General features: G+C 45.3%; 1 protein-coding gene and 1 pseudogene across 3 annotated transcripts; both read left to right on the plus strand.

Annotated features, from left to right (window-relative positions):
- The first annotated feature begins 613 nt into the window (after positions 1-613).
- LOC147103205 (calcipressin-3-like) lies at positions 614-166,461 on the plus strand. 3 transcript variants are annotated; one of them, XM_085962628.1, is made up of 6 exons: positions 614-669; positions 1,897-2,166; positions 114,366-114,539; positions 126,947-127,030; positions 135,085-135,256; positions 156,145-166,461. In XM_085962628.1, the coding sequence occupies exons 2-6, from the start codon at positions 1,975-1,977 to the stop codon at positions 156,300-156,302; spliced, it is 780 nt and encodes a 259-aa protein (XP_085818754.1). In that variant the 5' UTR covers positions 614-669; positions 1,897-1,974; the 3' UTR covers positions 156,303-166,461. The 3 variants fall into 3 exon arrangements, with proteins under 3 accessions (XP_085818754.1, XP_085818752.1, XP_085818753.1); XM_085962626.1 differs by lacking the exon at positions 126,947-127,030; XM_085962627.1 differs by lacking the exons at positions 614-669; positions 1,897-2,166; positions 126,947-127,030 and adding an exon at positions 62,104-62,454.
- On the plus strand, positions 86,772-90,753 carry LOC147103206 (large ribosomal subunit protein eL27 pseudogene; annotated as a pseudogene).
- Positions 166,462-288,358: the final 121,897 nt, after the last annotated feature.

A 288,358-nucleotide genomic window follows, 5' to 3' on the forward strand; every position in this document is an offset into this window, starting at 1 on the left:
GTACTTAATTGGCTGTAAAGTGCTTTGGGACGTCCTGAGGTTGTGAAAGGCACTATATAAAAACAAGTCTTTATTTTGGGGGATCTTTCAAATTCACTTGAGAGGGCAGACAGTGCATTTAACATCTGATCTGATGCATGGTACCTCCGACAGTACAGCACTTAACTCAGTACTGCACTGAAGTGTCAGCCCAGATGATGTGCTCAGATCCTGGTGTGGGGCTTGAAGCCACAACCTAACTCAATTACTTCAATCGTCTCCTCAGCGTTTTGATAACCACATTCAGGGAAATTTAATGCATTGCATACATTTCCAGTGGAGGGCGTCACAACATAAAGAAGCCGGAGGAAATTCCGCGGAACCATAGCGCAAGGAAGCAAGCAGCGACCAAAGCGACGGGAAGAGGCGGACGGACCAGAGGGCGGTCGCTTCAGGTACGCGGCGAACGCGGCCGCTCCCCCGAACCTGCTGCTTCTAGCTCCGCCCCTCGGCGCTGATTCGTTGTCAGTGTCGTCATCGGCAGGCTGCCTCACTCTCCCGTGCTTTGATTGGTGGGAAGTGACATCAATCACCCCGGCTCCCCTCCCCCACCGTTCAAGTTCGGTTGTTCGTTAGCAACCAGAGCTGCGAAGGGGACAGTGAGGGTGGGGACAGTGGTGCAGCTGAAAGGTTTGTCTGGGGATTGTTTTCAAACATTATGGCTTCTGCTCTGTGTTTAATGTAATAGAAAAGTATCACCAGGAGTAGACAGTTGAGTTTATTTAAATACAGTTATTTAAAAAAAATGCATCTCGTATTGTTATTTTTCCAATTTTTAGTTTAAACATTTTAATTAATACCTGTGTTATGCCACAAATTACAATTAACATTGTGCACTTGGGAGCAAAAAAGGATTTTTACACTTTTTAAAAAAAAACACACTTTCTTCACCAGCATTTTTGTTAGTTTTTAAGGATTGTATCTGCTGTTGTGATAAGATCCAGAAATTAGTAAAACGGTTTGAGATGTTCTCAAAAGGACACTGCTGTCATGCAAACTCCAACACAATTTAAGAACTGTGCGACAGCTTCTGCATTAATCTGAATGAGGCAACTAACAATTCCTGTTGGTGTGCAGAAGAGTTAGCAGCACAGTTTGGAGGGCTGCAATAACTGTCTAATGCTTCTGAATAGTTTTACTAGGCTTTAATTGGTTTAGAGTTTTTTTTATTGCACAATGCTGTGAGTTTGAAAAAAAATGCTACCTGAAGACATGTGGATTGTGAATCATACAAGTGCACTGATGCATCTTGCCATGGAGAGCTGCAACCTGTGCATTTCTGATCTCGGTATCAGTTTCCAGCAGAGACCAGGTGCTTGCTCTGAGGGAGAATGAGTCGGTGTCATAGCAGTGATACACCTTAGTCTTAGAAAATATCTTTTAGTGACCTAAGTGGAGTGGGCGATACTGGGGTTTGCAGCCATTATTGGACAAAAAACAATCAAACCAAATTATTTAAATTATGCTTAGGGTGAAGTATGCATTTTGAATGTGCAAAAGCTAGTTCTCTCCCATGAGAATTATGTAACCATTTTAATAGGAATATTCAAAGAATTGTCCTATTTCCTGCATGTTGACCTCTTTCCAAGACATTTCTAGATACAATGTTAATTATGCATAGTGTTGCCATTACTGCATTTAACAATATATCTGGATTTAGATTACCTTGAGTCCTGTCTTGTCTGACTTCTGATTTTGTTTTTTGAAGCAGAGTGGATAGTAATTGGTTTCTAATATAAAATGATTTGTGTAAGTGGGTTGCATAGAACAGCTTCAGTTTCAAATAGGAAATAGTTTGTTACTGTTTTAATTTTTTAACCATACTCCTCCATAATTGGTGTTTTTCTCCCTTTTTAGGTGGGTATCTTAAATTTGGTGACTTTTAATTAAAGTTTTAAATGAGATCAATCAACCAGTGGCTCCGACAGTGACACGATGCTAAGAGACGGTGCACAGATATGGTCTGAGACTCCAAACCACTCCGATCTTTGTGACAGTGATCAAGAAGGTCTGATCTTTGAGAACTATGACAGTTTGGACTCTGGGATTATGGATTTGAGTGACCTTCCTACCTCTCTCTTTGCTTGCTGTGTACATGAAGCAGTCTATGAAGATGAAAAACACAGGGTAAGTCTATTATAGAAGCAGTGTATTATTTATTAAGTTTAATCATTCTTATTGATCATGCCAAGAAAAGCATTACAAAAGTAGAACCCAAGGTTTGATATTCAGCACTGGCCAGGAATTGTGGGGGCAGGAAGAAACATTCTGTTCATCTTGATAGTTGTTTCTTTAAATTTCTCCTCCAAATGCTGCTATCATACCCTCTGTTTGAATGTATGTATCTCATAGAAATGTTAAAAGATTGCGCTTAGTGCAACACAGGTATTAAGTTTCATTTTATCAATTGGTCACACAGATACTTTTATAATAACCCCAATCTTCTTTGCTTTGATTATTTAATCTCTTTCAGTTCGTCTAGACGGCGTATAAATCTGAACCTCGGAATTATCTCAGTTGCTCTAAACTTGTGCTCCTTCCCTTAGCATCTATATCCTTGAAGCATGAAGGCAATATTGCAATTGTCCCTTAAAGTAATTGTACAGGTTCAAAATTACATCTCAGCTTGTAGATAATATTCCAAGTATGGCTTTAATAGAAATGCTGTCCAAGTTAGTTTAGTCAAAATACCTAATTTTGACTGTCAAACATTCTAGTTGCCTTAATATCTGCATCGTTCTGCTAATTCAATGCCCAGTCCATTATCACTCCCAAATCCTTTTTTATGTAACTGTTTCTTCCTCCCCAACATACACACATTTTGTACACCTAAGCACCTACCCAAATGATGGGTGTACCAGCAAGAGATCAACAAATGTTTTAATTGCTGTACAGTGGCATCACTACCTATACTTATGTTGGAAACCAACTGTCTACCATGTTTTGTGAAAAGCAGTTGTTCATCAAGGATGCCTTTATGCCCCAGATCTCTGATGCACAGATCCGTTCGTAGATGCATTAAGGTGATCTGGGGCCATAACATATTTCTTTGGCAACAGCAGTGACCGCTGGATCACTGGCTAGAATTCATGTTAGTGATACATTTTCTCGTCAATTTGTGCTGCTGCTGATGGTAATTTTTGATGAAAATGAGCAGCATCTGTCAAAGATCCTCAGCCATCCATCCTATGAAATTGGCAAGTTGACTGGTCTAAGACAAAAGCAATGTTTCCATGACCGCTTCTGCCAACTGCTTGTCTACAAATCTGAAATAAAACAATTAATTATGTTAAATAGTTCATTTACTTTTTTATAACATCCACTACAATAGTGATATTACCAGAGCAGTGAAATGAAGAATTGGTCTTGCCTCATTGGTCATGTTTAGCCTTCAGTTAGCTTGTAACTAAAGTTTTGAATCTTTAGTATTGCTATGTTACTAACAGTACATTATGTCATCAAAACTTGTGGTTGGAGCTGAGATACATCAACTGTTAGCTTTTGCGCAATGTTTACTCCGTATGCTCTGTATTAACTAACAACACATCACAAATGTTGCCATCCAGCAATGGACTAATGCTGATCCATCACTTACAACATAGGCCAATCGATTGTTGTGGCCCTTTTGAAAACCTCCAGAGGCACTGTTTAGTTAAAACTTCCTTGTAAGGAAGCATCTTTAAAGATAACCATATGTGTGCTGGGGTGCCTGTTGAGCCTTATTCTGTGAGTTGCCTGATCAAACATCACACAGAACAGAAATACCTGATTTCGCCTTGTTTCCAAAGTCCACATCGTCTGTGTGGAATTAGGAACCTAGGAATAGGAGTAGGCCATTTAGCTCCTCGAGCCTAAATGAGATCATCATCAAATCAAATCAACTTTTATTGTCATTGTTAGTGCACAAGTGCAGTACAACGAAATGTAGGCTTGCGGCTCCCGAGAGTGTACATTTGGATTAAGACATTTAAACATTCAACAGACATTTGGCTTGTAGTATATTAACATAAATATAACCATAATAAAGTGCATTGGCAGATGTGCAGGCTTTAGAGTTTATTTGTGGAGTTCAGTAGGATGACAGCCCTGGGAAAGAAGCTGTTCCTAAATCTGGTCGTTCGGGTGCGAATGCACCTGTAGCATCTCCCAGATGGTAGGAGGGCGAACAGACTGTGGCTGGGGTGGGTAGGGTCTTTGATGATGGACCGTGACCTCCGTAGACAGCGTTTCTGGTATATGTGCTCTATGGTCGGTAGCCGGGTGCCGGTAATGCGTTGGGCAGTTTTGACTACCCGCTGCAGGGCTTTCTGGTCATAGTAGCTACAGCTGCTATACCATACTGTGATACAGTTTGTCAGGATGCTCTCTATAGTGCAGCGGTAAAAGTTAGAGAGGATCAGGGGTGACAGATTACATCCCTTCAGCCTCCTTAAGAAATATAGGCTGATCTGCGACCTAACTGCGTATACCCTTTTTCGCCCATATTCCTCAATACCTTTTGGTTATCAAAAATCTATCAATATCCGATTTAAAATTAACAATTGACCTAGCATCATCTGCCGTTTGTGGAGGAGAGTTCCAAACTTCTACCACCTTTTGTTTGCATATAAAAGTATTTCCTAACTTCACTCCTGAAAGATCTGGTTCAAATTTTTAGACTATGCTCCGTAGTCCTAGACTCCCCAACAACCAGAAATAGTTTCTCTCTAGCTACCCTATCAGCAATGTTCCCCCTAGTTTTTTTGGGTGCGTGGTCCCTTTAACGGGCTGCGCGGAACTGGCCAACAGCTGCATGGCCGCATAGCAGGAACGTTGCCTATCAATTCCCCTTAAACCACCCCTTGACCTTCTGAATTCCAAGGAATACAACCTTAGTTTGTGTAATCTCTCCTCATAATTTAACCCTTGGAGTCCAGGTATCATTCTGGTAAATCTACACTGCACTCCTTCCAAGGCCAGTATATCCTTCCTAAGGTGTGCCCAGAACTGAACACAGTACTCCAGGTGTGGTCTAACTATGGCTTGGTATAGCTGTAGCATAACTTTTTTTATTCGTTTATGGGATCTGGGCGTCACTGGCAAGGCCAGCATTTATTGCCCATTCCTATTTGCCCTTGAGAAGGTGGTGGTGAGCCACCTTCTTGAACCGCTACAGTCCATGTGGTGATGGTACTCCCACAGTGCTGTTACGTAGGGAGTTCCAGGATTTTGACCCAGCGATGATGAAGGATCAGCGATATACTTCTAAGTCAGGATGGTGTGTGACTTGGAGGTGGAGGTGTTCCCATGCGCCTGCTGCCCTTGTCCTTCTAGGTGGAAGAGATCGCGAGTTTGGGAAGTGCTGCCGAAGAAGCCTTGGCGAGTTGCTTCTACCCCCCTTGCATTCTAGCCTTCTAGTTATAAAGCCCAGCATTCCATTATCTTTTTTGATTATTTTCTGTACCTGTCCATGACATTTTACTGATCTATGTACATGGACCCCCAAGTTTCATTGGACCTCCACTAGCTTTTCACTATTTAGAAAGTACTCTGATCTATCCTGTTTAGGTCTAAAGTGAATGACCTATATTGAAATCCATTTGTCACAGTTTTGCCCATTCACTCAATCTGTTAATATCTCTTTGTAATTTATGCTGATTGAAACAATTTGGATAGCAAACAACTGCCACAGTCAAAATTGCCAAATGGCCCCCTTGTAAGCTGTAAACTTCAATTGTTCTAAGCTACAGAATCTGTTGCTTTTAACAAACCTACTCGATAGTTTATAGCATAAGCTGTGATCTGATAATGTTTATTCTACCAATTCCCAAAATTTCAGAGGACTAGTATCCTATGCAGAATGCTAAGTAAAGCAACAAGGGTTTAGGTTCAATCCGAGCTACACTACATTACTAGATAATAGGAACAAAGTTATGCTGCAGTTGCAAGCAGTGAGGGCTCTCTTATGGGGTGGTCTTTAGTGCAGAGCATGAGAGAACTATCTAGGTACTTACGAACATACGTACATACGAATAAGGAGCAGGAGTAGGCCACTCGGCCCCTCGAGCCTGCTCCGCCATTCAATAAGATCATGGCTGATCTGATTACTCCACATTCCTGCCTACCCCCGATAACTTTTCACCCCTTGCTTACCAAGAATCTATCTACCTCTGCCTTAAAAATATTCAAAGACTCTGCTTCCACCACCCTCTGAAGAAGAGAGTTCCAAAGACTCACGACCCTCTGAGAAAACATTTCTTCTCATCTCTGTCTTAAATGGGCGACCCCTTATTTTTAAACAGTGACCCCTAGTTCTAGATTCTCCCACAAGAAGAAACATCCTCTCCACATCCACCCTGTCCAGACCCCTCAGAATCTTATATGTTTCAATCAAGTCACCTCTAAACTCCAGCAGATACAAGCCTAGCCTGCCCAACCTTTCCTCATAAGACAACCCGCCCATTAATCTAGTAAACCTTCTCTAAACTGCTTCCAACGCATTTACATCCTTCCTTAAATAAGGAGACCAATACTGTACACCGTACTCCAGATGTGGCCTCACCAATGCCCTGTATAACTGAAGCATAACCTCCCTACTTTTGTATTCAGTTCCCCTCGCAATAAACTATAACATTCTATTAGCTTTCCTAATTACTTGCTGTACCTGCATAGTAACCTTTTGTGATTCATGCACTAGGACACCCAGATCCCTCTGCATCTCAGAGCTCTGCAATCTCTCACCATTTAGATAATATGCTTCTTTTTTATTCTTCCTGCCAAAATGGACAACTTTACATTTTCCCACATTATACTCCATTTGCCAGATCTTTGCCCACTCACTTAACTTATCTATATCCCTTTGTAGCCTCCTTATGTCCTGTTCTCAATTTACTTTCCTACCTATCTTTGTGTCATCAACAAATTTAGCAACCATACCTTCGGTCCCTTCAGCCAAGTCATTTATATAAATTGTAAAAAGTTGAGGCCCCAGCACTGATCTCTGTGGCACACCACTCGTTACATCTTGCCAATCAGAAAATGACCCATTTATGCTTACTCTCTCTTTCCTGTTAGCTAGCCAATCTTCTATCCATGCCAATATGTTACCCCCTACACCATGAGCTTTTATTTTCCGCAATAACCGTTGATGTGGCACTTTATCAAATGCCTTCTGGAAATCTAACCGGTTCCCCTTTATCCACAGCACATGTTACTTCCTCAAAGAACTCCAATAAATTGGTTAAACATGATTTCGCTTGCACAAAACCATGTTGACTCTGCCTGATTACTTTGAACTTTTCTAAATGCCCTGCTATAATGTCTTTAATAATAGCTTCTAACATCTTCCCTATGACCGATGTTAAGCTAACTGGCCTGTAGTTTCCTGCTTTCTGTCTCCCTCCCTTTTTGAATAAAGGAGTTACATTTGCTATTTTCCAATCTAATGGAACCTTCCCCGAATCTAGGGAATTTTGGAAAATTAAAACCACGCATCAACTATCTCACTAGCCAATTCTTTTAAGATTCTAGGATGAAGTCCATCAGGACCTGGGGACTTGTCAGCCCGCAGCTCCAACAATTTGCTCTGTACCACTTCCCTGGTGATTGTAATTTTCTTGAGTTCCTCCCTCCCTTCCATTTCCTGATTAACAGCTATTTCTGGGATGTTACTTGTATCCTCTATAGTGAAGACCAATGCAAAATACCTGTTTAATTCAACTGCCATCTCCTTATTTTCCATTATTAATTCCCCAGACTCACTTTTTATAGGACCAACGCTCACTTTGTTAACTCTTTTTTAAATATCTATAGAAACTCTTACTATCTTTTTATATTTCTAGCTAGTTTTCTCTTGTACTCTAATTTTTCTCTCCTTATTAATCTTTTAGTCATTCTTTGCTGTTTTTTATATTCTGTCCAATCTTCTGACCTGCCACCCATCTTTGCGCAATTATATGCTTTTTCTTTAAGTTTAATACTATCTTTAACTTTTTTAGTAAATCCTAAAAATGTAACCTTGTTAAAACAAAGTAAAATCGATGCATTATTAAGACTGCAAATAAATAGGAAAAAACAGGATTATGGGATACTACACAGTTCTAAATGCAAAGAATTGTCATTTTAAACTAAAGTGTGAGTCTAAAACTTAATACAAAGACCATGAAAATAAAACTTTGAATTAAAATGCAAACCAGTATAGTATCACAAGATGCAATAAATACAGAATAAATTTCTGGAGTGGCGACAGCATTGGAGGAGGAGGCAAGCTGTAAAACAGCGGGAGACGAGGCAGTGGGGACCTGAACGGCGGCAGCATCGGAGGAGACGGTATATCTCCGGCGAATTCAAAAGCAACAGAAAAAACAAGGAGTGATGTCACGGGACAGCAGGTAGGTGATTGGTTGGTGAGTATTAACGTTTTTTCTCTCCGCTAGGACAGTGGTTTAAACTGAGCGTGGGAAACTATAATGTACTTTATTAAATTAAAAACTTAACTAGATAAACTAATAACGATTAAATAATTGTAGAATAAATATTTCAACTAATTAAATAAAACAAGGCTAGACTAAGCTATGGCAGAGCAAGTTATGTGTCTGGACTGCAGCATGTGGGAGTTTGTGGACCACGAGACTGTCTCGAGCCAACACACCTACAGTAGATGTCTTCGTCTCGAATCTCTTCGGCTCAGAGTCATTGAGTTGCAGTGCGAGTTGGAGACACTCCAACACATAAGGGGGAAGAGTATCTGGACAGTTTGCTTCAGATTTCGGTCACATCTCGTAGAGAGGTGCAGGTTCAGAACGGGGTTGGTGTTGATGTAAGCCCCCAAAGTGCGGACCAAGTGATATACAAGGCCGACGTCACTGGCTTGTTGAAAGAAAGACAGACCAACTAATTGAAGTCAAAATGGTTTACTCAGGCCTGAGAAGAGCCTTCCAGATCACATCTGGATCCAACTCCAACAAGCCTCTCAAAGTCCACACAGTTATACAAAAATTAAGGCCCTGCCTTAGAGGCGGGGATAAGCTTATTAGCATATACAGAGTTATAGCTAAATTGTAATTATAAAACCGTGACATTCCATCCTTCTAGCCGCTTACAAATCCCACATTTCGTATCAGTTGGTCCCGTCACCTCTTGTGACCATGGGCCTCATCTTAATTACTTTACAACCATCCATTTGCCCGTGGGCAGATGGTTCGGTCTGTTTAAGTGTTTTCTTAAGATAGCAGTTCTCTTCAAAGCGGGCAACCCGCAGACTTTCTGTCTCACTTTTGGGGTCATTTCTGCAAAGCAAAAACACTTTAGTTAATCCTCAGTATACTTTGAAGAATAGAACCCTGTTGTGCTTTACACTAAACAGATTCTTGTGCATAGGTGTCGACCCGCTTGGCCGAACCCACACATCTCTCAATCTTTCCAGGAGTTCTGGCAGTTTTAATCTCTCAGCATTTGACCCTTAATCATGTTTAAAACTTAACTGGGTTTATACAATTTTACAGATCTCTATTGTTCAACTCCGAGCATGAATTAACCCATTTCCTCCACTTTGTATATTGGTGTTACAAGTGAATCCTGGTTTGTCTTGAAATAACAACAGAAAATGCTGGAAAAACTCAGCAGGTCAGGCAACATCCGTGGAGAGAAATTTGAGTTGACTTTCGGTTTTCGACCCGAAACGTCAACTCAAATTTCTCTGCACGGATGTTGCCTGACCTGCTGAGTTTTTCCAGCATTTTCTGTTGTTATTTCGGATTTCCAGCATCTGCAGTATTTTGCTATCGCACCTGGTTTGTCTTGCCCTATTATATCCAATTTTTAATATCTTCGGTGTGACCAATAGTGTGCAGAGTAAGGGGAACCCACGTAAGAAAGAGAATGAAGAGCCACAGGAACTGATCCTATCCAACAGGTACAATGTACCAATGTACTTGCTACCTGTAAAGATAAGGATAAAGACTGTCAGAAGGACAGCCAAAATGCAGACCATGGCACTTGGGGGGAGGAGGAGGCTGTCCTGAGGGGGAAGGGGAAGGAGAAGGCGAAGGAGGAGAGGAAGCGTTATGTGGTAGTTGGAGGGGATTCTATAATTAAGGGGTCAGATAGCATCCTTTGTAAGCAAGATCGAGAGTCCCAGATGATATGCCAGGGTGAGGAACATCTCGAACCAGCTTGATCTCATTGAATGGCGGAACAGGCTCGAGGGGCTCAATGGCCTACTCCTATACCTATGTTCTGCACAGGAGGATAGTAGCTGACTTCAGGAGGACATAGACAGGCTGGTAAAATGGGCAGACACATGGCAGATGAAATTTAACTGCGAGAAGTGTGAAGTGATACAATTTGGTAGGAAGAATGAGGAGAAGCAATATAAACTAAATGGTCCCATTTTAAATGTGGTGCAAGAACAGAGAGACCTGGAGTGTATGTACACAAAACGTTAAAGATGGCAGGACAAGTTGAGAAGGCCAATAAAAAAGTATATGGGATCCTTGGCTTAATTAATAGAGGCATAGACTAAAAAAGCAAGGAAGTTATGCTAAACCTTTATAAAACACTGATTAGGTCTCTACTGGAGTATTGTGTCCAATTCTGGACAATTTAGGAAGGATGTCAAGGCCTTGTAGAGGGTGCATAAATGATTTACTAGAATGGTACCAGGGATGAGGGACTTCAGTTATGTGGAGAAGCTGGAGTTGTTCTTCAAGCAGAGAAGGTTAAGGGGAGATTTGATGGAAGTGTTCAAAATAATGAATGGTTTTGATAGAGTAAATAAGGAGAAACTGTTTCCAGTGGCAGAAGGGTTGATAATCAGGGTTAGAGGAAAAAACATTTTGCGCCGTGAGTTGTTGTGATCTGGACTGCACTGCCTGAAAGGGCGGTGGAAGCAGAGTCAATAGTAACTTTCAAAAGGGAATTGGATAAACACTTGAAGGGGAAACAACTACAGGGCTATGGGGAAAGAGCAGGGGAGTAGGACTACTTGGACAGCTCTACCAAAGAGCTGGCACAGGCGTGATGGGCTGTATCATTCTATTATTCTATGAATGGGAGAACAGAATGCAAAACTGTATCCAAGAAAGTTAAAGGTACAAAGAGACACGCAAGAGGGAAGATACCAAGAGAAAGATAAAATACTGACGACAAATATTAAAATTTAGTCAAAGAATCTTAAAATAATTCTCCTTTTCAAAAATGAAATAGAATCTTTTTTGTTAGAATGAAAGAAACACAAAAATAGATATGCAAAGAATAAGGAAACTAGGAAATAAAAAGATAAAGGAGGGAACAGATGGAGAACTAGTTTGCAAGAAGATGTTTTATTTTCAACAAATTTTTTGGACAAGCAATTTTTGAAGGCAGGAACTTTTTCAGTGCATATTGGTCCTGAACTAATAACCTAGTAAATCTTAATCGCTCCTGATGATAACTCTCTTCCTGTCTCTTTGTTAAAAGTCACTTGGATACAAGTGTGCAAATATGTGCTACAATCGTGACACTGAATCGTTAAACAAAGAAAAGCAATAAATTGATGCCGTTTCCTTTTTTTCCCTCATAGATATGTTATTTGTAATAGTGGACTTAAAGCAGGAATAGGTTATGTTCATAGTTTACTATAATATATCAGAGTCATGTGGTCTTGACACAAGTATAGTTGAATCACATTTCTATCCTGCTTTTGAGAGCTTCCCCATCAATTGCACGACCCCTCTCCACCCCTAGCCCCCAACTTTAGACAAGTTTGATGCCATGCTCCACAACTGCCTGTTCTGGTGAGGTGAAATTTCTTAGGCTGATCTGAAGCTGTTGTCTTTCTTCAACACTTAAGTGCCTCTGGCCCTGACTCCATCAGTTTGCTTTGTCCCGGAAGTGTGCACTTCTCGATTCCCAAACCGAGCTGCCTTTCCCCCATTCAATCCATCATCAAGACTGCCTTCGTCCAACTCTGAAATATCAATCACCATCACCGCTATCCCTACTCGCGCTGCTCTGAAACTCTTAGCTATATCTCTGTCACCTTGAGGCTTGAATTTTTTTTCCCAACATTGTCCAACCTGGCCTTCACCATCCACTCATCATTCAGGAAACTATCGCCTGTGTCCTCAGCCACACTAAGTGCCACTTTCCTATCTCTGTCCTTGCCAAGTTTCCCTGGTCCCACTGTTCCACAGTGAATTGATTTTACGATCTTTCTCAGCACCTTGAAATTGTTCTGTTGCATTGCTCCAGCCTACCTTGGAGACCATCAGTAACTGCTCTTTGAGCCACTATGTTCTGCCCTCTGGAAGTCCTTCCCTAAATCTCTTTAGCTTGTCACCTCCTCCCTGCTTTCAGAAATGTTCTAAAAATGTTTCTCGACTAATCTCACTCCAACTTGCAGGCTTTTCGTCTTGTAAAGTGCATGAGATGTACTGTAGAAGTAGAACTTGTTTACTGTTGTTGAGATTGACTTGACACCCCTGTGGGGGGGGGAAATAATTAGTATTTGTCATACCTTGTCACTTCAGTGCTCTTGACTGAGTGCCTCAACACTTGGTTGGAGCTTTGGAATATTCCTGAAGAATAACTATATAGAATTTCTGCCATACTTGTGTCCTGTCCCAGAGGACAGCACTTTTCATCTTTTACTGTCCCAATGAGTTCTTTAATCACCTGTTTACATTGAAGTGGTGTCCCTTGATATTTATAGCAATTTCTCTTCTAATTGCCTCCCTGTTTTTATACTCTGTTGCTGCCCTTGAATTCTCTGCACACACCTTGGCCCCAATACATAAACTGGAAATGCAATGTGAGGAAGTCAAACCAGTGACCTTTTGCTCTCTGGGAGTTTGATTTGAATTCAGCCCAGACTGGAATAGAAGTATCCTCTCTGCTGGCTGTAAGAATCCTAAGAAAAACTGTTATTTAAAACCTAGTTTCCCATGATGATAGTAAACAGTTTGGTACCACTTGGAAACCTTGCTTAAAAAAAACACACACATCAACAGAACTTCTTCTTTCGGATGAGACATTAAACCGAGGCCCCGTCTACTCTCTCTCAGGTGGATGTATAAAATCCTGTGGCATTATTTCAAAGAAGAGCAGGGGAGTTATCCCCAGTATCCTGGCCAATATTTATCCCTCAATCAACATTACTAAAACAGATTATCTGGTCATTATCACATTACTGTTTGTGGGAGCTTGCTGTGCACAAATTGGCTGTTGCATTTCCTACATTACAACAGTGACTGCACTTCAAAAAGTACTTCATTGGCTGTAAAGCATTTTGGGACGTCTGGTGATCGTGAAAGGCGCTGTATAAATGCAAGTCTTTCCTTTTAAGAAACTAACAAGAATAGCCAATGTCCATATTGCAACATAGCATCAAGTTGAAACATGTAAATGAGAAGACTGTTCCTCAGGTCATAAGGTGACAGCACAAGTAGCTATTGCCATTTTAAAAAGGCAAACTAAGTCCTTTTGTATGTAAAAAAAAAAGCATAAAAGGCAAAAGAAAGGAAGTTATTTCTATATTTTACAAGACCTTGGTTAGACTGTAGTTGTGTTTACAGATTTGGGCACCCTGTTATTGGAAGGATGTAAAAGCAATGGAAAAGGTGCAGTATAGCATCACTGGGATGTTGCCAGGGACGAGGGGTTCGAGATCTGAAGAAAGGCTTGAGAAGTTAAGGCTTTTTTTAAAATGTGTTCATGGGATGTGGGCGTCGCTGGCAAGGCCAGCATTTATTGCTCATCCCTAATTGCCCTTGAGAAGGTGGTGGTGAGCTGCCTTCTTGAACCGCTGCTGTCCGTGTGGTGAAGGTACTCCCACAGTGCTGTTAGGGAGGGAGTTCCAGGATTTTGACCCAGCGACGATGAAGGAACGGCGATATACTTCTAAGTTAGGATGGTGTGCGACTTGGAGGGGAACTTGGAGGTGGTGGTGTTCCCATGCACCTGCTGCCCTTGTCCTTCTAGGTGGAAGAAGTCGCGGGTTTGGGAGGTGCTGCCGAAGAATCCTTGGCGCGTTGCTGCAGTGCATCTTGTAGATGGTACACACTGCAGCCATGGTACGCCGGTGGTGGAGAGAGCGAATGTTTAAGGTGGTGGATGGGGTGCCAATCAAGTGTTAATGGAGCTGAGAAGGTAGATTTGTAACCTGGCGCAGGTCTTCAAGATTATGAAGGGTTATGATAATACAAAGTAATAGATTATTTACACGGGTTGGTGGGATGGTAACAAGAGGGCATCAAATTAAGATCAACAGAAGAATGAAGGGACAGGTGAAGATTTTTTTAATGGAGAGGATTGTTAGGACTTGGAATGCACTACCAGTAACCGTAGTGGAAGCAGAATCCATAATAGATTTTAATAGGGAAGTAGATAAATATATGAAAATGAAAAATGTAGAAGGGTATGGTGAAAGGGCAGTGAATGGGACTAAGTGGATAGTTCTTTCAGTATAGGCATGATTGGTCGAATGGCCACATTCTATGCTGTAACATTTTATGGTGCAATTTTCTGGGATGTTTGGCTTGGTTAATAGTATTCTCAGATTTGAGTCAGAAGGTTGTGGGTTCAAGTGCCATTCCAGGACTTGAGCAAATAGCTAGGCTAACACTCCAGTGACTACTGAGGAAGCATTGCACTGTCAGAGGTACCATTCTTCAGATGAGGCATTAAATTTAAACTTCACCACCACCTTCTGGTGATTCAACTTCCAAAGGTATTTTTTAAAGAAGAGTTTTGAATTCTTTTGGTGTGCTGGCCTACAGTCCTCCCTCAACCACCACCAAAATAGGTTATCTGATCATTCATTTCATTGCTCTTTTGTGGGATTTTTCACAAAATGGCTGCTGATTTGCCTCAAAATAATTCATTATATGTGAAGTGCTTTGAGATATTTCTGACAAGTGTGATAAATGTAAGTCTTTTAAGGTTGGGGGGGGGGGGGGTAAGTGTAGTTTTACTCTCCATATAAGGTACCTTCTTTCTAAGTAGTTTTCTGCCACTTTGGATGAGAATTTTGCCCTTTTTTTCATTGTATGCGTTGAATGAGCATCCCATAATTGCTATGCTCTAATAATTATGTTTTTGTAATACTGGATATTATATTTTTCCAGGAAGTTGCTAGCCCATTTTCAATGAAAGGTAGTTGTTGCACAATCAATTAAAGAGCATTCAAATTACAGCATTTTTTATTTATTTTCCTCGGCAGAGCCTGAACCATAAAATTATATTTTCTTGCCTCCCCAACAAAATAAAACTTCCTGTTCTATAGTAGAAATTATAGAGAGAAAAAATATGGAACACTGGAAATCTGAACTAAAAACAGAAGATGCCAAAAATGCACAATGGGTCCACTAGCAACTGAAAGAAGACTACTTAGAAAGAACTAAAATGGCAGGGGGTTGGGAACCTGAGCAGGGGGATAGAGGAAAGGGAAACAAGGATAAAAGAAAAAGATAAGAAGGAGAAAAACAAAAGTGGCAGTCAGAGAAATCAACAGTTTAAATCAAACATGGCCACAGTAAATAATAATTCTAATAGGTCTAAGAGCGTTAAAAAAACAAGCCTGAAGGCTTTGTGTCTTAATGCGAGGAGCATTCGTAATAAGGTGGATGAATTAGCTGCGCAAATAGAGGTAAATGATTTTAATTTGATTGGGATTACGGAAACATGGCTCCAGGGTGGCCAAGGCTGGGAACTCAACATCCAGGAGTATTCAATATTCAGGAAAGATAGGCAAAAAGGAAAGGGAGGTGGGGTAGCATTGCTGGTTAAAGAAGGGATTAACACAATTGTAAGGAAGGATATCAGCTCTGATGATGTGGAATCTGTATGGGTAGAACTTAGAAATACCAAGGGGCAGAAAGCGTTAGTGGGAGTGGTATATAGACCTCCAAACAGTAATGCGCAGGTTGGGGATGGCATTAAAAGGGAAATTAAAGAAGCGTGCAGTAAGGGCACAGCAGTCATCATGGGTGACTTTAATCTACATATAAATTGGGCTAACCAAATTAGTAACAATATTGTGGAGGAGGAATTCCTGGAGTGTTTACGGGATGGTTTCCTGGACCAATACGTCGAGGAACCAACCAGAGATCAGGCCATCTTAGACTGGGTATTATGTAACGAGAAAGGATTAATTAACAATCTTGTTGTATGAGGCCCCTTGGGTCGGAGCGATCATAATATGATCGAATTCTTCATTAAGATGGAGAATGAAGTTGTTGACTCCGTGACCAGGGTACTGAATTTAAACAAAGGAAACTACGATGGTCTGAGGCGCAAGTTGGGTAGGATTGATTGGGGAATGTCACTCACAGGGTTGACGGTGGTTAGGCAATGGCAAACATTCAAAGACCGCATGGATGAACTACAGAATTTGTTCATCCCAGTTTGGCATAAAAATAAAACAAAAAAGGTGACTCAACTGTGGCTGACCAGGGAAATTAGGGATAGCATAAGATCCAAGGAGAGGACATATAAATTGACCAGAAAAAGCAGTAAACCTGAGGATTGGGAGCAGTTTAGGATTCAACAAAGGAGGACAAAGGGATTAATTAAGAAGGGGAAAATAGAATATGAGAGTAAGCTTGCATGGAACATAAAAACTGACTATAAAAGCTTTTATAGATATGTGAAGAGAAAAAGATTGGTGAAGTCAAGCGTAGGTCCCTTGCAGTCAGAATCGGGGGAATTTATCATGGGGAACAAAAATGGCAGACCAATTAAATAGATATTTTGGTTCTGTCTAAACAAAGGAGGACACAAATAACCTCCCAGAGATGTCAGGGAACATAGGGTCTGATGAAAGGGAGGAACTGAAAGAAATCAGTATTTGTAGGGAAACGGTGTTAAGGAAATTGATGGGATTGAAGGCCGATAAATCCCCAGGACCTGATAATCTACATCCTAGGGTACTTAAGGAAGTGGCCCTAGAAATAGTAGATGCATTGCTGATCATCTTCCAACATTCGATGGAACCTGGAACAGTACCTATGGATTGGAGGGTAGCTAATGTAACCCCACTATTCAAAAAAGGTGGTAGAGAGAAAACGGAGAATTACAGACTGATAAGCCTGACATCGGTAGTGGGGAAAATGCTAGAGTCCATCATAAAAGATGTAATAGCAGAGCACTTGGAAAACAGTGACAGGATCGGACAAAGTCAACATGGATTTACAACGGGTAAATCGTGCTTGACTAATCTGGAATTTTTTGAGGATGTAACTGGTAAAATAGGTAAGGGAGAACCAGTGGATGTGATTGTATTTGGGCTTTCAGAAGGCTTTCGATAAAGTCCCGCAGAAGAGATTAGCCTGTAAAGTTAAGGCACATGGGATTGGGGGCAAGGTACTGACTTGGATAGAGAACTGGTTGGCAGACAGAAAGCAAAGAGTTGGAATAAACGGGTCTTTTTCTGAGTGGCAGGCAGTGACTGGTGGGGTACCGCAGGGATCGGTCCTTGGACCCCAACTATTCACAATATATATTAATGATCTAGACAAGGGAACTAGATGTGATATCTCCAAATTTGCAGACGACACAAAGCTGGGTGGGCGTGTGCTGTGAGGAGGATGCCGAGAAACTCCAGGATGATTTGGACAGGTTGGGTGATTGGGCAGAAGCATGGCAGATGCAATATAATGTGGATAAATGTGAGGTTATCCACTTTGGTAGCAAAAACAGGAAGGCAGATTATCGGAATGGCAATAGATTGGGAGAAGGGGAAGTGCAACGAGACCTGGGCGTCCTTGTGCACCAGTCGCTGAAGGTAAGCATGCAGGTGCAGCAGGTGGTTAAGAAGGCAAATGGTATGTTGGCCTTCGTAGCGAGAGGGTTTGAGTACAGGAACAAGGACGTCTTGCTGCAGTTGTACAGGGCCTTGGTGAGACCACATCTTGAGTATTGTGTGCAGTTTTGGTCGCCTTATCTGAGGAAGGATGTTCTTGCCATGGAAGGAGTTCAGCGAAGATTCACCAGGCTGATACCTGGGATGGCAGGAGTGACGTATGAGGAGAGATTGGGTCGATTGGGCTTGTACTCGCTGGAGTTTAGAAGAATGAGAGGGGATCTCATTGAAACTTATAAAATTCTGACAGGACTGGACAGACTAGATGCAGGAAGAATGTTCCCGATGGTCAGGGAGTCCAGAACCAGGGGTCACAGTCTAAGGATAAGGGGTAGGCCATTTAGGACAGAAATGAGGAGGAATTTCTTCACCCAGAGAGTGGTGAACCTGTGGAATTCTCTACCACAGAAGGCAGTAGAGGCCAATTCATTAAATATATTCAAGAAGGAGTTGGATATATTTCTCAAGGCTAAAGGGATCAAGGGGTATGGGGAGAAAGCAGGGACCGGGTACTGAATTTGGATGCTCAGCCATGATCGCATTGAATGGCGGAGCAGGCTCGAGGGGCCGAATGGACTACTCCTGCTCTTATCTTCTATGTTTCTATGTTAGCATATTGAGTTGAGATTTCAGTAAAGATTAATTGTGGGAATGAATTTTTCACATGCCCAGTTTAGCTGTGAGAATAGCCAGCAGTACTTCAGTTTTTCGCCATATGTATCAATGACTTGGAATAAGGATCGAGAGTTGTATGTTAAAGTTTGCAGATAATGCTAAGTTAGAAGGCTGAGTAAGTTGTGTGAATGGGAGCTGGAAGTTACAGACAGATATAGACAGATTAAGTGAATCGGCAGATGGAGTTCAATGTGTGGAAGCATCATCCACTTTTAATTTGAGAAAGACAATTCTGAATATTTTCTTAATAGTGAGAGACTAGGATATAGTGCACAGGCACGTAAAGTAATCAAAAATGGTACTGGAATGTCTGCCTTATCTCAAGGGGGCTGAAATATAAAAGTGAGGTCGTGAAGCTTCAGTTGTACAGTGTTGGTCAGACTCAGTCTGGAGTATTGCGATCAGCACTGGGCACTGTACCTCAGTAAAGATAGATTAGCCTTGAAGGGGGTATAGTGCAAATTCACCAGAAAGAATCATAAAATAGTACAACACAGAAGGAGGCCATTTGGCCCATCGAGTCTGTGCCGGCTCTTACAAAGAACAATCTAATTAGTCCCACTCCCCTGCTCTTCCCCCATATCCCTGCAATTTTTTTCTCCTTTAGGGATTTATCTAATTCCCTTTTGAAGGCCTCTGCTGAATCTTTAGCCACCACCCTGTCAGGCCGTGCATTCCAAATCCTAACCACTCGTTGCGTAAAAGAAGTTTTCCCTCATGTCGCTTCTGGTTCTTTTGCCAATCATCTTAAATCTGTGCCCTCTGGTTACCGATCCTTTAGCCACTGGAAACAGTTTCTCATTTTACTCTGTCTAAACCGTTCATGATTTTAAACACCTCTATCAAATTCCCTCTTGGCCTTCTCTGCTCAAAGGAGAGCAACCCCAATTTCTACAGTCTATCCACGAAACTGTAATCCCTCATCCCTGGAACCATTCTGGTAAATGGTACTGGGGATTAAAGGGTTAAATTGAGGACAGGTTGCATGAACTTAGTTTGTTTTTCCTTGAGTTCGATTAGTGAGGGATGCTATAATCAAGGTGTTTAAAATAATAATAGGATTCGATAGGGTAGATACAGAGAAACTATTTCCTCTGGTGAGAGAATTCAGAACAAGGGGGCATCATTTTAAAATTGGAACTAGGCCAGTTAGGAGTGAAATCAGAAAGCATTTTTTCACACAAAGGGTAGTGGAAATAATTTTGAACTTTCTCCCCCCCCCCCCCCCCCCCCCCCCCCCCCCCAAAAGGCTGTGGATGCTAAGTCAATTGAAATTCTCAAGACTGAGATTGATGTATTCTTGTTTGGCAAGGGCATTAAGGGATTTGGAGCAAAGGCGGAGTGATGTGGAGTTGAGGCACAGATCAGCCATTATCTAACCGAATGGCGGAACGGGCTTGCATGGCCAACTCCTGTTCCTATATTCCCATGTACCTTCAATTATAGATTTTTGTCCTTCCAAACTTCGGTTTTGTATGTTTTTTTTTTACCTGTATAATACAGGGCTGTAATATTACTGGTTACAGGCCAGTCACTTATAGTGGTAGGAGCTATTTGAAATGATGAATTCAGGATTTCACAAAAGAAGTATATAGGTTTAACACTGAAGTGTATTGACTTAAGTGAGACTCTTTTGCTGGGGGGGGGGGGGTGAAATTCAGCTGGTTAGTGTTAAGTCCGTGAATGATTGAGACACGGACCAGCAGGAGTGAAAACAAGCAAGTCTTTACTGGTGGAAGTCAGTAGTGAAACTAAACAACAGAGGCTCTCTAGCGCCTTTTATACAGGGGTGGTCACTGCCGGTACTGCAGTATAAAATCAGTTATTCCCTTAAAGGTACATACACAACAATTCCTCCCCTTTTAGATAAACAGTACATAACATTCATTTAACAACTAAATGATAACGAATTACAATCACAATTACTGTTGCTTAAACTTAACCAATGTATCTAGCAATTATAAGTTCAGTCTTTGAGGAGGCTTCCTGATTCTGTCTGGATAACGCCTCTTTGGGGTATCAGGTTCTTCTGGCAATGTTGCGTCGGGATCAATATCTTTGTTTGGTTCATCTTCCAATATTACCGGTTCTGCGGTAGCTGCAATTGGAACGTCAATTTCATTACCAGGTGTATCAGATCGTGGTGTGGAGTTGACGTTTTCCAGTGACTCTAGAATCTGGTCAGCATGGCGTCTTACAATGCTCTCCCCAACGTCCACGGTATACATGAGAGGTCCTTGTCGTGTACAAATCGTTCCTGGCTGCCATTTCTCAGTGCGGTAGTCCCGGGCCAAAACTGGTTGACCTATCTTAAAACTCCTGGTCGGCCTTTCATTCATATTCTGAAACTGCCTGTTCTCCACATCTCATCGGACGTTTGTCTTAACCAAATCCAAGCGGCATCGTAGTCTTCGATTGAAGAACATCATGGCTGGAGTTTGGTTGGTAACCGCATGTGGCACATTCCGGTAGGCAAACAAGAAGTTGTCCACCTTGTGTTGTAGGGGTATATCTTCATTACCCATTGCCTTGATAGCCTTCTTGAATGTTTGGACAAACCTCTCAGCCAATCCATTAGTGGCTGGATGATATGGGGCAGATGTGTAATGCTTAACGCCATTGTTCTTTAAGAACCTCCGGAACTCTTCAGACACAAACTGTGGTCCATTGTCAGAGCAAATCTGTTCAGGCAGCCCATTCCTGGCGAATATGGTTCGCAAAACTGTGATAGTTTTTTCCGTGGTGGTTGAGGACATTTTTATTACCTCTGGCCACTTTGTGCATCCACTGCAATTAAAAACATCGAGTCCATGAAGGGACCAGCAAAATCAATGTGCACCCTTTGCCATGGAGATGAGGGCCACTCCCATGGATGCAGAGGAGCTTGTGGTGGGGTGTTTTGGACCTTCTGGCATCCTGCACAGCTCTTGGTCATCTCTTCGATTTCTCTATCGATTCCCGACCACCACACAAACGCTCTGGCTAAGTTCTTCATTTTTACCCCACCCAGATGACCCTCATGAAGCTCATTGAGCACTCTATCCGTCAACTTAGGTGGAATTACTACTCTGGATCCACACATCAAGGTTCCTCTGCACACTGACAGCTGTTCTCTTCTCGGCGAGAATGCTGGCAGCAGTGGTTCGCCATGTGCTGGCCATCCCTTCACCGTTAAATCATAGACCCGTGATAGTGTCGGGTCATTCCGTGTTTCCTTTTCTATGTTTGCATTCGTCACAGGGAGACATTCGACTGTGGTCGAGTGGAATAACTCCATTGGATCCACTGCAAGATCTTCTTCTTCCACCGTCGGCAACGGTAGGCGTGACAATCCATCAGCATTTCCATGCTGTTTAGTTCCTTTGTACTCGATGTCATATTGGTGTGCCCTAGGAAAAGGGACCATCTCTGCAGCCGTTGTGCTGTCATTATCGGTACGCCCTTCTGAGGGTTGAAAATGGAGACAAGAGGTTGATGATCGGTTAGTAGAGTAAATTTTTGACCGTGCAGGTAGTGATTGAACTTCTTCACCCCCCCACACTAGGCTGAGGGCCTCTCTGTCAATCTGGGCGTAGTTACGCTCGGCAAAAGCTATCGGCCTCTCTAAACCATCAAGGAATTTACGTGACAGTACCGCCCCAATGCCGTAGGGAGAAGCATCACACGCCAGTCTGATCGGCAGTGCTGGGTTGTAGTGAGCCAATACTTCCCTTGAAGTGATTAAGTCCTTACTCTTCTGAAAAGCACGCTTACAATCATCGCTCCATTTCCATGCTACCCCCATTCGTAGCAGGGCGTTCAGTGGGTGCAGAATTGTCGACAAATTCGGCAAAAACTTATGATAGTAATTCACCAACCCGAGGAATGACCTCAGTTGCGACACATTTTCAGGCGCTGGGGCCTTAACAACCGCTTCAATTTTGTCAGGGGACTTATGTAACCCCTCTGCATCAATCACGTGGCCACAATACGATATCTGTTTCTTAAAAAACTCGCACTTGGGGCAGTTGGCTCGCAGCCCATGTTCCCGTAGTCTAGTGAGCACCTGTTCTAGGTTGTTAAGGTGTTCACTGTCATCTTCACCTGTCACAAGGATGTCGTCCAAGTAACACTGAGTCCCCGGAATCCCTTGCAGGACTTGTTCCATCACTCTTTGCCATGTCGCCGGAGCCGATGCTACTCCGAATACCAATCGATGATACTAGTAAAGACCTTTGTGAGTGTTTATCGTGAGATACTTCCTAGACGACTCTTCAACCTCCATCTGCAAATATGCTTGTGCTAGGTCAATTTTTGTAAAACGCTTCCCTCCAGACAGTGAGGCGAAGATGTCTTCTATCCTTGGAAGAGGATATTGTACTGTGTGAAGGACAGGGTTCACCGTCACCTTGAAATCCCCACAGATGCGAATCTTCCTTGGCTCTCCGGACTTATTGCTTAACGTTTTCTTCATGACAGGAACAATGGGTGTCGCCCACTCGCTCCAGTCGACCTTAGACAACACGCCCGCCTTCTCCAGATTCTCCAGCTCTGCCTCGACGGCTGGGCGAATTGCATATGGTACCGGCCTTGCTTTGAAAAACTTGGGAACTGCATTCTCTTCTATTTTTATCGAGGCGGTTACGCCTTTAAGCGTGCCCAGTTCTTGTTGAAATACCTCTTTGGCGTTGGCTAAGATTGTTGACAATCGTCCAGGAGTGACGTCTTCATCTTTTTTACCGTCCACCGTCATTGCATGAATGGAATGCCAATCTAAGTTTATCTTCGTGATCCATTCCCGTCTCAATAACGGTGGTCCACCATTTGGCAGTATGTAGAGATACAATTTCCGTATTTTCTTGCCATTGTATTCGACAGGCACCCTTATTTTTCCCCTGGGGTATACTTTTTGCCCCGTACACGTCGTCACGGATGTCTCTCTCAAGGGTATGTGTGAAAATAGCCGCTCATAGTCTCGTCGATTCATGACGGTTAGCGCTGATCCTGTATCCAATTCCATTTTAACTTGGGACCCTGCTATTGTGAGAGTGACCCAAATGGTTCGGTGATCCTCTTTTGCGATTACATTGTGAAGTTTGAGACAGCTTGGACTCCTGTTTCCGGATTCACTATCGCTCATCTGGTCTTCGGAACTACTGTCCGTCATCTTTTGTACTTTCTTGTACGGTTCCTTAGTAGCCTTTTTGTTGTCGCTGGTCTTCTTCCCAGACCTGCAAACTCGTGCAATGTGTCCAATCTTCCCGCATTGTCTGCATATTTTGTCTTTGGACCAGCAGTCCTTCTGGTCGTGGTTAGTTCTGCCGCAGCGATAACATTTTGCAAATCCCCGTGTCATTTCGTGGGTGCCGTATTCCTGTGGTTTTTGTTGAATTTCTGCAGCTCCCCTGGCTGCTGCTTCATACGATACTGCCACGCTGAAAGCCTTATCTAGCGTCAGCTCTTTCTCTGAGAGTAACTTCTTCTGTGTTCCTTCACTCAGGAGTCCACAGACAAATTTGTCCCGTAGGGTATCTGCCAGTCCTGCTCCGAACTGGCAGTGCTTTGATAGCTTGCGTAGTTCCGTAAGATACTCAGCATTGCTCTCATCTTTGTGCTGAGTTCTCCTGTGGAATTTAAATCTTTCTGCTATCAACAGCGGTGCAGGGTTTAAGTGTTCCTGTAGGACAGCAACAATTTCGTTAAAACTCTTCGCCTTCGGTTTGGCTGGAGTAATCGGGTCCCGCAATAGGCCGTACGTTCTAGCGCCCATTAAGTTTAGCAATATTGATGCCTTTTTCCCCTCCGCTATTTCGTTTGCCTCGAAATATACCTCGACTCTTTCCACATAACAGTCCTCTAATGTATTATCAAAAGCAGTGATACAGCCAGTCTTCGGCATCTTGCAAATCTAAAATGGCGCCTCCCGCGCTTTGCCTTCTTCCCCGCTGTTGTTAGCGCTGCTTTCCACGGTTTCGTGCGCGTTAAATATTGACTTTTTTTCTTTTATTTTCCCGTCGTGGAGCGGACCCTCTGGGACACTTCCCTCCCTCTTCTTAGGTCCGAACGCTGCCTGGCTTCGAAGCACCGGCCGCGCCCTGTGTGCTCCACCCTCTCTCTCTCTCTCTCTTTCTCTTCCCGACTCGCTGCCCGGCCCCGTTGAAAAGCCACCCGATCGAGCTTCAGCCAGCCGCAGCCCAGGAAGGATCAGAGCACTACCTGCCACCAGCCCGATTAGCTGGGAAACCACAGGCCGAGGAACCCAGCCTGGCTCTGGACAGTCTGTCCTGCAAGTTTTTAAACTGATGATTGACGGTCGACGCCTGTTTCTCTAGTTTCAATGGACTCTTTTTTTTTCCCTTCTGGCTCCGACCTTCAACAACGTCGTCTGAGGTGCTGCCGAGTTGCAGGTAAGTTCGTTTCTTACTCGTCGCCAGTGTTAAGTCCGTGAATGATTGAGACACGGACCAGCAGGAGTGAAAACAAACAAGTCTTTACTGGTGGAAGTCAGTAGTGAAACTAAACAACAGAGGCTCTCTAGTGCCTTTTATACAGGGGTGGTCACTGCTGGTACTGCAGTCTGAGACCAGTTATTCTCTTAAAGGTACATACACAACAGTTAGCGCCTCCAGTTAGCACCTGGTGGCGTTAATGGGGTGCTAATGCAGTAGCGCCGGGGCGAGGTGAACCCATGATGCACGCCAAATCCAGCCACCCCTGTAGCGCCGTCGCTACGAGTTGTCGCCGGGGACCTCTGCGCCAGGCAGTTCGTGACATCAGTGAGTGTGCAACGCTCACTGGGCGCCCGATCTGCAAAATTCATTGTCGCCCCCTGCCTTAGCGCCTCGCCCCGACAGCGACAGGGAGAGGAGACGTGAAGCAGTCGGTAGCCGGCTCCAGGGGCGCTACTTTAAGGGATCATGAGTAATGAGTCGCAGCTGTCGGGTTAATGCTGTTTCACTGCTTCCTTGTCAGTTTGACATTGTGCAACAGTTTAATTCAGTAATTTAAAGGTTGTTTAGTATCAGGAGTGTTGTGGCTACTAACAATTATGTTACATTTATTCTCACAACATATCAAAGTGCTACACCTGGTTAGATTAATGGGGGCTGTACTGACAGTCGACCTCGCCCTCCAGGATCTAACGCAGAGGGAGCGGGGGCAGCGAGAAAGATTGGAACATGTGGCCAGATGGAGGAGAAGGGCCATGAGGGCTCTCAACAGGAGGTCTTACCCTCCGAGGGTATTCCGAGAGCACTTCTCCTACCTCCAATTAAGCGAGGAGCAGTGTATTAGAAGGCTCCGCTTCAGCAAGTAGGTGGTCACAGAACTCTGCCACCTCCTGCAACCAGACCTCGAGCCTCAGATCAGGGCGACCACTGCGCTCTCAGTGGCAGTCAAGGTCACCGTCGCCCTCAGTTTCTTTGCCAGTGGATCCTTGCAGTCTGCAGCCGGAGATATAGCTAACATCTCGCAGTTCGCCATCCATCGCTGCATCCGGGAGGTCACAGAGGCTCTCTACAGTAGGCGAAGGGCCTACATCTCCTTCCCCATCACCAAAGAGAAGCAGGATGAATGTGCATGTGGCTTTGCCAGGATAGGGGGCTTCCCCATGGTGCAGGGTGTCATTGGCTGTACCCATGTGGCTTTGTGGGCACCGCATAACAATCCTGAGATCTTCCGTAGCCGCAAAGGCTGCAACTCACTCAATGTGCAGTTGGTGTGCAACCACACCGAATCCTCAATGTGAATGCCCGCAATCCTGGCAGCAACCACGACGCCTTCATCCTGCACCAGACCGGTGTGCTAACACTCTTCCAGCCATCACGTCAAGCTGGCGGGTTGGAGATGGGCTATCCGCTCGCCACCTGGCTCATGACTCCCCTCCGCAACCCCAACACTCCTGCCCAGCACTCATGCGACCAATGCCGCCACCAGGAACATCATCGAGTAGACCATCGGGGTGCTCCAGCAGCAGTCCGCTGCCTTGACCGCTCGGGAGGAGCCCTCCAGTACTCGGCTGAGCGGGTGCCCCATTTCGTCGTCATCTGCTGCTTGCTCCACAACTTGGCCATCATGAGGGCTCAGCCCTTGCCACTGGGGATTGCGGGACCACCTCAGGAGGAGGAGTAGTAAGAGGAAGTCGAGGAGGAGGTGGCACAGGAGCGAGGGAGGAGGCAACCACTCAATCAGCCTTCCGTGACCGCCTCATCAGACTGTGGTTCCAATAAATTAAACCCCAGATCTCCGTTGCTCACCACATTCCCATCATTCCGTCCCTGTCGCAGGCCATATCACAGCACAAAGCTGAAATGAGACACAACACAAAATAATCCAAACTGAATTAATAAATTTATCAATAATCAGTGAACACATATTTACAGCAACATTATTACCTATTCACCCTTGTGCAATCCCTCTTGTTACTGAGCCCTTAGCTACTCTAGTGCTCCTACAAAGTGTTGGCCCAGTGGCTGCAGCACAGCTGGCGGAAGGCTGCTGAGTGTCCGTGTGGGAAACTTTAGATGGCCTTGCAGGACGCCCTCGACCAGTTCTGGGCCTGGAAGGCCCGGCTGTAGACTGCACTACCTCAGCATGGGTGGCAGCAGTCTGGGCTGGCTAGATGACGGGCAGTGACAGGGCGGAGTGCCAGTGGTGGGAGCAGGAATGCTGTCATCCTGAGAGAGGACAGCAGCTTCCTGCTCCACTGACCCACTGCCACTCCCCCGCTGCAGCACCTCAGCATCCCTAGCAATCTGTTGCAGTACAGATTGCTGGCCTGCTGCAACACCGTGAAAGCCCTGGTCGACGGTGGTAGACCCAGCCACGATGGCAGCAGTCAGAGCTTGCGATGCATAAAACTGAAACTGCATGAGAGCAGTCTGAGATTGAATGCCACCAAGCATAGATTGCATTACCTGTGCTGCAATGGAAGCTGCCAGATCGCCCATCACACACGATATCAGGTCTGGGTCGCCACGATCTCTCTGCTCGTCTACCATTCTTTGCAGACTGGAAGTGATGGGCTCCATGGTACGCGCAGAGCTCTGTGCAATGTTGGAGGCGAACTCCTCCACGCTCCTTATCATTGCCAACAGGCTCTCTGACACCCTTGCCATTGCACCTATCATCTCTGTGTGCATGCCCATCACCACCCTTCTAAAGGCCTCCCCATCGAGGTCCTCATCTGTGCCCTGTGCAGCAGAACTCTCCCTCCGGGGAGCTGGCTCCTGAGCTACCCTTTCCCCCTAGCCTTGCTACAGTCCGCTCGTCCCCTGTGCAGATCCCGCTACTATACTAGCCTCTAAAGAACGTGTAGTGCCAGTATCTAAGCTGGTGCCTGCGGGTGGGACATGCAGTGACGCGGTGTCATCTTCCTCCTCCTCTTCTCCCGCCTCGCTCTCAATGGTACCCTCAGGGACAGGCTGCTCAGGTGCGTGCTCATTATCTAAAAGCATAAAGGCATAAGACTTGGGTTAAGGTGAGGGGAGGGGGGCAGGAAGGGAGAAATGCATGCATGCAGCATAATTAGCTGGAAAGTGCGAAAGGCTTGTGGGGTAAGGGGGAAGTGGGATGTGAGAAGACGGACTAGGGATGAACATACCGTTGTTGTCCCTAAGGAGTTCAACGTCGCTGGTGGCCACGGCGCCCACCACCTGCCGCCCAATAATCTGCAGCACTCGAGTCTCCAGCTCAGACAGTGGTTGGTTGTCGGCTTGTCCCCCGCCTGTGCGCTCCTGCTCCCTCCTGTTGTGAGCCACCTTGGCCTGCAAGAGAAAGGAAAGTGTGTGAGTGAGTGTAGAGCAATATGTCTGGGTGATGTGCTTGTCATAATTGAATAGCTGTCATTGTGTGCAAGGTGTGAGATGTTGATGGGTGAGAACTGGGGGTGTGGTGCTTTGGGTAGTGTGTGCAGACTATGGTTCAGATGGTGGTATGCAGCATTTGTTGAAGCATTGACTCACCCTGACCACCCGAGTGAGGTTGTTAAATTTCTTCCTGCGCTGTGTGGGGGTCCTGGGGCCCACAGTGCTGCCCGAGACATGCTGGGCTACCTCCCTCCACATGGTGTGGAAGACTTGCGATGAGGGCCTCCTGCCACTTGCCGGGTACATCACCGCCCTCCGTCTTTCCACTGCAAGCACCAATGCATGATCGCAGAATCTGTGGACTCTCTCCCTGGGGCGTAGATCTACCATCATTACGGCTGCTTGAGTCGTCCGGCTCCTTCTCCTTGACCTGCTGGCTGAAACAGCTGCACAGCCAGCAATGATGGAAATGAGGTTCTGCAGCATCAATGAGCCTCCCCTTTAAGAACTGGAAAGAGCCTGTGGCAATGATGACTTGTGATTAGACTGCACCTGATATTGGTCAGCGCTTCGAGTTTAACACCACTGAGCTAGGCCATTAGCGCTTGATTTAACGCTCCAATCCTTTCTTTGTTTAATGAGATTTAATTTTGCGTGCAGTCTGATGCATTAACACCTGGCACTAATTCTCAAACTTTTCAAAAGTTACTGTCTATTCCTGGGCTATAATGAATTTCTCCCCCTTTTATATTCCTTTTTTTCTCTGCACAAAAACATAAAATATAGAAACATAGAAGATAGGAGTATGCCATTCGGCCCCTCGAGCCTGCTCCGCCATTCAATGAGATCATGGCTGATCATCCAAGTTCTCTATAGGCTACGGACCAAATGCTGGAAAATGGGATTAGATTAGATAGGGTTTGATGGCCGGCGCGAACGCGATGGGCCGAAGGGCCTCTTTCTGTGCTGTATAACTCTATGACTCTGAGTACCCTGTTCCTGCCTTCTCTCCATATCCCTTGATCCCTTTAACCTTAAGAAATATATCCAACTCCTTCTTGAATATATTTAATGAATTGGCCTCTACTGCCTTCTGTGGTAGAGAATTCCACAGGTTCACCACTCTCTGGGTGAAGAAATTCCTCCTCATCTCTGTCCTAAATGGCTTACCCCTTATCCTTAGACTGTGACCCCTGGTTCTGGACTCCCCGACCATCGGAAACATCCTTCCAACATCTAGTCTGTCTAGTCTTGTTAGAATTTTATAAGTTTCGATGAGATCCCCTCTCATTCTTCTAAACTCCAGCGAGTACAAGCCCAATCGACCCAATCTCTCCTCATACGTCATTCCTGCCATCCCAGGTATCAGCCTGGTGAATCTTCGCTGCACTCCTCCCATGGCAAGAACATCCTTCCTCAGATAAGACGACCAAAACTGCACACAATACTCCAGATGTGGCCTCACCAAGGCCCTGTACAACTGCAGCAAGACATCCTTGTTCCTGTACTCAACCCTCTCGTTACGAAGGCCAACATACCATTTGCCGCCTTAACCGCCTGCTGCACCTGCATGCTTACTTTCAGCGACTGGTGCACAAGGACGCCCAGGTCTCGTTGCACTTCCCCTTCTCCCAATCTATTGCTATTTAGATAATCTGCCTTCCTGTTTTTGACACCAAAGTGGATAACCTCGCATTTATCCACATTATATTGCATCTGCCATGCTTCTGCCCAATCACCCAATCTGTCCAAATCATCCTGGAGTTTCTCGGCATCCTCCTCACAGCACACACGCCCACCCAGCTTTGTGTCGTCTGCAAACTTAGGGATATTACATCTAGTTCCCTCGTCCAGATCATTAATATATATTGTGAAATAGCTGGGGTCCAAGGACCGATCCCTGTGGTACCCCACTAGTCACTGCCTGCCACTTGGAAAAAGAGCCGTTTACAAATAAGCACAGTGATAATGGTAATGTTGCAGTGCCTAATTTTTGCCATTGGAGGCCACTAGAACACTTCAGTTGAGGTACGTGACTGAACCTGGTTGTGTCACTAGTTGGAGCTATTTATTTATCACTGAAAAAATTAAATCTTGGCAAAGGTGGGCTGAATATTGATATACTGTTTTTAAAACTATACTATTGTTACACTGAATGGAAAAAGTTAGGTCAGCAGCTTTGTTTATATATATAAAAAGAAAGAACTGCAAGTTTTGGACATGTGACAGTCAGAAAATGCTAGAAATACTCGGGTCCATTTGCAATGGAGAGAGAACAGATGGGATAACATATCAGGTGGAACCTCTATCAGTTCTGTATGTGGACCTGCTGTCTTTGCAGTATTTTCTGGGTTCTTTGTATTTTTCTTGGGTGTTAGAAAATGCAGTATAGCACTAAGGGAATCTGCACAATTTGTTGTGCAACCTAAAACCTTTAGGGTTGTCACATTCTGGTTCAGCATGTCCACAGACCACGAGAATTCATTTATTGGAATTAATTAACTATGCATTTGTTTTGACTAAAGTCATCAACAGACCTGTTTTATGTGGCATATTGCCAAATATATTTAATTGGTACATCTTGCTACGGTCTCTAGCAGGCTACCAAATACTACAAATTATCCACAATTTCCTTCCATTTGAATCTGAATCCACTGGTAGCAACAGCATTTAACTTTAATGGCAGTGCCATGTCCCTATTGCAGCTCTCGCCTATCTGTTGTGCAGGAGCAGTAGCTAAGATTACATCAGGAGTCTGTTTGGGATTGGGAACTCAAATTAATCTTTAGAGACTTGCAGTGACTGGCATAATTCAAGCTCTGGAATAGGTGACAGCCACATAATAGGTTGTTCACAGGGGGGTTAGGCTAAAGTCTAGTGTGCAAGGCAATGTAGTGCATCAGTGTCAAGTGCAGTGTGCTGTGAAGTGGAGCAGCACCAGCAGCATCATTGAGATATTAGGGTACAAACTCTCTTCAGGGGACGGTGCACAGCAAACAGCAAGCATGTAAAATGCAAGATAGGCTACACGGGCATGCTCCACTGCAGCTAGATTAGCAGTTAAAGACTTGGCAGGTAGCTTTTCCACCTTGGCTGGAAAATGCTGCACTACTTCGAGATGGTGGGAGAGGTTGGGGAAAGAGAAAAAAATAAATTGTCAAGTAAAACTGAAGCATGACGTGAACACAGAGTGCAGGACCATGAGGACGGGTTGCATAGACTAGGCTTGCATTCATTTGAATAAAGACGATTATAGGATGATCGAAGTGTTTTAAAGGATTCGACAGGTAGATAAAGAGAAACTATTTCCTCTGGTGGGAGAATCCAGAACAAGGGGGAATAACCTTAAAATTAGTGCTTGGATGTTCAGGGGTGATGTCTGAAAGCACTTCTTCACACAAAGGATAGTGGAAATCTGGAACTCTCTTCCCCCAAAAAGCTGTTGAGGCTCGGTCAATTGAAAATGTCAAAACTGAGATTGATAGATATTTGTTATGCAAATGTAGTAAGGGTTACGGAACCAAGGCGGGTAAATAGAATTAAGATATAGATCAGCCATGATCTAATTGAATAGTGGAACAGACTTGAGAGGCTGAATGGCCTACTCCTGTTCCTATGACCACAACAACACTAAAGTAAACAAAGCCAGTTAAATGCTACCAGGCTCTTATTACACCAGTTGTCATTCCAACCTTTCAGAAAATTGAATGTCACTCATGATTGCATTCTATTGAAACCATAAAACCCTGTAGAACGAATGGGTTATGCCGAATAAATGGAGAAGATGCTAGATACAGTGTGTGTACTTCAATTCATTCAAGTGGTCATGCTGCACATTTCTGTTGTGGGAGCAATTTTCACTCCAACCGAATACAAAGCAATCAGCAATTATGGGGAGTGAACATAAGGCAGTAGACTGGAAATATCACTGCATATAAATGGATTCTATAAATGTACGTGCAGCATTTCATTTACTGCTGCATAACGGGAGTGAGAATGAATGGTTTCCAGAGTTTCATTGAGGGGAAAAAAAAACAAATAGTAAAATATTCCAATCATTTGGCCTTTTTTTTCGGTCAAGGAGACCATGCTGAATAAAGAGTGTACATTCATATGAAAGATTTACGAGTGATTGAAATAATTAATGTGTGCAATGTGCATTGAAGTGAAAATAAAAAAAGTTTTTGTTTTATAAAGTGAAACTTTTTATGTTCTCTATACCCTGCCCCCCACCCCCCAAAAAAGCCCTATTGGAATATTTACTGTATCACCATTTAGAAAATGCAGTTACTCATATTGCCATCAAATTAAATCTGAAGCTATGAGTACAAATAATACTGAAATAACAAGTGTTTTGCCCTTTTCATTCAACAAAAAATCTGGTCTGTTAATTTTCATTTGCTTTTAGAGATTGATCTAAGCTAAATAGCTATCCCAAGTCTCTGGTTTTACAATTATATAATTATTTGTTAAAACTGAGATGGGAGCAAATATAGTCTTGACTTCCTTGTGCAGGACTACTAAGTACAGTATTCAGATTAAGCAGGGCAAGAGGGTGGGGATCATTGGATGCAGGCAAAGGGCATTGGTAAGAGGGACAAAGGGAGGAAGAAAAGGTGATGGACACATGGAGGTGAGGGAGTAACAGAGGACGGGGGCAGGGGGAACAAAAGCCCTGATTTTTGATCTGAGTTGCAGTTACTGGTGCACTGTCCTAACAGTCAACATGCTGGTTACTTCTAAATGGGTGTATGGGTGGGGGAATGAACTTCTTTTCCCTCCATCAGTCCCCGAGGCTATAACGTTGCTCTTATTTGGGTGGGGGAAGGGGGCTTGCAACTGAGGGTGGATTGTGTAATTGCTGTGTGAAACGTTTACATAGGCAGTTTCCATTATAAATGCAGACATAGGAATTTATAATAAACAGTTGGTGCGAATTGCGTGCTGCCTCTTTAGGCCTCCGCTGAGTGTTGCAATGTTGCTTATGCACCCAGTATTGCACAATAAGAAATGGAACTTTTCTACTAATATTCCTTGTGTGACTAGGAAAATATCAGTGAAGGTGAGATACAGGAGGGGCCAAGGGGTGGGGTGGTGTGGAAACAACTGTTAAATTGCATCTCCACTAATGCTCTGGCTGCAAATTGAAAAGCCACTAGCGCCACAGACCAGATGGCTTGTTTTCCAATTCCCTTCCCTCTTTCACAAGAATGTAGGTTGCGGTTCCCATCTTGGGATACTTTAATGATTGGCAATACCCAATACAGCACTAAAGATGTTTGGCTGTTGTCTACTGTAAGGTGTCTTTGCCACTTAAGTCCACATATTGCAATGGTAATAGAAGTAACAACATCAGTATCTTAAAGAGAAGGATTAGTTAACGCTTCAATTTGTCATCTGTCCTGATGAAGCATCCCACCTATAGCATTTCAGTCTTTTTCAGGTGCTGACTGACCTGCTGTACATGTCGAACATTTTCTGTTCTTATTTCAGATTTTCAGAATAACACCCTGCATCCTATGGGGCTTGGTGTTCTTAAGACCTGTTCATTTAGATTCCACTTGCCAATTTGTGTCAGTGGATTTTAAAATCTACCCTCTATTTTTTGGAATGTGGAAATGAAACTGTTTCTAGATACATACCTAACATTCCATCAATACCTCATTTCAAGAGGCTATGTTTTATAGATTTTGAGTGGGTTGTACTAAACTGAGGTGTGAAAACAAGAAGTCATTTTTCCCCACTTGTCTGTGGATAACTTAAAGGCATCAGTAAATTATCAGGAAAACAAAGCTCAAATTCCAGCCATTATCCCACCCTACATAAGACCCCCTTTCCCCCCTCCTTGTCTGTTATCGTACTTGTCATGTTTTGGGATTTTTGGCTGTGCCACTGTTGGGGGAATCTTGATGTAATAACAGATGTTGAAAATGATACTGGTGATTTAAACTTGGCTTTTGCGCTTCAATTCACAGGACAGTAGGGCTAGGAGATGCAGATTAAGATTTAGGCAGGGTGTCTGAAGCAGCGTGCTTCATACAATGAAAGTTAGTTTGGACATTTCAGCGATTATTCACTGCTATTCTGGTTGAGATGACTCCATTCACTTGTGCTCAACAGGGGTAGTTGTAAAGTTACTCCGGCGAGACTGTTGCCTGGGGTCAGAATTAACAAAAAGGAGAGGTATACCCCAGCCAGAATTTTCCCATTGCCGAGCGTGCAGGTTTGGGGGTGGATCAGCAGTTACATTCTCAGAAATTCCCGCCGACTTCTGCATTTAACTCTGGCGCGTTTGGAGGCGTGCCACAGACCTGCTCGGGAGAGGCGGGCGACCTCTTTCAAGAGAGACCCTTAAGAGGGCTTTTAACAACAGCTTTTGGCTTTAACTTCAGGAGTACAGGAATTCTGTAACTCGGGAACCTCGCTTGTGAAGGGGAGGCAGAAGCTTAGTGGCCATTGTGCGAGTCCATTAATTGAGAGCTGGGAAAAATGCATAAATACTCCCACATTACACCTGATTACTTAGCTAATGGAAAGGCTTTTGCTGGCTCCATTTTGTGCAGAGATGTAGCTGTCCGCAGTTTGCAGGTCATTTCTGCAACCCCGGAAGCCACTGTCACTACATTGCTAGTCACGACCACACATTGAGGGATTGGGCCTCTGATCTCCACTTTACCTGCCATCTATTACATCAGCATGGGTGCCGCTTATGTTGTCTCACCTTGGACCTCCGAATCGGACCAAGATGAACCCCAGTAGCAGCCACAACAGCAGCCTTCTCCTCAACAACTGATGCTGCACAGGAGAGAGGGGGTCAGCACAGGGCGATACTCCCAACACAAGGTATACAGGCATAGCTTCCTGGACATGACTGAGCAGCAGTGCTTCAGGAGGCTCAGGCTGTCGCGCCAGGTCATCGCAGACATTTGTAGCTTGCTGGAACAAGACGTGCTGCCCAGGGGACCTGGTGGACAGACCTTAGCAGTGACTGTCAAAGTCACCGCTGCCCTCAACTTCTTTGCCTCAGGCTCCTTCCAGGGATCTGCAGCAGACATTTGCAGGATCTCGCAGTTGGCTGCCCACAGATGCATCACTCGGGTGACCGATGCCATGTTTGACAAGTCAGCCAATTATGTAAACTTTGCCACTGATGAAGCCAGTGTTACGGAGCAGGCGCTCGGCTTCGTGGCTCTGGCTGGCTTCCCACAGGTACAGGGCATCGTCGACTGCACATATGTGGCCATCAAGGCACCCCCTCATCACCCAGGAGTGTTTGTGAACCGCAAGGGCTTCCACTCCCTCAATGTGCAGCTCATTTGCACCAGATTCCCTGACCATTGACATGACTCTTTCATGCTGCACCAGTCCACCCTCCCTCAGCTTTTCGCACCTCCAAACAGACATACGGGCTGGCTGCTTGGAGACAAGGGCTATCCGCTGAAGACGTGGCTGATGACACCCTTGAGGAGGCCAAGTACTGAGGCCCAGCAGCATTATAAGGAGAGCCACATGTCTACCAGATGTGTCATAGAGCAAGCAATAGGCATGCTGAAGATGTGCTTCAGATGCCTTGACACATCTGGAGGAGCCCTTCAGTATGCACCAGCCAGGGTCTGCAGAATCATCGTCGTCTGCTGTGCACTGCACAACAGAGCGCAGCAGCAAGAATTGGAGCTGCAGGAGGAGCAAGGCGCAGAGTGCACAGCCTCTTCGGAGGAGGAGCAGGTGGAAGACAAGGAGGAGAAAGCTGAGGTGGAGATGGCACCACCAGTGGCGTACATTGCTGCCCGGGAGGCCAGGGATGGCCTCATTATGGCCAGATTTACTTAACTTGCTCCAATGCACCCATATGGCTGCCACATGCTATACTAAGTTTCCCTCCACCGCCCCCCCCCCCCCCCCGCCCCACAACAACGCCATAAAGCATCCCAACAATGACCAAGCCATTCCTCTCTCCCAAACCCCCATTGCTTGAGGTTAAGTAATGTCTCACCATTCACTCCCAAGTGACAAAGCCACTTCCTGAGTAGCAGGCAAAAATGGACAAGACCGGAAATTGGTGCAAAGAAACGCATTTATCTGTGTCATATAAATGAATGAAACTTATCAGTAACATTTGTTCATACACCGATATGCGTACCCTTGTGCATCTAGGATCGTGTCTTTTTTGCTTTTCCGAGTGCTTCTACGAGGTGCAACCCCTGTGGCTTCAGCAGAGGTAGAGGCAAGCTGCTCACATCTCTGCTGCAACTGCTTAGACACTTTTGGCGGACGTCCTCTGGGTTGTGAAGCATTGGAGGGCCCCGCCAAAGACTGCTCCTCCTGCAACTGTGCAGGGGCTGACTCGGTCATCGGGATTCGAGGCAGCATGTGGGCTCTGACTGAAGGGGAGGCAACGGGGGAGAAGTGTGAGCGCTTTGAGAAGAGCCCCCACTTCCATGTCCCCCCTCGCCATCATCCCTCTCATGGGCCACCTGCACTTCCGTGCTAGCAAGGAGCTGGAGAGCACCTAGCTGCACAGCAGTGGGGCGATGAACGCCCAAGTCTACATTTATATCCCTCCTAGAGAGGAGGTCTATGAGTGTCTACCATCTGTTGTCCACAGCTAGCATGTGCTCGTGTGACTGGCGCATTTGCTGCTCCATCCTTTCCATGGAACAGCACATCGTCGCCATCGCCTGCAACATGGTGGTACTCATGTTTGAGATGGACTCCTCCATTTTCTGCAGACATCGCGGCTACAAAAGCTGCCAAAGCCTCATGCAGTTGTTGCTGCCCCTCCAAGATCACCCTCTTTCTCAATGGCCCCTGAGTCTCAGCATCTGCATGCAGCTCCGCAGAGCTTGGAGCGTCCTGCGCCCTCTGGCAAGGACTCTCCACTGCTGTCCCTTTCAACGCCATCTGCTCTTGCTCACTTCTGATGTGCGAGACACCAGGTGATAACACTACTCTATCTCGCACAGGACCCACCGAGGGGTGCATATCTGCGCTGGTGCTGAGTGCGCTCGAGTCTGCTGACGGTGCACCCTCGGAGACTGGAGCTTCCTCCAAGGAATCGTCTTCCTCCTCTGGCTGGACAGTGGCGGGGGGCCACTTGATGGACCTGTGTAAAGAGATGATTTAGAAGTGTTATAATAAGAATGGATAATGTTACCATTATGCACGTGATGACATTTCACTGACTGCTGGCATCAGTCACCATATGAGTGACAGCTGTATGCCATGTGTCTGTATGAGATGTAATTCTGTCACCAAGTTGCTAGGATGTCCCCCTCTGTCTCCCACCACCAGCAGCTCTGCAACTCGTGATCTATCCAGGGCCACCTCTGCTGGAGTTAATTGAGTGAATATTGGAGGGCCACCTCCGGTTCTCTGCGCCTCCCTATTGTTGTGAGCTCTCTTTTCTCCTGCAAGGAGGGAAAGAAGAGAATTTTGAGTGAAAGTGATTGAATGAGTGTAAGGAATGTATGGGCTACATCTGTAGAAGGTGACTGAGGGAGTGGCATGACATTGCCAAATGGCCTCCTTCTGTGGTGTAACTTGCTATGATTGCATTAGGATGAGGGTGAGCGTCAGGGGTGGTTAGTCAGATGGGGATGTGAGTATGTACATAAACAGAGAGGGATAGGTGGACCTGCAAGGTAGTATGGTGTGAGGAGTGATTTACTGGAGTAGGCTTGGGAAGGCAGGGTGATGTGGTGACACACACATCAGAATATAGGTGAGTGTGGCATTGCACTCCTCTTTCCTGACCTCATGAGATCATTGAATCTTTTCCTGCACTGGATTCACATCCTCCAGAAAACATCCTTGCTGCTGACCTCCTCTGCGATCTCCAACCATGCCCTTTTGGTGTCTTTGGCTGGTCTTTTGTGCCTATCGTCAGGGAAGAGGACCTCCCTGCATGCGCTCTCTGCCTGCACCAGAACATTGAGGGAGACATCGTTCAATCTTGGTGCGGCCCTCAGCCTTTGTGTATCCATGACCCACACTTTTATCTGCTTCGTAACGCTACTCGCACCTCTGGAAATCCTCTTGAACACTCCTTCATCAACCATCAAATGATGTGTGCAAGGCTGCTTTCAATATCGGCACTGGAAACGGGTCATCGATGACGTCATTAGACCCGCTCCATTTAATTGGGCCAGGAAACATGCATGACTGGTTTAATTGAGGCCGTTAAGTAGAAGGCGCACTGAAGAACGCGCTGCTCACAACATCGGGTTCCTGACCCGCTACGAGGCCCGCACGCACGCAACCTGACTCCAAGGTAAAGATTCCGGCCCCATTATAGAATCCAGCCTAGTGAGAAGGCAGGTCTTGGTCTGAGTGGGGAATTAAGATGTAGTGGCCAGTTTTCCCAGCTTGAAGCTGACCCAAAAAGAAATTAAAAGAAATGTGATTGTTCCATCTGTTATTGTGGATAACAATACTCTACTGCAGTTTTAACCTTTCTGCTAATAAAGCTCATGTTTAACTTTGAAGAAAATAAAAGAAAGACTTGCATTTATATAGCGCCTTTTATGACATCCCAAAGTGCTTCACAGCCAATGAAGTACTTTTGATGTGTAGTTGCTGTGGTAATGTAGGAAACGTGGCAGCCAATTTTGTGCACCACAAGCTCCCACAAACACAGACAAACTGACCAGATTGTCTGTCTGTTTTAATGACGTTGGTTGAGGGATAAATGTTGGCCAGGGCACCAGGGAGAACTCCCCAGCTCTTCTTTGAAATAGTGCCATGGCGTCTTTTACATCCACCTGAGCGAGCAGACGGGGTCTCAGTTTAACATCTCATCTGAAAGGCGGCACCTCTGACCTTCGGTACTGCACTGGAGTGTCAGCCTAGATTTTGGTGCTCCCAAGTCCCTGGAGTGGGACTTGCCTCGGAGTCAGAAGGTTGTGGGGCGAGAGTGCTACCCTCTGAGCCATAGCTGACACACAGTGCAGGATTTTCATTGGGCCATGGAGGCGGGATTGGAGGCGTGTGGGGTGTTAAAATTGCAAAAACGGGGAGCACGAACCATCCTGCCCCCAACCCGCCTCCATGCCAGTTTCAAAGGAGGCGGACACCCGACCTGTGCTGGGAGCCGCCTCACCGAGGCAGGAAGGGGATTAGTGCCAATTAACTGCCTGTTAACTGGAGGCAGTTTTTAGCCTAATCCCTATTTTTATCCCGGAAATGTGGGATTCCCGACTGCTCCAAACCACGCCAAGTTAGCGAGGCGGACCGTCGGGCTGAAGGGCTTGGAGGGTTCGAGATGTCCGGTGTTCAGGTGTTGATGGGTGCATGAGTGCAGAGGTAAGTGTGTTTGGTGTGTGTAAAGTGTTTAAAGAAGTTTTACTTACCTTTACAGCCTTCCTTCCTTCAGGTCTCGGGAATCCCTCATCTCACCGGCGCAGAAAGCAGAATGGCCGTGAGCTGTCAAAATCTGCAGCATTCTGCTTTCTGTTCTGGAGAGATTTCTAAATCAGCCTGAGAGGAAGGAATTAACTTGGAGTACAAATTCAGTGTTTGACAGCTTCAAAGAGCTGTCCAATGCTGATATTTCATCTGTCAAAAGCTCTTGACAGATGAAATGTCAATCTGTGACATCACCTGTTGCCGGGTGGCCCTTAATTGGCCTGCTGAGCCCGCTGAGCGGGCTCAACAAGGTCAATCAAGTGAAAATCGAGTGGTTTGGCCACAACTCTATGGAGGCGGGACTACAACCCCAAAAGTTGTAGTCCCGCCTCCTACACGCCTTCAGTATCAAAATCCAGCCCATAGTTTCTACACAGCATTAAAGTAGGTTATCGTTCTGCTTTTTGTGCACTGTCAATTAAATTATCCCACATTTCAGTCCCAGAGCTCAAAATGCATACATGAAAATATAGATAGTCAATATTTCAAACCCAGTGTCCGCTTTCTGGCAAAACAACTTCCTGCACTTGGCAAGGTCATCCGATAAGCACTGCGGTTTGTTCTGAGTATGAGTTGCTACATAGGATGGGCCCCTCAATCCGTGGGACAGTATGAGATTGCATTTTGTGGAAGTTCTGGATTTGAAATTTGAAGGAGATGTGTGTAATTCCTGTCAGTCAGTGATTCTTTTCCATAGAATCTCAGCGGGGGAGAAAAAACCTTTAGGACCTGTGACTGCCGGGCACCAACTCTGCAGGGCTGCGGTCTCCTGCCACCCGAATTCCCGCTCCCACCCACCAGCCAGGTACTGGATCTGGCTGGGTTTGGGCGGGAGTCAGAGAACATTTATGGAAACTCGGCCCGGCCGTTAAGATTGGCTGGGCCTCCAAGCCCCTGGACCACACCAGGTGCTTTGGAGCTGACGCGCACTGTACCCCAACCTGTAAGCCTGTGCTTACTGGTATCCCCCTGTCCTCTTGAAGCAGTAGATGTGGCTCTTATGTACAATACTTGGTTATTTTGAATATTTTATATTGTAAATGCTTCAGGCGCAAGTCCTTTGCATGACTTACATTTTCTAGCAGTCTTTGAGCTAAATAATTCTGTTCATTTTTAGAGAATAGTCAAGATACTAGCAACCTCCCAAGGGTGCTGCAGAATACTTTGTGTCCTTGAGGAAAGTATTAAGCAGACTTCCGTGCTCATAATAGTCTCAGTTATCAAAAATTAATTGAGATATATAAACATAGATCGTTAAAATATCATGGACAGGTACAGAAAATAATCAGAAAGGCTAATGGAATGCTGGCCTTTATAGAAACATAGAAGATAGGAGCAGGAGTAGGCTATTCGGCCCCTCGAGCCTGCTCCGCCATTTAATGAGATCATGGCTGATCATCCAAATTCAGTACCCTGTCCCTGCTTTCTCGAGGACTAGAATACAAGGGGATAGAAGTTATGCTACAGCTATACAAAGTCCTGGTTGGACCAAAGGTCTGGCAATGCACGCTGCCTTTCATTTCACTCGCACTGTCTCAAAAATAACTTCAGTAACAGTTGCTTGAGAGTTCTGCATGTTTTCTCACTCACAAGTAACTTACTGATGGAATAATTTCCAGTACAATGCACTAAATACTTCTGTTTCTTAAACTATTCTTTTGTAATTTCCACAGCAGAGTCTGAGAATGTCACTGGTTCCCTCTGATGCTCTTAAGTTCTCTACTCCGTTCAAAGTACAGACCGCACTCTAGTCACGGTTCAATCATACTGTACTTTCTTGGTAAAATTATCCCATTTTCTTGATTTTTAAAAAAACTGTAGGAATGGTGAATGTTGTATAAAACAGATGGCTGGGGACAGAGTCTTCAAGGTGTATGTGGTCCCTTGTTGGTTTTGGCTAGGGGCACATATTGTATCAATACAAAACCAGCTTGAGATCATACACACTGATGCATCTTCAGCCATCCATTGTTCTTGAGCTGGTGCCTTTTATATCATCTGCCTTGTTATCAGTCTGGACTTTTTAATTATTTTAGACGGTTGGAGATATTATGAGAAACCAATAAATAAAAGGAGGATAAAATAAATTCAGTTTATTGACTGCATAGCATTCCTGTAACAATATAAAGACGAGTTTAATAGTCATTTCTAGACCTGTACATTCCTGTGTTCATGAATGAGACTGGTAGCTTCCTAGAAAATAAACCGCTAAAATAACTCGCCAATATTGCAAGCTAGGCTGAGATATCTTAATAGGCACAAATTAGGTGGATTGTCCTAGTAAATCACTGCTTTTTATCTTCTCTTACAACGTGCCTATATCTGGGTAATTTTAAATTATGGGATTTGTTTATAATTTATTTCTTAAGTATACACTTACCATTGGTACTTGTAGCTTTTATGCTGAAATATTTACGGTTCTGTGATTGTATGCTGCTATTTCCAGCTGATGAATTAATGTTGGGGAGGGAGACAGCCCCAACTCCATCCCATTACCTGCTCCCCTTCTTCATTGGAGCGCTTCTCTTGAGTGTCTTGTATTCATGCTGGATTCCTAGCACTGAACTCTTTACAAACATTTAAAGTGATTCTATTATACAAATATATAGTATTAATTCTTTTAGGTTCCTTAGCAAGCTGACAGCTGAGTTTTTATAACTTGCCTTTCACATTGGTGTGGATGGTGCATTTAAATCTTCCAAGGGGGGACTGCTCATGTGATCAAAGGAAAGAGGGAAAAAAAATATCCTCCAACTAGCTGAGCAATGCCACGGGAAACCGGGTAAAATATGAAAGTTTTGCATATTGTAATGAAATCTGTTTGTCTTGATCCTGTATTCGTTTTGCACTCATGTATATTACCCTCCCCCACTGTGTATAGTTTCACTTCCTCTTTCCCAACTAACCTGGGAGGTTCCAGGTCTTGGCTCTTGGCTCCGCCCCTGACTTCTCTTACATAAAGATCCCAGGATCTGTATGACTCATTCCTGTGAACCAGTCGGCGTGTTGAGATGTTAGCTCTGATCTTAGTGATTAAAAGCTAACTTGTTTAAGTCTATAACTTCTAGTTTTGTGGTTATTGAAGGCCCATCACATATACAGTAGCATGCACTTCCTTCAAGTATCACATTTACTTCCTCTAACACTTTTTTCCCCTCATGTTTTGTTGATTGGCTTAAAGTAAAAACACAGCAACCTTTACTACAACAACTCGCTTAGGTAGCATCTATATATATAAAACGGTATGTGTCTCTGTCTGTCTTTCTGTCTCTCTGTCCGGCTATACAATCAAAAGTTATAGAGCGTACCTACATGTGTGTTACATCAAAAGAAAGCTTAGGATTCCAGAACGGTCGTAAGCGTATTTACGTTTCGGTGAGACAAAAATTGTGCCCGCGGTATCCAAAAAACGTTCAAAATTCCGCTCATTATCTGCTCATTAGCATTGAGTGACGTCGAGGTCGACCAATCGTACGGTCGAGCGACCCGATGGTCGACCAATTGCTGCGTGGTGGGGGCGGGTTTCTGGCGCGTGCGGGCGGGCCCTCCTAGAGTCGAGTGACGGGACGATTGACCAATCCTACGCTTCGGTGACCTGACGGTCGACCGATCGGTTCGTATGTGGGTGGGCCTTATCGTTCTGAACCGAGGTGAGTCGCCGCCGTCTTGATTCCAAACTTTTCATTTCTTTTTCCCGCTTTCTGCGTCTTTAAAAAAAAAAAAAGTTGCTTTTAAAACACATAGGGCTAGAAATTCAGTAGGCTTTGCGCCCAGTTTTCGCCCAAAGAGGGCTTTTGCACCACTTGCTGAGCTTTCGCCGATATTCAGCGCTGCGGTAATGGCAGCGTTAGCCAGTAGCGCTGCGCCGCCACCGATGACGTCATCGGTGTGCGCAGTGCCCCGCTACCGCCCCGCCCGCCATATTTTGTTGCGGCCGCCTCTTCCGCAGCGGCCGCAAACAGCGATCAGAAAACGGGGCCGTCCTGTAGCCTTAGTGGGGCGCTTTAAGGTGGAGGTGCGGCCGGCCGCTTTTTTGGCGGCCGCCTGCCCGCACCTCCTTCCCCGGCCTCCTCCACCGCCCCCCCCCCCCCCCCCCCCCCCCGCGGTATTGCCGGCTGCTTTCCGCGAACCCGGCACTTCTCCGTGGTGCCGGGCTCATTTGCCGGCACTATCCAGCGGCGATCTCCCTGTTGCAGGCACCTCCCCCTTAAGAGAAGGAGGAGGCCTGCAGTACCGCAGCGGGTGGCGCAGTGGCGTCTAGAGCGCTGAAATTCAGTTTCAGCGCCCCAAGCGGGGGCGGGCACACCCTGGAATAGCGCCCGGTTCCGACTTGGGGCGCAAAAACTGAATATCTGACGGGCGCAACTGGCTCCGCGCTCAGCGCTAACTTTTGGGCGCACGCCAGCTGGCGGGCCCAAAGTGAATTTCTAGGCCATATTGTTTTTAAAAAAAGTTAATTACTTTCTAAATCTTTTATCTCATCTCATTAATTTTCCTACCTTTCCCCGTTTTTGCAGGTAGGCTTCGAAGCCTGGGTGTCTGTTGCCAGCCATGCTGGACCCTAGGCAATTGTTTTGTGGCAAGCTCCTCCCGCCCCTCACCCGCCCCCCCCCCCCCCCGCTGGGCCCGATTCCGAATCAGCGGCCAGCCATCTTGGTAAAGGCTGGCTGGGCTCACTGCAAGCTCCTCACAGAGCGCAACCAGAGGGAAGCGAGCAGGTTAGTGGGGGGGTGGCGGGGCTCGGGAGGGGAGGGGGAGCAGAGAGGGTTACCCCGGCAACCGGGCTCGCCAGCCGCAATTGGCCGTCTCAAGCCGCTCAGGCCTGGTCCCGGAGATCGGGAGGCGGAGAGGGGAGGAGGGTTACCAAGGCAACCGGGCTCGGCCAGCCGCAATCGGCCGTCTCAAGCCGCCTCCGGCCCAGCCTCGGGAGGGCGGGGCTCAGGCTGACCGTGGCGCTGCGCCCAGCATGTCAGTGCGTGGGGCGGCACGAAGCTCAGTGGAGCCATCGCCGGCGGAGAGGGTCTGCTGGCTCCCCCCTCCCTTTCTCCTTCCCCCCACCACCTCTCTCTCTCTCTCTCTCTCTCTCTCTCTCTCTCTCTCTCTCTCTCTCTCTCTCCCCGTCGCGCTCTCTCTTCCTCCCCCCCCCCCCCAGTCGCGCTCTCTCTTCCCCCCAGTCGCGCTCTCTCCCCCTCCCCCCAGTCGCGCTCTCTCTTCCAACAACAACATGCCCTCAAAAATCCCTCGGCACCGCCGGGCACTTCAGCTAGTTTTGAATAAAGCGGATTGTCGCTTCGCAACAACAACAACTTGTATTTATATAGCGCCCTTAATGTAGTAAAATGTCTCAAGGCGTGAAGGGATAATTACTAGTCCTAGCCCCTTTAGGGCTACCCCGGATCAGGTGTATTCCTCAGACGTTCACTCTCAACTAAAGTTTGAGGTAGCTGAATCCTAAAGACGCTTAATTGGGTCTAAAGGTCTGGACTATCTCTGCCTAAAGGAAAAGAACAACCTGAAAATGTTACCTTCCTCCAGATAGCACTTTTAATAAGTTTAGTTAGACTGTAACGTTCCGGATATTAGGAGGGTCCGGAAAACTCCCCCAGAATTCTGCAACTCCTCACCAAAGAGTGTACAGAAATTGAGTTCGCGAGTTTGATACAGAAGTCTTATGTGAGACAGTTCTAAAAGTATATAGATTTATTAAAGAACCGACATGCAGTTTACATGCATCATTATGTATGTCAAACTCTTTGTCAAGACTCGAAACATTGACTCTTTCTCTTTCCACGGATGTTGCCTGGCCTGCTGAATTTTTCCAGCATTTTCTGTTATTTCGGATTTCCAGAATCCGCAGTATTTTGCTATCGTACTGGCGTTTTACTTGATGTCATTTTTACGAAGGCAGATGTTTCTGCTTCTTTACGAAGTGTAAATTGGAACACCTTGAACAAGGTGAACCATTGTTTGACTCCGAAAGGTTCAGACTGTCGGGAGCCTGATTCAGTGTCAACAACTATCTTATCTCAATAGCCAGAATGCTTTCACAGCTTTTTCATCGTTAGGTTTCTAGATTTCCAGACCCAGTTTGTCATGTTTTAATAAGGCCAGAACTCTTTCATAGAATGGTGTCTTTTTCTCAATAGGTTATATGGCTTATTCCTTCACCGGCGCTGCACACGAGTACTTTAAGACACAAAATTTGACACGAATCCACATGAGGATAAATTAGGGCAGGTGACCAAAAGCTTGGTCAGAGGTAGGTTTTAAGGAGCGTCTTAAAGAGCATCTTAAAGACAACAGAAGGCACGCCCACCAATGGTTGAGCGATTTATAATCAGGGATGCTCAAGAGGCCAGAATTAAAGGAGCGCAGATAGTGGGGGGATGGGGGTGGGGGGGGCGGCTGGAGGAGATTACAGAGATGGGAAGGGGCGAGGCCATGGAGGGATTTGAAAACAAGGATGAGAATTTTGAAATTGAGGCATTGCTTAACCAGGAGCCAATGTAGGTCAGCGAGCACAGGGGTGATGGGTGAACGGGACTTGGTGCGAGTTAGGACATGTGCAGCCGAGTTTTGGCTGACCTCAAGTTTACGTAGGGCAGAATGTGGGAGGCCAGCCAGGAGTGTGTTGGAATAGTCAAGTCTAGAGGTAACAAAGGCATGGATGAGGGTTTCAGCAGCGCATGAGCTGAGGCAAGGGTGGAGACGGGCAATGTTACGGAGGTGGAAATAGGCAGTTGAGAGCAGTGGTAGTGAGGTAGAACTGGGTGTCGTCCGCTTTCATGTGGAAACTGACACTGTTTTCGAATGATGTCGCCAAGGGGCAACATGTAGATGAGAAATAGGAGGGGGCCAAGGATAGATCCCCGGGGAACACCAGAGGTAACGTTGCAGGAGTGGGAAGAGAAGCCATTGCAGGTGATTCTCTGGCTACGATTAGATAGTTAAGAATCGAACCAGACGAGTGCAGTCCCACCCAGCTGGACGACGGTGGAGAGGCGTTGGAGAAGGATGGAATGGTCAACCGTGTCAAAGGCTGCAGACAAGTCAAGAAGGACGAGGAGGGATAGTTTACCTTTGTCACAGTCACAAAGGATGTCATTTGTGACTTTGAGAGCTGTTTCGGTACTATGGCAAGGGCGGAAACCTGATTGGAGGGATTCAAACATGCAATTGCGGGAAAGATTGGCACGGATTTGGGAGGCGACAACATGTTCAAGGACTTTGGAGAGGAAAGGGAGGTTGGAGATGGGACGGTAGTTTGCAAGGACAGAGGGGTCAAGGGTTGGTTTTTTGAGGAGAGGGGTGATGACGGCAGATTTGAGGGAGAAGGGGACAGCAGCTGAGGAGAGAGAACCGTTAACAATATCAGCTAACATGGGAGCCAGAAAAGGAAGTTGGGTGGTCAGCAATTTGGTGGGAATAGGGTCGAGGGAGCAGGAAGTGGGTCTCATGGACAAAATGAGCACGGCGAGGTCATGAGGGGAGATCGGAGAGAACTGGAGAAAGATGTGAGTTCAGGGCTAGGGCAGGGGGGAACCTTGGAGGAAATTTGGCCCGGTGGGCTAGGGGAAGGAAGGGAAGCGGCAGAGGCGAACAGATGGTCTCAATCAGAGACAAAGAAGTCCATGAGCTCCTCACACTTGTCGGAGGTGAGGGTGGAGGAGACGGGGGAGAAGGGTTTAAGAAGATGCCTAGCAGTCGAGAATAGGAGCCGGGGTTTATCTTTGCATTCCAGAATGATTTTGGAATAGTGAGCAATTTTGGCAGACAAGAGCAGGACCCGATGATGCTTTATGTAGTCCAGCCAGATCTGGCGGTGAATGGTTAAACCAGTTGTCCGCCATATCCGTTCAAGTCTGCATCCCTTGGACTTAAGGGAGCGAAGATGAGGGCCGTACCAGGGGAAGCGGCCAGGGTGAGAGAGAGAGTAATTGTTTTAGTAGGGACTAGGGCATCACAGGTGGGGGTGAGGGTGTGGTTGAGCAGATCGGTAGCTGCAGAAATGTCGTGGTGAATGGAGGGCCAAAGGCTGGACAGTTGGGATTTCATAAGTTCAGTTGTAAGAGAGATGGGAGAGTTTTTTTCCAGGGGCGGACACAGAAGGAAATAGGGTTTGGTGGGGGGCGGGGTGGGTGGAAGGGGGATGTGGGTGGAGAGCGATGCGAGGAAGTGGTCAGAGATGGGCTTACCTGCGATTGACACGATGGGAGTAGCAAGGCCACGAGTGATGGCAAGGTCGAGGGGGTGGCCGTGAATATGGGTTGGGGAGTTTACATGGAGGGAGAGATTAGGGGAGGACAGGAGGTTTGTGAACTCAGAGGAGAGAAAGCATGATGAATTGAATTGGAGGTTGAAATCACCGAGGATGAGAAGTTGTTTGGTGCTGAGGGAGGAGAGCAGTGAAGATAACTCGGTAATATTTTTATGGTGCTTGGGTGGGCAGTAGAGAACAAGAACTTTAAATGAGGGGGGTAGAATAAGGTGAGATGCTCAAAGGAGGAGAAACTGCCGGAGGAGTAGGGGGGCAGACCAAGGTGTGATTTGGTGATGAGAGCCACACCAGCACCACGGCGGTCTGAGCATGGCAAGTGGTGGAAGGTATAAACAAGGCGAAAATATATTTATAAACTCAGGGATATACCTGTTTATACACTGTATGAATGGAACCGCGTTTATGTGTTCAACCATAAATGTATTTTGATGCTTTGGCAACATAAGATGTACCTTATCATGCCAATAAAGCGATTTGTATTGTATTGTATTGTATAGCCAGGTGGGGAGGCTTTATTTAAGGGTAAAGTGTCATCACCCCTGAACCAAGTTTCTGTCAGGGCCATGATGTCGATGCAATAATCCACGATAAGCTCATGGATGGCAAGGGCCTTGTTCGCAAGTGAACTGACATTCTGGAAGGAGATGCGGAGAGGGTCCGTGAAGGCTGTCCCGCCGCCAGCGTCCACGGGGTCAGCGCTTGGGGGGGATGAGTTGGATGGGGAGGAGATTGGCAAGATTTGCCCCCAGTAGGCGCGCTGGGTGGGAAGGTCGGCGAGAGTAGGATGGGACAGTTGGGGTTTCTGCTCGTAAGGCGGCAGCGACGAGTGCCTCGATGGGCCCTTCGTAGGATGCCAAGTGAGGCACAGAGGGAAGCTGTAGGCTTAGCTAAGAGGGAGTCGAGCCTGGGACGGCTGCAGGAGAGTAGGAAGGTCAAAGATTAATGAAGGATTGGGGTAGGGATTTGGGAGGGCAGAGTATCCGAGAGAGGAGAGATGAAAGGAGGCATGATGACAGGAGAGAGCGGTCAGGGAGGGATAGAGAGAAAGGAAAAGAGGGGGAAAAAGTGGTAAAGTATTGAATGGCTCGGGTCCGGAGCAGCAGCCAAAGTGCACACGCGAATGGACACGGGAAAAGCTCAGTTTACATAGGCCTGTTTAAATGTAATAATTAACGGGTGAAGAATGTATAAATCAAAAGCAAGGAAAGTGGATAGAAAATCCTGAATGACAATCGAAATGCTTTTGTGTTTGGCCCTTGTCACAAACTCCATTCCCAAACCCCTCCCTGTCCACTGTCTCAGGCTGAACCAGCACAACTTTATCGTCCTATTGGACAGGCTGGGTAATTGGGCAGAAACATGGCAAATGCACTATAATGTGGATAAATGTGAGGTTATCCACTTTGGTGGCAAAAACAGGAAGGCAGATTATTATTTGAATGGCAATAGATTGGGAGAAGGGGAAGTGCAAAGAGACCTGGGTGTTATTGTGCACCAGTCGCTGAAGGTAAGCATGCAGGTGCAGCAGACGGTTAAGAAGGCAAATGGTATGTTGGCCTTCGTAGCAAGAGGGTTCGAGTACAGGAACAAGGATGTCTTGCCACAGTTCTACAGGGCCTTGGTGAGACCGCACCTTGAGTATTATGTGCAGTTTTGGTCACCTTACCTGAGGAAGGACGTTCTTGCCATGGAAGGAGTGCAGCGAAGATTCACCAGGCTGATACCTGGGATGGCAGGAATGACGTATGAGGAGAGATTGTGTCGATTGGGCTTATACTCACTGGAGTTTAGAAGATTGAGAGGCGATCCCATCGAAACCTATAAAATTCTGTCAGGTCTGGACAGACTAGATGCAGGAAGGATGTTTCTGATGGCCGGGGAGTCCAGAACCAGGGGTCATAGTCTAAGGATAAGGGGTAAGCCATTTAGGACTGAAATGAGGAGGAATTTCTTCACCCAGAGAGTGGTGAACCTGTGGAATTCTCTGCCACAGAGGGCAGTGGAGGCCAGTTCATTAAATATATTCAAGAAAGAATTGGATATATTTCTTGAGGCTAAAGGGATCAAGGGATATGGGGAGAAGGCAGGGACCGGGTACTGAATTTGGATGATCAGCCAGGATCTCATTGAATGGCGGAGCAGGCTCGAGGGGCCGAATGGCCTACTCCTGCTCCTATCTTCTATGTTTCTATTTGACCCTGAGCTGAGCTTCCGACCCTATATCCTCTCCATCATCAAGGCCGCCTACTTTCACCTCCATCATATTGTTCATCTCCGTCCCTGCCTCAGCCCATCTGCTGCTGAAACTCATCTATGCTTCTATAGCCTCCAGACTCGACTATTCCAATACTTTCCTGGCTGGCCTTCTGTCTTCTATCCTTACACTTATGCTCATCCAAAACTCTGCTGCCCTTATCCTAACTCGCATCAAGCCCCATTCACCCATCACCCCAGTGCTCGCTGACCGCCACACACTCCTGTGAAGTGTCTTGGGATGTTTTACCATGTTAAAGGTGCTATGTAAATGCAAGTCCTGTTGAGTTAGAGAGACACTGTTCCATTTTACACTTAATTACTATTTCCATAAGATGTGACATACTAATTATTTGCTGCCAAATAGAAAATGCCAGAAACCCTGTAAGGTAACCTTTATAGTCACTTGATAACTCAATCCACTATATTTTAAGGTTTTATCCAAAAATTACTTTGAGCCTCTTATTTCCGATAAATAATGTATTCTCAGGTAATTCTTGAAGTGTTTATGGCTAACATGATGTCTAGACACTATGAAAGGTATTGATTGCAAACTCCACCCTCCCCACACAGTTTCCAACAGATGCAAAAATTGCTGATTGAATTTTGCTGACTGAAAATAAAAATATTTTTATTATTTACATTTGCAGAGACACCGTGTAATCTACTTATTTACGTAACTGATACATATTTAAATAAGGAAAACTCTTTTTTCCATTGAACTCTCCCAAATTAACATGAGATGAGCATTTTTCTTGAGCTCCTTTTATAGATGCATTCTAATTTCTTGTTATCATGAACACAGTGTTATCATTTAATTGAATTTTGTGATTAATGTGCTCCAGGGTGCCTGCTTGTCTCATTGCTAGCAATACTTCAGCAGCACACACCTCAAGTCAGTGATTTGATACCTTATTTTATATTAGTAACTGAGCTGAATAAACAATAGTTTGGCTACCATTTACAACTATTAATGCTGAAAGTCAAGAAAAGCTTTCTTTTTGGATTCCCACCGTGGTGGGGTTCTGAGTTTGCAGCGATGTGGCTTCAGACTTTGCTTTTCCATGGCTATAAATGGTGACACCAATAAAAACAATGTCCAGCTGCCTGTTTCAAGCTCTCCTTTATTGCACCAGTAGTGCAGTTGTTTCACTATCACCAGGGCTGTGTTAGCTCTACAGTAAACATGGTTTTCCCCCTTCTGCAACAGTCCATTGTTCAGCAGCATTGCTCAGTAAATGGCTGCTCTGGCACTCCCCGTGCTATTTCAGCTGTTTAAATGGTTCATAATTGCATTTCATAGAAACATAAAAGATAGGAGCAGGAGTAGGCCATTCGGCCCCTCTAGCCTGCTCCGCCATTCAGTGCGATCATGGCTGATCATCCAAGTTCAGTACCCGGTCCCTGCTTTCTCCCCATTTCACAGCTGCTGGTCAGGGGATGGAGCAGGAAATGGGGTCGGGAGCCAAAGGAACGGTCCTCGGCATAACGTCAGCACTGGGAAAGGGCTTTGGCGGCTGATCCCAGCGCGCGGTGGGAGAGGCAAGGCCGAGGCTGGGGAGGCCCAAGGACTCCTTGCAGGGGCTGGGGGGAGCACTCCTGCTCCTCCTGGCCCACAAGGATTTCTCGAGTCATTTTTCAAAACTTACCTTGGCCTCTTCTGGCCAGTCAGCACCTCACGCCATAGTTTGGCTCTCTGATTTTGCACCGGGCTTCCCCTTGTCGTTAAAATCACATTGCGGCACCGATCTTCAGGCCGCGATCTTTGAATTTAAATTAGGCCCTTGCCTGCCTGTTGAGAGCCTTGGCCGAATTGAAAGCTGGCGAAGATGAAATGGTGCCGGGCAGAAAGAACACTCCCTTGGGCGGTAAGTGGAAGCAGCCTAATATTAACCCCACCCATGCACCATTCTCGCTGGGCGAGGGGGAGGCTAAGGTTATTGACCCTCCTGATCAATGCATCTGTGACCGTGATGCATCTGTGGACAGCAAACTAGATGATTGCAGATGTTTATAGTATTAGCCTGGAAGCAGCCGGACATGAAAAATTAAGGGCCGTGGCCACTGGCAGTGCCCTATGGCTGTTAAATGTTATCTGCAAGTCTACCTGAAGAAGATGGCATAGCTTTGTGACGATTGCTAAGCCAGGTTAGTGATACCTCTACCATCATTCTCCAGTAGCTGTGCTTGGCACGGTATATGTTTTCTGTACTAGTTTGAGCTGACGTTATGCACTTGTGTGCCCATCTGACATCATGAATGATTCTTTTTTGCTGTTGCTGGTTCTCTGTCAAAAACAGTGCTAGTGGAGTACTGAATTGTACTTTAAAAAAAAAATGTAGATTTCATCTAAAATATGCAGCAGCTCATCTTCCAAAAGCAAGACTGCAACCTGCGCAACACAGTCACTTGGCTATGAAACCTTCAGCGCTAGAATATGGTGCACTTTCCAAAAAGTATCTCTTCTGTCAGCAATATTGAGAATCCATTTCCCCAAACAACAGCTTAGGAGTGTGCAACAAACTGGTAGGAATTCTGCAGTGTACAGCACACGTGAAGTTACTGCTCAATCACCCTGTGACAGTGCAGATTTTAGCTTAATGCTAAAAGTAATTTCTAGGCTTAAATTCCATACATTTTTTTAAAATTCATTGATGGGATGTGGGTGTCGCTGGCTAGGCCTGCATTTAGTGCCCATCCCTAATTGCCCTTGAGAAGATGGTGGTGAGCCGCCGCCTTGAACCGCTGCAGTCCATATGGTGTAGGTACACCCACAATGCTGTTAGGAAGGGAGTTCTAGGATTTTGGCCCAGCGACAGTGAAGGAACGGCGGCGATACAGGTCCAAGTCAGGATGGTGTGTGGCTTGGAGGGGAACTTGTAGGTGGTGATGTTCCCATGCGTCTGCTGCCCTTGTCCTTCTAAGTGGTAGAGGTTGCGGGTTTGGAAGGTGCTGTTGAAGGAGCTTTGGCGAGTTGCTGCAGTGCATCTTGGTTTTTTTTTAGCACATGGATTCTATCAGGACTTTTAGGGGGAGAAATTTGGTTGCTTTGCGCCTCCCGTTAGCGCCCTAATGGCGTGCAAAGCAGCTAGCGCCCGGACGTGGCGCCGCCAACGTCTCCTGTGAAATTCAGTGGGAGGTTAGCGCCGCTGGTGTTGGTGTCATCGTTGTGCGCAGTACCCCGCTCGCACCCTGGCCGCGATCTTCGGTAGCACCCCCCCCCCCCCGACTTACCACCGGATGCTATGTCCGACAGGGTCAGCGGGGCCTACCTGCGGCTGGGGCGGCGCTAATTAAAGGCGAGGGGCCGGGCGGCCATTTTTGTTGCTGGCCGCCTGCCAGCATCTGCCTCCATTGCCAACCCCGGCCTCCTGAACGCCCCAACCCCGCCCCACGGAGTGCCAGCTGCGCTCCATGAGCCCGGCACTTCTCTTGAGTGCCGGGCTCTTTTGCCGGCACTCCGATCCCGGTGGACCAGCTGGGCCCCGGGTCGCGCTGCGCTAGGCCCCTCCCCTTTAATAAGGGGAGGAAGGCCTGCAATACCGTGGCACATTGCGCCGAGATATTCCCTCGCAGCGCCCCAAGAGGGATGTGGGGCGCTTCCAGTAGCGCCCCGCTTCCCTCTTGGGGCGCTACCGATGAATTTTGGCCGCAGGGGTGCTAATTTTTAGCACCCCAGTGAAGGTAGCACCCCAAAGGGGGCGCGACTCAATTTTTCCCCCTTAAGCTTTATCTTTCCACTTCTAATCTTTTAGCTCTGCATTCACCATCTTTAGCCTAGCTCTTTCTGCTGCTGATATAATCTTGCTGTTGACTTTGACAGTCTTGCCTCAAAAGTCTTGATTGTAAAATTACATTGCAGATTCTGCTGCTGGCTTTTATATTACATAGTAAGATTTAAATTCTCTTTTGATGTACAAAATGCAGTGAAAGAACAAAAGAAAAATTAGGACCCAAAGAGGATTTTGATGAGGGGGTCACATTATTTCCAGTGGAAATAGTCCAAAGCCTTGGCTGCACTTGCAGTAAGGGACTCTGGACACTGCTGCCAATAGCACAATTGTTAGTGACCTGTTGTGTCAACATGATGTAATTCCTATTTGAATGGTGTCAGACCTTTTCTGAATGTGTTAATTCAGGATGATGATCAAGGCACAATAAAAAGCATGTTGAATCTAGCTTTACATTGAGGTGGTGGGTAAATTGGATTTCTAAAGGTTTTTGAGAAGTAAGGGCCATTACAGATGGGCTGTAATGTTGTTTATAAACGTTCAAATGAGCAGCAGAAGCTTGTTTTTTAAAAAATAAAAACACTAAACTGGATTAAAATAGAAACATTGGGTTAGGCCTTAATTTTATTTCATCATGGTTTGATCATTTTAGAAAGTAACACAGTAATGATTTGGGCAGGAGAAGACCATGGGTTCATCTCATCTGGCCTATCTTTCAAAATGTCCCATCAGATTCCTTATTGTGTTTCTAGAATTAGTTTTCTTGTATGCTTTTTTTATAATAGTAATTCATACACGTCTTTTTACAAACCTGACCGTTTTATGTTCCCACTCATCATCTGTTCCACAATACAATCTTATTTAAAACAAAATATCTTGCCTAAATTTTCTATTTTCTATTTTCCTTTTCAACTCTTAGTTAAAACTCTGTTCCCTAATCTTCAAATCCTGTGCCTGGCTGAAGGACTTTCGTGGATCCAGATTCTTCATATCAGTGGCAGTCTTAAAAGCCTCTGTCAAGTGCCCCTTCCTACCCTCGCTTCTGAGACCAAGATAGTGAAATTTGACTTCAGTGGTAGTGCAAAAGAGGCGATAGCGAATCTGCAGCCCATATTACACCTCAATAGAAAAGAAAATCTAGTAAAATGGGCTGCCGATTCGCAATTGCCCATTTTGTGCCTTCTCTGTTTAGGTGAAGGTATTCTCAGCCTTTCCTTCCTCCATAGATGATCCTCGCCCTGTGCCATGTGTTGCGTCACACAGTGATCTGCTTAATCTGTGCGTCTCGTTGATCCAGAGGGTGGCATTGGGAATAATCATGATTAATACCCTGGAAATTATTCAGTTTTGCTTTTTTTTTTCTTCCTGCCAGCTCCTGACATTACCTTTTGCAGGACCTCCATTCTGCATTTACCTACATGTGTCGTTCTCACGAGAACTACAATCTCTGGTTCTTCCCCCTCGCTTGATCAAGTTAAAATCGCTCCTAAGGTTTTGGAAAAGATACATATGTAGGTACTGGGATTTTAAATTTGCTTGCACATTTTCCACAGCACCGAGCAACCCTGGACATCTATTTTATACAGGCAGATTGGCAATTAGTTTGTAGCGGTACCACCGAGTGTCCCTTACTTACCGGACATAATTCCCTTTAACGATGTAGCCGGTGCGGGGTTTTCCTCCTGTGAGAGCGCAGGCGAACGCGACGACGCGGGCGAACGTGATGACGCGGGTAAACGCGATGACGTCACTTCGCAAGTCACGTGACTGTCCCAAGCGCGGGCAAACGCGATGACGTCATCACGCAAGTCATGTGACTACCGCGGGAAGAACGCGATGACGTCATCACGCAATCCATGAGACTGCCTACTCAGTCCTCGTGGCGTCTCCGTCCAGATAAGACCTACTGCATGGCTCTCCTGTACCGATCTCGGCAACCTGCTTGTATTCATCTGTTCCTGCATTAAAGAACTATTTGATTGTTTCTCCTGAAGTCGAACTCATTTATTAAGTAGGAATTTGCCCAATACCTACATCGGGGACCACGAATACCTACAATTGGTGACCCCGTCTCCGTGAACGTTATTCACGGAGGAAGCGCACAGCCTGAACCCCGTCTCTGTGAACGTTTTCACAGAAGAACGGCACGACGAACAACAACCGACGAACACCAATTCTTACAATTGGTGACCAACGACGTGAGGACGGGAGCTCATCAATACCTACATTGGTGACCCCGTTTTTCGTGAACATTTTTCACGAAAGCAGCGCAGCCGGACCCCGATTTTTCGTGAACGTCTTTCACGACAGAAGCACGCCTGGAAGCTACAGCCGTTTCGCTCAGCCACCGCAACACTGGGAGCAACAACCGCCCTCGTGCTTTATCCTGGTAGAAGCCCCGTTCGCCTTGTGCAACATCGATACGGTCTCCGTTTTCGACAGCTCTACCGACTTTCGGAGCGTCAGCCTCTTCAACAGCCCCACAGCAGAACAAGAAAATTGCTGTCATCACCGATCACTGATCAACGCAGCAATGGTTCACTCTCTTCTGTGTTACCGTAGTAGCACTACGGCACGCACCGTTCCGTGCGTTCCCGACTGCCGGAGAGTTCGCTCGCCTGTCGGCGAGTTCACCGACCTACCCAGACCCACGTTTTTTTCCTCCTGGATCACCCGTTCGGCGTTCCTGCAGATTTCGTCAGACTGGGGACCTTTTCCCAACAATGACAGAGCCATGGTCCGCGTCTGCCCAACCTGCCAGTCGCTAGGACGCGGCCAGCTGTTTCGCCCCGGCGCCCGCTTCGAACCACGGGCTACAGAGGTCACACGCTTCCACGGTCCTTCGCAAGGCTGGATACGTTTTATCCGCCACGACGCACGCAAGGATCCGCTCACGACCAGCACATATTTGGACCTCGCCCGCCAAGTCGAGACAGCATGACCACCGACCACCCATCGTCGTTACGCCAACCCAAGTACGACCACCCGCCAGACCATCAGCCACCCAGCAGTCTCCGTCTCGAGACTACAGGAGTCGTTCAGACAGGCTCGTCAGACCATCTCATCGTTTGACGCCGACCGTTCAAGCGAATTCTGGGATTTTAAATTTGCTTGCACATTTCCCACAGCACCGAGCAACCCTGGACATCTATTTTATACAGGCAGATTGGCAATTAGTTTGTAGCGGTACCACCGAGTGTCCCTTACTTACCAGACATAATTCCCTTTAACGATGTAGCCGGTGCGGGGTTTTCCTCCTTTGGGAGCACAGGCGAACGCGACGACGCGGGCGAACGCGATGACGTGGGTAAACGCGATGACGTCACGTCGCAAGTCACGTGACTGTCCCAAGCGCGGGCAAACGCGATGACGTCATCACGCAATCCACGGGACTGCCTACTCAGTCCTTGTGGCGTCTCTGTCCGGATAAGACCTACTGCATGGCTCTCCTGTACCGATCTCGGCAACCTGCTTGTATTCATCTGTTCCTGCATTAAAGAACTATTTGATTGTTTCTCCTGAAGTCGAACTCAATTATTAAGTAGGAATTCGTCCAATACCTACATCGGTGACCACGAATACCTACAAGTTCAAACCAGACAGAAAAGATGGAAAATGTGATCCATGATGCCCCCACGTCATCTGCATGCACGCCCAAAAATGGACGGGTGTTTCTCCCCAGTCCCCGGAAATGACTGTGGAAAATGGGCCCATCACCAAAGTGAGTAGAGTTCTGGTGGAACAGAACTCCAATCTATTTTCCAATCCAGTCTGCCCAACTTACACTGGCAAAATGCCTGCTCCTATGCTTCCTCGAGCCATCAGTTACAAAGACTAAAATACAAGAACAATGCAAAACTGAGTGTCACCACTCGTGTAACAATTATGTTTGGAAATTGTGGCACATATGTGGATCAAGAAGAACTTTATCAAATTTTTACATCAATTAGAGACTAAAAATAATGCTTTACTTCATTCTTCCAAATCTATTAGACAACTATACTGTTGCTTTTGGCTCAACTGATTGGTTCACTCACTGAAAATTATTATTTAAATATTAGGCATAAGAAATTGAGCCTAATGGAAAAATAAGGTACACAATTTATAGACAGGAAACTTTCGATTATACGAGTAAGTGTAATCTCTGTCCGGTTAATGCAATAAGTGATGTACCATACAAGCAAAGTATTTCCTTTACTTACTTGCGTGCTCTGTGATGTCAGCTTAGTTCACAATGAAAGTAAACCTTTTTCTCCCTGCAATTTTGTTCATATTTTAATTACAATTATTTTTCTCTCTCTTGAGCAATTACTTGTTCGGCAAAGGAAGAGATTGCTCAAGTCATACGACCAGGGTCATAGATGAACATCGGTTCCAATTGAGTAAAGGAAATGCAGAGCAGAATAGTTACCAGGTCAAAAGGCAGCCAAGATGAGGAGGAGAGGCCAATGTGTAGAGAGGAGAAAAAATGAGTCGGGCTTCGAGCAGAGAGATTGATCAGGATTCAGCTCGGGGGAAGAGTACTGGAGGTAGGGAAGAGATCGATGACCTGGAAATCAGCATTTCACAGTGGTCTACTGGGTAACAGTACTGTCTGGCATAGTACTGAGACAAATGTGGATGTTGAGATTGCCACAAGGGCAGAGGCCTGACTTGGTAAGCTGTTTTAGACAACTGGTTGAAAATGTGTTTTGATTTATTGGCTAAACTTGTTACTGATATCGTATCATTCAGGAATGCAGAAAAACCAATTCTGCTCGGTGGTAAATTAGTTTGTGCGTATTTATTGTGAAGAGTTTTAAATCTGCAAAAAGAAATAATTAACCCTCGTGAAATTTTGGTTTTAATTGTATTTTATTCATAATTTTTGCTTCTTGTAGACCTGGTCTGTGTGAGAAAAATCTTGACCATATGCTGTGCCTATAGTACAAAAGTAGTCCCATGTAACCCTCTGTTCAGAAAGGGGAAAAAGGATAAACCAAGTAATTATAGACCAGTCAACTTAACATCAGTAGTGGGTAATATCCTAGAGGCCATAATACAGGATTAAATTAATACTCCCCTAGAAAGACATGGGATAATTAAGGTTAGCCAGCACAGATCTGAAAAGACAAGATATGTTTGACAAATTTAATAAGAGTTCTTTGAGGAGTGTTTTAATAAATGAAATGCCGTGGATGTTCTCTATATTAGATTTTCAAAAAGCATTTAATAAGTTGCAGCATAGGTGTCAAATTGGCTCAACAGTAGCACCTTCGCCTTTTGAATTAGGAGGTCATGGGTTGAATCCCACTCCAGAGATTTTGTGGGGGGGGGGGAGCGTCTTGCAGTCAGGAAGGGACTGGGGGAGCGCTATTTAAAGGCGACCGCTTCCTGCCTTTTTTTGTTGGTGACATTTTTGCACCAAACAGTCGGAGAGAGAGAGAGACTTCTGGAGAGATTCAACACTGTGAAGGAGTTTTTGGGTCCTGAGCAGCACTTTGCAGGTTCATTTTGATTTGCCCTTCCTTGTATCGATTTAGAAGAGACTGTGGGGGCAGCACTCTGAGCTCTTTCCCTGGGTCTCTCCATTGATCTTTCCAGCAGATTTGATGCACAGGTCTCTCCAGGCCGAGATTCAAGGCTGCAATGAGCAGGATGTGGATGGAGAGCAAGATCTACCCTCCCCTTTAAGAACTGGCCAGCACCAGTGTGTCTGTGTTCCATTGCTGACTGACATCACATGAGCTTTGCCAGTGCTCTGAGGTAGTGCCTCGCTCCTCGGCCCTTGCGCCTTAAGAGAGGTGTGTAGCGCCTGATTTAGCGCTCCAATCAACTCCAGGGGCGATTAAAAGCCAAGCATGCAGTTGGAGGCGATAATTAGTGCCAGGCGCTAAACTTTGCGCACGGCCGATAATCGCGCCCCAAACGGGGCGATACTGAATTTTTCCCCCTTGAGCACATAATCTAGGCGGACACTCCAGTACAGTACTGAGGGAGTAAAAGGAACATTGGGCCACCAAACCAATATTGCCTGTTTTATATCCCCTTCAAAGTTCTGACATGATTTTATGTTAATCGAGGATTTTGGACTTCAGCTGAGGAAAGCTGTCATAGATCTGATGCATTTGGGTTCTTGATCACTTGCAAAATAATACCATTGGCTTTGTCACCTCTGAGATTACTGGGTCATGTTAACCTAACCCACCTGGCGGGAAGCTGATCGGTTCTGTTCGGCCACCTGTTACTCTCCATTGACTTCAATGGAGAGTTAAAACGGGCCACTAACCCGAACCCACCCGTTTCCCTCCTGCACAGTGGGTTAGGTAAAATTACCCCCATTGTCTATGCATGAGGCACAACAGAAACCGCAATGGATAGGCTGTTTGAGTTAATTAGGTTAGAGAGGACGAAGGGACTTGCATATAAGTCACGTAAGCATGGAACTAGATTAGAGGTAAGGAGGTTTTTCATTTTGCAGAGAGATATCGATCTTTGCAACAAGTTGCTAGCTTGTGTAATGAGTGTGAATTTACTGCAAGTGTTCAAAAGAGAGCGGGACGAGTTCCTAACTGGCTGATATTATAATGTAGAAATGGTAGGTGGGATATAGGGCGATGTATTTGTGTTCGATCGCCTTTTGGGGGGTTGGAGAGTTAATTCTCACATTTTCTTCCCCCTGGATTGGCTTCGGTTTATTGCCTCTCCCAGGAGATTACTGGGTGGGTGCGGGGGGAATGGGGTTCATTGCACCATGATAGTATGGGATAAGCTCGATGAACCAACTGTTCTTTTCCTGTCTGCCATTTTCATATTTGTAAATTGCAAATCTCCTTGATCGACTTGTGTATGAGAGTGAAGCATTTCTGTTTGCGATGGATTATGTTATTGGCTTCTTTCTTGCTGGTGATTTCCATGCAGGGCTATAATTAGGTTCACTTAAAGAAAATAGTCCAGGTCTTTGATGTGCACCAGTCCCAAAATCAGATCATTAGCTGATCTGGATATCGGGGGAGTGGGGGTCATGACCTGTAACTGCGTACCTGTTTGCCTAGTTCATTATTTTCAAAATGGTTTTGCTAAAATGCAATAATTAGATTGTTCCAACAGCAATCAGCTAAGACAGGATAATTTGCTCCCAGAAAGGGGTTTAAGCCACCAAATTCAAACACCAGTATCCTGTGGCTCTGTTTACAATACATTTTTGATTAGCATCTCTGAGTTACATTTTTAATTTCCTTTGTTCTAGTCTATCTCAAAAGATTTAAAAATATATATATCTCTGGCTGACTTGCTCCATGTCAGCAGTCATTCTGAAGCCATCAGATGTAGTCCTGCCAAAGGCTGTAATAGATCCGCAATAAAACTCAATACAAGATTAATCCTAGACCTTGCTTCAGGACCAGCTTTGAATTGAATGTTGGTGCAGGAGAAGTGACTTTGTTGTTTTCTATATCCCAAGGAGGAAAAGTTAAGTCCATAATTATTGTAAATCTATTGTCTGCTCTTGCTACCATTCATTTATCGGTTTAAAGTTGAATAAATCTGTCTGTTAGTTCATAGCATAAGCCATAGTCTGATGGAGTGTTTTATTCTATTGCATTGCAAAGGCAAGGAAACCACATGGTGGCATGTGATGTATCCATAAGCTGAAATACAGTGAGAAGGATTTTCTGTTCAACCCCTGGGCTCACTACAAGTACCAGATATTGTCCAAATAAAGGCCGGCTCTGGTTTATATGGAGTAGAGCTTAAGGGAGTGGTTTGTCACACTGGACCTGAGAAAATGATCTAGCGTAAAAACCCAAACAATGGTGACAAAAATTCCAAATCTCCTTAAAAGATTTTGTAGAGACACTGCGCTGACATAATCCAAATTTAGTGGAAGCAGGACTGTGTTTATTGAAGACTTTATTTATTGGAAATGACAGTAAAATTGTAAATGGGGAGTGTGTACCGTTCTAATTTTTGTGACATGTTCATTTATTGCAATTTTCATTTCCTTGGTTGCTTTTATAGCCTTTTTATTGTATAATTTGAACACCCTGTATAAATTGTAAAAGGGGAAAGCAAGCTAATTAGAATGCCAGGTCAGTGCTGCAATGATGTCACTGGCAGGACTAAATCCTGTGTTCAGTTTTCAGTGCCTGCATTTATCTCCTGAAGCCAAATGGAGTGCAGCTCTGAGCTGGCTGTAAGCAGGATCATCACTCACAGCTGATTTTAAAAAGCTTGTCTTTCTATTTCTTGTGTATTGTGTTTTTATAACATTATTGGTAATGCTCAGAAGCATCAGCCAAACTGTGTCCTGGTAGAGATCCTAAGGGCTGGATTTTCCTATGCTACGGAGGCAGAGAGAGACAGCGAGAGTGAAAAACTACAAAAATAGATTGAGCACGTTGAAGAATGCCAGCACAGAAGATGGAGTGGGAACTGTTAGTGTTAGTTGCATGTGAAGTCAATGAGGAGATATTCACAAACCAAGAGGTTCAGGTATGGTATACATCCATTGTTTTTAATATTTTGGACCACTCCTACTCTGGCATATTGTGAAGATTGAATTGACCCAATTGTAATTCATGTTGCAGAGCACGTAATATGTACAGTGATCTTTATTAAAAGCAGGGTACAAAATTCCAAATGTGGCTATCTACCTGTACAGCAAACACATTTTAGATTGACCTCTTTAGTAACCATTGCGTGCCTACTGTTTTTTTAAATGACACTTGAATTAATATATACCTGGGAAAATATTGGTAGTTCTTAGCATAAAACATCTCGCTTAAATTGATTCTTGTATCTATACATGTTTGCTGCTTTATGCTAGGTCTCATTACTTTTTAATGATTTTTTAGTATAGTTATTCAATAACCATGTTGGAAAAATATAGTTCAGTACGCAATTCAGCTTCAGGGTTTCTGCATTCATCTAGGCAACTGCAGCTTTTCCCCTACTCTCTCCCCCTGACAAGTACATCGAATCTTTGTGTCCTATTGATTATTTGCATATCTTTAGACACATAAACAATAGGACTTTCAAACCCTGCATAAAGAATTTTTTGCTACTGAAGCATATAATTTCTGTTTATTAAGTGTTCTGTTTTTGAATACCCTCCTTCACCCTTTCCTCCCTCCAGCAGCATAGAGTGAATTGCAGATGCTGAGGGAATGGGATGAGGGAAATGGCGGCGAATGTTCCACCTTTAGTTGCATTCAGTAACACTCTCCTCCTGACAATCTGCAAGGTGACCTTGATCAATATCTGCAGTTGTCCGTGTGTTGTCCTGGCCAAAATCCAGGGTGGACAGTGCTGGAATGAGAGAGAAAAGCATCGAAATAATACTTATTTTAAAAGCAATGTTTGGGAAATTATGGGGTGCGGTGGATTAGGACAGTGTCTTTTACCCTCTGGGACCTTGCTTTGTATTTAGTTCTGACTGATTAGATCAAAATCTCCTGTTTCTGTTAGCTGTGTGGGTGTTGTATGAAATGAGTTTGGGCAGTCCAACACAATTCCTTATGAACGTGGGCCCACATGCCATATTTTGGCACAATTTGCATTAAATTGGCTATCACTTGGAGAGACCACAAGGATTGGTGATGTGGACAGTGGAGACATGTGCCTTAGTGCTATGGGTGAGGCTAAGTCAAAGTATATTATTGGGGCAGAAGTACATCTACTCGTGTTGTATCCAATCTGGGAATCCTTGATGCTGACGCTGGTGACCAGTTAGAAAAACTGTTTCCCAGGATTGGCACAACAATTTGACAAACAATATAAACTTGGGGGGAGGGGGCTTTTATTTTTCACTTTCACTTTGTGCTGGTCTTGTTTCGCTTCTGGCATAAGATTCTAGCATTTATGCTGCTGAAAGGTTTCTTTTCCTGAAAAGTTATTATGCATGCGTGATGACCAGTGCCTCGCATGTTAAAATAGGGAATGAATTACTGTATATAGATGGGCTCTGGTCCAACCTGTTCCTGCAGAAGTGATTATTAACAAAAATGAAAGCACATGGATTTGGAGGCAACCTTGTGACATGGGTTGGAAATTGGTTGTGAGGTAAGAGACGGAGAGTAGGGATAAAGGGGATGTACTCTGGTGGGATGTGATGAGGAGTGGTGTTCCTCAGCTTTTCACTATATTTATCAATGACTTGGATGAAGGAATAGAGAGTTGTATATCCAAGTTTGCAGATGATGCTAAGTTGAGAGGCACAGTAAGTAGTACAGATGGGAAAAGGAAGTTTCACAGAATCCCCACAGTGCAGATAGAGGCCATTTCAGCCCATCGAGCCTGCACCGACACATATCCCACCCTATCCCCGTAACCCCACGTATTTAATCCCCTAACACTAATGGTCAATTTATCATAGCCAAATCAACCTAACCCGCACATCTTTGGACTGTGGGAGGAAACCGGAGCACTCGGAGGAAACACACGCAGACACAGGGAGAATGTGCAAACTCCACACAGACAGTCGCCCGAGGCCAGATTTGAACCCGGGTCCCTGGCGCTGTGAGGCAACAGTGGTAACCACTATGCCACCGTGCCCCCATAGTTACAAAGGGACACAGACAGATTAAGTGAATGGGCAAAACTATGGCAAATGGGGTTCAATGTGGGGAAGTGTGAGGTCATCCACTTTGTCTTTCTTGGATCCAATCAGAGTACATTCTAAATGGTGGGAAACTAGGAACTGTGGAGGAGCAAAGAGAATTAATGTTGGTCATTATCTCAAGGGGTCTGGAATACAAAGAGGTGAATGTTATGCTTCAATTGACACCATCTGGATTACTGCTTTCAGTTCTGGGCACCGCACCTCAGGAAGGGTATATTACCCATGGAGGGGGTGCAGCACAGATATACCAGAAGAATACTGGGATCTAAAAGGATAAATTATGAGGACATGTTGCATAACTGTGGCTTGTATTCCCTTGAGTATAGAAGATTGAGGAGTGATCTAATGGAGGTATTTAAAATGATTCGGTAGGGTGATAAAGAGAATCTATTTCCCCTGGTGGGGGAATCCAGAACAAGAAGCCATAATCTTAAAATTAGAGCCAGGCCATTTCGGAGCGTACTTGGGAAGAACTTCTTCACACAAAGGGCAGTAGAAATCTGGAACTCAGTTCCTCCAAAAGGTTGTGGATGCTGGTTCAGTTGAAGCTTTCAAGACAGAGATTGATAGAATTTTGTTAGGTAAGGGTAACCAGGGATACGGAGCAAAGGTGGGTAAATGGGGTTGAGTGAGATCAGCCATGATCTAACTGAATGGCAGAACAGGCTCGAGGGACTGAATGGCTATTCCTGTTCATATGTCTAATCCCATTTCACCTGAAGACTACAACTGGTCTGACTGCCCATGTGCAATGCTATGAGACATCGACTGGTAGAGAAATGATTCTCCAAAAAGTGCTTGGCTCTAAGGATTGAAGATTGGAGGCTAAATTTTCTCTTGATGCCATTTTGAATAATAGAACATCTGTCACTTATGATTGTGAGGTATATGGCCTGTGTTATGTGCAATTTGCCAGCTGTTCAGATGTATAAAGTGCTGCACTATAGACTCTTATAACAAATTGAATGCTTTTTAAAAAGTCACCATTTTAAATCAGCTTAAAAAAAATCTTTATTCACCTGCATTCGATTTTACAGAAACGGAAAAGTTGAGGAACAATGAAATTAAAATCACAATTACTTATTATTTGAACTATTTAATATTTTATTACTTAACATTGCTGGTTAATAGAACATTGCTGGTTAATAAAACTATAAATTCCATATTAATTGAGATGCTGCTCTTTGACATCTCTGATTTGCCAAAGGACTGGTATTAGCTGTTGTATGTAATCCCTGTTGAACTATATGAAAGACTGCAATGTTTAATTAAAGTGCTACCAATAAGATAACACTGTGTGATTACCCCCACTGCAGCACAATGCTTCCTTTGAAAACCATGTATGAAAAAGTAGGTTATGGAGAGGTGGGGAAGCGAGACTTGCATATAGTGCTTGTTTTATTAAATAGACGGTCCTAAACTAGATGATTTATATCTGAGGCTATGGTACCACAGAACATTTATAATAGTTTTATAATAGTATTATAGTGGAAGAGAAATTGTACTATGTGGGCTTTATTTAATATGAGAAAGTTATTAGCCATGGACTATTGGCTCTCATTCATCTAGATTAACTCATAATAAACCACATCCTAATCAGGTAAACAACCTAAATGTGCATTTGCTATATCATGCATTTGCTATATCATAAAGTTTGAAGGACACTAACCTTTTAAAATGTGGATTTAATGTGAGTTAATAGAAAAAATAATGGGACTTGGGATAGAGAAATCTCCAGGATCTGATGCTTTCCTCCCCAGAGTATTAAAAGAAATAGGTGAGGAAATTGCAGATGCTTTGGTCGTAATTTTCCAAAGCGCTTCTAGATTCAGGATTTGAGCCTTTGGATTGGAAAATTGCAAATGTCACTCCATTATTTAAGAAGGGAGGGAGGGAGAAACCAGATAATTACAGACTCAACAATTTAACATCAGTTGTAGGAAAGTTACTGGAATCTAACATCAGAGACCGAGTGACTGGGTACTTGGACAAGTATGAACTGATCAGAGAGTCAGCATGGATTTGGGAAGGGTAGGTCATGTGTAACTAATATAGTTATATTTTTGAGGAGGTCACTGGCATAGGGGAGTATCTATGGATGTTGTCTATATGGACCTTCAGAAGGCATTTGATAAGGTTCCGCACAAGAGATTATTAACAAAAATGAAAGCACACAGAATTGGAAGTAACCTTGTGACATTGGTTGGGAGGTAGGAGACAGAGTTTAGGGATAAAGGGAATGGTCTCTGATTGGTGGGATGTGATAAGTAGTATTCCCCAGGGATCTGTACAGGGTCCTCAGATTTTCAACATATATAAATAAATTGGATGAAGGAATAGAGAGTGGTATATCCAGGTTTACAGATGACACCAAGTTAGGAGGCACTGTAAATTGTTTAGATTGGAGCAGGAAGTTACAAAGGGACAAGGACAGACTAAGTGAGTGGGGGGAAAACTATGGCAGATGGAGTTCAATGTGGGGAAGTACGAGGTCATCCACTTTGGGTCCAAGAAAGACAAATTGGAACATTTTCTTAATGTTGAAGATTAGGAGAAATAAAGACTTGCATTTTTATAAAACTCCTTTCACAACCTTAGGACGTCCCAAAGTGCTTTACAGCCAATGAAGTATTTTTGAAGTGTAGTCACTGTCAATGTTCCCCCTCATTTTTTTGGTCCACACGGCCCCTTTAAAATTCCATGCATGAGCATTTTTTCTATTTAAAAGCCGGCTAACCGGCTGCGCGGGACCTCTGGAGCGCTACGCGGCCGCGCAGCTTAAAGGGAATGTTGGTCACTTGTAATGTAGGAAACGCAGCAGCCAATTTGTGCACAGCAAGCTCCTGTAGTGTCCGCGTACCAATAACACACGGACTGCAGGAGAACGGTAATAACAGGTGTTTACTGAACAGAGGGTATGCTGGAACTGAAAGTACAGAAGCCTGCTACGGCTTTATATACAGGTGTGGTTACTGCCGGTACTGCAGTATAAAAGCAGCTCTCTCTTAAAGGTACATACACAACAGCTCCCACAAACAGCAATGTGATAATGACCAGATAATCTGTTTGTGATGTTGTTTGAGAGATAAATATTGGCCAGGACACCGGGGATAACTCCCCTGCTCTTCGAAATATGTCATGGGATCTTTTACGTCCACCTGAGAGAGCAGACGGGGCCTTGGTTTTAACATCGCATCCGAAAGTGCAGCTCTCCTTCAGAACTGCACTGGAGTGGCAACCTAGATTTTTTGTGCTCCAGCCTCTGGAGTGGGACTTGAGAGTGCGACCAACTGAGCCATGGCTGACACGGAGCTGTGGCAGAGCAAAGGGATTTGGGTGTCCATGTGCACAGATTACTAAAAGCTAGTTCACAGGTACAAAAAGTAACCAAAAAGGCTAATGTAATTTTGGCCTTCATCTCAAGGGGGCTGGAACACAAAAGCTGGAGTGTTTCTTTAAATAGTTTGATTGTAGTATTGCATACTAATCTAAAAACAATTTAATAATGATGGATTGTGTACAGCAGTTAAGTGGACGTTGATACATTTCGTGTCAGGGACTCCAACTTGTAAATTCTAACTGCAATACTATTTTTTAAGATAACTTTCTAAACTACATCTGTTAACCTGCATATTATTTTCTAAAACATTCAAATGGGTTTGACCATTCTCTTTTTTTAATTATTTGTGCTTAATTCTCTACACTTCTCCAATTGTTTTGTTTCCTCCAGGTGGGTAAGATAAGATGAGGCATCTAACTAGGGAACTCAAATATCCATAGAATCAGAGAAACTTACAGCACAGAAGGAGGCCATTCAGCCCATCGTGCCTGTGCTGGCTCTTTGACTGACAGAGCAGTCGTGCTTGGTCCCACATCCCTGTCTTTTGTCCGTCACCCTGTAAGTGCCTCATCCTCAAGTACCTGTCCAACTCCCTTTTAAAATTATTTATGGAATCAGCTTCCACCACCTTTTTCAGGTAGAACGTTCCAGATCCCAACAACCCTCTGAGTGAAAAAATTACCCTCGTCTCTCCTCTAGATCTTTTCCCAATGGTTTTGAATCTATGACCTCTAGTTATTGACCCACTCGCCAGAGGGAATGTCTTTTCCCTATTTAATATATCAAAACCTCTCCTCTTGAAAACCTCTCTTTTCCAACCACTCCTCATAACTGAAGTCCATCATTCCTGGTAAACATCCTCTGTACCCTTTCTAATGCCTTTACATCTTTCCTAAGTGTCCCTGTCCATTTTTGAGAGGTTTTTTTTTGTCCATAACCATGTGACTTCTACTTGGCATGCTTTATCTGGAGCACCATCCCTCCTCCATGTTTATTTCTTTATCTCCTGACAGTGGCACCTGTTATGTTCACATTGTGTGTGAACGAGAAGCCTTTTCTCCCAAATGTCACATCTGTTTATGACTGAATTTTCCTGATTAGCTATGTACTTATTGAAAATTATTCACTGCTACTTCAGGAATTCAAATACATCTCTTTGTTGGCATTCAAGAATTAGAAACTACCAGTTTTCTGTTCTCCTTGGCACATATGGTCCTTGGTGCTATGCACATTGAGTAGGAATAAAAGAGCTGATTTATACAATTAAGTCCTTAATATTAAATGTAAAATATTGTTTCCCCTCCATTTAAATACTTATAAGAATGCTCTACTTTTAAGAATGATTCCACTGCAACTCTTGAGGAATATGCATTTAGAGAGAAATCAAGATGTTTGAAAGTAATTGGAATGTCCTGAAGTTTTATGCTTGTAGAAAACGTCTCTTAAAATATTATATAATAAACTCTTGGAACTGAATGCACTGTGGCATCATACTTGGTCATCATATTTTGTTGTTTAGCACAAAGCAGAAGAATAGCAATGAAAAAACTAGGGCCTAGAAATTCACTTGGGCGCGGGCAGCTCGCTCGCGCCCAAAAGTTAGCGCTGTGCGGGGAGGCATTAGCGCACGCCGTATATTCGTCTTCTGCGCCCCAATTCGGAAGCGGGCGCTATACCAGGGTGTGCCCGCCTCCGTTTGGGGCGCTGCAACTGAATATCGGCGCGCTAGTTGCCGCAGCGCCACCCGATGCGGTGCGGCAGGCTGCGGTACTGCAGGCCTCCCCCTTCTCTTAAGGGGGAGGTGCCTGCAACGGCCGGAGCCCCGATCGCGAGTGCCGGCAAAAGAGCCCGGCACAACGGAGAAGTGCCGGGCTCCACGGAAACCAGCCGGCAATGCCGCGGGGGGGTGGTGGAGGAGGCCGGGGAAGGAGGTGCGGGCAGGCAGCCGCCGAAAAAGCGGCCGGCCGCACCTTCAGCTTTAAAGCGCCCCACTATGGCAGCAGGACGGCCCCGTTTTCTGTTCGCTGTTTGCGCCCGCTTCGGAGGAGGCGGGCGCAAATAAATATGGGGATCGGCGCGGTTTCGGGGCGTTACAGGCCACCGCGCACACCGATGACGTCATCGGTCCCGGCGCAGCGCTAACGGCTACCGCCGCCAATACCGCTGCACTCAATTTCAGCGCTACCACCCCGCCGGCGCAAAAGACCTCTTTAGGCGCTAAGTGGGCGCAAGGCCCACTGAATTTCTAGGCCTAGAAACCTAGAAATCAGAAGTGAGGAAAGTGGTTAGAAAACTACCAATGAGAAACTGTTATGGATTTGAGAAAACAAACAATCCTAAAATATCAATATATAAGAAAAGTTAGAATTTGTTATAACTAATTAAATTACTTCTTAAAATAATCTAGCAGTTTTTCCACAGCAACTGAAGTTTCTAATGTCCAAAATAAGATTTGAAACATAAAGACATAAAAATTGCATAATTATTATCTGAATGGCAATAGATTGGGAGAAGGGGAAGTGCAACGAGACCTGGGCGTCCTTGTGCACCAGTCGCTGAAGGTAAGCATGCAGGTGCAGCAGGCGGTTAAGGAGGCAAATGGTATGTTGGCCTTCGTAGCGAGAGGGTTTGAGTACAGGAACAAGGATGTCTTGCTGCAGTTGTACAGGGCCTTGGTGAGACCACACCTTGAGTATTGTGTGCAGTTTTGGTCGCCTTATCTGAGGAAGGATGTTCTTGCCATGGAGGGAGTGCAGCAAAGATTCACCAGGCTGATACCTGGGATGGCAGGAATGACGTATGAGGAGAGATTGGGTCGATTGGGCTTGTACTCGCTGGAGTTTAGAAGAATGAGCGGGGATCTCATTGAAACTTATAAAATTCTAACAGGACTAGACAGACTAGATGCAGGAAGGATGTTCCCGATGGTCGGGGAGTCCAGAACCAGGGGTCACAGTCTAAGGATAAGGGGTAAGCCATTTAGGACAGAGATGAGGAGGAATTTCTTCACCCAGAGAGTGGTGAACCTGTGGAATTCTCTACCACAGAAGGCAGTAGAGGCCAATTCATTAAATATATTCAAGAAGGAGTTGGATATATTTCTTAAGGCTAAAGGGATATGGGGAGAAAGCAGGGACAGGGTACTGAATTTGGATGATCAGCCATGATCGCATTGAATGGCGGAGCAGGCTCGAGGGGCCGAATGGCCTACTCCTGCGCCTAACTTCTATGTTTCAGAATAACATGATTTAGATTGAATTGTAAAGCTGTCTTGTATGCTTTTGAAAACCTTCATTAATGGTTTTTACTTGAAGGCCTCCGTCCCTTCCAAAAGCCTGGGCTTGGACTTCAAATTTTTACCCAGCGTGTGTCTATTAGCTGAAGGTCTGCAGTCTGATCATGTTTGAATAGTCTTTTCTTTACATAAGTTCTCAAGATGTGGGCATTGCTGGCAATTCCAGCATTTAATTGCCCATCTCTAGTTGTTCTGAGAAGGTGGTGGGCTGCCTTCTTAAGCCGTTTTTTCTTTGTAGCACTTCAGAGGGCAGTTAAGAGACAACGTGGTTATGTGGGACTAGAGTCACATACAGACCAAACTGGATAAGGTTTCCTTCACTAAAGGACATTCATGTAAACAGCTGGGTTTTTAGGATAATCCACTAGCTTCATGGTCACCATTTGATTTGTATGTTCTGTTTCTTTATGCCCATTAGGAAAGGGCTATGAAGATGAGAAACAATCCCTTATTTGTGTGTTACACAGTATAATGCTCCTGTCATTATAAAACATGTATGCTCTGATTCCTAATATAAGCAATACTAATGTCCATTAGTATTGAATCAATATTGGACTATTTTACATCCTACTTGTTTGGTACTTATTGCATTTCGTACTTTTTATTGTATACTAGTTGATCTCCCATGGCATTGCAAAAGGGGAGTTGAGATCAAGTGTGGTCTTCAGATAAAAAGAAAAGAAAGGCTTGCATTTATATAGCGCTTTTCACGACCCCCGGACGTCTGAAAGCGTTTATAGCCAATGAAGTACTTTTTGAAATGTAGTCACTGTTACAATATAGGAAACGTGGCAGCCAATTTGGGCACCGCAAGCTTCCACAAACAGCAATGTGATAATGACTAGATAATCTGTTTGTGATGTTGATTGAGGGATAAATATTGGCCAGGACACCAGGGACAACTCCCCTGCTCTTCTTTGAAATAGTGCCATGGGATCTTTTACGTCGACCTGAGAGATCAGACAGGGCCTCAGTTTAACACTTCATCCGAAAGACAGCACCTCCAACAGTGCAGCACTTCTTCAGTGCCATACTGGAGTGTCAGCCTAGATTTTTGTGCTCAAGTCTCTGGAGTGGGACTTGAAGTAAAGTTAAAGGCCAAGTGATATTTGGACCAAGGCACGTGGACATAATTAATTCCCCATTTTAAAGTTATACATTCTTTCCTTATTTTGATATCACTAATTTCCTACGTCCACATTTTCAGTGGAAACTATCTATGTACTTGTCATGCTCCTACCAGTAGTGGTGCTGCAGTGTCATCCCTGGGGTGAGGATGTAATTATAGTGTGACAAGTTTACACAGATGTTAGGTTGTTAAGACATTATATAAGTAGATAAGCGGGAGCAGACTAGAATGAGCATCACATTTCATTAAATTTGTCCCAGTCTGCACATTCTAAATGGTTCCAAAATTGACTCAACCCCCACATTGCCATGGATAAAACACCTGTTCAGTGGTAGTTTTTATTCCAGTACAAATTTGTAACTGCCCTAGCCAACCTGATGATGGGAATTTCAAGCCAACATGCCTTGGCAGAATGTTTCCACAGTCATGTTATTTACAGATGTTACCCTCTACTTCTACATAACATGTATTCAGACTTTCCACAGAGACCGTATCAAAGAAATTCCATGTTCCACTTCTCTACTTGTGAATCTCTAGACAGAGGTTAATGCAAAGAGGCTATGTTGAGATTACTGCTAACTTAATCTGCAGCATTTTATACAAGTGGCAAAAGTACATGTAAATAGTCAAGTTTCAGCAGATGAGTCGTCTCAATAAGAACTTTAAGTAAAGCCACTGGTGAACTCAGAATGAAAATACGACACTGGATTGGGTGCTGAGAAGTTGATTATAATTTTGTGCCTGCAGCCGTTTTACAAACTACCACATGGTTGTGTTTCCAACTACTTCCATTTCTACCTTTTCATTCAAGCTGTTGAAAATGAATATTTTCTTTTTACTGTGAATCATAAGTTATCACTTTTACTGTGAGTACTACTGACTGAGTCATTCAGCATGAATCATCACGGGCTGGTCTGCTTGCTGCAAGGAGTCAGATTTCTGTTCTCTATTCAGCATGGCAGAGAATTCGGAGCCAAGGAGAAACAGTGTGACTGATACTAGATTTCTGTATCACAGAGGGATAGTTGTGATGATTAGGTGCTAAATACAGCAGCTGTTGCAACGCGCTGATGCAGGAGACTCCACATATTATGTAATTGCCTCGTGACTAATTCACAGCAAGTAATCTTATTGTGAATAACTATTCAAGATAGTTCCTAGTACCTGTGGTATTAGTGCACTGAAAATCGTCCTACAGGAAAGGAAGACACTGGTTCTTCCACAACAATTTTCCAACATTGAGAGTTCCCAATCCCATTTGAGCTACCAAGGGGGGCTGGGGTGGGGTGTTGGGGTGGGGTGTTGGTGGGAGGCAGAGAATGTGCTTTCCTTTAGGCAAGGAGGGGATAATCAAAGAACATAGACATTTTGTCAAAAGTTAGGGAACCGATTGCCTGTTCATCTTGGCTGGTGAATGGCATGGGCTGGTATCTAAAGAGTGGTGATGTGTTACCACTCTCTCACCGTTACTTCTGGAGTCCCCAAGGATCTATCCTTGGCCCCCCTCCTATTTCTCATCTACATGCCGCCCCTCGGCGACATCATCCATAAACGGGTCAATTTCCACATGTACGCTGGTGACACCCAGCTCTACCTCACCACCACCTCTCTCAGCCCCTCCACTGTCTCTGATTTGTCCCACTGCTTGTCTGATCATCCAGTACTGGATGTCCAGAAATTTCCTCCAACTAAATATTGGGAAGACCGAAGCCATTGTCTTCGGTCCCCACCACAAACTCCGTTCCCTAGCCACTGACTCAATCCCTCTCCCTGTCAACTGTCTGAGGCTGAACCAGACCATTCACAACCTTGGTGTCATATTTGACACCGAGATGAGCTTCCAACCACATTTCCGCTCCATCACCAAGACTGCCTACATCCACCTCTGTAACATCGCCCGACTCCACCCCTGCCTCCGCTCATCTGCTGCTGAAACCCTCATCCATGCCTTTGTTACCTCCTAGACTAGACGTGACTATTCCAACGCACTCTTGGCCAGCCTCCCATCTTCCACCCTATATAAACGTGAGTTAGTACAAAACTCTGCTGCCCGTGTCCTAACTCGCACCAAGTCCTGTTCGCCCATCACCCCTGTGTTCGCTGACCTACACTGACTCCCGGTCTGGCAATGCCTCAATTTTAAAACTCTCCTCTTTGTTTTAAAACCCCTCCATAGCCTCGCCCCTCCCTACAAGCCTTCGAGACCTCTGCGCTCTTCCAATTCTGGCCTCTTGTGCATCCTTGATTTTAATTGCTTCATCATTGGTGGCCATGCCTTCAGCTGCCTAGGGCCTAAACTCTGGAATTCCCTCCCTCTGCCTCTCTCCCTCTCTCCTCCTTTTAAAGATGCTCCTTAAAACCTACCTCTTTGTCCAAGCTTTTGGTCATCTATCCTAATATCTCATTGTGTGGCTTGGTGTCAAATTTTTGTCTGATAATCACTCCTGTGAAGCGCTTGGGGACATTTTACTACATTAAATGCCCTATGTTGTTGCTGTTGTTGGAACACTAGCTCAATGTGCTACAAAATGATAGGTTGTGAATTTGCACTTGTGATTCCACTGCGTGCTAAATTCCCAGTCTGTTGTGTGCTGCAATGGAGAGTTGCTGAGTGGCGCTTTTCCATAGGGAAAGGGGAAGAATTACTCCAGCAGATTTTTTTGTGTGTATGTAGTTTATTTATATTGTATATTGTACATTTTTAATGCGTCGAATCGGATTGCTAAATTAGCACTAACCGTGCCAAATAATTGGGATGTTTTGTTCTGTTACCTTCTGTTCATTCAGCGTAAGGTTGAAATAGTCAAAGCTGATTTAATGTAGGACACTTTAATGTGAGAGATGAGAGTCTAATCTTAGTCTGTGCTTGAAGTCAGCTCAATGTTAAAAACATTAAGGGGGGCACCCCGAAAAAATTTGCGCCCCCGCAAGCGAAATTCACCAGTAGCGTCCCAAGAGGGAAGTGGGGCGCTCCTGGAAGTGCCCCGCCTCCCTCCTGGGGGCGCTGCGAGGGAATATTGTGGTGCTGCAGCATGTCGCGCCGTGGTACTGCAGGCCTTCTTCCCCTTCTTAAAGGGGAGGGGCCTTGCGCAGCGTGACCCAGGGCCCAGCTGGGCCACCGGGGATCGGAGTGCCGTCAAAAGAGCCCGGCACTCGAGGTACCAGGCTTATGGAGCACAACCGGCACTTCGCGGGGGAGGGGTGCTCAGGGGGACGGCAACGGAGGCAGGTGCTGGCAGGCGGCCAGCAACAAAAATGGCCGCCCGGCACCTCGCCTTTAATTAGCGCTGCCCCAGCCGCAGGTAGGCCCCCCTGACTCCGTCTGACATAGCGTCCGGCAGTAAGTCAGGGGGCGTTACCAAAGATCGCGGCCGGGGTGCTGCGCATGGCGATGACGTCATCGGCGCTAACGGTTATCTCCGCTGCTAACCTCCCGCTGAATTTCATGGGAGGCGTTGGCGGCGCCACACCCGGGCACTAACTGGAGGCGCAAAGCAACCGAATTTCTCCCCCTAAAACTCCTGTCTCTCTTCAACTGTCACCATTTAATTAAACTACGGTTTACTTAATTCTAAGTCTTTGGATACTTGGAAATCATGCTCCCTGCCTGCTGCTTGTAGTAAGAATCTTTCCACGTTTTCTGTTTGCGACACTGTAAACTTCAGTGGCAGCTAATATCTTCTGGTAAGCCATATCGTGAAGAAATGACACTGCAGCTTCCCCACCCCTTCTAATTTTCTCTTCTGCTGAAGGTTGTGTGACTCCTGCAGAAGGAATAACATCCCCCACCTTGTTGCGCAAAAAAAAAATCTTTGACCCACCTCCTTCCTCAGGAGATAGCTGAATAAAAAAGCTCAGTTTATTGACTGTTTTGTTTCTCCCGATATAGTTGGGCAACCATTTGTATTTACATGATTCACTCTTGAGATGTGGGTGTCACATTTATTGCTGTCCTTGAGCAGGTGTTTATGGGATAACTCCATAAACCGCTGCAGTTCGTATAGTGGAGGTGTTCCCACAATGCTGTTGGGTAGGGAGTTCCAGGATTTTGACCCAGTGACAATGAAGGAACGGCGATTAATGTCAAAGTCAAGATATTGTTACTTGGAGGGGAACTTGAAGGTTGTGATGTTCCCATGCTGGTCCTTGTTACCTTCTTGGTGATGGAGGTTGTGGGTTTAGGAGGTGCTGCTGAAGAAGCCTTGGCGAGTTGCTGCAGTGCTTCGTGTGACTAATACACACTGAAGCCATGATACACTGGTGGTGGAGTGGGTGGATGTTTAGGCGAGTTTGAGATGCCAATTAAGCAGACTAGCTGGTGTCAAGCTTCTTGAGTGCTTTTGCAGCTGCACCCATTCAGGCAAGTGGAGAGTCGTCCATCACATTCCTGATTTGTGCCTTGTAGGTGGTGCAGAGGCTGTGGGGAGTGAAAAGGTGAGCCACTCGCAGCAGAATACCCAGCCTCTGACCTCCTCTCGTAGCCATGGCACTTATGTGGCTGGTCAAGTTGTGTTTCTGGTCATTGGTGACCCCCAGAATGTTGATGATTGGAGACTCAGTGATGGTAATGCCATTAAATGTCTTGGGGAGGTGATCAAGCTCTTTCATTGCAGATAATCATTGCCTAGCACTTGAATGGCATAAATGCTACTTGCCACTTATCAGCCCAAGACTGAATGTTGTTCAGGTCTTGTTGCATGTGGGCATGGACTGTATCATTATCTGAGGAATAGTGAATCGAGATGAGCACTGTGAAATCGGCAGTGAACAGTCCCACTTCTGACATTATGATGAAGGGAAGGTCATTGATGAAGCAGCTGGTTGGGCCTAGCACACTTCACTGAGGAACTTCAGCGTGATATCCTGGGGCTGAGCTGATTGACCTCCCAACAACTACAACCATCTTCCTTTGTGCCAGGTGTGACTCGGCCATTGGAGAATTTTATCCTGATCCCCACTGACTTCAGTTTTACCCTGGCTCCTTGGTGCCACGTTTAGCCAAATGTACCTTGATGTCAAGGACAGTCACTCTCCCCTCCGCTCTGAAAGTCGGCTCTTGTACTCATGTTTGGACCAAGGCTGTAATGAGATCTGGAGCCGAGTGGTTCTGGAAGAACCCAAACTGAGCATGGTGAGCAAGTGCTCCTTCATAGCACTGTTGATGACTCCTTCGATTACTTTGCTGCTGATTGGGAGTAGGCTGATGGGGCGGTAATTGACCAGGGTGGATTTGTCCTACTTTTTGCAAACAGGACATACCTGGGCAATTTTCCACGTTATCTGGTAGATGCCTATGCTGCAGCTGTGCTTTAACAGCTTGGCTAGGGGTTCGGCTAGTTCTGAAGATGGTTGCTAATGCTTACGCCTTTTGCACTCGCGTACTAGACTCTGCCACTGTTAAGGATGGGGATGTTTGTGGGGTTTCCTCTTCCCATTAGTTGCCTAATTCTCCACCACCATTCATGACTGGATGTGGCAGAGCTTTGACCTGATCTGTTGCTTGTGAGATCGCTTAGCTTTGTCTACAGCATGCTGCCTTTGCTGTTTAGCATGCATGCAGTCTTGTTTTGTAGCTTCGCCAAGTTGACATCTCATTTTCAGGTATGCTTGATGCTGTTCCTTGGCTTGGCCTTCTACATTCCTCATTGAACCAGGGTTGATCATCTGGCTTGATGGTGATGGAGGAGTGAGGGATAAGAGGTTCACGAGGTTACAGATTGTGATGGAAAATAATCCTGCTGTGCCTTATTTTGAGCTGCTAGATCTGTTCTTAATCTCTCCCATTTAGCACAGTGGTAGTGCCAAATTACACGATGGAGGGTGTCCTCGGTGTGAAGACAGGACTTGGTCACCGCAAGGACTGGTGCAGTAGTCACTCCTACCACTGCTATCCTGGACAGACACATCTGCAACAGGTAGATTGGTGAAGACAAGATAAACCAGTTTATTCCCTTGTTATGATTCTCTCATCACCTGACTCGAGCCCAGTCTGACACCTATGTCCTTCGGGATTTTACCAGTTCAGTCACTGGTGGTACTACCGAACCATTCGGTGAAGTCCCCCACCGAGTTTATTCTGTTCCCTTGCTCCATCCGTGCTTTCCAAACTGGTGTTCAGCATGGAGAAGTATTGATTCATCAACTGAGAGAGGGTGATAGGTGGTAATCAGGCGGTTTCCTTGTCCATGTTTGACCTGGATCTGGAATCAATGTTGAGGATCCCCAGGACCACTCCCACTTGACTGTATACCACTGAGCCCCTACCTCTGGTGGGTCTGTCCTGCTGGTGGAATGGGACATACCCAGGGACAATGATGGAGGGGTCTGGGGCGCTGGCTGATTGGTATGATGTGATTCTGTCAGGTTGTTGCTTGACTAGTCTGTGGGACAGCTCTCCCAACTTTGGCACCAGTCCCCACATCTTAATGAGGAGGACTGGGCTGGGTGTGCCTTCCTCATGTCCTAGGTCGCAGTTGAATGGTCCGTCCAAGTTCATTCTTGTTGCTCTTTGTAATGCTTTGATACAGTGAGCAGCTTAATTTATGGGTCTGCAGTCACATATAGGCCATTTTATTGCCTAAGGTTTTTAAAAAACTATATTTAAATTCCCAAACCGCAATGGTGGGATTTGAATTTATGTTCTGAGTTATTCATCCAGGCTTCTGGATGACTAATCTAGTTACATCACCATTATGCTACCATGCCCACTTCATTGCTACCCTGGCTGAGATTAGAATATTTGAATATAAAAATATGAATATAAAAAGCTAGAAAGTTATACAAAAGCTTTATAATGTACTGCTCAGACCCTGCTTGGACTACAGTGTACAATTCTGGTCACCATAACCACAATACACATATGCATGCATTGCAGAGGGTTTAGGGAAGAGCAACAAGACTGATGCCAAGTGTAGAGGATGAGCTTTTTAGAATTATTCATAGAAACTCAAGCTGCACAATCTATCTGGTAAATAAGTTGAATCATTTACTAGTATAAAGTCACATTAGCGAGCACTAAGCTTCCATGCAAATCTTGAATGCTTAGTGCTTTTTCTCCCCCCTCCCCACCCCCCCCCCCACCCCACCAATTTGCTTTCTAATTCCGTCCCTTCACCCCCTCCTCGAGCTTGTCTCCTTACTGGAATACGGTTGCCTTATCTTCGTGGTGAAGGAGCCATGCTGCTTATAGACAACTTTTTCCACTGGCACCCTGTGACTACAGTATGCACCATCTACAGGATTCAATGCAGCAACTCACCAAGTTTACTTTGACAGTGCCTTCCAGCCCTGCAGCTGATACTATCGTGAAAGACGAGAGTGGAAATATCGTAGGAACATTATGACCTCCATGTTCTGCTTTAAGTCACGCACTATCCTGAATTGGATGTACATCACGTTTCCTTGATTGTACCAAAACCCTGGAATCCCCTACCTAAACTCCATCTTGGGAGTACTGTCAGCACAAGGACTGCAGCGGCTCAAGCCTTCTCAATAGCACCGAGAGATGAGCAGAAATGTGGCCTTGCCGGTGTCGGATGCTCATAAACTGAAGTAAAGTTTGCTTTGGTTATACTGTTCTTATACCAGCTACCACTTCTGGTACAGTGTAAATGGACTGCCCGTTCACAATGCTATCATAGTGGGAAAGTGGAGCTCTGTGCAAACATACTTGCAGCACTCCAGCTACTTATGAAATTTATAACTAGAACATACAGAAATATCAGACCGGAAAAGACCAACTGGCCCATCTAGCCTCTCCCATACAATCATGGTGCTTCGTGCATCCACGATACAAACACTCCCTACCCACCCGGAGCTGCGTAATTGTCTGGAAGAGGTGAAAAACCAAGACCATTTAGGAGCAAAATATCTGGAAAATTCCTCTCTGACCCATATATGCAATCAGGAGTCTAGGAGACCACATTGACCTGACTTGTATTACATGTACCTACCTCTTGTACAACATCATCTCTGCCACAGCCAAAACAGATTCCATTTTCTCCTATAGCCATTCAGCAAATCAGCGTTCAGCTTATTTTCCATTTACATCCAACATCGGTTGTGTCCCCACCCAGTCGGGTTGACCAATTAGTCTGTTTCAAGTCTCCTGCCATTTTATTAAAGTTAGCCCTTTTATAACCCAGAATTAACTGTACATTCTCAATGCATTTGGTTTTACTAGCCAATTGAAACTTAATATTATAGCCACTATTAGCTCAGGCTCCACCATTTGGAGGTCTCGACCTCGGGATATCCCAAAGCGCTTTAGTCAGTGAAGTACTTTTGAAGTGTAGTCACTGTTGGATTGCAACCAGTTGTACACAGCAAGGTCCCACCACTTGGAGGCCTGATACCAAGTTAGGCTCGCTACTGAACACTAGATCTGGTATATAATTACTCCTGGTTTCCCCATTGACATGTTGAGTTAGATAACAATCTTTTATAATTAAAAAAAATCTTTCAGCTGCACTGCCCAGCACATCAGATGGTATACCATTGTGCAACTGAATTACTAGGAATTAAGTCTCCCCGCAAACTGAAATCACATGATTCAGAAGCTTTAGTCATTTCTTTCTATAGTAACATAAAACTCAAAAAGACAATTGCTTTTCTGTCATTAAGGCAGTTCAGCAGGCTCCTGAATTCTTTTAAGCCTTAATACTGAAGTGTGGCTTCACACTGATTCAGTTATACTGCAGACTAATACAACTTTAACAAGGCTATACTAAATTTAAACTGCGTGTATTGCATTGGTGCAATGTGAAAACTGAAGAAAGTACAGTATAACAAACAGCAGTTCACTTCAAACTGAACCTGGCCATAGTTTTAGAAACTTCCTCAGAGTCCTATTCATTTTTTTTTTTAGTTTTCATTCAATAAATATGTACCAAAATTGTAGTTTTTTTTTTAAACACAAACACTACACAGTTTTTGACATTGCCTCTAGCACCTTAACTTCCAGCAAGAGTATTGGGTTGATCGGTGCAAACTGGAATTCAGAGTAAAAGAAAGACTTCCATTTATTCAGCGCCTTTCACAACCTCAGGATGTCCCAAAGCGTTTTAGTCAATGAAGTACTTTTGAAGTAACAACAGAAAACGCTGGAAAAACTCAGCAGGCCAGGCAACATCCGTGGAGAGAGAAACAGAGTTAACGTTTCAGGTCGAAACCCTTCGTCAGAACTGAGAAAAAAGCAGGAAATGAAACAGATTAAAAAGCAAGTTTGGGGGCTGGGAAATGGGGGAGGGGATGAAAGAACAAAAGGGAAGGTCTGTGAGAGGTGAAGAGACATTAAGAGATATTCAAGGCGAGACGAGATGGTAATAGGACAGGTAAAGAAACAAAGGATGGCTCTAGATGAAGTGTGAAATACGCTGGCAGAATGAGAGACAGCTGCCATGTGGGAGAGAAAAAAAGGAAAAGGCACAAACTTTTGAAGTGGAGTCACTGTTGTAATGTAGGAAACACAGCAACCAATTGTACACAGCAAGGTCCCACAAACAGGAATGTGATAATGACTGTTTTGTTATGTTGACTGAGGGATAAATATTGGCCAGGACACTGGGGATAACTCCCCTGCTCCTCTTCAACATAGTGCCATGGGATCTTATACGTCCATCTGATAGAGGAGATGGGGCCTCGGTTTAACATCTCATCCAAAAGACGGCACGTCTGATCATGCTGCACTAGAGGGTCAGCCTATATCTTTCTGCTCTAGTCTCTGGAGTGGGACTTGAACCCACAACCTTCTGACTCGGAGACGAGAGTGCTACCAACTGAGCCACAGCTGACACTTCGGACGGAATTTTCCCCTATTAAAAAAAAAAAAAAAAAAAAACGGGTGGGTTTGGAGCGTGGGGACAGATGGTGTTAAAAATGGGATTCCCGCCTCCAACCCGCCCACTTCCGGTTTTGCCAGAGGTGGGACGGAGGGCGACCAACCAACCCGCTCCCAGGGGGCATTGCCTCAATTTAAATATTATAATGAGGCTGGAAGCTTATTTTTCCCCGTCCATTTTGTATTTAACTGCCTGTGGACGGGTTTCACACAATTCGTGAAACCCGGCAGTTAAACAAAGGTGGGGATTGCTACATCCAGGAGGTAGGTGGCTTTATACCTACCTTCAGGGTCCCTACCTAAATCCTCCACCTCCTCCCCATCCCCCCCCCCCGCCAAAGATGATGATGAGGCTGGCCCCGTTCCACTCTGCCTGCCCCCCTGCCCCAAATTATCCCTGACCCCTGCCAATCCTCTCGTGCCCCTCCTGCCAATCCTCTCGTGCGCCCCCGAACCCTGACCCCTGCCGATCTTTTTTCTCCCCCACAGATCTCCGACTCCTGCCTATCCCCAACCGATTGCAAAGCTCCTTGTGGTAGCAAGTACCATATTCTAACCACTCTGTGTAAAGAAGCTTCTCCTGAATTACCTTTTGGATTTATGAGTGACTAACTTATATTTATTATCCCTAATTCTAGTCTCACCCGCAAGTGGAAACATAAACTAATTTAAGCACAGTAATACAGCTAGAAATCATTACCTTTATAACCCTACCAGCCATTGATGATAAATGACCTTCATCAACTTTGTAACCATTAACAGCCATTGATGAGCAGTGGCCTTGATCAACAAATGGACAGTTTTGCTATAGGCACATGAACGTTATTGATTGGGTAGTTTAAAAGAATGATTTATATGGCCTGCTGTATTTCTTAACCCTTTTATAACTCTTGGCTTTACCAAGAATCTAGACCAGATGGGAGCTACCAGATTAGTACAAATAATTCAATATTGAAGAATTTGCTTTCCCTCTGTCTTGGGAAGATGAAATTTGAAATTAGCTAATACAATAATTTAGATAATCAGGATTGGCTAATATTTGGATTGATTGACTAATAATCCAGAAAGCCAAAACTGGCGGGCATTTGCATCAGACATTTCTAATCATTCTGTTGACTGTCATAATATTTGTACAAGGTAAGAAGATAACCTTTTACTGTAGTTAGATTTGGGCTGGGGGTGGGCGGGGCGGAAAAGAGTCGGTGGGGGCAGTGGTAAGCCGCAGTCTCGGGGCAGGCTGTAGATCAGGGCTGGAGGATGGGGCGGGGGGGGGGGGGAGGTCGCCAGCCGCGGCAGCAGCAGGAGAGATGCTGCGATGGGCAGAAGGGAGGCTGATGGCTTCCTTGAGGGGCCGGGGAGAGAACTCCTGCTCCTTCCAGCCCACAAGGCGTGCTATAAAAAGAACACCTTCTGGAACCAGCAGCTCCCTTTAGCTGCCTAGTGGGCAGTAGCTAAATGTAAATCAGACTCCCAAATGCACTATTGCAGCCTGATTAAAAACGGCAGCGGGTACTTGCGCAGCAGGTTGGGGATGCGTTCCCCATTTTTTTTTTTTTAGGGTTTACCTGCCCCTGATCTCTTCCTGCCCATCGTTTAGGGGGGTGTTAATATCGAGGCCTTGTAGTCTGAATGTTTTGTATGTCTGTAAGTTGTCTATTGTGTTCTCATAGTCTAGAAAATAAACAACATTGGAATATTCAATCCGACTGCTCTGAAAAGGCTTGCTAATAATCTGACTCCAATGTGTTCAACAGTTCCTCTGGGTCCAAAAATTATAATGTTTTTAATTGTTATATGAGGTATAATGTGGGACATTTGATCTTAAGAAGCTCGTTTAAGGTTTTAGTCAAGAAATATTGAACTAGATTGGAATTTGGTGCTCCAGAACTGATTTTGAATATATTTTATGTTGTACTTGATGGAAGTGGTTTTTGCATGACCCATCATTGGATTTAAAACAAAACAGGGGAAAAAAATTATCCAAGTTGCTCTAAAGTGGGCTCTGTTCTAGTTTGTGGAGAGATAACGGAAACATCTATCTGAGTTTAAACATCTTTTTGTTGATGAGAATACATGAGAATACCTTCTGTAAAGTGTGTTTCTTGGAGTTAAATGCATATAAAATAAATGTACAATTTTAAAGGGGGTGCAGGAACAGAGAGACCTGGGGATGTATGTACACAAATCTTTGAAGGTAGCAGGACAAATTGATAACACAGTTACAAAAGCATATGGGATCCTGGGCTTTATAAATAAGAGGCATAGGCCTAGAAATTCAGTTGGCTGCGCCACCCATTAGCACCTTAAGAGGGCGCTAAGTGGGTCGCAAGCCACTGGCCACGCCTCCTGCTAAATTCAGTGGGACGCTAGTGGTGGCGCTAGCCGTTAGCGTTGCGCCGCTACCGATTATGTCATCGGTGTGCGCAGCGCCCTGCTGACGCCCCAGCCGCGATATTTAGAAGCGCCTCCTGATTTAACGCCGGACGCTATGTGCGACTGGTTCAGGGGGGGCCTACCTGCGGCGGTGGAGGTGCAAATTAAAGGAGGTGCGGGGCGGCCATTTTTGTTGCTGGCCACCTGCCAGCACACCTCTGCGCTGCCGTCCCCGGCCTCCTGAACCCCCCCCCCCCGCGGAGTGCTGGCTGCGTTCCAAGAGCCGGCACTTCTCCTCGGTGTCGGGCTCTTTTGCTGGCACTTGCGATCCTCGGGGGCCCAGCTGGGCCCCAGATCGCGCTGAACAAGGCCCCTCCCCTTTAAGTAGGGGAGGAAGGCCTGCAGTACCGCAGCGCACGCTGCGGCATGTTGCGCCACGATATTCAGTTGCAGCGCCCGAAGAGGGATGCAGGGCGCCTCCAGTAGTGCCGCGCTTCCCTTTGGGGCGCTCCAACTGAATTTCCGGCGGGCGGCCGCGAATGCTTCCGGGGCGCTACTTTTAGCGCCCTGGCGAGGCTGGCGCCCCAAACGGGGCACTACTGAATTTCTAGGCCATAGAGTACAAAAGCAAGGGAGATATGTTAAACCTTTATAAATCACTGGTTAAGCCTCGGCTGGAGTATTGTGTCCAATTCTGGGCATCACACTTTAGGAAGGATGTCAAGGCCTTGGAGAGGGTGCAGAGGAGATTTACTAGAATGGTACCAGCGATCAGGGACTTCAGCTATATGGAAAAAAGAGAAGCTACGTTCCACTAGGTGGGAAAGTAACCTATGAGGAGGATGCAAAGAGGCTGCAAAGGGATATGGTTAAATGATTGGGCAAGAAGGTGGTAGATGGCGTATAATGTGGGGAAGTGTGAAATTATCCACTTTGATAGGAAGAATGGAAAAGCAGAATATTTTTTAAAAGATGAGAGACTAGTAAATGTTGGTATTCAGAGGGATTGGGTGTCCTTGTACATAAATTACAAAAAGATAACATGCAAGTACAGCAAGCAGTTAGGAAGGCAAATGGTATGTTAGCCTTTATTGCAAGATGGTTAGAGTACAAGAGTAAGGAAGTCTTGCTGCAATCATATAGGACTTTGGTGAGACCACACCTGGAATACTGTACAGTTTTGGTCTCCTTACCTAAGGAAGGATATACTTGCCTTAGAGAGAGTGCAACGAAGGTTCACTAGATTGATTCCTGGGATGAGAGAGCTGTCCTATGAGGAGAGATCGAGTAGAATGGGCCTATATTCTCTGGAGTTTGGAAGACTGAGGTGATCTCACTAAAACGTATAAAATTCTTAGAGGACTTGACAGGGTAGATGCTGAGAGGCTGTTTCCCCTGACTGGAGAGTCTAGAACTAGGGGGCATAGTCTCGGGAGAAGTGGTCGGCCATTTAGGACTGAGATGAGGAGAAATTTCTTCACTGAGGGCTGAGAATCTTTGGTATTCTCTACGCCAGAGGGCTATGGATGTTCAGTCGATGAGTATATTCAAGACTGAGATCAATAGATTTTTGGGCACTAAGGGAATCGAGGGATATCGGAATAGGGCGGGAAAGTGGAGTTGATGTAGAAGTTCAGCCATGATCTTATCGAATGGCGGAGCAGGCTCGAGGGGCCGTATGGCCTCCTCCTATTTCTTTGTTTTTAAGCAGAGTTTGTTCTCCTTAGAGCAGAAAAGGTTAAGGCTAGATTTGACAGAGGTGTTCAAAATTATGAAGGGTTTTGATAGAGTAAATAAAGAGAAACTATTTCCACTGGCAGGAGGGTCAGCAACCAGAGGGCATTGATTTAAAGTAATTAGCAAAAGAACCAAAGGGGCGATGAGGAGAATTGTTTTATGCAGCAAGTTATGATCTGGAATGTACTGCTTGAAAGGGTGGTGGAAGCAGTGGGACTAATTGGATAGAAACAGGCACAATGCGCCAAATGGCTTCCTTCTGTGCTTTGAGTCTATGATGCGAAGAGTTCATCTTTTTGGTACTGGGGGGGCGCTAACGGGGCGCAAAGCAACTAGCACCCGGGCGCGGTGCTGCTAACGCCTCCCGCGAAATTCAGCGGGAGGTTAGTGGTAGCCGGTAGTGCCCCGCGGTGCTGCGCCTCCGGCGATGACGCCATCGCCGTGCACAGCGCCTTGCTCGCGCCCTGGCCACAAACTTGGCTCGCACCCCCTGGCCTACCGCCGGACGCTATGTCCGACAGGATCAGGGTGGCGTTTTTGCGGCCGGGGCGGCGATAATTCAAGGGCAGGTGCTGGGCGGCCACTTTTTAATTTATGCCCCCTAGTTCTGCGGGGTGCCGGCCGCGATTGGTCAGCCCGGCACTCCTCTTGAGTGCTGGGTTCTTTTCCCGGCACCCCGCAGGGCCCCGGTGCGTGCTGTGCTAGGCTCCTCCCCTTTAATCAAGGGAGGGAGGCCTGCAGTAACTTGGCGCGACGTGCCAGCGTGCGTGGCGCTGCTGCACTTAACGCTGCGATATTCAATGGGAGTGCCCCCAAGAGGGAGGGGGAGCGCTTCCATTGAATTTCGGGCGCGGGAGGCGCTAACTTTTCCGGGGTGCTAAGTTATCGTCCAAAGGGGTCACGAGCCAGTTTCCCCCCCTAGGTGTTTAAGTGATACATCCTGGGCTCTTGCCAGCTGTAATTGTGTTTTACATTAATCATTTTGAAAGAACTACAATTAAACTGATTATACAGAAAAATAAAATTAAATGTTGGGAACTAATGGAACTAGGTGAGAGCAATGACTCAGCCTGTTAATGGGGGAGCTGAGCTAATAGCAGTGGATGTTGTCATTGACCCAGGCTGTGTCAGTGATGCTCTTAATTCAATAACGTAAGCTAATGCAGTTCCCTCAAATTGCAGGCTCAGTGGCTCGTCCCAACCATCTCTCTTTGACTCTGCGTTTGAACAAAAAAAATGTAAAAATTGTATTGGGTGCAAAAATTCAAACTACGTTAAAGGTAATCCTAATTCTTTGTCTCTTTTTTCAAGGAATATTCTGATAGAACGACTCCCTGCATTAAAGTGAAGTGGTGATCTTGATTTTGCATTAATACAAAATGTGCCTTTTAATCTGGAATAAGATCAATGAGATGGAATTCCGCCAAACTTCACACCACACCCAAGCAGCAACATAAATACCACTGTAACAAAATAAACTTTATAAAGTTCCTAGGCAATTCACTGTGTAAACTTCATTTTTAACCTTTTTAATTTGGCAAACTGCCCCATCAGCTCTTTGCAGACATTAAAACAAAATGAACCAGTATCCGTACACTAGTGAGTGGAGCTCTACACATGTAAGATTGCAAGAGTTTTGCTTCCTTGGCCGGCAAGCGATGTGGAATTGGTACTGCTGGCTCCCCATTCACTCCAAGTAGGTACTGGTACCCCGAATAAAGCTGCATCATAACCAAAGGCTTTATGCTTAAAATAATACTTTTGGACAGTTTGGTCATTCGAGGCAAAATTAATATTTGGACATTCTACTGATTATTGAAATGACTGAATATTCAAGAATGGGGGCACACTCAATGTAACCGTTTACTTTGAAAGGCTGTGAATACAGTTTATCTGGAAATTGGAACAATGTTTTAACTGCCAATTTATTTTCAATCTGTATCTTAGTTGCCTGCTGTAAAACTAAAGATTTAAAGCGAATTACATTACAATTGTGTTGATCTGAATGAAAAGTGTGTGTGTGTGTATAAGTGCACCCTTTAACAGATAATTTGAGTCAGAAGTCGTGAGAATCAATTTTGTTCAAGTTTGACATTTTAAATGGCTATCTGTCCTAGTGTGGCATCCTGTGCTATGGAGCAATAGGTTATGGGTTCACCCCTGTGACCTTCACAAATCTTGTTTATTACCAATATTAACCATTCTGTGAAACTTCCATTTACCTCACAACAGCTGGCTTCAGAGAGGCACAGCGGAGGCTTGGGAGGAATTTGCTCCCCCTTTTGTATGGGTTGCTGCACGGCAGGGAGAGACCGGAGGAGAAAAGAGGCTTAAAATTACTTTATTATACTGTACTTTTTTTTTTAAAGATATCTGAAAAGAAAATATTTGTTCTCAACCTTTTTTCCACCCTTTTTTGATAGTCATTCACTCTTGCAAAAGGGGAATTAATGTTGAACCTTGTACCAGTTTAAAGTTTTCTTTTGATATTTTGAACTGTATCAGACAATTGGATTTTTCTGTGGATTAAATATGTACAAATGAGAGAGTTTTTCAAATCTGCTACTTGCTTAATTTCAGTTTGGAATTCATAGCTGCAGTCATCTTAGTACAGGTCAACTATCCCTTATCCGCACTTCCGAAATTCGAAAAGCTCTGAAAACCGAAAGTTTTTTCGTGGAGCGTCTCTCGGAGCTTGCATGGGAGTTTGCAGATTACTGCGTGGCCGTGTGCAACTTTGAGGAAACATTGCTGTTAACTATTTCTTTATAGTAATCTGGTTACCTAGCCAGGTTACTAGTGGTGTAGTTGTAGGGTGAACCCGACGGCTGCCTCTTGTCCATTTATAAGCATTATTATCCGTTCTGAAATCCGAAAAATTCCGAAACACAGCTGGCCCCAAGGGTTTCGGATAAGGGATCGTGCACCTGTATTGGCACAGTAGTACTCAGTCAATATTGAATTATCTGGATTTTTGGAGTTTTATGTGGAGCTGCTCTTTGATGCATATGTAACTCAGATATCATCATTGCATCTCCCTAGTGCTTTGGAACCTCAAAATATGAGTGTTGTGGTGGAGTGAAAGAGATCAAGAGCAATCTGTAACTGAAAGAAAAATGAGGATTTTTGTTAACCATAACAGCTATTGTTGGATGTACGGTGCTGTCTTGAACCAACTAGTCATTGTTTAAACATAAAGCTCTTATTATGACCATTGAAATTGATGTTTATCGTAAAACCATCACTGTTACTGAAGCTGTTGTCTCAGCAGCAAGCACCAGAGTGTGTCAGTGTTTTACTTTAACTAGGACATCTGTGGTAGCTATCGGGGCAGTTTCTTAATTTTATTGGGTTTGATGTTTCTTTCTAAACCCACCATTTTTCCCCAGTAACTGTAGTAATGTCTGGAGGTGGCTGCCTAAATCTAGCTGCATAATTCTATTACATGAAATTAGAAACCATTTTAAACTGTGATGCATAAGACTGTCAGCTGTTTATCAAGGTGACAAGAAGGACAGCGTTCACTATGTATTGGTCCCTGCTGATGCATGGGCAAATAGGATTATCTTAACTGCAAGGTTGTTTGTTCTGTATTGGGCATACATGTGTGCTCTCTTGCCAAACTGGCAATAAGATGAATGACTGACTGAAGGATGAGACAAGGTCAAGCCTGACCATATCCTAACCAGTTCTCAATTGCTTGTTGTTGCTATTTAAATCACAAGCAAATTTTATTTAAATATTATTTCCCAAACCAAAAGCTGTTTTTAATCTGTTATCAGTGTTGTAATGACATCACAACCTCCAATGAGGTATCCTGAATGAATCTTTGCTCTAATTCGCTACTAATTTTAGTAATATCATAATTTCACAAAAGTAACTTTGCACAATTTATGTTTTTTGGATGCATTGTGGAGTTTTGTGTGCATGACCACCACTGTGGCCATTGAGCAGCAGTAGCTGAAATGGGAAAGTTTATGAAACCTGGGGAGGTGGTTCTGGTGCTGGCTGGCCGCTATGCTGGACGCAAAGGTGTCATTGTAAAGAACATCAATGGTGGGACCTCTGACAGGCCTTACAGTCATGCCCTTGTTGCTGGAAATGATCATTACCCTCGTAAAGTGACTGCTAAAATGGGCAAGAAGAAGGTGGCCAAGAGGTTCAAGATCAAGTCCTTTGTGAAAGTGTACAACTACAACCACCTAATGCCAACCAGGTACTCACTCAGTTGACATTCCCCTCGATAAGACCATTGTGAACAAGGATGTTTTAGGGATCCTGCTTTGAAGCGTAAAGCCAGATGGGAAGTCAAAGTAAAGTTTGAGGAAAGGTACAAGACAGAAAAAATAAATGGTTCTTCCAGAAGCTCCAATTCGAAATCAATATAAATAAATATTCATTTAAAATGTTTTGCGGGGGGGGGAAACAATTATACAGCTTTCGCATCTCCACAGTTTAATGATTAAATCTTTGTGTAGTGGAGATAGCAGAGACCCTGTTTAATCATTTGTTTTATTTGGAAAAAATTAATCCCCATGTGCCACCTGCCATTCCCCAAATGAGGGCCAGACGAACAGTTTGCTTCCAGACGTCTGCCAATAAATTTCTTGTCCTTCCTGTAGTAAAGTATTTGCTATCCACTCAACTGCTATTCACCATCCCCCTGTTGAAGCAATGTGTTGCAGTGCCACTCTGCATGTCTGAGGCTATTTCTGCGAAAAGCAGCTGTTTTGGGGTAAATTTGAGAGTGAGTTGATGCTTGCAGGTCTGTGCTTTACAATTGGCAGATGGTGTACCAGTGCATGGGCACAGCACGCTACATGTTGACATGCCAATATGCTGTGCCATAGAGTAGTCGTTTGCAGTTCACCTCTGAGGTCTATGTGTTGTGTTTCCAATCTCCATCATGCTGTTGCAGAGAGCTGCCAACAAAGCCCAGAAGGGGAAAAGGGAATGAAAATGAGTTATATTCAGAACCTAAACACGAGTTCAGCCATTCGGCCCATTTAACGTCCTATGCCATTTTGTGGGCCATGGCAGCTCCATCCTAAATCCGTGTGTTTTCTCTATATCCCTTAATACTGTTATTTCCCAAGTAAGTATCTATCTCCCTTTTAAACATCTCCAGTTACTTTGCATCTATAGCCTCCACATTCTCATAACTCTTTGTGGTCAGGGAATTTTTTCCTGGATTCGATTTTAACTGGTTTAACTCAAATTTTAAGATGATCAAAATAATTGATCAAAGTAAAATAAAATCTCTGATCTTCCTTGATGTATTTAATTCTGAGCTAAAACCCATCAAAATACTTCTTCATTGTGTGTTAGGTTTTCTATATATGTGGACGGTGTAAGGCCATTGATGAAAGTGAGAGTATGTTTAATCTGAGACTTTTTTAGGTAGCTTAAAGTTGCAAATGTCATCTTCTAAATTAATGAAAAATAAATCTTTAACTTAGAATGTTCCTGATAACTGAATACAACAGCTGAGTGTGTCTAACTCAAATATTTTTCTGAAAATGATCATGTTCTGCATAGTGAAAGGATTTGCAGTTCAGAATTCTACGCCAATATTGACCTGTTTAATAAGTTTATTGATGCAGTTGAGGTAAGCCACTGGCTGCATTATGTTCACTGGCGTATTCAAATTACTTTTGCAGGAAACATCAGCATAGTTCGTAATAGGAAGTTTGATGCAGAAACAGCATAATTTATGGCGTGCATCACTGCTCATGCCGATCTAAGACATTCTAGACCATTGGCATACTCTAGACTGTCCTTTCCTTTATACACCCTGCATGTTTTGACAAGCACTCTTACGGTAACACTATTCCTTTTTTTTTGCGTCCGTTGAGTAATTTTATTTTTTCTCTCCCTGTAACAGTAAGCACTATATTCCCAGTCCTACAACTACGACTCCTGGTAGGTATATTCCCCAGACTTAATGACCTACTCTAGGTTGCACGTTTAAACATTCGATGAACAATACTTTTGTAAAGAAAGCTAACAAAAACATAAAATGCTGGAGATACTTGGGTCAGGCAGCATCTGTGGAGAAAGGGGGGAAAAAATAGCGTTTCGTGTATAACCCTTCGTCAGAACTGGCAAACATTAAAACATTGTCTTTTTTCCATTCTCCACAGATGCTGCCTGACCTGCTGAGTATTTCTAGCATTTTCTGTTTTTGGGTTTCTAGTATTTGTAGTTTTTCATTTTATCTTTGTGTATAGTTTAGTTGTTTAATATTCTACCATTTTAAGTTCATAAGATAGTTACAGATGAGCGAGGCTATTTGACTCATTTTACCATGTTTCAGGATTTTAAAAAAAAAATCTCATTGTGTCCCCCCCCCCGCCATGATATCATCTAATTGCCTCTTGAATAAGTCTAAGGCTTCTACCGCCACTATCCTATCCAGAAGGTAATTGCAAGGGTTGATCACTCTTCATTTTTAAAAAAAGCAGTTCCTGACATCTGCCCTAATATTCCTTTCACCAGTTTTAACCTATTTTTTTTTTAGTATTCTAGCATATCTTGAAATACTTTTAGATTAATCTTTTTTATGTCTTTTAATATCTCACACTTGTTCCCTGAGACTCCCTCTTTCAAGGTTACAGAGTTCTAGTTTCTCCCATCTTTCCTAGTAACCCAATTCTTTGATGCGAGGGCTCAGCCTTTTGGATTTTCTCTGCACTGCCTCCATGACTTAAATATTTTCCTTACATCCTGGCGACCAAAACTGAACTCCGTACTCAAGCTGAGATCTGACCACGGCACTGTACAGTTCTAGCATGACATCTTCCAACTTGTACATATTTAACATTACAATGCAGTTGAGCATTCTGTTTGCGTTGTTTTATTAACTACTGGGTGGTAATTTAATGTTAAATCCTGAATCAAATATCACCCAGAGTATAAATACTGTATAAATGCAAATCGTTATTTATTTTCTGTCTGTTTTTCTGTCTGTCTGCCTCTGTCTTTCTTTGTCTGTCTCTATCTTTCTTTGTCTGTCTGTCTTTCTTTGACTGTCTCTCTGTCGAAGAATTTCCTGATATCACTCTAAATTTTCCTGTTACTTGTGTGGGGCCCCTTGTTCTACTCGAGTGGGGGGAGGGGTGGAAAAGCTCCAATTTATCAAGCCTTTCTTCGTATTTGTATTTCCTCATACCGGGCAGCATCCTAGTAAATCTGCATTTTACTCTCTCTAAAGCTTCAATAAGCTTCCTGTAATGTAGAGCCCAATACCGCACACATACTCTCAATGAAGTCTTACTATGGCTTTATATAGGATCATCATTATCTGTTATATTCTATACCTCTTGTGATAAAACCAAGAATCCCATTAGCTTTTTTACAGCCTTATCAACCTGAGGTCTTGCCTTTAATGTCCTGTGAACCTGTACCCCCAAATCCCTCTGCTTTTTCCTTAGCAACAAGCCATTCAGAATATAAATACTGCTGTTATTTCTTACCAAAATGCATCATCTCACACTTGCTGACCATCTGCCACTTTTTAGTCCACTCCCCATGTCATAAATCTCATCATCGGGAAACTACCTATGAAATAACACTGGACGGCCAGCTGGTGGCACCGTCCAAGGAGTATAAATACTCGGGCGTTGGCCCCAGCTTTCCAGGGACATTTTGTAAAGACGAGGAGCTAGTGAAGTACAACTAGACCTCCATGTTCTGAAACAAGTTGATTGAAGCCTTGCTTTATGCTCAAACCAAGTGCGGAGTGAGTTTTATTACGTCACCCCATCTTCTCAATATCCCTTTAGTCTTCTAAAGAATTAACTATACCTATTTATACTGGTAGCATTTGCAGATTTCGACACCACAGTGAATAGAAGTGGCCCCAGAACTGAAAGCTGTGGGACAACACTACCCATTTCCAACTACTCTGAATGCCGACCCTTAACTCCTACCCTCTCCTTGGGTTACTGGTTTTGTTAACTGAAAGATCGGACTGTCCTTTTGATTAAAAAATCAAATAGGCTAATTTCCTTGTAGTTACATCTGTTCTTAAATAATGCAAAAGAAATGGGTTGTTGTATTGGAGCATTTGGTGTTGATGATGAAAAATGGCCCATATTGCCCAGGTATGTCTTGATGTTTTGTATCATTTCTTTCTTCACTATACTACATATGCAATCGACATGGGAGTGTCAGTTACAACATCTAATGGGTTAAAAACTGGTTATTTTTCAGGAGTTCTTTAGGAATTCTAATGACTGACCACACAAAAGGCTAACTTTGAACTCCTAGCTTGGGTAGGTGATAGAATGTACTGTTACAAAAAGTTTTGCAAGAAAAAAATTGACTGAATTGTTTTAGTCTCTGTAATTGGTAAAAGAACTAGAGGTGACATGAGGAAAACATTTTTTACACAGCGAGTTGTTATGATCTAGAATGTACTGCCTGAATGGGTGGTGGAAGCAGATTCAATAATATCTTCAAAAGGGAATTGGATTAATACTTGAAAATTTGCAAAGCTATGGGGAAATATCAGGGGAGTGGGACTAATTGGAGAGCTCTTTCAAAAAGCCGGCACAGGCACAATGGGCTGAATTGGCCTCCTTCTGTGCTGTATCATTCTGTGATTCTATATCAAGGGAGCTTAGTATTTTAGCATGAGATTACATTGAGGATTACTGTAAATGGGATGATAATCTGTCAGTGGAATAGAGAAAAGATACACCTTCTAGATCATGGGGGATGGAGGAAGCTCCACTTAAGGAACTGCTGTTAAGCTGTTCAGAAAGAAGACTTTTGTAAGGACCCAATTTGTGATGAGCACAAAAAAGGAGACTAAGGGCTAGATTTTCGGGGAGCCGTCAGGCGGGGTTTCAGGCGTGTGTGGGGGGGGAAATCCCGAATTTGGGGGTCCCGACACCATCCCGCCCAAAACCCCACCCCACGTAAGTTTCAGGGGCGGCGGGTACCCGCCCCGCACTGGGACCCACCGAAACCAGGCGGGAAGGGATTAGTGCCAATTAACTGCCTGTTAACAGGTAGTTAACGGGCAGTTTTTAGCCTAATCCCTATTTTGAGGGGTTTCGTGTGGGTTTCCCGACGACTCCAAAACACGCCAGGTTAGAGCAGGCGGGACGTTGGGTTGAAGGAGTTGGAGGGGCCGCGATGTCGGTGCTCAGGTGAGTGATGGGTGCATGAGTGTAAAGGTAAGTGTGTTTGGTGTGTCTAAAGTGTGTAAAGAACTTTTACTTACCTGTACTTACCTTTACAGCCTTTCTTCCTGTAGCCGTCGGGAGCCCATCACTCACCCGGAACTTAAAGCTGAATGGCTGCGATCTGACAAAAGTGACAGCCTTCAGCTTTGAGTGCCGGTAAGAGTTCTAACTGAGTCTGTGCAGAATGACTCATGGTAGAACTCAGAGTGTCAATGTTTCACAGCTTCAAACAGCTGTAAAACACTGATATTTCATCTGTCAAGAACTCTTGACAGATGAAATTGCAGTCTGTGACATCACCTGTTGCCGGGTGGCCCTTAATTGGCCTGCTGAGCCCGCTGGGCGGGCTCAACAAGGTCAATCAAGGGAAAATCACGCGGATTGGCCGGACGTCGAAGTAGGCGGGTCAAAAACCCGAAAGGGGAAGTCCCGCCTTCTTCCCGACAGGTTCGGGAAAATCTACCCCTAAGTTTCCTGAAGGCAGTGGAGATTTGGTAGTTCCAGAGAAGATAGTGAGACCAAGAATGTCAGCAGACTAATGTGGTAGCTGTTGGTTGGAATTGAGACCTTTTCTTGGCATGAAGGACATTAACATCTGGAATAATCAATAATAAACTGAGAATTTAGAGAAATTGGACTTTTTTTGCAGCAATGAAGTTTATTTTAAAATCTCGCAGGCAAAATTACAAAAACACATACTTTCTGTGAAGTCTGTAACTATAACTTTTTTGCCTACTAGTGTGATTAGGATTGACAGAGGAATGGAATGTGTATATTCTATCTTGCTGTGTAATTTGTAGTCATGTTTCTAAATATAGCTACAAAAATCACACCTATAATGACCAGTCCAGAGAGAAAGACAGAGCAGCAACCCCCTCCAACTGATGGTATTGAGCAATAATTTTTTTCCATTTTAGAATATCCAGTTGATCCCTTGACATTTTCATGATCCCAAATAGAGTTCTAGATTTTTTTGTGATGGACAAGTCACAAGGAACTGGCAGTAAGCATGTAGCAACTGCTTCTGTTTAAAATTAATTGGATCGTTTGGGCTGTTTTGAGGTTTTACTATCAGGAATGACTGAACAGGCTGGGCTCAAGAGAAGGTTGAGAGTTGACCTGATAGAGATCTTTAAAATTCTGAAGGGGTTCAATAGGGTAGATGTAGAGAAGATGTTACCACTTATGGGGGAGTCCAAAACTGGGGGCCATACATATAAGATAGTCATTAATAAATTCAGTAGGGAATTCAGGAGAAACTTCTTCACTCAGAGAGTGGAACTTGCTACCACATGGAGTACTTGAGGCAAATAGCATGGATGCATTTAAGGGGAAGCTAGATAAGCTAGAAAGGAATAGAAGGATATGCTGATGGGGTTAGATGAAGGGTGGGAAGAGGCTCGTGTGGAGCATAAACGCCAGCATGGATCTATTGGGCCGAATGACCAATTTCTGTGCTGTAAATACTTTGGTATGTTCCCTCGTTCTGGATTACACTAATAAAGGGAAGAGTTTTTCTATATTCACCATGTTGGTTCCCTTCATTATTTTAAACACCTCAAAAAGACCATAATTCACACCTATAATGACCAGTCCAGAGAGAAAGACAGAGCAGCAACCCCCTCCAACTGATGGTATTGAGCAATAATTTTGCTCAGTGGGCAGGATACTAAGATGGGGGGGTCAATTTTCTGGCAGCCGTCGGGCGGCTTTCCAGGCGGCCGGGGGCCAAAAAAGCGGGTCAGGACTCCCCCCCCCCCACCCACCGCCTGATTCCCCGCCCTGTCCGACCTTCGGACCGCCGTTTCACCGCGACCCACTTCAGTCCCGGCCGCCGCTGGCGGGACTGGTCGTCGGCACACTAATGACCAATAATTACCTTGTTGAAGTAGATTTTCCGGGGCCGTTGCGACTTTGGGGCTTTCCCCACATCAAACACGCCTGCGGGGAACCCCGCTGATGAGACCTGGCGTAAAAACAGTTGGCTTGCTAGCGGTCAGCTGCAGGTCAATCGGAGAAGCTGCGATTTAAAGGGACAGCACTTGTATGTTGAAGGACCTTGTTGTTGCAGATTTGGGGCTACTTCTTCAAGGCTTAGGCACAGCTGTGAAAGGTTGGAGCCTCACACACTTCTCCAATGCGATCTCCTGGGAAGCCCCTCTCGCCACCCTCACTCAGTGCTTCCTCAGCGGAGGCATCTACCAGAAGCATGGGATGCTTTTTTTTCCTTCCCTTCTTGCCATTAGAGGATCTCCAGCAGCAGAGGCGGCAGCAGCAGAACCAGGAACAGCAGGATCAGCAACAGGAGCACCAGGCTGCTGCTCACTCACCTGAAGCTGCACAGGCCAGAAGGGGCCAGTGCTTGGAAGTGGCTTGAGAGCACCTTGCTGCGCTTTAGGGGGCCATGGGGACCCGTTTCTGCACTGGCAGTCCTACTCAGAAGGACTTCCATGAAGATCTGGTTTCTCGGCTCAACAGATGGCCAACGCTCCTCAAGAGATGTCATTCTGTTATGAGCACTCACCATGTTTTCCATACCCTGGCGAGTTATCTCCTCCATGGAGGTTGCCAACCTTTCCATGGTGATGCGTTCATGCACCAATGACTCCACAAAGGCTCTGCTCATGGTCGCTATGGACTCCTCCATTCGCTCCACACTCGCAGTGACCCTGGAGACAAAACCTGCCAGAGACTCCTGCATCTGTGCATGGAGATCCATCACCTCTTCTCTTGTGAATGGACCCAGAGGCAGAGGGTCGACATGCAGCGCAGCTGAGCTGGCAGAGTCCTGCGCCCTCCAACGAGGACTCACCACTGCTGTCCCTGTCTCCAGAATCTGCTGAGGCTCACTTGTGAGCTGTGAAACACCAGGTGACAACACTACTCTATGTCCCGAAGGTCCCCCAGAGGTGTGAGTGTCTGCGCTGGTGCTGGGTGCGCTTACTTCTGCTGACGCTGCGCCCTCAGAGGTTGGAGCTTCCTCGAGGAGTCTGGCTGCACAGCCTCTTCCTCCTCCACAGTGAGGACGGGGGTTCTGGATGGTACTGTGGGGGAGTTAAGGAAGGAGTTAGAGATGTAATGCCAAGGTTCTTCTGGTGACTCCCAGCGAGTTGGCATCTGCTGACACCTGCATCCATGCAGCATTGGTCTCAGTGGGAGGCCTCTTCCTCCCTGACCTTGGGAAGAGGACCTCCCTGTGGGCCCTAACCCCATCCAATAATGCCTGCAGTGAAGCCTCGTCGAATTTGAAGGCAGCTCGGGGTCTGACACTGGCCACAGCTGCTGAAGGCTCCTCTGCCATCCTGTATGGTTCGTTTGGAAGCCTTCAGAGGATGCAGTGCTTGCTATGGACCTTGAAGGCACCACGAATGATGACATAATTCTGTGGGGATTTCTGACTAGAATTGGACAATTAGCAAGGCTTCCCACATGCTGGGAATTAATTGGCCACTTGAGGGAAAATTGCGTGGAGCTGGCTGACACTTTGGCCCCGATTTTCGGCTTGTGTGGGAAATGGTCGGGTTTCCCCGAATGTGGGGTTTCTGACGCACATAAAAAAGTGTCAGCCAGCTCCACGCAATTTTCCCTCAAGTGGCCAATTAATTCCCAGCATGTGGGAAGCCTTGCTAATTGTCCACTTCGAGTCAGAAATCCCCACAGTATGATGTCATCATTCGTGGTGCTTTCAAAGTGTCCAGCAAGCTTCTCCCCTCTGCAGGCTTCTCAGCCACTCTTGCACAGTGGCAGAGGAGCCTGCACCAGCTGCTGCCAGAGGCCGAGCTGCCTTCAAATTCGACGAGGCTTCACTGCAGGCATTATTGGATGGGGTTAGGGCCCACAGGGAGGTCCTCTTCCCTAGGTCAGGGAGGAAGAGGCCTCCCACTGAGACCAATGCTGCATGGATGCAGGTGTCAGCAGATGCCAACTCGCTGGGAGTCACCAGAAGAACCTTGGCATTACATCTCTAACTCCTTCCTTAACTCCCCCACAGTACCATCCAGAACCCCCGTCCTCACTGTGGAGGAGGAAGAGGCTGTGCAGCCAGACTCCTCGAGGAAACTCCAACCTCTGAGGGCGCAGCGTCAGCAGAAGTAAGCGCACCCAGCACCAGCGCAGACACTCACACCTCTGGGGGACCTTTGGGACATAGAGTAGTGTTGTCACCTGGTGTTTCACAGCTCACAAGTGAGTCTCAGCAGATTCTGGAGACAGGGACAGCAGTGGAGAGTCCTCGTCGGAGGGTGCAGGACTCTGCCAGCTCAGCTCAGCTGCGCTGCATGTCGACCCTCTGCCTCTGGGTCCATCCGCAAGAGAAGAGGTGATGGATCTCCATGCACAGATGCAGGAGTCTCTGGCAGGTTTTGTCTCCAGGGTCGCTGCGAGTGTGGAGCGAATGGAGGAGTCCATAGCGACCATGAGCAGAGCCTTTGTGGAGTCATTGGCGCATGAATACATCACCATGGAAAGGTTGGCAACCTCCATGGAGGAGATAACTCGCCAGGGTACGGAAAACATGGTGAGTGCTCATAAGAGAATGACATCTCTTGAGCGTTGGCCATCTATTGAACAGAGAAACCAAACCTTCATGGAAGTCCTTCTGAGTAGGACTGCCAGTGCAGATACGGGTCCCCATGGCCCCCTAAAGCGCAGCAAGGTGCTCTCAAGCCACTTCCAAGCGCTGGCCCCTTCTGGCCTGTGCAGTTTCAGGTGAGTGAGCAGCAGCCTGGTGCTCCTGTTGCTGATCCTGCTGTTCCTGGTTCTGCTGCTGGAGATCCTCTAATGGCAAGAAGGGAAGGAAAAAAAGGCGTCCCATGCTTCTGGCAGATGCCTCCGCTGAGGAAGCGCTGAGTGAGGGTGGCGAGAGGGGCTTCCCAGGAGATCGCATTGGAGAAGTGTGTGAGGCTCCAACCTTCCACAGCTGTGCCTGAGCCTTGAAGATGTAGCCCCAAACCTGCAACAACAAGGTCCTTCAACATACAAGTGCTGTCCCTTTAAATCGTAGCTTCTCCGATTGACCTGCAGCTGACAGCAAGCAAGCCGGCAAGCTTCACGCCAGGTCTCAGCAGCGGGGTTCCCTGCAGGCGGGTTTGATGTGGGGAAAGCCCCAAAGTTGCAACGGCCCCAGAAAATCTACCTCAACAAGCTGATAATTGCTTATTAGTGCTCCGACGACCAGTCCTGCCAGCGGCGGCCGGGACTGAAGTGGGTCGCGGGGAAACGGCAGTCCGAAAGTCGGACGGGGTGGGGAATCAGGCGGGGGGGGGGGGGGGTCCCGACCCGCTTTATCGTGATTTTCGGCCCCCGGCCGCATGAAAAGCCGCCCGACGGCGGCCAGAAAATTGACCCCTTTGTGTTTCAGAAACCCCACATTCGGGGAAACCCGACCATTTCCCACACAAGCCGGAAATCGGGGCCGGGGTGTGGAAAACTGAACACTGTATACCAAATAAGGCCTGCCTAGCATTCTGTATAACTGCAATACTTTTTATTTGCTTTAATATGCTGTGCCTTTTGTAATGAAGTCCAGCATCTCTTTCGCCTTTTTGATTGCCTTTTGCACCTGTAACATAGCTTTAAATGACGCATACCCAGATTCCTAAATCACTTTAATCGGCCTCCCTCCACCCACTTCCTCATTTAGACCCATCTGCCATGAGAGATTTTTTGGCAGTTGGCTCAAAGGAAGTGTTGGCAGAAGTTTGGGAACAAGTTTAATGCCCAACCTCTTAGTCAGAGAATGTTTGTTGGCATCAAGACCTCAAAAAGGAGGTGGGAGAGGAAAAAAGTGATTTGATATAACTGAAGTTCAGGGCCTAGAAATTGGTCAGCTGCTCAGATTATTAAGGTTTCAATATGGCGGTCAGTAAGCGTGCAAACATTTCCGGCTGGAAGTGCACCTCCTGCCATATTGATTAAGGACATAAGAGGCATCCCTTAGCCATGCCTGAAGCCGGCGTTGGGCCCTTTACATATGTAAATGAGATTCCTAAGGCCTGTTTGAAGCCCCTTTCTGTAACATTGGTTTGCCCTGAGGCAGTTGCGCTAGCACGGCCTGCACTCTGGGGAAACCCGCCCTCAGGATCCCCTGCAACAAAGAAGGTAAGTAACTTTCCTGAATGTGGAAGCAGGAGTGCTCCACCTGACCCCACATTAAAGGACCCGATTGCCGCTCCCAACTCCTCCCACCCATCGCTGCTGCGACACTAACAGCAGCCCAAACTTGGAGTCCTCTTCACCGGCGGGCGCTTCACTGGAAGCATTGGAATGAAGCCTGAGGACTCGGGCCTCACCATTCAGGCGTGGGCCTGAACTACACTGCCAAAAAGGGTTGCATACCAATTTCTAGGCCCTTAATTTTCAGCCACAACAGGTATTTCATACTGCAGAAAATGTACAGGGAACTTTCTGGTATCCGGCACTGAAGGGACCGAGCTGGTGCCGTACCATCAAAACTGCCGTAGAAACCAGCGCTAATGTTAAAACATATGGAGCTTTTGAGCTCCGTGTGAATCAACAAACCCTGTTGCTTAGCAACAGCTTCAAAACAGTCGGCCGCAGCTTAAAAGCGTCTCTGTAGCTAAGCAACAGCTTCAGCTAGACCTTGCAGAGCCTGACTTGGAAAAAAAAAGCCACGAGAAGTAAAAAAACTTACAGGAAACGGCTCCTGAATTTTGCCGGTAGATAGAGCTTTGCGTACATTTAACCTCCGGTTAAACGCAAGTTTCCTGTAAAATGTTTTTCTTCCTCTGTCATTTAATAAAATTTAATGTGAAAACCAAGAACCATAGGTATAACTGAGAAGTTGCATGGAGCTGGGTCTATTCAGGTGCATGTTCACAATTGTGTTATATAAACGATTTAAAAACTAAGCTCCTGGTGATATTTTCTTGGGGATTATTTTTATGAAATCCCTATGTCTCATCTTGAGGTAGATCTTGACTTTGTGCAATTTAAAAAAAAAAAAAAAAAAAAAATTCCATTGACTTCATTAACGGGAGAGATGTAAAACGGGCTGTTGACTCGCTATCCCCTGTTTTACACTATCTCACAAGGTCAAGATCTACCTCCTTAAGTTAAAATCAGTGGAGAAATTTTGAAAACCTACTCCAGATTCTATTGTGGTCTCCCAGTAGTCATTGTATTTATTTTTGTGTTGTATAAATGAGCATTTTCCTTTGTAAAAGCCAGTGATTTGATGGGCTGATATTTTCATGCATTTACTGATGGGCTTGTAATTTTTTTTCTGGCTGGCTAGTAGCACAGTAGCTATCCGCTAATTTATTCCAAATCCCACCGAGTGACGATGGCCACCTCCGACAGCCGCATTGTCTTCAGTTCAGTCGGACTGCCAGAAACCACTCACTGCTGCCATCAGTGCTTTACTTAACTGCCTTCGACCTTGTACGTTCACCATTGTTTTGCAAGAAATAAAGACTGTGAATCCAATTACTAATCTGCGTGCACCCATTCAATTTAATTGAGTTACTGGTCATACCTGCAGCATAAAATTCAATTTGAGTTGTTGAGGCTGAAAGTACCATTAAATGAAAGTCATTCATTTTGTGCCTAATGTACCCTTTTTTAAATGTCACCTCAACTTACAATAATGAATTTCAGCACTTTACTCCCCAGCATAGTTTCATGAGCAATATGCTGTTCTGTTAAAATTCACATAGATACATAGATACATAGAAGATAGGAGCAGGAGTAGACCATTCAGCCCTTCGAGCCTGCTCCGCCATTCAATGAGATCATGGCTGATCATCCAAATTCAGTACCCGGTCCCTGCCTTCTCCCCATATCCCTTGATCCCTTTAGCCTTAAGAAATATATCCAACTCTTTCTTGAATATACTTAATGAACTGGCCTCCACCGCCCTCTGTGGCAGAGAATTCCACAGGTTCACCACTCTCTGGGTGAAGAAATTCCTCCTCATTTCAGTCCTAAGTGGCTTACCCCTTACCCTTAGACTATGACCCCTGGTTCTGGACTCCCCGGCCATCAGAAACATCCTTCCTGCATCTAGTCTGTCCAGGCCTGACAGAATTTTATAGGTTTCGATGAGATCCCCTCTCAATCTTCTAAACTCCAGTGAGTATAAGCCCAATCGACACAATCTCTCCTCATACGTCATTCCTGCCATCCCAGGTATCAGCCTGGTGAATCTTCGCTGCACTCCTTCCATGGCAAGTACGTCCTTCCTCAGGTAAGGCGACCAAAACTGCACACAATACTCAAGGTGTGGTCTCACCAAGGCCCTGTACAACTGCAGCAAGACATCCTTGTTCTTGTACTCGAACCCTCTTGCTACGAAGGCCAACATACCATTTGCCTTCTTAACCGCCTGCTGCACCTGCATGCTTACCTTCAGCGACTGGTGTACAAGAACACCCAGGTCTCTTTGCACTTCCCCTTCTCCCAATCTATTACCATTCAAATAATAATCTGCCTTCCTGTTTTTGCCACCAAAGTGGATAACCTCACATTTATCCACATTATAGTGCATTTGCCATGTTTCTGCCCAATCACCCAACCTGTCCAAATCGTGCTGGAGTTTCACGACATCCTCCTCACAGCATATCCTCCCCCCCCCCCCCCCCCAGCTTTGTGTCGTCTGCAAATTTGGAGATATTACATCCAATTCCCTCGTCCAGATCATTAATATATATTGTGAACAGCTGGGGTCCTAGGACCGATCCTTGCGGTACCCCACTAGTCACTGCCTGCCACTCAGAAAATGACCCGTTTATTCCAACTCTTTGCTTTCTGTCCGCCAACCAGTTCTCTATCCAAGTCAATACCTTGCCCCCAATCCCATGTGCCTTAATTTTGCACGCTAATCTCTTATGTGGGACCTTATCGAAAGCCTTCTGAAAGTCCAAATACACCACATCCACTGGTTCTCCCTTATCTATTTTACCAGTTACATCCTCAAAAAAATTCCAGTAGATTAGTCAAGCATGATTTACCTTTTGTAAATCCACGTTGACTTTGTCCGATCCAGTCACTGCTTTCCAAGTGCTCTGCTATTACATCTTTTATAATGGACTCCAGCATTTTCCCCACTACCGATGTCAAGCTTTTCCCCACCTTTTCTCTACCACCTTTTTTGAATAGTGGGGTAACATTAGCTACCCGCCAATCCAAGGGTACCGTTCCAGAGTCTATCGAGTTCTGGAAGATGACCAGCAATGCATCTACTATTTCTGGGGCCACTTCCTTAAGTACCCTGGGATGTAGATTATCAGGCCCTGGGGATTTATCGGCCTTCAGTCCCATCAATTTTCCTAACACCATTTCCCTACAAATACTGATTTCTTTCAGTTCCTCCCTTTCATCAGACCCTATGTTTCCCGGCATCTCTGGGAGGTTATTTGTGTCCTCCTTTGTGAAGACAGAACCAAAATATGTATTTAGTTGGTCTGCCATTTCTTTGTTCCCCATTATAAATTCCCCCGATTCTGACTGCAAGGGACCTACGCTTGACTTCACCAATCTTTTTCTCTTCACATATCTATAAAAGCTTTTACAGTCAGTTTTTATGTTCTCTGCAAGCTTACTCTCATATTCTATTTCCCCTTTCTTAATTAATCCCTTTGTCCTCCTTTGTTGAATCCTAAACTGCTCCCAATCCTCAGGATTATTGCTTTTTCTGGCCAATTTATATGCCCTCTCCTTGGACCTTATGCTATCCCTGATTTCCCTTGTTAGCCACAGTTGGGTCACCTTTTTTGTTTTATTTTTATGCCAAACTGGAATGAACAAATTCTGTAGTTCATCCATTCGGTCTTTGAATGTTTGCCATTGCCTATCCACCGTCAACCCTTTGAGTGCCATTCCCCAATCAATCCTACCCAACTCGCTCCTCAGACCATCATAGTTTCCTTTATTTAAATTGAGGACCCTAGTCTCCGAGTCAACTACTTCATTCTCCATCTTAATGAAGAATTCGATCATATTATGATCGCTCCGACCCAAGGGGCCTCTTACAACAAGATTGCTAATTAATCCTTTCTCGTTACATAATACCCAGTCTAAGATGGCCTGACCTCTGGTTGGTTCCTCGACATATTGGTCCAGGAAACCGTCCCGTAAACACTCCAGGAATTACTCCTCCACAGTATTGTTACTCATTTGGTTGGCCCAATCTATATGTAGATTAAAGTCACCCATGATGACTGCTGTGCCCTTATTGCACGCTTCTTTAATTTCTCTTTGAATGCCATCCCCAACCTCCGCCTTACTGTTTGGAGGTCTATAAACCACTCCCACTAATGTTTTTTTCCCCTTAATATTTCTCAATTCTACCCATACAGATTCCACCTCATCAGAGCTAATATCCTTCATTACAATTGTGTTAATCCCTTCTTTAACCAGTAATGCTACCCCACCTCCCTTTCCTTTTTGCCTATCTTTCCTGAATATCGAATACCCCTGGATGTTGAGTTCCCAGTCCTGGCCTTCCTTGAGCCACGTTTCCGTAATCCCAACCAAATCGTATTTGTTTACTTCTATTTGCGCAGCCAATTCATCCACCTTATTACAAATGCTCCTCGCATTAAGACACAAAGCCTTCAGGCTTGTTTTTTTAACGCTCTTAGAGCTATTAGAATTATTATTTACTGTGGCCATGTTTGATTTAAACCGTTGATTTCTCTGACTGCCACTTTTGTTTTTCGCCTTCCTATCTTTTGCTTTTATCCTTGTTTCCCTTTCCTCTGTCTCCCTGCTCAGGTTCCCAACCCCCTGCCATTTTAGTTTAAACCCTCCCCCACAGCACTAGCAAACACTCCCCCTAGGACATTGGTTCCAGCCCTGCCCAGGTGCAAACCGTCCAGTTTGAACTGGTCCCACCTCCCCCAGAACCGGTTCCAATGTCCCAGGAACTTGAATCCCTCCCCCTGGCACCATTCCTCTAGCCACGTATTCAGCTGAAGTATCCTTCTATTTCTACTCTGACTAGCACGTGGCACTGGTAGCAATCCTGAGATTACTACCTTTGAGGTCCTGTTTTTTAATTTATCTCCTAACTCCCTATACTCCGCTTTTAGGACCTCATCCCGCTTTTTACCTATATCGTTGGTGCCTATATGCACCACGACAACTGGCTGTTCACCCTCCCCTTCCAAGATGTTCTGGAGTCGCTCAGAGACATCCTTGACCCTTGCACCAGGGAGGCAACACACCATCCTGGAGTCTCGTTTGCGGCCGCAGAACCGCCTATCTATTCCCCTTACAATTGAATCCCCATCACCTTTTAACACTGCATCGGGAGCTGTCATTACTTCACCGCCGGCCAGCCTATTTTCACCAGGAGTCTCTCTTATGATCGTACACCACGACAGCAGCCTTTTAGAGAAAAAGCAGGACACATTTGAAAAAGACAGGCAAAAAAGTACCAAATCACCTGGAATTAAGAAGGGGGAAAGCAAAATGAATGCCTTTTCATTTCTCTGAAGGAACAACTCTATCAAATTATTCATGGCTTTGCAGCGTTGTTAAAAATATTGCAACATGATTTTAATTTTGTTTTGTTTTACGAAACATATACTTTATATGAACCAAAAGACAACTGCGCAAAGTTGTACATCAAAACTATAGTCTAAGGGGGAAAAGTTCAGTTGCTTTGCGCCTCCCGTTAGTGCCCTAAGAGGGCGCTAATGGGTTGCAAAGCAACTAGCGCCCGGGCGTGGCGATTTTTGCGCCGCTCATGAAATTGACCAGACATTTTGCGGCGGCGCTAAACACTACCGCCACGATCTCTTGTGCCCGCAGATCGTGACGTCAGTCGAGCGTGCAACGCCCCGGTAAGGCCCCGGACTGGATATTGAATGGCGTCCTCTGCCTTACCGCCTGCCGCTAGCAACGACAGGTTGAGGGGAGCGTTTTGCAGTCGGGAAGGGACTGGGGGAGCGCTATTTAAAGGCGACCGCTTCCTGCCTTTTTTTGTTGGCGACATTTTTGCACCACGCATTTTGAGAGAGAGATTTCTGGAGAGATTCAACGCTGTGTGAAGGAGTTTTGGGTACTGAGCAGCACTTTGCAGGTTCATTTTGATTTGACCTTCCTTGCATCAATTTAGATGAGACTATGGGGGCTGTACTCTGAGCTCTTTCCCTGGGCCTCTCCATTGTTCTTTCCAGCAGATTTGATGCACAGGTCTCTCCAGACCGAGATTCAAGGCTGCAATGAGCAGGATGTGGATGGAGAGCAAGATCGACCCTCCCCTTTAAGAACTGGCCGGCGCCAGTGTGTCTGTGTTCCATTGCTGACTGACATCACATGAGCATCGCCAGCGCTCTGAAGTAGCGCCTCGCTCCTCGGCGTTAGCGCCTTAAGAGGTGTGTAGCGCCTGATTTAGCACTCCAATCACCTCCAGGGGCGATAGAAGCCAAGTTTGCAGTTGGAGGCGATAATTAGTGCCAGGCGCTAAACTTTGCGCCCAGCAGATAATTGCGCCCCAAACAGGGCAATACCGAATTTCTCCCCCTAAATCTTTATTATTACCTAGAATACATTAGAGGGAGAAGCGATTTTTGTGTCCCCTCCACCCATTTTCACACAAAACCGGGTCACTGGATTCTATCTTGTCACTGTAATGTAGTTCAGTGCTTAAAATGGCAATAACTTGCCTTTCTCAACTTCATGTATTTCCTCATAAAGGTACCCTTAGTTTGTCACAGATTTTTGATGGTAGATATTGTGACAATTCCCAGGGTTGGCTGTTGATATTGACTAATTGGGCATATCCTGCATGTTTCTTCCTTTAAATTTGTGTTCGCTTTCTCATTTACTGTCTTCCCCAGACGGATAGGGAAATTCCAATGACAGAGCAAAATCTGCGCCGATCAGCCACACTCCCTTTGCATCTTGGTGCTGAGGTGACAATAATAAAATCTTGAGCTGTGTGTACATCATCAGTTTTCCTACCTGCTCTCTTTTTTAAGGAAAAAGTCTTCTTTTACCCTTCTCCTGTGATGTATGCTGGGGAATGGCTCCACAGTAACGAACTGCCCTCCAGAGCCTTGCTGAAATATTATATTTTGTGTACCTGAGCAAACAATGGTCCATAATTTGCTTTAGTTGGGCATCTAATGGTGTCTGCCGTTGAGTTAGACTTGCCCTTGCCTGTTTAGTTTAAAAAAAAATTTTGCATGGCAAGTTGCTGAAAGTGCGAACTGATAAGGAAAAGGCATCTGGGACCTGAGTGAACAGGGCAAGCAAGTGTGTATCTCCTTAATCAGATCGAAGGATTGTGAACTTAACAGCACAAGGACTGAGAGGGAAGTGTAAGTTAGAGTGGGTGAATTCAATGTCAAATCAGGTACAGTAAGACCAATAAAGAGAGGGAAAGAAAAATTGGATTAAGAGAGAAAAAAAAGGAAATTAATTTTTTTTTAAATTTAAAATGGTTTCTTAAAATCCCTAACAGCAATTAAAACTGGAAAGAATGAGACTCCACGCTTGTAATAGTTAATTTTGAGTGCCAGAGAGGTTATTTGGCAGTCACACTGTTCAATGCATTTCAATGATGAGCCATTTTCTCTGCGGCAGGTTCATCACACAAGGAGGGTCAGAGCGGGACTTCTGCCTGCCACCCTGACTCCACTGTGATCGTGGCTCATTTTCCTGGGTAGGAGGTCATTAGTTATGCAGGACAGGCTCCTGATGGGATCCCCAACACCAAGAGGGAGCCTGGTACTGCGGTGGGACATCCACTGAAGACCCAAAGAAGAGGAACCTGAATTAAAGGGGTCAGGAGAGCCCCAAATACCTGCTGGAAAAATGTAGTTTAGGTACGATATTGAAAAAAAATCCAGCCTACACCAGCGTTGATTTCGGGCACTATAATTGAAGAAACTCAGCCTTCTTGTGTTTAACTGATTTTATATTCAACAATACAGTCTCAAACATTTCCTAAGCGCACTCTTACTCATCTGTTAGCAGTCGTTGTACAGCATATTACCTTTATTATCCTGTTTTGTCGCCTTCACACACACTCCACTAATCTTGCAGAAAACCCAAGAAACCTTTTACCTGCATTATTTATGAAAATTATTAATGAAGGGTTAAATTAATTGAGGAATAGGTTGGTGGTTTGCAATTGATACAAAATTTAACATTTTATGAAACCAAGTTGTGCTGACCTGGTGGAGGCTGAAAGATTGAGGAAAGTGGGCTTACCATACGTTGTTGGGTCCTATTGAAAGGGCAGAGTCCCCAGTAATTTCTACTTTGTAAGATTAAAAACAGCAACTGAGCCATAGAAAGTTGCTGAATGAAGCAAAGGTAGAAATAGCAGAGGCATTGACCACAAGCTTTCAATCCTCATTGGATACAGGCGTAGTGCCAGAGGACTGGAGGCCTGCAGTGTTATACTTATCAGGGATAAAATAAACTTTCATTTGGAAAGGCATGGGTTAATACAAGGAGAGCCAGCATGGATTTGTTAAAGGCAAATCGTGGCTGACTAATCTTGATTTGAATTCTTTGAGGTAACCGAAAATGTATATATGGACGTGCGGAAGACATTCAACAAAGTGCCACATAGGAGGCTTGTTAAGAAAATGGAAGTCCATGGGATTAAGGGGAAAGTGGTGGTATGGATATGGAATTGACTCAGTAACAGGAGCAGAGAGTGGTGGTGAATGGATGTTTTTCAGACAGGTTGGTGGTTTGTAAGTGGTGTTCCCCAAGGGTCAGTTTTGGGTCCGTTACCCATTTCAATTTTTATAACCGACCCAGACTCGACTGAAGGGCGCAGCATTATAAAGTTTGCAGTTGATACAAAACTTGGTAGTGGAGCAGATAGTGAGGAGGATAGTTGTATACTTCAGGATGATATAGACGCTGTGAGAGAATATCGTGGTGCCACGTCGCGCCATGGTACTGCAGGCCTTCTGCCCCTTCTTAAAGGGAAGGGGCCTTGCGCAGTGCGACCCGGGGCCCAGCTGGGCCACCAGGGACTGGAGTGCTGACAAAAGAGCCCGGCCGGGGTGCAAGCGGGGCACTGCGCATGGTGATGACACCATCGCCGGCGGCGCAGCTCCGCGGGGCGCTAAATATTTCCGCCGCCGCTAACCTCCCACTGAATTTCACGGGAGGCGTTGGCGGCGACGCGCCCGGGCGCTAGTTGCTTTGCACCCCATTAGCGCTGCCTTGAGGCGCTAAAGGGAGGCGCAAAGCAACCGAATTTTTCCCCCATAGAGTCATAACGGCACAGAAGGAGGCCATTCAGCCCATCGAGTCCATGCCGGCTCTCTGTAGAGCAATCCAGTCAGCCTTCTATGTGGTACTTTGTCAAACGCCTTCCTAAAATCCATGTCGACAACATCCATTGCATTCCCTTCATCAGTCCTCCCTGTTACTTCAAACACGATCTGCCTTTTACAAATCCGTGTTGGCTCTCCTTAATTAGCTTAAACCTCCAAGTGCCCGTTAATTTTTTCCTTGATTATTGTTTCTATAACTTTACCCACCACTGATGTTAAACTGACTGGCCTGTAGTTACTAGGATTGTCCTTACACACTTGAACAATGGTGTCACATTTGCCACTTTCCAATCCTCAGGCACCTCCCCCGCATCTAGGGAAGATTGGAAAATTAATGGCAAGCCCTTCCGCTATCCCCTCCCCCAATTTCCTTAGCAACCTGGGATGGAAGCCATCTGGACCAGGCGACTTATCCACTCAAGCATCCCAGTATTTCTAGTACATCCTGTCTATCAATTTTCACCCCTTCCATTGCTTCTACCTTTTCCACTTCTACCGATATTTTGTCAGCATCCACCTCCTCAGTAAACACCGATACAAAATACTCATTGAGTATTCTAGCCTTGCCCTGCGCCTCTAAGCATATATCACCTTCTTTGTCCCTAATAGGCCCCACCCTGCCTCTTACTACCCGCTTACTGTTTACATGCTGGTAGAAGATTTTTGGGTTCCCTTTTATGTTAACTGCCATTCTACTCTCATTTTCTCTTTGCCAATCTTCTTTTCATCTTCACTTCCCCTCTCAACTTATTGTATTTGATCTGGTTCTCCCTTGAAGAAGTCACCTGACATGCATCATACACCCTCTTTTTTTTGTTTCATCATCTTCTCTATCTCCCTCGTCATCCAAGGAACCCTTGCTTTGGTTCTCTTACCCTTCCCTCTTGTTGGAATGTACCTAGCCCGTACTTGGAACATCTCCTCCTTAAAGATCTCCCATTGTTCCATTACAGTTTTTTCTGTCCGTCTTTGGTTCTATTTTATCCTGGCTAGATCCTTTCACATCCCGTTGAAGTTAGCCCTATTCCAGTTAAGAAGTTCCTCTCTAGATTGTTCCTTGCTCCTCTCCATTGCTAATCTAAATCTTATGATACGATGATCACTCGTACCCAAGTGTTCTCCCATGGACACTTGGTCGACCTGGCCCACCACATTCCCCAGCACCAGATCCAGCAATGCCTCCTTCCTAGTTGGGCCAAGAACATACTGGTCAAAGAAATTCTCCTGAACACATTTCAGAAATTCCTCCCCCTCCTTTCCCTTTACCCTAGCATTATCCCAATCGATATTTGGGTAATTAAAGTCCCCCAATATCACCACTCTATAGTTCTTGCATGTCTCTGCGATTTCCCTGCAGATTTGCTCCTCTACCTCCCTCTCACTATTTGGAGGCCTATAGAATACCCCAATAGCATGATCATACCCTTTTTGCTCCTCAACTCTAACCAAATGGATTCTGTCCTTGTCCCCTCAAGAACATCCTCCCTTTCCAACACTACAGTGTCTTCCTTAATCAGCACTGCCACCCCACCTCCCTTTTTTCCTTCCCTATCTTTTCTGAACACCTTGTACCCTTGAATATTAAGTGCCCAGTCCTCACTGTTTTTAAGCCACGTTTCCGTTATTGCCACAAGGCTAATTGTGCTTGTAACTCACCACCCTTACTCACCACACTTTGTGCGTTTACGTACATGCATTCTGAACCCATTTTTGAATTTTTCATAGTCTTTCTTAGTCAGTTATGAGGAGAGGTTGGAAAAGTTTGGACTGTTCTCCTTGGAACAGAGAAGATTAAGAGGTGACCCAGTAGAGGTTTTGAAGATGATGAGAGGTTTTGGTAAAGTAGAGAGAGAAAAACTATTCCCTCTGGTGAGTGGGTCAATAACCAGAGGTCATAGATTTAAGATCATTGGCAAAAGATCTAGAGGGGAGATCAGGAGAATTTTTTTCATTGAGTTGTCCAGACCTGGAACACTCTGCTTGAAAAGGTGGTGGAAGCTGATTCCATAAATAATTTTAGAAGGGAGTTGGACAGGCACCTGAGGATGAGGAACTTACAGGGTTACGGACAAAACACGAGGTTGTGGGACCAAGCACGACTGCTCTTTCAAAGAGCCAGCACAGGCTCGATGGGCTTCTGTGCTGTAAGTATCTGTGATTCTAAAGTCACAGGTTTGATTTCCTGTCTGTGCTGAGTTAGCGTAGCTGTGGAGGTACTACAGTTGGCTTCAATAACCCAAGGCTGAGGCTACGAAAGTTAGACAGGCTCTTGCTCCTAGTAATCAGTAACCTTTGCTGGAAAGTTTGCATGTGTGGAAGGTTTGCCACTTGCGTGGGCAGGAGGCTCATTCCAAAAATCTCACCGAACCTGATGAAGAGGCAGTCGCGGTCGTCAGCCCAGTATAGCGAGTAAGATCGGTCAGAGATTGAGTAGCCACAGGTTGGAGCTTGGCCATGATGCCTCTAATGATTTAATTGCCTGTGAACACTCCTCATTTGCGCTCAATCATTCAAGAATGACCACTTTGATGAGGTACTGAAAATAACTGGCAGCATGGAACCGCATCAGAAGTCAGTTATGTTCAACAACAACTTGCATTTATATAGCGCCTTTAACATAGTAAAACGTACCTAGGCCCTTCACAGGCGTTTTCTCAAACAAAATTTGACACCGAGCCACATAAGGAGATGTTAGGTCAAAAGTAGGATTTAAGGAGCATCTTAAAGGAGGAGGGAGCGGTTTAGGGAGGGAATTCCAGAGCTTAGGGCCCAGGCAGCTGAAGGCACGGCCGCCAATGGTGGAGTAATGAAAATCAGGGATGCGCAAGAGGCCAGAATTGGAGGAGCGCAGAGATCTCGGCGGGTCGTGCTGGAGGAGGTTACAGAGATGGGGAGGGGCAAGGCCATGGAGAGATTTGAAAACCAGGATGAGAATTTTAAAATGGAGGCGTTGCCAGACTGGGAGTCACTGTAGGAGTTAGGATACAGGCAGCAGAGTTTTTGATGAGGTCATGTTTACGGAGGGTGCAAAGGAGAGCATTGGAGTAATCGAATTTAGAGGTAACAAAGTCATGGATGAGAACGGAAGGAAAAAAATTGGCAACAAAAACCATTAAAAAGATGAGCAAAGCCTCTTTTTCTCCAGATATTCGCCGAAATGTTCGTATCTGTTGGATCAAATGAGAGGTTCAAAAAGAAAATGTCAACGGTCTCTAAGTCTGCTATTTCCACATTCTTGCAGCCAATTAATAAACTTGGTTTGTAGATAGACCTCTAGGACAGGAGTTCATTTTACACATATTAATAAATAATGCAGGTAAAAGTTTACTTGGGTTAACTGCAAGATTAGTGGAGTGTAGATGAAGAAGACAAAATGGGATAATAAAAGTGACATGCTATGTAATGACTGCTGGCAGATGTGTGAGCGAGTGGTTATGGGGAAAGCGTGGGAAATGTTTATAAGACTCTATTGTTGGATACAGAGCAACTATACCAATTCCAAGTCAGTAGAAAGTGGAAGCTTGGCAAAAGGCTACTTGCATCATATTATAACTGCTATATTGCATTTCAGAATTGTGATAATGCAATGTAATTTTCTTAAACAGGACCGATTTGAAGCTCTTTTCCGGGTTTATGATGAACAGGCCACATTCCAATTATTCCGAAGTTTTCAGAGAGTACGGATAAACTTCAGCAATCAAGAGGCAGCTGCACGGGCCCGAATAGAACTTCATGAATCTGACTTCAATGGCACCAAACTGAAACTTTATTTTGCACAGGTACAATATAGTGATCTTACAGAATTTAATTGAACTTTGTTATCAGATCATTGTAAAAGAAGCTCTGCGTTGTCAATAGTTCAAGTCATTCCTAACCACCAGTGCTTCAGTCATCTATTCAACGCCAATGATGGATAACATTTTGTTTCCACTTGTTTCCTGGAATTAGATAATGTGACTAAAATGTATACCATTTGTTCATGGCCACCTTTTCAGCTATGCAACCAATCGGTTGGCATGCCAAGTTTCTGCTATTAGACATACAAAGAACTTAATTATCTAGTAATTGTTAAACTGAACAAGTGGGAGAAAATGATTTCAAGCTCAAGGCAACAGGCACCTTGGAGTTTGTGGAAATGTTCTAATGATCCCAAGGTGGCACTGTACTTCGTGCAGTCATATCATCATCTTCTCAGTTGATTTCTGATAATGTGCACATTCAAAAGGTGCCCAAGGTGAGGGAGAAAACACAATCCCGTTCTGAGATAGCTATGTAGGTAGAAAGTTGGTAATGGAAACACTTGGAAAAATTTGACTCCATAATGAAATTGAAGTTAATGCAGGGCTTGAAACATAAAAATAGTTAAATCATGTCACTAAATTACATTAGTCGCCGCAGGGGATGGGGAACTTTTGGTAAACATCCATGGTCACATTATTCTACTTTTTGACCACTACAGACTACTTTCGCAGCGAAACATAGGTTAATGTTCAGATGGGATCCTTCATCCAATGAAGCACCACACCCGAACATTAACCTGTCATTCTGTTTCAGAAGCTAACTCACCTGTGCATTTCTGGTATCTTCCATTTTAATTCCAACATTTGAGTGCTTTTCTGTTTTACTAATTCCCAGTGTTCAAAATTTAGAATTTACAATTTAACTTTTATTGTCAGTTATGTTTCCTCTTTTCGTATGTTCATTGGATAGTGAATGGGTTTGAAAAGGTAACAGCAGGGCTGAAATTCAAGCCATGATGTCATCAATGGAACAGACCATTGCTAATAGGGGGAGCCATTTACATTTGGCAATAAATTTCAGTATACGTTTCAGGAATTTAGCATTTATTCGTTTATTTAGGAGATCCATTATTGGTTAGAATTTTAAACATTTAGTCATGGAAGTTTAGGTTCAATCTTTAAGTCCACAAGCTCCACTACACAAGCTGTCTTTTTGTCTTGCCGATATCTGCAACACTTTACTGTAAACTGACTTTTAAAAATGAAAAAGTGCAGTTTTTGGGCAAGTTCAGAAACTATTGAATCTCTGTCAGCTGTGGTAAAATTGAACCATTTTTTTTTGGTCTGGATTTACCACTGAACAATGAGGGCTTTAAAACAATTAAAAACATTATTTAAGGGCATTAAACTTAAGTTGTTAAGACTTCCCCCCCACCCCCCAAAAATCCTGCTTTGCTGCTGTTGCAAGTGATTCTTATTGCTGCATGCTGTGGGTAGAAATTCTCTTGAGATGCATAATTTCCATCCACGGTGGTGAAGTAGTGGGAATCACTTATAGCAGGAACATTGATAGGAGCTCCAGACCAACACTGAGGAGGGAGGAAGAGGGGAGAAGCCAGGAGCTTTGTGGAGTGGGTGGAGAGGGCTGAAGCCAGGACCAGTGCTTTTGAAGGGGGAAGAAGTTGGGAAGAGTACTTTGAAGGGTGGAAAGAGAAAAGCATAGAACTAGCGACAATGCTTGGGGAAGAGGATAAAAGCAAACAATGTGGGAGCAGTGCTTTGATAGTAAAGAGGGAAGAAACTGAGAGGAATGCTTCGAGGTGGAGGAAGAAAGATATGCCAGCATTAACTGAGCAGGTTGAAGCAGAGTGCAAGCCTGAACTGGAGGGAGAGAGGACACTGGCAGCTTGAACTAGGGGAGAGAAGAGTGTCTGCTTGAATAAGAGAGGGAGAGGAAGGAATATCCAGTTAAATTAAGGGCGGCGAAGGGGAATAATGCCACTGTGAACTTGAAATGTGAGGGGCTGGAAGGAAAAAAGGGTGTCAGCTTGAACTAATAGGTGTTTATGTGAACTAGGTCCAAAGGGGATGGAAGGCCTCTGCACTGGGAGGAGGAGAGTTGCAGATGGGTGAATAACTATTCAAGTAGATTTTAGGGAAGTGATGTTTTGCTAGATCTGTTGAAAACCCAAATGTCACTTAGTTTAAAAAAAATCAATTATGTGAAAGTGTTTAAAATTTACCAGAATGCAACATTTTAATAAGAACATAAGAAATAGAAGTTGGCCATTTGGCAGTTTGAGCCTGCTCTGCCATTCAATAAGACCATGGCTGATCTTCTACCTCATCTCCACTTTCCTGCACTATCCCCATATCCTTTGATTCCCTTAATATTCAAAAATTTATCGATCTCTGTCTTGAATATACTCAACGACTGAGCCTCCACAGCCCTCTGGGGTAGAGAATTCCAAAGATTCACCACCCTCTTGAGTGAAGACATTTCTCCTCATCTCAGTCCTATATGGCCAACCCCTTATTCTGAGACTGTGACCCCTGGTTCTAGACTCTCCAGCCAGGGGAAACATCCTCCCTGCATCTACCCTGTAAGAATTTTGTATGTTTCAATGAGATCACCTCTCATTCTTCTAAACTCTGGAGAGTATCGGCCTAGCCTACTCAATCTCTCCTCATAGGACAATCCCCCCATCCCAGGAACCAGTCTGGTGAACCTTCGTTGCACTCCCTCTATGGCAAGTATATCCTTCCTTAGGTAAGGAGACCAAAACTGTGCACAATATTCCAGTTGTGGTCTCTCCAGGGCCCTATATAATTGTCTTTACTCTTATACTCAAATCCTCTTGTAATAAAAACCAACATACCATTTTCTTTCCTAATTGCTTGCTGTACCTGCATGTTAACTTTCAGTGATTCGTGTACAAGGACACCCAGGTCCCTCTGAACACCAACATTTCCCAATCTCTCACCATTTTAAAAAATATTCTGCTTTTCTATTTTTCCTACCAAAGTGGATAACTTCACATTTCTCCACATTATATTCCATTTGCCATGTTTTTGCCCACTCACCTTAGTTTGTCTGTATGCCCTTGAAGCCTCCTTGCATCCTCCTCACAACTTGCATTCCCACACAGCTTTGTATCATCAGTTAACTTGGATATAATGGCCCAGAAATTCGGGTCTCCACGGGTGAGTACGCATGGGGTACTCATCCGTAAGCCCAATGGACGTGCCGGTTTCGTGCATGCACTGCGCATGCGCGGGAAACTGGCACTTCCGTTCCCCTGAAAGAAGGGGTTCAGAGGTGGAACGCGTGCACATCGAACTTACGGTTTCTTTGCAGGTTTTCCCAGGAGGGTAAGTCTCCAGGAGTTACACTTTTAAAAAGCAGGCGCAAGGCCTGCTTTTTACAAGGTAAGTGGTGAATTAATTAAAATTAAAACATTTTTTCCACAGGTTTATTATTTTTAAATACTTTAAAGAAAGGTAAGTTTATTTTTAGCCCTGTTAGAAAATGTAATTAATTTTTTCAAAAATTTAAATTATTGTTTAAAAGTTATTTCATGTAATTTATAGTTTATTTAAAAAATGTGATGAGTTTTTTAAAATTTATTTGAAGATTTAATGATGTTTTGGGGCTTATAGTATTTATAGGTTTGACAGGTCTTCCTGTCAAACTTATGAATGAAGCATTCCCTGCTACCATTGGCTCTCCATGGCCCACGTGATCCCAGGGGACGCATCGAACTAACTGCGCCCCTGGGATACGCAAGCACTGCGCGCTGGCAGTTGGAGGAGGCCCAGGATTGGAATCCCACGCGGGCCCACAGCTCAACGGCCAGCGCACTAGGTAAGTGCAGGTCGGGGGCTTACACCCGCGGGAAGCCCCCGACCCGAATTTCTGGGCCATTACATTTGGTCCCCTCATCCAAATCATGGATGTAGATTGTGAATCGCTGAGGCCCAACCACTGATCCTTGCGGTACTCTACTAGTCACAGTCTGCCAACCTGAAAATGACCGATTTATTCCTACTCTCTGTTTTCTGTCCGTTAACCAATCCTCAATCCATGCTAGTATATTACCCCCAATCCCATGAGTCCTAACCTCTTGTGTGGCACCTTATCGAATGCCTTCTGAAAATCAAAATACACCACATCCATTGGTTCCCCCTTATCTATTCTGCTAGTTACAACCTCAAAAAACTCCAATTTCCCTTTCATGAATCCGTGTTGACTCTGCCCAATCCTGTTATTATTTTCTAAGTGCCCTGTTACCACATCCTTAATAATAGTTTCTAGCATTTTCCCTACTACTGATGTTAAAAATTCAACCTGCTTTAGAAACTTACTATCCATTGGTACTCCCAGACCCTCCTAGAAAAATAAAATCTTGTGGTTTTCACTTGTCTTATTTCAGGCTTTCATGTACATATGCTTTACTCCAATTCAGGTGAAAGAATGTTGGGTATATGTTTAACTTAAGTTACCTGCCCATATCCCACTGCACTTTCAGTGCAATTTCTTGTTTTCATGTTATCCGCTAATATGAGAGTGGCTTTTGAGTTGTCTGCTTTGTCACATTTTCTAGGTTGACATGTACGCCTTCTATAGAAAGAAAGAAAGAAAGAACCATCCCCAGGACGTCCCAAAGCACTTCACAGCCAGTTAATTATATTTTGAAGTGTAGTCACTTATTTGGTAAACCCGGCAGCCAGTTTGAACACAGCATGGTCTCAAAAAAAAGCGGTGAGATATACAACCAGATCGTTTGTTTTAGTAGTGTTGGTTGAAGGATAAATGTTATACCCACCTGAACAGGCAGATGGGGCTTCACTTTAACACCTCACCCAAAAGACAGCAACTCTGACAATACAGTACTCCCTCAGTACCGCACTGAAGTGTCAACCTAGAATATATGTTCAAGTATGTGGAGTGACGCTTGAATTCATAACCTTTTGGCTGTGAGGTGAGGGCAACTATTGAGCCAAGCTGACATTTAAATCCTTCAATCCCTTCTTCTTTCCAAAAATGCCTTCAATTGTCTCAAACTAACTTGTATTGCCTGCTTCAATGGCCTTCCCAACTCATTTAGGACACCAACTTTACAATACAATTTTCCTCCTAAGAATTGAGAGTGAATGATGTAAGTGAGATTTCTTGGGATGAATTTTCCATTTCTAGCACTTTGGCTGCACAATAATTTCACTGGCTTTACTGTGGTCATCTTTTTTAATTAATGAGGCAAGTTTGCAGCCCATATTGGGCCTGACACTGGGAGCTTACCAAGGCAGGATTTGCATCTTGGCATTGTCAGAAAACAAAGAAGGATGGGGATGTAAATTGGAAAAGCTTTCATCAAGGTTGTGGCAAAAACCCATAGCTGCCAAAATACATGTGGACGTAGGCAATGGAATCTCTGGGAAATTATGTAGCAGTGCGGCCCCCAATCCCTTGCTTGATGTCTGGCAAGGTGAAATAGCTGCTCTATGGCATGGAAGTTTCTCATCTGATATTTAAGGGCACCTTTCACAGAGGATAGCACTGCAGCATGGCTGACAGAAGTTGGTGGCTTGGTCCCATGCTGCATATACTACCTACAAAACCTGAGAACAAACACAGGAGAAACCTTGAGAAAGCTGTGTGGGTAAGCCTACCCAACAATGCCATTTATTAGGTACATGGCCATGGTATGTCACAAAGTGCTCTTGTGCACCTGCAACACATTTACTATTTGCCTCCTTGTACCTTGGGAAATGCTGTAGTGATGTGATATTGGGGCAGCTATGTCATGATTCTGATGTTGATCGGTAGGATAAGCGATAAAATAAATGCCTATGCTGATTAGTGCATTCGTCCCTTGGCCAATATATTTGGGGGTAGCACATTGACTTGTTAGTGCAGATGATCACAATGCTAAACTGGAAGGAGGTGGTAATAAAATATTTGAATGCATTGGGAACCATATACGGTACCTGCCACTGGCAATGCTGTCCCCACAGTGCAGGTTGGCTGCAACCATCCTTGCAGCCGATAGAATAGGTTTGCAAATGGCTCTGTGATGAGCTGGAGCCTGCAGAGTAAATTTCCTACTGTCATTGTTAGCTAGGTGTTTCGGGTCTGCAGATGTGGTTGGCATCATGGATCATGGGTACAACTAAATCAGCTCCAGTGTCTGCTGATCTCCCGAGCACTTCAAATATGAAATATTGTGATTTGGGGTGATTTCAAAGTAATTTCCAGAATTAAAATAACTGACTTGCCAAATTTCATATTTTTGGTGTATCTTCCAGTTAGATGCTGTGCCACACCCTGATGGAATGAATGTTGGTGATGTGGCTGGCACGTTGCAGATCCCATTTTCTTTCAGGATCTACCAATTCAGAAGGAATCTTGAGCCCTGATTTTTTACATCTGGGCGGGGGTTGAGGCGAGTGCCAAACCGCCCGATCTCGACAGCTTTGAGGCATGGGAGATTTTAGCTCCCGGGCCTCATCTGTATGGATCCAGTTAGGTTTCTGCCCACAACTGGCTGGAAATGGTAGCTGGCTGCTGAGCAGGAACGGAATGTTGGGCAGCAGGAGACCACTGCCGGGGACTGAAGGAATAAGTAAGTTGCCAGGAAGAGGTTTGGTGGGTGGGGAGGGAGAGAAGAGGGCCTAGTAGTAAGCATATGAGGGAAAAGGGAATAGAGGGTTATGCTGACAGTTTTAGATGAGGAAAGACAGGAGGAGGCTCGCGTGGAGCATAAACGCCGGCATGGACTGGTTGGGCCGAATGGCCTGTTTCTGTGCCGTATATCCTATGTAATTGGGGAAGCCTATGACGGGATGCCTAAACATTCCCTGTAGAGCCCGGAGGAGCACTCCTTCTCCTCCTGACCCCACATGGAAAGTTAAAAAAGTGCCTCTTCTGGCCCCGACTTCTCTTCCCGCTAGGTTGGGCTGGTGAGAAAGCCACTGCACAGACCTTTGGTTTAAATAGTAGTCTGGCCCCAGTGACCTCATCGAAGCCCGATCAGCATCTTTAAGGAAGGAGTCTGCCAGCTGCCGATAGGTGTCCTTCCCGCCTGCTCAGGAGAGCCGGTTAAAAACGTAACCTGCAGGAAGAGAGTGGGATCTTGGCAGATAAGTCTCGCGGGTGATTTTAACTGTCTGCCCGGGATTAAAATCATCACTTATTAGATTTGCTGTACAGTCATCTTCTCTGTTATAATGATAACACATTTGGGGGTAATTTTAACCTAACTCGCCAGTCAGGAAAACTGACGAGATTAGCTTTTACACCCCACCCAATTTTATCTCCATTGAAGTCAATGGAGAGTAATATTGAGCAGGGTGTAAAACTGGTATTCCACATGATCCCGTGGGTTTCCTGCCCAGCATGTTAGGTTAAAATGACCCCTTGGAGATGTAAGCGGTTTTGATCCTAGCCCAATTGCTAGACGGACGGTTCGAATCGCCCCCACCTTACGAAAGTTCTATACCCGGGCATTATTATTCAGAGTGCAAATGGAATAAGTCACGGACAGGAATGCTTCGGTGAAAAATCAGACTTATATTTATTTGGTCTAACATACACTGGCTAAAACATGCACTACTAAACTAAATCACTGTCTCTGTGGAGAATAAGATCCAGATTACAATCAACATACATACAGTACAAAACTGGGGACTATAACATGCAGTAATTCTCTTGTTGCTATGGTGGACTCTAACTCCACCCCTACCAACGAATTACCCAGTCGCATAAACCCCTTCGCCTGGCTGAACCAAACGAAGCTCCCACCCTCGGAATAGCCCAAAAACTTCACTTCTGAGAAAAACTCTGAGCCCTTATAGCTCACCCAGCTCGCCTGGGATATCGGGTTACCGGCTTGGGACACTCAAGACCATGCTTACCACCACACACAGTCGGTCTCGATCGCTCCGCTCAGCGGCTTCTTCCTCTGGTACGTCTTGTTGGGTCGATCTTGGTGGCGTGGGAGCGAGAGCGAGAGAGAGAGAATGGTGGAAAAGAATCTATCTTTATAGGAGTCTGGCTACCCCTATCTTTCCCGCCAATCTTTAAAATTCTTTTGTTTCTAAGCACTCCGGTGCTTAATCAGTGATAGGTCATCATCGGACCCATGAGTATTCCGTGATTGGACTAATGGCCCTAAATCTGGCACATATCTTTTGGTCTTTGTGTTGGGAAAACTGGTTCCTCTTCGGCTGGCTAGACTAGTGGGTTCATTGTTCTGCTTCTCTTCTGAGATGGAGGTGAGAAGTGCTTTTGCATATTAGAGTGGCTTTCTAATAGGTTCAAGTTCAACGGGTGCCTCAGGGTCCTCAGCCCCTTTGTCAATGGCCCCCTTCCTTTTCCCAGGACTGTCGGGCAAACCCATACATTCCGGATGACTGACAGTTCTTTTGTCACAGCCAACTGCCATGCATTCTCTGGAGTTTTAACAAACCAGTCCCCCATGCATCTGCACAGGGCGATCCCACCATAGGGAAAACGCCCTCAGAAAATCCCATAAAGTCCTCAAAAATATCCTCGACTGAGTCCATTCTTCAAACAGAGACTTTGCGATCTCTTCACTTCTCTCATTACATAAACATCCCCTCCACAGTCTGATCCAGAAAACATGGCAAAAATACAAAAAGGATTGGGCGGTGGGTGGGTGGGGGGAGGAAACAATACATTTAATGTGGTAAACGTTACTGCAATTTAAAAACAATACCGAGGAAGAGCTGAAAAATGCAAAATATATTTTAAAAGGCATTAAAACTTTTTTTTTTCATTGCCTCCTTTTTAAATTGGGACTTTAAACTGCTTCCCTTTAATGTTTTACACCCATTAGATGTCAGTGAACCTGCTACGACTGGATGCACGAATAACAATAACGCAGGCCTACAGCCACAGCAGGAAAAAAAAGTTACCTTTTTATCAGTAATGGGTGGAAGCGTCGCCTCCAATTCCATGGTGTCCACATGCCTGAATTGTGGTAGCAGTAGCAATCCAGTGGAGCAAAATTCCACCTCTGATCCCTATGTAACTCCTGCTCCCAACCTAATGCTAACAGTATAATTACTTAAATATGCCAAATGTCCTGAAAGTGACATGAACTATGACTTTGCAGTGATATCACTTGGCAGTACCACTGATTGGATGAAAAAGATAATTGCAACCCAAATTTGGGTAAACTTGTGTAGCACATGAATGATGGGCTGCCTTGAATCCATAGGGCAACAGGTAGGCTCGATGACGGTAAAGAAAATTGCTTGCTAGTTTTTTTTAAAAAGTTTATGGGGCTTGTAGTACTGCTGGGGGAGGGGGTGAATGCACTAAACGTAAGGGAAAGTGTTTTGAAGTAAATGTGGGGGCAGGACCAAGGGGAGAGAGAGAAGAAATAATGAGCAAAAAGGTAAACAGTATATTTTTTATAACCACAACTTGCATTTATATAGCGCCTTTAATGTAGTAAAACGTCCCAAGGTGCTTTATGTCCTCCTAACAAATGTTAAGAGTACTTAAAGCAAGTTTGTGGATTTATACTCCTATGTTGAACCTAATTTAATGTAACAGAGATAATCGAGACCAATTGAAATGGGTGATTGATTAGAAAATTAAAATACCAGGGTGCAGTGCCCACAGAAGGGTGCTGCTACAACTCGCTTGGCTGAGTGATGATATGTGTACGAGTAGCTATTGCAGCCATAGAAAGAACTGTTATAAATGCTTTGGTTAATGCATCGGAGACTGTGGTTTGGGATCAAGGATGGGAAAGGAAATAAGTTAATTATTGGTAGTTGTTATTGACCACATGGGCAAAGGAGAGGATAGAATCATAACATTTTACAGCATAGAAATCCATTGTGCCTGTGCCAGTTACTCCCATTCGATTGCTCTTTCTCCATTCCTTTTTAAAAAAAAAATCCTACTAACACTAATCAGTAAAGGGAAAAACTAAACAGGAATGCATGAACCCAGAGAAGGTGTAGGATTGCTTCCTTGCTCAGTTTGCCAAACTGCCAACATAACCGGCTATGATGAACTACGTATGGTACATAAGGAGCATCTAGGTTTGTGTAATGATATCTTTAGTGTATGCTAAAGGACAGTGACGCAAAAATATTAGACTTTAAAAGAGCAAATTTCAAGATCTATAATAGAAATGTAGAACGTGTTCATGAACCTGCAAACAAAACTAATTCAAGCCAAATCAACAAATAAAATGACAACAGAAACCAATATGGTTAATTATAGAATCATAGAATGTTATAGCACAGAAACAGGTCATTCAGCTGATGATCTGTGTTGGTGTGTTTCTCCATGAGTCTAAACCCACTCGCCTACTTGTTTCCTATAGTCTTTAAAATTCCTCTTTTTCCATCAACCATCTAATTCCCTTTTAAAATAATTTATGGACAGCTTGTGGCAGAGAATTCCACTTTTTAGACATTCTCTGTAAAGAATCTTTTGTAACCTCTCCTATGCAGGACAGTACCCAATTTGCTAACCTCTCATTAGTTATGATGAGAAATAATTGCTCACACTGACACACATTGCTAGTCCTGGCTACTACAAGACCACTCCCTATACACATCAACTGAGCAATGATATTTGTTGAGTGGAAGCAGTGTGTGACGGTGACTGAATTCTCAGCACTGTGATTTCTTTCGGATAATGAAACTCTGCTACAATTTTTGATGGAAACAACAGGGGAGAAATTGAACATCGTTGCGTCTGTTTTATCGGTGTTAAATCAAGATTGGGGGGACAAATTTTGAGTCGCGTTCTCCCATGGTTGAAGACCCCCAGAAGGGTGCTGGCTACCAATTTGGAAGACGACGACTTGTAGGTGTGCCCACTTGAAACTGGCATTAGGCGCCCTGCATATGCAAATCGGCGTTCTCACGCCAGTTGTAGGACCATAATCGAAATTGGTCTGCAAATGGATGGAGCTTATGCCCTGCTACTCCACCCAGTTGTTCCAGGTTTTAAGGGGCCTAACCAACAGTCCTTTGAGCTTGAGGCCACTCAAAAAAAGTAAGAGAACTTTTTAATACTTTCATTTCTGTGGAGCTCCTCCTGGCTTCACAAAAACACTTGGGGCCGCCGCCAGCCTGGGCCCGATCCCTCCGCTTTGCCTCCCACCCAGAACCTACTGGCAGGTCGGCTTAGAGCTGGCCGGAATTCATCCGGCCCCGAACAATGAGCTATATCTGGGGGGGGCACAATTGGCGTCTGCAGCTTGCTGGTTTCATGCAAATAAAGCCAAGGCCCATTTTCGATTGGGCCTCAGGATGCTTTGCGCCGTAAACTGACACGAGTTGAATTTCAACCCCCAACGAGAGCCTAAAGAGTATGCTATCTGTGTGTCGGTGCAATTCACTAACTTTGCAGAAGCTAAGGCCAGCAAGGATTAAAATTAAATTAAGTTCAGTCGACCACATAGGTTTGAAGACTTCTGACAACTTGTTTCAAACCAAATTTAAATCCAATAATCTGATGAACAAAGCATCACATTTTCCACATTCGCCATAAAGTGAAGTGCCATGGGCTCTTCTTAACTGCTGCACCTGCTATAGGTGGCGAACAGATGGAAAATAGCAGCAATTTTGGTACTGTCTGAGCTTGGCAACTTTTTGATAGAGTAACGTTGGCTGATATGATAAAATTGCTACATCATTGCTTTGCAATGGCTTTATAATAAAGGACTTGATGCGAGTACAGGTACATGAAATGCTTCCACTTCGTATTATACACTTTCAATGTGGTAGCCTTCTTGGATTCTGAAACCCCTCTAAGCTGGCCCACTCAGAAGCCAAGCCATCAGTTAGAAGCTCTGAGAGTCACTTTGTCAGACTAGTTGCTGGTCTGCCAGGTGATCCTTCCTGCATAAAATCTTGATAGACCGGTTGATACTGAAGTCATGGGTTCAAGAACCCCATTTTTCTCAATCATAAATAGATGCCAATTATGGAGGGTTCCAGCCAATAATGAACTTGTCCCTTTCTTCAAAGAACACAGAGCTGTTAATCAGAGCCGCTATCCTGCACTGGAGCCTACCCTTTGAACTGTTTATATAAAAAATATACTTTGCGTGATTTAATTAGACCAGAATATCCATCAATATTGAATGGAAACAAGCACCCTTAATGGCCTTAAGGGGTAGTATTGGGGATAAGCAGAAGTCTTTCAAAAGATCCAACGAATCAAGTACGCAGGATAATTGGGTAAATTATAAACTTGGGTAAAAGCAATTGAAAGTGTAATTAAATGCCAAGAGAAATATGAAATGCAAGATTACTGAGATCCTGAGATGTATGTGTGTATAAATGAGAGAAAATATTGTTCCACTTAAAATTGATAAAGGAAGCTGGAATCCAGGGAGACTGTAATAGCAGCGTTATTAAATAGTGACTTTACATCTGTCTTTGCCCAGGCAAAAAAGGAAAATGTTGACGAATCAGATAATAAAATGTCAGGAACAGCAGAGAAGGAGCGAGGCAGTATGAAACTAAGAAAGGTAAAAGAAAGACTTGTGTTTATATAGCAGCTTATCGATCAGAGGTACTTCAAAGCTCTTTATATACAACGGGGTAGAAATTGGACCTCATTGCAACAATTTTAAAGACGTAAAACGGTTGCAACAAGGCCCAATTTTAGGGACCAATGGCCCTCGCCTAAATTATGACATCCAGCTGACTGTTTGGGTGAGGCCATTTTCAGGCATCCCTGGTGGCTGCATAAAACAGGTGTTGACCCCTTACATAATGCCTGTTTTAGGCAGCCTTCCTGGACGTCTGAAAAAACTCAACTCAATATCTGGTCAAATGTTTTGGGATACCTCGTCAAAATTAGATGGAGATGAGCGGAGTAAGCACTTGAATTCTGCACAGGAATCTTTGACGGTGGGTAAGTTTTGTTTTAAATGTAAAAATTGTTGCTGTGGAGCTAGGAGGGAGCAGGAGTGCGTCCCCACCCCATAGTACTCCCAATCGTGCTCCACCACACACCCCCTCCTCCTGGAACTTGCCTTCGGGCCACTACTGTTAAAGCAAGCGTCCGATACTCATTTAAAAAAAATTGGGTGAGTTGCCAGTGGCGGTGCAATGGGCTCATCCAAATAATAATGAAGCGTGAGGCTCAGTTTTGGGCTGGATGGCTGCGTTCCTCCTGGTTATGGACTCGCGCTCCATGCTTGGCGCCATTTCAGGCCCAAAAACAGGCCTAAAGGAATTTTCACCCCAGCAAATTACTTTTGAAATGTAATGACTGTTGTTGCAGATGCCAATTTTCAGTAAGATGCCCAGTTTTTTGCCACCACAAGCAGGGATTAAATAAATAATCAGTCAAACTATGTTTTTGGTGGTACAGGTTGGGGGAGGAATGTTGGCCAGGACTTCAAGAGAATTCCTTGCTCTTCTTACTAGAACAGGTGGCCAGTACCCCTCTCTCGTCTGAAAGATTGCATCTCCGACAGTGTAGCATTGGAATGTCAACCTAGATTATGCGCTCAAGTCCTGCAGCAGAGCATGATCCCACAACCTTCTGACTCAGTTTAGCAAAGCTGACAAAGGTTTTTTTAAACAAAAATGGTGAAGTGGATGGTCTTGAAGTAAATGGGTATCTAGTTTAGACAGCTTATACTCAAATTTTAAGGAAGCTGGGCTGAAATTGGTGAAATTTTAACTGACATTCCTGCAAGTTCACTACATTCAGAAGAGATTCTTTATTGGAAAGTGGCTGATGTAACCATTTATATTTAAAAGAAGAGAAATACCTGATGGCTATAGATGGGTTTGCTCAAGATCTGTTGTAGGGAAATCTTTGAAATAGTCTTTAGAGAAATGGCAGGTGAGAACTTGGAAATGCATAACTTGTTAAAGAACAGTCAGCTAGATTGAAAATCAGGTGGAATTTTTCAAAGATGTTACTAATATGTCAGGCGATTCTCCCTGCATAAGACCTTGATAGGCCGTTTGGAACTGAGAAGTCATGGGTCCAAGAATCCCAATTTTCTTAGCCATAAATGGAGCAGGAGGATGACTGTCCTCTCCTGCCAAATCTTGTGAATGGTACATGTTGTAAAGAGAAACAGTAGAAAGGCACACCGGAATCTCCTTGACAAGACATAATTGGACCGCTGCCTTGAAGCCTGCATGAGAATTTCAGCAATTTTTTGTCCTGGAACACGGCTTATATCTGTCCATAGATAGCCCCGTCGTAATTTTTGTGCCTTTTATGGTAGATATTCCTTGAGTGCAGCATCACTGGTCACTCACATAAGCGTACCTCCCGTTCCCTATGATCTGGGGTGCCCCTTTTCCTGCCCAATGTCCAGTTAAACAATAATGACCCAGGAATCATAATGGAACCTTACTCAATACACCAATTACTGGAATACATCACCTGCCACCACATTAATTCTCTTTTTGCAGAAGGTGGACTGCAAAAGCAGTCTACTGAGACAAGACAGAGGCTTCGAACCAATAACTGGTTTATTTATATAAAATATATGAACAAACAGTACACTGTTTTCACAGTGAGAACATGTATTTCCTTACACTCCTCAGTATATTAAAACTATAAATATGCAACCTACATGGCCCTATAACAGAATACCATTTACATTATTTAACACTTCAAGGCTAAGCTGGCTCAGGCTTTAAAACACAGACAGCCTTTGGCCACTGGCTATGATAGTCCTATTAAACTGTGTGACTTCCTCCGTTTTTGAGAACTGTCCATTAAATCTAAGAGATGAAAGGGTCAATTTTCTGGCTGCCATCAGGCAGCTTTTCATGCGGCCGGGGGCTGAAAATCGGCGAAAAAGCGGGTCGGGACCCCTCCTGCCTGATTCCCCGCCGCGTCCAACTTTCGGACTGCCGTTTCCCCGCGACCCGCTTCAGTCCCGGCTGCTGCTGGCGGGACTGGTCGTCAGCGCACTAATTACCAATTATCAGCTTGTTGAGGTAGTTATTCCGGGGCCGTTGCAACTTTGGGGCTTTCCCCACATCAAACCCGCCTGCGGGGAACCCCGCTGCGGAGACCTGGCGTGAAGCTTGCCGGCTTGCTTGCTTTCAGCTGCAGGTCAATCGGAGAAGCTGCGATTTAAAGGGACAGCACTTGTATGTTGAAGGACCTTGTTGCAGGTTTGGGGCTACTTCTTCAAGGCTTAGGCACAGCTGTGGAAGGTTGGAGCCTCACACACTTCTCCAATGCGATCTCCTGGGAAGCCCCTCTCGCCACCCTCACTCAGCACTTCCTCAGCGGAGGCATCTACCAGAAGCATGGGACGCCTTTTTCTCCTTCCCTTCTTGCCATTAGAGGATCTCCAGCAGCAGAGGCGGCAGCCACAGAACCAGGAACAGCAGGATGAGCACCAGGAGCACCAGGCTGCTGTTCACTCACCTGAAGCTGCACAGGCCAGAAGGGGCCAGCACTTGGAAGTGGCTTGAGAGCACCTTGCTGCGCTTTAGGGGTCCATGGGGACCCGTTTCTGCACTGGCAGTCCTACTCAGAAGTACTTCCATGAAGATCTGGTTTCTCTGGTCAATAGATGGCCAACGCTCCTCAAGAGATGTCATTCTCTTATGAGCACTCACCATGTTTTCCGTACCCTGGCGAGTTATCTCCTCCATGGAGGTTGCCAACCTTTCCATGGTGATGCGTTCATGGGCCAATGACTCCACAAAGGCTCTGCTCATGGTCGCTATGGACTCCTCCATTCGCTACACACTCGCAGTGACCCTGGAGACAAAACCCGCCAGAGACTCCTGCATCTGTGCATGGAGATCCATCACCTCTTCTCTTGCGGATGGACCCAGAGGCAGAGGGTCGACATGCAGCGCAGCTGAGCTGAGCTGGCAGAGTCCTGCGCCCTCCGACGAGGACTCGCCACTGCTGTCCCTGTCTCCAGAATCTGCTGAGGCTCACCTGTCAGCTGTGAAACACCAGGTGACAACACTACTCTATGTCCCGAAGGTCCCCCCGAGGTGTGAGTGTCTGCACTGGTGCTGGGTGCGCTTACTTCTGCTGACGCTGTGCCCTCAGAGGTTGGAGCTTCCTCTGAGGAGCCTGGCTGCACAGCCTCTTCCTCCTCCACAGTGAGGACGGGGGCTCTGGATAGTACTGTGGGGGAGTAAAGGAAGGAGTTAGAGATGTAATGCCAAGGTTCTTCTGGTGACTCTCAGCGAGTTGGCATCTGCTGACACCTGCATCCATGCAGCCTTGGTCTCAGTGGGAGGCCTCTTCTTCCCTGACCTAGGGAAGAGGACCTCCCTGTGGGCCCTAACCCCATCCAATAATGCCTGCAGTGAAGCTTCATCGAATTTGGAGGCAGCTCGGGGTCTGGCACTGGCCACAGCTGCTGCTGGCTCCTCTGCCATCCTGTATGGTTCGTTTGGAAGCCTTCAGAGGATGCAGTGCTTGCTATGGACCTTGAAACACCACGAATGATGACATCATACTGTGGGGATTTCTGACTAGAATTGGACAATTAGCAAGGCTTCCCACATGCTGGGAATTAATTGGCCACTTGAGGGAAAATTGCGTGGAGCTGGCTGACACTTTTTTATGTGTGTCAGAAACCCCACATTCGGGGAAACCCGACCATTTCCCACACAAGCCGAAAATCGGGGCCGAAGTGTCAGCCCTACCAAGCTGTCAAACCTGGAGGGTCACAGACCTGAAACATTGGGGTCGATTTTTCCGAAGCTGTCGGGAAGAAGGCGGGACAACAACTTTCGGGTTTTAGACCCGCCTACATCGACGTCCGGCCAATCTGCGCGATTTTCCCTTGATTAACCTTGTTGAGCCCGCCCAGCGGGCTCAGCAGGCCAATTAAGGGCCACCCGGCAACAGGTGACGTCACAGACTGCAATTTCATCTGTCAAGAGTTCTTTACAGATGAAATATCAGTGTTTCACAGCTGTTTGAAGCTGTCAAACACTGACAGTCTGAGTTCTAACATGAGTCCTTCTGCACAGACTCTGTTAGAACTCTCAGCAGCACTCAAAGCTGAAGACTGTCACTTTTGACAGATCGCAGCCATTCAGCTTTAAGTGCCAGCTGAGTGATGCGCTCCCGACGCCTACAGGAAGAAAGGCTGTTAAGGTAAGTACAGATAAGTAAAAGTTCTTTACACACTTTAGACACACACTTTAGACACACCAAACACACTTACCTTTGCACTCATGCACCCATCACTCACCTGAACACCGACATCGCGACCCCTCCAAGTCCTTCAACCCGACGGCCCGCCTGCTCTAACCTGGCGCGGTTTGGAGCCGTCGGGAATCCCACACAACACCCCTCAAAATAGGGATTAGGCTTAAAAACTGCCTGTTAACTACCTGTTAACAGGCAGTTAATTGGCACTAATCCCTTCCCGCTTCGGGTCGGCGGGTCCCAGTGCGGGGCGGGTACCCGCCGCCTCTGAAACTTGCGTGGAGCGGGGTTTTCGGCGGGATGGTGTCGGGACCCCTGAATTTGGGATTTCCCCCACCCCCAACACGCCTGAAACCCCACCTGACGGCTCCCGGAAAATCGACCCCATTAACTCTGTTTCTCTCTCCACGGATGCTGCCTGACCTGCTGAGTGTTTCCAGCATTTTCTATTGTTATTTCAGATTTCCAGCATCCGCAGTATTTTGCTATTGTATAAAAAATACAACACAAGCAAAAATCCATTTTGCCACAAAAATCCACTTTGCCACAGCTCCATTTATTGGGGATGTTAAAGAGTAGTATCCAGGATAAGCAGAAGTCTTTCAAAAGATCCAAGGAATCAAGTAGGCCGGATAATTGGTTAAATTATAAACATGGCTAAAGCCAATTGAAAAAAGTAAATTAAATGCCAAGTGAAAAGCAAGATTACTGAGAACAGCATAAGAGATCTATCTCTGTAATCTCCTCCAGCCCCACAACCCTCCGATATCTGCGCTCCTCTAATTCAGGCTTCTTGAGCATCCCTAATTTCGATTGCTCCACCATAGGTAGCTGTGCCTTCAGCTGCCAAGGCCCTAAGTTTTGGAATTCCCTCCCTAAACCTCTCCGCCTCGCTACCTCACTTTCCTCCTTTAAGACGCTCCTAAAAACCTACCTCTTTGGCCAAGGTTTTGGTCACCTGCCCTAATATCTCCTTATGTGGCTCAGTGTCACATGTTGTTTTGTAACGCTCCTGTGATGCGCCTTGAGACGTTAAAGGTGCTATATAAATACAAGTTGTTGTAGTTGTTTGTGCGTGTATAAATGAAAGAAAATATTGTTCCACTTAAAATTGATAAAGGAAGCTGGAATCCAGGGAGACTGAAATAACAGCATTATTAAATAGTGACTTTACATCTGTCTTTGTCAGATAATAAAATGTCAGGAACAGCAGTGAAGGAGCAAGACAATATGAAACTAACACAGGTAAAAGAAAGGCTTGTGTTTATATAGGGCCTTATCTATACTTCAAAGCTCTTCACATACAGTGGGGTAGAAATTGGATCTCGTTGCCCCAATTTTAAAGGTGTTAAAGAAAGGTTAAGTGGATGGTCTGGAAGTAATCAAGTTTAGGCAGCTTCTCCTCGCAAATTTTAAAGAAGACGGGCTGAAATTGGTGAAATATTAACACACATTCCTTTAAGTTCACTACATTCAGAAGCGATTCCTTGGTATTGGAAAGTGGTTTACATCTAGAAAAGAGAAACACCTGATGACTATAGATAGGTTTGCTCAAGATCTGTTGTAGGGAAGTCTTTGAAACAATCTTTAGAGATCTCGTGGGTGAGAACTTGGAAACACTTAACTTGTTAAGGGACAGTCAGCTAGATTGAAAAAGAGGCCATGCTGTTATTGATCTAGTGGAATTTTTCAAAGATACTACTGACTTGGTGAGCAAGGGAAATGTAATTTAAATTGGATAGTTGGGTTTTATTGAATCTTCTGATCAGGTTCCACGCTGGCAATTAATGGCTAAGGTTAGGGGAGGTCTGATGCTGAATAGGAAATTGGTCTGTAAACTGGGGGAAAAAAGAGGGTCATAAATGAAAATTTGGTAGATTGAAAAGAGGTTACAAGTAGAAACAGTTTTGGGACCCATGCTCTTTTTAATGTATTAATAAGTTGGACAAAATCTCCAAGGTTGAAGAAGGTGCCAAAATAGGAGCCATGGCAAATATTGAAGAACAATGCAATCAAATTTTGGATATAAATCTTTTAAGTAACTGGGAATAAAGAACCAAAAGACAGAGTATGTGTTAAATGGAGTAGTGATACAGCAGGTCAATCACAAACATTCTAGGATTATAGTGGATTAATTGGTGGAACAGTCAGTAGAGTTCTTTAAAAAAAAAATGAAGATAAGGTACTGGATTGCATTAGGTGGGAGATAGATCATGTATTGTTGCAGTGAAGGTGTTGGTCAGACCGCATTTGGAGCACTATGTGCATTTTCTGGTCACTATCATGGGACCTTTTGGCCTTGCGGGAGTATAGGGGTGATTCTAGGTATCAAGAATTTAACTTGTGAGGAAAACAATACTTTTAGCCTGTTTTCGTTGGAAAAGAGATTTCAAGTTCATCAAACTGAAGTTTTCGAGATTATAAAGGAAAGTTATTCATTTCAGTGAAGGTTTTGGGACTAAAGGTTTAAATTATGAGGACAGGTTGCATAGACTAGGTTTGTATTCCCTTGAGTATAGAAGATTAAGGGGTGATCTAATTGAGGTGTTTAAGATGATTAAAGGATTTGATGGGATAGATCGAGAGAAACTATTTGATGGGGTAGATAGAGAGAAACTACTTCATCTGGTGGAACAATCCAGAACAAGGGAGCTAAGCCTTAAAATTAGAGCTAGGCTGTTCAGGGGTGATGTCAAAAAGCATTTCTTTACACAAAGGGTAGTGGAAATCTGGAACTCTTTTTCCCCTCCTCAAAAAAAAAAAAAAAAAAAAAAAAAAAAAAATGCTGTTGAGGCTAGGTCAATTGAAAATGTCAAAATTGAGTTTGATAGATTTTTGTTAGGCAAGGATATTGAGGGTTACACAATCAAGGTGAGTAGATACAGATCAGCCATGATCTAATTGAATGCTGGAACAAGTTTGCATGACTGAATGGCCTACTACTGTTCCTATGTTCAAGTTCCAGGAGACACAAGTTAAAAATTAAGAAGTTAGGTGCAAGAAAGAAAGTCAGACAGAACTTCTTCACCCAAAGAATATTAAACTTGCAGAATTACTTGCCAGGGAAGCTCTTGAAGCAGGCCATATAAATGGAGACCATTAAATGTGTTCCTGGAGAGAGAAGAGACTGAGGGATCTGATGTGAATGTGGCTAAGTTGGCCTGTGGGGAAAAAAGGACAAGCTCTTTTTTTGAGTCCTGTGGGCTTTACTGGTCCAAGATTTCTTAATAAATGAGTACCTGGTGCTGTGCCCAGAGGAACAAGAAACAGTTGAGAAACCTTCACAGCTACTAAATGGAAAAAGTGGTAATGTAATTAAAAGGAAAGGCTTGCCTTTTGTGCTATGGCAACTTTAACCATCATACTTCATCAAGCTACTTTGGTAACCAAATGGGTTTTATTTTTCAGGTCCAGAACACCCAAGATGGAGTCAATAAAACGTACCTAACCCCACCTCCACCTGCGAAACAGTTCCTCATCTCCCCTCCAGCCTCTCCTCCAGTTGGATGGCATCAGATTGAAGATGCTACTCCCACCATTAATTATGACCTTCTGCGTGCAATTGCTACTCTTGGTCCAGGTGGGATATAGCATTTTGAGTAAAGTAGCATTGAGTGATTATGTAGATTTAGTGTGCATGTGTTCCAAGCATTTTTTTTTTATTTGACCAAACTACTGTAAACAGGCATTAAACCCACACAGCCAAGTCAATGCGAATGTGCATGGGAGTTGAGCATTTCTGTTTAAGTAGCCTACAGTGTATTGTCTTAAATACTTGTTGACTCTAGCAACTTTGCAGCAATAGGTTATTTTTATGATTAATGGATAGGCGAAGGTTGTAAATAATATGTTTTGCAGAGATCAGAGAGTACTGTCTTTTCCCTTTATAGAAGAAAGATTATTCTCCATCCCATTTGCCTGTTGGAGATCTTTCAATGTAAAGTGTTTCCCCTCTAAAGCTTTTCTTTTAAAATCTATTAATTGGGAACAATTCTCAGTGAAACCACTGCCCCACAAAGAAACATTCCAAGTTGGATGAGACCTGAGGTGCATTTAGATGACATGTGTTGTGGGTTTAGTTACCAAGCACCTGCCATTAGTTGTTGATCTGAACCTGCCATTAATTCCACTGCTGTGTTCAGTTATTGGCTGTCAGCATTTGATTGATTCTTTTATTTTCACAAAGCAGCAGGCAAAATATTTACCGTCAACTGAATAGAAGTAATGCGATAAAGTAAAACAATACAGACTTAAAATATCTGAGCATGGTATAGGAACAAACTATGTTCAGTAGTTTTCAGAGTCCTCCTGATGGTCTACAGCAGCAGTTGTTATGAATATTCAATAGATATTTTGAAAGGGCATTCTCGTCTGATATTATCTTGCATAATTTATTTTGTAAAAATGAAAACATAGTGTGGTACAAATCTTGCTACAAGTTTATTATTTTCTTTTAATTAAAAATGTTAGAAGTTTGTGTTCCAGTGCCTGGTGTACAAAAATGTTTGCCCTGCACATGATTCAACCCAGACAGGGCCTTTCAAGACTTTGTTTTTTTGCCCGTTTATATTATCTTTTTTTTTAAACTTCTGAAACCCATTAGAATTGTAGTTGAAAAATTTGCACTTTTAACTAATCAGAGTGGTAATAGAGCTCAATATTTTAAGTGCTCCGAGGTCAGCTTTTCCTTTAGAAAGGAAGTTGGGCAGCTTGTAGCTTCATCCAGTGGGAAAAATGGAGATGCCTGCAAGTCAAACCCAATCTCATTGTGAAGCAGTACAGTTTGCAATCCTGGAACTCTGGGGATCCCAGCCAATTTTAAAGCTCTGAAATCCTGGGATTTATAGTTCAGAATTTCAAGATTTACTAAATGATGCAGTACAAACACAACTAAACAATTAGAACAGCACTTGAGATGTATTGAAGCACTCTTTTGTGGCATACCCTCACTGCTGCAAGTAACATTTTCACTTGATGACAATGCCTGGTGCTGATTACAGACTCGGTGTCAAAATTCAAGAAATGGAGGAGAAAAAAGTTCAGCTAGTTCAGACATTTCCTAGATTGTTATTGATGGCAACTCTGCTATGAGCAGCTTTCCAACATGGAGTACTAAACGTACTGTACTACAGGAACGAGAAACTCATCCCGTTCGTAAGTCGCTTAAGGAGTCCCACTCCAGTGGTGAAGAGGAGCAAGCCCAATGTGATCGCGATGTCAGCAAGAATAGTGAATGTGCTGAGGTCAGGATATCAGTGAGAAATGTTGATTGGTTTTATAGTCTCCATTGGAAAATGACATGCTTACAAGTATGTCAGAGAGAAATATGGATAAGAACAGAGCGGAATTTTGGATTGCAGGGTGGAACAGCCTTTTTTCTGTGCTGGTATGCATAGCAGTTCCAAAGATCTCCATTCTGAAGAGTGTTCCTGAATAAAAATGCTCTTCAACACAGTCCTCCTGAGAATCGCAGAATGAGTAGCTGCACTTCAATTAGTGCAGATGCCTTATCTTGTAGAGATGCCAACCTTCTCATGGCTGATACTGTCATAAGGTTTCTGATAAGTCAATTGAAACCCCTGGATCTTCCTATTGACAAGCTCTTGCTTCACCCATGAAAAATGACCTACTGCAGTACCTCCAGAACCCAGGTGTTGGTTTTTCAAACACCGTAAATATATTTTTGTAATCAAAGCAACTGCTGTGGTGAAAATGCACATTTTGTTGTTGGAGCTGTTGGTCAAAAAAACTCTTCTCTGTGACTCTGAAACTGACTCTGGGACAACAGCACCTGCAATTACTACAACCAGCATCTAGTTAAGCAAAAGCAGTAATTGATGAATCATTGTTGGTGCACTATCCATGGATAAACTCTGAGTTTGAGAGAGTATTTACTCCTGTGGTACCCCCACAATATTGCTGTTTTCAGTCCACAGGCAAAATTATGGGAATTTTCCCCCACACAGTGGGCATGCCAATGAGAAGAAAACAGCACAAAAATCTTCTAATCAACCATGACCTATAATCAGGAGCCAGCTAAGCACATGAAATGGCACTGGGAAGACCAACCTAGCTGATTGCTAACCAAGTTGTTGTAGATTTGGGCGTTTGTTCCTGGCCAGCTAAGTTGGCTTTTCTCAGTCACTATCAACCTTTCTGCAAGCCATTTCCAGGAGAGAAGGCAGACGGGGACTGAGGCCCTGGCCCCCCAAAATGCCTGGTGCACCAGACATGGGAAGGGGTAGCTTAAAGCAAGCAATGCAGTCAGCCGCTACAGTCTCATACGAACATACGAATTAGGAGCAGGAGTAGGCCACTCGGACCCTCGAGCCTGCTCCGCCGTTCAATAAGATCATGGCTGATCTGATTACTCCACGTTCCCGCCGACCCCCGATAACCTTTCACCCCCTTGCTTATCAAGAACCTATCTACCTCTGCCTTAAAATATTCAAAGACTCTGCCTTCACCGTCCTCTGAGGAAGAGAGTTCCAAAGACTCACGACCCTCTGAGAAAAAAATTCTCCTCATCTCTGTCTTAAATGGGCAACCCTTTATTTTTAAACAGTGACCCCTAGTTCTAGATTCTCCCACAAGAGGAAACATCCTCTCCACATCCACCCTGTCAAGACCCCTCAGAATCTTATATGTTTCAATCAAGTCACCTCTCACTCTTCTAAACTCCAGTGGGTACAAGCCTAGCCTGTCCAACCTTTCCTTAAGACAACCTGCCCATTCCAGGTATTAGTCTAGTAAGCATAAGAACATAAGAAATAGGAGCAGGAGTAGGCCAATCGGCCCCTCGAGCCTGCTCCGCCATTCAATAAGATCATGGCTGATCTGATCCTAACCGCCAATCTACTATCACTGAACCACCTCCTGAATCTAACAGAATTAGACACACGAAATAGGAGCAGGATCAGGCTACACGGCCCCTGGGCCCGCTCCGCTACCCACAGGGCCATGACCGATCCGAACCTAGACTCATGTCCAAATTCCTGCCTGCTCCCCGTAACCCTTAATTCCCTTTACTTCTAGGAAACTGTCTATTTCTGTTTTAAATTTATGTAATGATGTAGCTTCTGCAGCTTTTTGGGGCAGCATATTTCATGGACCTACCACCCTCTGAGTGAAGTAGTTCCTCATCGCAGTTTTGAAAGAGCAGCCCCTTATTCTAAGACTATGCCCCCTAGTTCTAGTTTCACCCATCATCGGGAACACCCTCCCCGCATCCACCCGATCCAACCCCTTCACAATCTTATGTTTCAATAAGATCGCCTCTCATTCTTCTGAACTCCAATGAGTAGAGTCCCAATCTACTCAACCTCTCCTCATATGTCCATCCCCTCATCCCCGGGATTAACCGAGTGAACCTTCTTTGTACTGACTCGAGAGCAAGTATGTCCTTTCTTAAGTATGGACACCAAAACTGTACGCAGTATTCCAGGTGCGGTCTCACCAATACCTTGTACAACTGAAGCAATACCTCCCTATTTTTATATTCTATCCCCCTAGCAATGAAAGCCAACATTCCATTGGCCTTCTTAATCACTTGCTGCACCTGCATACTAACCTTTTGAGTTTCGTGCACCAGGACCCCCAGATCCCTTTGTACTTCAGTACTTTCCAGTTTCTTGCCATTAAGATAATAACTTGCTCTATGATTTTTCCTGCTAAAGTGCATAACCTCACACTTTCCAGTATTGTATTCCATCTGCCAAATCTCTGCCCACTTACTTAGCCTGTCTGTGTCCCCTTGCAGGTTTTTTATGTCCTCCTCACTCACTACTTTCCCTCCCATCTTAGTATCATCTGCAAACTTTGATATGTTACACTCGGTCCCCTCCTCCAAATCGTTAATATAGATTGTAAAGAGTTGGGGACCCAGCACTGACCCCTGCGGAACACCACTTCTTACTGATTGCCAGTCTGAGAATGAACCATTTATCCCAACTCTCTGCCTTCTGTTAGATAGCCAATCCTCTATCCATGCCAGAATATTACCCCCAATCCCGTGATTTTTTATCTTAAGCAATAATCTTTTGTGTGGCACCTTGTCAAATGCCTTTTGGAAGTCTAAATACACTACGTCCAGTGGTTCCCCTTTATCCACCCTATATGTTACTTCCTCAAAGAACTCCAGCAAATTTGTCAAACATGACTTCCCCTTCATAAAACCATGCTGACTTTGTCCTATTAAATTATGATTATCCAAATGTCCTGTTACTGTCTCCTTAATAATGGACTCCAAAATTTTACCTACCACAGATGTTAGGCTAACCGGTCTATAGTTTCCAGCCTTCTGTCTACTGCCCTTTTTAAATAAGGGTGTGACATTAGCAGTTTTCCAGTCTGCCGGGACCTTTGCTGAGTCCAGGGAGTTTTGGAAAATTATTACCAATGCATCCACAATCCCTACCGCCACTTCCCTCAAGACCCTAGGATGTAAGCCATCAGGTCCAGGTGATTTATCCGCCTTGAGTCCCATTATTTTACCGAGTACCACTTCCTTAGTGATTTTGATCGCGTTTAGCTCCTCCCCCCCCTTTAGCCCCCTGTTTGTCCAGTGTTGGGATATTCTTAGTGTCTTCTACTGTAAAGACTGATATAAAATATTCATTGTGTTTTTGCCATCTCCATATTTCCCACCATTAATTTCCCAGTCTCATCCTCTAAGGGACCAACATTTACTTTAGCCACCCTTTTTCTTTTTATATAACTATAAAAACTCTTACTATCTGTTTTTATATTTTTTGCTAATTTACTTTCATAACCTATCTTCCCTTTCTTAATCAATCTTTTTGTTATTTTTTGCTGTCTTTTAAAGTTTTCCCAATCCTCTATCCTCCCACTAGATTTGGCTACCTTTATATGCCCTTGTTTTTAGTCGAATACTATCCTTAATTTCTTTACTTAGCCACGGATGGCTGTCTTTTCTTTTACACCCTTTTCTTCTCAGTGGAATATATATTTTTTGGAAGTTGTAAAATAACTCCTTAAATGTACACCACTGATCATGTATCGTCTTACCCTTTAATCTATTTTCCCAATCCACTCTACTCAATTCCGCTCTCATACCTTCATAGTTTCCTTTATTCAAGCTTAGCACGCTTGTTTGAGATCCAACCTTCTCACCCTCTAATTGAATATGGAATTCAACCATGTTATGGTCACTCATTCCAAGGGGATCCTTTACTAGGACATTTTTAATTAATCCTGTCTCGTTACACAGGACCAGATCTAAGGTTGCTTGCCCCCTGGTCGGTTCCGTTACATACTGCTCAAGAAACCCATCCCTAATACACTCAATGAACTCATCCTCAAGGCAGCCCTGCCCAATTGATTTTTCCAATTAATATGATAGTTAAAATCCCCCATAATTATAGATGTTCCCTTATTACAAGCCTCAACGATTTCCTGATTGATACTCCGTCCAACAGAGTTGCCACTGTTCGGAGGCCTATAGACTATGCCCACTAGTGCATTTTTCCCCTTTATTATTCCTTATCTCCACCCAAACTGTTTCGTTTCATTATCCTGATCTTTTGACCCAATATCATTTCTCTGTATTACAGTGATTCCTTCCTTTATTAACATAGCCACCCCACCTCCCCTTCCTTCCTGCCTGTCCTTCCTGATCGTTAAATAACCTGGTATGTTTAATTCCCAGGCATTGTCACCTTGCAGCCATGTTTCTGTAATGGCCACAAGATCATACCCCTATGTAGTTATTTGTGCCATTAACTCGTCTATTTTGTTACGAATGCTACGTGCATTCAGATAAAGAACTTTCAAATATGTTTTGTGACACTTCGTTCCTGCTTTTGCCCTTTTTATTATTTTACCTTTTACTCCATACCTTTTGCCCCTTCCTGACACGCTCTGGTTTTTAATTTCCCCACTGCTACCTAAGTCTATGACCTTCTCTGTTGTCATTTTTATTATTTCCTCTCTAGGAACCTCCCCCCCCCACTAGTTAGTTTGAAGCCCTCTCTACAGCCCTAGTTATATGATCCGCCCGGACTCTAGTCCCAGCACTGGCCAAGTGAAGCCCGTCCCAACGGAACAGCTCCCTCCTGCCCCAGTACTGGTGCCAGTGTCCCAGGAAGCAAAAGCCATTTCTCCCACACCAGTCTTTGAGCCACGCATTTAACTCTCTAATTTTATTTGTCCCAGCCAAATTCGCTCGTGGCTCAGGTAATAATCCAGAGATTATTACCCTTGTGGTTCTGCTTTTTAATTTGGCCCCTAGCTGCTCAAACTCCCTCAGCAGAACCTCCTTCCTTGTCCTATCTATGTCGTTGGTACCAACATGGACCATGACAACTGGATCCTCCCCCTCCCACTCCAAGTTTCTGTCCAGTCCAGAGGAGTTGTCCTTAACCCTGGCACCGGGCAGGCAACACAGCCTTCGGGACTCTCGCTCTCGGCTGCAAAGAACTCTATCTACCCCCCTAACGATACTGTCCCCTACCACTACAACATTTCTTTTAACTCCCCCCACTTGAATGGCCCCCCGCTCCACGGTGCTGTGGCCAGGTTGCTCATCCTCTCCGCAGTCCCTATTCCCATCCTCACAGGGAGTAAGAGCCTCGAACCTGTTCGACAAGTGCAAGGGCTGCGGCTCCTTCAACACTACCTCCTGGATCCCCGTACCTGCCTCACTTCTAGTCACACCATCCTGACCCTGGCCACGGACTACATCTGAATTAATTAATCTAATTGGTGTGACTACCTCGTGATACACAGAGTCCAGGTAACTCTCCCCCTCCCTGATGTGTCTCAGTGTTTGAAGCTCGGACTCCAGCTCTTCAACACGGAGCCGGAATTCCTCGAGCAGCCAACACTTACTGCAAATGTGATCACCGTGAGCATCAATGGTGTCCATCAGCTCCCACATATTGCAGCAGCAACACATCACCTGATCTCCCATTCTATGTAATTAATTAAATTTGATATTTTTAAATACCCTCTGTCCTGATTCTAGATGATGAATATCGCACCTTAGAAACTATAAACCAAAGAGATTTAAGCTTAAAAAGGGAGAAATACTTACCAACCAATCACTTACCCGCTTTCTGGTGACGTCACACTTGGATTACTTTTTACCTCTCTCCTTCCCTCCGAGTTCCCAGACTGGAGACTGGTAAACCTTACCTGGTCTCTGGGACTTTTATAGCCCCGCTGCTGCCGCTGAATTCCCGCCGATGCTGTGAGGCCTTACCTGGTCTCTGGGACTTTTATAGCCCCGCTGCTGCCGCTGAGTTCCCGCCGACGCTATGAAGCCTTACCTGGTCTCTGGGACTTTTATAGCCCCGCTGCTGCCGCTGAAACAACCTTCTCTGAACTGCTTCCAACGCATTTACATCCTTCCTTAAATAAGGAGACCAATACTGTACACAGTACTCCAGATGTGGTCTCACCAATGCCCTGTATAACTGAAGCATAACTTCCCTACTTTTGTATTCAATTCCCCTCGCAATAAACAATAGCATTCTATTAGCTTTCCTAATTACTTGCTGACATAATAAAGACTCACTACGCACTTGGTTGAACATAAAGCAAGGCTTTGATCGACTTGTAACAAAACATGGAGGTCTAGTTAGTAGTCACTAGCTTCCTGTTTCCAGATTGTCTCTGGCCAAGTTGGGCCCACGCCCGAGTATTTATACTCCTCGGATGGCGCCCTCAGCTGGCCGTCCAGTAGTACTTCCTGAGTTAATTCTTGTAGTAGTTGCGATTTATGACATTCTTCCTCCCTAAAAGGTTTGGAAGTTCAGTCTTTCTTTAACGGACTAGGCAGACCAAAAATAGCCGTAGTCGTTTAGCTTTCTGCTTGTGACCGGAAGGCACGTCTCCCCGGATCGTGTCCTGGTCCCTGGGTCGCTTGGTCCGTACCGGTAAGTTGGTAGAGTCCGCGTCATCTTGATCATCCTGTGGAGGACTGGGAATATCATGACTCCGGGTGCGGGTCCCCACAGGCGCAGAGCTGGCCTCATCCTAGGTTGTAGCCGGAGATTGTCCGGCGTCCTGGTTTCGGGTGGCCATCCTGAGTTGATCCAGTAGCACTGCCGGCAGATCCCTCCATGTCCCAGGTAGGGCGTCATCTTCATAAGGGTGCGGAGTGTTGACATCATCGTCGTGGGATCCTTCATCATTCAGGCCCGTGTGACCGGTTGGGCAGGGAGCCAGATCTCTGAGCGAGACGGTGGACTCCCGGCCATCAGGGTACCGCACGTGCGCATACGTGGGGTTTACTTCCGTTAACTCCACCTCGTCAACGAGAGGGTCGTTCTTGGCAGACCGGACAAACCTCCGGAGTAGCACAGGGCCTGGAGCCACCAACCATGATGGTAGAGATGTCCCATGTGTAGAGCGACGCCGGAACTTGAAGAATCGCTCATGAGGCGTGATATTAGTGGATGTGGAGAGAAGAGACCTGATAGAGTGTAACACGTCGGGGAGCACAGTTTCCCACTGCTGGTCTGGTAGGTTGTGTGACCTCAGTGCCAGACGGACAGCGTTCCAGATGATGGCATTGTATCGTTCAACCTGTCCGTTGTCGATTGGGTGATATGGTGTCGTCTTACTCGAGGCGATTCCCCGTTGGGAGAGATAACCTTTAAGTTCACTCGACATAAAGGAGGGACCCCGATCTGTGTGGATAAAATTGGCCGTCCCACAAAGGGAAAAGACCTGATCGAGGCATTTAATTACCGTAGAGGTAAGCATATTAGGACAGGGGAAGGCAAAGGGAAAGCGTGAATACTCGTCTACCATCGTAAGTAGGTAGGTGTTCCGCGTCGACGAAGGCAGTGGCCCATTAAAGTCTATGCTGAGCCTCTGCATAGGCTGCATTGCATGTATGAGTAAGCCATCTGATGGGCGGAAGAATTGTTGTTTCAATTCTGCACAAATCCCACAGGAGGAGCATGTTTTCTTTACGTCCTCTGTTGTGAATGGCAGATTTTTGGAGCGCACAAAGTGCAACATACAGGTAACGCCAGGATGGCATAAGTCCATATGCAGATCCGCCAGAGTCGACGTTGACATTGAAGAGCAAAATGCCCGTGTGAAGGTATCTGGGGCCACATTCTGTTTGCCGGGTCGGTAACGGATAGTATATCCAAAGGCGGCCAGCTCCATCCTCCAGAGTTGAATTTTATTATTTTTGACCTTCGTGCGCTTCCGGTTATCCAACATGAAGGCCATGGAGCACTGGTCAATTATGAGCGTGAAATGCCGCCGAGCAAGAAAATGACTCCATTGGCGTACAGCCTCGATGATGGCTGTAGCCTCCTTCTCGACGGGGGGGGGTAATGGAGCTCGCTACCCTGCAAGGTTCTGGATAGGAATGCCACGGGTCGACCACCTTGATTCAAGGTAGCCGAGATCGCCACCTCCGATGCATCGCATTCGACCACAAAAGGAAGGTTTTCGTCAATTGAGTGAAGCGTGGCTTTCTCCAGCTGTCGTTTGAGGAGGTTGAAGGCAGAAATAGCCGTTGCTTCCAATGGAAAAGACTTTGCATGAAGCAGGGGCTGTATTTTATCGGAGAAGTGAGGTATCCACTTTGCGTAATAAGCAAACATGCCAAGTGCCCGACGAAGAGAGCCGAGATTTGTAGGGGGAGGGAGCTCCTGAAGTGGACAAAGTCGCTCTGGGTCCGGTTTAATAACACCATTGCCCACCCAGTAGCCAAGAATGTTCACTGATGGCACCGATTTCACCGATTTGGATTCGTTTAATGTTAAGTGGCGACGACGGAGAACCTCAAAAAACCTCTGAAGATTGGCGTCCTGCTCCTTTTGATCATGGCCGGCAATAGTGATATTGTCTAAATATGGAAAGGTATCCGTCAAGTTCTCTTGCCGGACTAGGCCATCCATTGCCCGTTGGAAGACGGCCACCCCATTGGTGACCCCAAATGGAAGGCGACGAAACTGATAAAGCCGACCATTGGCCTCAAAGGCCGTATACTTTTTGTCAGAGTCTTTCAGCGATAACTGATGGTACGCACTCTTTAAATCGAAGGTTGAAAATACCTTGTATTTGGCAAGGTTGTTGACCATGTCATCTATGCGTGGTAGCGGGTAGGCATCCAGATCGGTATATTGATTAATAGTCTGCGAATAATCAATACACAGACGTTTCTTATGTTGTTTTAAAGGGTTTTTCACAACGACGACTTGAGCCCGCCAGGGAGATGAACACGGCTCGATAATACCATCAGCTAAAAGGCGAGAGATTTCTGCCTCGATAAATGCTCGGTCATCTTGGCTAAAGCACCGCGATTTGGTGGCTATGGGTTTACAGCTGGGGGAGAGATTGGCAAACAGGGAGGGCTCACCGAGTAAGGCCGCCGAGAGCGCACAAAACGGCACCTTAGAAATGGTAAGCTCCGGCTTCGACCCTCCAAACTCAAAAGTGAGTCTTTTGTGCTGCTTCTGGAAGTCCTGTCCCAGAAGCACATCGCTGCATAAGTTTTCGAGTACTCCGAGCCGGGTGGAGAGATAAGTGTGGCCATTGAGGATGAGGTTGACAAGACAGAAGCCAGAAGAATTGGTGGTCAGAGTCGTCAGAGCCATTGCAATCTCCCTGTCCGAGGGATAAATGCGCAGTTTTAGCCTGCTGACAGCCCGCTTACTAATGAAGCTGTCAGAGCTGCAGGAGTCGATTAGCGTGCTCAGTGTGCCTATTTACTGAAACCTTCGTGGCTGCATGGGACAAACTTTGGGGAAAAACAGCTGTGATGGGAGGAGGGGCAATTTTTCCTTCGGCAGCTGTAGCCTTAGCAGTGGTTCTTGGGGGAGGAGCAGCTCCATAGATAGCAGCTGTGAAGCTAACAGGAGCTCTCGACCGGTATGCTTTAGAGGAGCGGCCTTTCTTGTTAGCAGAGGCCCATGACTGGCATACCTTGGAAAAGTGTCCTTTCTTGCTGCAATGATTGCAGGTCGCATTACGAGCCGGGCAAAATTTTCTGTAATGGAACGTACCTCCACAAAAGAAACACTTTCTTCCTGATTGCCAGGATGCTGCTAGGGCAGGGTCGTCATCAGCGAAGGCCTCTAGGGTAGGGTCGTCGCCCATTAGAGTAGAGTCATCATCAGCGGGGGCATCTACCCGAGACCTATCGAAAGACTCATTAAAGGTGATAGCCACCGCCCGTGCACGTGGTGGGAGATAAGTGTCTGCATTCTTCTTGGCTAAGTCCAGGGAACACGCCTGGTCATAAGCAGCCCGTAAATTGAGGGTTTTATTTTCCAGCAGGCGCTGACGTATAAAAGGGGATACAATCCCATTGATAAAGGAATCGCGGATTAGTTCCTCTTGATACTGTTCAGCTGTAACCGGTTGAAGGTTACAATCTTTGCTGAGCCTGCGAAGTTTCTGGAGGAATTCATCGAGTGATTCCCCAGGCTGCTGCCGAGTTGTGGCCAGTAGGTGTCGAGCAAAGATTTCATTTGGGGACTTGACGTATAGCTGCTGTAAAATTTGGATAGCAGCGTCGTAGTCTATACAGTCCTCAATATAATCATACACATGAGGGGATACGTAGTTACTAAGCATTCGTAACTTATTAAGGGCATCCGCCCCACATTCTTCAAGAAAGTTGCTAAAGGTACGAAACCAATGCTTCCATACCTTCGCTGCCGCAGGTGCATTCGGGTCCAGGACAAGACGAGCGGGTCTAAGGACTTTTTCCATGATTGATCAGTTTCTTGCCCAAGTTCCTTTCTGCGGTTCGAGTTGCAGCTGGTTGTTCCGAATCACCCAAAGCGTGGAGACGATAACAAGTCGATTAAATTGACATAATAAAGACTCACTATGCACTTGGTTGAACATAAAGCAAGGCTTTAATCGACTTGTAACAAAACATGGAGGTCTAGTTAGTAGTCACTAGCTTCCTGTTTCCAGATTGTCTCTGGCCAAGCTGGGCCCACGCCCGAGTATTTATACTCCTCGGACGGCGCCCTCAGCTGGCCGTCCAGTAGTACTTCCTGAGTTACTTCTTGTAGAAGTTGCGATTTATGACACTTGCTGTACCTGCATACTAACCTTTTGCGATTCATGCACTCGGACACCCAGATCCCTCTGCATCTCCGAGCTCTGCAATCGCTCACCATTTAGATAATATGCTTTTTTATTCTTCCTGCCAAAATGGACAACTTCACATTTTCCCACATTATACTCCATTTGCCAGATCTTTGCCCACTCACTTAAGCTATCTATATCCCTTTGTAGCCTCCTTATGTCCTGTTCACAATTTACTTTCCTACCTATCTTTGTGTCATCAGCAAATTTAGCAACCATACCTTCGGTCCCTTCATCTAAGTCATTTATATAAATTGTAAAAAGTTGAGGCCCCAGCACTGATCCCTGTGGCACACCACTCGTTACATCTTGCAACCAGAAAATGACCCATTTATGCCTACTCTCTGTTTCCTGTTAGCTAGCCAATCTTCTACCCATGCCAATATGTTACCCCCTACATCATGAGCTTTTATTTTCCGCAATAACCTTTGATGTGGCACCTTATCAAATGCCTTCTGGAAATCTAAGTGCACTACATCCACCGGTTCCCTTTTATCCACAGCACTTGTTACTTCCTCAAAGAACTCCAATAAATTGGTTAAACATGATTTCCCTTTCACAAAACCATGTTAAGGACATAAGAAATAGCAGCAGGAGTAGGCCATTCGAGCCTGCTCCGCCATTCAGTGAGATCATGGCTGATTTTCTGCCTCAACTCCATTCACCGGCCCTATCGCCATATCCCTTGATGCCCTTACTAGTCAGAAATCTATTGATTTCTGTTTTGAATATACCCAATGACTGAGCCTCCACAGCCCTCTGGGGTAGAGAATTCCAAAGATTCACCACCCTCTGAGTGAAGAAATTTCTTCTCATCTCAGTCCTGAATGGCCTACCCTTTATCTTGAGGCTGTGGCCCCTGGTTCCAGCCAAGGGAAACATTTTCCCAGCATCCATCCTATCAAGCCCTGTAATAATTTTGTATGCTTCAATGAGATCCCCTCTCATTCTTCTGAATTCAAGAGAATACAGGCCTAGTTTACGCGATCTCTTCTCATATGACAGTCCCGCCATCCTAGGAATCAATCTCGTGAACCTTTGTTGCACTCCCTCTATGGCAAGTATATCCTTCCTTAGGTAAGGACACAGTACTCCAGGTGTGGTCTCACCAAGGCCCTATATAATTGGAGTAAGACTTCTTTACTCCTGTACTCAAATCCTCTTGTAATGAAGGCCAGTATACCATTTGCTTTCCTAATGGCTTGCTGCACATTCACTTTCAGTGACTCATGTACAAGGACACCCAGGTCCCTTTGAGCATCTGCATTCCCCAATCTTTCACCATTTAGGAAATACTCTGCCTTTCTGTTTTTTCTACCAAAGTGGATAACTTCACATTTATCCACATTATGTTCCATCTGCCATGTTCTCGCCCACTCACTGAGCCTGTCGAGATCCCCTTGAAGCATCTTCGCATCCTCTTCGCAAATGACACTGCCACCTAGCTTTGTATCATCGGCAAATTTGGAAATGTTACATTTAGTCCCCCTCATCCAAATCGTTGATATAGATTATGAATAGCTGGGGCCCAAGCACCGATCCTTGCGGTACCCCACTAATCACAGCCTTACATCCTGAAAAAGACCCGTTTATCCCTACTCTTTGTTTTCTGTCTGTTAACCAATTCTCAATCCATGCTAGTATATTACCCCCAATTCCATGTGCCCTTATTTTGTTCACCAACCTCTTGTGTGGGATCTTATCGGAGGCCTTCTGAAAATCCAGATACGCCACATCTACCGGTTCCCCTTTGTCTACTCCACTAGTTACATCCTCAAAGAACTTCAATAGGTTTGTCAAACAGGATTTCCCTTTCATAAATCCATGTTGACTCTGCCCAATCTTACTATTAGTTTCTAAGTGCCCAGTTATTGCATCCTTTATAATGGATTCCAGCATTTTCCAGCATGACTCTTAGCCTCACATTAGTTGTAACAGGTCTGTAGTTCCCCGTTTTCTCTCTCCCTCCATTCTTAAATAGCGGGGCTACATTTGCTATCCTCCAATCTGCAGGAACCGATCCAGAATCTATAGAATTTTGGAAGATGACAACCAATGCGTCCACTATTCCAATGGCCACCTCTTTCAAAACCCTAGGATGTAGGTCATCCAGTCCTTGGGATTTATCGACTTTTAGTCCCATTAATTTTGCTAGTACTGTTTTTTTGCTAATAATTTCTTTAAGTTCCTCATTCTCGTCACACCCTTGGCTTTCTCGTATTTCGGGAGGTTTTTTGCATTTTCCTCCGTGAAGACAGAAACAAAGTATTTATTTAATTTCCATTATAAATTCTCCCATCTCTGACCGTAAAGGACCTACATTTACCTTCGCCAGTCTTTTCCTTTTCACATGCCTATAGAAGCTTTTACAATCCATTTTTATATTTTTCGCTAGTTTGTGGTCATATTCCATTTTCCCTTTATCAATTTCTTGGTCCCCCTTTGCTGATTTCTAAAAAGATCCCAATCCTCAGGCTGACCGCTTTTTCTGGCAACTTTATAAGCTTCCTCCTTTTGACTTAATACTAGCTTTAATTTCTTTTGTTAGCCATGGTTGGATCACTTTTCCTTTTGGGTTTTTAAGCCCTAGAGGAATATATGTTTGTTGCAAATTATGGTTTATTTCCTTGAATGTTAGCCATTGTATGTCCACCTTCATACCTTTTAGTATAGTCTCCCAATCTACCATGGCCAACTTGTCCCTCATACCCTTGTAGTTTCCTGTTTAGATTGAAGACCTTAGTTTCAGATTGGACTACATCACTCTCAAACCTAATGTAAAATTCAATCATATTATGGTCACTTGTCCCTAAAGGCCCCTTTACCACAAGATTATTGATTAGCCCTTTCTCATTACACAGTACCAGATCCAGAATAGCCTGTTCCCTGGTTGGTTCCTCCACATACTGATCCAGGAAACCATCTCGCATGCATTCCAAGAATTCGTCTTCCACACCATTAGTGGTAATTTGATTTGCCCAGTTAATATGTAGATTAAAGTCCCCCATGATTACTGTATTGCCCTTGTTACATGGACTTCTAATCTCTTGATTGATACTGTGCCCTACATTACCATTACTGTTTGGTGGCCTATACACAACTCCCACCAATGTTTTCCGCCCTTTGCTGTTTCTTAGCTCCACCCAAACTGATTCCAGTTCTACATCACGATCTGCCAAGCCAAGATCTTTTGGCCTAGAAATTCAGTGACCTGCGCCACCCGTTAGCGCCCAAAGAGGGCACTTAGTGGGTTTAGCGCCACTGGCCACACCTCCCGCTAAATTTAGCGGGGCGCTAATGGCGGCGCTAGCCGTTAGCGCTGCGCCGCCACCGATGACGTCATCGGTGTGCGCAGCGCCCCGCTACCGCCCCGATCGCCAAATTTGGTAGCGCCCCCTGCTTTAACGCCGGTCGCAATTTGCGACCGGTTCAGCCGCCTGCCGGCACCTCTTCACGCCGCTGTCCCTGGCCTCCTGAGCACCCCCCCCCCACACCCCCACGTTGTGCCGGCTGTGTCCCAAGAGCCCGGCACTTCTCCTTGGTGCCGGGCTCTTTTGCCGGCACTCGCGATCGCCGATCGCGCTGCAGCAGGCCCCTCCCCTTTAAGAAGGGGAGGAAGGCCTGCAGTACCACAGCGCGCCGTGCCGCAGCATGTGGCGCAGCACGTTGCGCTGCAATTTTCAGTTGCAGTGCCCCAAGATGGATGCGGGGTGCCTCGAGTAGTGCCGTGCTTCAGTTTGGGGCGCTGAAACTGAATTTCCAGTGGGCGCTCGCGACTCCTTCCGGGGCGGTACTTCCGGCGCCCTGGCGAGTTGGGGCGCCAGTGAATTTCTAGGCCTTTATCTCTACCGTACCGATCTCATCCCTTATTAACAGTGCTACGCCACCTCCTTTTCCTTTTTGTCTGTCCTTCCTGAATGTTGAGTACCCTGGAACATTCAGTTCCCAGCTTTGGTTACCCTGCAACCATGTCTCTGTAATGGCAATTACATCATACCCATTTATTTCTATTAGTGCCATTAATTCATCCACCTTGTTGCGAATGCTACGTGCATTTAGAGAAAGTACCTTCAACTATGCCTGTTTAATATTTTTCTGCACTGACCCTCTTTACTGTTGGCCTTTTGTTTCTGCTCACTAGTTTTGCTGACTACTTTTCCAACTTGCACTTCCAGCTTTGTTTCTCTCCATTCTGGGCCCACACTTAGGTTCCCAGTCCCCTGACAAACTAGTTTAAATCCTTCCCAACAGCACTAGCAAACCCCCCTGCGAGGATATTGGTCCCGTTTCTGCCGAGGTGTAACCCGTCCAGCTTGTACTGGTCCCACCTTCCCCAGAATCGGTCCCAATGCCTCAGGAATTTAAATCCCTCCCTCCTACACCATCTCTCCAGCCACGCATTCATCTGGTCTATTCTCCTATTTCTGATTTCGCTAGCACGTGGCACTGGGAGTAACCCTGAGATTACTACCTTTTTGAGGTCCTGCTTTTTAATTTATTTCCTAGCTCCTGTTGATTCTGCCTGATTACCTTGAACTTTTCGAAGTGCCCTGCTATAACGTCTTTAATAAGAGCTTCCAACATCTTCCCTATGACGGATGTTAAGCTAACTGGCCTGTAGTTTCCTGCTTTCTGTCTCCCTCCCTTTTTGAATAAAGGAGTTACATTCGCTATTTTCCAATCTAATGGAACCTTCCCCAAATCTAGGGAATTTTGGAAAATTAAAACCAATGCATCAACTATCTCACTAAGCCCTAGGATGAAGTCCATCAGGACCCGGGGAGTTGTCAGCCTGCAGCTCCAACAATTTGCTCAGTACCACTTCCCTGGTGATTGTAATTATCTGAGTTCCTCCCTCCCTTCCATTTCCTGATTTACAGCTATTTCTGGGATGTTACTTGTATCCTCTATAGTGAAGACCGATGCAAAATACCTGTTCAATTCAACTGCCATCTCCTTATTTTCCTTTATTAATTCCTCAGACTCACTTTTTATAGGACCAATGCTTACTTTGTTGACTTTTCTTTTTAAAATATCTATAGAAACTCTTACTATCTGTTTTTATATGTCTAGCTAGCTTTCTCTCGTACTCTAATTTTTCTCCCCTTATTAATCTTTTAGTCATTCTTTGCTGCTTTTTATATTCTGTCCAATCTTCTGACCTGCCACCCATCTGTGTGCAATTATATGTTTTTTCTTTAAGTTTGATACTATCTTTAACTTTTTTAGTTAACCATGGATGGCGGGTCCTCCCCTTGGAATTTTTCTTTCTCGTTGGAATGTATATATTCTCTGTATTCTGAAATATCCCCTTAAATGTCTGCCACTGCAACTCTATTGACCTATCCATTAACCTAATTTGCCAGTTCACTTTAGCTAGCTCTGCTTTCATGCCCTCATAATTGCCCTTATTTAAGTTTAAAATACTGGTCTTGAACTCTTCTCTCCCTCAAACTGAATGTAAAATTCAATGCTACCTAGGGGTGCCTTCACTCTGAGGTTGTTAATTAATCCTATCTCGATGCATAATACTAGACCTAGTATAGCCTGCTCTCTGGTTGGCTCCAGAACGTGCTGTTCTAAGAAACTATCCCGAAAACATTCTATAAACTCCTCATCTAGGCTACCATTGGCCATGGGCCATTGCTGATTCATTTGCAGTGCAATGCAATACAAAGCCTAGAAAGTCTATAGATACCAGTAGGCGGTTCATGAAACTGGCAACCAACCAACAAATGCACTTAAATAAAAACAGAAAATGCTGGAAATACTCAGCAGGTCTTCAGCATCTGTGGAGAGAGAAACAGAGTTAACGTTTCAGGTTGATGACCCTTCGTCAGAATGACCAAGGGTCATCGACCTGAAACGTTAACTCTGTTTCTCTTTCCACAGATGCTGCCTGACCTCAGTATTTCCATCATTTTCTGTTTTTATTTCAGATTTCCAGCATCTGCAGTATTTTGCTTTTGTATCAACAAATGTACTTCTTCAAAGAAATGATGATACAAAGCTAGGTGGGACAATAAGCTGTGAGGAGAACACAAAGGGCTCGATTTTCACTGTGCCGTGGAGTCGGGATTGGAGGCGTGCGGGGGGGTTAAATTCCCGAAATCGGGGGTCCCGACACCATCCCGCCCCCAACCCGGCTCCATGCCAGTTTCAAAGGAGGCGGGTACCCGCCCCGTACTGGGACCCGCTTACCCGAGGCAGGAAGGGATTAGTGCCAATTAACTGCCTGTTAACGGGCAGTTAACAGGCAGTTTTTAGCCTAATCCCTATTTTGAAGCTTGAACTGTGGGATTCCCGATGGCTCCAAACCACGCCAAGTTGGAGGAGTCAGGCCGTCGGGTTGAAGGGCTTAGAGGGGTCGAGGTGTCGGTGTTCAGGTGAGTGATGTGTGCATGAGTGCAGAGGTAAGTGTGTTTGGTGTGATTAAGGAAGTGTAAATTACCTTTCCTTACCTTTTCAGCCTTCCTTCCTTTAGATTCGGGGAGTCTCTCATCTCACCGGCACAGAAAGCAGAATGGCTGCGATCTGTCAAAAGTGACAGCCTGCAGCTTTCTGTGCAGGAGAGATTTCTAACTGAGTCTGTGGAGAAGGATTCATATTAGAAGTAAGACTGTGTTTGACAGCTTCAAACAGCTGTGAAACACCGATATTTCATCTGTCAAAACGTCTTGACAGATGAAATTTCAGTCTGTGACGTCACCTGTTGCCGGGTGGCCCTTAATTGGCCTGCTGAGCCCGCTGGGCGGGCTCAACAAGGTCAATCAAGTTAAAATCGCGTGGATTGGCCGCATCTCGATGGAGGCGGGACTACTACCCTGATTAGTTGTAGTCCCGCCTCCAACCCGACTCCTGAATGAAAATCCAGCCCAAAGAGTCTGCAAGGGGATATAGATAGACTTAGTGAGTGGGCAGTAAGGTGGCAGATGGAGTATAATGTAGGGAAATGTGAGGTTATTCACTTTGGTAGGAAGAATAGAAAAACAGAATATTTTAAAAATGGTGAGAATCTTTCAAATGTTGGTGTTCAGAGAGATTTGGGTGTCCTCGTGCAAGAAACACAGAAAGCTAGCATGCAGGTACAACAAGCAATAAGGAAGGCAAATGGCATGTTGGCCTTTATTGCAAGGGGGTTGGAGTATAAGAGTAAGGAAGTCTTGCTACAATTGTACAGGGCCTTGGTGAGACCACACATGGAGTACTGTGCACAGTTTTGGTCTCCTTATCTAAGGAAGGATATACTTGCCTTGAAGATTCACCAGATTGATTCCTGGGGTGAGAGGGCTGTCCTATGATGAGAGATTATGTAGAATGGGCCTATACTCTGGCGTTTAGAAGAATGAGAGGTGATCTCATTGAAACATACAATATTCTGAAGGGGATTGACAGGGTAGATGCTGAGAGGTTGTTTCCCCTGGCTGGAGTGTCTAGAACTAGGGAGCATAGTCTTCGGATAAGGGGTAGCCCATTTAAGACCAAGATGAGGAGGAATTTCTTCACTCAGAGGGTTGTGAATGCTGAGTCTTGAATATATTCAAGGCTGAGATAAATAGATTTTTGGACTCTAGGTGAATCAAGTGATATGAAGATCGGGCGGGAAAGTGGAGTTGAGGTCGATGATCAGCCATGATCTTATTGAATGGCGGAGCAGGCTCGATGGGCCCTATGGCCTACTCCTGCTCTTCTTTCTTATGTTCTTATGAATCCCTTGGAAGGAGTAATAGTAAAAGGTGCAACACATCTGAAACAAAATAGAACATCATGGGGCAGCACCAGGGCAAACTTTACTGACATCATTCATGCACCATTTCACCGATCATTATAATTAAAATCTTGCGTCTGAGTGCACTTTCTGTCTGCACTACTTGCTGTCACACTTTTCATGTCAACTTCTCATTATAAATTCATGTGCCCACATTTCAAATGAGTTTTGCCTATGTAAACTTGCCAGGCTGTAATGACATTATCTAGCTGCTGTCTGCCCAGTCTCTGAACAGCTTCACAGAGCCTCGGAAAATTTCCAGAGCTGTATCTGCCATTAATATATTCAAAAAATGCAGCTCTTTTTTTCAAATGTAGTAATATTTTCAAGTAAATGTGACTATAACTGGGACCATCTCAGATTTTGTTGGTGACTTACTGCAGCCATTCTGTCTCCTTTATAAGCGCAAATGCATAAACGGATGCTCATGCACCCAGAATGTCAAAGGCATTGCCGTGGTTCCTCTTTTAACCCTCTGTTATAAAAGAGATGGAAATGCATGTATTTCTTTCAGAAAGAGAAGGGAAATTTCCCTCATCTAATTTAGAGATTTTCTGTCATTTGCCGAAATGTCAAGTCATTGCTGTGTTTCCTTCATTGTGCTGTAGGTGAAAAGTACGAGGTTCATGCAGGAACAGAATGCACTCCGAGTGTTGTCGTTCATATCTGTGAGAGCGAAAATGAAGAGGAAGGTGCAGTTAAGCTGCCAAAACAAAAAATTGTTCAAACGAAACGACCAGATAGTGTACCAACAGTGAAGAAATGAGCGTCCTGTCTGCCTGCCTCCTGTGACCATATCATTTACTGCAGCAACAATTCAACGGCTGTCTCTTTTTTTCTTAAGGACTGTTTATCCTTCGTCTTAAAAAAGAAAGTAGTAATTTAGGTGATTGCCTAATAAAAGAACAACTGTAAGGACTCCTTTTTTTGTGGCTTTGAAGCTTTATTCCATCTTCACACAGATTGTTCAGGCCTCACCAGGCACTAAATTAAAACTATAAGTGATGTTGGCTGATAGGGGAACAAAATTGCAGGATGGTTTGTGGATTGCTTCATCCTCCTCCAAAAAGCTTCAAATCCATAAAATTGTTTTCCAGCTTCAGTGTTCAATCAAAGCTCTATTTCAGCCCTTTTCAGATGTGTGATATGTAAACGTTGCTATTGTCTCATACTGCAGTGTTATCACTTCTCGTGTGTGTGTGTGTGTGTGTGTGTGTGTGTGTGTGTATATGTGTTTTGTATGTTGTTTTGAACAAATACTGACCATATAAGAGGGAAGTGAAACCTCTGGCATCTATATACTTGTGACACTTCTAGCTTATTATGTTCTGAGAGAAAGAGACTGACAGATGTGAAGCATTCTTCACCCACATCTTTCCCCACCTCCCCATTCTCTCTTTTCCCACCCTCCCCAAGCAATGGTGAGGTGAAATATATATAATGCAGCTTACTTTTGCAGTGGAAAAATTCCAGACTTTGTGCAGTTTGTGCTTGCATGTCTTTTGTCTGAGTCTTTTATAAAGTCAGTTTACTGGCTGAAACAAAACCGAAAAAGCTGCAAGGGCACAGCAGCAGGTCAGTCAGCATCTGTGGAGAGAACAGTCATTGTTTCAGGCTTGTTACCCCTTTTCAAAACTTAGTTCACAGGTTGAGCCTAGTTAGTGTCACTCTGTTAATGAGGAGGGACTAGTGAATTCCCATCCATTCAATCATGTTTGCTTAACGATAATGATTTCAGACAAGTGATTTGTCATGGTGTGACATCCTACAACAAATTCCACTAATTTCTACAGTTGTCCAATGTGACTTAATTTGTTGCCTGAGTATTGCAATTTTGCATAAAAGTTTCTAGAGCTAATGAGCAGATCTGGAGGATAACAAATTACTTGCTACAACAAACCACTTGCTCGAGCAATGATTTAAATGAAGAGAAGCATATGCTTGCTGTTGGGTAGTTTCTGCTGAATTATCTTTAATAACCTCTGATAGTCATTTATTGCATTAAAAATTAATTGTCCAATAATTTGAATTAAATAACACAGCAAAGTAGAATTTCAGGCTGAAAAATTTGAATTAGCAGATAAAATTTGAATTAAGCAATTTTGAATTAAGGGTAGACTAGCACATTTGCTTCGTAATATTCAAAATCCCTATACAGTTTACAGAACTTGTATTTTGCAAATTTTGCGATAAATATGACTTGGATTTAGGAGAACATATAACCTGTAGAACTATGATTTACACAATATTCTGACTGAAATTAAAAATCTGTTACAGTATTTATGTACCTGTAATAGTATCTCTATAAATGCAGGTTCTTTTCATCATAGTCCTCAAAGGGTTAAGTAGAACCCTTTGTTACTGAACTAAGATTTCAGATTGAGTTAGATGTACAGTAGGTTTATGTCTTAAACCTAATTGTAACAGAGATTTTTAAACTGTGAACCTGATTTTGTTTAAGGGTGACTGCATAATCCAGACCGAGATTCTTGTACTATGCCCCATAATGGTCTAACCTGCAAGTGTAGAGGTTTAAACTGCTCTTCTGAAATTTAAATCACTGTTAAAGTTTTTGATTTTGACCATGACGTTGAATGAATATTTGAACTATTCAGATAGCCAGTTTGCACAAGCCTTTACAAGGCTACATTGTTAGATGTTCAGTTTCCTGATCCATAAGGGCATGTAAAGCAGCCTCCGGTTTTCTCTGCAGCCCCTTTATTTTTTTCAATCCGTCCTGCTAACTTTCCCACTTTTCATAGGAATCTCCTGCCCAAGGATTGCAATTTCATACCTTTCATTCAGGGCCTGGTTCTGGCAGAAAAGAGCCGCTTTGTTCTGGGTTGGATTTGTTTTCGCATGCCTGTGTCATCCCACCAGTGGGGAGCATGCATGCGCAGAAATTTCATCACGAGGACCACAGTGGCTTCAACTCAACCAGACGTCCAGGGCAGAAAAGCCGCAACAAAGAAAATGCCAGCACTGATTTTAGAAAAACTTGAGGATAACCCACACTGGAGGACTAGCCGTTTTCTGTTTGAAGAAAGATATTTGGTTTTTTAATGACTGTGCCACTCCAACTATGGTCCTGTGTAGGCTGTTTGCTGGGCGATGCGGCAGACAGCATAGACTAGGACAGCACCTTTCCCTCAAAAGAGCACTGCTGCAGCAGAGCTCATCACCACCATTCACTGTGGTAGCCCCCCATGGTCAAGTAGCCTAACCGTCACTATTGACAACTTCAATTCTATTAACAAAAATTAAGTTTAATATTCTCTTGTCTATACATTTATTTTAGAAAAGTGTCCTATTTTGTGGAATATAAAATTTTCTTGTGTGTTCCTATATTTTGGAGCAAATTTACCTTGCATCCCCAGAAAATCTGCTTTCACCATCAAGAAAATTGGCTTGGAACCAGGACAGGTTGGCTATAAATAAATTACATTAATCATAAACTGAAATGAGATATGTAGTTATCAATAAGGTCGGTTGGTCAGCATTTCTCCATTTTGGCCAGTTATTCCTATCTAGATAGATTGTCACTATAAAACAGTATTGCAGGGAAACATGCAGGTAAAGAATTGTTCAAAGTAAACATGGTCAATATCTGAACAAAATGGGCAGCAAACCTCGAGCAATTTAAATAATACATTGAATTTATCCGTGCAATAGACTGTCCCCTGGTCATTGGGTGACCTGCTGTCAGGGATATGCTAGTGCTGCTTTAGCGCTAGCTATGAGGAGGTGCATGTGAGCAGCTTGGAGTGACTGTATGGGCATGTGCTTGGCCTTTAAACCCCACAAAACGAGGCTAAGATCAGTAATGTGTGGATGATTGCAGGCACATCCTAACACAAGCTGCACACTAGGCCCAATGGGCTGCAATGCATTGTGCTACTGATTTATCATAATTCCAAAAAGTTAAATTTGAAGTAATTTGCAGCAGATTACAAGGCCGAATTACATGATCTGGATTGATTTATCTCTGAAACTAGAAACAACTAATGTTCTTTGCACTTAGGAAAGTGGGATACCCCTTAACTAAAATAGAAATCTAGGGAAAAATTGGCAACTAAAACTGATAAATGTTATTAATTGTAACAACTTTATTTTTGTATTTTGTTTTTCTCTTTGTTCTTTCCTGCAGGAACCTATCCTCTTTGTTTGAAAGTATGTGACAATATATCCTGTTGTTTCGCCTTCAGGAGTCACTCTTGAGTAGTGCAGGAAGGAACTCGCCCCCTTTACAGACATGTCAATACTAGAAAATCTTTATTATAATGAATAACTGCACACAGTTCTTTTAACTGTTTCCTTGTCAAAGTAAACTTTGTTGTACAAATAAATGAAAGCTTTAATCTATTTCTCATCCCTCCCCAAGAGTCTCTTAGTTTGATGACGTCTGGCTAATTCTGCAAAACAAGGATTGTCACGAATCATGATATTGTGTGATCCTATGGCTGAATATTGTAATGTAGAATCAGAGGAACACATGGAGGTTGGTGTCCAAGTATTCCCAGACATGTTATTTGTTTCTGACAGAGCAAAATGTACAAGAGACAGTAACCGACCGGTGTGGCAATCTTCACAATAACGCTACCTCAGACATAATCCCAGTTTATAGGTGCATATCATTAATTGGGTTCTCAGAAAACCAATATAGTCTCATTTTCTTCCCAAAATAGGAAATTAGAACTTTTTTTAAATTGCTGTAATGGTGAGATCATCTGACTTGTCTTCAGTCATGTGCCCTACTGGCTGATCACATGGTGGCAGGAAGGAGGAGAATGTGTGGTAATTTATGTTGGGGACAAAACTGGGGGGGTGGGGGGATAAATTCTAAAAATTATCAGGCAAGAGTTAAAGGATGCACCTAAATTTGTCTTTTTTTTAAATAACCATTCCATAGAAAATACAGTAATGAGAATTCTTATACTTGTGTATCAGTGGGAGCACTAGAGGGCAGTGCATCAATGCACCTTAATGAGCTGCTTCATATGCGTAGTCACTGCCCTATTCTGAAGAGGAATGAAAAAAAAAACTCTGCTTCATGGGCAAACCTAATTCACCAAATTTCCCTAAACCAAGCGTGTTTTTAAATAACATCTATTGTGTTTGAAATAATCTTGTAATATACTTTTAAAGTGGTTTGGGACCTTGGGTAGATCATCTATGCACTAAGTCATGTTTGGTCCGTAGCCATCGATTTATCCTTTGTCTCAAAATATTACAGTCTTGGAATCTACATTCGAGTTCAAATAGAATGGAGTTCCAGTACAGAGTACTTTGTGTGGGAAAACAATTATACAAAAATGTGAACGAGGAACAGAATGACAAAAATGTCATTAATTTCAACACATCAACTTAGGGACCAACCTCCTTTATCTGTTTCTATACTGACCTCGCTGATGCTGTACCAGAATTGTTAAGTGATGTGTAAGATGCATTTTTCAAAATGTAAACTCAGTCATAAAATATGGATTTGTTGTACTAAAACACATTAAGATAGAACAAATTCTGACAACTCTGAGCAAAACCAGAGTACAGACAGAGGGGTACTGGCAGACTTTAAAATATTAAATGACTTGGCAACCCTTGAAGTGAGAATTAAACCTCCCCATTCTCAAATCCTGCCCCAATTTAAAACAAAACTTTTAAACTCCCACTACTTGATCAGGTAAAAATATGCTGTGAATATTATTGTTAAGCAGCAGATCTAAATTAATAATTATACGCTCCATTTATACCAATCATGTTTAGGAATGTCACATTTTATTCGGGTCTGATAATTGTTTAATAAGATGTCATACAGTATTGTAACAATTGGCGATTTGCAGATTTATACAATGACCCAAATTGAGCATAAATACTTAATTTTTCTGAGTCCCTTCTCCATTGTTGTTGCAGATAAAATGACAATTATTATGACTGGGGGCAGGACATAATTGATTGTAATGTATGGATTTTTTTCATTATGATCTATCTGTGATTCTTCTCACATTGAGGACAGGTGTGATCGATAATTCCATGCATCCTCCATTGTTTCCAATAGCAGTAGCCAATTAACCTAATAGACAGCATAGCTTTAGTTTTATAACCAATTGTGTTTGTCATGCATGAGTGCATGTCTGCTATGTAAAATTAAGTGGAAATAATCATCATTGCTGTCAGTGAGCAGTATAATTGTGCTGCTGCTGTCTGGTATCACAACACAGGCTCTAACCACCTTGACTATCTAACTAAATGGATGTAATAGTTCCCATTTAAGGAAGAAAATTTGATGAAGCTATAATAAATATTGATGCAATTTTCAGGCTGTAACTGGCAGATTTTGCTTATTTTTCAGAAGTGCGTGCAAGTGTGCAATTATGCCATCTTTGAGTATTCTGATGCTTAAGTCACTTCAGTAATCTTTGGAATAATCAGTCATTCACTGCAGCATATTCCTGGACTGCAGCTGAACACATTGGTGAAAAATACAATACACGTATGTGAATTATATAACCATCTATAGCTTGCCTGGGATTCTAGGAATTACTCCTTCTTCATGTATTCTCCAGTGTTCCCAATAGCAGTAGCCAATTAGCCTAATAGACAGCGTAGTTTTAGTTTTATAACAAATTGTGTTTATCGTGTATGGAATGCATGAATAAAGGGAAAATCTCAGATGGCGGAGAGTCCCTGGTATGAGTAGATAAAATGGTCATGTTGTTTAAACTTGTTCTGCATCTTTCATCTTTCACAAACAACACCAGAAACTTGCCATTACTGCTAAGAGGTCCTTATATTTACTTTAGATAACTTTTTTTTCAATACACACATGTATAATAGATATCAGGTATTTCTTGTACTTTTTTGTTAAATTACATAAAGTGCACCTTGATCACTGTTATTAGGTTGTAGGTTTTTTAAAATAAAATTTAAACCTTCAATTTCTGGCATTTGACATATTGTGCATTTATTTTGGATTTAGCACAATTCCCTATGAATCGGACAGACTCTTATATGAGCACCAATTCCAACCTAGTGTTTACATATATATCCTGCCAGGAAAGTGGTGAAACTGGGAAGAGGTAAGGCCAGTGGTTGGGAATTACTAATGGACCAGAAGTAATTGTAGGTACAATAGGTATCTGTACTGGATTTGAACAAGCAATGCAGAAGGCACAGGTGCAGAACCAGTATAGCTATTCCAAATGTGATCTTGAGATTGTAACACAATCACTATTGTTCAGGTTTGGACTAGACTTTTGTCATACTGGCAGACCTATGCTGTTGGATATTGTGTAAAACATGGACTGGCATAACTGGACTGGTACATTTTGGTACTGGTCAATCTGTACTGCTATTCATTGCTATCTTTGTGAGATTTTGTTCCAGCAATTATGTAATAAAGAAAACAAGTGTTATTGTGATATGCCTACATGTTCCACAATAAGATTATAAAGCCTTGTCTTGTCAACACTTAACCTGTTTGTGCACTGCTTACAGACTTCTCATCGAATCAATCTGATCAGCATGCTGCTGTAGATAAATAAATGATCACTAATATTATAAGTATGTATTCATTGCTAAAACTTTTTTTTAATTTCAGCAATGCATGTTTTTGTACAAAAGCTAGTCTATTCCTATAGAAAAGATAGTCTATTCCTGGTTGCAGCCATGTTTTATTTGGTTTTCATGAAAATAGCTGTTGGCATTTAAACTTGTACACAAAGAAAGCATTTCTCAGTAAAGGTTAAACATAGGACCAAAAAGACTCAACCTGCCATTTTGAAAACAATATAGGTTTGAGCTAAGTCAGCACATTAGTAAGATAATATGTTTCTTTGATGCCCTTATTGGGATTAATTTAAATTACTAGGTGTAGGCACTAGGTTTCAGGATCAAATAGGTTCTTTTCTTAGATGAGCCATAAGAAGACATTTTCCAAAGGCCAGTTGTAAATAAAGCCTATTTTCTAGGCTTCCAAACCTCCCCACCCCCATGGTAAAATGAACTGCATGGAGTCGCCATGCAATTCCCAGATTCAAACTACAATTTGTATCAAGTTGACCGATTAGCAGCTAGGAGTAGCAGATAAATTGGCACAATTGAGCCCCAGGAAGGCTTAGAAAGGCAAAAAGAAACGGGTAGGATTCCTGTTCCTGATTGAATTGCAGTGAACACTTCACGGTGCATGTGCGTGGATTTTGAGAGAACAGGACGGGATACTCTCCACAAGCTCATACCCTGTCGCGACTATCTTGCCTCACGTGAGGAATGGCCACCTAGGCATCAGAGGGCTGCTATCATCATCGAATCATAGAATAGTACAGCACAGAAGGAAGCCATTCGGCCCATCGAGTGTGTGTCGACTTTCGCAGAGCAATCCAGTTAGTCCCACTCCCCCGCTCTTTCCCCATATCCATGCAATTCTTCAGGTATTTATCCAATTCCCTTTTGAAGGCTACTATTGAACCTGTATCCACCACCCTATCAGGCAGTGCATTCCAAATCCTAACCACTCATTGTGTAAAAAAGCTTTTTCTCATGTCTCCTCTGTTTTCACCTTAAATCTGTGCCCTCTCGTTATCAACCCTTCAGCCATTGAAAACAGTTTATCTTTATTTACTCTAAACTATTCATGACTTTAAACACTTCTATCAAATCTCCTGTCTATCCATGTAGCTCTCATCCCTGGAACCATTCTAATAAATCTCTTCTGTACCTTCTCCAAAGCCTTCACATCCTTCCTAAAGCATATGCCCAGAATTGGACACAATACTGGGGCCCGAGTGTTTTATATAGGTTTAGCATAACATCCTGGCTTTTGTAGACCAGGATCCCATATGCTTTGTTAACCTGTCCTGCCACCTTCAGAAATTTGTGCACAATCATCCCCAGGTCTCTCTTCTTGCACTCCCTTTAAAATTGTACCATTTAGCATGTATTGTCTCCTCATTCTTCCCACCAAAATGTATCACCTCACACTTTTCTGCGTTTAATTTCATCAGCCATGTTTACACCCATTCCACCAGCAGACATATATTCCAGCAAGGGTCAAAGCCTCCTCATCATTTAACCACTTCATTGTTAATGTTGCTAAATTTAATTAGAGTTACTGTTGTCATTTTTTATTGCAGTGAAAACTGAGCATTTGTGGTCACTGCCTTTTGCCATACTTGTCATATCTTGCAATAAGTCACATCAAGAGGAATCTGCTTAGACTGTTCACAAGTTACATTCCCAGAAGCAAGACTATTACAATATAAGTTGAAAGCTTTTATTATCTTAATTGGAGGTCTATCAGGCATTCCGTTACTATGGAATTTGTCGTTTGTAGCAGGTAGCGTACTGTTAAAGAAAGGGGAACCGTTACTATTGTTTCTTGATATCACATGTTCTTTGTAAATCTGCAGCACGAAGCCAAGTACAGATATCGGGCAACAACATTCTACATGTTGTCTATACCCCTCAAATCATAAGGTCTTCTCATGACAAGCCTGGGAACTAAAATTATAGGATCCTTACAGTGGAAAGGCACAGTTCTATAGCCAACCATCAGGCGAAATAGCACCATATTGCTCTAATGTATTTCTTCAATGAGAAACCAGTAACAAAAAAATCCGCTAACATTGCTGTTCGAAAACAAACCTGTCAATCACTGATGCAGTTTTTTTTTAAGTGGATTACAAACCAAGACACGGCATAAAGTACAAGTGAGTGTATATAATTTATATTAGGACGAAGTTTAGCCATTGATGAATGAAAAGTTGTGGGTTTATTGGGGAGACTAGCACATGGAATGTTTTGGTATGAGGGGAAGTTGAAAAATGGTATGCTGAAATGCAAATAAATACAAACTTCCTTGTTCATTACTATTTGATTGCAGGTATGTAAATTTAGTTTGTAATAAATGCTTTTTCCTACATCTGCTAATGGAGAATTGGGGATGAATTTAAAATAATGTTTAGCTATCCTAAATTGGTTTAGAATTATCATTCATGATTCCTAGATGTTCATGTGGCTCAATGTGCCATACCAAGTTTTTCTTCCCCCTTTTATAAGTTATTTTATCGCACATTAGGCTTCAGGTACCGCACACCATTCACAAAGTGAGGAGCCAAATAGGCAGTCTCTTTTTGGCCACAGCAAATGCAAATGCAGTTCCAAAGTGGTTGCTATGAGATTCACAAGAGAAACACAGATTAACTTGCTCTCATCTAGGAAGCTGTTACATAAAGAATCAAAGAGAGGATTCTGCATCCCACTGCTCCATGTAGTGTACTAATACTGTACCATCAGGCCACCTTGATGCAGGTGCTTTTTTTTTTCTCCTTCCAATTTTCCCTCTGACTTTTCCCTCCTACACTTCATCTTGCTGCAGGAAAATTGGCATTTGGGTGAGCTACTAGTACCTTGGCCAAGTAACTATTCTAATTGAGCCTGGTCAGTACGTGTCAATGGAATATTCAGTAGTCAGGATAGCAATCAGGGGTAGGAACCATTGTCTGTTCCTTTTTAGCTCCCTCGCCAGGGGATGGAAAAGCCATTTTTAGCACCATTACTGCCATCCCATCTAATTGGCTAATGTAGAGCATGGATCAAAGGTCGAGCCCGCGACCTCCTTAGTCTGCATGACGAAGTACCACCCCACGCGGTGTACTTATGCACGAAGCAGCAAGGAAGTTGCAACATTAAAGTTTTAAGAATTATTGTTATAGAAAGTTTTTTGCTGGTGAGTCAAAAAATAATCCAGTGTAGTAGCCACTTTAAATTTGAATACAGAAATATTACCAAAGGAAATCCATCCTATTGAATGAATCTGATAAATTGTATCAGTACTGTATTGTAATCACTGTTAATGAATGAATGAATTACTATATTATATGCTGTTTAATGCACCTAATTTTTAATTGATTAAAAAGAATGGTTATCTTAAATTGCAAGTAAAGGTGTTTCATTTTAATATTTTCATAGAGAACTACAGATCCAAACTAACTTGCTCAACATTGCTGGTTTTGAATTCTTTACCACAGTACAATACTATATTTCTTCCTAACTAGCAGTGTGCCTCATTTATTTTACTATGTGTTCCACTCCTAGTGCAACTACCCAAACATATTCCAGTTGTTGTAAAACCTCAGCTATAACATCAACTAAGTGGCATTGCATATTTGGAGTGTGTCTAACATATTGGTAACAAAACACTTAACTAGGACTGGATAAAGAGCATGAGGACCAAGTTCCAAGCTGACTTGTCAATTTGGGGATCAGTGGACCAATCAGAGTTGTGGCAAGAGAACTGAAAGGATGCATTGCATTTATAGTTGTTTCAAACAAAAACAGTGACCAAGTTGAGGAGTATTGAGGAGGGTAACAGGTATGTAAAAACTTCAGTTGCATTTACAAAGTTCTGTTGGATATTTTTTAATATGCTAAATATTTCTATCAAATACACTTAGGAATTGTTTGAAATTCCATCATCATAAATTCCGCTTAAATCATTTTTCTGCAGCTGTCTTTGAAAGATCTGAAGCATGAGAAATGTTTCTGTTTGTCTTGTATCATTTTAGCCTGCAGCAAACCATGTCATGAAAGAAGTTGAAAATTAAAGGAAAATTCAGCTGAATCTAGCTTTCAAAAATTGGTCTTTTATTGAGAAACCTAAGTGAGGGGCAAAGCCCAAAATCGACAAGAGTAAAAGAAACCACCAGGTAAACCAAGAAGCAATTAAGTAGTTAATTTTAAATGCCTATAGATTTTCAGAGAAAGGGAAGAATGGTACCACAGTTTTGAGGTCTTGATTAAGATGAGTTAGAGAAGGAAATCATACAAGGAGTCTTGATGAGAATGCAGAGGAGAAAGGATGTGTAAGGTGGAGTTTAGGAAGAATGAGAAGGGAAATTTAAATATCTTAATGGCACTCCCAACTATATCACATTCCACGCTGGGAGAGCTGAGGTTGTAGATGGCAGGTTATCTGGTGCTAGCAGCTCTTAAAGGGCTGTTGACTGCCCCTAAAGCTATGCCTAATTGTTGCCCCAATAAGTGGTCTTGGCAATACAGTGTGTTTCTGTATGACAATATTGGTCTGTGTGACTCGGCACCAATCCATATGGGGCATTTATACACTCAGCAGCAGGGAAGTTGCAATGTGGCGTTTTAAGAAGAAATATTATAGAAAAATAATTATATATTCCAGGTGAGTCAGCAACCTTTTAAAAAGTGTATATATATAATTAATCCAGTGGAGCAGCTACTTTTGTAATACTTCTGTATTAACATTTAAAGAAAATCAGCACTATTGAGTAAATCCAATAGATTTCATCACTGATATGTTGTAACTTTTTTTAAAACAAAAGATTTACATACCTGTTACCATCCTCACCACCCTTTTTTGTTGAGACAGTTGTAAAGAGAGGTACATGAATTCTATCCTTCTGCCACAAATTTGATTGGTCCATTGGCCCCCAAACTGCCAGGTCAGCCTGGATCCTGGTCTTGCTGTTTATCCAGTCCTAGTTATTGCATCACCAGCATCTCTTGAGAGACGTCCCAAATATACAAAGCTATTTGGCTATGTCACAGCTGTAGTTTTACAGTTCGGGCAGTAAAAGCCACGCTGCACAAGATCCTGCAACAGAGTGTGGCCCTATCTGGCAATATATTTGACCCAATCTCCTTTGCACTGAGCATCTGGAGTGCTGGTTAGGCACTCCGGGTGCATTATTGGGCTTTGTCCACATTTAAGTAAAACTGGGGGCCTTAAGCCTTGTGCATAGTCTGTGTACAGGTTCTATGCACTCAGAGCTTTCGACCCATATTGACATATGTTATATCCATTGTCTCTGCTTGATCTAACAATCCTCTGTGAAAAATGTTCTTCTAACTTCTCCCCACTTCTAGTGATAATCCTGAGTTTATGTCCATATATTACTGATCTGTCAACCAGTGGAAATTTTTTTTATTACTTACCCTTTCGAAAACTTTAATAACTTTGAAAATTTCAAATTCCCGCCCCCCCCCCCCTTAACCTTGTATGTTCCTGTAAGAAAAGCCCCAATTTTTGGAGCCTTTTATCATAATTATAACTTCTCATTCCTGATATCAATCTGGTGAATCTCCAGTATACCCTTTCCATGGTTCCAACATTCTTCCTATAATGGACTGGCCAGACCTGAACCAAATACTTCAACTGTGGCCTAACTAGTGTCTTCGATATCACTTTTATATTTAATGTTCCGATGTATAAAACTCAGAATCCCATTTCCCTTTTTATGACCTTTTCTGTCTGTACTCCTAGGATGCTTGTATTTAAATTGAGTGGCTTGGCCCATTAAACAGTTTTAAACATAGTGAATAGCCTGTTTGAGGGTCCAAGGACAATTAATGACAGAAATTAAGGTCTACCTGGGCTGTGCTACATTTCTGCCTTGTCCTATATATTCTCTCTAGCCTGCAGAAACAGTTAGCAGCAACCACTCTTAAACTTAAGTGTACTGGGACCAATAAGGAAGAGGCCAATAAATAATCTATCACAGACAACAGTGCTTCATTTTTGTCACAGTTACAGAAAGAGTGAAGTTCGACCCCCGCCCTGCCACTTCCTTTGCAAATTTTATGCACATGTTAGCCACTGTTCGAACAAGGCAAAATGTATGTCAGTGAAATAGCTTTTTCATAAAATTACACCTTACAGGAGAACAAATACCAACATGAAAGTGTTAGGTTCTCAATCTGATCATGTGTTTTTGATTCAGATGTGTATGTCAGCATTATATATCACTTAACAACAACCATGTCATTGTACAATTAGCTGATGACTTGAATCTTTAATTTCCTGGTCCCATCTGGCAGCAGCTTAGCTCAGTTGGTTCTGAACAAACACCCTCTTAAGATGGCCAAGTTTATTCCAGAGTGAACTATAAGTCACTTATACTCGTGCTCTCGACCATGTTCAAGGAGATTGAAACACGATATGTTAAGTGCTATCCCTTATTTCCATTATTTGTTTTATTTGCTAGATTATGTTCATCTGGAATCTGTTACCTAAATCTGTCATTCCCTGCTGTATACTCTTTTCCAGAGTACCAGTTCAACCTTGATTAAATTAGGTTAAACTCAGTTGCTATGCTTCAAGTAGAAATTTATGTTCTATTTGGAACTGTTGGAGATGTACTCACTGTCATGACTCCTATAGTAAGAAGAAGTTGATGGCAACGGCACTTCTCGAAAGCTCTGATGGACAATAAAGACAATCAATTGTAGACTTATGAATTTCATCAATGGAGCATTCGTGGGTGTCACAAAGCTAGACCGAAGCTTGTCCTGATTGTAAACTGATATATTAACAAAAGGAACTGAACATTCTGTCACTGCTTTTTACAGGAAGAATCCTGTGTGCACATTCTTTTGTCAGTCGCTTGACTATTTTTAAAAAAAAGTCAGTCTTGTAAAATACAAATACCGTCATACCACTTCCAGTTTGCACCAGTTGCACTATAACTTCAGTCCTGTATTAAACTGCATTTCAAAACTGCTTGGGTTTTCTGTTGAATCTCTTAGGAACTTTTAAACCTTTGAAAGAAGTTTTTTTTAATGTGTTGGGGAAACAAAGGCTCTGGCTAATTCTCTCCTAACATTAAACACTAGTTAGTGGGGGAAAGAAGCTTTGAATCCACATGCACAGAACACTGTTGGTGCTGGTCCGACTCCAGCCAGTGTGTGCGCTTTAACAAGGATTTACCAAGTGCCCATTATAGCTAACAGTTGTTGGTCTTGGGCTACCTGCAATGTAACTGCAACCTGCGTTCCAGCTCATCCAATTGTTATGACACCACCTTGGCTCTGCACCTGCTTCAGTATAACTGCAATCAATTACCAAACCATAGCGTGCGATGGCGCCATAAGTATAATTTAGTACTGTTGATTTGTACCACTAGAGAGCATGCACCAGTCTCATTGGTACCTGAACTATAACAGGAATTATAACATAAATGTAAGTGTCATTATTTTGTAGACTAACTATAATGACAAGTGACCTTTTTCACATGCAGCACATGTTTTTAAAAGGCTCTATTTACAACAACATACTTGTTCAGATCCCCTTGAATTAAAATGATACCCAGCTGCACTGAAACCAAGCTATACGAAAATGAAATAAATAAGCATTGTATTAAATTGTTGCGTTATTGCGATTTTTAAATAATGTTCACGCTCTCTAATTACAACTGCTGAGAAACACCACTGACAAACACATATAAGCTGCGCAGCCCAATAACAAATCACATGAGGCCGAGTTGCCTTTTTCACTGGTTAGGTACTGTAAATGCAAGCATCCTGGTGAACCTGCACTGTACCTTCTCTATTGCTTCAACATATTTCTTAGTGTGGAGCCCAAAAATTGCACACACTACTCTAACTATGGTCTTTTTAAGATTTTAGATTCCCTGGTATATCACGGCTTTTATATCCTACACCTTCTGCTGTAAAACCCATTATTCCATTAGTTTATTTTTAGGGCCATATCCACCTGAACCCCCAAATTCCTCTGCTCTTTCACTTCACCCTGTTTTCCCCCATTCAATGTATAATTATTATTTCTTTTAAGCAAAATGTATCACCTCACACTTACTGACATTGAATTCTATCTGCCACTTTTTTTGCCCATTCCACTATCTTATCACTACCCCCTAGCAGCTTCCTTTGATCTTCCGAATAATTTACTATATCTCCTATTTTAATATCGTGTGCAAATTTGGACATAACTCCCCCTAGCCCTATATCCAAATCATTCATCTACACAATGAACAGAAGTGGTCCCAGAACAGAACCCTATAGGACATTGCACCTACTTCCACTCTGAAGAACTGCATTTAACTTCTGGGGGGAAAAATGTGGTTGCTTTGTGTCTCCTAATGGTGTGCAAAGCAACTAGCACCCGGGCGCGGCGATGTTTGCACCGCTCATGAAATTGACCAGACATTTTGCGGCAGTGCTAAACACTACCACCACGATCTCCTGCGCCCGCAGATCGTGACATCAGTCGAACGTGCAATAAGAACATAAGAAATAGGAGCAGGAGTAGGCCATACGGCCCCTCGGGCCTGCTCCGCCATTCAATAGGATCATGGCTGATCTGAATCTAGACTCACGTCCACTTCCCTGCCCTCTCCCCGTAACCCCTAATTCCCTTATCTGCTAGGACAATGTCTATCTCCATTTTAAATGTATTTAATGTTGCAGCTTCCACAGCGCTCTGGGGTAGCAAATTCCATAGATTTACTACCCTCTGAGTGAAGAAGTTTCTCCTCATCTCAGTTTTGAAAGGGCAGCCCCTTATTCTAAGATAATGCCCCCTAGTTCTAGTCTTATATGTTTCGATAAGATCGCCTCTCATTCTTCTGAACTCCAATGAGTAGAGTCCCAACCTATTCAACCTTTCCTCATACGTCAACCCCCTCATCTCTGGAATCAACCGAGTGAACCTTCTCTGAACCGCCTCGAGAGCAAGTATATCTTTTCTTAAATATGGAAACCAAAACTGCACGCAGTATTCCAGGTGTGGCCTCCCCAATACCCTGTATAACTGCAGCAAGACTTCCCTGTTTTTATACTCCATCCCCCTTGCAATAAAAGCCAAGATTCCATTGGCCTTCCTGATCACCTGCTGCACCTGCATACTAACTTTTTGTGTTTCATGTACCAGGACCCCCAGATCCCTTTGTACTGTAGCACTTTGCAGTTTCTCTCCATTTAGATAATAACTTGCTCTTTGATTTTTTCTGCCAAAGTGCATAACCTCACACTTTCCAACATTATATTGCATCTGCCAAATCTCTGCCCACTCACTTAGCCTGTCTATGTCCTTTTGCAGGTTTTTTATGTCCTCCTCACTCACTGCTTTCCCTCCCATCTTTGTATCGTCGGCAAACTTGGATATGTTGCACTCGGTCCCTTCCTCCAAATCGTTAATATAGATTGTAAAGAGTTGGGGTCCTAGCACTGATCCCTGTGGGACACCACTAGTTACTGATTGCCAGCCCGAGAACGAACCATTTATCCCAACTCTTTGTTTTCTGTTAGATAGCCAATCTTCCACCCATGCCAGTATTATGGTCACTCATTCCAAGGGGATCCTTTACTAGGACATTTTTTATTAATCCTGTCTCATTACACAGGACCAGATCTAAGATTGCCTGCCCCCGGTTGGTTCAGTTACATACTGCTCAAGGAACCCGTCCCTAATACACTCTATGAACTCTTCCTCAATGCTGCCATGCCCAATTTGATTAGTCCAGTCAATATGAAAGTTAAAATCCCCCATGATTATAGCTGTTCCCTTATTACAAGCCCCAACTATTTCCTGATTTATACTCCGACCAACAGAGTTGCAACTGTTAGGAGGCCTATAGACTACACCCACTAGTGACTTTTTCCCCTTATTATTCCTTATCTCCACCCAAACTGTTTCACTATCCTGATCCTTTGACCCAATATCATTTCTGACTATTGCAGTGATTCCATCCTTGATTAACATAGCAACCCCACCTCCCTTTCCTTCCTGTCTGTCCTTCCTAATTGTCAAATACCCTTGTATGTTTAGTTCCCATTCATGATTATCTTGCAGCCATGTTTCCATAATGGCTACCAGATCATACCCATGTGTAGTTATTTGCACCGTCAACTCGTCAATTTTGTTACGAATGCTGCGTGCATTCAGATAAAGAACTTTCAAATATGTTTTCTGACAATTTATTCCTGCTTTTACCCCTTTTACTACTTTACCTTTATATCATTATACATCCCTTCCTGACACGCTCTGGTTTTTAATTCCCCCACTGCTACCTTGCTCTATTGCCTTCTCCGCTGTCATTTTTATTTTTCGCTCTCTTAAAACCTCCCCCCCCCCACTAATTAGTTTAAAGCCCTCTCTACAGCCCTAGTTATTCGATTCACCAGGATTCTAGTCCCAGCACTGGCCAAGTGAAGTCCGTCCCAACGGAACAGTTCTCTCCTGTCCCAGTACTGATGCCAGTGTCCCAGGAAGCAAAACCCATTTCTCCCACACCAGTCTTTGAGCCACGCATTTAACTCTCTAATTTTATTTACCCTAGCCAAATTTGCACGTGGCTCAGGTAGTAATCCAGAGATTATTACCCTTGTGGTTCTGCTTTTTAATTCGGCCCCTAGCTGCTCAAACTCCCTCAGCAGAACCTCCTTCCTTGTCCTGTCTATGTCATTGGTACCAACATGGACCACGACAACTGGATCCTCCCCCTCCCACTCCAAGTTTCTGTCCAGTCCAGAGGAGATGTCCTTAACCCTGGCACCGGGCAGGCAACACAGCCTTCGGGACTCTTGCTCTCGGCTGCAAAGAACTCTATCTATCCCCCTAACGATACTATCCCCTACCACTACAACATTTCTTTTAACTCCCCCCACTTGAATGGCCCCCTGCTCCACGGTACTGTGGCCAGGTTGCTCATCCTCCCCGCAGTCCCTGTTCCCATCCTCACAGGGAGTAAGAGCCACAAACCTGTTGGACAAGAGCAAGGGCTGCGTCTCCTCCAACACTACCTCCTGGATCCCCGTACCTGCCTCACTTCTAGTCACACCATCCTGACCCTGGCCACGGACTACATCTGAATTAATTAATCTAATTGGTGTGACTACCTCGTGATACACAGAGTCCAGGTAACTCTCCCTCCCTGATGTGTCTCAGTGTTTGAAGCTCGGACTCCATCTCTTCAACACGGAGCCGGAATTCTTCGAGCAGCCAACACTTACTGCAAATGTGATCACCGTGAGCATCAATGGTGTCCACCAGCTCCCACATATTGCAGCAGCAACACATCACCTGATCTCCCATTCTATGTAATTAATTAAATTTATTGATATTATTTTTAAATACCCTCTGCCCCGATTCTAGATGATGAATATCGCACCTTAGAAACTATAAACCAAAGAGTTTAAGCTTAAAAAGAGAGAAATACTTACCAACCAATCACTTACCCGCTTTCTGGTGACGCCACACTTGGATTACTTTTTACCTCTCTCCTTCCCTCCGAGTTCTGAGTTCGGAGATTAGTAAGCCTTACCTGGTCTCTGGGACTTTTATAGCCCCGCTGCTGCCGCTGAATTCCCGCCGACGCTGGTAGGCCTTACCTGGTCTCTGGGACTTTTATAGCCCCGCTGCTGCCGCTGAATTCCCGCCGACGCTGGTAGGCCTTACCTGGTCTCTGGGACTTTTATAGCCCCGCTGCTGCTGCTGAAATTCCCGCCGATGCTGTGAGGCCTTGCCTGGTCTCTGGGACTTTTATAGCCCCGCTGCTGCCGCTGAAATTCCCGCCGACACTGTGAGGCCTTACCTGGTCTCTGGGACTTTTATAGCCCCGCTGCTGCCGCTGAAATTCCCGCCAACGCTGTGAGGCCTTACCTGGTCTCTGGGACTTTTATAGCCCCGCTGCTGCCGCTGAAATTCCCGCCGACGCTGCCCTGGTAGCGCCCCGGACCAGATATTGAGTGGCGCCCCCTGCCTTAACACCTGCCGCTAGCAATGACAGGTTGAGGGGAACATTTTGCAGTCGGGAAGGGACTGGGGGAGTGCTATTTAAAGGCGACCACTTCCTGCCTTTTTTTGTCGGCGACATTTTTGCACCACGCATTCTGAGAGAGAGAGACTTCTGGAGAGATTCAACGCTGTGTGAAGGAGTTTCGGGTACTGAGCAGCACTTTGCAGGTTCATTTTGATTTGACCTTCCTTGCATCGATTTAGAAGAGACTATGGGGGCTGCACTCTGAGCTCTTCCCCTGGGTCTCTCCATTGTTCTTTCCAGCAGAATTGATGTACAGGTCTCTCCAGGCCGAGATTCAAGGCTGCAATGAGCAGGGTGTGGATGGAAAGCAAGATCGACCCTCCCCTTTAAGAACTGGCCGGCACCAGTGTGTCTGTGTTCCATTGCAGACAGTCATCACATGAGCTTCACCGGCGCTCTGAGGTAGCCCCTTAAGAGAGGTGTGTAGCACCTGATTTTAGCGCTCCAATCACCTCCAGGGGCGATAGAAGCCAAGTTTGCAGTCGGAGGCGATAATTAACACCAGGCTGTAAACTTTGCGCCCAGCCGATAATTGCACCCCAAACGGGGCGATACCGAATTTCTCCCCCCATTCTCTGTTTCCTTCCCTCTAACTAGCCTTTCATCATGTTAAAATGATATTAATTTATCCATTAAAAAATTTTGCATCTATTGTGCATTTGTCATATATTATGTTCTCCAATGTCACCACACCTAAAATTGTTACCCAACCATAGGGCAAAAGTAAATAAAGTGATAAAGTAAACATTTATAACATAAGAAACCGACAAAATAAAAAACAGTTCTGAATAAAATGTTTATCCTTGTTCATACAGTTGTCCAGATTTAATTGTTAATCCAATATACTCTAGTCACAGGGGTCTGAAACACAGTTTGAAAAATAGGAGATCACCTGCTGCCCTGACCAACATTCCTCTCTGAACCAACACCGTAAAAATCAGATTAACTGGTCAATCATTTTATTGCCTTCTTTGGGATCTTGTGCATAAAATATCTGCTATATTTGCCCACATATGAAAAATGCCAGATAGGAAAAGATCAGGTGGTCCATGTAGCCTGTCCCATATAGTCATACTGCCTTAATGCTCCACAATTAAGACATTTCCTACCCACCCAGGTCCATGTAATCTTCTGGAAAAGGCAAAAAAACAGAAAAACCCAGGATCAATTAGGGGGGAAAAATTTGGAAAATTTCTCTACGAGCCCCCCTGTTCCAAGGCGATTGAAATGAGTCGCTGCATTTCAAAACAATTCATTGGAAGTCTCTGCGAGATGTGCTAAATAAAAGCAAGTGTTTCTCAGCTTTTGTGGTCACACGATTACCACAAACTAACGAGTTTGGAAAAAAACAGATGGACAGGCAAAAAGACAATTCTTTTATTGATATAGAGAGACTTGCATTTATATAGCACCATTCACAACCTCAGGATGTCCCAAGGCGCTTTGCAACCAATTTTGAAGTGTAGTCACTGTTGTAATGTAGGAAACGCGGCAGCCAAATTGCGCACAGCAAAGTCCCACAAACAGCAGGTAATAATGACCAGATAATCTGTTTTAGTGATGTTGGTTGACTTATAAATGTTTGGCCAGGACACTGGGGAGAACTCCCCTGCTCTTAGAATAGTGCCATGGATCTTTTACATCCACCCGAGAGGGCAGACGGGGCGCCTCAGTTTAACGTTTCATTCGAAAGATGGCACCTGTGACAGTGTAGCACTCCCTCAGTACCGCCTTGGAGTGTCAGCCTAGATTTTGTGTTTAAGATTCTGCAGTGAGACTACAACCTTCTGACTCAGAGGCGAGAGTGCTACCACAGCTGATATAGATACATAATACTGCACTTACCATAACAAGGTTGATTTAGGAGTATGGATTAAGAACTGAATGGTTTCAACTTCCACTTAGTTATTTTTCATGCATTAGAAAATAAGTTGTGCAAAGTTTCTGGCAAAAATCAAATTCAAAGTGCCAAAAGGCTATTTAACGTATCTCATAAAACCTGTTCATTGATGTCACTGTCAGGAAGGCAACTCTAGAACTGACCCTCTAAGACAAATAGTCACTGTGTCCAGATTCATGCCAGTAACATTTAAACTTAAAGATTACATTTATTTTGGATGAGTACGATGTGAGCTGAATGAGATCTCAGTGTTTGAACAGCACCATGCCCCAATTCATTTCATGTACCAGGCGATATTAAATTACCAGCCTCCCGGTTGAATATTTACTCACTACAAAAAAGAAAAAGAACATAAAGTTTCTGTTAGTTATTTCTATTGGTTCTAATTCTGCTGTGTAGTTTGGCTTAACTCTGGCTGGAGAGGAAATAATGCCACGCTGTTAACATTGGGGTTTTATTACAAACTAGCTGGAAATGAGCAGCTGCAGTGTAAACCAGGCTGAAGTTCAGAGATGTTTTTGCAATCTGCTTGGTATGCCCACTGAATGGAAACAGCCAGCTTGTACATTTCACCGTTGTGTAGTTCATTCATTCTTCATTTCTTACCCGTATTCTGGTGAGTTATCCGAGGTTCATCTAAATCATACTCTCTTCTTGAGAGTTTGACCAGGCCTAATTCCGTACCTTTGCTAATGCTGTTACAAGGTGTGAATAGTGTAAGGTGATTTGCTGTCTTTTTTTGTTCCTTAGCTGTATTCTACAGGCTACATTTTCCTGGATATAGCTCCCATTTCTGGGGTGTGGCAAATCGGAAAATTGGATGCTATTCCACTGCACCAGTAACACAGCTCACATTTTCCCATTCTAAATTTCAGCGCTGGATAGCATTGCACCTTAGAGAAGTGTTAGGATTGAAATTCATGTAAATAGGTCCTGGTGTTGTCATCCTGACCTGTGACCTTACTCCTGTACTTCGCCAATCACAGGTACTTGCCCCCAGTTAATTTGAGCGCTGTGAGATACGGAAGTCAGCATACTAGTCACTGACATGCAGGAACCAACCCATTATAGCTTTGTTCTTGGTGAATTTTGACCAGTGTTGCTTGCAACAGCAGCTTGTATTTAGAATTTTGACATAACAGCAATGTTATGAGAACCCCATTGCCTCCAAGTTCCCCTCCAAGTCACACACCATCCTGATTTCGACTTGCATTGCCATTCTTTCATCTTCACAGAGTCAGAATTCTGGAATTCCCCATCTAACACCATCGACACAAGGACTGCAGTGCTTCAAGGAGAAGACCCACCACCACCTTCTCGGGGGCAACTAGGGATGAGTAGTAAATTCAGCCTTGCCTGCATTGGCCAAATTCCAAAAACAAACCAAAAAAAAAGCATTATTATGTTTTTTAACCTTCCTGTCTTTGATTTCAGCAGTCCCATGACATGCCTTTCACATGCCCCTTTATCGATGCTACCTGGAGGAGGAGGGGGATAAACTCAGCAAGTCCAGCAACATCAGTACATTACTGCCCAGCCACACGGATATACTGCCCACTGTGGCCATTACTGCTTCTTTTGGAGGACCAATGCTTTGGGTTTCTAAGGGAGGTAGAGAGAGAGATTGTGACCTGCTGAAAAGGAGCCTGCAGCATCATTGCAGGGCTGGCACTGCTCTTCCTGTTGCTGTGAAAGTTCCGACTGCACTGAACTTTTTTGCCTCCAGAAGTTTTTGAGAGGTAGGGGAATGACGGGGGGCATGATTAACATCTGCCAGTTAGTGGTCACTGATGCACTGCTCCTAGATACATTACCTTCCTAATGGAGTGTGAAGAACAGCAGACACAAGTAGTAGGATTCTACAGGATGGAAGGAATCCCTAAAGTTCAGGGCAAAAGATGGCATGTATGTCCTGCTTCATACCCACTATGACAGGATTGTCCCATCATGAACAGTAAGGGATTTTATTCCATAGGTCTGCAATGAAATAGTGAATATAGAAATAAAATAATGCAGGTATGTGCTAGGTTTCCTGCAGCTCACACACAAACATTGTGCTAAGACAGTGCCTTGCCTCCATTGTCTAGCTCAATGGAGCTACTCGTGATAGATTCCACTCTTACCTATCCAATCATAGCCAGAACATCTCCAGCAATGGCTTCTCTTCCCACCCCTACACCATTATCTCTAGAGTCCCCCAAGGATCGAACCTTGGCCCCCCTCCTCTTCCTCATCTACTTTCTGCCCCTTGGTGACATCATCCGAAGACAAGGTCAGGTTCTACATCTATGCTGTCGACACCCATCTCTACATCTCCACCACCTCTTTTGGCCCATTCACTGCCCCTGTGCTATCAGACTGCTTGTCCAACATTCAGTCCTGGATAAGCTGCAATTACATTGGGAAGACTGAAGCTATCATATACAGCCCCCACCATATACTCCATACCCCTGCCACTGATTTCCCCTCCCTAACCACTGTCTTGGGTTGAACCAAACTGTTTGCAGCCTCTGTGTCCTATTTGACCCTGAGCTGTGCTTCCAAACCCATATCCTCTCTATCACAAAGACCACCTACTTCCAGCTTCATAACTTCACCCACCCCTCTACCCCGACTCAGCCCATCTGCTGCTGAAACCTTATCCATGCCTTTTTCACCTACAGACTCTGCTATTCCAATGATCTCTTGGCCAGCCTACCATGTTCCACGCTCCATAAACTTCAGTCCATTCAAAAGTCTACTGCTCATATCCTATCTCGCACCAAGATCCGTTCACCCACCATCCCTGTCCTCACTGACCTACATTGGCTCCCAGTCCACAGCATCTCCAATTTAAGACTGGTGTTTAAATCCCTTCATGGCCTCATCTCTCCTTATCTCTGTAACCTCGTCCAGTCATCCAACCCTCGAGAGCTCTGTGCTCCTCTGTCTCTGGCCTCTTGTGTATTCCCCACTTCCTTTGCCCACCAATTGGCCCCATGCTCTGGAATCCCCTCCCTAAACCTCTTCACCTCTGTCTCCTCCTTTCAGACCCTCCTTAAAACCCACCTCTCTCACCAAGCATTTTGTCACCCCTGCTAATATCTCCTTCTTTGACTTGGTGTCCATTTTTGTCACCTCTATCTGATTACGCCTCTGTCAAATGCCTTGGGATGTTTTTCTATGTTAAAGGCGCTATACAATTGCAAGATGTTGTTGGCCAAACTACTTAAGTGGAAGACAGGAGAAGTTTAACCAGCATGATTAGCATGAAACAATAGGAGGCATTAGGGCCTACACAAACATTAACTTGTCTGATCTCTCCACAGGTGCCAATGCTGACTGTTTCCAGCATTTTCTATTATTATTATAGGTTTTTAAATGTTGTGAAAAACACCCACAAATTGGTCTGCAAAAATTTCAACACTTTCATGAAACACCTTTTACAATTCCTCTGTCCAGGGTAAGGTACCATAGCCCCTTCACTACCTGCTGGGCTTTAAGGCTTTACATTGCCCAGATATTTCCTGCTCAGTAGGACCTTGTACCTAATCAACTATCCCAGTGTGTGTTTGAACAATGCCCCTGCCCCACCTCCTCCAATGCTGATGAGAGGGGGAAATAAATTTAGCCAATCCTGCCCACATCTGGTTTAGTGTATGGACACAGGGACCCACTTAAGTTAGCCCCTACATCCTTCCAAATGGTCCAAGTGAGACTGAGGACTTCCTAAGTGAGAAACTGTGGCAGACAAATGTATCTTCTGGCAAATGTACTGTCCTGCCCATTTCAGGTATTTTAATTGTGGTGTGTGGCTTTCACATGGAAAGAGCGGCTGTCAGTTCAAATTTGATCTGACTGAACAGATCCTGCGAACGATTAAATAGATACCATTTCCCAGCTGAGAATGGAGTTAATAGGGGTCAAACAATTGGTCTCTGTCCCCCATGGCTATAGATGAAAAACAGTTGGGTAATGTACGGCAAGAATCTAATTACTACCCAGCGGCCCTGGAAAGTGCATGTGCGTAGACATTGGCTGAGGACTGGGAAAGGCTCAACTGTGCTTGAGTACCCTTCTGAGACTCACTGTCCAGCCTACACATGAAGAATGGTCACTTGGGTAAGGTACTGAAGGGTGCAGGATCTTGTGGAACAGTATCCTTCAGGAATAGAGAAACAAAAAAATTAAGAACTGAGTTTAATGTATTGTATGGCCAGACATGAGCATTTATGGGAAGATATTCCTTTTTGAGATTCAGAATATGAAAGGTTTAACCAAATGAGATAGTTTGATCGCCTCCAAATTCCTTCCAAACCTATAATTTTCTAGTTCCTACATCCTGACTGTCAATGTAACATTGGCATTTGTTATACCCTTGAGGGGATACTGCAATTATGGAATCCAACCAGTCAAAGCTAATTTCAGGATTGATATCTTGTTTAGCATAACATTTTGGATTACGGCCAGTACCCAGCCAGCTCATGTTAAGCAACTAACTTCTGTCCATGTCCTATGCTCTTTCAATTCAATCAGATCTGGTGAGCATCCATTAAAGTAAAATCATGTTTGATTATTTTTCCATATGTCATCTGCCTTCCAGGTGTATTTTTATCAAATGGAACTCCAGCAATTAGCATCCGTAAAGGTGCGTATTCTCTTCTGTGTCGGCAGAATGTAGCCTACCCTAATCTACTTCATCATTGGCTGAGATAGCACTATCAGTGTGAAGCAAAACGCTATGGGTGAGAAATTGGGCTCGATAGCGCACGTCTTTTGGGCGCTTCCAGTGCCCTTCGAGCTGCAAACTGGCATCCGCGGCGCATGCGCAAACTTGTGATGCAAAGCACGGCGGACGCCAACTTGGTAGAGGTGTTAGCACGCGTGCAGTGAATGTCCGCTGGAAGTATGCAGAGCAGGCAGATCATGACATCAATCAGCGTGCAACACTGATTTAACTCCAGCGCTGCCATTTTGCAGCTCAATGGTCCAGCCGATGCCCTCTCTTAACCTTGCACAGCTGAGCACGCGTTAAGCAGCAGGAAGGACCACCAGGCCAGCGCTATTTAAAGGGATCATCAATACTTACAGGTTAGTTGCTGGTTGATTGCTTCTGGCTGTTGCTACAATTCATGTTTTTGGTGCTTTCCATAGTTTTTTCAATAGTCTACAGGGAGTGGTGTGGCAGGTGCTGAAGTACTTTCTGCTGACTTCAAGGATTCTGCACAAACCAGTTGCTCCCAGACAAGGGTGCACTAGCGAGCATTCCCATTGGAATACAGCATTACTCGGAGAATGAAGAGAGGCCACGCAGAGCAGGACAAGCTGCTGGAAGAGGGAGGAGGAGGGGGGGCGGGGGGAGAAGGGCTCTCAGCAGGAGGCCATATCCGCCCAGGATGTTCAGGGAGCAATTTTTCTACCTGAACCTCTGCGAGGAACAATGTGTGAGATGTCTGTGCTTCACTAAGTAGGTCCTCACTGAAATCTGCCTATTGCTGCTGCCACAACTGCAACCTCCGAGCAGGGCAAGGACTGCATTGCCCGTGGCTGTGAAGGTAACCACAGCGATGAACCTTTATGTGTCTGGATACTTCCAGGCTGCAGCTGGAGATATTAACAACTTCTCGCAGTTTGACATCCACTGTTGCATAAGGGAGGTCACTGAGGCTCTCTATTCAAAGAGAGCTAACTTCATTTCACTCTCTCTTGCCAGAGACAAGCAGGCGGAGTGAGCACAAGGGTTTGCTAGGATTGCAGGCTTCCCCATGGCGCAGGGTGCCATTGACTGCACGCACATTGTTTTGCAGGCGTCGCATGCCAACTCTGCCACGTACCGGAACCGAAAGGGACTCCATTCCCTCAGCATCCAGCTGGTGTGTGACGATAGGCAACGCAACATGCAGGTCAATGTCTGGTGTTGTGGAGTAATTTCAAATCACTCAACACAAGTCTGAGATCAAGGGTCCAAACAGCCTTTATTCACACCGGTGGGGCAGCCACAGGTAGGGAGACAGCCAGCTTCTGCCTTCCTCAAGCTTCTCCACATTGTTGCAGCAGTTAGTAGATATTTATACATACAGTTTGATGTGCTATACATTGTTCCCGCCTACCTTCTAGAATGTCCTGCGTTATGACATCATTTTAGCTCTTATCAGCATTTGTTTACTGGCCCTTTGTCCTAGTCCCAAGAATTGTTGACTTCGTGTCTGCTTCCTGATCTACTTTATTTTATTTCCTTTCCAGTTTTGAAAAAGGGTTTTGACCCAAAACGTCAACTCTAATTTCTCTCCACGGATGTTGCCTGGCCTGCTGAGTTTTTCCAGCATTTTCTGTTGTTATTTCCTGATCTACTTACTGTCCTGGGGATATTGTTCGGCCGTCTGGTTTCTAGGGCGGTTACACATCTTGAGCATCCCCTTTGTCTTGCAACATTTGCATTTCTATATCCTTGATTAAATCTTGTAGCCAGCCCAGTTATGTGATTATGTGAGGTAATGCTGTGCACCGCCTCTCCCGACCACCTCCTGCACAGAGACAAATCCCCACCATGCACCAGCACTCCACACCAACCCCCAGACATCTTCTTTCCCCCTTTCAATCCCCCCTTTTGGCCCTTGGCCACGCTGGCCCAAGGTGACCATACGGGTATTTACAACTGATATAGATTCTCAAGTTCCCCATTTCCCGTCTTTTTCATGGCTCATACTAGTCTCTCTACCTTTTGATTTCTACATCTGCGACAGCAGTTCAATAACAGGTATATCATGACTATCACTTGTAGGCATACCAGTATGTGTGATACTATTCTTATCCAAGGGTGTACCTGCACATTTAGGCCCCAATTCCAGATTGTTTCATACCATGGAGCATTGTCCAAGTTTTTGATCTCCCTCTCAGTTTTCTTGATTTCCCACTGTAACTTGTGGTACTGCTTAACCATATTGTTAATCTCAGTTAAGTGCTCTGGAAGTTCTGGGATTTTAGGTCCTTCAGGTAATATGTAATTTTGCTATTCCCCTTTAATGTTTTCTGTGGCATTGAGGGATACTTGTGGTCTCTTATATATTGCCACTAAATGCTGGTGCCCAATTGTCACAGGAGTTCGGGGGTAGAAACAGAAGCTTGCATTGTCGATTAGGCACGCGAAAGGCCCATAACTGTATTGGTTCTCTTTTGTGGTGTATTCCCCACTGCCCCGGTATGCAACACGAGTTGGCTCGTATCGGGCCTGTGAGATTTCTACAGCACAATTTGTAGTCTTATTGAATCCACAGCGTGCCTGTTCTCCAGTCCCTACTGGGTGCGGGCACATTACTGTTTTTTCATAGGATATACTCGGATCAGGCTTCGTAATTGACATGCTATCATGTTGCCTGAGCTACTGGCCAAGTCTTTCAATTTCTTGTTGCTTATCCAGCTGGGGACCCCTCCCTGATGTAGCTGGTTCATGTTAGCATGGACTTGGCCTGTTATTCATGACCCATAAGCGTGACACAACATTTCCACCTTAGTTTGCCCTTCATTATACGCAATGGCATTTATTAGTTTTTGCATGGGCTTTTAGGATATGTATAATTCCCAATAGGGTTTCCACCATGTGGGTCCCTAGCTGACTCTCTTGTTGAGCCTCGGTGTTTGTCTGCTTCAATACCTGTTTCAGTTTTTCACTCAGACTTTCGAGTTCCCTGTCTACTGCCTCGATGTCTACGGCATTAACAAGTGATGTCCCTGTGTTAAATACAGCTCCTGCATCGCCTAGCACACTTCTTTTCCTTCTAACCCTCCTTCTCCGCGTTTCCGACGCCTGGATAACTTGGTCTATAACATTTTGTATCAGGTTTTTATATAACTGCTGGGCTTGTGGGCTCCACCATGCTGGGGGATATATTGTTGACAAATTCAATACCACCAGTACAAGCTCATGACGCACGTTATCATACAATATTCTGCCATTGTCCACTAATACCAGTCCTCCTTTTGGTGCTGGGGGTGACTCTGGGCATTCCAGGGGTTTTGGTGTGGTGGTGGCTGTGGTTTGTAACGTTGTTGGTTTTGTTGTAGATGATGCTGTAGGCGCTGGGGTAGTTGTGTTTGGCTTGCAGACCTTCCACCAGGGATTTTCTCCTGCTCCGCCCCTGCAGGGTGTCTGCTCATTTTTGGGTGGAGCCAGCACTAGTGTGGTATCAACCCTCTTCCAGCAGGCCAACTACTGGCATTTGGTCTCGTTCCAGCCCTCGAGGCAGACCGGTTTCCCCTCTGTGCAGGGAATGCACATTGGTGTTTGGCGTACGAGCGTCCCGTTGTTACACCAGCGCGTGCCCGTGCTCCCTCTGTGTTGCCGGTTCAAGTTAAAGCTACAGCAAATATCAGTAGTAACTCCATAGTGGTGATTTATCTGTGGGAACAGAATGTGGTCTTGGTCATCACCAAGAGTTAGTGGCTATCTATTAAAGCAGTTTCTTATGCATTATATTTTTAAAGCTGGGACCAGTGTTTCCACCGTCCTTTACCATTCATACCCACACATACACACATATCACTGGTCATTATCACTTCCTAGGGTCCTGTCCACCGCGAGGCGAACCCTTCCTTAAACATTTTTAGAAAGGCTATATTGTCTTGGGTAAGGCCTGCCACTATTCCTGAATGTGCTTGGAAGCTCTGGAATTTCCTTTCCCCATATTCACTAGCCGATTCTCCTTTGTTCTATGTTACCCTCATTTATCTTCTGGCATTTTTGCTCGTACTAATCCTTCAACATCCTTATTCTGTTTTCCTTTTTCTGGGCATTTATGAATTCATTAGTTCTCTTACTTTATTCGCAATACGATCGGGTTATTATTATCACTGCTTTCTCTTTGTTTTTCTTTTCACTTTCCCGCCGTTCTTGTTGTTTGGCGAGGACAGCGTTGGGATCCCAATTACTTGCTAGCATTCTGGCTTATTCTTTTTCTTATTTTTTTGGCCACATATTCAGTCAGGGACCCTTCTGGTCCCCAATCCAAGGGCAGGATTTTCATTGGGCCGTGGAGATGAGATTGGATACGTGTGGGGGGTTAAAATCCCAAAATCGGGGGGCACGAACCCATCCCACCCCCAACCCGCCTCCATGCCAGTTTCAAAGGAGGCGGGTACCCGCCCTGCACTAGGACCCGCCTCCCCAAGGCGGGAAGGGGATTAGTGCCAATTACCTGCCTGTTAATAGGTAGTTAACAGGCAGTTTTTAGCCTAATCCCTATTTTTATTGGTGAAGTGTGGGATTCCCGACAGCTCCAAACCACGCCAAGTTAACGAGGCGGGCCGTCGGGATGAAGAGCTTGGAGGATTCGAGATGTCCGGTGTTCATGTGAGTGATGGGTGCATGAGTGAAGAGGTAAGTGTGTTTGGTGTGTTTAAAGAAGTTTTACTTTTACAGCCTTCCTTCCTTCAGGTCTCGGGAGTCCCTCATCTCACCAGCACAGAAAGCAGAATGGCCGCGATCTGTCAAAAATTGCAGCATTCAGCTTTCTGCTTCGGAGAGATCTCTAAATCATCCTGAGAGGAAGGAATTAACCTGGAGTACAGATTGTCAGTCTGACAGCTTCAAACAGCTGTGAAACGCTGATATTTCATCTGTCAAAAGGTCTTGACAGATGAAATATCAATCTGTGATGTCACCTGCTGCCGGGTGGCCCTTAATTGGCCTGCTGAGCCCGCTGGGTGGGCTCAACAAGGTCAATCAAGTCAAAATCGCGTGGGTTGGCTAGAACTCGATGGAGGCGGGTGTAGTGTATGTAACCTGTACTACCTTAAGAGGATACCTTAAGGGATGGACTACTTTTCAATGGCTCCTGTACATTGTAGTACCGGTGGTGACCACACCGGTATATAAACCCTGCGGAGCAAAGTGTACCTCAGTTCCGCCCTGACCCTCAATCACTAAAGACCTGTTTACTTACTTCTGTAGTCTGTGTCCTGTTATTCAGTATAACTGCACTTGTAGACACAGACTCAACAGTGGCGACGAGTCTGATCGTACCTAGTGGCAGTTTTGCATCCAAGGAAGCTTCGTCCTCAGGAACGGGCGTCGAAAAAGGGCATCTGCCCTCAACATCCTGCTGAGCACTGCATCGCACGGGAGGCCATCGGGAACCCGGGTTGGTTTTCTGGCCACGAAGTCCAACATCGGCAACAGGCAGTGATCATCCCTTCTACGACAGCGGCGGGTAAGCCCGATCGAGCGGCACGGGGGGGGAAGTCGGCCGAGTTGTCAGTGGGAGAAGGGGAGGGAAAATGAAGAAAAGGGCGAGAACACGACCGCAGCCGGTGTCAGGGGCCGGACTGCAATCGGGGCAGAGAGGCGCAGCAGCGCAAGGAAAATAAAGGCAGGAAGGACCGCTGGGCGGCGTGGACGGCAACAGCGCGGGACTCGACATCTTGAGTCGGCGGGGGAAGAAGACAAGCGCGGGAAAAGCTGCCAAGCGCGGGAAAAGCCGCCATCTTAAATAAAAAAATTTTTAAAAAGTCATCATATTAAATAATATCCGAAGGGAAAGGAGAAACTCAGCAAGGATGCCAAAAACGGGTAATATCACTGCTTTTGATAACGATGTGGAAGATTGGGCCACTTATGTGGAACGCATCGAAGTTTACTGTACAACGAATGATGTACCGGATGATAAGAAAGCACTAACCCTATTAAACTCGATGGGTGCGAAGACGTACGGGTTATTAAGGAACCTGGTAACCCCAGACAAACTGGTAGGGAAGAGTTTCGCGGATATTGTTACTATCCTGCAAGAGCATTTAAACCCCACACCACTGCTGATAGCGGAACGATTTAAATTCTACAAAAGAATTCAACTTAGGAATTCAGCGTTGCTTTCTTCTTTAACAGAACTGCGCAAGTTATCAAAGTACTGCCAGTTCGGAACAGGACTAGCAGACGCACTGAGAGATAAGTTTGTGTGTGGGCTCCTAAGGGAAGGAACCCAGAAGCGACTGCTAGAGGAAAAGGATCTTACGCTGGACAAAGCTTTCAGCATCGCAGCATCCCACGAGGCAGCAGCACGGGGCACTGCAGAGATACAGCAAAGGCCACTGGAATTCAGCACCAATGAAATGGCATTGGACGCAGTAAAGTGTTATCGTTGCGGAAGGACAATGCATGACCAGAACCAGTGCTGGTTCAAAGACAAAGAATGCAGGCAATGTGGCAAACTTGGTCACATAGCGAGAGTATGCCGGTCAGGAAAGAAGACCAGCAGCAAAAAGTCACCGCAGGAGAAGTACAAAAAAGTACACAAGGTGACAGAGAACAGTTCGGATGAACAGAAGACGGATTCAGACTCCAGCAGTAAGGAACTGGGTTGTCTGAAAATACATAATGTGGGTAACACAGCAGACCACCAAACTATCTGGGTCATTCTCCAGATAGCAGGAGTTCAAGTGAAGATGGAATTGGACACAGGGTCGGCATTAACGGTCATGAATAAGCAAGATTACAAAAGGTTATTCTCGCACATTCCCCTGAGGGATACGGAGATTGTATTGAAAACATACACGGGGCAAATAGTATACCCCAAAGGAAAGATAAAAGTAAATGTGGTCTACAATGGTAAAGAAAGTCAGAAAATGGACTTGTATGTGTTACCTGATGGAGGTCCGCCACTACTGGGACGGGAATGGATCCGGAGAATAAATTTGGACTGGCATTCCATACAAGCACTGACTGTGGCTGCCTGTAAGGAGGACGACGTCAAACCTAAATGACTGTCCAAAATCTTAGACGATGCTAAGGAGGTGTTCCAACAGGGACTTGGAACACTGAAAGGAATTACGGCAACCATCAAGGTTGAAGAACATGCAAACCCAAAATTTTTCAAAGCCAGACCGGTGCCCTATGCGATATGACCTGCTGTGGAAGCAGAGCTGGAAGGGCTAGAACGTTCAGGGGTACTGTCCAAGGTGGACTGGAGCGAATGGGCTACACCCATTGTTCCTGTCATGAAGCGTTCGTTGAGCAACAAGCCGGGGGAACCTGGGAAGGTTCGCATCTGTGGCGATTTCAAGATCACTGTTAATCCAGTTCTTCACACGGTGCAATATCCGCTTCCGCGGATTGAAGATATCTTCGCTTCGCTGTTGGGCGGGAAGCACTTCATCAAGATAGACCTGGCGCAGGCGTACCTACAGATGTAAGTTGATGAAGCGTCACGACAGTATCTCACGATCAACACACATAAGGGCTTGTATCGGTATAATAGGCTGGTTTTTGGAGTGGCATCGGCTCCAGCGATTTGGCAAAGGGCCATGGAGCAGGTATTGCAGGGAATCCCAGACACACAATGCTACCTGGATGACATCCTGATTACAGGAGATAACGATAATGATCACCTCGTGAATTTGGAGCAGGTGCTCATCAGATTGAAAGAATATGGGCTAAGAGTTAATTGCCAGAAATGCGAGTTCTTTCAAAAGCGAATCTCGTACTGCGGCCACGTCATTGACCAGGAGGGGCTCCATAAGTCACCTGACAAGATCGAAGCTGTTGTCAAAGCTCCAGCACCGGAAAATGTATCCCAGTTGAGGTCGTTCCTCGGGTTGGTTAACTATTACCACAAGTTTCTTCCAAATTTATCCACGGTGTTACACCCGCTAAACACTCTTTTGCAAACGGGAATACCATGGAAGTGGAGCGATGAATGTAAGCGGGCTTTTTGAAAGAGCAAGGCACTGATCACCTCTAAGGAAGTGTTGGCTCACTTTAACCCAACGCTGCCTATTCGCTTAGCTTGTGATGCTTCTCCATATGGTATCGGGGCAGTGCTCTCACATAAGTTTCCAGATGGCTCGGAAAGGCCAGTCGCTTTCGCATCCAGATCATTGACCTCCGCTGAGCGCAACTATGCTCAGATAGATAGGGAGGCTCTCAGCCTCATGTGGGGAGTTAAGAAATTTAACCATTACCTGCAAGGCCAAAAGTTTACGCTGCTGACAGATCACCAGCCGTTGGTTTCCATTTTCAACCTTAAGAAGGGTGTTCCGGTAATGACGGCGCAGAGGCTTCAGAGATGGTCCCTTTTCCTAGGGGCACATCAATATGATATTGAATTCAAAGGTACAAAGCAACATGGAAATGCTGATGGGCTGTCGCGCCTGCCACTACCTACAGCGGAAGAGGCACCGGCAGTTGACCCTGTCGAGATATTTCACTCGACCATCATCGAATGCTTACCAGTCACCAATGCGGGTATTGAGAGAGAGACCCGAAATGACCCGACACTGTCTCGGGTCTACGACTTGACTGTGAAGGGATGGCCAGCACATGGCGACCCACTGTTACCAGCATGTCCGTATGTCAAGGAACATTGATGTATGGAACAAGGGTGATTATTCCTCCTAAATTAAGGGAGAGAGTTCTAAAAGAATTGCACGAAGGTCATCTGGGGGGAGTCAAGATGAAAAGCCTTGCTAGGGCTTATGTGTGGTGGCCAGGTATCGACAAACAAATAGAGGATCTGACTAAAAGCTGCTCAGGGTGCCACAAAGTTCAGAACGCACCTCCAATTGCACCGCTGCATCCGTGGGAATGGCCTTCAGTCCCATGGCAACGTGTGCATATCGACTTTGCAGGTCCATTCATGGATTCCATGTTTTTGATAGCAGTAGACGCACATTCTAAATGGCCAGAAGTGATTAAGATGTCGACCACTACCTCTGAGAAGACGATTGCAGTTCTAAGAACCATATTTGCAAGGAATGGATTGCCGGAGCAAATATGTTCAGACAACGGACCACAGTTCGTGTCAGAAGAATTCCAGAAATTCATGAAAAGAATGGGGTGAAACACTATACATCTGCCCCATATCATCCGGCTACAAATAGGTTGGCCGAGAGATTTGTGCAAACGTTCAAAAAGGCGATAAAGGCCATGAGTGAAGATCATATTCCACTACAACACAAGGTGGACAATTTCCTAATGGCGTATCGAAACGCCACGCATGCAGTGACAAATCAAAGCCCTGCCGTAATGTTCTATAACAGAAGGTTGCGGTCTCGGTTGGATTTGTTAAAACTCAATGTGCGATGGGAAGTCGAAAACAAGCAATTCCAGCATGTAAATAAAAAGGCCACTCGTAGTTTTGAAATAGGACAACCAGTGTTGGCCAGGGACTATAGGGATGATAAATGGCAACCTGGGACAATTCGTGCACGACAGGGACCCTTGATGTACATGGTAGACGTTGGAGAGAACGTAATACAACGTCATGCTGACCAACTTGTGGAATCGAGAACAAGGGTCGACCCCATGTCTACGGCAGAGACACCAGTTGAAGAACTTATTGAGCCTGTAGCATCTACCTCAGACTCAAACGTATTGGATGATGTTGAATCCATAGGAGATCAAGTGGATGAGTCACCCCAGCAACGGGAACCAGAGATCCCTGAAAGGCGTTATCCGGGCCGGATCAAGAGGCCTCCTTAGAGACTGAATCTTTGAACAGTTATTGTGTATAAATTGTATATATGTTATCCATGTAGTGTATTAATTGGGGGTGTCCACTGTTAAGCTAAAAGGGGAGGAATTGTAGTGTATGTAACCTGTACTACCTTAAGAGGATACCTTAAGGGATGGACTACTTTTCAATGGCTCCTGTACATTGTAGTACCGGTGGTGACCACACCGGTATATAAACCCTGCGGAGCAAAGTGTACCTCAGTTCCGCCCTGACCCTCAATCACTAAAGACCTGTTTACTTACTTCTGTAGTCTGTGTCCTGTTATTCAGTATAACTGCACTTGTAGACACAGACTCAACAGCGGGACTACAGCCCCGAAAGTTGTAGTCCCGCCTCCTCAATGAAAATCTAGCCCCAACTCTCTATCCCCCATAGTTATTTGTTGTCAGAGGTATCTTCCCATTTTTTTTCAAGACTCTTCCTGAGTGAGACAGATACTTGCAACTTATACCGACCTCGCACCGTTACGCTACATTACCAATTCAATCTAGATAACACAGTATTAGTAAGAGTCGAGTCGTTTCAGCTGGGGTTGTTATCCATAGGCTGCGTGTAGTCTCGTTCAGACCTGCAGATTCGGATCTCTCGGGCAGCCGACACGGAGCAGACTTCTACTTTGTCCTAACTATGCGTGGTAATTTTAAACGGACTCACGTGGTTGACATGCTTCCATCTGCCGGTGTCTGCCGTTTCCAGCGAGATCCTACCGACTACGCCAATTGTTGTGGAGTAATTTCAAATCACTCAACACAAGTCTGAGATCGAGGGTCCAAACAGCCTTTATTCACACCGGTGGGGTGGCCACAGGTGGGGAGACAGCCTGCTTCTGCCTTCCTCAAGCTTCTCCGCATTGTTACAGCAGTTAGTAGATATTTATACATACAGTTTGATGAGCTATACATTGTTCCTGCCTACCTTCTGGAATGTTCTGCGTTATGACATCATTTTAGCTCTTATCAGCATTTGTTTACTGGCCCTTTGTCCTAGTCCCAAGAATTGTTGACTTCGTGTCTGCTTCCTGATCTACTTACTGTCCTGGGGATATTGTTAGGCCGTCTGGTTTCTAGGGCAGTTACACATCTTGAGCATCCCCTTTGTCTTGCAACATTTGCATTTCTATATCCTTGACGGTTCTATATCTTGTAGCCAGCCCAGTTACGCGATTATGTGAGGTAATGCTGTGCACCGCCTCTCCCGACCACTCCCTGCACAGAGACAAATCCCCACCATGCACCAGCACTCCACACCAACCCCCACACATCTTCTTTCACCCGGTATCCTGGCAGCAGTCATGATGATGCCTTCATTCTGCGGCAGTCCGCTGTGCCAGCTGTATTTCAGCCACCATGGCAAACCAAAGGGTGGCTACTGGGCAACAAGGGCTATCCGCTGACTACATGACTCATGACTTCAGTCCGCAACCCCAGCACACGTGCGCAGCATGCATACAATGAGAGCCATGCCGCCACAATTAATGTGATAGAGCAGACCATTGGCGTGCTGAAGCAATGATTCCACTGCCTGGATTGCTGAGCTGGTCTCAAGATTCATGGTGGTATGCTGCATGCTGCACAACCTTGCCATCATGAGAAGACAGCCCTTGCCACCAGCTATCAGGCAAGAAGCAGAGGAAGAGGAGATGGAGGAGCAGGAGGAGGTGGAAGAGGAGGAAAAGGAAGGGAGGTGGCAACCTAGACAGCCTCTTTCTGCCGGGGTTGTACATGAAGAACTAATTTGAATGTGATACCAGTAACCGCATCCCCAATTCCCCATTCACCAGCAGACTGCACTCCTTACCTTCCCTCTCTCACTGACCATCACATCGTCCCCTTGGCCACAATGCAAAAATAAAAGCCACCAAAAAATAAACATTGCAAACCAAATCTCTAAATGAAATCATGTCATATTGAATACAAACATAAACTAATCACCCTTATGCATTCCCTTAGTGTCTGACTTTCGTGTGCCTTTGCCTGTCCTGCTGCTCCTACGCAGTGCTACCCCAGTGGCTGCAGCATGGCTGGTGAAAGGCTGCTGACTTCCAGTGGATGAGACTGCAGATGGCTTTGGAGGATGACCTTGAGCAGAGCTCTGAGCCTAGAAGGCGTGGTTTCAGGCTGCACCATCTCGGCCTGGGCGGCAGCGGTCTGGGTTGGCTGGCTGACAGGCAACAGCAAGGATACTGGCGGAGTGACAGGAGTGGGAGGATGAATGCTGTCATCCTGAGAGAGGACAGGAGGCTCCTGCTCCATGGAGCCACTGCCACTCTCCCGGGGCAACGCCTCAGCAATCCTTGTAATCTGTTGCAGGACAGATTGCTGGACTGCTGTGACACCCTGCAAGCCACTTTGAACACTGGTATCCACAGCCATGATGGCAGCAGTCTGAGCTTGCATGGCAGCAAGCTAAGCTTGCATGACTTCAGTCTGAGCTTCCACGGCAACATTCAAACTTTTGGTGGAAGCTGTTTGTGCTGCAATGGAATTTGAGACATGGGCCATCAGACGCTGCATCATGGCTGGGTCCACAAGTGTGCTAATGGAGTTGGCCACCACTTCCATGCTGGTAAGGACGGGCTCCAAGTTTTGCGCAAGCCCTGTGCCAAGTTGATGCCGGACTCCTCCATGCTCCTTGACATTGAACGCAGGCTTTCTGGCAGGCTTCCCAATGCACCAAGCATTTTGTTATGCATACCCATCAGCCTTCTTCAGGAGCCCGCCCCATCAACGTCCCCTGCAGCAGAACACGTGTGCGACCTCGCTCTCCGGCAAGTTAACACCTGTGCCATCCTTACCCCCTGCCCTGGCTGCAGCGCACTTGTGCCTGGTGCCTCAACCCGTGCAGATCTCGCCTCTAATCTATCTTCTAAGATCGGTGCAGTGTCAGTATCTGAGCTGGTGGCTGCGAGTGTGAAACCAAGTGACGGTGTGTCTTCCTTATCACTCTCTCCTCGGTGCTCTTCCATTCCTGGCCAGGTTGCACTTCTTGGGTATCTGAAAGGAAAAAGGCACAAGGGCAAAGTTGTGGTGAGGGAAGGGGAAGAAAGTAAGAGGTGCATGTTTACACCATCTGTGTAAAGTCCGCGCCTCAATAATATACGGACTTCGGTGTTGTATCCGTGTGTTAATGGAGACACGGAATGCAGGAGCTGGTTTAACAGGTGTTTACTGAACAAAGTCTGGAGGTGAACTAAAAGATACAAGACACTATACAGGCTTATATAGCCCGAGTGGCCACTACCGGCATTACAGTACACAGGGGCTCTTAAAGGCACATACACCACAATTCCTCCCCTTTTAGACAACCAGTACATAACATTTTAAGTAATCATTAATTAACATGTTTACAAGAACAATAATCTACACATTTGCTGCAGTTAATCAATTATAAGTCAGTCTCTCTGGAGGCTTCCTGACTCGGTCCAGATAACGCCTCGGTGGTGTAGTAGTTTTCAGTGGTGTAATAGGTTCTTTTGGCAAGGTCGATTCGGCTTGAATGCCAGTGTCGGGTTCATCTGGTTCCAGTATCACCAGATCGGAGGTAGATACTATGGGTATCTCTGCTTCATCATTAGGCGTATAGAGTTGTGGTGTAGGTTGTCCCTTTTTGGATGACTCTATGATCTGGTCAGCATGGCGCCTTATTATGCTTTCTCCAATGTCCACGGTATACATCAGCGGTCCTAGTCATGTGCAAATAGTTCCAGGCTGCCATTTCTCAGTACGGTAGTCCCGGGCCAAAACTTGTTGACCTATCTGGAAGGTTCTAGTTGGCCTTTCATTCATGCCTTGAAATTGCCGGTTCTCTACGTCCCTTCTGATGTTTGGCTTGATCAAATCCAGCCGGCATCTTAGTCTTCTATTGAAAAACATCATGGCGGGAGTTTGGTTTGTAACCACATGTGTTGCATTCCTGTATGCAAACAAGAAGTTATCTACCTTATGCTGTAGATTTATGTCTTCATTACCCATGGCCTTCTTGAAGGTCTGGACAAACCTTTCAGCCAATCCATTGGTGGCGGGATGGTATGGGGCGGACGTGTAGTGCTTAACCCCATTGTTTTTTAAGAACTTCCTGAATTCTTCGGACACAAATTGCGGTCCATTATCAGAACAGATCTGTTCAGGCAGCCCATTCCTGGCAAATATGGTCCTTAATACTGTGATGGTTTTTTCCGTGGTGGTGGAGGACATCTTTATTACCTCCGGCCACTCGGAGTGTGCATCAACCGCGATTAAGAACATTGAGTCCATAAATGGACCAGCAAAGTCGATGTAGAGGGGCTTGTGGTGGGGTGTTTTGGACCTTCTGGCATCCTAGACAGCCCTTGGTCATTTCTTCGATGTCTCCATCGATACCTGGCCACCACACAAACGCTCTGGCTAGGTTCTTCATTTTCACTCCACCCAGATGCCCCTCGTGAAGCTCCTTTAGCACTTTATCCTGGAGTTTGGGTGGAATCACCACTCTGGATCCACACATCAAGGTTCCTCGGCACACTGACAGCTGTTCTCTTCTTTGCGAGAATGCTGGCAACAGTGGTTCGCCATGTGCTGGCCATCCCTTCACCGTTAAATCGTAGACTCGTGAGAGAGTCGGGTCATTTCTCGTTTCCTTTTCAATGGTAGAATTTGTTACTGGTAGACATTCCACTATGGTTGAGTGGAACATCTCCACTGGGTACACTGTAGGTGCCTCTTCTACCGTTGGCAACGGTAGACGCGATAAACCGTCAGCATTTCCATGCTGTTTTGATCCTTTGTATTCTATGTCATATTGGTGTGCCCCTAGGAAAAGGGACCACCTCTGTAGCCTTTGCGCTGTCATAATGGGAACGCCCTTTTTAGGGTTGAATATGGAGACGAGGGGCTGATGGTCAGTCAACAAGGTAAATTTTTGCCCGTGTAGGTAATGGTTGAATTTCTTCACTCCCCATACCAGGCTGAGTGCTTCCCTGTCGATCTGGGCATAGTTACGCTCAGCTGAGTTCAATGAGCGTGACGCAAAAGCTATCGGCCGCTCCGAGCCATCAGGGAATCTATGCGATAATACCGCTCCTACGCCGTAAGGGGATGCATCGCACACCAGTCTGATTGGCAGTGATGGGTTGTAATGAGCCAAAACTTCCTTGGACGTGATCAAGCCTTTGCATTTATGGAAGGCACGTTTACAGTCTTCACTCCATTTCCAATTTACTCCCGTTTGTAGCAGTTCGTTAAGTGGGTGCAGAACAGTTGACAAGTTCGGTAAAAATTTATGATAGTAATTTATCAATCCCAGGAACGACCTTAATTGTGAGACATTTTCAGGTGCTGGGGCTTTTATGACCGCTTCAATTTTTTCAGGTGACTTATGCAACCCTTCTTCGTTAATTATGTGGCCACAATATGATATTTGTTTCTGGAAAAATTCGCACTTGGGGCGATTTGCTCATAGGCCCCGTTCTCTCAGCCTAGTGAGCACCTGCTCCAAATTGGCAAGGTGCTCGTTGTCGTTTTCTCCTGTTACAAGGATGTCGTCTAGGTAGCATTGAGTCCCCGGAATCCCTTGCAGGACTTGCTCCATAGCTCTTTGCCAGATAGCTGGAGCTGATGCTACTCCGAAAACCAGTCGATTGTACTGGTACAGGCCTTTGTGTGTGTTTATCGTGAGATACTTTTTAGAGGCCTCCTCAACCTCCATCTGTAGATATGCCTGTGCCAAGTCAATTTTGGTGAAACGTTTCCCTCCGGATAGTGAGGCGAAAATATCTTCTATCCTCGGAAGAGGATACTGTACCGTGTGAAGGACCGGGTTTACAGTCACCTTGAAGTCTCCACAGATGCGAATTTTTCTCTGTTCTTCAGCTTTATCATTATTCAACGTTTTCTTCATGACCGGGACGACGGGTGTTGCCCACTCGCTCCAATCTATCTTGGATAACACGCCTGCCTTTTCCAAATTCTCCAGCTCTGCCTCGACTGCTGGACGAATTGCGTATGGCACCGGCCTTGCCTTAAAAAACTTGGGAATTGCTGCATCTTCCACTTTTATTGAGGCGGTGATGTCTTTCAAGGTTCCTAGTTCCTGTTGAAACACTTCTTTGGCGTTGGCCAAGATGTCTTTTAATCGTTCAAGTATGACGTCGTCATCATTTTTTTTCTTACTGGTCACCGTCAGTGCCTGAATGGAGTGCCAGTCTAAACGTATCTTCCTGATCCATTCACGTCCCAACAGCGGTGGACCACCATCTTGCAGAATGTATAAATACAACTTCTGTATTTCCTTGCCGTTGTATACAACAGGCACCCTTATTTTCCCTCTGGGGTATACTTTCTGCCCCGTATATGTCTTCAAGATAATGGATGTGTCTTTCAAAGGTATATGCAGAAATAGCCGCTCATAATCCTGTCGACTTATGACGGTCAGAGCTGATCCTGTATCTAGCTCCATTTTAAATGGGGACCCCGCTATCGTGAGGGTAACCCAAATGGTCTGGTAATCTTCTTTGGCAATTACATTATGTAATTTGAGACAGCTTAGTCTCTTGTTTCCGGAGTCGCTATCGCTCTTCTGGTCTTCGGAGCTACTGTCCGTCATCATTTGTACCTTTCTGTACTTTTCCTTATTGATTTTTTTTCTGTCAGTGGATTTTTTGTTTCCAGATCGGCATACACGTACAATGTGTCCCATCTTTCCGCATTGCCTGCATGCTTTGTCCTTGAACCAGCAGTCCCTCTGGTCATGGGTGGATCTGCTGCAGTGATAACATCTCTCGAAACCCTGTGTCATTTCATGGGTGCCGAAGTCCTGTGGCTTTTGCTGTATCTCTGCAGCTCCTATTGCTGCTGCTTCGTATGATACAGCTACACTGAAAGCCTTGTCCAGTGTTAAATCTTTCTCAGAAAGTAGCCTTTTCTGTGTTCCTTCACTTAGGAGACCGCAGACGAATTTGTCTCGAAGAGAATCTGCCAGTCCTGCCCCGAATTGGCAGTGCTTTGACAGCTTTCTTAATTCAGTGAGGTAATCAGCGTTACTTTCATTCTTGTGCTGATTCCTCCTGAAGAATTTGAATCGTTCCGCTATCAGCAGCGGTGTTGGTTTAAGTGCTCCTGTAGGGTATCAACAATCTCTTTAAAATTCTTGTCCATCGGTTTGGCTGGAGTAATTAAGTTCCGTAACAGCCCGTATGTCCTTGCGCCCATTAGATTTAGAAGTACCGATGCCTTTTTATCATCCTCTATTTCATTCGCTGTGCAATATACCTCCACTCTTTCCACATATGTGGTCCAATCCTCTACATCACTATCGAAAGCAGTAATATTGCCAGTCTTAGGCATCCTGAAAAAAAATGGCGCCTCCCGCACTTTCCTTTCTTCCCTGCCGAGAAAAAATGGCGCCTCCCGCGCTTTCCCGCCGCTGCCGACAACGCTGTTCTCCGCGGTTTTTATTTATACAGATATTTTTAATAGTTGGAGACTCGTTCCCGCCGGACTCGCTGGGAATTTTCCCTCCCTCTGCTTGGTCCGAACGCTGACCTGCTTTGCAGCGCTGGCCGTCTCTCGAGTGCTCCAACCTCCGTCTCTGTTTGCCTCCGCCTTCGCTGCTCGGCCCTGCTGCACAGCCAGCCGATCGAGCCCCAGCCCGCCGCCCAGGAAGGATTATTGCAGTACCTGCCACCAGCCCGGCTAGCTGGTGAAACCAGAGTTTTTTCTTTTTTTTTTTCTTCGACCTTCGTCTGAGGAATCGATCTCCTTGAGGTGCTGCCGAATTGTAGGTAAGTCCGTTTCCAATTTGTCGCCACTGTTGTATCCGTGTGTTAATGGAGACACGGAATGCAGGAGCTGGTTTAACAGGTTTTTACTGAACAAAGTCTGGAGGTGAACTTAAAGATACAAGACACTATACAGGCTTATATAGCCCGAGTGGCCACTACCGGCATTACAGTACACAGGGGCTCTTAAAGGCACATACACCACATTCGGGAGAACAGTTTAACAGGTACTTTACTGAACAAGAGGCAGCTTGAAACTGAAACTACAGAAGCCTGCTAGGGCCTTTTATGCAGGGGTGGTCACTGCCGGTACTGCAGTCTAAGACCAGTTATTCCCTTAAAGGGACATACACAACAATTCCTCCCCTTTTAGATAAACAGTACATAACATTCATTTAACAACTAAATAATAACTAATTACAATTACAATTTTCTCAGTAATATATACATCAACTGGAATAGTCATTTATAAGTTCAGTCTTTGAGGAGGCTTCCTGATCCGGACTGGATAGCGCCTTTCTCGAGTATCCTGTTCTGGCGGTGGTGTCAATTCTGGCTCATTGTCATTGGTTGGTTCGTCAGCTTCCAATACCCCTGCTTCTGAGGTAGACGCAATCTGTACTTCGGGCAAATTACCAGGTGCACATGCTTGTGGTACAGGTTTGGCTTGTTCCTGTGACTCTAGAATCTGGTCAGCATGGCGTCTCACGATGCTCTCTCCAACGTCCACTGTGTACATTAGTGGTCCCTGCTGTGTGCATATCGTGCCTGGCTGCCATTTTTCTGTTCGGTAGTCACGGGCCAAGACTGGTTGCCCTATCTTGAAGCTCCTGGTTGGCTTCTCATTTATGTGCTGGAACTGCTTATCCTCAACACCTCGTCTTATGTTTGGTTTGAGCAAATCCAAGCGACATCTTAGTCTCCGGTTGAAAAACAGTACGGCTGGAGTTTGGTTGGTTACTGCATATGTCGCATTCCGGTAAGCAAACAGGAAGTTATCCACCTTGTGTTGCAGTGGTATGTCGTCATTATACATTGCCTTTATGGCCTTTTTAAAGGTCTGAACAAACCTTTCAGCCAATCCATTTGTGGCTGGATGATATGGGGCAGATGTGTAATGTTTCACCCCATTATTCTTCAGGAACCTCCGGAAATCCTCAGACACAAACTGTGGGCCATTGTCGGAACAGATCTGTTCTGGCAACCCATTCCTGGTGAAGATGGTCCTTAGGACTGCAATAGTTTTCTCCGTGGTGGTGGAGGACATTTTAATGACCTCTGGCCATTTCGAATGGGCGTCCACAGCGATTAGAAACATTGAGTCCATAAATGGACCAGCGAAATCAATGTGTACCCGTTGCCATGGAGATGAGGGCCACTCCCATGGATGTAGCGGGGCCTGTGGTGGAGCGTTTTGGACCTTCTGGCATCCTGTGCATCTCTTGGTCATATCCTCGATTTCTTTATCGATTCCCGGCCACCACACAAACGCCCTGGCTAGGCTCTTCATTTTTACCCCTCCCAGATGACCCTCGTGAAGCTCATTGAGTACTCTATCTCTCAACTTGGGTGGAATTACCACTCGGGATCCACACATCAAGGTTCCCCGGCACACTGACAGCTGTTCCCTCCTTGGCGAGAATGCTGGCAACAGTGAGTCGCCATATGCTGGCCATCTCTTCACCGTCAAATCATAGACCCGAGAGAGTGTCGGGTTTCCTTCTCAATACTTGCGTTTGTAACAGGCAAACATTCGACTATGGTCGCATGGAATATCTCCACCGGGTCCACTGCAGGTGCTTCTTCCGCCGTAGGCAACGGTAGGCACGACAGCCCATCAGCGTTTCCATGTTGTTTCGTATCGTTGTACTCTGTCATACTGATGTGCTCCTAGAAAAAGTGACCATCTTTGCAGCCGTTGCGCCGTCATCACCGGAACACCCTTCTTTGGGTTAAAAATTGAGACCAGGGGTTGATGATCAGTCAGTAGGGTGAATTTTTGCCCGTGCAGATAGTGATTGAACTTCTTCACCCCCCACACCAGGCTGAGGGCCTCCCTGTCAATCTGGGCGTAGTTACGCTCGGCTGAGGTTAGCGAGCGCGATGCAAAGGCTATTGGCCTCTCTGAATCGTCACGGAATTTGTGTGACAGCACCACTCCAATGCCGTAAGGTGACGCATCACATGCCAACCGAATCGGTAGTGTTGGGTTGTAGTGGGCCAATACTTCTTTTGAAGTGATTTGGCATTTACATTCCTGAAAGGCACGCTTACACTCATCACTCCATTTCCATGTTACACCAGTTTGAAGGAGGGCGTTCAGTGGGTGCAGAATTGTAGATAAATTCGGCAAGAACTTATGGTAGTAGTTCACCAACCCGAGGAACGACCTCAGTTGCGACACATTTTCTGGTGCTGGAGCCTTGACTACAGCCTCAATCTTGTCCGGCGACTTATGCAACCCTTCCTCATCAATCATGTGGCCACAATACGAGATTTGTCTCCTGAAGAACTCGCATTTGGGGCGATTGGCTCGTAGCCCATATTCCTGCAATCTCGTGAGCACCTGTTCCAGGTTGGCAATGTGTTCATTGTCATTTTCGCCCGTAACCAGGATGTCGTCCAAATAACACTGGGTCCCCGGGATCCCTTGCAGGACTTGTTCCATTGCCCTCTGCCACATAGCCGGGGCCGATGCTACCCCAAATACCAGTCGATTGTACTGGTAAAGGCCTTCGTGAGTGTTTATCGTGAGGTATTTCCTAGATGCTTCTTCGACCTCCATTTGTAGATACGCTTGAGCCAGGTCAATCTTTGTAAAACGTTTCCCTCCAGATAGTGAGGTGAAAATATCTTCTATCCGCGGAAGCGGATACTGTACTGTGTGCAGAACTGGGTTCACAGTCACCTTGAAGTCCCCACAGATGCGAATCTTCCTTGGCTCCCCAGGCGTGCTGCTCAATGCTTTCTTCATTACAGGAACGATGGGTGTGGCCCACTCGCTCCAGTCCACCTTAGACAGCACCCCCGAACGCTCCAGACTCTCCAGTTCAGCTTCCACAGCTGGGCGTATCGCGTATGGCACCGGTCTGGCCTTGAAAAATTTTGGGGTTGCGTTATCCTCAATCTTTATGGTTGCCTTTACTCCTTTTAGAGTCCCAAGTCCTTGTTGGAACACCTCTTCCGCGTCAGATAGAATTTGTGACAGACATCCAGGTGCGACGTCATCATCTTTTTTGTCAGTCACAGTTAGTGCCAGAATGGAATGCCAATCCAATTGTAGTCTTCGGATCCATTCACGTCCCAATAATGGTGGTCCTCCATCTCGTAGTATATACATGTATAGTTTCTGTGTTTCCTTTCCGTTATATTCAACTGGCACCCTTATTTTTCCTCTGGGGTAGACCTTTTGCCCCGTGTATGTCTTCAATACAATGGACGTGTCCTTTAAGGGTATGTGTGAGAATAGCCGCTCATAGTCTCGTCGATTCATGACAGTTAGGGCTGATCCTGTGTCCAATTCCATCTTCACTGGGGACCCTGCTATCATGAGGGTGACCCAAATGGTTCGGTGATCTTCTTTTGCGATCATGTTGTGTAACTTTAAACAACTTAGTCGCCTGCTCCCGTAGTCCTTATCAATCTCCTGGTCTTCTGAACTACTATCTGTCAGTTTCTTTACTTTCCTGTACTGTTCCTTAGTAGTTCTTGTCGTGTTGGTCTTCTTTCCCGACCTGCAGACTCTTGCTATATGTCCCATTTTCCCGCATTGCCTGCATATTTTGTCTTTAAACCAGCAGTCCTTCTGCTCATGGGTTGTTCTGCCGCAGCGATAGCACTTTTTGGCTCCATATGCCATTTCGTTAGCGCTGTATTCTTGTGGTTTCTGTTGTATTCTGTTGTATTTCCGCAGCTCCCCGTGCTGCTGCCACGCTGAAAGCCTGTTCTAGCGTCAGGTCCTTTTTTGAAAGTAGCCGTTTCTGGGTTCCTTCACTCTGGAGCCCGCAGACAAACTTATCCCGTAAGGTGTCTGCCAGTCCTGCTCCGAACTGGCAGTGCTTCGATAACTTGCGTAGTTCCGTAAGGTAGTCAGCATTGCTCTCATCTTTGTGCTGGTTTCTTTTATGGAACTTGAATCTTTCTGCTATCAGCAGTGGTGTAGGGCTTAGGTGTTCCTGTAAGATATGAACAATCTCCTCAAAACTTTTCTCCATTGGTTTAGCTGGGGTAATTAAATTCCGCAATAGGCCGTACATACTCGCACCCATCAGATTTAATAATACCGACGCCCTCTTTCCATCAGCCACCTCATTTGCCTTGCAGTACACTTCAATTCTTTTCACATACGTGGTCCAGTCTTCTACCTCGTTGTCGAAAGCAGTGATACTGCCACTTTTCGGCATCTTGGCTGATTTAAAATGGCGCCTCCCGCGCTTTTGCTTCTTCCCCAATGGAATAAAATGGCGCCTCCCGCGCTTTTGCTTCTTCCCCGACGGGATAAAATGGCGCCTCCCGCGCTTTTGCTTCTTCCCCTTACTGCCACGCTGCTCCTAGCATTCTACGGGGTAATGGCGGCAACCCGCAGCTTCAGCGCATCTCGCTTTCCTTCCCCCCCCCGTTTAGTTTCTCTCCGCTGTCCTGTTCTCGAGCACCGACCGCGCCCTGTGCGCTCCACCCTCTCTCTCTTGTTTTCTTTTCCCGGCGATGCTGCGCAGCCCGATTTGTAGAGCCACTCGATCAAGCTTGAGCCCGCCGCAGTCCGGAAGGGTCAGCGCGCTACCTGCTACCAGCACGATTCGCTGGAACCACAGTCTCTCCCGCAATTCTCCAAACACCGATGGATTCTTTGGGCGGTTGCCCTCGGTCGATGCCCGTTGCTCAGACTATGACCTTCCAGGACCTTCCTTTCAGGCGAGATCCCCATGAGATGATGCCACACTGCAGGTGAGTTCGAACTTACTCGTCGCCACTGTAAAGTCCGCGCCTCAATAATACACGGACTTCAGGAGAACAGTTTAACAGGTACTTTACTGAACAAGAGGCAGCTTGAAACTGAAACTACAGAAGCCTGCTAGGGCCTTTTATACAGGGGTGGTCACTGCCGGTACTGCAGTCTAAGACCAGTTATTCCCTTAAAGGGACATACACAACAATCTGCAGCTTGTAAATCAGAAGAGATTGTGGGATGAGGGGGAAGTTGGATGTAAGAACGAGGATTAGGCTTGAGGAAACCATCATCTTCAATGGTTTCAGCCCTGCTGCTGGCCACAGCTTCAGTAATAGCCCTTACGATAATGGCCAGCACTGTTTCCTCCATGGGGGTTAGAGCATGCAGGTGCACCTCTCCCCCTCCGGTTTGTTCCTGCTGCCTTCAGTTGTGCGCCACCTGCTCCTGCAAGAGAAAGGGAAGTGGGTCAGTGAGTGTGTCTGATGTGGCTGTCATGGTTGAATAGCTGGCAGTGTGTGCAAGCTGTGAGATGTGGGTGTGAGGCTTGCAATAGTGATAAGTGTGTGAGGGTGAGGTGAAGCACTTGCATGTTAGGAATGGGTCCTGATTGATAGAGATTGTTGGTAGGTGAGTGATGGGCGTGCGGTGATTTGAGCAGTGGCTGAGGCTAATGATGCAGTTGGTAGGACATGACATTTGAAGATGCATTTACTCACCTTGATCACTGCGAGGTCATTAAACTTCTTGCGGTACTGCATTAGGTCCTCAGGGCTAGACTCCTGGCATTGACCTCCACGGCTACCTGCTCCCATTGCCTTTTCACCATGTGTCTGGAGGGCCTTCTGGCCCACTGCGGATACAGGACGTCTCTCCTCCTCTCCACCTCCTCCACCAAGACCTCCAGTGCAGCATCAGAAAACCTGGGTGCCCGTTCTCCCATGTTCAGCCATTCTTCTGTTTTTCCCAGGTCAGATTCAGCTCACACAGGACTCTCAGCACCTGCTCCAGCCACAATGACCTCCCCATTAAGGGGTGCAGGCTAGCTTTAAGTAGTTCTAGCACGTATCAATTTTGTGACCTCTGCTGATGCACGCAGCCAGCCACGATTTTGCCGGCACTCGGGGCAGGTTCGGAGGCGGGTCAGGTGTTAAATTCATGATGATTGACAGCGGGTTGGAAACCCACCGCGAACCCGCCTCCGTGTGAGTTTCAAGAATGTCGGGTTTGTGATTTCACAACAGACCTGACACCAAGCGGCGGGTATGGGATTTAAGGCACTTAACTCCTTGCTTGTTAACTGCTATTTTGACAGCCTTTTCCTATTTTCCAACATTTTCAACGGGTTTCATGACGTTCGGAGATCACGCCAGGTAAGTGTGTCGGGAAGATCAACGAGCTGGAAACTTCACAGCTGCAACTGCAGTCTAAAAGCTGCACTCTCAAATCTGCTCAATTTCAGATGTCAGAGGTTGCTGATTTCACGATTTGGAGACTGTCTTGAGGCTGTAAGTGTCTGTTGTTAACTCTATATCCACTGTCACCTGCATTGCTGGACATAAAAGGTGCCCTCACCCTTCACTGTGCCACCTCAAATTGGGATCACACAAATGGCAAAGATGTCAAACGTTCATACAAGATTAATTTATTGCAACATAATAAAAGAACAGAAACTTGACATTGCATTCTACAGGAACACTCAAGTGAGTACCCTTGTGATCATTTATATGTCAGCTTTCTCTTACATGTGCTTCTACGTTGTGCTACCCCTGTGGCTTCAGCAGATGTAGAGACATCTTTCCTGATTCACCTGCTTAGACGCCTTTGGCGGTTGTCCTCTGGGTTTTGGAGCCTTTGAAGGCCCCGCCAAAGGCTGCTCCCCCCTGCGGCTGCACAGGGACAGACTCGGCCATCGCTGCTCCGGCAGTCATCTGGGGCTCTGACTGAGGGGTTGGCAAGGGGATGGAAGTTGGAACGCTTGGAGAGGAGCCCCCACTTGCATGTCGCCTCTCACTATCATCCCTCTCATGGGCCACCCGCACTTCTCTGCTAGCAAGTAGCTGGAGAGCACCTTGCTGCACATCAGTGGGGCCATGAGGACCCGCCTCTGTACTGACAGTTTTCATAACGGGGACGTCCATGTACCTCTGGTTCCTCTCCATGATATATGCCCATCTATCCTACATATCTGACCATCTATTTAGAAGAGTCACCGTGTTCATTTGAGTCTGGCGATTTATGTCCTCCATGGAGGGTGCCATCCTCTCCATGGTGGGACCTACATTCGCCATTGTGTGCACCACGGCATTGCTCATGTTTGAGATGGACTCCTCCATTCTCTGCACACTCACAGTTACAATGGTTGCAAACCTAGTCAGAGCCTCCTGCACTTGGTCCTGAAACTCCAGCACCGCTCTCTTTCTGGATGGCCCCCGAGGCTCAGTGTCTACATGCAGCTGAGCAGAGCTAGGAGCATCCTACGGCCTCCGACGAGAACTCTCCACTGCTGTCCCTGTATCCACCATCTGCTTTTGCCCACTCGTGCGTTGTGATACGCCAGGTGACAACACTAATCTATCTCGCGAACGACCCACCGAGGTGTGCATCACTGCCCTGGTGCAGGGTGCGCTAATTTCTGCCGACGCTGCTCCCTCAGAGGATGCAGCATCCTCTGAGGAGTGCTCCTGCTCTTCCTCCTGGACAGTAGGGAGGGGGCTCTTGATGGTCCTGTGGGAGAGTAAAGACATGAGTTAGACATGTGATATGTAGATTGCAGACACATTCCATTGTGCACAGGATGAGTATTCAATTTCTAATAACATCAGATGCCATATGTGTCACTCATGAAAGCCAAATAAGATGGATGGAGAAGCATTCTGTCACCAGGTTGTTCAACTGAGCCCGTCTTTTCATCCCCCACTTCGAGCTGTTCTACTAATCCCACAACTTCCAGTGCGGCCTCCTCAGCGTTGGTTAGCTGCGATAAGGATGGAGATCCTCCTCCTGTTCTCTCCCTCTCCCTCTGTGATAGTGGATTGGCGGTTAGGATCAGATCAGCCATGATCTTATTGAATGGCGGAGCAGGCTCGAGGGGCCGATTGGCCTACTCCTGCTCCTATTTCTTATGTTCTTATTGTGGGCTTTCTTTTCCTGCAATGAGGGAAAGAAGTGGAGTTTCAGTGAGAGTGAGGGAATGAGTGTAAAGAATGGATAGGCTGCCTTTATCTGCTGAGGAGGTTTCCTTCCATCAGATGGGTACAGGACCTCCCGACGTCCTCTAACTCCCTCCACAAGAACATGGAGGGAGTCTTTGTTGAAGCGGGGAGCTAGCTGTCTTTTGTTTCTCTGCAGACATCGTGGTGAGAAGCAGCAGTCAGATGCACCAGAAATGACCTGAGATACAATTGTGAAAATGGCCCTTAAATACACCGGCTGCAAACGCGTCAGCATATCAGCTGACCAGACCCACACCTTGTGATCAGGGTGGGTAACCCACACAGCGGGCTTAACTAGGCCAATCAACGAAAAATTGTGTCAGCAGGCCAGCTGGGGCCGGCAGCGGGACAGGAACCCGCCCACTACTGTTCCCGATGCAAACCTGCCTCCAGGAAGAAAATCACGGCCTCGGTGTCAATTTGGCTTAGTGGGTAGCACTCTTGCCTCTGAGTCAGAAGGTTGTGTGTTCAAGCTTCACTCCAGAGACTTGAGTATATATTCTAGACTGACACTTCAGTGCAATGCTGAGGGAGTGCTGCACTGTCGGAGGTGCTGTCTTTTGGATGAGATGTTAAAACAAGGCCCCATCATCCTTTTCAGGTAGACATAATAGATTTTGAAAGATGGAACTATTTCGAAGAAGTGCAAAGGAGTTCACCCCGGTGTTCTGGCCAATATTGATCCTTCAACCAACACCTCTTTAAAAAAAAAAGATTATCTGGTCATTTTCTCATTACTGTTTGTGAGGGCTTGCTGTGTGCAGATTGGCTGCTGCGTTTCCTACATTACAACAGTGACTACACTTCAAAAGTACTTCATTGACTTTGGGACATCCAGAGGCTGCGAAAGGCGCTATATAAGTGCAAGTTCTTTCTTTACAGCAGAGAGTTTGATTGTTTTTTTTTCCCTCTCCCTTGCCCAAGGATTGTAAGCCTAACTTTAGTACCTCTGCTGCCACCCAAGCTGAGGGCTAGGGAGGCGGATAATCAGTCAGGACTGCCAGGACCAGTGTCTCACTACTTTGTAGTTTCCATGTAAGGTGGGCAGAATTGCAGAATATGATCCACTTGCGGAAAAATCCTGTAATCCCATGTCATGAGAGCAGAATTTGATTTTTACAGTCACATAAGAACATAAGAATTAGGAGTATGGCCTACTCCTGCTCCTAAATCTTATGTGACTGTAAAAATCAAATCCTGCTCCCATGACATGGGATTACAGGATGTTTCCGCAAGTGTTTTGGGATCATGCAATTCTGCCCACCTTACCTGGAAACGACAAAGTAGTGGCCTTGCTGATTGCTATCTGGTAGCCCATGTTGGATAGGTTGTGAATGTCACATTTGTCTGCATTACCTCGCATGGTGGAACAACACATTTTTAAAGCTCACAGATGGTGAATATGGCCCCTTCAGGTACTGGGGTAGGGGAGAGCTGGTGCTGCCTGTGAATCCAAATTCCAGCAATAGTCGCTATTTAGAATAGGTGAATACTAATGGAGATGAATAACATATTAACTTATACTGTGGATGCAGTATTTTGCTATTGTATAAGTTAATGTTATTTGTCTTCCTCAGTATTCACTTACCTCCCTGTTTAATGAGTCGATGCATTCATCCACTCCACATGTAATTCCTTACTAGATTGTCAGACATTTAACAGGGGCATTGTTTAATGTAATAAACCTTCTAAGCCTGTTCGAGGTGATGTTTAGGTTATTACATTCCCGAATGAAAGGATTGTACAAACAAATATTTTTTTAAATAAATGATCTTTTAGAACTCAATCAAAGATCATTGCCTTGCCAGCATGCAAATACAAACTGAGGCACTCATTGTTTAGTTATTCTAACACAATGGCCCATTCAGTGCAATTGCAAATACGAGTATCTTGACATTCATGTGCTGTGGAACTGGAATTAACCTTTGGTGCTCCGTTCAACTGGAGATCACATTGAAGAGGATTATTTTTAGACTTCTGCGGCTACTCGTTATTATGTGGAATTGGAGAAATGGACGGAGGCTCAAGACAATTGGCCATATTCATACCATAAAGGATTGAGGAAGGCACAGAGCGATCCCACAGATATTTCATTGGCTGTAAAGCACATTGGGCCGTCCTGAGCTGGTGAAAGGCGTCTTTCTTTCATATATAGGCGCCTGTACCGGTGCGGTAGAGGGTTGGATAAACAGGAGAGAGCACGAACTAAAGTCACTTTCCCCCCTCCTCTCTTAACCGCGTGAAGCGTCTGGGACTATTTTTTATAAATATATTAGCGAGCAGCTGAAGAGGAGTCACTGGAGGGATCCGGGAGGGAGGATTGAGTTGCAGCCGCGTTGCTTGTGATCACCTGTCGAGACGGAAAAGCTGCTGAACCTGTCCAGCTGGGTCAGAGTCATTGCGACGTCGTCACGGGGAAGGGTGGAAGCAGCTTTTAGCCCCAGTCGCGAAGTCACCGTACCGCTGGCGATCGGCATTCCGACAGCGGGCGACACACTCAAGCCAGGTGACCTGGTGGGTGGGAGCGGAGCGGAGCGGACACAAGGCTCCGGGGCGGCGGAGGTTGAAGGCAACGCTGGCGGTGCCCGGGAGAGGGACAGGTACAGACAGTGCGAGCTGTAATGGGGTTTGCTGTGAATGCTGTTCACTCGTCGGCAAAAACTGGCCTTAAGCTGCACCGAGGAATGTTGGGGAGGCTGAAGGGAAAGCAGGAACCGCGTGTTACTCGGATCAGTTAGTAAGAAAAGTTTCCCTGGAGTGGGGAGTTGCGATTTCTCAATGTTGTGTGAGAAGGTGCAGATTCGTGTTTACTGTTCGAGCTGTTGCAATCTGATGAAAGGGGTGAACCTACTTTTGAAGTAAAGAGTAATGACAGGTACACTGAGTGTTTGTACTGCAGCAATCTCAGCGAGAGGCTCAGATGATGTTATTAAACGATGAAGTTTGTTAGGGTTAGAGGTGCAACTTTGCGCCTGTCCATTACTTTTCTTACAGTGGTACAAAGTGATGTTCAAGACGGGGGCAACATTCCCGCTCACTCTTGGCTCCTTCAGTCCTGTCACGGTGGATCTGGCAGCCACTGATCTGCATGCAGCTGCTGTGCGATACCTCACAACCTGAAGGACCGATGGTGCTTGAACATCAGGAGTGTCACCAACTGCTCACAATGAGTGAGTCGCTTGTAATATTTATGCTTCAGCCCATTGTAAGCATCAGTCATGCCTATCTTCAGACACTAAATTGTCACCCATGATGTGTTAATAAAAACAGAAAATGCTGGAAATGCAGGTCAGGCAGCATCTGTGGGGAGAGAAACAGAGTTAACGGGCTCGATTTTAACTCGGGTGCGGGCTGTTGTCCTGTTCTCCGAATTTCATGTTCCCCACACAAATCTAAATGGATGTGGGAGACTGATGCAATTTTAACTCAATTGACCAATTGATTTCCAACGTGTGGGAAGCCTTTGCAAAGGGGTTTTTCATGACTGAAAGTCCCCTCCGATTACGTCATCATTGCTGCTGCATTTAAGGTCCACAGCAAGCCTTGCTTCTTCTGCAGGCTTCCAAGCTTCCTCCATTTGGTGTCAGAGGGACCTGCAGGAAAGATGACAAGCGGGAGGGCAAGAGCAGCTCCTCATTTTGACGAGGCGGCACTGCAGGCATTGGTGGATGGGGCGAGGGCCCACAGGGAGGTCCTGTTCCCTTCATCAGGGAGGAAGAGGCCTCCCACTCAGACCAAGGCTCTGTGGATGCAGGTGGCTGAGGAGGTCAACTCCTTGGGAGTCACCCGCAGAACCTGGACACAGTGCAGGAAAAGATTTCATGACTTTCAGCGCACTGGAAAAGTGAGTATGAATTTCCCATCACCCTCAATCTGATCCCCATTGCCTTTCCTCACCAGCACTCAGCTTTAGCAATCTCTTCCTCCACATCCCACTTGACACTGACATCCATGCACCCTTACCCATTCCCTCTCTCTCTCTGCTCACATTCACATAACTATTCCACCATGCAGCCCTCACACTCCCATCACTCTGATGCTTTGAACACAACTGACAACACTCAGGGAGGGCCCTTGGTCTTGCAACCTCACTCCATCTTTGTCTCCTTCTAAGTATCTATGCTATGCAATCTCTACACTCACTCCTTCATTCTCACTCAACCTCCACTTGTCTCCCTCATTGCAGGAAAAAAGAGCTCACAACAAGAGAGAGCGAGCCAGGACAGGAGGAGGGACAGCCTCAATAGCCCACCTGACCCCCTGAGCGGAGGCTGCACTGGAAATCATCGGCATTGAGGATGAATCGCGCATGGGGGACAGACGGGTGCAACACAGCAAGCTGGTGACAGAAAAGTTTCCCATCTCTCTCTTTGACATTGCATGAGTCGCTGATAATGATTGTGAAGCTGTAACAGATGCACTTATGAGCATCTGCAAAAAGCTATGTGCATGTAGCCTTTGCATCACATCTCTGACTCTTTCTTTTACTCCCCCACAGGACCATCACAAGCATCCGTCCCCCCTAGCCAGGAAAAGAGGCTGAGCAGCCAGACTCCTCAGAGGAAGCTGCAACCTCTGAGGGCACAGCATCAGCAGAATTCAGCGCGCCCAGCACCAGCGCAGACACTCACCTCGGTGGGACCTTCGGGACATAGAGTAGTGTTGTCACCTGGTGTATCACAGCTCACAAGTGAGCATCAGCAGATTGTGGAGACAGGGACAGCAGTGGAGAGTCCTAGTCGGAGGGTGCAGGACTCTGCCAGCTCGGCTCAGCTGCATGTCGACCCTCTGCCTCTGGGTCCATCCATAAGATCAGAGGTGATGGAACTCCAGGCACAGATGCAGGAGTCTCTGGCAGGTTTTGTCTCTAGGGTCGCTGCGAGTGTGGAGTGAATGGAGGAGTCCATAGTGACCATGAGCAGAGCCTTTGTGGAGTAACTGGCGCATGAACGCATCACCACAGAAAGGATGGCTACCTCCATGGAAATGATTGCTACCTCCATGGTAAGGCTGGCTACCGTACAGGAGAGGATGGCTACGGTAGAGGAGAGAAGGGCTACGGCCATGGAGGAGCTTAGTCGCCAGGGTATGGAAAACATGGTCATTGTTCAGAATAGAATGACATCTCTTGAGAAGCGATGGGCATCTATTGAACATAGAAACCAGACCTTCATGGAAGTCCTTCTGCGTAGGACTGCCATTGCAGATACAGGTCCCCATGGTCCCCCTGATGTGCAGCAAGGTGCTCTCCAGCCACTTGCAGGCGCGGAGGGGGAGCTGACCCATGAGAGGGAGGTTGGTGGCAGACCTCAAGGAAGTGGGGGTTCCTCTCCAAGTGCCCACACTTCCATGCCACTGCAGAGCCCTCGGTCAGAGCCCCACCAGAGTCCACACCCAAGTGAGATAGACGTCTCAACCCCTGCACAGCCGCAGGAGCAGCAGACTGTTGACGAACCCTCACAGGCTTGCCACCCCAGAGGATGCCCACCAAAGGTGTCGAGACAGGAGCAGAAGGAAAGTGAGCAAGGGGCCTCCACATCTGCTGAAGCCACAGGGGAAGCACCACGTAGGAGCACGCGTAAGAGGAAGATAAAGCACAAGTAGTCACAAGGGTAGTCACTTGGGTGAAATTTGATGTATTGTTAGAAAAAGCCATCAGATTAATAATGTTAAAAAATCTGATGGCTACTGCTGTAGTTGTGGCGTGTGTCATTTCGCGAATGGGACTTTCACATTGAGGGCTTAGGATTACTTGCAATTGTCAGTATGCTGGTCAAATAGCTAGGAATCCGCAGGGTCTTGGCCATTGTCGATGCTCAGGTAAGAAGCTGCGAGGCAAAAGTGTTTGATTGACTAGGCTAAGCAAATCTGGCCAGGATAAGTGCGTTTCTTGCATCCCGGGCAGCAATGTTCTTGCGTAATGCTGCTGCTGGTTGATGGGCCTCTGCAAGATGTTTGTTTTCACTCTCCTCCTCTTCCTCCTCCTCCTCATCTGAGGAGGATATGTGAGAAGCTACTTGGTCCTCAGGAATCTGCAAGCCACGACGCTGTGCCATGTTGTGAAGTGCACAGCAAACCACGACGATTTTGGAGACCTGGGCTGCTGAGTACTGCAGGGCTCCACCTGATCTATCCAGGCATCTGAAGCGCATCTTCAGCAAACCCATGGTTTGTTCGATAATGGATCTGGTGGAAATTTGGCTGGTGTTGTAGCGCTCCTCAGCTTCGTTGGCTGGCCTCCTCAACGGCGTCATCAGCCATGTCCTCAGGGGATAGCCCTTGTCTCCAAGTAGCCATCTGTTAAGTTGGTCTGGTGGACTGAATAGCGGAGGCACACTAGACTAGCGCAGTATGAAGGAGTCATGGTAACTGCCAGGGCACATGCCACAAACATGCAAAATCTCCTCCTTGTGGTCACACACCAGCTGAATGTTGAGGGAGTGGAAGCCCTTGTGGTTGACAAAAATACCTGGATTGCGATGGGGTGCCCTAAGGGCCACATGTGTGCAGTCAATGACGCCCTGCACCCTTGGAAAGCCTGCCAGGTGAGCTAATCCAACCGCTCGCGCCGTGACACTTGCTCGATCCTTGGTGAAATAGATGTGATTGTGCGCGAGGGCAAAGAGGGCATCGGTTACCTGCGTGATGCAAGTGTGCGCGGCCGCCTGGGAGATGACGCTGATGTCTGCTGCTGATCCCTGGAATGAGCCTGAGGCAAAAAAGTTGAGTGTGGTGGTGACTTTGACGGCCACTGGTAATGCTTGTCCACCTGGTCCTCTGGGCAGCAGGTCTTGCTGTAGCATTGTGCAGATGTCAGTCACTACCTCTCGCGAAAGTCGGAGCCGCCTTTGGCACTGCTGCTCAGACATGTTGAGATAGGTGACCCTGCGTCTGTAGACCCTGTTTGGGGGGTATCTCCTGTGCCGACGGGCTTCCAGGCGCTGGCCCCTTCTGGCCTGTGCAGCCTCAGGTGGGTGAGCAGCAGCCTGGCGCTCCTACTGCTGTTGCTGGTGCTGCTGTTGTTCCTGGTTCTGCTGCTGCCGCGGCTGGTGCTCGAGCTCCTCTAATGCCCAGATGGGAAGGAAATAAATGGCTCCCATGCTTCTGGTATATGCCTCCGTTGAGGAAGCGCTGAGTGAAGGTGGCGAGAGGGGTTTCCCAGGAGGCCACACTGGAGATGGGTGTGAGGCTCCAACCTTCCACGGGTATGGTTAAGCCTTGTAAAAGTTGCCCCAGGCCTGAGACCACTAAGTCCTGCCACCTGCAAATGATGGGTGATCAAATCTCCTCTTTAATGGTTGACCTGCAGTTGATAGTCAGCAATCCAATAGTGCTCCCGCCAGGTTTCACATTCGTGATTCCCATCAGGCGTGTTTTACATGGGAAAAGGGTTAAAGTTGCAAGGGCCTGTTAAAATAGGATTATAGAAACCATTTAGTGGTTATTAAGGGCCTTAAAGACCAGTCCCGCCTGTTGGATGCGGGACGGAGTCGGGACCATCAGACACGCCTGAGTTAAAATTGCTCGGAGTTGGGAACCAGGCGGGGGGGGGGGGTCCTGCCCACCAGTTTTTGCGATTTTAACCCCCCGCACGCCTCCAAGCCCGGCTTCACTGCTCAATGAAAATCGAGCCCAATGTTTCTGGTCAATGACCCTTCGTCAGAACTGGAAAAAGCTGGAAATGGAACAGGTTTTTAAGCAAGTGCAGGGGCAGGGAAAGGGGGGAGGGGAGGAGAGAACAAAAGAGAAGGTCTACATAAGAACATAAGAAATAGGATAAGGATTTGGCCACTTGGCCCCTCGAGCCTGCTCCACTATTCAATAAGATTATGGCTGATCTTGGGCTCAAAGCCACTTCCCCACTTGCTCCCCATAACACTTCACTCCCTTATCTTAGCCAGTGCTGGGACTAGAGTCCTGGCAGATCATATAACTAGGGCTGTAGAGAGGGCTTTAAACTAACTAGTGGGGGGGAGGTTCCTAGAGAGCAAATAATAAAAATGACAACAGAGAAGGTTATAGACTTAGGTAGCAGTGGGGAAATTAAAAACCAGAGCATGTCAGGAAGGGGCAGAAGGTATGGAGTAAAAGGTAAAGTAATAAAAAGGGCAAAAGCAGGAACTAAGTGTCACAAAACATATTTGAAAGTTCTCTATCTGAATGCACGTAGCATTCGTAACCAAATAGATGAGTTAATGGCACAAATAATTACATATGGGTATGATCTTGTGGCCATTACAGAAACATGGCTGCAGGGTGACAATGCCTGGGAATTAAACATACCAGGTTATTTAACGATCAGGAAGGACAGGCAGGAAGGAAGGGGCGGTGGGGTGGCTATGTCAATAAAGGAAGGAATCACTGTAATACAGAGAAATGATATTGGGTCAAAAGATCAGGATAATGAAACAGTTTGGGTGGAGGTAAGGAATAATAAGGGGAAAAAAACACTAGTGGGCGCAGTCTATAGGCCTCCGAACAGTGGCAACTCTGTTGGACGGAGTATCAATCAGGAAATAGTTGAGGCTTGTAATAAGGGAGTATCTATAATTATGGGGGATTTTAACTATCATTAATTGGACAAATCAAATTGGGCAGGGCTGCCTTGAGGATGAGTTCATTGAGTGTATTAGGGATGGGTTTCTTGAGCAGTATGTAACTGAACCGACCAGGGGGCAAGCAACCTTAGATCTGGTCCTGTGTAACGAGACAGGATTAATTAAAAATGTCCTAGTAAAGGATCCCCTTGGAATGAGTGACCATAACATGGTTGAATTCCATATTCAATTAGAGGGTGAGAAGGTTGGATCTCAAACAAGCGTGCTAAGCTTGAATAAAGGAGGCTATGAAGGTATGAGAGCGGAATTGAGTAGAGTGGATTGGGAAAATAGATTAAAGGGTAAGACGATACATGATCAGTGGTGTACATTTAAGGAGTTATTTTACAACTTCCAAAAAATATATATTCCACTGAGTAGAAAAGGGTGTAAAAGAAAAGACAGCCATCCGTGGCTAAGTAAAGAAATTAAGGATAGTATTCGACTAAAAACAAGGGCATATAAGGTAGCCAAATCTAGTGGGAGGATAGAGGATTGGGAAAACTTTAAAAGACACCAAAAAATAACAAAAAGATTGATTAAGAAAGGGAAGATATTATGAAAGTAAATTAGCAAAAAATATAAAAACAGATAGTAAGAGTTTTTATAGTTATATAAAAAGAAAAAGGGTGGCTAAAGTAAATGTTGGTCCCTTAGAGGATGAGACCAGGAAATTAATGGTGGGAAATATGGAGATGGCAAAAACACTGAATGAATATTTTGTATCAGCCTTTACAGTAGAAGACATTAAGAATATCCCAACACTGGACAAACAGGGGGCTATGGGGGGGAGGAGCTAAACACAATCAAAATCACTAAGGAAGTGGTACTCGGTAAAATAATGGGACTCAAGGCGGATAAATCACCTGGACCTGATGGCTTACATCCTAGGGTCTTGAGGGAAGTGGCAGTAGGGATTGTGGATGCATTGGTAATAATTTTCCAAAACTCCCTGGACTCAGCAAAGGTCCCGGCAGACTGGAAAACTGCTAATGTAACGCCCTTATTTAAAAAGGGCAGTAGACAGAAGGCTGGAAACTATAGACCGGTTAGCCTAACATCTGTGGTAGGTAAAATATTGGAGTCCATTATTAAGGAGACAGTAACAGGACATTTGGATAATCATAATTTAATAGGACAAAGTCAGCATGGTTTTATGAAGGGGAAGTCATGTTTGACAAATTTGCTGGAGTTCTTTGAGGAAGTAACATATAGGGTGGATAAAGGGGAACCAGTGGACGTAGTGTATTTAGACTTCCAAAAGGCATTTGACAAGGTGCCACACAAAAGATTATTGCTTAAGATAAAAAATCACGGGATTGGGGGTAATATTCTGGCATGGATAGAGGATTGGCTAACTAACAGAAGGCAGAGAGTTGGGATAAATGGTTCATTCTCGGACTGGCAATCAGTAACTAGTGGTGTTCCACAGGGGTCAGTGCTGGGTCCCCAACTCTTTACAATCTATATTAACGATTTGGAGGAGGGGACCGAGTGTAACATATCAAAGTTTGCAGATGATACTAAGATGGGAGGGAAAGTAGTGAGTGAGGAGGACATAAAAAACCTGCAAGGGGACATAGACAGGCTAAGTAAGTGGGCAGAGATTTGGCAGATGGAATACAATACTGGAAAGTGTGAGGTTATGCACTTTGGCAGGAAAAATCGTAGAGCAAGTTATTATCTTAATGGCAAGAAACTGGAAAGTACTGAAGTACAAAGTGATCTGGGGGTCCTGGTGCACGAAACTCAAAAGGTTAGTATGCAGGTGCAGCAAGTGATTAAGAAGGCCAATGGAATGTTGGCTTTCATTGCTAGGGGGATAGAATATAAAAATAGGGAGGTATTGCTTCAGTTGTACGAGGTATTGGTGAGACCGCACCTGGAATACTGCGTACAGTTTTGGTGTCCATACTTAAGAAAGGACATACTTGCTCTCGAGTCAGTACAAAGAAGGTTCACTCGGTTAATCCCGGGGATGAGGGGATGGACATATGAAGAGAGGTTGAGTAGATTGGGACTCTACTCATTGGAGTTCAGAAGAATGAGAGGCGATCTTATTGAAACATGTAAGATTGTGAAGGGGTTGGATATGGGTGGATGCGGGGAGGATGTTCCTGATGATGGGTGAAACTAGAACTAGGGGGCATAGTCTTAGAATAAGGGGCTGCTCTTTCAAAACTGAGATGAGGAGGAACTACTTCACTCAGAGGGTGGTAGGTCCATGGAATATGCTGCCCCAAAAAGCTGTAGAAGCTACATCATTACATAAATTTAAAACAGAAATAGACAGTTTCCTAGAAGTAAAGGGAATAAAGGGTTATGGGGAGCGGGCAGGAATTTGGACATGAGTCTAGGTTCGGATCGGTCATGGCCCTGTGGGTAGCGGAGCGGGCCCAGGGGCCGTGTAGCCTGATCCTGCTCCTATTTTGTGTGTCTAATTCTGTTAGGTTCAGGAGATGGTTCTGTGATAGTAGATTGGCGGTTAGGATCAGATCATCCGTGATCTTATTGAATGGCGGAGCAGGCTCGAGGGGCCGATTGGCCTACTCCTGCTCCTATTTCTTATGTTCTTATGTTCTTGCAAAAATCTGCCTATCTCCACCTTAAATGTATTTAATGACCCAGCCTCCACAGCTCTCTGGGGCAGAGAATTCCACAGATTTACAACCCTCTGAAGAAGAAATTCCTCCTCATCTCAGTTGTAAAAGGGCGACCCTTTTTTCTAAAACTGTGCCCCCGAGTTCTAGATTTCCCCACGAGGGGAAACATCCTCTCTGCGTCTAACGCATCGAGCCCCCTCAGCATCTTATACGTTTCAATAAGATCACCTCTCATTCTTCTAAATTCCAAAGAGTATAGGCCCAGCCTGCTCAACCTTTCCTCATAAGTCAACCCTCTCATCTCTGGAATTAACCTAGTGAATCATCTCTGAACAGCCTCCAATGCAAGTATATCCTTCCTTAAATAAGGAGACCAAACCTGTACGCAGTACTCAAGATGTGGTTTCACCAATACCCTGTACAGTTGTAGCAGGACTTCCCTGTTTTTATGCTCCAACCCCCTTGAAATAAAGGCCAACATTCCATTTGCCTTTTTGATTACTTGCTGTACCTGCATGCTAACTTTTTGTGTTTCATGCACAAGGACCCCCAGGTCCATCTGAACTGAAGCATTTTGTAATCTCCATTTAAATAATAATTTGCTTTTTTATTTTTCCTGCCAAAGTGTATAACCTCGCACTTTCCCACATTATACTCCATCTACCAAATGTTTGCCCACTTACTTAGCCTGTCTATATCCCTTTGCAGATTCTTTGAGACCTCTGCACAACTTGCTTTCCCACCCATCTTTGTATCATCCGCAAACTTGACTGCATTACACTCGGTCCCTTCATCCAAGTTATTAATGTAGATTGTAAGTAGTTGAGGCCCCAGCACCGATCCCTGTGGCTCCCCACTAGTTACCGTTTACCAACTGGAAAATGACCCATTTAACCCGACTCTCTGCTTTCTGTTAGTTAGCCAATTCTCTATCCATGCTAATATATTACCCCCAATTCCGTGAGCTCTTATCTTCTGCAGTAACCTTTTATGTGGCACCTTATCGAATGCCTTCTGGAAATCCAAATACACCACATCTACTGGTACACCTTTGTCCACCCTGCTCGTTACATCCTCTAAGAACCCCAGCAAATTTGTTAAACATGATTTCCCTTTCATAAAACCATGCTGACTCTGCTTGACTGCATTATGATTTTCCAAATGCCCTGGACTCCAGCATTTTCCCAATGACAGATGTTAGGCTAACTGGTCTATAGTTTACTGCATTCTGTCTCCCTCCTTTCTTAAATAGGGGTGTTACATTTGTGGTTTTCCCATCCGCTGGGACCTCTCTAGAGTCCAGGGAATTTTGGTATATTGCAACCAATGCATCCACTATCTCTGCAGCCACTTCTTTTAAGACCCTGGGATGCAGGCCATCTGGTCCAGGGGACTTGTCGTCTTTTAATCCCATTATTTTCCCAAGTACTATTTCCCTAGTGATAGTGATTGTCTTTAGTTCCCCCCTCCCTGCGGCCCCTTGATTATCCATTTTTGGGATGTTGTTAGTGTCTACTACTGTGAAGACAGATACAAAATATTTGTTAAGTGTCTCTGCCATTTCCCCGTTCTCCATTATTAATTCCCCATTCTCATCCTCTAAGGGACCACTCGAGCTACCCACTTCCTTTTTATATACCTGTAGAAGCTCTTACTATCTGTTTTAATGTTTCTTGCCAGTTTTCTCTCATAATTCATCTTCTCTCTATTATTTTTTTAGTCACCCTTTGCAGGTTTTTTAAAATTTCCCAATCCTCTAGTCTCCCACCAATCTCGGCAACATTGTATGCCTTCATTTTCAATTTGATACCATCCTTTACTTCCTTAGTTAGCCACGGATGGTGCTCCCTTCTCTTAAAATCTTTCTTTCTCACTGGAATATATGTTTGTTGAGAGTTATGAAATATCTCCTTAAATTATATTTCATAAATGAAATATCTCCCACTGCATTTCAACTGTCTTACCCTTTAATTTATTTTTCCAGCCCACTTTAGCCAGTTCTGCCCTCATGCCATTGTAATTGCCTTTATTTAAGATCAGGACACTGGTTTGAGATACAACTTTCTCACCCTCCAACTGAATTTGAATTTCAACCATGCTATGATCACTCTTTCCTAGAGGATCCTTTACTATGTGATAGGATGGAAGGCAGGAGAGATTAAGAGACATTATGAGAGATTAAGAGATGGTGCAAGGCAAAAGGAGATGGTAATGGGACAAGTTAAGAAACAGAAGATGGCTCTAGATGAAGTGTAAATGGCACTGGCAGAGTGAAAGACAGAATGTGTTGAGTAATATTGGTGGTGTTTATGGAATGTATGTGATTTCCATGCACTGCTCTTGGTGATGCACTATGTGAATAGAATACATGGCTGCTAACTGTGGTATATGATTTTTAAAACACGAGTAAACATGTTGGGTGGCAAAGTCACGATTATAATGAAGCAGTTCATATTGTTATAATAAAAACAGAAAATGCTGGAGATACTCGGCAGGCAGCATCTGAAGAGAGAAACAGAGTTAACATTTCAGGTCGATGACCCTTCGTCAGAACTGGAAAAAAGCAGGAAATGGAACAGATTTTTAAGCAAGTGAAGAGGCTGGGAAAGGGGGGAGGGGATGAAAGAACAAAAGGGAAGGTCTGTGATAGGATAGAAGACGAGAGATTAAGAGACATTAAGAGATATTCAAGGCAAAAGGAGACGGTAATGGGACAAGTTAAGAAACAAAGGATGGCTCTAGATGAAGTGTAAATTGTGCTGGCAGAATGAAAGACAGCTGCCATGTCGGGGAGAAGAAAAAAGACAGACAAAAAGTGTGGATAAAAAAATATATATATATATGAGATAGGGGCCAAGGTTATGATCTGAAATTGTTGAACTCTATGTTGAGTCCGGAAGGCTGTAAAGTGCCTAATCGAAAGATGAGGTGCGGTTCGTCGAGCTTACGCTGAGCTTCTGTGGAACAATGCAAGAGGCCGAGGATGGTGAGGTCTGAGTGGGAGTGGAGCGGTGAATTAAAATGACAAGTGACCGGAAGCTCGGGGTTCCCCTTACGGACTGAATGGAGGTGTTCCCCAATGTAGAGGAGACCGCACCGTGAGCAGCGAATACAGTATACTAAATTGCGAGAAGTACAAGTAAATTGCTGTTTCACCTGGAAGGGGTGTTTGGGGCCCTGGACAGTGGAAAGGGGGGAGGTATAAGGGCATGTGAAGCATCTCTTGCGCTTGCACGGGAAGGTGCCGGGCGAAGGGGAAGGGGTGCTGGGGGTGATAGCGGAGTGGACAAGGGTGTCGTGGAGGGAGCGGTCCCTATGGAATGCTGAAAGGGGAGGTGAGGGGAAGATGCGTTTGGTGGTGGGACCACTTTGGAGGTGGCGGAAATGGCGGAGGATGATCCGTTGAATGTGGAGGCTGGTGGGGTGAAAGGTGAGGACAAGGGGAACTCTGTCGTGGTTCTGGGAGGGAGGGGCAGGGGTGAGGGCAGAAGTGCGGGAGATAGAACAGACATGGTCAAGGGCCGTGTCAACCACAGTAGAGGGGAATCCTCAGTTAAGGAAAAAGGAAGACATGTCGGAAGCACTGGTATGGAAGGTGGCATCGTCAGAGCAGATGCGGCGGAGACGGAGAAACTGGGGGAATGGAAGAGTCCTTACAGGAGGCGGGGTGGGAGGAAGTGTAGTCCAGGTAGCTGTGGGAGTCAGTGGGCTTGTAGTGAATGTTAGTCAATAACCTATCCCCAGAGATGGAGACGGAGAAGTCGAGGAAGGGAAGGGAAGGGAAGAGTCGGCGATGGACCATGTGAAGGTGAGGGAAGGGTGGAAATTGGAAGCAAAGTGAATGAAATTATCTCGTTCAGGGCAAGAGCAGGAAACGGCACCGATACAGTCATCAATGTACCGGAAAAAGAGGTGAGGGAGGGGACCTGAATAGGACTGGAACAAAGAGTGTTCCACATATCCCACAAAAAGGCAGGCATAGCTAGGACCCATGCGGGTTCCCATAGCAACACCTTTGATTTGGAGGAAGTGGCTGGAGTCAAAGGAGAAGTTGTTCAATGTGAGAACAAGTTCAGCCAGGTGGAGGAGGGTGGTGGTGGATGGGGACTGGTTGGGCCTCTGTTCAAGGAAGAAGTGGTGCGCCATCAGGCCATCCTGGTGGGGGATGGAGATGTGGAGGTCCATAGTGAAAAGGAGGCGGTTGGGGCCAGGAAACTGTTAAAGTGGCGGAGGGCGTCGGAAGAGTTGCGGCTGTAGATGGGAAGAGACTGGACAAGGGGAGAAAAAATAGTGTCAAGATAGGAAGAGATAAGTTCCGTGGGGCAAGAACAGGCTGGAACGATGGGTCTACCAGGGCAGTCCTGTTTGTGGATCTTGGGAAGGAGGTAGAAGCGGGCTGTGTGGGGTTGGGGAACTGTGAGGTTGGTGGCCGTGGGGGGAAGATCTCCAGAGGCGATGAGGTCAGTGACAGTCTTGGAAACGGTGGCTTGATGTTCGGTGGTGGGGTCATGGTCCAGGTGGAGGTAGGAGGAGGTGTCGGAGAGTTGGCGTTCAGCTTCTGCTAGGTAGAGATCGGTTCGCCAAACAACAACAGCAGCACCCTTGTCAGCGGGTTTAACAACAATGTCGGGGTTGTATCTGAGAGAATGGAGTGCTGCAAGTTCAGAGGGAGGTAGGTTGGAGTGAGTGAGAGGAGCAGAGAAATGGAGACGGTCAATGTCACGGCGGCAGTTTGCAATGAAAAGATCTAGAGAGGGTAAAAGGCCAGAGGGAGGGGTCCAGGTGGAACGAGAATTCTGAAAGCATTCCCCTTCGCCCGGCACCTTCCCGTGCAAGCGCAGGAGATGCAACACATGCCCTTATACTCCCCCCTTCCCACTGTCCAGGGCCCCAAACACCCCTTCCAGATGAAACAGTGATTTACTTGTGCTTCTCGCAATTTAGTATACTGTATTCGCTGCTCACGAAGTGGTCTCCTCTACATTGGGGAGACCAAACGCAGATTGGATGACCGCTTTGCGGAACACCTCCGTTCAGTCCGTAAGGGGGACCCTGAGCTTCCGGTCGCCTGTCATTTTAATTCTCCGCTCCACTCCCACTCAGACCTCGCCATCCTCGGCCTCTTGCATTGTTCCACGGAAGCTCAACGTAAGCTCGAGGAACAGCACCTCATCTTTCGATTAGGCACTCTACAGCCTTCTGGACTCAACATAGAATTCAACAATTTCAGATCATAACCTCGACTCCTATCTCATATATTATATATATATATATTTTTTTTTTTTATCCACACTTTTTGTCTGTGTCTTTTTTCTTCTCTCCCACATGGCAGCTGTCTTTCATTCTGCCAGCACAATTCACACTTCATCTAGAGCCATCCTTTGTTTCTTAATCTGTCCCATTACCATCTCCTTTTGCCTTGAATATCTCTTAATGTCTCTTAACCTCTCCCACCTTCTATCCTATCACAGACCTTCCCTTTTGTTCTTTCATCCCCTCCCCCCTTTCCCAACCTCTTCACTTGCTTAAAAATCTGTTCCATTTCCTGCTTTTTTCCAGTTCTGACAAAGGGTCATCGACCTGAAACGTTAACTCTGTTTCTCTCTTCACAGATGCCTGACCTGCTGAGTTCCTCCAGCATTTTCTGTTTTTATTGCAGATTTCCAGCATCTGCAGTATTTTCTTTTCATATTGTTATAATACTCATGGATGATAGCTGTTAGAATCATAGAAGAATCATAGAAATTTACAGCACGGAAGGAGGCCATTTCAGCCCATCGTGTCCGCGCCGGCCAACAAAGAGCTCTCCAGCCGAATCCCACTTTCCAGCTCTTGGTCCATAGCCCTGTAGGATACAGCACTTCAAGTGCACATCCAAGCACTTTTTAAATGCAGTGAGGGTTTCTGCCTCTACCACCCTTCCAGGCAGTGAGTTCCAGACCCCCACCACCCTCTGGGTGAAGAAATTTCCCCTCAAATCCCCTCTAAACCGCCTACCAATTACTTTAAATCTATGCATCTTGGTTGTTGACCTCTCTGCTAAGGGAAATAGGTCCTTCCTATCCACTCTATCTAGGCCCCTCATAATTTTATACACCTCAATAAGGCCTCCCCTCAGCCTCCTCTGTTCCAAAGAAAACAACCCCAGCCTATCCAATCTTTCCTCGTAGCTAAAATGTTCCCGTCCAGGCAACATCCTTGTAAATCTCTGTACCCTCTCTAGTGCAATCACATCTTTCCTGTAATGCAGTGACCTGTTAGCCATGAAGTTAGCAAACAAGACAAATCAGCAGTGAGGTATCTTCAAATATGCGATAGAGTATAAAATAGATATGTTCATATAAGACAAAAAAGCACAACACTGATGGCATTTAATCCTATGGATAAATAGAGAGATTAAAACTAAACTCAAACTTAAAAGGGAGGCATATGATAAAATAGGGTTAACATTATTAAAGAAAATAATGAGGTACCTAGAATGTAGTGGAGTGGTGAAAAAGAACATTAGAAGAGCTAAAAGGGAATATGAGAAAAGACTAACGGATAACATAAAGGACCTAATTAAGGTTTTATAAGTGTATTCAAAGTAAAATAATAGTTTAGCAGAGGGTAGGACCACAGGGATGAAAGAGGAAACTTAGATATGTCAGTGTTTACAAATGAGGTTGGTGGTGAGAATGTAGGTCATAGAGTCATAACGGCACAGAAGGAGGCCATTTGGTGTATTAGAGGAGGATGTTGAACAATTGCTACAGATAACTAGAAAAACAATTGGTTCTGAAAAAGATTAGAGAACTCAATGTGGACAAGTCAGTGGGCACTGATGGCATGCAACCTAGGTTCTTGAAAGAGAAAATAGTGGAAGCGCTCATCACAATTTTTCAATTCTCCTTAAATATGCAAATTGTGCTGGAGGACTGGAGGGTAACCAAGATAACAGCTTTGTATGAGAAGGGAGAGATGGATAGACCAGTTATTCTAATGTCAATAATGGCCAAAGTCTTTAAGTCCATAATTTGAGATTAAATTAGTGAGCATTTGGAAAAGTATGGGATAATCGAGAACAGCCAGCATAGATTTGTTGCAAACAAGTTGTGCTTGACAAATTTAATAGATTTTTTTTGAAGAAGTGATAATAAAGTGGATATATAAATGGAATGCAGCAGAAGTAGTGTTTATGAATGTTCAGAAGTCTTTCAATAAATGTCTCACCGGAGACTTGTTGCAACAATTCAGGCTTGTGTTATAAAAGGAAATGTAGCAGCATGCATAGAGAGTTCATTGGTAGACTGGGAATAAAGGGCTGGGTTAATGAGCATTGTCATGGGTTTGGGGATGAATAGTCCCCCAGGCCTTGATGTTGGGTCCACTTTGGTTCTCGATACATATAGATTTGGACTTGGACATAGAGAGTACTATATCTAAATTTGCTGATGACACAAAAATAGGGGGTTTGGTAAACAATAGACAGGTAAGTGGAATGGACAGACGGGTGACAGATGTAAATTAATATGGAGAAATGTGAGGATATCATTTAGAAAAAGAACATGGATTGGGCATACATATTCAATGGAAAGACACTGAAGGTTGTGGATGAACAGAGAGACCTAAGAGTTCAAATACATAATTCCTTGAATGTGAAAAAGGCCATAGTATTTTGGGTTTTATAAATTGGGCCAGAGACTACAAGATTAAAGCGGAAACAATTCCATTTGTACATGGCAATGGTGAGGCCACAGTGAGAGTACTGTGTGCAGTTTTGGGTGCCTCATTAAAGAAAGGGTATTGTTGTGGCGGAGCCACTAAGGGACTCCGATCAAATGTATATAATTCCCTTTAACAATATGTTAGCTACAGCCTGAGTCTGTATCTTTGTATATACTGTTTGCATGTACAGAGCGCGGTCCCTTTAAGAGCGCGGGCAAACGCGATGACGTCACGCCGTTCATCACGTGATCCCCCACCGGCAGGAAAAACGTGATGACGTCATGACGCCAGCCATGGGACTGCCCAAGCAGTCCTCGTGGAGCCTCCGAACTGACTAGACCTGTATTCGTAGTTCTCTTGCAACTGTTTGTTAAACTCAATTAGTTTTACATTAAACATTGTTTGTTTGATCGCCTGTATCGACCTCAGTCTCTTGATAGGAACTAGACATTCCTACATTGGTGACCCCAACTTTTGCGAACGGTTTTCGCAGAAGGAACGAAGCATGGAAACAAACGCCGTTGCATTGAAGCTACCGCAATTCTGGGAGCAACAAGCGACCGCGTGGTTCATCCAGTTCGAAGCCCAGTTTGCATTACGGAACATCATTGCGGATCAGACCCAATATTTTTACGTGGTCTCCGCACTCGACAGCTTCACCGCGTCGCGGATCGTCAGCCTGCTTGAGAACCCCCCGGACGACCGCAAGTATGACACAATCAAGGCGCGGTTGTTACAGGTCTTCGGGCTCACGAAGTCGGAGCGCGTCCGCCGACTGCTCGCTATGCCCGGCCTCGGGGACTCCAAGCAGTCTGAGCTCATGAGCCAAATGCTCACGCTCCTTGGCTCCGAACCGGAATGCTTCCTCTTTAGGGAGCTCTTCCTCAGTCAGTTACCGGTGCAAGTACAAGCTGCCCTGGCCAGGTCCGAAGTCACAGACTGCGCAGCGCTTGCTGCCGAAGCGGACAAGATTTTCGCGATGACGCAGCATTACTGCGCTGCCACGAGGCGCCCATCCCCCACAGACGCCACCCCAGCTCCTCAGCCTTCGGGGCTGTGCTCCTACCACGCGCGGTTTGGCGCGAAAGCCAGATGTTGCCGCCCTCCCTGCAGCTTTTCTCCCAAAAAAATAAAACAACTGCAACCCCGGCAACAGAAGAACGGGTCTGACGGGTGCCCCGCGGCTGCGATGGCAATCGGAAATTCTGGCAAGCTGTTGTTCATCACCGATTCCATCTCTGGTCGGCGATTCCTATGCGACACCAGCGCACAGTGTAGCATTATACCCGCGTCCGCTATTGATGTTCAAGCTGGGAGGCACAGCCTCTCACTCGAAGCGGCTAATGGCGGAGCTATCCGGACCTTCGGCAAACGGTGGGTCCAGGTGTGCTTCGGCAGCCAGCGATTGTTTGGGAATTTGTTACGGCCAGGGTTTCACAAGCCATCCTCGGCGCGGATTTCCTGTGTGCCAACGGCCTCCTGGTCGATGTGCAGAACCGGCGGCTGATCAATGTGGCCACGTTTCACTCCATTTCTTGCCACCGTGGTACCACCATGTCGCGCACCGTCTCCTGCGCTTTCCCAACTCCGGACGAGTTCGCTCGCCTGCTCGGTGAATTTCCAGACGTGACCAGACCTACGTTCTCTTCTACGGCCACGAAGCATGGTGTGGAACACCATATCACTACCACTGGCCACCCGGTCCACGCGCGGGCCCGGCGCCTCGAACCCGGCAAGCTGGCGGTCGCGAAGGCGGAGTTCACTACGATGGAACGCCTGGGGATTATTCGTCGGTCCAATAGTCCCTGGTCTTCGCCTCTCCACATAGTACCGAAACCTGGCGGCGGATGGCAGCCATGCGGCGACTATCGGCGACTTAACGACGCTACCACTCCTGATCGATACCCGATCCCCCACATTCAGGATTTCTCTGCCCATTTGGCTGGGAACACCGTGTTTTCCAAGGTGGATCTGGTCCGAGGCTACCACCAGGTCCCGGTACACCTGCAGGACGTGCAGAAGACTGCAGTCATCACCCCATTCAGCCTTTTTGAATTTTTGAGGATGCCTTTTGGGTTGAAGAACGCTGCCCAGGCCTTCCAGCGCCTCATGGACTCTGTGCTGCGGGACCTCAAGTTCCTTTTCGTCTATTTAGATGACATCCTCGTGGCCAGTCGAAATAAGGAGGGACACATCGCGCACCTACGCACACTCTTTCGACGCCTCAGCCAACACGGCCTGATTCTCAACCCAGCCAAGTGTCAGTTTGGTCTGCCCCACATTGATTTCCTGGGACATCGCATCACATCGGAGGGAGCGGTGCCTTTGCAAGCAAAGGTAGAGGCGGTGACATCCTTTCCGCGCCCGCAGGCCATCGAGGCCCTGTAGGAGTTCCTCGGGGTGGTAACCACCGCTTCGTGCCTAAGGCAGCTCTGCTCATGCAGCCCCTGTACGAGGCCCTCAAGGGCAAGTCTGGCAAGGATCCGCTAAGCTGGACAGTCGACATGGACCAGGCGTTCGTTGACACAAAAAGCGCCCTCGCCAACGCGACCATGCTGGCGCACCCGCTGCCAGGTGCCAGCATCGCCCTCACCACCGACGCGTCAGACTACGCCATCGACGCAGTGCAGGAACAGAGGGTAAAGGGAACGTGGCAACCGCTGGCGTTCTTCAGCCGTCAACTACGGCGAAACGAGCGGAAGTACAGTACCTTCGACCGGGAGTTGCTGGCTCTTTTTCTGGCCATCCGCCATTTCCGGTTCTTGCTGGAAGGACATCCTTTCACTGCTTTTGTCGACCATAAGCCACTAACGTTCGCTATGGCCAAGACTGCCGAACCGTGGTCAGCCCGACAACAACGTCAGTTAACGTTTATCTCTGAATTCACTACTGATATTCAGCACGTGGCTGGTAAAGACAACCTGGTGGCGGATTGCCTCTCCCGCGCGACCGTTCAGGCAGTCCAGCTCGGCATCGACTATGCCCTCATGGCTGCGGATCAAGCCTCGGATCCAGAGGTGCAAGCTTACCGAACCAGCCCCTCCAGCCTCCAAGCGGCCGACGTCAAATTCCACGCCGCAGGCACCACGCTACTTTGTGATGTCTCCGTAGGTGATCCTCGCCCTATCGTGCCGGTCGCCTGGCGCCGAAAAGTGTTTGACGCCATACACAGGTTGTCACACCCTGGCATGAAAGCCTCGCAAAGGCTGATGTCGTCCAAGTTCGTTTGGCGGGGCATGCATATGGATGTCCGCGACAGGGCCAACACCTGCGTGGTCTGCCAAAAGGCCAAGGTGCAGCGCCACGTCAAAGCTCCATTGGCCACCTTCACTGTTCTGGAACGACGGTTCGATCACGTGAATGTGGACCTGGTGGGGCCACTGCCATCTTCTCATCGGTTTACACATATCCTTACGATGGTAGACCGCACCACTAGATGGCCAGAGGCAGTTCCCTTGTCATCCACCACTTCGGCAGACGTAGCCAGGGCATTCATCTCCTCTTGGGTCGCCCGTTCCGGGGTACCGGCGGACATCTCTTCTGATCGTGGACCGCAATTTTCCTCTGAGCTCTGGAACGCAGTGGTTTCACAGGTCGCTCAAAGCCGCACTGAGGGCCAGCCTCCAAGGTGCTGGATGGGTGGACAGGCTACCATGGGTCCTGTTGGGTCTTCGCACGGCACCCAAGGAAGATCTTCGCTCGTCCTCGGCAGAGCTCTTCTATGGCCAGCCGCTATGCATACCAGGGGATTTCCTTCCGACTCCAACAGAGCCATGGTCCGCATCCAATCAACTCATCAGCCACCAGGAGGCAGCCAGGTGTTTTGCACCAGTACCAACGTCGCATCACGGCTTTCAGAGCCCCCACGTCCCAGCAGAGCTGAAGAACGCCAAATATGTGTTCATCCGCCATGACGCTCATCGGGATCCGCTCAAGGCCCCTTACACTGGTCCTTTCCGCATGCTAGAGCCGGGAGACAAAACTTCCTCGGTGGATATCAGAGGTAAACCGGACCACATTTCGGTTGACCGGTTGAAGCCGGCACACTTGGACCTTGACCGCCCGGTCGAGACCGCACAGCCGCCAAAACGTGGCCGACCGCCCACAGTCGCCATGCCAGATCAAGCGCAACCGCCCGCTGTCCAGCAGCTTCCTCTCCAAGTGTACAGAAGTCGCTCTGACAGGCTTGTCAGGCCTCCTCGCCGTTTCACTTTTTCTGTTAAAGACAATTCTGGGGGGGCGCATGTGGCGGAGCCACTAAGGGACTCCGATCAAATGTATATAATTCCCTTTAACAATATGTTAGCTACAGCCTGAGTCTGTATCTTTGTATATACTGTTTGCATGTACAGAGCGCGGTCCCTTTAAGAGCGCGGGCAAACGCGATGACGTCACGCCGTTCATCACGTGATCCCCCACCGGCGGGAAAAACGTGATGACGTCATGACGCCAGCCACGGGACCGCCCAAGCAGTCCTCGTGGAGCCTCCGAACTGACTAGACCTGTATTCGTAGTTCTCTTGCAACTGTTTGTTAAACTCAATTAGTTTTACATTAAACATCATTTGTTTGATCGCCTGAGTCGACCTCAGTCTCTTGATAGGAACTAGACATTCCTACATTGTGACTATTTCTACTGGAGCAGAGAAGGCTCAAATGAGATTTGAGATTCTTAAAATGATGAACAACTTTGATAGGCGAATCGGGAAAGACTTTACTCTGGTTAGGAATTAGTGACAAGGGTCCATTAATTTAAAATGGTCACTAAGGAAGTGAGAGGGATTAGGAGAAATTTCTTTATACAGAGGATTTTTGGAGCATGTATTGCTTTGCCACAGGGAGTAGTTGAGGCAGAGACCATTGCATCTTTTAAGAGAAAAGTGGAAAAACACTTGAAGCAGAGGAAGATGCAAGGCTATGGGAAGAATGTGGGGCAGTGGGATTAGTTTTAGATTGCTCTAGCATAGAGCTAGCACAGACAAGATGGGTCGAATGGCTTCTTTCTGAACTGTAAACTTCTATGGTTTTACATTTTGTTTGTATAAGCTAGTATTTATATCACTGCTCATTTTGTGAGCTGAAAGGCTTATCCATGGCACATCATGACTCATAAGACCAGTGCCATGGTACAAAATGTAAACTCATTTTATTACTTTAAAGATATCAACTTCATATTGGATTGGCTTAGTACATGTCTAGATGGATACTGAAACATACAATAGGTGTGTCTCTTGCTCCTTGGCATTCTGGATGTTTAGACTACCTGAATGTGCACCAATCAGTGGTGAAAGAAATCATTCAACAGGCGCTGGCAGGATACTATCATGCTGTTGGTGTAAATTGTTCAAACAGCCACCAAGATAGCATGGGGCCTTTAAACACATTATTATGCAAGATATGAAAAGTAGTAATCACTGTGTGAAATATGACTGAGGAGTGCCAGACTGTCAGTCTGCTCAATCATAGCTTGAATATTTTAAGTTTGAATAAGGAATTTCCTGTAGTAATTGTGCACAGGAAGAAAATCATCACATGGAATTGCATCTAATGTTAGTGAACATAGTGATTTGTCAAACTTATTAGAAATGTGGAAATTGTATGGTTACTGAATACATTGATATATCATCATATAGAGGAACTCCATACAATGGCGGGGAATGCCAGGTGATGTACATGGGAATTCTATACAATGCCAGATAATAATCTGGTGCTATTGTCTATATAATGGCAGAGAATGCCAGGTGATAAGAACATAAGAACATAAGAAATAGGAGCAGGAGTAGGCCAATCGGCCCCTCGAGCCTGCTCCACCATTCAATAAGATCATGGCTGATCTGATCCTAACCTCAAATCTTCTATCACTCTGCATCCACCCGAACCCATGTGATCTCCCGGGAGAGGCGAAAAACCAGATAAAGACCCAATGGCCAATTTGGGAGAAAAAAATCTGGGAAATTCCTCTCCGACCCATCTAGGCGATCGAAATTCTTCCAGGAGATCACTCTGTCCCTATATTTTCTACAGTACTTACCTTCTGTAAAGGCGATCTCCACCCCAGCCAGGAACAGGAATAAAACCATCTCCTGAAATCTAACAGAATTAGAACACAGTAGGAGCAGAACAAGGCTACACGGCCCCTGGGCCCGCTCCACTACCCACAGGGCCATGACCATTCCGAACCCAGACTCATGTCCAATTTCCTGCCCGCTCCCCGTAACCCTTTATTCCCTTTACTTCTAGGAAACTATCTATTTCTGTTTTAAATTTATTTAATGATGTAGCTTCCACAGCTTTCTGGGGCAGCAAATTCCACAAACCTACCACCCTCTGAGTGAAGAAGTTTCTCCTCATCTCAGTTTTGAATGAGCAGCCCCTTATTTTAAGATTATGCCCCCTAGTTCTAGTTTCACCCATCATTGGGAACATCCTCACCGCATCCACCCGATCAAGCCCCTTCACAATCTTATATGTTTCAATAAGATCGCCTCTCATTCTTCTGAACTCCAATGAGTAGAGTCCCAATCTACTCAACCTCTCCTCATATGACCACCCCCTCATCCCCGGGATTAACCGAGTGAACCTTCTTTGTACTGACTCGAGAGCAAGTATGTCTTTTCTTAAGTATGGACACCAAAACTGTATGCAGTATTCCAGGTGCGGCCTCACCAATACCTTGTACAACTGCAGCAATACCTCCCTGTTTTTATATTCCAACCCCCTAGCAATAAAAGCCAACATTCCATTGGCCTTCTTAATCACTTGCTGCACCTGCATACTAACTTTTTGAGTTTCGTGCACCAGGACCCCCAGATCCCTTTGTACTACAGTACTTTCCAGTTTCTTGCCATTAAGATAATAACTTGCTCTATGATTTTTCCTGCCAAAGTGCATAACCTCACACTTTCCAGTATTGTATTCCATCTGCCAAATCTCTGCCCACTTACTTAGCCTGTCTATGTCCCTTTGCAGGTTTTTTATGTCCTCCTCACTCACTACTTTCCCTCCCATCTTTGTATCATCTGCAAACTTTGATATGTTACACTCGGTCCCCTCCTCCAAATCGTTAATATAGATTGTAAAGAGTTGGGGACCCAGCACTGACCCCTGCGGAACACCACTAGTTACTGGTTGCCAATCTGAGAACGAACCATTTATCCCAACTCTCTGCTTTCTGTTAGAGAGCCAATCCTCCACCCACGCCAGAATATTACCCCCAATCCCGTGATTTTTTATCTTGAGCAATAATCCTTTGTGTGGCACCTTGTCAAATGCCTTTTGGAAGTCTAAATACACTACGTCCACTGGTTCCCCTTTATCCACCCTGTATGTTACTTCCTCAAAAAACTCAAGCAAATTTGTTAAACATGACTTCCCCTTCATGAAACCATGCTGAGTTTGCCCTATTAAATTATGTTTATCCAAATGTCCCGTTACTGTCTCCTTAATAATGGACTCTAACATTTTACCAACCACAGATGTTAGGCTAACAGGTCTATAGTTTCCAGCCTTCTGCCTACTACCCTTTTTAAATGTACATGGCAACTCTATGTAATGGCAGTGACTAGCATCATTTTGTCAGAAAGTCTATGAGATTAAAAGAAAATTACCTGCTGTAGGAATTAATGTCATTACTCCATTCTGATTTTTCACTTAAACTTCAATTTAAAGTATATTCAGTCACTGCTCACTTGAGTGTTGAAAGCTGGTTAAAATTAAAAGTCATACTAGATTTAGCAGTAGGTATGGGGGCAGTATGAATGGTACACTATTTAGTAAACAAGTTTCCAAAATTACATTTTTATTGGAAATAATAGTCTTGTATGGACTGCAAACAGAGACAGACTAGAAGACTGAATGAATATTACTGAAAGGAATCACCTTGTGAAGATTCATGAGACAGAGGCCAGTGATATGATTCACCAATATGATCACTTAACAGTAAATGTAGCCCAAATGTTAAGAAAACTTCTTTAGTTTATTTTTACATTTTGCTCACCAACTTTCTCTGCCAATTTTCTCTCCTTTCTGGCCTGAAAGTGTTGATTCTTGCTGGAGTAGGCTTCCGTGTGCACTGGGCACCCCGTGGTCCTTTGCCCAACATATGACTTAACTCATATCTGAATCTGACAACATCCCTGGACTGTGCTAAGTTAGCTAGAGCAGTGGCAGGGATGCAATAATTGACCACAGTGACCCACCTCCTCTCCTGATTAGGGAGGATGAATCAACCAGGGTTCCTGCTCCTGATCATTACCCAGTGTTCCCTGCCAGAAGGGCTGAAGTGTGGATGTTGGCTGAGACCAGGGTTGGGTTGGCTGCCAACACTTACCGTATTTTTAAAAATCAAATATTAAAGTAGCACAAGCTGTTTTTACACTAGGCTCACCATTTTGGATAAACACCAGAGTTATATATTCCTTGAACAGCCCATCTGAGATCCATTTCTTTATTAGCAAGCTATGCAGAGACAAGAGCAATAGGATGATTGTTGCAACTGGAGGAACCAAAAGACTTGCAGACCTTGTAGAGAGCGACTGGACAAAACAAAAGACCAGGAAGTAAAGCTAAAATCTTTAGCAAAAATCCATAAAGGGAAATTATGCAAAACACTTTTTAATACTCGTCCTTTAATTGTTCAGCCTAACTTCAGCCTGGTAGGACAATAATCATGTACACACATATCCATTCTTGCTCATTCTTGGATTCTACTCTGTTTATAAATAAATTATAGGAGGTACTTTGCCTTCTTGTGTCCTTTGCTGGAACGAGAACTTTAAGTGTAAAACTTAGCAGTTCTATGGTGTGGGGCAGAGCCAAGAGAATCAAACAGCTGTAAGTGCCTCTTACAGGCATTTCTGACTGGAGGAACGTTATCAATTTCTGTTATCCAAATGTACCGAACATAATGGGCCCAGATTTCGCTGTAATAATAATGGCGGGGCTATCAGCACTCGCCGTTATTACAGGGTAAATCTGACCACAACTTCTGGCATCCGCACATGTGCAGATAAACGCGAAAGTCCAGAGGTTGCTGTCAGAGATACCCTGCTACTCCATAGGGTGCACTGTTACATTACTCGTTGATAGACTCGGCACTGAAATCACTGTAATGGCGTGAACTTGGGGTACTTGCCCACTAGTTCCACACTAAAAATGGCTGAAAAAGTTAGGGCTGGTACATTTAGGAGTAAGTGAGTTTTTAATGGTGTAATAAGTGATAATTACTGCTGAAAAACCTCTCTGGCCCTGAAAAAATAATTTTACAAGTGTGGAATCTCATTCCCTCAGAAGAAAATTAATGTTGCAGATTTTTAAAAAATAACTTTTTTTTACATTTTCTGTTTGTCTCTTTTATCTCTCTCCCTTAATCCCATCTGTATTTCCCAATTTGTATTTTGTTTCCTGTACATGATTTAAATGTAATTTATATTTCCTGTTTTTTACTTCCTGGTTTAGACCCTGTGTGGCTCAGTGAGGATTCTTCAACCTGATTGGTTGAAGAACCTCGCTGTTGCTTTTCCTGTTCACAGACACCACAGATCCCCTGTAGAGGACGCCACATTTAAATAGACACCGGATGGTTGGAAGTCTCTGTTGGCAAGCCCATGAAAAGTCTGTGGGCAACTGTATGCAAGGTGAATGGCAAAAGCCATTCCTTCGCTGCTCACAGCAAAATCCAGGCCAATATTTTGGTGATTATCCTTATCAGTGAAAATTACAATGACATGTATTCACATATAGTTTATTTATGTCACATCAGCTATTCTTCTGTCTTAACAGAATCAACATGTCACATAAATGAATTATATTGTCTTCCTTCATGATAACGCAACCGTCTTTGTGACTCGTTTGTAACTTTGACACTACTGCGTAGGTGGCCTGTCACAATTGTAATGTAATAGCCATAATCTATCACCACTGAAAATGTTAAGGATGTCATGAATGGATTGGAAGACCTTCAACATTGACCTTCAGAGACTACTTTGACTGACCAGTAATAAAGCAAACACAGCAGTTAAGACTTTTAGAAATCTTTTCAAAACATAAAAAAATGGCTTTTCTCACACGAGATGTATTGGCCCATATTTTCCGGGGCTTACGGGTACGTAGGCACCCGCAAGGGCCCCGCAAGTCCGGGTTTTCACACGCGAAGCACATGCGGGAAAACCTGGAACTTGTGATCTGTCAAGAAGATTGTATTTTTCAAAAAATAAATTTTTGTTTTAAATGTTTAATTAAATAGTATTTTAATTAATTTTAAATATGTAATTTTTAAAAATGTATTTGGTATGTAAATGTCCTTTTTATGTGATTCCCATTCATGCTTATGGGGATTCTGAACATATGGAATCCTAATAAGCATGAATGGGGATCCCCTTCTTTCATTGGTTGGGCCGGCCCACGTGATCCCAGGGGTGCTTGCGAACCATCTGCGCCCCTGGGGTACGTGGGCCTTTACGCATGTCTACACGTAAAGGCCCAGGAGCGCGAGTCTCCGTGGATCCCGAGGCACCAGATGGGCGTGGATTTTATATGTGGATCAGAGGCATTTCCCCGCGGGAAGCCTCCGATCGCAAATTCAGGCCCAAAATGTTGGTTTCATTTTTGACTAGTTTGAATCTGATCAAGAGGAAGACAAAATTATCATTCCATGCTGTGATTTGCCAATTAGTTCCATTGATATTTTTTGACAGATCAAGATACTAGCTAGCTGTGGAAATTAATTCCACATATTTTGAAATTTGATTCTATTCATTTTAATGTAAAGTAAAACATAGTAGTTCCAAAAAATGTTAATCAAGGAGACTGTGGCCTGCATTCATTTAGTGATGCATTTAAATGACAAATAACCTGTTTCAAAGGGGCTCCTTGTTCTGTAGGTGTCAGCTGGATGTTCCTTTGTAAGGCACCCCATTCATTAAATTCACATTTGCAATTGTTTAAATTAATTCAGTACCGAGGGAGTAATGCACTGATGCCGTCTTTTGGATGAGATGTTAAACCGAGGCCCCGTCTGCTCTCTCAGGTGGATGTAAAAGATCCCATGGCGCTATTTCGAAGAAGAGCAGGAGAATTATCCCCGGTGTCCTGGCCAATATTTATCCCTCAATCAACACCATTAAAAAGCAGATTATCTGGTCATTATCACATTGCTGTTTGTGGGAGCTTGTTGTGTGCAAATTGGCTGCCGCGTTTCCTACATTACAACAGTGACTACACTTCAAAACTACTTCATTGGCTGTAAAGCGCTTTGGGACGTCCTGAGGTTGTGAAAGGCGCTATAGAAATGCAAGTCTTTCTTTTCTTTTTTGATGTTAGCAATATAGTTTTGTTTGTCATATGCTAAATGTGCTCACAGTTACATCTAAGCAACAGGTGAATCATTCTAAATCAACCAAGTGTCAAAACATTGTACTTATAAAAGTAAAAGTAATTACATTTCATCTGTACCCACTTCACAGAGTTTAAGGGCATAAAAACAAGGGCTTGCCTCTTTTGATATGGTCATTTGGATGACATGATTTCAGCAGCCATAATTCAATTTACCGGGGGAAAAAAACCCTTTTCAAGGGGCAATAACTCCAAATTGTATGTGGAACTAAATCAAAATGTTGTTTTGTGCATCCACAATGTACTCCAGTCCTTCCGGTGCCCACCGGCCGTGGAAAACCACAAGTCACACAGAAATCACAGAAACCCCACAGTGCAGATAGAGGCCATTTCGGCCCATCGAGCCTGCGCCGACGCATATCCCACCCGATCCCTGTAACCCCTACACCAACACATATCCCACCCAATCCCCGTAACCCCACGTATTTAATCCCCCTAACACTAAGGGTCAATTTGTCATAGCCAATCAACCTAACCCGCACATCTTTGGACTGTGGGAGGAAACCGGTGTACCGGCAGACACTGTGAGCTCCCTCTCCGGGGACACCCGGGCACGGACATGGATCATGCAGCTACTGTGGAGTACCTTACTAAAATTCTGAGTTGTTCAGACAAAGGGTCTCTGCTTGAGGGATGCAACTCAAGATGCCAATTCTGATATCGAAAGCAATCTGTAAAAACTGTCATCTTTTTTGTGGAATTTCCCAATATAGCAAAGATGTGAAATTGAATAACCTGTAAGAGTGTGCCATTAGCAAAATGTATATAGTTCTTTTGGGGGGGGGGGGGGGCAGTTTATATTATTTGTGTATACATCAAAGTGAGAGTTTTGTTTTCACAGTTACATGCTTCCAACTTTCCCATGTTTGCCAGAGGTCAGAAGCCCTTAGTAAGTACTGATCTGTTTGTGACGGGCATCTTCAAACATTTCATTCTTGCTCAACGCAGAGGGAAGAAGTTCTGCCTTTATTTCGAAAGAACTGGCACCTACTTATCATCTTAAAATGAAAACATCTAGGGGGAAAAATTGGGTGAGTAGCGCCACCTATTAGCGCCTAAAGAGGCAGTCAGTGGCTGTAGCGCCACTGGCTGCGCCTCCCGCGATATTCAGCAGGGGTGCTAATGGTGGCGTTAGCCATTTGCGCTGCGCCGCCACCGATGATGTCATCGGTGTGCGCAGCGCCCCATTCGCGCCCCGTTCGTGATATTTGGTAGCGAACGCCGCAGTTGCGCCGTTCGCTACCCGCGCCCGGTTCACAGTGCCTTACTGTGCCGGCAGCGGCGCAAGTTAAGGTGGAGGTGCGGGGCGGCCACCTGCCAGCACCTCCGTCCCCAGCCTCCTGACCGCCCCCCCCCCACCCCCCCCCCACAGCATTGCCGGCTGTTTCCTGAGAGCCCGGCACTTCTCCTTGGTGCTGGGCTCATTTGCCGGCACTCGCGAGCGGGGATCGCGCTTTTGCAGGCCCCTCCCCCTTAACAATGGGAGGAAGGCCTGCAGTACCGCAGCTTGCCGTGGCGCTGCGGCACGTTGCGCTGCGATATTCAGTTTCAGCGCCCTAAGAGGGACGCGGAGCGCCTCGAGCCTCGCCCCGTCTCCCTCTAGGGGCAATGGAACTGAATATCTGACGATCGCTAAAGCCTCGAACACTGCGCTAAATCCTGCGCTCAGGCGACTTTTGCGCCACTTTGGCGCCCCAACCCAATTTCTAGGCCCTAGGGTTTTTTATTTACTTATCATGAAACCAATGATCCCCCATGGCGATGCTCATGGTAAGTTCGATGAAGTTGCTGTTTGATAAGGACAGGAGCTTTATACCATGTAATGCACCACGTATTATTGCCTCTGCTAAAGTGGAGCTGTGTATCTCTGAGGCCACACCGTCTAGTTGCTGCCGATAGGTTCCAAGGTCAATTAGTGGTAATTGCTCTTGGAGACATCTTCTCAACTCAATTAAACAAATGTGAGAAGTCACACAACACCAGGTTATAGTCCAACAGCTTTATTTGAAATCACCTGACGAAGGAACAGCGCTCCAAAAGCTTGTGATTTCACATAAAGCTGTTGGACAATAACCTGGTGTTGTGTGACTTCTCACATTTGTCCACCCCAGTCCAACACCGGCATCTCCACATCACAATTAAACAAAGAAAGACTTACATTATTAACCACTTTTCGTGGCTTCCGGAACACCCAAAGTGCTTTACAGTCAATTACCTTTTTAAAGTGTAGTCACCATTGCTATGTCAGCACACACAACAGCCAATTTGGACACTGCAAAGTCCCACAAACAGCAATGAGATGAATGACCAGTCGATCTGGTTTTTTGGTGGTGGTGTTAAAGCCAGGGCATTAGTGGTTACTTTATTTTTCTACAGCTGGTTATAAATCCCAGACTCCACCCCAAGATCAGAAAAAAAGCAGGGAATTACTAACTTTATTTAAGATTTTTTTTAAAAACATGACAGATGCTTTCAAAACTTTTGCATAGAGAAACCCTGGTGAAACCCATAGTGCAGTAAACCACTAAAATTAAAAGGAGTAGGAGCAAAGACCATCTTTTTATTCAAATAAATGAGTAATAAATGTATTGTTCACTAACAAAACTAAAACCTAAACATATTGTGTATCGCTTTTCTGCCTCCCAAGTGTCTCTCTGCTTCGCTCCCACTCCATAATTTTTCTTTCTCCCTCACTATATTTCTGTTTATTTTCACTCTCATCCTATCTCTCTGCCTGTCACACTTTTTTGCTCGTGGTCATCTCAGTATCCCTTTGTCTTTGAATCACTTGCTCACTTTTTTCTTTTAGTAATTTTCCCTTCCTTCCATCTCCTCTCTCTTTTGCTTGTCACCCTCTCTCTCTCTGTATTCCTCCCAGATGCAGTTGTTTACTTATATTTACTTAATTTCTATCTTTACATTTTTCAAAGGCCAGGGCACACAGCAGTATAGTCGCCAGTATGTACTGAGTTGGAAGTGGATACTGGGGTCAAATGTTTGGAGCCCGGGTGTGGGAATTAAGAGAATGCAGGTCTACACAGAAGCTTAAGGCTGTGAATGAGGTCTTCAGTCCACCTCCAGGTCAGGATGTTACCCATGATACAGCACAACTGGGAGAAGTTGCTATAGGAGTTGGGCAACTGGCTGCTACAGGCAGTGTGAGCAACAGGGCCCTTCTCCTCAGAGATACTATGAGCATAAATATCATTGCCTTCCTGCCTCCCTTCTCTACTTTCAGTGCCCTGGAAAAATTAGCACCCCTGCGCTGGAAATTGAGTGGTTGTGCCCCAAGAGGGGAGCGGGGCGCTACTGGAAGCACCGCACGCCCTTCTTGGGGCACTGCGAGTCAATATTGTGGCACTGCAGCATGTTGCGCCGTGGTATTGCAGGCCTTCCTCCCCTTCTTAAAGGGGAGGGGCCTTGCGCATCGCGACCCAGGGCCCAGCTGGGCCCCCGGGGATCGGGTGTGCCAGAAAAAGGGCCCGGCACTCAAGAGAAGAGCCGGGCTCTTGGAGCACAGCCAGCACTCCGCGGAGGGGTGGTTCAGGAGGCCGGGGACGGAAGCACAGGCAGGTGCTGGCAGGTGGCCAGCAACAAAAATGGCCGCCTCACACCTCACCTTTAAATAGCGCCTCCCCAGCCGCAGTTAGGCCCCCTTGACCCCGTCGGACACAGCGCCTGGTGGTAAGTCAGGGGCGCTCCCGATGATCGCGGTCGGGGTGCGAGCGGGGCGCTGCGCACGCCAATGACATCATCGGCGGCGGCACAGCGCCGCGGGGCGCTACCGGTTAGCGCTGCCGCTAACCTGCCGCTGAATTTTGCAGGAGGTGTGGGTGGCGCCGCACCCGGGCGCTAGTTGCTTTGCGCCCCGTTAGCATCCTGGGCGCTAACAGGCGCAAAGCAACCCAATCTTTCCCGCAAAATATTATTTAAATGGAGAGAGGCTACAGAATGCTGCGGTACAGAGGGATCTGGGGGCCCTCGTACATGAAACACAAAAAGTTAGCATGCAGGTACAGCAAGTAATTAGGAAGGCACATGGAATGTTGGCCTTTATTGCAAGGGGGATGGAGTATAAAAGTAGGGAAGTCTTGCTGCAACTGCACAGGGCGTTGGTGAGACCACACCTGGAGTACTGCGTACAGTTTTGGTCTCCTTATTTAAGGAGGGATATACTTGCTTTGGAGACAGTTCAGAGAAGGTTCACTAGGTTGATTCCTGAGATGAAGGGGTTGTCTTATGAGGAAAGATTGAGCAGGTTGGGCCTATACTCATTGGAGTTTAGAAGAATGAGAGGTGATCTTATTGAAACATATAAGATTCTGATGGGGCTTGACAGGGTAGATGCTGAGAGAATGTTTCCCCTCGTGGGGGAATCTAGAACTAGGGGGCATAGTTTCAGGATAAGGGGTCGCCCATTTAAGACGGAGGAATTTCTTCTCCCAGAGGGTTGTGAACCTTTGGAATTCTCTATCCTAGAGAACTGTGGTGGCTGAGTCAGTGAGTATATTCAAGGCGGAGATAGAAAGATATTTGAACTACAGGGGAGTCAAGGGTTATGGGGAACAGGCAGGAAAGTGGAGTTGAGGCCAAGATCAGATCAGCCATGATCTCATTGAATGGCGGGGCAGGCTCGAGGGGCCGAATGGCCTACTCCTGCTCCAATTTCTTATGTTCTAATCTGTGCCTCCCTGAAAAACTGTTATAATGGGGGTGAATAAAGATAGACTTTGTTTAACAAGCGTGTTATGCTGTTTATTTTAAATGAGGATGATTGTGTTAAGCATTTATCTACTATTATCACCAACAGTAATTTCTATGTCATCTATATTAAATATAAATGTAGAAAAAACCCTTTTAGGACCTCAGGCTTGGGACTGAAGGCACGATTATCTAACGTGTGCCGCTCCCAACTGAGCATCCCTAGCATTCTGTTCCAACTTCTCATCTGTCTGTTCTAAAAGTATATTTTTATATTGCTGTGCACTCAGCAAGTTCTGGGTTAAGGAATAAATGTCAGCTAAAGAATGTAAGAAAGCTGGGTTTCAGTAACCTGACAAATATATGCCGAGGAACCAGACTAATCCTTAACACCCTCCTTTAACTCCTGGGATTTTATCTCCTACTGTAGGTTAAGGGATGAATGATGCCTGATTCAGTTCGCTGAACTGTCTTAAGCATTGTCTTAATCCTGTTCAGATCAAAACTAATTTAATTTACTAACCATTGCTTAGGATGCCCTCAAGTTGCTGAGTGAGTGAATTAACTCTTGCCAAATTATCAAGAAAGAAGTCAGACCACAAGTCATGCGCTAAACACTTTTGTTGGTTACAAACCACAACTTAAAGCTGAGTACACGAATGCTTAATAGACACGCATAAAGTAAGCAGAGTTATCCAACATAACAACAGAAAATGCTGGAAATACTCAGCAGGCCAGGCAGCATCCGTGGAGAGAGAAACAGAGTTAATGTTTCAGGTCTGGGACCCTTCATCAGAACTGGAAAAAGCTGGAAATGTAACTGATATTAAGCAGGTGCAGAGACAGGGGGGTGATGTTTAGGAGGGGAGGAAAGAATTGAAAGAACATACTGTGAAAATATTGCAAATGGGAATGGCAAAATAATACAGCGTGAAAAATGGGGGCAGGGATTATTGTCTGAAATTGTTGAACTCGATGTTGAGTCCGGAAGGTTGTAAAGTGCCTAATCGAAAGATGAGGTGCTGTTCCTCGAGCTTACGTTGAGCTTCATTGGAACAATGTAATAGGCCGAGGACAGAGAGATCCAACAGTTGAGCAGCAAACCATTAATGAACAGAGTTACTTAACAAAACAATTAGCAAAAGTTACACAGGCAACTCAGTACAACACTGTAAATCAGCACTACCAAATGCTGAGCATAAACTATAGCAGTGCAAAGAGCCTAAGGTTATAAATTGGTGAGATTACTTTAAGAGTAATTCCTTAGATAGCCGACGAGTTAACAGCTTTGAAGATCCAGTCTATCAAATAGTTCAAGTCTGCATGTGTGACTAACAACGTTCAGAGTTTACTTTGTTTCCAGTTCTGACAAAGGGTCATCGACCTGAAACGTTAACTCCGTTTCTCGCGCCACAGATGCTGCCTGGCCTGCCGAGTATTTCCAGCATTTTCTGTTTTTATCTCAGAATTTACTTGACCGTTGAGGGGAGGGGAGGGGAGAGAGACAGCTCCAACATTAATTCATCAGCTGGAAATCGCAGCTGGAAGGTCTGACTGTACACTGCGCCACCTCAGGATGGGCGGCGGCTGTCTGGGCTGGCTGGATGACAGGCAGTGACAAGTGCAATGGCGGAGTGGCAGTGGTGGGATCAGGAATGCTGTCATCCTGAGAGAGGACAGCAGGTTCCTGCTCCACTGACACACTCCCACTCCCCCGGGGCAGCACCTCAGCATCCCTAGCAGTCTGTTGGAGTTGATGAACCTCTTCTTGGTGGGGTCAATTGGATTTTCAGTTCTGACTGAACCCACCTACACATGAGTGATAATATCTGAGCTGGCTTCCCTATCACCTTTCTTGATCTCAGATTAATGTCAATTAAGTAACACTCTTAACTCTGCCTGATTGGCTGGTGTAGCCACAGTTTAGCTTCTAACCTCTGACCCTCTGTCCTTTAAAGGTACCTTGTACTGGTAAGGATGCCTCTTATCTGCTAGCTAAACGTTTTTACAGATAAAGTATAGAGGAAATAATATCTTCTGATTAACTCAGTCGTCGTTGTACGTGTCTTCACACTGTTCCCTTTGGGGAACTGTATGAAGTGGTGGAAGGATTTCTGGCCACGATTAACGCTCCTTCCGTGACCGTAACCATCTTCGTACCAGCCATTAGGGTGGTTAGTCCTATGGCGGGAGGGTTTTACGGGCTCCCACAACCCATACGAGGGGGGGGGGGGCCACCCACACCCACGGACGCAAGTATCCCACTGGATGTCAACCCAGAATTTAGAGCCGGAGCTCCGACTCCACTTGCCGGGACTGGAGCGGGGTTCGAAACCCTACGCCTTCTGGCCCAGCGGTGGGGATGCTACCGCTATGCCAAAGGCCCACTCCCATTAACTCAGTAAGACTAAGAAAGACTGCTACTTTTAGCAAAGGCAAAAAAAAACACTGCTTCTGAATGATGCAGGTATCAGAAGGGCTTGTAGGAATTGACGAATTCCTAACCAAAAACTGAGGTCGACTCAGGAGATCAATCAAACAGGTCTTTAATGTAAGACTAAACGAGTTCAAACAGTTTGGTGATATCGATACAGGAGAACCCCGAAAACAGGTCTTAACAAGATGGAGATTCCACGAGGACTGCCCGGACAGTCACGTGGTTTGCGATGTAACGTCATCGCGTTTGCCCGCGTTTTCCCGTGCTCTTAAAGGGGCCACACCTCGTACATACAAACACTATATACAAAACACAGTAATATCTAACACAATGGTACAGGCTTAGGCTGGTGTTAGAACATCGTTAAAGGGAATTATATACAGTTGCCCAGAGTCATTCAGTGGCTCCGCCACAGGCTCACCCATTGGTGTGTCAATCATCCCCAACAAGTACTGACTGAAGCATGGATTTCCAGACTGGTCGGCTTCAATTTTACAAGAAATTTGGCCCAATTAAGTTAATGGGCTGATGCATGGCAGTTGAATTTTAGTGTAGGTGAATGCAACATAATTAATTTGGAACAGCAAACAGCAAACAGCAAAAATGAAGACAATGAAGGGTTGTCCATTGACAAAGATAGATAAGGAAAATTATTTGTGTGATTATTGAACTTGTGAACCAGTTGTTAACAAATTGAATCAAATGCTTAGATCCATCTCAAGAACATTTTGACTCTATCCCAAATATGATTCTAGCCACGCACAGATTTGGAATATTGCAAGGATTTTTCACCCTAACCATAACCACTGCAGTCCTTGTGGTGAAGGTACGCCTTCAGTTAGGGAGGGAGTTGCAGGGTTTTGACCCAGTGCTGATGAAGGAACACCGATATATGTCTAATTTGGAATGATGTGAGACTTGGAGGGGAACTTGGAGGTGCTGGTGTTCCCATACACCTGTTGCCCTTGTTTTTCTAAGTGCTGGAGGCCGCGGGTTTGGGAGGTGCTGCTGAAGAAGCCTTGGCAACTTGCTACAGTGCATCCTGTAGCTAGTACACACTGCAGCTATGTTACGCTGGTAGTGGAGTAAGGGATGTTAAACATTCCCTCAGGAAATTAAGTAAGTGCAATAGAGATCAAGATAGGAGAGATTATACATGGTCTGTGAAAAGAACAGGCTTGATGGGTCAAAGGTCCTCTTTTCAACTCTATTTATGTCCTTGATCTTTAATCAGCTTCCTCGGTTTAATGGTGCCTTGGTATAGATACATTGATTGTAGTCTCCGTGCCTCAGAAGCTAACATTCCTTTCCTAATCATAATGTTCAACTGTAATTGGGACAATCCCTTGTCAAAACAGTTATTTTCATTCAGCCATTGCCCACACACTAGTTACACGCTGCCTTCCACATGAATCCTGTTGGTCACGGCAACTGGTTATTTTGTAAAGCAGAATTTGTTTGGGTGCTGTAAAAAAGAGCCAATCATCATCTTGTTTTCATGGGAAAATATATTATCACCAATAGCTGAGCATGCAGGTTAACTAATTCAGTTTTATTTCAAAAACAAACTTTAAATATTGCAATAATTATCATTTTTTTGTGCTTTCAAAAAGTTTAGTACATTAGAGAAGATTAGCATGACCAGGATGGAATTAAGATGGAATTAGTGATGCATTGCCAACTTAAATGTGTTTGATAGCTTATTTAAACTGTGAAGCATTAAGGCTGCATTTACAATACAACTGTATCATCAGTTTGAAGTGATTTCACTTCAATTGAACACTGAAGTTATCGTCTAAATCCAGTGTCCACCTCAGCAAAGTGGAACGAGAATCCCTGGAGTAGGTCAAGCCCGACTCCAGATATACACAATTTCTTGGGTCATAGTGTAAATGCCACCCTAAAAAGGTTCATTAATAAACCCCAGCAATGTTTAATGCTGTTAATGACTGGAAAGTGGGAAAAGCACTTAATTTCCCACTGATGTCGGCATTAACACACACTCTTAAACAAAGGCAACAGTAATTTGGTGTTCTCTTTTGTCTGCTTTGCATTTGACTGTATTGAAAAAAAACAGATATGTGACATTTATTAGATGTTCAAAACACAGATGGTAGTGTTTCCTAAACATTGTCTAGATTTACGTTAATTTTATTCAGAGTTATCAAACCAGCACCACAGGATCACAGGCATGAGTGGATTATGGGCTAAATTCAGTAATATAGTGCTGCAGCACTCTGTTCAATTGATGTACATCAGCCAATGTTACAGAAAATGAACACATTTTCTTAAACTTTTTTTTGTGTTCATAACACTAACCGTGGTTCCCATAGTGATGAAGGTTCCGCTTCGGTTGCACTCTAGGTATTCCTTTGCTCCTGTGACATCAGCGTGTCAGAATGAGGAAGTTACAGAGTGGGGGTGGGGGACGAAGCTTGACTCCAAAGAGCTAGCGCAGGCATGACAGGCCGAATGGCCTCCATCGGTGCTGTAAGTTTCTGTGATTCTATGAATACTCCAGTGCTTCCATCTATGCAGAATTTCCCATATTCTGCAGGGACCCTTGACCTGCATGGGGATATGGGGAAAAAATGCCTACGGGTGACCATTTCTACGGACGCTACAGTGGCTCCCAAAGTTCTCCAGGCTGCTCGGAGAATGTAAGGAATCGTGCATGCCTTCTATCAAAAACGGCAGAAAACGTTGTCAGTCATTCTGGCGCAGTGGATAACTTGTATCACTTGGGCAGTTGAGTGGAAAAACATGTGAGAGAAGGAAGGAGGATAAATAAAGGGAAATGGAGACTGAAAGGAAAGATAGAGCAAACAAAGAAAACAAAACTGAAAGAGCAAGCCCGAAACACTGAGGAAGGAATGGCGCAAGATCAGACCGAGAGAGCAAAGGAATGACAAGAGAAAGAGAACGAACAAGAAAGCCACGGTATTTTTCTGTAGGCAGACAAGTGTAACCCAGCAACAAAAAGTGCCACAAAATACAAAAAAAGTAGTGTGCATGCAAGGACTGATCAAGATTTAGGATAACTGATGCAATGATTTCTGACGTGACTGGTTACAATGAATGGTTTAGGTGGAAAGGCTGAGGAAGAAATGTCATTATCATTGCTGAAAGGAATGAAATATCCAAATGGAAGGGTTTGTTCTGTGGTTAGTTTAGATTTATGACTGCTTTTGGATGTGGAAGATATGTTCCACTGGTTGACCTCCAAACCTTGCTACAGAAACAATCGTTGTCCTCAAAGTGAACATCCATGTCCAGATCCTTGTACCTTTTCTAGATGCTCCTAATCAATGTTCCCCCAAATTACCTTCCCTGACCTGAACAGACCACTAGAATTACATGAAAAGGCAAAAGTCCTCAAAGGACTACAACTATCAAAATAGAAGGCCATACTTCTAACTATTGTTATTACAACTGGGCAGCACAAACCTAATCAACAGTGTTGTGGACCAGTATTCTACTAGTTTATCCATGGGCAAGGTGAACCAGGAGGACTCCTGGTCTCTCCCCATTGCATACCTGCCCTACATTTCCAACTACAAAGTACCACCCTCAGTCTAATCAAATCCCCTAGTCGGCATCTATAACACCCAACTTAGCCTAACAGAGCTTATCAGCTGCATTCAAAATCTCTTCATATAATAATATCAGCGGTAAATGTCCTGTCTGTGGAGCTCTCCCAAATGATGTCATCACCTGGAACTCTGTCCCTTGTATGAAGAAACTCAAATGGAGAGTCCACCATCACTTCATAAGCTGAAGCATAGGAAAGCTCGAGTAAAATTCATCCCAAATCTTCTGTGCTCCATGCAGCCATCAAAGTAAATTTCATTGCGGTAGCCTCGAGTACTGTGGCCATTTTTCATGTAGAAGCCCAGATACTGTTGTATGCAGGACATTGGACCATAGGGATCATCACCACTGATCCCAATCCTGACGTTATTTGATGACGCGTCATCAGCTGGTTTCCTTAAAGGGGCCATGTCCAAATTGATTTTGACAGTTGTGCTGTCTGTGCTCTACAGCATTGAAGTGCTGCAAACACTGACAAGCACTGCACAAATGTGCATGGCTGCACCCAGGCTCTCCCATGACTCCCTCCATATGCTTATGGAGGGAGTTACAGCACACAGGGAGGTCTCTTCCCTTCCAATGGGCGGAAGAGACCTCCCCAGGAGACCAACGCAGCCTGGTTGCACATTGCACAGGAGGACACAAGCAGGGATGTCATCAGGAGGACCAGGCTGCAGTGGCGCAAACCTTTCAATGATCTCAGTAGATCACGAAATGTTACTACAAAGCGACACTCAACCTCATCCTCCTGTGCCCCTCATCACATCACCATCATTCTGCCTTCCCTACCCTACTCCTGCACATCCTTATTCACACCAACTCACCTTGCACCTTCACCCATCCCTCTCTATTATCACTTCCCCATCTCACTAACCACCCCTCACACTCACCCTCATCCTTGTCCAATCATACCAACTAACAACACACAAGGGTAGGCACTTAGGTGTTTTAGCCAATGTTTGTTTCTGTTAATGTGTTGTCAAGCATTGAAATCTTTATTGTCACCACTTTGCCTTCTTGGACAGATTTGTGTGCACCTTTGAAAGTGTCTTAGTGTGTTCCAGTGAATGGTGAGACATAACGTCCTCCTCCCACCCCTGCCCCCCCCGGCCAATGGCGATGAATGTGAAAGGAATGGCTTGGGCATTGTAGGGATGCTTTATGGTGCTGGTGTCGGGTGGTGCCAACCTGGTGCATCATGTGGCAGCCAGGGTGTACAGTGTTAAGTGAAGTAAATCTGGACATGGTGGCCTAGAAATTCAGTGGTTTGCGTCAGCTGCTAGCGCCTTAGGAGGAGGAGATGTGGGGTGCTAAGCGGCTAGCGCCCGGGCGCAGCGCGATCTGCACCTCTCGCGAACTTCAGTTAAGATTTAGCGGTGGCGCAAAGCCTTTGCGCGCACTCAGCTGCGCGCGGATATCCTGACGTCATTTCATGGTGCAACGCCCTTTGTGCGCCCCAAACCGGAAATTCAGTGGCGCCGGCCTATTGTGCGCCTGGCGCCCCTAGCGACTGGTAGAGGGGAACGGTTCCCAGTCGCTGCGGGGCGCGGGGGGCGCTAATTAAAGGGCACTCCTCCTGCAGTATAAATGGCAGCCATTTTGCACCACTCCTTCTTTGTGAGAGACGGATCTTTGGAGAGAGACAAAGGTAGAGAGGTTTCTGGTTTGGCTCAACACTCGCACAGGTACTTGTGGCTTCAGGCCACAGCTTTGCACTTGTCTTTAACTTCAGAGCCACAGCATTGATTGGAAACATATAATGGGGGCTGCAATGGGTGGAAACGTTGGGCTTCTCCATTGCATTCAAAGGGCTCAGAGACGCCGTCAGAGAGTGCCAGTCATGGCCAGACGGAGAAGGGGCAACAGGCGTCGGCAAAGGAGGCCTTACCCACCCAGGGTATACCGCCAGCAGTTCTCATATCTGAACATGTCTGAGGAGCAGTGTGTTCGGAGGCTGCGATTCAGAAGGGCGGTGGTCACTGAGATCTGCCACCTGCTTTGCGGAGATCTGCAGCCACAGCTGAGGAGCAGGACGTCTCTGTCAGTGGCAGTGAAGGTGACGGTGTCTCTCAACTTCTATGCCACCGGCTCCTTCCAATCCGCTACTGGGGACATTTCCAACATCTCCCAGTTTGCAGTACATTGCTGCATCCGCCAGGTGACCAATGCCCTTTTCAGAAGGAGACGTCAGTTCATCTCCTTCTCCATGACCGTTGACAAGCAGCAACAGCGTGCAATGGGCTTTGCAGCATTAGCGGGCTTCCCCATGGTGCAGGGCGCCATTGACTGCACGCATGTGGTTTTGCGGGCACCTCTAGAGAATGCCGAGGATTACTGCAACCGGAAGGGCTACCATTCGCTCAACGTGCAGTTGGTGTGTGACCACAGGCAGCTCATCCTAGCTGTCAATGCCCGCTTTCCAGGTAGCAGCCACGATGCCTTCATCCTGCGCCAGACTTCTGTGGCAGACATGTTCGAGGCCCAGCCTCACCCACGAGGATGGCTTCTCGGGGACAAAGGCTATCCTTTGTGCACCTGGCTGATGACCCCGCTCCATGTGCCCAGCACCCCTGCTGAAGAGGGATACAATGACAGCCATCGAGCAAACAATCGGCATCCTGAAGCAACGGTTCTGCTGTCTGGATCGTTCCGGAGGAGCCCTACAGTACTCGCCTGAGCGAGTCTCCCATTTCGTTGTCGTGTGCTGCATGCTGCACAACCTGGCTATCCGCAGGACTCAGCCACTGCCACCAGACATTGGAGGACCACCAGAGGAGGAGGAGGAGGAGGAGGAAGAGGACCAGCACAGGAGGGAGGCAGAAAGTGCAAGGGCCGCCCGTCGGCGGCTTATTGCAAGTCGGTTCTAGGCCCCCTCTCAGGGAATGGCTTGTGCCAATGGCAGAAGATGAATGTAGCTGCTCCACAAGCCCTCAGCCGAGCAGGGCAACCAGGACTTCCAAAAGAAAGCATGGACAGTGCGATTTAAGAAAATTTATTACTATGATACCTCTGTGCCCTTCCCACATAACAAACTAATGGAGAGAAACCCCCCCCCCCCCGCAAAAACACAAATAGACCAGTCTCGGCCTTTACAAGTAAAACAAATAGACCAGTCTCGGCCTTTCCAAAAACACAAATAGACCAGTCTCGGCCTTTCCAAAAACACAAATAGACCAGTCTCGGCCTTTACAAGTAACACAAATAGACCAGTCTCGGCCTTTACAAGTAAAACAAATAGACCAGTCTCGGCCTTTACAAGTAAAACAAATACACCAGTCTCGGCCTTTACAAGTAAAACAAAACATTTGGCCACACCTTCTACTTTTTCCCCTGCGAGGGTGATGCGTTTCGCATCCGTGACTGGCCCCTACCCGCCCTGCAGCTCCTCCTCAATGGGACCCCAGTGGCTGCAGCAAGGCTGGGGGAAGGCTGCTGAGGGTCAGATGGTGGGACGGCAGATGCCCTTGGGGGTCGGCCTGGACCAGCTCTGGGCCTGGAGGGGCCGGCTGCTGACTGCTCCAACTCTGCTTGGGCGGCAGCAGTCTGTCCAGCGGCTGGTGGCAGCTGCAATGGAGGAGTGACAGTTTTGGCTGCAGGAATGCTGCCAACCTGACAGATCACAGGTACTCCCTGGTCGGCTGATACATTGGCACTCGCACGGGCCAGCACTGCAGCATGCGCAGCAATCTGCTGAAGCACAGACTGCTGGGCTGCTGCGGCGCGGCGAGTGCCCTGGCGATGCCTGGCCGATCCAGCGAGGGTGGCAGCAGTTAGTGCCCGTCTGCATGACACCAGCCAGTGAATGCATGGCACGACTGAGCACTTGGCTAGAAGCCGCCTGTGATGCAGCGAAGTCCTGCTGACTCCTAGCCTGTGCTGCCGCGAAGTTCTGCAGACTCCTGGCCTGTGCTGCACTGAATTGTTGCAGACTCCTGGCCTGTGCTGCCCCGAATTCCTGCACACTCCTTGACAGTGACTCTATGGAGTCAGGCATCCTTGCCACTGCAGCCATGAGCTCAGTGTGCCTGCGCTCAGCCTGGGCGCCCATTTCCGCTAGGATCCGCACCTCCTCTGCGCTCACCGTAGCAGTACTGGAGGCCGCACTCACCCTCCGGGGAGAAGGCCGCCGAGCTTCCCCACCCCTCCCGCGTTGCTGCAGCCCGCTGGTCCCCGGAGCTTCACTATCCTCCGAACCTTCCCCCCTGCTCCCCTCCAGGGAAGACGTGTCACCATCATGGCCATGGGCTGCCTCGGCTGAGGGTGTCCCTGATGGTCTTGCTTCCTCTTCCTCCTCCTCTATGTCTGACTCGGACACAGTGCCAGCTTGAGGGGCTGCCTCCTCACCTGGCGAGTCACCATCTGAAAGCAGGGAGGCACAAGAGTTGCTTTAGAGTGAGGACAGGGCGGCAGCGAGGGAGGCATGAGTGCTGCTATGCACTGCATTGGTCCGACAGTGGCAAAGGATGCTGTTCTGAGGCGCAAGTGGAAAGAGAGAGGTCAAAAAGGTGATGCCCTTACCATTGGGGCCCACAACAGGGTCGGCATCTCCACTGGCGACGGGGCCAATCAGCCGGCCTGACATAATGCGCTCCACACGCTGCTCCAGGTCGCAGAGCTGTTTGAGGTCAGGATGGCCTCCCCCGGTCTGACGCTGCTCCCTTCGGTTGTGCGCCAGCTTGCCCTGCAAGAGAAAGGGCGGCCTCTAAGTACAGTGTGAAGCCCAGATCTTGTCTGCACTGCCTCCCATGGTGGACTAGCCCTGTCAGTGTGAAGCCCTGATCTTGTCTGCACTGCCTCCCATGGTGGACTAGCCCTGACAGTGTGAAGCCCTGACCTTGTCTGCACTGCCTCCCATGGTGGACTAGCCCTGACAGTGTGAAGCCCTGATCTTGTCTGCACTGCCTCCCATGGTGGAATAGCCCTGACAGTGTGTAAAGTCCTGAATGTGCAAGTGATTTTCATGACAGTCCCATAGCTGCTGGATGAGGGCTGGGCATTAGGGCTTTCAGGTCCCTTTGCCCATAAACTGAGGTGCACATGCAGGGATGAGGAGGACACTGGAAAGGGTACTCACCCTGACAACCCGAGTGAGGTCATTGAACTTTTTTCGGCATTGTACAGGAGTCCTGGCAACCACGCTGTTGGAGGTCACCCTGTTTGACACCTCCCTCCAGGCTTTCCGATAGGCGCTGGGCAGCGGCCTCCTGCCACCTTCAGGGAACAGAACATGGCGCCTGCGCTCCACTGCGCCAACCAGCACCCTCAGGTCACCCTCGCTGAAGCGCTGCGCTCTCTCCCTGGCCTTCTCCATTGTCCTGGGCGTTGAACAGATCAAGCAGCAGTGGTCAGGCCTTGCTTCAGGGCTGCAGTGTGCAGGGCGTGGCAGCCAAACAAATCCACCCTCCCCCTTTAAGAGCTGACCGGCGCCAGAGTGTCTGCCTTCAATCAGCAACTCGCCGCTGCGCCCGCCCTCGGGGGTATCGCCCCGGACCGCTGGCTTAGCGCCTAATGATAGTCGTGCATCGCCTGTTTTAGCGCAGCAGCAACTTCTTGGGGCGATGCAACTGAATATCGCCGAAGGTGGCGCTAAGTTGCGCCGGGCGCAAACTTTAGCGGCCGCCCGGCTGTAGCACCCTAAACGTGGCTATACTGAATTTCTAGGCCGGTGAGTCCATCACTGGCGTCCCGGGCAGCAATGCGTACGGGTTATGATGCCCTGTGTCCAGTGCGGCATCAGTTGATTACTGAGAAGGTTGGTGTGGATGTTGGTGCTGCTGGTGTGCCCGGTGATGCTGGTGTTGGGATTCTGAGGACCAAGGTGAAATTTTTTCAAGGGCACCGATGCTGATGGAATAGATGGCAGGTGAGGTTGAGATGACAGAAGTAATCTGTCAATGTTGAGATAGGTTGTTCCAAGGAGGTGACAGTGGATAGAGAGATTACTCCAAACACTTCAAAAGTGCATAAAGCTGAAAAGTGGATTCCAAATACTGAAGGCTGAAGCTTCTGAGATTGGAAAGTGACCAGCTGTGAAATGGTAGCTTTTATTCCACTTTTGCAGCTGTCACCTAATGAAAAAAATAGAGTTGTTCAGAACCCGACATACTTACCTGATGAGATCCCCGAGCGACGGGAACCTCGTGGAAAACTTGGGAAAATGCTCTGTACCTGGTAAAATGGTGATTAAATTGCTTTAAACACCCTCTTAACTAGCACAATTGCATGACCCGCCACTTAGTGCCGTGTCTGCAAAGCGCAGGCAGAACCGGCACTAGGGAAACTCACAAGGAGGCGGGTTTAGAGTAGGATACTGCCCTGCTGTCAATCTTTTGGATTTTGACAGCGGACCCGCCGCCGAACCCGACATCTGAGCGCCGGCAAAATTCAGCCGTACAGTTCCAATGAGGTGGTAGAACAATAAATATTTGGAAATAACAGCAGAAAATGCTGGAAAAACTCAGCAGGCCAGGCAACATCCGTGGAGAGAAAATAGAGTCAACGGGCTAGATTTTCAGGGAGCCGTCAGGCGGGGTTTCAGGCATGTGGGGGGGGAAAATCCCGACTTTGGGGGTCCCGACACCATCCTGCCCAAAACCCCGCCCCACGTAAGTTTCAGGGGCGGTGGGTACCCGCCCCGCACTGGGACCCGCCGAAACCAGGCGGGAAGGGATTAGTGCCAATTAACTGCCTGTTAACAGGCAGTTTTTAGCCTAAGCCCCATTTTGAGGGGTTTCGTGTGGGTTTCCCGACGGCTCCAAACCACGCCAGGTTGGAGCGGCGGGCCGTCGGGTTGAATGAGTTGGAGGGGTCACGATGTCGGCGCTCAGTTGAGTGATGGGTGCATGAGTGTAAAGGTAAGTGTGTTTGGTGTGTCTAAAGTGTGTAAAGAACTTTTACTTACCTTTACTTACCTTAACAGCCTTTCTTCCTGTAGGCGTCGGGAGCGCATCAGTCAGCCGGAACTTAAAGCTGAACGGCTGCGATCTGTCAAAAGTGACAGCCTGCAGCTTTTAGTGCTGCTGAGATTTCTAACTGAGTCTGCGTAGAAGGACTCAGCTTAGAAATCAGACTGTCAGTGTTTCACAGCTTCAAACAGCTGTGAGACACTGATATTTCATCTGTCAGAAATCTTGACAGATGAAATTGCAGTCTGTGATGTCACCTGTTGCCGGGTGTCCCTTAATTGGCCCGCTGAGCCCGCTGGGCGGGCTTAACAAGGTCAATCAAGGGAAAATCGCACAGATTGGCCGGACGTCAAAGTAGGCGGGTCAGAAACCCGAAAGCGGAAGTCCTGCCTTCTTCCCGACAGGTTCGACAAAATCGACCCCAACGTTTCGGGGCAAACCCTTTGTCAAGACTGGAAAAGCACAGGAAATGAAATAGATTAAGAGGCCAGGCTGAGAGAGAACAAAAGAGAAGTGAAGAGACATTAAGAGGTATTCAAAACGAGACGAGATGGTGATAGGAGTAGTGGAGACAAAAGACGGCTCTAGATTAGGTGTGAAATGCACTGGCAGAATGGGAGACAGCTGCCATGTGGGAGAGAAAAAAAGGGGGGGTGGGGGAAAAGGGCCAAAACAGAGGTGTGGATAAAAAATAAGTTAAAATGTAGTAATAAATATTTGGAGCAGGCTATTCCAAAAGCTGAGGTCTGCCTGATTATTCTCCACAGAGTTAATACTTATCTCCATAAAAATCCAGCCAGGCTACTTTGTGCATCAATTGATTTAAAAGTATAGGAAACAATATTAACAATTCTAACTATTGCTGCCAGAATTACACTCTAGTCTTTTGGAGACTCACAGTGGGGCGAGTGTATATTATAGTGTATATTGTTGGTGACAAGGAAACGTGGGTTAGAATGCTTCCCTGTTTGAACCAGCAGCGCTTACTTCTGGTGTCAGGTTTCAAGTCCATTTTAAGTATGTAACTATAACAAAAACATTATTAAGGAATAAAATCAAGAAGCTGCTGCTTGATTACATTGCATAAAGGGCTCTTTTAGTACTCCCCTCACACATGTAGGAACATAGGACTTGCGAGATGAAAAAAGGCCAAGGTCCCTCTAGTTTGCCTTCTACCATCCTGGAAGTTGAATGAGACAATGATCATGGAGTTGTTGACTAATCATAACGGTCACTCTCTATCAAGTAGTCTACAGCAGACCCAGGTGAAGAAAACCCCGAAGATGGAAACTTTGGGTACTGTACATCCAAAGCCACCTGTTCCTCCCAGACATGCTACACTTATCATATCACATCTTAAATTACTCTCATACTTTATCCCAAAATATTTTTTTGAAAGAAACCTATTTAATTTGCATTTCAATGAACCAATACTATCTGCTTTCACGAACTCCACATGGAGCCTGTTCCATAGATTGACCACTCTCTCACTGTAATAGTGACCCTGATATTTGCAGGGAGGGTGCGGGGGAGTGAGGTCATGCGGGGAAAACCCGACAAGACTGGGGACGCAGGGATGCTGAATTTAACGGCAGGATCTCATTACAATTTTCCTCTTCCATTTCCTGCCCAGCAGCTGGCCAATTTCATAGGCTGGCCGATTGCCAGACGGGAAAACCATTGGCAGGAGGCCATAGCCGGGGACGGTCCCCAGCAATCAGAGGGGGGAAGGAGCGTGAGATCAGGGCTTGGGGGGAGTGGGGGTGGGTTGGTGGTGGGATGTTGGCCAAGATCGCGGTATGCAGGGACAGCCATCAGGGCTGGAGAGGGGGAGGTCGCTGATAATGGCGGGGGTGGGGGGGGCGAGAGAGAGGCCGCAATCGGCAGAGGGGAGGTCAAAGGCTTCCTTGAGAGGCCCGGGGGAGCACTCCTGCTCCTCCTGGCCCACACGGAGTGCTGGAAAAGGCACTTATCTTCTGGAGCCGGTAGCTCCCGGCTCCCTTTTTCTGCCGGGTTTCCCAACCCCTGGGAAACCCATGCAACAACTGTTAAATATAAATCAGGCTCCCAATTGCACTGTGGAAGCCCACGCCATAAAATCGGCAAAGGGCATGTACGCGGTGGGATGGGGACGCACTCCCCATGTTAAACTTTTTAACCCCTCTCCCGCCCCTCGTGGGGGGGGGTTTAATATCGAGGCCAGTGTTTCTGCAGATTAGTTTTAATATTATTCCCTTTAAGCGCAGGCCGTGGCCTCTGGTTTTACTATTCTGGACAAGGTGAAACAGCTTGTCATGGTCGATATTATCCAGTCCCTTTAGAATCCAAAAAACAGCAATCATATCACTTGAATAGAATATAAGAAAAGAAACTTATATCTCTCTCTCTTTACCTTTCTTGCCGTTCTCTATTTTATCAATAGTATTCTCAGTGCTCCTCCAAACTTTTCTATCTTATTCCCTCTGAGCTCGATAAATATCTAATTTACAACAACAACTTTAATGTAAAAAAAGTTCAAAGGTGCTTCAGAAATAGGCAAAGGAAATGGATGGTGTGATCAAGTGTGAATAATGACGTGATTGAGCGTAAATAATGTGATTAATGATTGAGTGCGATTAATGGTGTGATCAACAATCAAGTGTAAGTAATGGTGTGATCAGTGATTCCGTGTAAATAATGGTGCAATCAATATGTGATCTATGATTGTGAGTGTGGTGCGATCAGTTATTCAGTAAGTCGGATGTATTGGGTGTGTGATGCTGGGTTTGTTGAATGTTCAGTCCAGTTCTGCAGTTGAGCAGTAATGGTGATTAGCTCTACGCTTTAATTCAGGCCTTCCGGATTTGAAAAGCATCTATTTTCTTATTTAAAAAAAATTTCTTTAATAAACTTCATTGACAATATCAAGTAATTTCCTGCTCTTTACACATCAAACCTGTTCTTATCTCCCTACTTTCTTTTTATATCAGAGAAGCTATTTCTTACTATCTCCTTCAACCCCTTTTTCATGTAACTCTTCCTAACAGTCTTGATCTCTCTGTTGACTTTTTTTTGGCTTTCAGTATTTTAATGGCGGGCAAGTAATTCTAAGCACAATGGATAAGATGACAACAACATCAATCAGCTCATGGAATAAGCCCTTATTGTGCAGACACATGAATGCACTTGACATATCAGTTCCAAAAGTCCACAGGGCCGAACACCACACTCCTGCAGGAAGTCTGTGGGAGTACAGCGGAGGGACTGGGAAATCATCCAAATCCTGGAAATGTCCCCCGGCCTACACTGCGAGTTTCCAGCAGAGCCTGTTTTGAGGCATATCTTCTGTCTGCCGGAAATGTGGCCCATGACACCGAAAAGGGTGGAGTTGGGAGTGGGAATAGCCATGCTGGGAATTTCCTCGTCCCTGGCCTCCTTTCTGCTGAGCTCCCTGTAACCTGGCATGCCAGCACTTGGAGTGGCAGACCTGGCCAAACCTGGATCTTGGCTTGTATCCCCCCCTCAGAACATTTTCCTGTATCGCCATTATAAAGGGCAACCAAAATACAGGAAACTTTCTGGTATCCGGCACTGACGGGACCGAGCTAGTGCTGTACCATCAAAACTGCCGTAGAAACCAGCGCTAATGTTAAAACATACGGAGCTTTTGAGCTCCGTGTGAATCAACAAACCCTGTTGCTTAGCAACAGCTTCAAAACAGTCGGCCGCAGCTTAAAAGTGTCTCTGTAGCTAAGCAACAGCTTCAGCTAGACCTTGCAGAGCCTGACTGGAAAAAAAAAGCAACGAGAAGTAAAAACGGCTCCTGAATTTTGCCGGTAGATAGAGCTTTCCGGACATTTAACCTCCGGTTAAACGAAAGTTTCCTGTAATGTTGGCAGTTGGCTGGCACTGCTTTCTCTGCTATCCATCCCCTTCTGGCAGCCAACCAAGGTGCACCTATTTGCTGAGGAAATGACCTCCCTCTGACTCCAGATACTTCAGTGGGGTCAAGAGCAGAGGTCAGCAGTGGACGTCACCAGCACATACGCCAGTAAATGAGTTCCACGTGACCGTTGCCGCCTCCATTCAGCGATAAGTCTGGTTCTTTAGGAAGATTGTGGCAACAACAACTGGCATTTATACGGTGCCTTCAACAGCCTAAAACATCCCAAGGCATTTCACAGAAGCATAATCAGACAAAAATGGATGTTGAGCCATAGAAGGAGATATTAAGAAGGGTGAACAAAAGCTTGGTCAAAGGTTTGGGTATTAAGGAAGGTATTGAGGGAGGAGGGGAAGTAGGAAGGTAAAGAGGTTTAGAGCAGTAAGAACAAGTTACATAAACATTTCACTGCAACATTACTTTTTAAAACAAACTCTAGTTTCTTGACCAAGATTTTCAGAAGCACATTAATGCTGTATTTGATTGGCACACGCTGCCTAAGTTAGCCCAAATCTTAGCGAGAATGGCCTGAAATATGGATATCTTTATCCTGTTGAAGTAAACTCTACATCATCCGATTCATTTGGTCCACTTATAGAATCGTAGAATGGTTACAGCACAGAAGGAGGCCAATCGGCCCGTCGAGCCCGTGCCAGCTCTCTGCAAGAGCACTTCAGCTGGTCTCACTCCCTCATTTTACAAAGTCCCCAAGGTACATTGGCTCAGTAACTTCATTCATTTTTCTACTTTTTTGCACCTCCCTTTGTTTCTATATCTATCTATTATATTTGTGGTGTATGTGCCTTTAAGAGCAATTGTGGTGTATGCGCCTTTAAGAGCCCCAGGTGTGCGTAATGCCGGTAATTACCACTTGGGCTATATAAGCCTATGTATTGTGTATATCCTTTAGAAACCCCCCCCAGACTTGCTCAGTAATTACCTATGAACCGACTCCTGTCTTCAGTGTCTTATTCTACACACGGACACTACAGTGGCAACGAAGTGGAAACGGACTTACCTGCAATTCGGCAGCACCTCAAGGACATCGATTCCTCCAGCGTCCAGAAGACTCAAGGAAGTAACAGAAACTGTGGTTTCACCAGCTGGCCAAGCTGGTGTCCGGTACTGCGCTAATCCTTCCTGGGCGTCAGGCTGGGGCTCCAGCGGCGGGCTCTACAGCTGAGACAGGCAGCGAAATCGGAGGCAAGCAATAACGGACTGGGAGGGAGCACTCGGGAGACGGCCGGCGCGGCAAGCAGGTCAGCGTTTAGACCTCCATCGGGAACGAGTCTCCAACAGTAAATAAACGGAAACCACAGTAAAACAGCGTTGTTATTGGTAGCAGCGGCGGGAAAGCGCGGGAAGCGCCATATCGTTGCTACAGAGAGAAAAAAAAAAGCGTGGGAAGCACCATATCTTTTCTGAAATGCCTAAATCTGGTAATATTGATGCCTTTGATGGCGAAATAGAAGATTGGACCACATACGTGGAAAGAGTAGAGGTTTATTGCACTGCAAATGGAATAGCAGATGAAAAAAAAGCTTCAGTACTTCTGAACTTAATGGGCGCGAAGACATACGGGCTGTTACGAAACTTAATCACTCCAGCCAAACCAAAGGACAAGAATTTTAAAGAAATTGTGGATACACTGCAGGAGCATTTAAACCCAACACCGCTGCTGATAGCGGAATGATTCAAGTTCTTCAAGAGAAATCAACACAAGAATGAAAGTAACGCTGATTACCTAACCGAATTAAGAAAGCTATCAAAGTACTGCCAATTCGGAGCAGGACTATCGGATTATCTTCGAGACAAATTCGTTTGCGGTCTCTTAAGTGAAGGAACACAAAAAAGACTGCTTTCTGAAAAAGATTTAACATTGGACAAAGCTTTCAGTATGGCTGTATCATACGAAGCAGCAGCAAAAGGAGCTGCAGAGATACAACAAAAGACACAGGACTTCGGCACCCATGAAATGACACAGGAGTTCGGAAGATGTTATCGCTGCGGCAGATCCACCCATAACCAGAGGGACTGCTGGTTCAAGAGCAAAGCTTGCAGGCAATGCGGTAAGATTGGACACATTGCACGGGTATGCCAATCTGGACAAAATAAATCCACGGACAGAAAACAAAAAATCAATAAAGAAAAATACAGGAAGGTACAAATGATGACGGACAATAGCTCCGAAGACCCGAATAGCGATAGCGACTCCGGAAACAAGAGACTAAGCTGTCTCAAATTACATAATGTACTTGCCAAAGAGGATTACCAAACCATTTGGGTTACCCTCACAATAGCAGGGTCCCCAGTTAAAATGGAGCTAGACACAGGATCAGCTCTAACCGTAATAAATCGACGCGATTACGAGAGGCTATTTTCGCATATACCTCTAAAAGACACATCCATTATCTTAAAAACATATACGGGGCAGAAAGTATACCCCAAAGGAAAAATAAGGGTGCCTGTAGTATACAACGGCAAAGAAATACAAAAGTTGTATTTATACATTCTACAAGATGGTGGTCCACCATTGTTGGGACGTGAATGGATAAGGAAGATACGTTTAGACTGGCACTCCATTCAGGCACTGACGGTGACCAGTAAGGAAAAAAACAATGATGACATCATACCTGAACGATTAAAAGACATCTTGGCCAACGCCAAAGAAGTGTTTCAAGAGAAACTAGGAACCTTGAAAGGCATCACTGCCTCAATAAAAGTGGACGATGCAGCAATTCCAAAAATTTTTAAGGCAAGACCGGTACCATACGCAATACGTCCGGCGGTCGAGGCAGAGCTGGAGAATTTGGAAAAGGCAGGCGTATTATCCAAAGTAGATTGGAGCGAATGGGCAACACCCATCGTTCCAGTCATGAAAAAAGCATTGAAAAATAACTCTGAGGAACAGAGAAAAATTCGCATCTGTGGGGACTTTAAGGTGACTGTAAACCCGGTCCTTCACACGGTACAGTATCCTCTTCCGAGGATAGAAGATATTTTCGCCTCACTATCCGGAGGGAAACGTTTCACAAAAATTGACTTGGCACAGGCCTATCTACAGATGGAGGTTGAGGAGACCTCTAAAAAGTATCTCACAATAAACACACACAAAGGCCTGTACCAGTACAATCGACTGGTTTTTGGAGTAGCATCAGCTCCAGCTATCTGGCAAAGAGCTATGGAGCAAGCCCTGCAAGGGATTCCGGGGACTCAATGCTACCTAGACGACATCCTTATAACAGGAGAAAACGACAACGAGCACCTTGCCAATTTGGAGCAGGTGCTCACTAGGCTGAAAGAACGGGGCCTACGAGCAAATCGCCCCAAGTGCGAATTTTTCCAAAATCAGATATCATATTGTGGCCACATAATTAATAAGGAAGGGTTGCATAAGTCACCTGAAAAAATTGAAGCAGTTATAAATGCCCCAGCACCTGAAAATGTTTCACAATTAAGGTCATTCCTGGGATTGATAAATTACTATCATAAATTTTTACCGAACTTATCAACTATTCTACACCCTCTTAATGATCTTCTACAGACAGGAGTGATTTGGAAATGGAACGAAGACTGTAAACATGCCTTCCATAAATGTAAAGACTTAATCACATCCGAGAAAGTTTTGGCTCATTACAACCCATCACTACCAATCAGACTGGCGTGTGATGCATCCCCTTACGGCATAGGAGCAGTATTATCCCATAAATTCCCTGATGGCTCAGAACGGCCGATAGCTTTTGCGTCACGCTCATTAAACTCAGCTGAGCGTAACTATGCCCAAATAGACAGGGAAGCACTCAGCCTGGTATGGGGAGTGAAGAAATTCAACCATTACCTACACGGACAAAAATTTACCTTGCTGACTGACCATCAACCCCTCATCTCCATATTCAACCCTAAAAAAGGTGTTCCCATTATGACAGCACAAAGATTACAGAGGTGGTCCCTTTTTCTAGGGGCACACCAATACAACATTGAATACAAAGGGTCAAAACAGCATGGGAATGCTGACGGGTTATCGCGCCTACCGTTGCCAACGATAGAAGAGGCACCTACAGTAGACCCAGTAGAGATATTCCACTCTACCATAGTGGAATGTCTACCGGTGACAAATGCTGCCATTGAAAGGGAGACAAGAAATGACCCTACTCTCTCACGGGTCTACGATTTAACAGTGAAGGGATGGCCAGCACATGGCGAACCACTGTTGCCAGCATTCTCGCAAAGAAGAGAACAACTGTCAGTGTGCCGAGGAACCTTGATGTGTGGATCCAGAGTGGTGATTCCACCCAAACTCCAGGATAAAGTACTAAAGGAGCTTCACGAGGGGCATCTGGGTGGAGTGAAAATGAAGAACCTAGCTAGGGTGTTTGTATGGTGGCCAGGTATCGATGGAGACATCGAAGACATGACCAAAAACTGCCTAGGATGCCAGAAGGTCCAAAATGCTCCGCCACAGGCTCCTCTACATCCATGGGAGTGGCCCTCATCTCCCTGGCAAAGGGTGCACATCGACTTTGCTGGTCCATTTATGGACTCAATGTTCTTAATCGCAGTTGATGCACACTCCAAGTGGCTGGAGGTAATAAAGATGTCCTCCACCACCACGGAAAAAACCATCACAGTATTGAGAACCATTTTTGCCAGGAATGGGCTGCCGGAACAGATATGTTCTGATAATGGACCGCAATTTGTGTCCGAAGAATTCAGAAAGTTCTTAAAGAACAATGGGGTAAAGCACTACACGTCCGCCCCATATCATCCCGCCACCAATGGATTGGCTGAAAGGTTTGTCCAGACCTTCAAGAAGGCCATAAAGGCCATGGGTAACGAAGACATAAAACTTCAGCACAAGGTGGATAACTTCTTATTTGCACATAGGAATGCAACACACATGGTTACCAATCAAACTCCCGCCATGATGTTCTACAATAGAAACCTAAGATGCCAGCTGGATTTGGTCAAGCCCAACATCCGAAGGGACGTGGAGAACTGGCAGTTTCAAGGAATGAATGAAAGGCCAACTAGGGCCTTCCAGATAGGCCAACCGGATTTGGCCCGGGACTACCGTACCGAGAAATGGCAGCCTGGAACTATCTGCACACGACTAGGACCACTGATGTATACCGTCGACATCGGAGAAAGCATAATAACGCGCCATGCTGACCAAATCATCAAATCATCCGAAAAGGGACAACCTACACCACCACTCTATACATCTACCGATGAAGTAGAGGTACCCATATCTACCTCCGATCCGGTGATACTGGAACCCGATGAACCCGACACTGGCATTCAAGCCGAATCAGCCTTGCCAGAAGAACCTACTACACCACCAGAAACTACTACACCCCCGAGGCGTTATCCGGACCGAGTCAGGAAGCCTCCTGAGAGACTAACTTATAATTAATTAATACAGCAATGTATATTATTTTGCCTATAACATGTAATTAATAATTACTCAAAAATATGATGTACTGATTAACTAAAAGGGGAGGAATTGTGGTGTATGCGCCTTTAAGAGCCCCAGGTGTGCGTAATGCCGGTAATTACCACTTGGGCTATATAAGCCTATGTATTGTGTATATCCTTTAGAAACCCCCCCCCAGACTTGCTCAGTAATTACCTATGAACCGACTCCTGTCTTCAGTGTCTTATTCTACACACGGACACTACAATATTTTATTTTATTTATATATATAAAGCAGTATGTCTGTCTGTATATCTGTCTGTCTGTCCGCTATACACTCAAAAGTTATAGAGCGTACCTACACATATGTTATATCAAAAGAAAGCTGATGATCAGGGGAGTGTCATAGGCATATTTACTTTTTGGTCAGACAAAAATTGTTCGGACAGTATACAAAAAACGTTCAAAAATCCGCTCATTAGCGGTTGACCAATCCTACCGCTCATTAGTGTTGAGTGACCTGATGGTTGACCAATCGGTGCGTCACTGGCGGGACCTAATCCTGCAGCCTCCCGAAACTTCGCCGCCATTTTTTCCCCTGCTTTTCCTCAAGTGCGTCGGCCAGCCGGAGCGGGAGGTGAGTTGGGGTCACTCGGGCCGGGCCTCACAACCGCTTGGCCTGAGACACACAGCGGGGGACCGGCAGCGGCTGGCTGTCAACCGCTCGGCCCGAGACACAGCGGGGGAGCGGCAGCGGCCGGCCGGCCGTCAACCGCGCGGCCCTCTAAACTGCCCTGGCAACGCCGCCCCCCCCCCCTGCTAGTTGATCATAAGCTAAATACTCACACCCAATAATAATTTGAAATGACTGTACCAATTTGACCTGTTTTATTATTTATGGGTCTCGCATTATCTGTATTTCCTGGTGAATGTATTGTCCTATGTATCATTTCATGCAAATCCAGTACATGGTGCTGGCTTCCTGAGTGTGAAAAGGCAAAGATGGTATGGGATTGCTTTAACACAAGGTCTCAATACAAATTAGAAGAGCTTTGCTGCTCTATAAGGCATCGATCAATCTCCATTTGGAGTACTCTGCATATTTTTTGATTATATAATATTAGAAACAATATTATTACTCTAAAGGCACAGGGGTGAGCCACACAGATGATTCCAGGTACAGGAAACTCTCATTTAAACGGCACCTAAATATCCAGAATTCTCTATTAACCAGCAAAATTCTCACTCCAAAAACAACACCTCAATAACCGGCAATGTTGCCGAGTCCGAATCTGAGTCTCCCACGGTGGCCGAGTTAGTCAGTGGGGGTAGTTCTCCAAACTGCCACTACTCGGCTTCTTGGCGCTGTTGGAAGTCGGAACACCTCAATACCCCTGTAACAGGAGTCTGACTCTCCCGCGCTGCTGGTAGTTTCTTCTGATCTGCCATTTTACAGGGGTACTGTGTGTCTCCCACGCTGCTGGTAGTCATTGCATTGCATTACCCTAAACTGGCAGTACTGTACTTAATCAAGCATCTTCCACCATCCATTTAACACAACATTTTGTAGGTGAGTACCCAATTACTGTATACTGCACATTTCTTGATTTTTAAATTTTTCTTTGTTAAAAATAGCCTCGGTAGATAACCCTCTCCGTCATGCGGAATTTTTGATCAACCGGCAACACGCCGGTCCCGTCGGTGCCGGATACCAAAGAGTTTCCTGTATCGGGAATTATAGTTACAAGGACAAGTTAAGGAAGTTGTCTTTCTTTTTCTTTGGAAGAGACTTTAAGGTAAACTAATTGAAAGTTGTCACCGTCATGAAAGCAATCCAAGCAAATTGTTCATTATGCCGACCAAGGAACACAAATTAAAAATAAGGTAAGGGCTAATTGGATGTATTTTGGGACAGAAAAGATTGGGGCCAGTTTTCACTTTTGGTGGTGCAGAAAATCCTGCTGGGTGTGTAGCAAGCAGCCAATCTGCTACTGCCAGTTTTCCACCACTGCTGCAAGAGAAACTCAGCACCATCAACCCCAGCCCTATAGGTACAAAGGCACACTTCATGTTGCAACCAATGTTGGTACTTTGTGGCTGTAAAAGCATGTGTTGTGCTCGACTGTGTTGTTTTCGTCAGAATGTCAGCTATTATATTTTCAGCCTTTCTGTTGTTCTTGTAACGCAAACTGCCCTATGGCTGAGCAGAAGAATGCAGAGAACAATAGACCTTTTCTTCTGTGCCTGAAAATGTTTGCTTAGAATTCATGTTGGTATTTAAACACAAATGCATCCGTTGCTGGAATGTGCTGAATGTGGAATGCAGCCTTCGGCATTCTGCAGCTTCCGTCTCATGGTTTGGTTTGTTTCTGATTTCTTAAGTGTTGTGCCACCATCCTTTATACATGTAATTGGTTATACTGAAACTACTTAGGTGCCGGTGTGATTTTTGATTTGGGCATGTGGTTGTGGGGTGGGGGGTGGAAATAATAACCCGCAATCGATATTGACAAACCTCAGTCAAAATGGTGGGAGAACGCAATTTCATGTTCAATGGGACTTATTTCATTTTAGTTTAGTTGCTATGCTTCACAATAGGTTGGTTACTAGTCAACTTGCGAATGTCTCAGTAATAGGTAAGAATATCTTGCATCAGAGGTTTCCAAACTATGAGCCTGTGGATGGCTTATCAAACCCACGCAGCCCGGTGACTCACCCTCCTTTGGACAATCCCTGAATGGAACAGCAAGTTCAAAGAGTTTGTAATTTACCTTGCGCAGGTGGAAGGGAATCATTTTTATGTGTTTTTACTTACACAAGATTTATTTTGAATTTAAATCTGTAATTTAGTTTTTAGGGTGGGAGAAGTGTTCTATGTGTATTCCTTGAATTTGGTGTTTTGTATTCTAACTCAAGGTGCTCCATCTTATGTGCCCCACAAGGATAACATGTTAGGGTACCCCTGCCCTATCGCCCCGTGTTTGTCAGGACCAAACTGAGTGACTACCATTAGTCCCAAGCTTTAACTTGGTGGTTAAAACGTATGGATGACCTTGGATTGGAAAACCTAGAAACAGTGAAACAAAACATGCTCATTTTGAAATGCCAGCATTGATGGGAGCTTTTGAAAGGCTTGGAGTTTGCATTGCCTTTTGTGAATCTTTCCAAAGAACTGACCATCAGGAAAAGATAACCATGATTAAAGCATTCACTTTTGTAAAATTGTTAGGTTGCACAACAAGGCAGCTTTTACTTTTCATGACTCTATTTTCCAACAGATGTGATAATACTTAGAATTCTTTCCATTCATTAAGCTGATTAACCTGTGTTCTAGGCTGGAGTTCAGGACTCATTCTCTTGTATATTCCACCACATAATTCTGCATGAATTTGTTGTTGATTTAACCCTTAATAATGCTTCAGTAGCCTTTAAGAAGCAGGACGTTTTTTTTCCTGGCTAATTCATTTTAGACGGGAATAAGATTTAGAGTAGCAGTACTTCTTACCATTTTTTATGGGTCTTACTGCCCAGCATACTCATAGCTATTTTTTTGTCAAAGTTAACAGAGAAAAATTAGTCCTTGGGTGACTTAGGGTGCATTAACAACTCAGGTTTAGCACAGTGCTGAAATTGCCCTGGGGTAAATCCAGTGTTAAGGCCCAACTTGAAGTGAAGTGAAACTCTGCCCTCCAGGGAATGTCACTGCACTTTATTCCATCCACTGCCAAGCTGGGCCCTGACTCCAGATTTGGGCTGTATTCACAATACAGGTACACTATCCCTTATCCGAAAGCCTTGGGACCAGCTGAGTTTCGGTTTTCGGAATTTTTCGGATTTCAGAAGGTATTATTATAAGACTGGGAAATTTGTATTTAATATAAATTGTAAAAGTTCAGGCTACCTCTTGCGACTGTTCCATGTCTCATTCCCCTTCCTGCTTCTCTGGAAAGCCGGATATCGGCTGACTCCTACTAAGCTGGCCCGCAAATCAGGTTGGGGGTCGGGTGGGGCAGAGAAAAGAATATCGGACGGGCCGTGGTTCAGGTCAGGGGGGTCGGGGTCGGGGGGGGGTCCGGGGGGGAGAAAAGAATATCGGACGGGCCGCGGTTTGGGTCAGGTCGGGAGAAAAGAATATCAGACGGGCCATGGTTCGGTTCGGGTCGGGTCGGGGGGAGAAAAGAATATCGGATGGGCCGCTGCAGCTATCGGACAGGCCGCTGTATTGTTGGGTTCACTCTCCCGGTACCTCCTTCACACTGCCCGGCTCGGCCTGCAATCTCCTACCCAGGAGGGAACTCTGTGACCCTCTGCCCTGCTCAGCGTAAGTCGTGCGCCACTCTGGTCATGTCGTGCGCACGACTTACGCTGAACAAAAAAGCTTTTGGTTTTTAGAGGTTTTCGGTTTTCGGAAGTTCGGATAAAGGATAGTCTACCTGTACCAGGGCAATGTGAAATCACTTTGTACCTGTTGTTGACGCTACAGTTGTGTAAGTGCACTCAAATTGGCACATTTTTCTTTTGAGTCAACTGCAATAATTGGATAATTCATAAATTACTTAGATGAACTCCAGATCCTGAAATATACGTGACAAGGAAGCCACGCTTGGAAATTAGCAAAAGGCTCAACGTAGAAATGGCACAAACATTTCCGTTCAGTTAACTGATATATTATTAAAGCTTTCAGCCAAAATTTCTAAATTCAGATAGAAACTTGACGTTGATTCTCTTTCTTCAGAATTATCTGACATTTTACATTAACTTGATTTATTTTGACAACCAAGGACATGTTTGGGGAAAAAGCAACGCGTGTAAATAGGATCATTCATGAGGTAATGTAATAGATATCAAGCAACCATACACTCTGTTACGATGACAAGTTCATGTAAATAAGGGCTGTGTTTGCTGAACTAACAGTATGAACTTCCTCTTTATCCAGCAGGATAAGCGCTACCCCTTAAAATGTTAGTTTTATCATTTGAACTGTACACCTTCTCTATCTATTCCAATAGTCAAGGCTCTTTTAGCCACAACCTTGTTGGTATAGAATTGTTGTTTAATCAATAACATTGAATGGAATACACCAGGCTGATACTTAGCTTTAAACACCCCGACTAACTGCTAAAGTGACTCTCTTTACAATGTTCTGCATAGGTTTAGTCTCCTTGGAAAATCAAAAAAAGGCCTCTTATACTGTGTCTGAATCATGTCTATCATGTTATTAGGTCTGCCTTGATACGCAAAAATAAAAGTATAATGCTCTCAGCACCTTCGTAATAACTTACAATCAAAGACAAAGGAAGCAACTGCAAAATGGTAATATATCATCTGATGGCCATTTTGAATGCAATATCTTGGGTGAGATAGACTGAGTGGCGGCAGGTACCATAGATGCAATCAGCATGTAGTGTACCTTAACTTTTTTTACTGGCAAACAGGAAATTAAACATGTGGCTAAAGATGGAGTGTCCTTTTAAATGAAAACCAGCTGTTATTCAGCTTGGTTGTGAATCAAGTCGATTGCAATAAATCCTCTGGTATGTTGTCATAGATACTGGAACTGCCATCTCTCACATGTTTAAATTACTGAAAGGAAAAGCAGCAGCTCTGGCCTAAAGCAAATGAGAAGCTTAGGTTCAGTCTAGTCAATAGGCTGAGCATTTCGGTTAGTTCTCTGAAATCACAATGGGCCAGATCTTGCTGGGGCGGGCCATCATACGCTGTTGGTTAAGACTTTTCCTGTACCCTTCAGCTCAACAGTGTTTTGCTCCGTAACTTGCTGGAAGTGCGAGATGATAACGGCGGGACGAGGGCAACGGAGCATCCAGAACCTTAGTGAAGAGTAGGACCAGCAGTGTATCTCCTTAACCAATGAGATTTAAGGATTGAGAAAGAAACCGAGGAACAATGGAGAATGAGGGTGAATTAGAGTCAAATCAGGTACAGACAGAAAGGGAAAGAAAAGTTGGATTAAGAGAGAGAGAAAGAGACAGAAAGAAAAAGTAAGTTTTTTTTAAATTTGCCATTTTTAAAGTCTCTAACAACAAATGACTACATGCAGGAATGGGCCATTCTTGGCCAGAGATGTTGATTGGCATTGCATTAACAATTACCATGTCATTAAAAAGATACTTAACATTCTGTGGCGAGAGTAATGGGAAATTAATGTGCAAATCCAGCAAATTCTCCAAAATAACGGGGAGGCTAAGGGTGAGATACCGTTTGTGCGAAGCAAACAGCGAAGCGACGTAAATCAACCAGCAAGTTCTGGAGATTCACAACTCACGCCATGTCTCTTAATTGCTTGAACTTGCTGGCTGATTTACACATTAATAACGGCGTGCGTCGTTAACACGCAGTTATTTGTTCCAGCAAGATCCAGCCCATTGGCCCAACGGCTGCCCATATCGCTTCAAACTGAAAATACTGCTCTTCTGGACTGAGGCTGTGTGGAAAGATTAAGCAAGGTAGAGATTCGGTGCTTGTGCTACAGGGCAATGAGCAAGCTGTAAGAAGGCAACAACATCATAGTGCCACATACTGCAAATATGCTGTATCATGTGCTTAGAAGGACATGTCCTTATCTGATCAACCCCATTATAGGATTACATACGATATACGGCACAGAAACAGGCCATTCAGCCCAACCAGTCCGTGCCGGCGTTTATGCTGCACTCGAGCCTCCTCCCGCCTTTCCTCATCTAAATCTATCAGCATAACCCTCTATTCCCTTCTCCCTCATATGCTTGTCTAGCCTCCCCTCAAATGCATCTATACTATTCGCTTCAACCACTCCCTGTGGTAGCGAGTGTAGTGTCCGCGTATCAATAACACACAGACTGCAGGAGAACAGTAATAACAGGTGTTTACTGAACAGAGGGTATGCTGGAACTGAAAGTACAGAAGCCTGCTACGGCTTTATATACAGGTGTGGTCACTGCTGGTACTACAGTATAAAACCAGTTCTCTCTTAAAGGTACATACACAACAATTCCTCCCCTTTTAGATAAACAGTACATAACATTCATTTAACAATTAAATAATAACTAATTACAATTACAATTTTCTCTGTGCTATATACATCAACTGAAGTAATCGTTTATAAATTCAGTCTTTGAGGAGGCTTCCTGATCCTGTCAGGATAGCGCCTTTCTCGAGTATCCTGTTCTTGCGGCGGAGTCGATTCTGGCTCATTGTCATTGGTTGGTTCGTCAGCTTCCAATACCACTGATTCCGAGGTAGACGCAATCTATACTTTGGGTTCATCACCAGGTGCGCATGCTCGTGGTATGGGTTTGACTTGTTCCTGTGACTCTAGAATCTGGTCAGCATGGCATCTCACGATGCTCTCTCCAACGTCCACTGTGTACATTAGTGGTCCCTGCTGTGTGCATATCGTTCCTGGCTGCCATTTTTCTGTTCGGTAGTCGCGGGCCAAGACTGGTTGCCCTATCTTGAAGCTCCTGGTTGGCTTCTCATTGATGTGCTGGAATTGCTTATCCTCAATTTCTCGTCTTATGTTTGGTTTGAGCAAATCCAGGCGACATCTTAACCTTCGGTTAAAGAACATTATGGCTGGAGCTTGGTTGGTGACTGCATGTGTCGCATTCCGGTAAGCAAACAAGAAATTATCCACCTTGTGTTGTAGTGGTATGTTGTCGTTATACATCGCCTTTATTGCTTTTTTAAAGGTCTGAACAAACCTCTCAGCCAATCCATTTGTGGCTGGATGATATGGGGCAGATGTGTAATGTTTTACCCCATTATTCCTCAAAAACCTCCAGAAATCCTTGGACACAAACTGTGGTCCATTGTCGGAGCAAATCTGTTCTGGCAAGCCATTCCTGGCGAAGATGGTCCGTAGGACTGCAATAGTTTTCTCCGTGGTGGTGGAGGACATTTTGATGACCTCTGGCCATTTCGAATGTGCATCCACGGCGATTAAAAACATTGAGTCCATAAATGGACCAGCAAAATCAATGTGTACCCATTGCCATGGAGATGAGGGCCACTCCCATGGGTGTAGCGGGGCCTGTGGTGGAGCGTTTTGGACTTTCTGGCATCCTGTGCATCTCTTGGTCATATCCTCGATTTCTTTATCGATTCCCAGCCACCACACAAACGCCCTGGCTAGGCTCTTCATTTTTACCCCTCCCAGATGACCCTCATGAAGCTCATTGAGCACTCTATCTCTCAACTTGGGTGGAATTACTACTCGGGATCCACACATCAAGGTCCCCCAGCACACTGACAGCTGTTCTCTCCTTGGCGAGAATGCTGGCAACAGTGAGTCGCCATGTGCTGGCCATCCCTTCACCGTCAAATCATAGACCCGAGAGAGTGTCGAGTCATTTTGGGTTTCCTTCTCTATACTTGAGTTTGTAACAAGTAGACATTCGACTATGGTCGAATGGAATATCTCAACAGGGTCCACTGCAGGTGCTTCCTCCACTGTAGGCAACGGCAGGCGCGACAGCCCATCAGCGTTTCCATGCTGTTTCGTACCCTTGTACTCTATGTCGTATTGATGTGCCCCTAGAAAAAGGGACCATCTTTGCAGCCGTTGCGCCGTCATCACCGGAACGCCCTTCTTTGGGTTAAAAATGGAGACAAGAGGCTGGTGATCAGTCAGTAGGGTGAATTTCTGCCCGTGCAGATAGTGATTGAACTTCTTCACCCCCCCACACCAGGCTGAGGGCCTCCCTGTCAATCTGGGCGTAGTTACGCTCGGCTGAGGTTAACGAGCGCGACGCAAAGGCTATTGGCCTCTCTGAACCGTCAAGGAATTTGTGTGACAGCACCGCTCCAATGCCGTAGGGAGACGCATCACATGCCAACCGAATCAGTAGTGTTGGATTGTAGTGAGCCAATACTTCTTTTGAAGTGATTAGGCATTTACATTTCTGAAAGGCACGCTTACACTCATCACTCCATTTCCATGCTACTCCAGTTTGTAGCAGGACGTTCATTGGGTGCAGAATTGTAGATAAATTCGGCAAGAACTTATGGTAGTAGTTCACCAACCCGAGGAACGACCTCAGTTGCGACACATTTTCTGGTGCTGGAGCCTTGACTACAGCCTCAATCTTGTCTGGGGACTTATGTAACCCCTCTTCATCAATCATGTGGCCACAATACGAGATTTGTCTCCTGAAGAACTCGCATTTGGGGCGGTTGGCTCGTAGCCCATATTCCTGTAATCTAGTGAGCACCTGCTCCAGGTTGGCAAGGTGTTCACTGTCATTTTCGCCCGTAACCAGGATGTCGTCCAAATAACACTGGGTCCCCGGGATCCCTTGCAGGACTTGTTCCATCGCCCTCTGCCAAATAGCCGGAGCTGATGCTACCCCGAATACCAGTCGGTTGTACTGGTAAAGACCTTTGTGAGTGTTTATCGTGAGGTATTTTCTGGATGCTTCTTCTACCTCCATTTGTAGATACGCTTGGGCCAGATCAATCTTCGTAAAGCGTTTCCCTCCAGATAGTGAGGCGAAAATATCTTCTATCCGTGGAAGTGGATATAGTACTGTGTGCAGGACTGGGTTCACAGTTACCTTAAAGTCCCCACAGATGCGAACCTTCTTCGGCTCCCCAGGCGTGCTGCTCAATGATTTCTTCATTACAGGAACGATGGGTGTGGCCCACTCGCTCCAGTCCACCTTGGACAGCACACCCGAACGCTCCAGACTCTCCAGCTCTGCTTCGACGGCTGGGCGGATCGCGTACGGTACCGGTCTGGCCTTAAAAAATTTGGGGTTTGCGTTATCTTCAATTTTTATCGTTGCTGTTACTCCTTTTAGAGTCCCAAGTCCTTGCTGGAACACCTCTTTCGCGTCAGTTAGAATTTTTGACAGTCGTCCAGGTGTGACATCGTCATCCTTTTCGTCAGCCACAGCTAGCGCCTGAATGGAATGCCAATCCAATTGTATTTTTCGGATCCATTCACGTCCCAATAATGGTGGTCCTCCATCTTGTAGTATATATAGATACAGTTTCTGTGTTTCCTTGCCGTTGTATTTAACGGGCACCCTTATTTTTCCTCTGGGGTAGACTTTTTGCCCCGTATATGTCTTCAATACAATGGACGTGTCCTTCAAGGGTATGTGTGAGAATAGCCGCTCATAGTCTCGTCGATTCATGACTGTTAGGACTGATCCTGTGTCCAATTCCATCTTTACTTGGGACCCTGCTATCATGAGGGTGACCCAAATGGTTCGGTGATCCTCCTTTGTGATCACGTTGTGTAACTTTAGACAACTTAGTCTCCTGCTCCCGGAGTCATTATCACTCTCCTGATCTTCTGAACTACTGTCTGTCATTTTTTTTACTTTCTTGTACTTTTCCTTAGTAGTTCTTTTAGTGTTGGTTTTCTTTCCCGACCTGCAGACTCGTGCTATGTGTCCCACTTTTCCACATTGCCTGCATACTTTGTCCTTAAACCAGCAGTCCTTCTGGTCATGGGTTGTTCTGCCGCAGCGATAGCACTTTTCTGCTCCATATGCCATTTCGTTGGTGCTATATTCTTGCGGTTTCTGTTGTATTTCCGCAGCTCCCCGTGCTGCTGCTTCGTAGGATACTGCCATGCTGAAAGCCTTTTCTAGCGTAAGGTCCTTTTCCGAAAGTAGTCGTTTCTGGGTTCCTTCACTCTGGAGCCCGCAGACAAACTTATCCCTTAAGGTATCTGCCAGTCCTGCTCCGAACTGGCAGTGCTTCGATAACTTGCGTAGTTCCGTAAGATAGTCAGCATGACTCTCATCTTTGTGCTGGTTTCTTTTATGGAACTTGAATCTTTCTGCTATCAGCAGCGGTGTAGGGTTTAGATGTTCCTGTAAGATATTGACAATCTCTTCAAAGCTTTTCTCCATTGGTTTAGCTGGGGTAATTAAATTACGCAATAGGCCGTACGTTCTCGCGCCCATCAAATTTAATAATACCGACGCATTCTTTTCATCGGCCACCCCATTTGCCTTGCAGTACACTTCAATTCTTTCCACATGTGGTCCAGTCTTCTATTTCATTGTCGAAAGCAGTGATACTGCCACTCTTCGGCATCTTGGGTGGTTTAAAATGGCGCCTCCCGCGATTTTCCTTCTTCCCCTTGCTGCCCATGCTGCTCCTAGCATTCTAAATAGTAATGGCGGCGCCCCGCGGCTTCGGCGCGTCTCTCTTTTGTTAGTTAAATTCCTTAGTTTTATTCTTCTTCGACGCTGTCCACTGCGCGTCTCTTTTCCTTCCCCTCTTTTATTTTCTCTAACGCTGCCCGGCTCTTGAGCACCGACCGCGCCCTGTGCGCTCCACCCTCTCTCTCTCTTTTCCTTCCCGACGACGCTGCACGGCCCCCTTGCAGAGCCGCTCGATCGAGCTCAAGCCCGCCGCAGTCCGGAAGGGTCAGCGCACTACCTGCTACCAGCATGATTTGCTGGAACACCTTGACTGGGGAGCCAAGCCCAGCTCCCCCTGTGATTCACTTAACTCCGATGGATCACTGGGCGGTTGCCCATGGTCGACGCCCGTTGCTCTGGCTTCGATCTCCAAGAAGCTTCTTTTCAGGGATGGATCCCCCTGAGGTGATGCAGTACTGCAGGTGAGTTCGAACCTGCTCGTCGCCACTGTAGTGTCCGCGTATCAATAACACACGGACTGCAGGAGAACGGTAATAACGGGTGTTTACTGAACAGAGGGTATGCTGGAACTGAAAGTACAGAAGCCTGCTACGGCTTTATATACAGGTGTGGTCACTGCCGGTACTACAGTATAAAAGCAGTTCTCTCTTAAAGGTACATACACAACAGCGAGTTCCACATTCTCACCACTCTTTGGGTAAAGAAGTTTCTTCTGAATTCCCTATTGGATTTCTTGGTGACTATCTTATATTGATGGCTCTAGTTATACTCTTCCGCACAAGTGGAAACATTCTCTCTGTATCCACTCTATCAAAACCTTTCATAATTTTAAAAACCTCTTAGGTCACCCCTCAGCCTTTTTTTTTTAAGAGAAAAGAGACCTGTTCATCCTTTCCTGATATCTATACCCTGGCATTTCTGGTACCATCCTTGTAAATCTTCTCTGCACCCTCTCCAGTGCCTCTATATCCTTTTTATAATATGGTGACCAGAACTGTACGCAGTACTCCAAGTATGGTCTAACCAAGGTTCGATACAGGTTTAGCATAACTTCCCTACTTTTCAATTCTATCCCTCTAGAAATAAACTCTAGTGCTTGGTTTGCTTTTTTATGGCCTTGCTAACCTGTGTTGCAACTTTTAGTAATTAGTGTACTTGTACTCCGAGATTCCTTTGTTCCTGTATCCCACCTAGACTCGCACCCTCCAAGTAATAAGTGACCTCCTTATTCTTCCTACCAAAATGTAATACCTTACATTTATCTGTGTTGAACTTCATTTGCCAACTATATGCCCATTCTGCAAGTTTATTAATGTCCTCCTGTAATTTGTTGCAGTCCTCCTCAGTATTGACTATCACCCACCCCCCCCCCCCCCAATTTGGTGTCATCCACAAATTTAGAAATTGTGATTTTAATTCCAAGTCTAAATCGTTAATGTAAATTGTGAACAACAGTGGTCCCAGCACTGATCCTTGTGGAACACCACTATCCACCTTCTGCCACTGTGAATAGCTACCTTTACCCCTACTCTCTGCTTTCTGTCTTGAAGCCAGCTAGCTGCCATTATCAATGGATACTCTCCCAAACAGATTAAAAGTCTGACCAAAGTACAGGAATGAAAAGAGTTGCATTGTGCTGTGTCTGGAAAATCAGTCACAATCTGAAGGTAGTTGCAAAATGATTTGACACAACGAGAGCTAAATAAGGACCAGAGATACTCATTTTACTTTGCTGTTTAGAGAGCTGGTTCCTTACTTTGACTCCTGATGGATTTCAAAATTCAAGCTATTTTGACGCGAGCTGTGTTATTATTTTAATCTGAATATTTATTTGTTCATACAAAGGGAATGCCCTTGAGGTAACGACCAGAATTCTGACTAGCAGTCCTGGTTTCCTTGTGATAAGTCTGTCATCGGTGAATTTTAACTTCAAATTCGAAGTGCTCAGATTTTGCAATATAATTTTACACAGCCAGGTTTGCTCAATAATTAGTCTTAACTAATTAGTGCATTGGTTTAGTGGTAAAACTAGGCAATCTATTAATTTGTATAATCCCATAGAGATGGTAAGGTTATTTATGGAAAAGGTTTCAGAAAGTGATAGTATTGGTTCAGAAAGTGATAGTATTGGGTCAAAACATTTCTGAATTAAGCTCAAGATTAGTCAATAAGATTATTACCCACCAAATTTCAGTTGTTAAACTAGCTGGTATATTTAGGTGAGTGGAGGCGTGCAGGTTTTACTTTGGTTGACTGGACAAACTTTAGCTGACTGCTTTGTGTTCAGAGTCCAGTGCTAGACAGTAGTTTTATTTTTTTTTCTGCAGAATGAAGAATAAGCAAACAGACAAATTTCACTTACAATCACAGAACAATGTTTAATTAATTTAGATTGCATCTCTGTTACTCAGATTATATTTACTACGGATGTTTCACTGCAAAATGATGTGTGTGGAAAATCCTTCCTCGCTGTCCCCATGACTCGCTGCACCTGTAGCACAGTAAAATCGCAAAGATCTTTTGGAGACTCTCCACAGCACAAAACACTAAACCAGCCAGGTACTGTAAAAGCAAATGGGCCAGCGATAATGATTTTCAGCAATGGCATGACATGGTTTTCACCTCACATTAACTACACTCGAGCTGGAGGAGGTAGTCTCAAAACACTTGTGGTTCACGCTAGCTGCAGTATAGTTACAATTGGTGTGAAGCTACTATTTTTTTTGGCCTATTTTCTCCCCTCTCCTTCTCTGGAGGCTTGACCCCTTGCTGGGGTTTGATTTCACAGCTCCCCTGTTGCTGGGAAACCAAACCCCAGTTGATCTTCAGTATCTCATCCAAGTGAAATTATTGATGGGCAAGCCTAGATACTAAAGGGGGGATTTTAACCTTAAAAAAATGGGTGGGGTAGGAGCGGGTGGGTAGGTAAAGTCTTAAATATCGGAATCCCAACCTGAAGCGCCTCCAATCACTTCCGGTTTTAACGGAGGCAGGACAGGAGCCGGAACGGGGCCGGCAGCCAATCCGCTGCCAGGAGGAGGGACGTCAATTTAAATATTATAATGAGGCTAGAAGCCTCTTCTTTAACCTCCATTTTGTGTTTAAACTGTAGCTGGTCGGGTTTTACACACCGCATAAAACCCGGTAGTTACAGCAAGGCGATAATTGCTGCATCCAGGAGGTAAGTGCCTTTACACCTACGTCCTGAATCCAGGGTTTCTGCCTAGCCCACCCCCCGCGATCGGGGACTCCCTCCAGGCCTCCGATCGCCTTCCCGGACCACCCCTCCACCCACTGATGATCCTGAGGCCAGCCCCAATCCCCTCTACCTCCCCCCACCCCCCCCCCCCCCCCCCAGCCCTGGGTCCTTCGGCCCCGATCTTCCCTCCGCCCCCACCCACCCTCCCGATCCTCTGGAGGCCGGCACTGGTCCCCACCCAATCCCTCCCTCCTTTGTGTGGCCTCGTGTCGCAGGCCTACCAGCCCAAAACCAGCCAGCCTCTCAATCTGGCTGGCTGCGGGTGGGAAACAGAGGCTTCCCATTCAAATCAGGCCCTGCTGCTAAAGTCAGCCTCGTAGCAACAACCCCACCCCCCCAGCCCCTCTTCCATTAAAATTCAGCCCTAAGTGTCAGCGGGATAGTTGCCCGTGGAGGCATCACAGCTGGCCTCAATTCTGTCCTCCCCAAAAGCCATGCCTATATTACTTTGGTAGTGTAACTTGATAGTGATCAGAAGCAGGAACCGTGGTCCATTATTTCCCTCTCTAACCCAAAGGTACTGAAGTTAGTTGTAACACCTTGGGACCTACCTAAGAAAGTCTTCATGGTTCTCACTGGATAAACTTGCTGAACCATCACTGGTGGTTTGAAGCCATCTTTTTAAACTTTAGAAATAATAAAAAATGCCAGGCTGTCTACTTGGATCTTTTACATCAGTGTTAATATAAGGAGCCAATAGCTCTGACAACTCTACAAGAACATTCATTCAGCAGCAGCGCTGGGGTTTGCCGGAGTACAAAGCAGTTCAGACCTAGAAGACTATACTTAGAAACCGAGAACAAACACAATGACAACAAAAGAATTGAACGATCGCTGGAAACGAAAGTGCTTCATTTTCTCCAACTCAATGAAGCCACTGTTATAGCAACAGGAGTCAGCCATCCAGCCCCTCCTGCCTGTTCCGCCATTCAATTAGATCATGGCGGATCTGTATCTTAACTCCATCCACCCGCCTTGGTTCCGTAACCCTTAATAGCCTTGCCTAACAAATATCTATCATTGTTGTTACAATAAGAACATCCTTATGAATGAATCTCACCAGTGGTGCATATCATTTGAAATAAAGCCAGTGAAAACTGCTGTGGTGCATCACTACCAATGTTCCCGCTAAACTGCGCAATCATCTGCAAGGCCCCACGCGGGCCGCTCACCGGCTTTTCCATTGTAGGTGCCGCGCATGTGCAAAAATTTGAATGGGCCATACATTGGGGGAGGGAGTGTGGCTTATGGGGGACATTTGATCACTACACCTGCAATAACCTCTGTAGGTTCAACATTTTGTCTTTTTTGACCCCCCTTCAGAACCAAATACAACAGATGTACTTCAGCTGCAGTACCATTCCAGCCTGGTATGCTGACCTAATAACCAGTTACCTTCCCGTAAAGCCGGATGAAAAGTTTTGTTGATGGCTCAGCCAGTTTATCCAGTGAGTTGCTGAGTCATACGGAGCAGGAAGGGCCCAGGAAAATTCAATTTCTGGTCTATGATGAGCTAGCTGCTCTCAGCAGGGTAACAGTCATAGTTTAAGAAGGATAACATTGGTTTGCTATTTTCAAATCAAATCAACTTTTATTGTCATTGTTAGTGCACAAGTGCAGTACAACGAAATGTAGGCTTGCGGCTCCCGAGAGTGTACATTTAGATTAAGACATTTAAACATTCAACATACATTTGGCTTGTAGTATATTAACATAAACATAACCATAATAAAGTGCATTGGCAGATGTGCAGGCTTTAGAGTTTATTTGTGGAGTTCAGTAGGATGACAGCCCTGGGAAAGAAGCTGTTCCTAAATCTGGTCGTACGGGTGCGAATGCATCTGTAGCGTCTCCCAGATGGCAGGAGGGCGAACAGACTGTGGCTGGGGTGGGTAGGGTCTTTGATGATGGACCGTGACCTCCGTAGACAGTGTTTCTGGTATATGTGCTCTATGGTCGGTAGCCGGGTGCCGGTAATGCGTTGGGCAGTTTTGACTACCCGCTGCAGGGCTTTCCGGTCATAGTAGCTACAGCTGCCATACCACACTGTGATACAGTTTGTCAGGATGCTCTCTATTGTGCAGCGGTAAAAGTTAGAGAGGATCAGGGGTGACAGGTTACATCCCTTCAGCCTCCTTAGGAAATATAGGCGCTGCTGGGCCTTCTTCACCAGAGAGGAGGTATTGAGGGACCAGGAGAGGTCTTCGTGATGTGGACTCCGAGGAACTTAAAGCTGTCCACCCTTTCCACCACAGCCCCATTGATGTGGATGGGGGTGTGACTTCCGCCTTTAGACTTCCTGAAGTCCACAATGATTTCTTTGGTTTTCTTGATGTTAAGGGCCAGGTTGTTATCGGCGCACCACTTCACGAGATGCTGGACCTCCTCCCTGTAGGCTGCTCCTGATTGATATCCAGTGACTTGGAACGGACAGCAGGTGGACAGGATTACATTTGGTTGTGATGCTGCCCCTGGCCCAATAGCCGGCAGTGTTTTTTGTTAATCTATATAAGCTCAACATGTGGAATCATTGAAGAAGGAAATTATCTCAAGGAGGCTGGAATACAAAGGGGTGAAAGTTATGCTACAGTTGTATAAAGCTCTGTTTAGACCGCATCAGGAGTATTACATTCAGCTCAGGGCACTGCCCCTCAGGAAGGACATATTGGCCTTAGAGTGGGTGCAGCGCAGGTTCAACAGAATGAGCCACATCAAGTATCTCCCTGAAGACTGAATTCTATTCAATTGGCCGTCATTGGGAGGTGCGGGATGGGATCGTCCATCATGTTAACCTTCAAAGCCGAAACACTTTTTTTAATCATTCTAATTGAGTTCAAAGGTAAAATGTTTCTGTTTGATGGATCTCCACACCACACCTGCGCCGCAAGTCTGATCCCTGATAAATATGATGGTAACCTTGGCAACTGCGATTTAGATTCCCAGCAAACTGTTCCTTCACTTCCCTGCAATATCTCTACAAAGGGGGCCAACGAGATGGATTTATGAGTTCCGACCCTCAGTAAACACTGATGTATGTATGTATCATATTACAGTACGTAGTCACAGTTTCCCCGCTGTGTCCACTAATTCACTGCTTCTTTGATCGAATAGCAACTTCTTTGACAAAGCAAAATTAACTCTTAGTTTAAGTGTTTTAAAAAAAAATTGTGGTTGAATTATTTCATATAACACTTTCTATTGCAATTTAAAGTTTTTTGTGGTCTGAGAATATTAATGAGATCTACGGTAGCCTAGAAATTTGAAATTCGGTATAAAAGTGCCTTTTGTTGGTTGGGCTATTTTATCCAGTCCAAAGATTAATTGCTGTGTTATATTAGATGCCTTTTATCAATAGGACGTCACACATCACCGATCTGGAAGGAAAATTAGGGGTGATTGTGTCTCTGACAACAGTGATCCCAAAGGAATAGTAATCGAAACAGCAGATCTCAGAGCTTTAAAGTGAATAAAGAAAAAAAAATGTGAAAAGAGAGATTTTATTTTAAATATTTTCAACTCCACTTGCCTGGTGGAAACCGTATAAAAGGTATAAAATTCTGACAGGGCTAGACAGACTGGATGCAGGGAGGATTGTTTCCCCTGGCTGGGGGGGGGGGGGGTCTAGAACGAGGGGTCACAGTCTCAGGATACGGGGTAGGACATTTAGGACTGGGATGAGGAGAAATTTCTTCACTCAGAGGGCGGTGAACCTGTGGAATTCTCTACCGCAGAAGTCTGTGGAGGCCAAGTCACTGGCCCAGAAATTCGGGTCCCAACGCGCGAGTACGGATGGAGTACTCACGCGTGGACCCGATGGAAGTGCTGTTTTCTTGAATGCACTACGCATGCGCGGGAAACCGGCATTTCCGATCCTCTGAACCAAGGGGTTCAGAGGTCGAACGCGTGCGCGCGGGAGTCTGCGCGTGCGCATTGAACTTCCCCTTTTTTTTTTAAACAGTTTTGCCCGTGCGTGAAGGCCTCTACATTTTACACATTAAAAAAACAGACGCAAGGACTTCATTTTAAAAGGTAAATGGTCAATTAATTAAAATTAGAACATTTTTTCCACAGGTTTATTATTTTTAAATACTTTACAGTAAGGTGTATTTTTAGCCCCGATTTTTTATAAAATTATTTTTTTCAAAAATTTAAATTATTGTTTAAAATAGTTATTTAATGTTATTTATAGTTGATTTAAATAGTGTGATGTTTTTTTCAAATTTATTTTAAGGTTAAGTACTGTTTTGGGCGCCCGGAGTTTTCATGAGTTTGACAGTTCTTTCTGTCAAACTCATGAATGGACTTTTCCCTCCTCCGATTGGTTGCCCAGTGCTCACGTGATCCCAGCCGACGCATCGCACTAAGTACGCCGCTGGATCACGCAAGCACAGCGCGCCGGGAGCTGGACCGGGCCACAGACAGGAAATCCACGCAGGCCCAGGCCTCAACGGCCAGTGCGCTAGGTAAGTGTAGGTCGGGGGCTTGCACCCGCGGGAAGCCCCTGACACGAATTTCTGGGCCAATATATTTAAGAAGGAGATAGATAGATTTCTAGACACAAAAGGCATCAAGGGGTATGGGGAGAGAGCGGGAATATGGTATTGAGATAGAGGATCAGCCATGATCGTATTGAATGGCGGAGCAGGCTCGAAGGGCAGATGGCCTACTCCTGCTCCTATTTGTAGTGTATGTACCCGTCTATCTTTAAGGGAACTATTGAATGTAACCGTTCACCTTTAAGGGAACTACTTTAGGTGTGGCACTATTTGTTTGGCTTCTGTATACTGTAATACCGATAGTGACCACACCAGTATATAAGTGTTGTGCCAGGAGTTATTGGGCAGATTCGCCCGGACCTTCGAATAGTAAAGACCTGTTTTGTTTGTTACTTCTGAAGTCTGTGTATTTATTAACTGCACAACCCACAGACTTTACACTGTTTTCTATATTTCTATGTTCTGTGTTTCTATGTATGTGTAGAGAGTTAAAATCGACCAGGTGACTTACTCACGATGTCCTGCCTGAATCCGTCGTCTTCAGTGTCAACCTGCTCTTCTGAGCATGCGGTAAAGACCCCCATCTAAAGATGGCGGGCTCCTTCTTTAAATATGCAGATCAGGGTCTGATGATGTCATTGGATCCCTACTGCGATTTTATCTCCGGCCTGAGCAGGGAAGCACTTGGAGCTTTCCCACCAAGTGAAGTCAAGTCCGAAGTGGATCGGAAGCAGAAAAAACCATTTAGGGTAATTTTTTTCCCCTTTCCTTTCTAGGAGCAGGAGGCCTTCCCTGCCCTGGACTCTTTTCCCCCCTACCCCATCACCCCCCGCCCCCCCCCACTGCGAAACCCCTCAGAACCCTGGTCTCCACACTTAGCTGAGTGTCGGGGGACAACCAAGGGCTGCCTAAATTTCCATACGCCAGCAGTCGCTTCCCACTTTCCGCCTGTCCCTCGTGGGAGGTCGGCTGGTGGCATGTTAATGAGGCCCAGCTGTTAAAATCGCTGTGACCTCATACTGCCGCTAATGTTTGGCAAACTAACTCAAACCCACAGGTTCCTGGCAGAAATCCGCTAACAGTTAAAAGCAGGCCAGAGTTGAAACAATTGAGGGCTCGTAGGGCTGAAGAAGGTTGCAGAGGTAAAATAATGGTTGGAAAATGATGTGCTCCACACGCTTGCATTTCCAATAATGCACTGCCTGCTGGAAGCATGAAGTCAGAATATAATCCTTTAAATCACCTGACGTCTTTAGACTGGAGAAGCTGGGGTTGCTCTCCTTAGAGAGGAGAAGATTGAGGGGAGATTCGATAGAGGTGTTCAAAATCATGAGGGGTCTAGACAGAGTATATAGAGAGAAACTGTTCCCATTGGCGGAAGGGTCGAGAACCAGAGGACACAGATTTAAGGTGATTGGCAGAAGAACCAAAGGCGACATGAAGAAAACTTTTTTACGCAGCGAGTGGTTAGGATCTGGAATTCACTGCCTGAAAGGGTGGTGGAGGCAGACTCAATCCTGGCTTTCAAAAGGGAGTTGGATAAGTACCTGAAGGGAAAAAAAAATGCAGGGCTACGGGGAAAGGTCGGGGGAGTGGGACTAGCTGAAGTGCTCTTGCAGAGAGCCGGCACGGGCCGAATGGCCTCTTTCTGTGCTGTTACCATTCTATGATTCTTTAAGTAGAGTGGTATGGTAGCATAGTGGACCACTAATCCAGAAGCCTGGACTAATAATTCAGGGAATGAGAGTTCAGATCCCACCATGGCAATTTGAGAATCTGCATTCACTTTAGAAAACCTGAAAATAAAAATCTGGTATCGTTATAAGTAGGGATGAAGCTGTCGGATTGTCAAAAGAAAAAACACTGGTTCACTAATGTCATTCAGGGAAGGAAACCAGCCAGTACGATAGCAAAATACTGCAGATGCTGGAAATCCGAAATAACAACAGAAAATGCTGGAAAAACTCAGCAGGTCAGGCAACATCCGTGGAGAGAAATTAGAGTCAATGTTTTGGGTCGAAACCCTTTTTCAAAACTGGAAAGGAAATAAAATAGATCGAAGGCAGGGCTGCGATAGAACAAAAGAAGTAAAGAGGTATTCAAAACCAGACGAGATGGTAATAGAACAGTGGAGACAAAAGACGGCTCAGATTAGGTGTGAAGTGTACTGGCAGGATGAGAGACAGCTGCCATGTGGGAGACCCAAAACAAAGGGGTGGGAAAAAAAAAGTAAAAATGTAATAAGGGCCGAGGTTATGATCTGAAATTGTTGAACTCGATATTGAGTCCGGAAGGCTGCAAAGTGCCTAATCAGAAGATGAGCCAGCCACCCTTACTCGGTCTGGCCTATATGTGACTCCAGTGCCACAGGAATGAGATTGATTCTTAACCGCCCTCTGAAGTGGCCTTGCAAGCCACGCTGTTGTACCAAACTGCTGCACTGCAGTGATTCAAGAAGAAGGCCCACTACCACCTTCACAGGGTAATTAAGGATGGGCAATAAATGCTGGCCTTGCCAGTGATGCCCGCATCCCGAGAATTAATATTTGTTAAAAACTTTACAGCAGTTGTCACTGAATAAAGGAAGAACTTTATATATTGCCTTTCAGGAACTAATAACATCCCAAAGGGCTTCATAGACAAAGAAGTAGTCAAGAGTGGGAATCTTGGCTGATTTCTCCCCACCCTTCCTCTCTAATTAAAATCCCTACAATTGCCTTGGTTAAGATCAGCTAACTCAGCAAGGAATTGAACTTGGGACTTTTCTAGCATGCGTGACTCAGTGCAATGCCATGTAGTACGTTCACACAAAACCACTGGGAGAGCTGAAATCGGGGAAGTTTAGCACTTGCCTTTGTTGAATACACTTGAATTTATGCAACTGCTTCAAAGATGTTTTTGTTCGCAGTGGGCTGGGAGTGGTCCCCGCAAATTACTTTTTGATGAATTAAATTATAGTTTTACTTATGTGCGGTTTAACCTGTTGCCACAAACACCTGTGAACGAGTTTTATGTTATGCATTTATATGAAAGTAAATCCCATCAAGCTACTCCACAGCATTTGTTTTGTAAACCCCTCATTGTAGTACTTTACTGGCACAGAAATGTACTGCTTCGGTTGTGGGTTTCAGGCAGGATTAATGCTGCCCTGGTTTCACCTCTCTTCCACTTTTGATCTAGTCTGTGTGGCTTTATGCAATTTGGCTTGGAATGTTAGTTCTTCATGAGGCAACCCATCTGCCAAGTCAGCCATTTGGAGTCACTTGTACCTAGGTGTTCCAATTGGACTGTGGTGCTAAGGGTGGTTAGGACTGTAGAAAAGACGGAAAATAATTTAAAGAACCCAGTAGCTATTTGGTAGGATTTTCAGAATCCTTGACTCAATTTAGTGTTGCTGTTTTGTACTTTTTTTGTTGTCGCTAACTTCCACATCTGGTTCGGTGCCATTCCTCCCCCTGCTCCCCTGCAACCTGCAGGGCACAATTGATTTCACATGCAAGAACATAAGAAATAGGAGCAGGAGTCGGCCATTCGGCCCTTCGAGTTTGCTCCGCCATTCAATGAGACCATGGCTGATCTTCTGCCTCAACTCCATTCACCGGCCCTATCGCCATATCCCTTGATGCCCTTACTAGTCAGAAATCTATCGACTTCTGCTTTGAATATACTCAATGACTGAGCCTCCACAGCCCTCTGGGGTAGAGAATTCCAAAGATTCACCACCCTCTGAGTGAAGAAATTTCTTCTCATCTCAGTCCTGAATGGCCTACCCTTTATCCTGAGGCCGTGGCCCCTGGTTCTAGACTCCCCAGCCAAGACAAACATTCTCCCAGCATCCACCCTATCAAGCCCTGTAATAGTTTTGTATGCTTCAATGAGATCCCCTCTCCATCTTTTGAATTCAAGAGAATACAGGCCTAGTTTACTCAATCTCTTCTCATATGACAGTCCCGCCATCCCAGGAATCAATCTCGTGAACCTTCGTTGCACTCCCTCTATGGCAAGTATATCCTTCCTTAGGTAAGGAGACCAAAACTGTAGACAGTACTCTAGGTGTGGTTTCACCGAGGCCCTATATAATTGGAGTAAGACTTCTTTACTCCTGTACTCAAATCCTCTTGTAATGAAGGCCAGCATACCATTTGCCTTCCTAATGGTTTGCTGCACCTGCACATTCACTTTCAGTGACTCAGGTACAAGGACACCCAGGTCCCTTTGAGCATCTGCATTCCCCAATCTTTCACCATTTAGGAAATACTCTGCTTTTCTGTTTTTTCTATCAAATTGGATAACTTCACATTTATCCACATTATATTCCATCTGCCATGTTCTCGCCCACTCACTGAGCCTGTCGAGATCCCCTTGAAGCCTCTTCACATCCTCTTCACAACTTCACTACCGCTTAGCTTTGTATCATCAGCAAATTTGGAAATGTTACATTTAGTCCCCTCATCCAAATCATTGATATAGATTGTGAATAGCTGGGGCTGAAGCACTGATCCTTGCGGTACCCCACTAGTCACAGCCTGCCATCCTGAAAAAGATCTGTTTATCCCTACTCTTTGTTTTCTGTCTGTTAACCAATTCTCAATCCATGCTAGTATATTACCCCCAATTCCATGTGCCCTTATTTTGTTCACCAACCTCTTGTGTGGGACCTTATCAAAGGCCTTCTGAAAATCCAAATACACCACATCTACCAGTCCCCCCTTGTCTACTCCACTAGTTACATCCTCAAAGAACTCCAATAGGTTTGTCAAACAGGACTTCCCTTTCTTAAATCCATGTTGACTCTGCCCAATCTT

The sequence above is a fragment of the Somniosus microcephalus genome, chromosome 20 (genome assembly GCF_052327205.1).
Source record: "Somniosus microcephalus isolate GS21.2 chromosome 20, FLI_Smic_1.0, whole genome shotgun sequence".
NCBI lineage: Eukaryota > Metazoa > Chordata > Chondrichthyes > Squaliformes > Somniosidae > Somniosus > Somniosus microcephalus.

Excerpts from the sequence above, each read along its gene's own strand:
- LOC147103205 (XM_085962628.1), top strand. The coding sequence starts at position 1,975 with ATGCTAAGAGACGGTGCACAGATATGGTCTGAGACTCCAAACCACTCC. Across the intron at positions 127,031-135,084 it reads GCAGTATGAAACTAAGAAAG|GTCCAGAACACCCAAGATGG; the intron begins GTAAAAGAAAGA and ends TTTATTTTTCAG. Across the intron at positions 135,257-156,144 it reads AATTGCTACTCTTGGTCCAG|GTGAAAAGTACGAGGTTCAT; the intron begins GTGGGATATAGC and ends ATTGTGCTGTAG.